Source organism: Columba livia, chromosome 1 (assembly GCF_036013475.1).
Source record: "Columba livia isolate bColLiv1 breed racing homer chromosome 1, bColLiv1.pat.W.v2, whole genome shotgun sequence".
Taxonomy (NCBI): domain Eukaryota; kingdom Metazoa; phylum Chordata; class Aves; order Columbiformes; family Columbidae; genus Columba; species Columba livia.
In genome coordinates this window covers 24,185,342-24,471,952 of record NC_088602.1, presented here as the reverse complement: position 1 = coordinate 24,471,952, position 286,611 = coordinate 24,185,342, and the positions used below count along the sequence as shown (strand labels likewise).

The 286,611-nt window shown below is 45.0% G+C and overlaps 4 protein-coding genes, 5 long non-coding RNA genes and 2 other non-coding genes across 33 annotated transcripts; 5 read left to right on the top strand and 6 right to left on the bottom strand.

Annotated features, from left to right (window-relative positions):
• Positions 1 to 16,560: 16,560 nt before the first annotated feature.
• Positions 16,561 to 26,550, bottom strand: ALOX5AP (arachidonate 5-lipoxygenase activating protein). The gene is made up of 5 exons (XM_005501416.3): positions 26,395 to 26,550; positions 21,843 to 21,942; positions 20,475 to 20,545; positions 19,435 to 19,516; positions 16,561 to 17,428 (listed from the first exon to the last, which is right to left on the bottom strand). The coding sequence occupies exons 1-5, from the start codon at positions 26,462 to 26,464 to the stop codon at positions 17,266 to 17,268; spliced, it is 486 nt and encodes a 161-aa protein (XP_005501473.2). The 5' UTR covers positions 26,465 to 26,550; the 3' UTR covers positions 16,561 to 17,265.
• A 10,126-nt stretch (positions 26,551 to 36,676) lies between these two features.
• TRNAN-GUU (transfer RNA asparagine (anticodon GUU)) lies at positions 36,677 to 36,750 on the top strand. The gene has a single exon. It is a non-coding gene; the product is annotated as a tRNA-Asn (tRNA).
• Positions 36,751 to 36,989: 239 nt separating this feature from the next.
• On the top strand, positions 36,990 to 37,062 carry TRNAV-AAC (transfer RNA valine (anticodon AAC)). Its single transcript has one exon. It is a non-coding gene; the product is annotated as a tRNA-Val (tRNA).
• A 3,039-nt stretch (positions 37,063 to 40,101) lies between these two features.
• On the bottom strand, positions 40,102 to 57,666 carry USPL1 (ubiquitin specific peptidase like 1). 5 transcript variants are annotated; one of them, XM_065051220.1, is made up of 10 exons: positions 57,363 to 57,666; positions 56,177 to 56,239; positions 52,003 to 52,169; positions 51,324 to 51,452; positions 49,553 to 50,201; positions 47,288 to 47,374; positions 46,738 to 46,867; positions 45,384 to 45,509; positions 44,550 to 44,710; positions 40,102 to 43,451 (listed from the first exon to the last, which is right to left on the bottom strand). In XM_065051220.1, the coding sequence occupies exons 3-10, from the start codon at positions 52,099 to 52,101 to the stop codon at positions 41,677 to 41,679; spliced, it is 3,156 nt and encodes a 1,051-aa protein (XP_064907292.1). In that variant the 5' UTR covers positions 52,102 to 52,169; positions 56,177 to 56,239; positions 57,363 to 57,666; the 3' UTR covers positions 40,102 to 41,676. The 5 variants fall into 5 exon arrangements, with proteins under 5 accessions (XP_064907292.1, XP_064907276.1, XP_064907285.1 ...); XM_065051204.1 differs by having other exon boundaries at positions 52,003 to 57,014; XM_065051213.1 differs by lacking the exon at positions 56,177 to 56,239.
• A 28-nt stretch (positions 57,667 to 57,694) lies between these two features.
• On the top strand, positions 57,695 to 115,662 carry HMGB1 (high mobility group box 1). Of its 5 annotated transcripts, XM_065051243.1 has the most exons (8): positions 57,697 to 57,750; positions 70,719 to 70,893; positions 72,826 to 72,913; positions 76,216 to 76,343; positions 110,035 to 110,197; positions 110,488 to 110,633; positions 111,606 to 111,780; positions 113,704 to 115,662. In XM_065051243.1, the coding sequence occupies exons 5-8, from the start codon at positions 110,048 to 110,050 to the stop codon at positions 113,878 to 113,880; spliced, it is 648 nt and encodes a 215-aa protein (XP_064907315.1). In that variant the 5' UTR covers positions 57,697 to 57,750; positions 70,719 to 70,893; positions 72,826 to 72,913; positions 76,216 to 76,343; positions 110,035 to 110,047; the 3' UTR covers positions 113,881 to 115,662. The 5 variants fall into 5 exon arrangements, with proteins under 5 accessions (XP_064907323.1, XP_064907315.1, XP_064907332.1 ...); XM_065051251.1 differs by lacking the exon at positions 72,826 to 72,913 and having other exon boundaries at positions 57,695 to 57,750; positions 76,237 to 76,343; XM_065051260.1 differs by lacking the exon at positions 72,826 to 72,913 and having other exon boundaries at positions 57,702 to 57,750.
• Positions 115,663 to 140,920: 25,258 nt separating this feature from the next.
• On the bottom strand, positions 140,921 to 201,295 carry LOC110358028 (uncharacterized). Of its 7 annotated transcripts, XR_010470035.1 has the most exons (5): positions 201,085 to 201,252; positions 170,679 to 170,746; positions 153,692 to 153,814; positions 151,587 to 151,676; positions 140,921 to 146,463 (listed from the first exon to the last, which is right to left on the bottom strand). It is a non-coding gene; the product is annotated as an uncharacterized LOC110358028 (long non-coding RNA). The 7 variants fall into 7 exon arrangements; XR_010470037.1 differs by lacking the exons at positions 151,587 to 151,676; positions 153,692 to 153,814 and adding an exon at positions 148,138 to 148,305 and having other exon boundaries at positions 201,085 to 201,295; XR_010470038.1 differs by lacking the exon at positions 151,587 to 151,676 and having other exon boundaries at positions 201,085 to 201,281.
• Positions 162,917 to 190,452, top strand: LOC135578444 (uncharacterized). 2 transcript variants are annotated; one of them, XR_010470044.1, is made up of 4 exons: positions 162,917 to 163,223; positions 165,039 to 172,805; positions 183,229 to 183,506; positions 184,470 to 190,452. It is a non-coding gene; the product is annotated as an uncharacterized LOC135578444 (long non-coding RNA). The 2 variants fall into 2 exon arrangements; XR_010470043.1 differs by having other exon boundaries at positions 183,229 to 190,452.
• On the bottom strand, positions 187,692 to 197,305 carry LOC110358029 (uncharacterized). The gene is made up of 2 exons (XR_002412083.2): positions 190,711 to 197,305; positions 187,692 to 189,070 (listed from the first exon to the last, which is right to left on the bottom strand). It is a non-coding gene; the product is annotated as an uncharacterized LOC110358029 (long non-coding RNA).
• KATNAL1 (katanin catalytic subunit A1 like 1) lies at positions 200,951 to 247,300 on the top strand. 6 transcript variants are annotated; one of them, XM_065051117.1, is made up of 13 exons: positions 201,052 to 201,098; positions 208,261 to 208,342; positions 209,863 to 209,923; positions 210,849 to 211,024; positions 219,521 to 219,681; positions 221,387 to 221,555; positions 229,180 to 229,304; positions 229,808 to 229,913; positions 237,382 to 237,540; positions 238,407 to 238,533; positions 239,568 to 239,702; positions 242,024 to 242,150; positions 243,663 to 247,300. In XM_065051117.1, the coding sequence occupies exons 4-13, from the start codon at positions 210,863 to 210,865 to the stop codon at positions 243,859 to 243,861; spliced, it is 1,470 nt and encodes a 489-aa protein (XP_064907189.1). In that variant the 5' UTR covers positions 201,052 to 201,098; positions 208,261 to 208,342; positions 209,863 to 209,923; positions 210,849 to 210,862; the 3' UTR covers positions 243,862 to 247,300. The 6 variants fall into 6 exon arrangements, with proteins under 6 accessions (XP_064907205.1, XP_064907165.1, XP_064907189.1 ...); XM_065051127.1 differs by lacking the exon at positions 201,052 to 201,098 and adding an exon at positions 201,845 to 203,648; XM_065051093.1 differs by lacking the exon at positions 208,261 to 208,342 and having other exon boundaries at positions 200,954 to 201,098.
• An 11,537-nt stretch (positions 247,301 to 258,837) lies between these two features.
• Positions 258,838 to 263,844, bottom strand: LOC110358030 (uncharacterized). Its single transcript, XR_010470048.1, has 2 exons — positions 263,645 to 263,844; positions 258,838 to 259,117 (listed from the first exon to the last, which is right to left on the bottom strand). It is a non-coding gene; the product is annotated as an uncharacterized LOC110358030 (long non-coding RNA).
• A 9,453-nt stretch (positions 263,845 to 273,297) lies between these two features.
• On the bottom strand, positions 273,298 to 286,333 carry LOC135578445 (uncharacterized). 3 transcript variants are annotated; one of them, XR_010470046.1, is made up of 3 exons: positions 284,478 to 286,333; positions 280,894 to 282,389; positions 273,298 to 274,934 (listed from the first exon to the last, which is right to left on the bottom strand). It is a non-coding gene; the product is annotated as an uncharacterized LOC135578445 (long non-coding RNA). The 3 variants fall into 3 exon arrangements; XR_010470047.1 differs by lacking the exon at positions 273,298 to 274,934 and adding an exon at positions 279,296 to 280,424; XR_010470045.1 differs by lacking the exon at positions 273,298 to 274,934 and having other exon boundaries at positions 279,296 to 282,389.
• Between the last annotated feature and the right edge of the window lie 278 nt (positions 286,334 to 286,611).

The window sequence follows — 286,611 nt, the reverse complement described above, 5'->3', positions numbered from 1 at the left end:
TTTTTAAAATCTCCAGGGATGGAGACTCCACAACCTCTCTGAGCAACCTATTTCAGTGTTTGAACACTCACAGAACAAAAAAAAAATGGTTTTTTTATGTTTAAATGGAATTTCCTTTATTTCTGTTCATACCACAGTAGGAAGAGTCTGCCCCTGTCTTCTTTACTCTCTCCCATTATCACATACTTATATAGATTAATAAGGTCACTCCCTGAGCCTTCCCTTCTCTGAGCTGAACAGTCCTAGCTCCCTCAGCCTTTTCTCATATGTCAGGAGTTCCAATCCCTTATGTTCATGGTCCTTTGAGGGACTTACTACAGTATGTTCACGTCTGTCTTGTGCTGGAGAGCCCAGGTCTGGACACAACACACCAGATGTATCTCATCAGTGCCGAGCAGAGCGGAAAGATGACCTCCCTTGACCTGATGGCAACACACCTCCTAATGCAGTCCCGGAGGTGGCTGGCTATCTTTACCACAAGGGTACATTGCTGGCTCATGGTCAGCTTGGTGTCCACCAGGAACCCCGAGTCCTTCTCTCCAAAGCTGCTTTCCAGCTGGCTGGTCCCCAGCATGTACTGGTGCACGGGGTTATTCCTCCCCAGGGTCAAGGCTCAGCACTCCTCTTTGTTGAACTTGGTAAGATCCCTAACATTCCATTTCTCCAGCCTGTTGAGGTCGCCCTGAATGACAGCACAACCAGCTGGTGCATGAAACCCTCCTCCCTGTTCTGTATACTCTGCAAACTTGCCGAGGGTGTGCTCTGTCCCATTGTCAGGTCTATTAATGAAGATGTATCAACTCCACTACTGCCTGGCCTCCAGCTGGACTCTGTACCACTGATAACAATCCTCTGAACTCAGTAGTACAGTCAATTTTCAGTCCATCCTTCCATTCACATATCTAGCCTTGTACTTCATCAGGTTGTCTGTGAAAGGCAGGTGACCATCTTGGTGGCACTAGGAAGAAGGAAGCAAATTCAGCAAGGCAGGTCCAGTCCTGAAGCACCCAACTCCCTCCTGCTCCCCAAATTCACTGGGTCCCTTTTCCAATGTTGTGTGATAGGCCAAGAAAATTTTTAGCAAGCCCCATGTAGCCCTGTGGCTACATGTCACACATCGCAAAATGCGTATGAGATATGTTGGGGGGTGTCTGTTGGATGTTTGCACAAAAACAAATTTTACACTACTCATGCATGTGGCCAACTTATCTGTGCATTTAAAATAAAGAGCGGATGTAAAATACAAGTGTTGGCTGAGGAAGAAAGCTTTTACGTGAGGAGAATGAGTTTCAAGTGGTTTCTCAGAGGAAAAAGCCTGTGGCTGGCTGTGAATGGCCAAACGCCTTTACAGGACAAGTGGCAATGAGCCAGAAGAAGTGAGAAGTGCCTGCAGTGTTGGACCAAAAGGACCACCTTTGTTCCAATGGCTGTTTCACACACTGGGTGGAGGCAACATGTAAATAAATGTTCCATAAAACATGTAGAGTTCATGTATGAAAAGCCAGTGATGCTGAATGACATCTGCCATGCAGCCAGTGGGGCTGCAGTGTTTGCTGTCTCTGGTAGCACTCAAACATGCTTTCTGGGGCTTTTGTGGTCTCATTTAGCCACCCTGTCCCCAAGAACATGATGGAGAGTGTGGCCAGTGGAGATTTTTCAGGTTTCACAGCTGCTTGCTATCATTAAAGGGACATTTTGGGTGCCCTTCTGACCATAGGCTCATCAGTGAGGTCCAAAGCATCCCAGGGAACCCAACAACCCTGTGCCTTGAGAATAAAAATTTTAGCTGTAGTGCCATTAGCAATAGGGCTGCTGCCATCTGTTGGTTGAAATTTCATGGGGAGCTAGAAGAACCCTTGAATGGATTATGCCATTTCAGATGTGGATCTACTGAGAAAGGATATTTCATTTTAATGATAAGTGTGATGTCATCATGTTTTAAAAATCGGAAGGTAAGGACAAAATTGTTTGTCTGCATTATTACATACAGGGTGTTTCGAAAAGATGGACCCAATTTCAAAGCACATCTTTTCAAAACACCCTGTGCTACATATTTGACCCTCTGTGTATCAGTTTAAGTGCTCTGCTGAAGTACTGGCCGAAGTGTTAACTTTTCAAGCTGTGGGTCTACAAACACTTATCTTTGCAGCAGCGCCGGCTTCAGCAGTTTGTGCTGCTAATTGCTCATGGCCATTCTGCAGCTGGACATTTCTTAACGACCATTTCCGGGACCACAGACCAAAGAAGCAACCTGGTGTGGACTAGGAATAACCCTATCTGTGTGTCTTCCCACAAACACAGCAGAGCTGAGAGCGGAGGGCACCCAGAGCAGCTGCTGAAAGCTGTCCTGCTGTTGTGAGTTGTGCCTGCCTGTGTCATCAGGGCTTTCAGAAAGACAGAAACCTGCAGTCACTACCCAAATGTGTAAAAGTCTGGGACCAGCGTATAGAGTGGCTGTTCCATAGGTCTCTTCAAAGGCTGTAACCATCCAGATTTCTACCTCTCTTGTCCCAAGCCCAGAGCAGCTCAGAAGCTCTGCCCTGTGGTCTGGCTGACAGTCATGGCTACAAACTGCTAAAAGTAAATCCTGTAGATTGAGCAGCCCTAAGACACAATAAATGTTCACCTTTCAGCTTTCCCTACAGGTCTGTTAAGGAAATTTATGTGCACCAAACATTCCCAGAGTGAAGTGTTTCCACGTAATCAAAATCAAACCTGCAGTCTCCTGTGTCCCAAATGATCTGGGTATGAGGTGCTAATACTTGAATTAAACATCCCCAGCAGTTCAGCAATACCTTATTGTGTCCACTGGTCTCTCTCCATGGACACCTTTCTTCTCCTGCAGACCTTCCTTCTCCTCTCTGCCCTGTGCCAGGCTCCACTTATGGAGAGCAGCTACATGCATCCTGCCTGGTAGCTCACTCATAACAAAATTTCTCGTAAGGTTCAGAAATAACTAACCAAGCATACTGAAAAGGCATGGCACATACTTTGGGATGTTTCTGGGCCGTTTCATTGGAAATGCACAGAGGCAGAAGCCCCAAAATTTCTAGCTAAAACCCATGTCTGCTGTAGGGTTGCGAAAGCTTGGGTTTGACCTAGAGATTGAGCTGGGCGGGAGGGCGAGTGGCAGTTTCCAGATTTCTTTCCGTGTAGATTGACTGGAAAGTGAAGTCCACAAACCTCTCCTCATACATGATCTGACAGTTACTGCTCCCCACACCACTCCAGTCACGCTGCAGTCAAAGGTCAGGCTTCTTCTGCAGTCCAAGCTTGCTGACGGGTTATTGCACTGGTGTTTCCCATCAGCTTGCAAAGGCTGAAGAACATTCTGAAATTTTGGGAAGTTCATTTCAATTTTTGTGTGATCTTTGCAGAACTAGTGGAAACCGGACGGAGAAGAGCCAGTTTCCCCCAGTAATTTGGAACTCCAGCTGAACTCTTGTTCAAATTGTAGGAAGTACTGCAGAAAGACTCACACACTGGAAGCCTGCCTGTGGCTTCCTTCTGTAGAGACTTAAAGGAGAATTAGCTGGCTAGGTTAAACACCGCCTTACTCATTCTTGTAAATCGCAGGTCTTAATACTTCAGTAAAATATTACTTTTTGTGCAAGAATTACATGCTGAGGATGTGTTCCTGTAATAAGTCAAATAGATGAGTGCCTACAAGGCTTATCTCAAAATTGCCAATGAATATAACCTAGAGATATATACACAATGGTTATGACAACAGTGATAAATAAAAGAGAAGATATTGAACCCTGATCATCCTTGACTTATCCACTGCTCAATTTCTGGCTCATTCCTTCATTCAGTTTTCCATATGGTCCGGCTACCTCTTTCCAAGACGAAGCCCAGGTAGGACTCTGAGAAGGGCTCACTACCCATTAGATAAGGAAGAACTTTCATTTGTCTTAAACTAATCTACTACTAGTTTGATCATTCTCCCCCTAGTTCCAGTGTGTGGGATATAGTGAACAACCCTTCTGCATTCAGCTCATCCTCTGCCTTCACAATTTTGCAAATGTCAATCATACCCCCCAGTCTCCTCCCCTCCAAAACATTTTTAGTCTCTCCTTACAAGTTGTTTCATTACCTTGATGATTTTAGTTGTCCCTCTCTGCCCTTTCCATCACATCCTGGAGAGGACATAGCTTAGCCTCAGTGGGAATGTCTTCTGTGTGAATTATGCAATGCAGTTCCCTAACTCCAGACACAGTAGCTCCATGCAAAGCATGCTCCAGCCTCTCAGTCCCATGGGTCACCTCACCAGGGAAGAGCCTGGGTGTTTTCAGCGCGCTGCCCTGACTACATCTACCTGCACAGGTTTCCATGGGCCAGCATGGACCCTAGACAGAAAGTCATTCTTATTATGTGAAAATTAGTGATGAACATAGCTGAGTTGATCCCTCTCATTCCCTTCTACATACAGAGCGAAATGATGCACAAAGTCAGCTAATGGCATAAAGAATAGATTGACTTTACCATAGTACTACCCTTTTAAGAGGATAGACGAGTGCACGTAGGTGGCTGTGGTGACTGGATGCTCTTCAAGGGAGCTGCCAGGGCAGCTCCATCAAGGGCTGTGCAGCAGCGGAGCAGCCGTGCTACGGCCCCAGGGAAAATAAACCCCAACAGTCCAAGGAAATAAAAAAACCCCACCTCTCCTAGGGTCATGAGAGGACTTGGTGGTTACAGAAGACTTTTCTGGTAAATAGTATAACTGATGTTTTTCCTGAAACTCCTGGTCCGTGTGCAGCAGCCGACCACCTACCATCACCGCTTGACAGCCTTGCTGTGGATGGGGGAGTGGCTGCTTCTCACCATCCCTCAACAAAAGCCAGGGGCAAACGAACCTCCTTCCAGCCAGCAAAACCAAACTGATAAATGAGCATTTTGCAGAATCCTTGGGGCTCCGCTCAGACCAAACCCTACACGGGTGTGAATGAAATGTGCAGGAAGCAGCTGCCCTAGACGCCTGCAAAGGTGCCCGTGCGGGTCCATGCCCAGGAGATGTCCCAAGGCCTGGAGGTAAAGCATGGTGTGTGGTTGGGTGCTGGGAAGGGGGAGGCATGAGGCTGAGCACACTGCACAGCCCCTCCTCTTTGGGTGGAATTCCAGCAGAATCACATCCTGTGGGTTTGTAGGAGTGTTCCTATGGCTCCTGCTGCAAGGCTCGGACCCAACAGGGAAAAGAAAAATGTGGTTATGAGGAAATAGTAATGAGTTCTTACAGATTGTTTTTGTTTGGCTCAATCCATTAGAGTTTGGGTTTTATAATTAGATGATGCAAAATTTGCCTGTCCTTGGAATAAACATAGAAAAACATAGAAAAAGCAATGTTTATCTACCAGCTTTATTATTGGTACTTGCTGGTGTTGTGCCTAAAGTTTTCAGGTGGATAAAAAGCAATTAGTGTCACTAAGAAATATTTATTGCACATAATCTATCACCCTTGCCCAGGGTCAGAGCTGAGGCATGAGATGATGGTCCCAAAGTCAGTATCTTTACTTGCTCTTGTGTGCCAATGAAGCCAAAATATCAAGTGGATTGACACAAAAGTGAGCTTAGTTATCACTGCCAAGGTCAGGTGGACTTCAGGCCCATGTCAGCTATACCAGTCTTTGCAGTGGGATTCAGACATGAGTAGTGGTCACAGGTCTACCCCGTCCCTCTTGCTGCAGCTCTACCAGTTTTATCTCAGCTGGCACAAAATGGGAAGAGAGTTAAGTGCAGAGAAAACACAGGTTTTTGGGTCTTCTGAGTTTACATTTCTGTTTACTTAAGAGTCACTCTGCTCCCAGAAGCTTTTGCCATGCTTGCTCCCCCTCAGCACATCCCCCAAGGAGATGTTAATTCCCGTGGGCTGCAAACTGCATTCTCTAAATTGGAGCTGAGATTTCATCTAACTGGTGAGAAGAGTGAAGACAGGGAGAGCAGACAAAGCTGCATGAGGTACTGGCACTGGGGGAAACTAGAAGGGGACCAGGTATGGCTGCATTAGTGACGAGGGGCAGCAGAGCCCCACCAACATGATGCTCAGCATGTGTCACACTGGGCAGCAGTAATGGGGGGGAGAGCAACAGCCTCCTTAGCCTCCCATAAATCCGCCTCCAGTCAATGTGCTCATCTGTTCTCAGTGCTGAGGGTGCCTGTCCTTTTATGAATCTAACCTGGCATATATTTTCCTGCCCTTGACCTGAAGTAGTTGCGCGACTTTTGGGCACGCCAGTAATGAAATAGCAGCAGTGTACATTTCCAAGAGGCAAATATATTGCTAATTCTGCTCTTTCTGTTTTCTTTAACCCTCACTTTCTTACATGCTTAATAGCTACCTGCTAACAGCAGGTCCTTTGAGAGCTCAGCGCTGCAGTATCTCTCTCTGCCTTCTTAATCTTCCCCTTCCTAGAAGGACTCCTTCGGTGGGGCAACGTGGTCTGCCATAGCTCTGCCATAGCTCTGCTGCATCTCAGCATTCACTCAGGGCAACCAGGTGCAATATAGGATGTTTCCATCTTTTTGTGACGGGTTTCTGCCCTGTGCTGACCCACTTCCCTCTAACAGTTTGTGCATGTGTGTTTGCATATGTGGATCTTCTCAAATGTACCCTTTGGATGGTGATATACACCTATACACATAGATGTATTTCTGATGAAAGATAGGCCTGATAATTGCATAAATAAAAGAGTACAGATAACAGAAATAAAATCAATGTACCCAGGCAGGAAATAAGCAAGTTTCTTATATGAAATGCACATTACACTACAGACAGGTGTTTTAATATAGCTTGTGAATAAGGGATTTATTTATAAGGAAAAAGCTAAGACAAAAACCTCAGAGTCTAATTATTTATTCAGCTATGCAATTATTACTTATAAATCTCTAAAATGGCTGAGAAAGTATTTGGGGAAATGCCAAGTCTGACTCTTTGTGAAATGCTATTGCTAGGAACTGTGTTATTCCTACCGATATTACATAGCCAAAGACACCAGAGAATTTCCGTTTTCTGGGAGCTCTGCCTTTTTGCAACAAGAAATGTGTTTTCTGTGACGGCTTTAATATCATGTTACAGGCTTCGGCCGCACAGGGGAGGAGGAATGGAGGCAGTTGGGCCTTTCTGGATTAAATGTCTATTATATAGTTGCCAGGGACAACAGGGGACTGGGTTTAATGGCCCAGGTGGTCCCTTCATATTCTCTATTCATATCCTCTGCTATTTGAATGGTTCCTTGGGGATCTGCCTGATCAAATATGAACTGCACTAAATCCTGAGACCTGTTGGACGTGCATCAGCCTAAGTGATATAATATGTGCTGGGGCAGAAAAGGAGTGTGTAAGTTAGCCAGTCGCAGTTTATCCTATCCAGACCCAAGGCTGCAGTGTTTGAGACACAGGACGGTGACAGGTCCACAGCTCTGCTGCCCTCCCAGCCACTGAGCAGAAGGGTCCCTTGCCATAATCTGGCACTGGCCCTGTTTCAGTGCTCTCTGCACCTTCCATCCAAGGCACACCCAGTCCTGGAAAGCTCCTGTACCCAAAATCTCCATGTCACTAGACATTTGCCAATGGTAAATTAATAAACTCCATACTGGAATCATTATAGTCTTCTGGCATAAGGAGAAGGATACTAGTGCAAGAAATTTGGACATATGCCATAATTTTAGTTTTAACGACATGGCTGGTGAACATAAACAATGACTTATGTACCCTTGTACAGTTTACACAGGGCTATACCACAACTGTACACTTATTGTAGAGATATCTTAAGCATAATTTCTACAAATTTCTACTGTGATTTATAATAAATGCCCAAGAAACTGGACCAGTAATGAATTTTAAATCCATTGTTAGTGTAAAGCATATTACAACAGTTAAGCACAGGAAAAAGACAATTAGCATTTGCCACCTGGGTTGAAAAATCCCAGTCAGGAATAGTAAAGAACATTACCACGCTGGGAATGAAACCTTTAGAAAACCTTGTCCAACAGAGACTTGCTGAGGGCCATCACAAGCTAGTTTCAACTAAGTTCCTGAAGCTGCCCACACATAGATGCTCCCTGGGATGTGTAGCCTTCCCGCAACACAGGCTGTGCTGAAGAAACAGTTGCTGCATCACCCTCCGTGTTTTCTCAGCCCAGAAGGGAGGGAAGGAAGCATTTATGATCCTGCCAGTGTTGCCCTGAGCCACACTTCAACAGCTGCTGGTGTTGTAGTTGTGCTGGCTATTCTGGAGACACACATCTGATCCGGGCCTGCCCTGAGCCTGCATTCAATGGCATTTTTGCTGAAGGAGGCCAAGCATGCGATGCAGTGGGTGGAGTGGTGCAGGCTTCTGGTGCACTACAGGGTGCATGCACCCTGTCCTTCATGCCTTCTGCATGGTTCCCTCCAGGGCTGCTCCTGTCATATTTGTATGAAAAACCCTGGGTGAAGGCTGCACACCAGTTCCAGGATTGCAATTATTCCATAAATGAGGGTGCCAGCCTGCTGCGCCCATCACCTGCCAAGTATCTTCTGCAAGCTGCAGTTGGTCCCGCAGCACAGGTTTGCCTATGCCATCAATCCTGCAAGTGGCAGTTTAGACATAATTTGACTCCCTGCTCAAGCCAGCTCCCATGTAACATAGCAGACTTCGGCTGCATTGCTAGATTTCTCATGATAACAGAGATTCGGATGGGCAGCACCATTTTTGATGGGGTCTAGGTCCAGGAAAAGGGTGTGAGCACCAACAGTGACATGCAGCAGCAGAGAGGCCTCAGGATGGGGGTGCTGGTGTTTGCCTGTGTGGGATCACCCATCCCACATGGAGGATGGAGTGATGAGCAGACAGTCACTGGGAGATGGCAACCTCTGCCCACAGTCCCCAGGGTGACTCAGGACATGATAATCTGCATCTCAGAGCTTTTGACCCAAGTTACTTCCCAGTGATAGCAATATACATGAGGTCAGCGCGGGTTCTGCTTGTGTGAGCTTCCCCAGGTGGCTTGGGGATGCCAATGGGATACTTGGTGGGGTGCCCACAGCGTCACCATGGGTCCCTGGACCTGTGTCCTCACCCCAGCCATGAGGAGACTGTTCCCACCCGCTCAATGCTGCTACTGCCCTTGGGGCTGTGGCTGTGCAGAGCTTCTGCACAAGGATTGTGCCATGCCCTGCGCCAGCAGAGAGGTCTTGTCTCCTGGGAAATGCTAGGAGGAGGCTACTTCTCCACTGCAAGCCCTGGAGCAGGCTGGTGCCATCCAGGCTTGAGGTTTGCGGGTGACTGATGGTCACACGCTGGTGGAGTGAGAGAACAAGCCCTGACCAGCCACAGTCTTGAGGGTTTGTGGACTAATCTTTCTTTCATTTCCAGTGCTGAAGTTTTCATGCTATACTAATAAAACCCACTTGTACCACCCTGGGGTCATTTGCTGAATCATTTGACAAATGAACAAATCTGGCAGGGTGTCTCTTAATTGATTTGCAGCATGCATCACCACTATGTTCCCCTGGCCTGGGTGGAGAGCCATGGTGTGCTTTGCAAAATTAGCTGGGAGCAGAAATTCATCAAAACATAAGATCAGCAGTACTGAGTCAAACCAGAAAATCCTGGTGGACATGATCCCGCCTCTGATGGTGGCTGAGAGCAGGTCCCCGTGAACTGGTGTAAGCACAGGGCAAGCACAGCAATATTCCCCAAGTGTCCTATGGTTTCTGGCTGCATTTGAAAGCAGCATTTGAATCTGCCCAGGATTACACCACTGATCTCAAGTCCAACACCATAACTATCCAGGCACGATCCAAGTGCAGCCTTGGCTACACCGAGCCGAACACAACTCACAGCCACAGGCAGAGGCTGTACACTTCACTTCCCACCCTGCAATTAATTAATCTTGCATCAGCTCTCAGACTCTTTCTGCAGACCTCTGTAACCCACAGAAATGGGTGGTCTTCTTCGATTTGAGGGGGTGGAGTGGCTCAGGGAAAGATCTGCTGGGTGCTGTAGCTGAAGCAAAGGTGAGGATGAGATGCCAGTACCAGGACTGGGAAAGTGAGGGTTGGAAAAGGGTGTTATGAACCATTGCCTTCCAGTACCTGCAAGCTACCAAATGTGCTCAGTGGTGTGTGAAACTGCAGCCTTGCTGTGTGATGTGCAACCTCACGCCTTGACCTCCACCGCTACTCATTGTTTGTATGGTGGTGGCACGTGGGAGACCAGACCAGATCCCCTCACACCCACTCAGCTGTGCGAATGTTAACCCAGGGCAGCCCTGTGCATCACACAGCTGTCATTGGGTCCAGACTGCCCATGGCCATGTGGACGAGCATCTCTGCATCCTGCAGCAAGCAAACACTCAGCACGTTGCATCCCATGCCTGACAAGTGTCGGGAACGTGGCCCTGGTGGGGTCCCACTGTTTCAAATTGGGATATTGAACACACTGCTGGCCAGCAGCTCCTCAGACCACACAGCTCAAGGGGAAAACAGAACATGTTGCAGGGGATCTGGGAGGCAAAGGGTGACACAGCCCACTGAGCAGCAAGAGGCGATGCAGGACACTCAAAGTGTCGGAGGCCAGGGCAGCCCCCTGAAAACACGATTTACAGCTAAATGCTGCAGCCAGGTACTGCTGAGGTGCAAATGTGGTAAGCCTTGAGCTCTGGTGTTGCAGCATCCGAGAAAGGTCGGGCTCCGGGAGGTGTGTGCTGTCCTGCAGGGAAGTGGTGGCTCCCATGGGATGAGGACTTTGCTGGCACCTCACAGGAGCAAAGAGCCAGTTAGCCCAGTGTGCCCTGCCAGAGACACTGGGCTCTGCAAGGGTGTGGGTGTATCACTGTTTATCTACCTTCTCTCTTTTAATTTCTCCATTTCCTTAAAAGACTGTTTCCAAGGCAGTGTGACTTGTGTGTGAACAGTAAAAGTTCAGCTGAGTTTTGCCAGGGAGCTGGAGCTGATGTTTTAGTAGCAACATCTTTAAATTTGAGCAGAAACTTCACTGCTGCCAGCAAAGCCCTGTCAGAAGGGTTATATTCTCCTACTTCAGTCAAAAAATATTTTTAAATCACAGACTTAAGCCACTGTTTGAGAAATAAAAGTACTTCTCTGAAATACAGCAGTCCAGGAGTCATTAAACCAAAGATGGGTGGTATGAGCAGTGAGTGTCTGGCAGGGTTTTTGGTGCCCATAACATGCCTGGATAGAGTTTCCTGCTGCTCTTTTCCATTTGTGAGCTGTGTGGCTGACAAAGCCATGGGTAGGGACTGTGCTGTCAGAGATCTGCAGCAGAGGTTGCAAGCTTGCCAAAATCCAGGCACAGCGACATTTTCTGTGATGCATGGGATGCTGTGTCAATCCTATGGATGGTGTGAGCTGAGAGAAGGAGGGGCAGAGGTGGCCTCTGAGTGACTCTGTGATAACCTGGTGTGACTTAGGAGAAGGAAACCTCACCCGCATCAGTGTGTCAAGACTAAAACACCAGCACAGCATTTACACTGAATGGAAGGGAAACCCCGTGAGCTCCACAAGTGTTTATTCTGAGGTTCCCACCTGCTGCAAAGGGAATCAGGGAGCTGAGATGGGTTAAAAACAAGCCACTAAAGGGGAAAAAAGTTGTTTTCAGCCAGATCAGTCTCTATACTGGCTCACCAGGCAGCTCAACCAACAGTTATATTGACTAGACAGAAGGATATAGGGGGGACAACAAACAGGGGAAGGGATGGATTAGTGGGGCTGGTACTGAAGGAGATGCTTGGGAAGACTTATTGGATCAGGGAGAGGTGACACATGGGATTTCAGCAATGAGGTTGGATATGGGCAATGAGGTTAGAGTTGGGCCGAGCAGCGGAGTTATGCCACGAAAACTATTATTTTCTGCTCTTCAGCACTGACCCTGCTAAAGGCACATGGAGCGAGATACACTCCAAGAAACCACAGCACTGTTATACATGGCTCAAGACTGAGCTGTAACTTAAACTTTGGTAAACAACTGGCTGCTTGGATTTATGGCTGAAGTTGTTTAGTCTGAGAGAAGGAAGTAAATCTGTCCACCGGCATCTGTCAACCTGTGGTTCCTGTGAAGGTGGGAGAGCACATGGATGCAGCAGCCAGCACGACGGTGGCCCCGCGGCTGCTGGTGGCGATTTGCACCATCCCCTCACATCTGCTGAGGGCAGTGAGAAGGTTGGTGCTGCCTTTTGAAAAGAAATTCCTTTGCTGCAGCACAAATGACTGGAGAAGCACCAAGCAGCTAGCCAGGAGACATCGTGCTGCTTTGCCTAATCCCAAAGCACTGAGGGAGCTCTTGCTGGGTCAGATCATCCCCCTCTGAAGTGGTGTGCCAACAGCACAGAAAACATTGTTTGGGGATGAAGGCGGCGGTGACACTCTCTTGGGAAGCGCAGGAACAATAAATCAGCCATATGCTTGTATGAGTGGTGGCAAATAGCAGCACAGCAGGCAGCAGCCCCTCTCCTGAGCTTCCCAAAGCATCCCCTGGCCCTGTGAGAGGTCACGGTGTGCAAGCAGCCCCTGCCAGCTCCCACGTGGCAGAAATGGCACTGCCATAACCGCGAATTTAACTCCACTGCAACGCCATCATGCCGTTATTTTTTTAAGTGAAAAACACACCATATTCACTCTCCGTGCCTCACATCACAGCTGGCCCTTTGGTGACTGGTCCCCTTCCCTCGGGGATGAGTGGGGAGCGCCCAGCGGATGGCATCCGAGCAGCTCAGTAGGCAGCCAGCACAAAGCCCCGGGAGCTTGTCTGTCTGATGAAATCATCTTGCAGTGTGAAGATCCTCACAGCTGAAATTGAAAAGTTATTTATTTCTCCTCTAAAGGGGAAAAAACAGCTTGCTGTGGAGGCTGTTTGTCCTTTGGGGCAGGAATCTCACTTTTTCCAGCTTTTGTGTTTTCTGTGCACTGGCTGGGAGCAGGGAGATGCTCTGTCAAGGCAGGATGGATGGAGCAGTGTTGATGCCCTCCTGCCCACAGCCTCCCTCCGCTGGGGCAGGTACAACAAGAGGCAGAGGTTGGGCACCAGCACAACCTGTTCCTCTCCATGGGATGCATTTTCTTGGCATTCACAAAATCACTGTTAAAAGCAGCTCTTTCTCCACTATGGCCGTTTAGTGGCGCAGGGACTGCTTCTCTGTCCTAATCCCTTGAGACATCACAGCACCTTGAGAGAAGCCACAGCTGAGGTGTCCTGCACCCTCCCTGACGGCCCTGGGGAAAGCAGTCTTCACTGCCCAAAGGGATTGTGAAGTTTGTACATGTCCCCTGGCTGCTCTGGAGGGATGTCACAGCCTCTAAGGTCTTTCCCCCTACTGGGTGTCAGCATGTCCTCTACAAGTGACATGGCCCTTATTGCAGGGGGATTGGGCCAGATGACTTTTGAAGGTCCTTTCCAACCCAAACTACTCTATGATTCTGTGAAGGGCTCTGGTGGGCTTGAGGGGGTTCTGCAGCTCACTGAGGAGCTTTTCTGTGGCAACTCTCAGCCTGCTGACTCTGGTTGGGACATGAGATCAGTTTAAAATCATTCAGGGAATGGTTTTGCCACTATTCTGTACTGCCATTTCACTTACCGAGGGTGGACTATTTCCAAGCATCCCCTGTATGCCCTGGTCCACAAAAGGCACATCGCTGACTTGCGCCAGTGCTCAGTGCTCTGCAGCATCCTGCCCCAACAGGGCATTGGTTTTCTGTGAATGTTAAACCAGTGCTCTGCTAGAAGAAAGAAATCTCAGTGCAGGTGAGAGCTGAAGAAGCTACCCAGGGCCAGCCTTTGCTCCACACCAGAACTGCTGTCCTGATCCTCATTTACTTGGTGCAGATGTGACTCAGATCAAACTGATACAACACAGGCTGATTTTGCAAGTTCTGAGAATCTGGGAAATACTGCAGGAAACCCTTGTGGGTGGTATGCACAGATTTGTTATCCCATTCAGATGTTACCTGCTTGCCCAGACCCTGTGGTAAGCAGGACTGCACGCTTTGTGATGGGTAGGGCAAGGGTCCCGCTTCAGGACCAGGACTCTCATATGCCAGAATAATAAAAAATAGCATTCAATAGCAACAATGCACCTGTTCAGAAATGTGTATGCTGCTGCATCACCATCAGCCTTCAAACCTCGAAGGAACAGCTCATCCTGTGGCCAGACGCACCAGCATGTCAATAGGGCTGAGTTTCCACTAGAGGGTTGTAGTGCTGTATGGAAGCAGACATGGTTACTGTGGCAGGAATATTGTGTGTACTCCAGGCCTTTGTCAAAAGCATCCTGCAATAGCCCGGCTTGCAGCAGTCTCCGCAGTCTCTGATGTACACAGCTGCAATCTGAGAGAGGGTTGGTGCCGGAGCAACCTGCTTCCCTGCCTTCCCTGAAAAGCCTCTGGCATCCACATGACTCAGCACAGACTAAATATATATGTACAGATATAGTAAGTAAACACACTGTGTCCATGTGCACACACACACAGAAAACATGTTTGTGTGCCTGGGATTTTGATGCAAGAACAGCCATGTGGCGTGGCAGTGGAATGCGGTTGCAAGGAGCCAGGACATCGCTGGTGGAACAGGAGCCATCAGAGGGGGCTGTCACTTCTGCCACCAGTCAAGTCCCCAGGTCTAATGCAGCTCAGTAGGTCCCACTGCATTCATATGTATGTGACCCTGGTGTGCACCCATACATCTTTTACAGTAGTGTATGTGGTTTTGCATGTGGATCTATAAAATCATAGAAGGGTTTAGGTTGGAAGGGACCTTTAAAGGTCGTCTAGTCCACCCCCCTGGAATGAGCGTATGTTTGCAGCTTTCTGAGTAGCTCGTGTGCAAAATGCTGGCAACTGTACCACCCAGAACAGGGCGGTTTTACTGCCAAAACAAAAAACTGGCATTGTCTAACACAGTGGGGAGAGCCCAAATAGCACTGATGTTGCCTTCCTTTCACAGAAAGAGTGGAAAGGCAAATGCAACCACAAGGCTTGCCTGTAACATGCATAACACAGCATGATGTTCACTGAGAATTTACATAGTGACCGATTTATGCACCACCTATTTGTCTGTTACTATCACCATTTCCATTTATGGATAGATGGAAAATAGATTTTGCCTACATTTTCATCTCTTTTGTTATCAAAAAAGCTTTGAGGAAGTAAGTAGGAGATATTCTTACAAAATAAATTATTACAGCAAAAGATGGGCCTTAGTTCCCTTGGAAGATGACCTCTTCTTACCTAAATACAGTGGTGTAGAACCCAACCATCAAGTCAACAGAAAGGCCTGAGAGTGATGTCTAGATTATCCGACACAAAATAGACATTTGAATCCTCTGCCCCGGCTGGCGGAGTGCCTCTTCTCATGTGAGCAGGAGACATCAGAAGGAGGTGAAGTGAGCTGCTTCTTGCTAGACAGGACGAAAGGTACCAGGTGAGACTCATCCAGCTGGGGACACCTGCAATGTGGACACATAGGGTTGGAAGAGCTATCTCCAACAGGTTGTGGTCTCCATAAACAATTCTCAGACCTCAGGGAGCCCAGACTGGCAGGAGAGCAGGAACTGTGGTGCTGATGAAGCATCTCCACCTCTGTACTAACAGCGGTGGCAGCGTGAGCCTTTGGTGATACCAACAATGCAGGAGAGCTCTGTGACTCCAGCACCCAGGCGTTACCTCCCTCCTCCTGCAGTGCTTCCATCCCTTGGTGGGCTGGCCCCGTGGGGCAGAGGGGTGGTGGGTCACCACCAAGGACAGGCAAGTGCCAATGAGCTGTGGAGAGAGAGGGTAGCAGAGAAGCATGGTGTGAAGCAGGGTTTGAAGTGTGTTATGGTGCTTTGAGAAGGAGGGGAAGGAGGGAACGTAAGTGCTGCTCTTGGGAATAAGGTGCCTCAGCAGCTATAGGTTAGGAGGTTAGATTATATTTTTTGAATTACTTATTCTAAACAGTAAGAACATTTATTAGTTAATAATCATGCAGTAAATGTTTATTACTAATCTGTCACATCTAAAATTCCTGTAGAAGATAAGAAAAATAGGGGGGGGGTGTTATTTTGGCAGCGTGAATAGTCAGGTGCAGAGGAGAGCAGCCATGCACAAGCATCTCTGCCCCACTGGGCAGCAACAAAACCCATCAGCCTTGGTGTGGTACAAAGGCAAGCAGCTTTCTGTGCCTGCTTTTGCAAACAGCTCTGCAAACCCTCTTCTCACGTAGCAAGCAGTGTCTGTCCCTCCCAAAGGAGTCATAAAATACAGCTTTATCCATTCTGCATGTGGTAATCAGACAGACTTAAGAGCTTAAGCACTCATAGGGTAGCAATGTTTAAAAAGATTGCACCGGCTTGTTTGCCTACCTTGATCTGCTTCTCTGATCAAACCATTCCTTGGTACAGACTTGTAGGAGCATATTTTCAGTGATGGAGGCAGAAAATTGAACTTGCTAATAGAGAGGGAGCTGTTAAACTCGCACCCTTTTGAGGCGGTGCCCAGGGCGAACAGCAGCTCGCACAAAGAGCCCAGCCAGCTGCCAAGCCACAGGGCATTGGGATCACGCACCAGGCAAAGAAGATGGGAACAAACATATTTCGACCTTTTAGACTGTTTTATTAAACAAAGCCAAGTAACACAAAACCAACCCCACCGTCAATACACCAGCTCCTCATTTACACAAGACCCATTTCCACAGCTCTGGGAGAACAAAAAGGCTGAAGTGTAAATGAGATCAGTGTCGGGAGCATTAAGCACATGAATATTTATCAGGGAAGAACAGACAGGGGCAAATTTGCCACCCTCCTGCAGCAGTGGGAGCTCTGTCATCAACAAGTGGGAGGACAAGGGCAGGTGGAGGGTCCGCCCGTGCCTGTGCGTGGGCAGGGGCGAGCGGGACACAGGTGAAAGGCTGCGCCCCTGCGTGAGGGCAACTGCAGGGACCATCAGTCAGGAACCATGCTGAGAGGCTCCTGGGTTTTTGGACAAAAGCTAAGCACAATGCAGCTGTGAAATGAGTATACAATGTCCCTTCCAGTCATGCAATCAGCTTGCAAGCTGCAGTTTAGGGAAAAAAACTCTAAAGAATTAACTGCAAGTTGTTACCATTCTTTGGCCGTGCTGACTGATAAATCTTTTTCCTAAAGGAAAAAGCAAGGTTAAATCAAACTACAAAGGCCAACCAGCATGAGATTTACAGCAATCTAAAAGGGTTACGGGTTCATTTCTTAAACAGTTGAATTATGGCTGCTTCTGGGTATTGATATACTGAACATGCTGACCCCTCAGTGCTGCAGAGAGCTAGGGGATGAGCAGCAATGGAGAAATCGCACCGGTTATCGTTTTTATGTGCATTTCAAAGTCACTTCCAAAAAAGAAGATGAGATAATAGTTGAGTATTCCAGCCACGGACATGAGGAACAGGAACAAAATTATGCGCTTTCCAAACAAGTGACCAGGAGTGCTGAGGAGAGAAAGCAATTTGTTAATGTACATCATCTCACACAAGAAGTCCTCAGACTTCAGACTGCTGTTGAGACCAGCTGAAAAATGGAGGACTCAGACAGAGGGGGCAAATTTCTGCTCTCTCTTGCATTGCAAGGCAGTATCACGGTATCACAGTATGTTAGGGACTGGAAGGGACCTCAAAAGATCATCTAGTCCAATCCCCCTGCTGGAGCAGAAACGCCTAGGTGAGGTCGCACAGGAACATGTCCAGGCGGGTTTTGAATGTCTCCAGAGAAGGAGACTCCACAACCTCCCTGGGCAGCCTGTTCCAGTGTCTGTCACCCTCACTGAGAAGAAGTTTTTTCTCAAATTTAAGCGGAACCTCTTGTGTTCCAACTTGATCCCATTACCCCTTGTCCTATCATTGTTTGCCACCGAGAAGAGCCTGGCTCCATCCTCATGGCACTCACCCTTTATATATTTATAAACATTAATGAGGTCCCCCCTTAGTCTCCTCTTCTCCAAACTAAAGAGACCCAGCTCCCTCAGCCTTTCTTCATAAGGGAGGTGCTCCACTCCCTTAATCATCTTCGTTGCCCTACACTGGACCCTCTCCAGCAGTTCCCTGTCCTTCTTGAACTGAGGGGCCCAGAACTGGACACAATATTCCAGATGTGGTCTCACCAGGGCGGAGTAGAGGGGAAGGAGGACCTCTCTCGATCTACTAGCCACCCCCCTTTTAGTACACCCCAGGATGCCATTGGCCTTCCTGGCCACAAGGGCACAGTGCTGGCTCATGGTCATCCTGTTGTCCACCAGGACCCCCAGGTCCCTTTCCCCTACACTGCTCTCTAATATGTAATTTCCCAACCTATACTGGAACCTGGGGTTGTTCCTGCCCAGATGCAGGACTCTACACTTTCCCTTGTTAAATTTCATTAGGTTATTAACCGCCCAACTCTCCAACCTGTCCAGGTCCCACTGGATGGCAGCACAGCCTTCTGGTGTGTCAGCCACTCCTCCCAGCTTAGTGTCATCAGCAAACTTGCTGATAGTACACTCTATTCCCTCGTCTAAATCGTTAATGAATATATTGAATAATATTGGCCCCAGTACTGACCCCTGAGGCACTTCACCAGATACTGGCCTCCAACTAGACTCCGCACCATTGACTACCACTCTCTGGCTTCTCTCCTTAAGCCAGTTTGCAACCCACCTCACTAGGCAGCTGCGAGCTCTTAAAGCCTTGTTTTCCTGGAGGGTTATCACTCTCTACAACTACCTGAAAGGAGGTAACAAGTGATAGGATGAGAGGAAATTGCATCAGGGGAGGTTTAGATTGGATATCAAGAAAAATTTATTCACGGAAAGGGTTGACAGACATTGGAACAGGCTGCCCAGAGAAATGGTGGAGTCACCATCCCTGGAGGTGTTTAAAAGACATGTGGGTGAGGTTCTTAGAGACATGATTTAGTGGTGGACATGTCAGTGTCAGGTCAACAGCTGGACTTGATAATCTTAAAGGTCTTTTCCAACCAAAATCATTCTATGATTCTAAATACCATTTTTAGTATTCAGTAGGTCTGGGGTTTGGCCTCCTGTGCTCAGTGTAGGCTGCTGCTTACAAAAGTGGCTATTCAAAGGGACTTGTATGTCTTTTCACCCATCACAGGCTGTGGGACAACCTTTTCCCACATGTGTGTAATGAGCTTTATTATTGTGAAAGGAAGATCTTTTCCAAATAGCATCACAAACACACAAACGTGTGCGTTTGGAGAGATTGTGAGCAGGAGCTGCTGACGCAGCTGCTCTGTTCCTGCAGCCCCCCTGATGCCGCTGCTGCTGCACCTCCCATGTCTCCCACAGCTCCTCCCGTGCACCCAGAAGACGGGGGCTTTCCCGTGCTGCCCCATGCAAGCAGCTGTTTCAGGCAGCACAGGAGCTGTGCCTGTGGAAGTGGCAGCACTTGGCTGCACTGTTGCTGCATCCCAGATTTTGTAAAGAGACTCTGCAAGTCCTTACCTCTGAGTCCTTTCCCCAAGGTAGCCCACAAAGTACTTCTGCCGCACAAACAAATACATCAGGCCGGCAAAGGCAGCAGGAGCTGGGTAAAGGGTAAAACAAGGTGTTAAAACACCATCCTGTTGTACATACTGTCCCCATCTGCTGCCTGGGCTGGACCAGGTGATGGGAACCTGCAGCCTTGGGCTGTGGGATTAGCACTGGAAGCAGCACAGAGACCTCTGCGTGGGAAAAGGGGCACCTGCCTTGCCCTCACACCAGCTTTTCTGAAGGGTTTGTGGGTGTAATCCTGCCCACAGCTGTGCCCGCTGCAGAAACCCAGTGTGGGTTCATGCTGGGCTCAGGAAGGAGGGTGCCCACTCAAGCACTGCTTTCACCAGAAATAAAAGGCAGTCAATAAATGCAGCAGTCTAGGAGCAGGTGAAGGATTATACTGTGGTCCAGTGCTCATTTCTGAGCATCTGAAAAGGGGCTTTACCTCTTTTCTCCCTATTGCTAGCTTTCCCCACACCTGCAGGCAAAAGCCCCTTTTCTGGTTTAGAAGCTCCCCTCTCGCAGAAAGAATTGCCACAGGCCCGAGAAAAGTACTCAACTTTAGGACAACTCAAATTGCATTGAAGGGCATAATATTTAGAAATGCAAGCAAATACTCCTGGGCTGACCTCAGAGCTGGGAAGGGCTGGCAGCTCTGACAATTTATTCAAACGAGCCAATTTCCAGTGCTGAGGGTGTAAAACACAGCATCCAGCATCCCAATGCTAAACCCTCCACCCAGAACAGAGGGATCTCCTCCGTAATACCTTTATGGGAAATGTCCCTGGCCCGGACTGTCCTGAATGGTGCCTGAGAACGTCTGTTAGCATAGACTGTGCCAAGGAGCATGCTGCTAATTAAACAGCACGGGCAGCAGCAGAACAGCTGGGTGAGACTGGTCCCCCTGCTGCAGGAGAGTTTGCTTCCTGGAAGCGTAACCTCCAAAGCTCTCACCATCCCTTGCTGAAAGTGGTGCAAGGTTGGAGGAGGAAAAAAAGGGACGTTACCTTGGCTGCAGAGAAGTCCAGCACACCAAAGCACGGCCAGGAACGTTGGGTACGCGTGTCCGCAGTTCTGGCTAGAAATGAATTTGTTAGAGAGAAATCAGAAAATGGGGAAAACAGAAAAAAAAAAATCAACACATTTCATTAGCAAAGGATAGTGGGGGGTGAATCTGGGCTGCGCTAATGCTGCTGCAGGTGGGCTTTTACCCCAGAACAGTGGGAGGCCCCTGGCCTGCCCGCAGCTGGCTGGGGTGTCCCTGCCCGAACACAATGGCTGCCTGGCCCGCAGGTCGCCTTCCCTGCATCCTCATGGGATAAAGGATGCCTTTGTCCTGCCTGACGAGGAAAACAAACCACTCCATGCACATGCTTGGCACATGTGAAAGCCACCTTCATCCTCTAACCTGTTTGATCATGGCATGTGAATAATAGATGCTGTGTGCTTTTTTTGGATTAGAAAATCCTTATAATTAAGTCATCTTAATCAAGTTATTGCCATTGAAATCTGCATGAAGCCAACAAAAGGAAAATCATACAGCAAATAGAAGTGTCTGACAGAGTTAACGTGTCTCTTTGCAGGGGAACAGGAATGAATCTGAAAGGCAGCACATGGATGTCCCATCCAGCTTCAAGCACATTGTCAATACTTCACGGGTAATAAAAAATAAAATAAATAATACTTTATATTCTGCTCTCTTCTGGCATGGAATTAATTTTCCCCTCTGCTCCCTCGGAAGGCATGTCAAAGATGAGAGGTGTGGATGCAGTGGAGAACTGGAGAGCCATGTGTTGAGGTTGCTGCTTGGGGACTGAGGGGTTTATACAAGCTCTGCCACCCACCCGCTTCTTGGCAACTCTGTGACTCTGTGTTGGCTCTCTCCTTTTGAGCCACAGTGCCCTGGGGACACTGGCTGTGCATGTATCATACTACCAGCATTAGCTACTGTTGGGTTAGTGGGCTCCCAGATGAAGGGACATAATGCACATTAGGGCTGCAAGTCCAACATAAATATAAATACTAAGTCATATACGAATACGAATATGAATATGAATATAAATATAAATATAAATATAAATATAAATATAAATATAAATATAAATATAAATATAAATATAAATATAAATATAAATATAAATATATACAGCAGCAGGTGTCCAGAAAGGAGCTGGTTTCACCAACAAGCATACTGGAGAACTGCAAGTCTAAACATCACAGCAATGAACGCAGCAGTGGGACTGCAGAGCAAAGCCTTTGTCTGAGGGCATTTGGAACCCATCTCTGGACCCCAAGACAGTCTGGATTAAACCCTGGTAAAGAGAGAGATGAACCCTGCTCTGCCCCCATCAGCTCCTTGGGGCTTGCCTACTCACTTGGCAGTGTAGACACGGTCGAAGGCAGAGGATCCTGGCCGTTGGAACCCCTTGCTGTTGCAGTGTTTGCTTTCATGCTCCACTTTGCTAGCAAAAAAAGCTGTTAAAAAAACCACAGAGTATTTGATCTGAGATGTAATTTGGAGATATTGCAGAAGCTGGGCTTTGTGGGCTCACATCTGTTCTCACGAGCACCCAGGTTGGACAGCAGAAGAGGACGCATGTGCATGGATGTGCAGGATGCGGCCAGCGTGCTCGCTTTATCACCATGATGTACCCAAACCCTCTGTGCAAGGGCACAATGTGACATGACCTCAGACATCCCGCTGTGTTCACATGTGACTGGCAGCAGGCTCTCACCTCTGAGCCCTGCTTCATCCCCACACTGCACTTCTGTCTGCTGCAGAACAGCCCAGACTCCGTCCTTTGTGCCCCCTGAGGGGAAAGAGCTTTCTAGACAAAGCTTCCAAACCCAATTCTCACTCTCTGATGGAGCAGGGAGAGAAGAAAGTCTTTCCTCCTTTAGTGATATCCATTTGCCACACCAGGGTCATCCTGCAGGGCTAGTTCACTTTCCAGAAAGGCCCACTGAAAACCTGGTCCTGATGGCTGATCACGTCGTGTCCATATCGTGTGTGTCCTACTTTTAAGCAACGGTGTTGTGTCAGGGTGTTAGCTGCTGTAAAAACGCAGCATCTCAAGATAACGTATCATGTGCTTGACAAACACATTTTATCTGATGACACTAAACCAGAGACCATCAATCATGTGCCTAAATGCACCAGACAGAGTCCTGACAGGCTACAAGCTTTGGGTTGTCATGTTTCCTATCTCAGTGTACCCAAATGACCTGCTGGTTTAGAATATTAGCCAAAGATATATATCTAAAAGATAACCCATCAGGAAAGACATTATTATAACAACAGAAGTGCAACTTGATAAGCTGCAGGATTTCATCCTTGGAATCTGAAGAGCTACCACTTTTTTCCCTTCACTGGTGGTGTAAGCAGGTCTTTAATACTTCCATTGCCTCCACTAAAAGCTACTGAGTTTTTCACCTTCCAATATTGACTGATTCTCTGGTACAGCCACCAAGAGCTCCCAGCATCTCCATCTGCATGTCCATCCTTTGGCATGGGGTTATTAAACTACCTACGTGGTCTAAGAGGACCTAGTTGAAAAGTACTAGGCTGGATGGCAATTTTTTGTACAGTGCAAATCAGCTGTGATGGTAAATCACTTCCTGCAGGTCTGGGACTGCATGGGCTTGCTGGGATACATAGCATACCTCCTCCCTTCCTTTTAGCATGTACATGAAATCACCAGGAGATGCCACAGCTTCAGAGAAAGCCAAGAGTAAGCAATATGTTTCTCCTCCACTGTTGCAGGTGCTGCCACTTCCCAAATGCCAGTGTGCCACTGTAGAGAGTCTCCACGATGCTGAGAGCCATCAGGCTGAACACAGACATGGCTAACAATGATGATGATTGTTGAGGACAAGAACCTGAGGGTGCTGGTGGTGACGCTCCTGGTGCCCAGTCTCTGGGATGATGGCTGAGCAGGCATGGAGGTGCTGGGTCTGCTGAGAAGGGTCTGCCTGTGGAGATCCAGGCATCTGTCCTGGAGGTTCTTGCCATCTCCGATGTGGTGTATGGATCCTTAGCCAATGGACTGGGCATTAGGGCAAAGGTCAGAAGTAGTATTACCATGTACACCCACACCATGGGTGTGGGCAGGCTCTGTTTCATCTCACTTCTGAGACACTGAGAAGTGTTAGGGAAACTAATGTTTTCCTTCTCTAAACAGTGGGTGACAGCAAAACAGAGGAAAAGTACCTCTAAAGGTCAATCCATCCCCCCAGAGAGACACCAACATGAGAGCAGCAACCTCACTGAAGCACTGGCCTTCCTCCATTGACTCGAGACAGAGCTTAGACAACCACTTCACGTGAGATGTCCACCTCTTTGCTAAAGAAAATGCCTGGGCCGATCACCTCCAACCCACTGCAGCGGCTACATTTCCTTGGGACCACGTGGACCTCCTAGGTAAGAGCAGTGAATTGGAAAGGAGCCCAGCATCTCACCGTCATATGGAGAGGTAGAGCTTCCTGCTTCAAGTGAGCTTTTAACCCTGGAAGTGGCTTCCCAGTTCTGTGGCTCCTTAGCCCCCTTGACCTCACATGCCCTACAGGCTCCCAAAGTCTCCCCAGAAGGCAGATGAAGAAGTGGGTCCCAGCTGCCTGAGGCTCAGCTGGGCTGAAGCTCTGCAAGGAAGCAGAGCAGGGCTGACAGATCACATCCAGAGGTGGACTTTACCATGGGTCTTTGCTCACGTTTCAGCAACACTGGGCTCCTGTTAACCTGCCACTGGGGAAATGGGAGACTTCAGCGTAAAGCAGCTTGCAACACCATGGTTATATTTCCTGCTCTTCACTCTGAACCCCAAAGCAAGAGGGTGGTTTCTCAAGCTGGCATGAAATGAGTGAGACATGCAGGGCTGGAGTTGAGGGGTTTAATTCAGCTCAGCTGCACCAGGAGATGATGCCCTGAGGCTCTAGGGCTGCACAGGCTGCCCTGAGCCTGAGCCACTGCAGTCCCACTCTGGTCAAGTTAATGTCCAATGCATCAGTCCAAGCCTCGTTGTTTCACAAGTTCATGCCAACAGAAACTGTGCACTGAAGCTCCAGTCTTGCAATGCTGGCAATCATGCAGGCTGCCTCTTCTTTCCATTGACTTCGTTTTGTTTCCTCCGTCCCAATCTGCTCAGTGGTGACCCCTGATTTGCCCTGAAAGCTGCTAAATTGCAACATCTCTCTGATGCAAAAACAAAACTTAAAGCTATACGTGTGACTCAGCAGCATCCGGCCACACGAGTCGTTCTGTAGGACATGGAGATTCCTGACACGAACAGGGTGAGAGTAAATGGATGTCAGACTGGGGCAGCACCACAGACCACCTCCAGCTTCGGGAACAGCAGCATTCACACAAATTGTTTTCTAATTCTGCACTGAATGCAGAAAAGCCCATAAACCTGAACTGACACGGTACTGGCTTCACGTACTTAAAGACAGTCAAGCAGGTGCCCAAGTGCCTTGCTGAACCAGAGCCATAGCAAGAGTCCAGTACAACTGACATCCCTTGACAAGCATTTCTACTGCCTTAAGTACTGCATTCATCACAGGATTGCATATCAGTAGGGTCTTTCTGGACAGAAAGCTTGGGAGGAGGAAATCAGATGACGTAAGGTCTGAAATCATGGTTTAGGGCTGTGGGCTACTCGTGCTTGGCATGCTAAGTCCTCTGCCAAGCACCACGCCGCCGGTTTGCAGCGGTTGGGTCAATAATCTCAAAGACAGATTTCCATGAGGTGAAAGTGCGTGTCAGGCTGGAAGGCAAATGTCTGAGTTTCAGAGTGAGAGGAAAAAAATGTATATAAAGTCATCTGGTTAAATAGCAAGAAAGGTATATCTGACACATTTTTTAATTGCAATATGTGGTCTGATCTCAACATGTCATATTCTGGTGATGTCACAAACTGTGCATTTACCAGAAAACAGCATTGAGTTAAATGATGTGGCATTTAGCACCTGTGTCAAAATTAGACCAGCCTACATCTCTTTTTTTCTCTCTGGTAGCCAGGCTCATGCTGAGGCTCCCACCACTTCCCCTCTCTGCAGCAGGCCAAGAATAGCCCATTTCCTCGGACTGAACGTGGGGTTCGTGCTCAGTGGGAATCTCCCATTCATACTAAGAAGCCTTCACATAGGATTCCTAACATTTGCATCAGCACCTCGTTCCTCTGCTGACTCTCCCTGAACCTGGGAGATCTCAGTGCAGGTGGGGTGAAGTTCACTTGCTTCTCTGTATTCTGGGCAGAATTTCTGCTAAAATTATTTTAGATGATGATCAAGTTAAAAACAGATTTGACAAGAGAGAAATGTATTGTGTTGTTTTTAAAATCCTGAAGAATAGTAGGGCCTATAGAGGAAACTTCTCTATCGCAGGAAACGCGCAATGTTCTTGGAACCACAGTTAACTGAGATTAGTTGAACTGTAGGACCTGGAGATGCAGGAAAGCAGAAAAGCTGCCTGCCCACAAATAACCCAAACAGACGTCTCCAACAGGTTGGTGCAGTTTTGCCCCTTCCACCCATTGCAGCCCCCCAGGTCCCTGACCCCTACCCACAGCAGCAGGGCTCTGGCTGAAGAACTGCCCACATTAAGGACTTTAGCCAAGGAGGTCTCAGCCATCAAATCTAAATGCATATTGTCACAGGGAACCCCAGCATACTATTCCTTTCATCAACTGACATATGTATGAAAAAATCTCTTTAGATTATCACAAGAGTAGGACCATGCGATTGCCAAGAGACTGCAACAACAGCATGCAAAATAATGTGCTTAGAAGATAATTTCTAAAGCAAAAGTCATGCCTAAGCACACACACACTTAGAACCAGATATTATCTTTCCAAAGACCAGATCAACACGTATCATACTGGATTTTTCTCGCCAGCTTTTTAGCCCTTAAATAAATGCTTATTTTTGTCTTACCGTTCTGGACAACACTTATCAAGGTGACGATGGCAAGCAGGACAATGCTTCCCAAGGTTTCCTGGTCCATTTTGCAAGCAGGCTGTCAGGGTGGACAGTGCAGTCTCAGCAGCGGCTCAGCCCTGCAAGCACAGAAGGAGGAAGTGAACGTCTTTCTAATTTTGAATTGTGAAACGCTTCCTATGGCTTCACAGGAGAGTGGCAGCACCCTGCCCTCAGTGCTCATCAGAGCAACACAGCCGCAGGCTCACGCTCTCACTCATCACACACAGATGAAGCCCAGAGAAACGAGATAATATATCTATGATCTAAGAGGATACATGATGTGGAAAGATATCTGTTGTTTGCAGAGGAGCAAAATTACAACCCTGTTATGAAAAGTCTTTCTGTGCACTTGGCTGTCGGTGTGGAAGAGCGGAAAGACTGCAAGTGACCATCCAAGCTCCATCACATCATTGCCTGCAAGTGCCCGATCACCACACAGAAGCTGGGAGGAGAAATAATGTTGGTGAGTCTCAATAACACAGCTGCTCTCAGACATGTGCCCTCCCTGGTCACAACTCCATCAGCCTCACCTGTGAGGAGATCCAGCAGCTCTAGGTCACAAGGAAAAGCTCCTGATCCATCTGGCATATTTGAACAGGCATCACACAAATGCTGTGAGTATCGCTGGTGAGTAAAAAAATAAGCCTTTCATTACCAGGGATGTATCCTGTATCCATCCCCCCTACAAATAACTCCCTTGAAGACAGTGGCAACTGACAGCATTCAGCATTTCACAGTTGTACCTCAATTTTCAGTAGTCCAAGGCCAATACAGCTGAACATAAATGCTATAGGATGTTCCCATCTCAGTTTCAACCCAATGACAGGGATGTCAGGGAAGCACAGACTGGGGTGTTGGATGGCTGCAGAAATTCCCACGGCTTCTGTCAGATAGCTGCAAATCACAGAATCACAGAATAGTTGGGGTTGGAAGGGACCTCCGGAGATCATCTAGTCCAACCCACCTGCTAAAACAGGTTCACCTAGAGCAGATCACACAGGAATGTGTCCAGCCAGGTTTTGAATGTCTCCAGAGAAGAAGACTCCACAACCCCTCCGGGCAGCCTGTTCCAGGGCTCTGGCACCCTCAAAGCAAAGAAGCTTTTTCTCATATTCAGAGAGAACTTCCTGTGCTTCAGTCTGTGCCCGTTGCCCTCATCCTATTGTTGGGCACCATTGAAAGGAGTCTGGTCCCATCCTCTTGACACCCACCCTTGAGATATTTATAAGAATTGATGAGATCCCCTTTTCTTCTCCAGGCTGAACAGACCCAGCTCTGTCAGTCTCTCTTCATAAGAAAGGTGCTCTAGGCTCCTAATCATCTTTGTAGCCCACCACTGGACTCCCTCCAGTAATTCCTTTTTCTTCTTAAAGTGGGGAACCTCCAGATGTCACCTCACCAGGGCAGAGTAGAAGAGGAGGAGAACCTCCTTTGACCTGCTGGTCACCCTCTTCTTAATGCACCCCAGATACCATTGGCCTTCTTGGCCACAAGGGCACATTGCTGGCTCATGGTCAAACTGTTGTCAACCAGAACTCCCAGATCCCTCTCTGCAATGCTGCTTTTAGCAGGTCCGCCCCTAACCTGCACTGGTACCTGGGGTTATTCCTCCCCAGATGCAGGACTTTGCACTTGCCTTTGTTGAACTTCATCAGGTTCTTCTCTGCCCAGGCCTTCAGCCTGTCCAGGTCTCGCTGAATGGCAGCACAGCCTTCTGGTGTATCAGCCCTTCCTCCCAGCTTGGTATCATCAACAAACTTGCTGAGGGTGCACTCAGTCTCTTCATTCAGGTCATTGATGAACAGGATGGACAGGACTGGACCTAACACTGACATCTGAGGAACCCCACTAACCACAGGCCTCCAACCAGACTCTGCACCGTTGATCACAACCCTCTGAGCTCTGCCATCCAGCCAGTTCACGACCCATTTCACCATGCATTCATCCAGCCCGCACTTCCTTTCATTCTCACCCAAAGTGCACATTGCTCACTGACCCTAACTACTCTGCTCTTTTTTGCACATATTCTGATGGGGAAAAGCCTTATGAAAAATGCTTACCTTTAGTAGCAATTTAACACAAATAAAAGTAATATTTTCACTGGAGTGAGCCCTGGCCAACTTCTGCCCAATCATCTCTCTGTCTGCCTTTACTTCACCATGTGCTACCCAGAAGATGTGAGTGCCACCTCACATCCAAACCATGGCCAGATGACTGGCTGCCTCTCTGTGGGTGGGACATAGTCTGGTAGGAGTTCCCAGCAGGAGCCAAGCTTGTTTGATCGGGACACATTTTCCTACAAGGGAGTTTTTATCCAGCCTCTTTATCATGCAAATTAGTATCATCTGTACTATTAGATATGGAAAACTCTCCTGTACTTTGGGTACAAGCAAATATACAGACACGCTGGCTGAAAGGTAGGTGATTAGCATTGTGAGTTGTGACCTACTGTTAACTTACCAGGAAAAGGTTGTCTTTCTGGGAGTCCTTCCCTATGGTCCATGCAGACACAACTGTGTGAGAAGCAAGGCCATAAACGCTGTCGAGGTTTAGATTTGGCCAGAGATATTTTCTCCAGATTTTTAACTCATGGCAGACTTGTTTTGGAAAAAAAAAAAAAATAATCAAGCACAATAGCACTTTGAGAATGCTTTTATTCAGACTGAAGTTCTCTTTTTCCCCAAAAACACTTGTTTCTTACTTAAGTATCAAAGTTTATGCTTTGTGGTCTACTGAGCACAGGATCATAGCTAATATTTAAGGATGGTAATTAATTCTAAGCTTCTACTAATTTTCTGAGGAGGAAAACTCATCACCTAGAAGCAGTTGCAGAGTTAAGTCAATAAAAAGGACTATTGTCCGAAGGACTATTGTCCAAGCACAGACAATGCTGTGACCCTGAAGAAAGGACCTGTGCATGGACAGGGGCAGGCAGGAGGGCGCTGCTGACCAGCGCAGGTGAAGGACACAGCACAGGTCTTTGGGGCATCTGCAGCAGGACACTCCATGTCGTCTCCCCACACCAGGAACTGATCCTTCTCTTTCCTCTGCCTGTTTCATGCAGCCGTAAACCTACCAGGCAGCTCACAGATTGCTGTTGATTCATATGGGACAGTAAAAGCAGATGAACCTTCTCTGAAATCTGTTCCAACTTGCCACATAAACACACACACACCTCCCTGATTTACAGACTTCCCAAAGGTGCTTCGGTTTGGCAGGAGTGTCATATTAAAGAGGGTGGAATCAGGCTGCTAGCTTTGAACTACCATAATGGAAAATACCCCCCAAACATACTGGGCATTTCTGCCAGCAGTTTTTCAAGCTGGCTGACCCGAGTCCCCAGCCTGCACCCCGTGTGCTGGCCAGGTCATGAGAGCTGGGCTGCCGACGCCTTCTCCCCCTCCTTGTCCTGCTCCTTGTTTTCCACCTCTTTGCTTTCCTGCCACTCAGAGCCTCTCACTGCATCCCCATCCCCGCTTTGCTTTTTCTGCTGTCTTTTCCAATCCCACCTGTCCCCTGGCACCGCTCAGCACCGCAGGACCAGCAAGCACCACCAGCACTTCACTGGACTCACTCCAAAGTCATCCCTCATGTACACATGGAGGAATATAGGTGTTCACCTTTGTCCTCCCCCACCACGCCCCTCCCCCCACCCCCCCCAAAAAAATCAACCAACTCCAGGGCTTGTTAAGCTGATTTCTGGGTGTACAGGGAGGAAAAAAAAACCTCTGCCAGTGAGATTCTATTTGATACAGCTGCCTTGAAAGAAGAAGTGCAGGTTTTCAGAGGGTTTTTTTAAGTGCAACTCTACTCTGAGGGCTCTGCTTAAGGAAAAGCAGAAGAAACCAAGAGGGTATGAGAGACACAGAAGACCTGTCCCTTTACAAAGATAGAGCAACACTGTTGTAAATATGGTCAGACAGAGCAGAAATACCTTGCCAGGCTGGAGATAGTATATTTTTGTATGCTTTGGAGCTGGAATAGCTGCAGGATGGGAGGAGGTTCTGGCAATTTTTTTTGTAATTTGGGGAATGGCCTTGGCAAGGAAGGGCTAAGGTGGAGAAAAAATGACTCCTCAAACAGCTTCTGCTATACCTGCACATTAAATTGTCCCCACTCCCTGAGACCTAAACATCTGGGCATTTCTTACCTGCCCTTTCGTGGGATACACACAGGATCAGTGTCTGGGTCAGGCAAAGTTGTCACCACCTGAAAACCCTGTCCATCTGGGAGAAAGATAGTGCAAAACACCTCCATCATATCCCACTTGGCCATTTGAAATAGGGGATTTTCTCAAGCAGGAAAAAAAGAAAAGTGAGGAGGGATGGCAACCTTGAAGAACAGTGCCTGCATTTGCGGTAGACCCCAGCTGTGGTGGGTGCTCTCAAGGCACAGGTAATTCTGTGCTTCAGCAGCTGCTGTCAGCCCTTCTGCTTGCTGCATTGCTGTTTGACAACGACATCTTCCTGTCTGAGGAAGATAACCTTGACACAGCGAGCCACAAAGCTCAGGAAAATGTGCAAAGCCAGCAAGCTTTTCCAGTTGTGCTGCAAGGCTTCCTGCACATTAATCTCCTCCTCTGGAAATCTTGAACAGCCAGTCAAAATAATCCTTTTGTAGAATTGCTTTCATACTGAAAAGGAAAGGACTGGGAACACAGATCTATAAATATCTTTTGGGATGCTCATCTCTCATCTCATGTACTCTGCTTAGCTACAAGGACTCTAATGAAAGTGTGTGTTCTAGTAAAATAAAAAATGATCCTGTGAATTCCTGTATATGAATGTCAGGTAACACACAGCCATCATATTTTATAAAGGCAAGAGGACACAAGACCCTTGGACCGGTTGGTTATCATTAGCATTGTGCTTTGCAAACTAGCAACATCACAGAAACACCATACTTACAGTGCATATACATACATATATGTGTGTGACTACCCACCATCACATCAGTTTTCTCCAGCATCTCATCCTTTCTGAAGCCTGACAAAACCCCAAAGAACAGCATGAACAGAGATGGAAATGTGAAGTGCAATATGAAGAAAAGGGCAATGCCGCGGTTTTCTAAATGCTGTCTTCAATTTGGATGGCCAAGGGAATGAAACCATGGGAGAAGAGCGCTGCCTTGAAAACCCTTCCTTCTCCACATTTCCAAAACTTTTAGAAGAAGAGGAGAAGAGAAGAGAAGAGAAGAGAAGAGAAGAGAAGAGAAGAGAAGAGAAGAGAAGAGAAGAAGAAGAGAAGAGAAGAGAGAAGAGAAGAGAAGAGAAGAGAAGAGAAGAGAAGAGAAGAGAAGAGAAGAGAAGAGAAGAGAAGAGAAGAGAAGAGAAGAGAAGAGAAGAGAAGAGAAGAGAAGAGAAGAGAAGAGAAGAGAAGAGAAGAGAAGAGAAGAGAAGAGAAGAGAAGAGAAGAGAAGAGAAGAGAAGAGAAGAGAAGAGAAGAGAAGAGAAGAGAAGAGAAGAGAAGAGAAGAGAAGAGAAGAGAAGAGAAGAGAAGAGAAGAGAAGCATTTTTGTTTGAAAAGTCCCTTAAGATCAACAAGTCCAACTGTTAACCTAACACTGACAAGTCCACCACTAAACCATGTGTGGCAGGATGTAAACCCCCCTCTCTCCCCCTCCCTCCTTCATCATGGAAAGAGTAGACACATCTCCTTCTCTGAGACTAACAGCTTCTTTTGTTTGGCTCCAGAGCACCCTGGCCAGGGTTGTTAGGAGAAGGGAGTCCTCAAGCACCAGTGAGCCACTGGGCACCCACAGCCACTGCGGGGGATGTTTGGAGGCCTCAGGGGCACCCCACAGCCAGTGTGGAGGTGCAGAGAAGCTTCTGGAATGCCTACAGTCAGATTCGATCAGCCTATAAAAAACGGGACTCTAGTCAAGACTCCGCCCCTTGTCATGGATCTCTTGGAGCAGGAGCAAGATGTTGCAGCCGAGAGCTCTCCCCGGGATGGAGGCTCCGCTTGCCGTGCCGCCACATGTGTGAGTAACATTTCTCCTCGCAGGATTGCGAGTGTCTTTACTTTCCATGCACATATGCACGTGTACTTTCTGTGCTCAATATGAGCACGTGTAAAATTAATCCTCGCATAATCGCAGGTGTGTTTTCCTCCTGTGCTTCCACGTAAGCATGTGTAACTTTCTGTGCACATTTGCATGCGTACTTTCCGTGCTTAACACAAGCACGTGTAAAATTAACCCTTGCAGAATTGCGAGTGTATTTACTTTCCATGCACATTTGGATGCGTACTTTCTGAGCTCAACACAAGCACGTGTATAAATTAAGCCTCGCAGAATCGTGAGTGTATTTTCCTCCCGTGCTTTCACATAAGCACATGTAACTTTCCGTGCACATTTGTACGTGTATTTCTCCTCACAGGATTGCAAGTGTATTATAAATTTACCCTTGCAGAATCGCGAGTGTACACTTCCCGTACTCAATACAAGTATGTGTATCTCTTTAAAATAATCCCACACCGTGTTCAGGCAAGTGTGTACTCCTCCCGGACTCAGGGCTGGCTCCGGCATTGTTTTGGGTGAAGCCACGTGCATGCACACTGTGGACCTCCTGAATTATTAGTTGCTGCCCCTTAATAATTTTCCTCAACTGATATCCGAATCTGTATTCAAGTCACTTTTGGAGTGCTAAAACCCTGTTTCTCACCAGTTTAATAAAAGTTGTTTTGGACCCTCTTGTCCCTTAAACTAACCTCAGGGTGCCTCTGTGACACCATGTCCCTAAGAACCTTGTCTAAATGCCTTTTAGACACCTGCAGGGATGGTGACTCCACCACTTCCCTGGGCAGCCTGTTCCAGTGCCTGACAACCCTTTCTGTGAAGAAATTTTTTCTAATATCCAATCTAAACCTGCCCGGGCACAACTTGAGGCCATTTCCTCTTGTCCCACCATTTGTTACTTGGGAGAAGAGACCAACACCCTCCATGCTACAACCTCCTTTCAGGTAGTTGCAGACAGCGATAAGGTCTCCCCTCAGCCTCCTTTTCTCCAGGCTGAAAAGCCGCAGTTCCCTCAGCTGCTCCTCACCAGACTTGTGCTCCAGACCCCTCACCAGCTTTGTTGCCCTTCTCTGCACTCTCTCTAGTATTTCAATGTCATTCTTATGATGAGGGGCCAAAAACTGAACACAGGATTCAAGGTGGGGCATCGCCAGTGTCAAGCACAGCAGCACAATCACTTCCCTGGTCCTGCTGGCCACACCATTCCTGATACAAGCCAGGATGCTGTTGGCCTTTTTGGCCACCTGGGCACACTGCTGGCTCATATGCAGCCAGCTGTCAATCAACACCCCCAGATCCCTCTCTGCCAGGCATCTTTCCAGCCACTCTTCCGCGAGCCTGTAGTGCTGCCTGGGGTTGTTGTGACCCAAGTGCAGGACCCGGCTCTTGCCCTCATTGAACCTCATACAATTGGCCTCAGCCCAACAATCCAGCTGGTCCAGATCCCTCTGTATGGCCATCCTATCCTCCAGCAGATCAACACTCCCACTCAGCTTGGTGTCATCTGCAAACTTACTAAGGGTGCACTCAATCCCTTCATCCAGATCATTGTTAAAGAGATTAAACAGAACTGGCCCCAATACTGAGCCTTGGGGAACACCACTTGTGACTGGCCACCAACTGGATTTAACTACATTCACCACAACTCTTTGGACCTGGCCATCCAGCCAGTTTTTTACCCAGCAAAGAACATGTCCATCCAAGCCATGAGGAGTCTGCTGTAGCAAACAGTGCCAAAGGCTTTACTAGAGCCTAGGCAGACAACATCCACAACCCTCTCCCCTTCCAGCAGCCAGCCACCCTGTGACAGGAGGAAATACACAGAATCATGAGGGGTTGAGGTTGGAAGGCAAGTTGGTAGGTCATCTGGTCCAACACTCAAGCAGTGCCACCTACAGCTGGTTGCCCAGGACCAGATTGCTTTTGAACTTTTCCAAGGATGGAGACTACAAAACTTCCTTGGGCAACATATACCAGTGCTTGGTCACCCTCACAGTCAAAAAGTGTTTCTCGATGTTCGGGATTAACCTCCTGTGTCTCAGCTTGTGCCCATTGCCTCTGGTCCTGTCATTGGACCCCAGTGAAGAGAGCCTGAAACCATCCCCATTGCACCCTCCCTCCAGGTATTTATACTAATTGATAGGATCCACCTGAGCCTTCTCTTCTCCAGGCTGAACAGTCCCAGCTCTCTCAGCCTTTTCTCACAGGATAGATGTGTCAGTCTCTTCATCATCTTTGTGGCCCTTCAGTGGACTCTCTCTAGTATGTCCCTGACTTCCTTGTGCTGGGAACCCTGGAACTGGACCAACACTCCAGGTGTGGCCTGACCAGTGCTGAGTAGAAGGGAACCATCACCTCCCTTGACCTGCTGGCAACACTTCTCCCACCGCAGCCAGGATGCCATTTGTCACCCTTGCTGCAAAGACACATTGTTGGCTCATGTTTAACATGGTGTCCATCAGGACCTCCAGGTCCTTTTTGGCCAAGCTGCTTTCCACGTAAGCATCTCCCAGCATACATTGGTACATGCAGCTGTTCCTCTTCAGGGGCAGGACTTAGTACTTTTCCTTGTTGACCTGTCAGACCATTTCTTCAGGCTGTTGAAGCTCCTCTGGATGGCAGCTTGACCATCTGGCATATGAGCTACTCCCCTGAGCTCAGTGTTGTGTGCAAACTTGCTAAGGGTATGCTCTGCCCCATCATCCAGACCTTTAATGAAGATTTTAAACAGGAATTGACCCAATATTGATCCCTGCGATACACCACTAGTTACTGGCCTCAAACCAGACTCCGTGCCACCGATCACCAGCTTCTGCTTCTGGCCATTCAGCCAGCTTTCAATCCACCTGTCTGCTCATCCAACCTGTACATGAACAGCTTCTCTGTGAGGATCTTATGGGAGAAAATGTCAAAAGCCTTACTGAAGTCCAGGTAGACAATATCCTCTGCTCTCTCCTCATCTACCAGGCCTGTCACTTCACCATGGAATTTTATTGAATTGGTCAAGCATGCCTTTCCCTTGGTGAAGCAATGCTGGCTACTCCTGATGATTTGTTTGCCCTTCATGTGCCCGGAGGCTGTTTCCAGGGACTGAGGTGAAGCTGACAGGCCTGTAGTTCCCTAGGTCATCCTTCTTGCCCTTTTTGAAGATTGGGGTGACACGTGCTTTCCTCCAGTCCTTGGGCACTTCTCCTAGTTGCCATGATTGATCAAAGATGATCAAGAGTGGTCTTGCAATGACATCTGCCAGATCCCTCAGCACTTGTGGGTACATGCCATGAGGGATCAAGGACTTATGCATGTCCAGGTTGTTTAACTATTCCCTGACCTGATCATCATCCAAGTCTTCCTTTCCCTAGTCTTTCCCCTTGGTCTTGGGGACCTGGGATTCCTGAAGGCAAATTACACTGCTTGAGCATCATTTGGTTTAAACGACTCATGTTAACTGTTGTTATCACCTTATTACCTTTAATGTGGCTGCAAATTGGCTGTTTAATAATTCATTTTATAGATCTTTTAGAGCTGAAGCGAAGCTGCCTGGGAGCAGTTTCCTTTCTGTTCCCCTTCAAGTAGTTTCTTTTTCCCTGACTCATTTCTGTCAGTATTTCCACTTTCCATTAACCCTTACAAATAATTATCACAGGTCTTTAAGTGGTGTGGGATGAATTTTGTCTTCTGTTCCTCAAGTCTTTGGTCTCTACGAGTCCTTTTAGTACTGAAATTACAAGAAGAAAAGATGTTGGATACTTTGGCTGTGTATGAAGTAATAGGCGGATGTTCTTTCTTGTCTTCCTTGTCCTCAGCACATTCTTGGAGAGCTTTCGCTCGTGGGCTGGCCGGTCTCTGAAAGAAGCTGTCAGCCCCTCACCCCCAGCTGTCCTGTCAACAGACAAAACTTTAAACCCTGTTTTTTTCCTCCTTGTCTACTGTTTGCCTCTTCTTTGCTCCTATGGGAAAGGCCACGAAAACAACAGGGGGGGGAAATAGAAGAAAAGGAATATTCTGTAGATGAAAAAGGTGAAGAGACACCAGGTGTTTGTTATTATAACAAACACCCGACCCACCACCACTAACCCAATGCGCTGCAGTGGAGGCGGCAGGAGCCCAAAGCGCAGCTGTCCCGGGACCGCTCTCCCCGCGAGTGGCACAGACACCCCACTCCCCGTGGGGACGCGCACCCGAGAATCAGCAGCGGCTCGAGAAAAAGTGGCGTCAGCGCGTCTCTGTGGCGCAATCGGTTAGCGCGTTCGGCTGTTAACCGAAAGGTTGGTGGTTCGAGCCCACCCAGGGACGCAGCGCAACCTTTTGTGGAGCTGTGGACTTTTTCCTCGCCCGCGGGAAGGGTTTCACGTTGGTTGTAGCCAGCCTGCGCCACCTTTATGCCGCTGGGAGCGGCCGCAGAGTCTTGTTGTTCGCCCTGAGGAGCCTCAACCAAAGCGAGCTCCAGGAGGGGCGGAACCACACTAATTCGTGCCGCCGTTCTCCACGTGGTCGCTCAAGAGCGGCTGCAGAAGCAAGCTATATAAGGGGCAGTTTCCGTAGTGTAGTGGTTATCACGTTCGCCTAACACGCGAAAGGTCCCCGGTTCGAAACCGGGCGGAAACACCACATTCTTTTCCTTCCCGTGTCACTGCGTAGGCCAGTGTTCCTGGTTCCTTCTTTAAAACCAGCCCGTGCTGGTGAGGCGGGACCAGAGCGCGCTCGGGGGTGGGGGGTGGCGACCTGCCCCTGGGCGTGGGCTGCACTCCGTGGGGGAAGGGCAGGGCTGCGGGTTTTATTTAGGAGATTTGTTTCATTCTCCCGCACAAGCTTCCCCTTTGCTAACACGCTCTTCCCTTATCCACTCGGAAGGACGACGTAACGGAGGAGAAGTGACACTCAGCTGGAATGGTCTGAACAGGAACAAAATCTTCAAAAATAGTTCCGTTGCACAAAGAAGTGACAGTGTTGTCACTGCTTGCTCCTGAACAGCAGTAGTATTCAGTAGTAACAGTAGTAGTTTCTCCAGTAGTTGGAGAAAATGTTTGGCTAGTTCACCCAAGAACTGCTGAAGTTTTGACTGGAGATAATGCCAGGTAATGATAATTAAGGTGCTGTGGCACAAAGCATCTAAAAATCTCATCTTCCCAGACTTGAAGGTGGAGGGAATGAAAAAGACAGAGATGGACACTCACTGAAAGAATTCAAAATGGTATCACAGGAAATGCCAATGCACAAATTATTTCTCACAGCTTTCCCCATTACTTCAATATTTTGCTCTGCTACAACAATAGAAAGAGCAAGCCAGGGAAAATATGGGTACAGAAAATCAGAATGGTAGAGTTACTGTATGGAAGAACTGTAAAACACTGCTTAAAGGCTCAAATATGTATTTCATACATAAAAATTATGGGCCACCCCCTCTCTAAACTGAAGAAGTTGACCACACAATCCACTAACAAGTTGGGGCTCTCCTACTCTTCAGCTCCCCACCTCTGGCATTTGCATTGACAGGTTCTGCAACAGGACCAGTAACCAGGACCAAAGTTCATTTTTCTAAAGATGAAATGGGAGATGTCTCCTTGCCAGGTATAATACTTGTGTGGCAGGCTTCCTGCAGTATTGCCACTGGTTATTTGATTGTGCTGCCTACCCGTCCTGTTTCTAAATAGGAAATTTGGGGGCAGGATCACGACTAGTCCAAATCTGGCCTTGGGCATTACAGAAGCTCCTTTAAATAGTTATTTACCTGAAAGAGTAATAGAGACTCAAGCCTGGAGAGAAACATCTGAGGGTTTCTTCAGCCTGTTTCTAGAAGATGTAAGCTGGAGGCCTCGGCCAGTAGGCCAGGCCTATTTCTTTACACTCCTTTCCCACCATTCGCTGTCCTTTCCATGCCCTGTGGTCCCACCACGCTCTGCTGTGCTGGGCAGCTTCAGCAGCTCCCTTGTGAACAACCACACTGTGTTCTTGCGTGGTGGTGCAAAACTAAGCGTGCTACAAACTTCATCAGCCTTACCATCCTGCCAACCTTATTCTCTCCCTTGTTCTGTCTGCGTGCTGTCTTTGGTCTACGCTTGCTTAGACTGTAAGCTCTTCCACTCGAGACTGAATCCTGGTGGACTTCAAAGCACAGCACACACTTAAAGCTGCACAATCTGCTTGGAAGGTAACGTGCTCTGCTCTGAGCATGAAGGGGCTCATGTGGACAACAGCAGCCATTTAGCTTTGCAAAAGGAACATACACAAGACACAATAACAGTCATCGATACACGGTCAGGAAGGGAATAATTATCTCAAGCAAAAAAACAATGCTGGAAGAAGAATAAATGGCAATAGCCAGCCGTGAAAAACATCAAGGTCAAAATTGGATTTGTAATCAGCACCACAATGGATTTCTAGAGCACAGCTAAAATCCCATCCAGGCAGCTTCTTTGCAGATGGACTGGTTGATTGCAGGCCGAATGAAAGAAGGCAGCCATTTCTTTTTAATAAAAGTCTTTGAATATAACATGAAGTAGTAAGACCCAAATCACAGTGCTGCTTCCACCACAGAGCTGACCCTGAACTCCAAAGCTGTAGATCTGTAAGTGCCACAGTTGTGCCTTTCCCAAGTCAGAAGACACAGACTGATAAGATCATGGTGATGCAAGAGGTGAAGAAACATATGAAATATAATCCCTCCAATGTCCACAAAAGCCATGAGATTTTTTAAAATTCATCCTATAAAATTGATAAACCTCCAAAATACAGTGACTAACTTCTGTTCGCTAATCATATTTGCTATACGCCCACCTGGTGTATTTCTAATTGACAGAAAACTGAAGCTTTGTGTTCTCTTTATGGCAAGTTAAAATCTTATCATCCAGCCTGCATTTTAAAACTAGTGTCAAAACCAAGAGTCCAGTAACCTCCAAATCCCAAATGTTTCTTTAGTCATGGTGTTTTCATTCAATCTCAGCTGAATTCTCACTTGCATAGGATCACAGGCAGTAAAACATTTATAGAAACAGACAAATCTGCACAGCATCATCTTCAGTTAACTATTTCAGAAAAGAGGCAGCAAAGAACTTGCAGCACTAACAGATCCAGTTTCCTACTTACTTTAATCTCAAGTGCTATTTATTTGCTCTCAGAGCTTCTATACTCCTGTGTACCCATACTGTATGTCGTGCAGTCGCAGAGCGAGGACTCCCACCACCAGAGATTTGGGCTTCTCTCCAGGCATACAGGCACAGTAGATGTTCCCCTGCACCCTTCTCTGCTACTAACCTTACCCCAATCCTTACCACCAGGACTTTCTCATCTCCTAGTGGGGTCTGTTCCTCATGTTGCCCTACGCATTCTGCATCACTCCAACCCCCGGCTCGCTGCTTCGCTCACCCCTGGGTCTATGCCACATCCCAAGCCAGCGGTGAAGGAGTTCCCGCTTCACAGCCACTGGCAGCTGTGATCCAGCCGGTCACAGATGCATGGAACCAACACTTACAGGCAGCTCCCCCCAGTCAGGGACACCTCTACACCGAGCAGTCGGGGCAGTGAGCCACACTGCTTCTTCATGGTTTTCATATGTAGAAACCACTGCCTGGAAGACTCCACAGGAAAATCCTGTCATCCCCCTCAAGTCTTGCTGAGGCACTTATTCACTGATAAATCAAACTATAATTTTGGTCAGCATTTTCTTTTTTAATAAAGGAATTCACAAACAGGCAAACATTTCACCAGCAGTACACTGGCACTTTGCATTCAGAATCCATTGATTTTTTTTCTATTGTAACATAACCAATTACAACATTTAAAACAAAGGAGGAGTTCAAGTTCTTTACAAAGACTTATATTTCAAGAATGAAACCATTCATTGTCTGAAGTACCAGTTTGATAAACATGTACGTAATTGCAACAGAAATAGCGTGGCAAGGCAAGTTCAGTGCCACTGACAGTTTTTCAAACACTTTTTGAACCTGGTTCAAGCAATCCAAGACCATTTAAATCTGGAGCCATGCTTTGTAACATCAATTATGTTCAACTCCACCTATTAGAAGAGTAAGACTGAGGACTTGTTTTGAACCTGGGATCTTAAACAATGAAAAAATGAAAAAATGCAGGATACCTCTAAAAGTAGCTGAAAAAATCCATGCTGATAAAATCCTTGTTATTTCTGAGCACAATAAAAATGTACAGCTAATCTAACTTAGCATATCATACTCTCACCTTTGTGTCTATGAACTTAGAATACACTCATCAAGCAGAACAAGAACTCTACAAATCCAGAAGCACCCTCTGCTTGCTTACTGCTGTCTTGCCACCTTTTCCATTACTTTCTTCCTATTTACCTTGCTCTCCATGGCACTCTCACATACGGAGAGGTGTACAGTGCTCCAGCCAGAAAAAAATTCCTAGTGACAACAGAAATGGGTGCTAACTTACAGTTAACTTTTAATTCTTTTATTAGCGAATTTGCAGCTCTAAGTAACTAAAAGTTACATCTGACATTCTTTCTTAATGCTGCAAACTCTGGCCGAAACCTTATTAATTTTACTTAGAAAAAATAACCTGGCTCAGAAGAATATGCTACCAAATGATGTTTTTAGTTACTCAGGATGAAAACTCAGTAGGTGCCATAACTTCAAACAGGAAAATTTCTACCATGTATCCATCCTCCCTTGTATCCAAGGGATGTAGACATCAGGGTGAGATTATTGAACAGTAATTGTGAAAACAGTAGAGTTCCTAACAGAATACCAACCTTGAATTTCATGTTGCACATCATCTTTGTATCAAAGGATGAAAACAACCCTGGTTACAGAAGATACTTTTTTTTTACAGTGTGAGACAAAAATACCTCAGGAGCTGGGTGACCATGTAAAATAAATCACTGCTACCTAAATGATATTTCTTACACCGTTACATCATCAAGGCTACTGAAGTTTTTTATTTGTCAAACTCAGTAGAATATGGATAAATTTTCCATATTAAAAGCAGCAAACATTAAGACTTACAGGAACTTTTATTAAAAAATATCATATCTGGCAGCTAAAATAACTATTTCTCAGAAAAAGGAATTGCATTAAAACCTTATTTGTCTGCTACAGTAAAATTTTAACAAAAAAATACCTCAAATGTAAATTGTTCAAGTACAGCCAGTGTGCAATTAAATTAGTTAAAAAACATAGTTTAATAGTGCTTTGTTTCAAAATATACATAATATTGAAAAATACTTAAAACGAAGAAACCAAATATTTACCAAGTTTCAAACAGAGTTTCATCAAAATGAGGTAAATCTATGTCACCTGCCACTGAGCTTGGTGCTGAAATGGAGAACAGGTCTTCAAGGATATCTTCCCTTGTAGGACTTTCAAAACCAAGTTTCTTTGCACTGGGTTTGCTTTCTTTATGAAGTTCTGGATTACTGTCCTTTACAGGACTATAATAATTATGGTCCTCACTTGTCATTGCTGCCTGTGGCACACTGGTCTTCTCATCAGATGCTGTTGTTGCAACACTGCTATTTACCATTTCCATATACATACATTCATCTTCAGTTTTTGGAGCCTCTAAGGAAGCAACAGTTGAAGTAGGGGACAGTAATTCTGCCAGTATTTCATCATTGTTATGATGGCACCCTGATACAGAGCTTGCATTAAATCTAGATTCATTATCTGCAACATCAATCTGATACTGGAGTTCCCTTAAAAAGCTCTGCAATAATGCACCATCATTGGGAGAGTCAGTCTGTGATGGGGTGCGTACATCTCCACTCACAGGTTCTTCGTGTTTCATCTGTTCCATTGCGAGCCTATCCAGCGAAGCCAACTTCTTCTTTTTAGCATGAAGCTTTTTTAACAATTTTAAGCGAAGTTTTTTTGTTTTCTCACTATCTGACTCCTCTGCCTTCCCAGAGTTACAGCTAAGTGAATGGAACTGAGTCACTTTACCTGGGGCACCCAACACGCTTCCTGACTTATTCCAAGTTGGACCTTCAGTAGTGGTATGATTTGCTCTTGCAAGAGAAGTGCTTTGGGAAAATCCTTTGAAATTTGATAAAGGATGAGTATGATTACTCTGAAGAACCACTGACTTCAGGGTCTCAGTGGTTTTGTTTGTAGCTCTGCTTTGAAATCCACCAAAGTTACTTGCTCCCTTAACTGGCAACTGCACTTCACTTATTTTTTGGCTTGAGGGAGTTTTGCAACTTCTCTCATTCTTGAGAACTGAGGCACTTGAAGGCATAAAAGAAGTATTCTTGCTTAATAGCTTCTTTGCCCAGCTTCCCACAAATCCTCTTTTTTGGTCTTTGCGTGAAGGCTTAAAGGAATTATTGGCAGCAGCAGAATTGGCAACCTGAGAATCAACTACAATTTTGCTTGCATCTTTCAAGTCAGGTGATTTTTGCATAATATTCTCTACTGGTGACACAGGAGTAATATTTGCTGGGTTAAACTCTTCTAGAGGCAGGCAAATGCTGGAATTTCCATATAACGTGCAATTGTTGTTCACAGCTAGACTAGTTCCAGCAAACTCTCCTGTATACGGAGTGTTAGGTGAAAAAGCTGAGTCCCCCTGTTGCGGTGTACCCACGTCAACATGGTTATTTCCCACCATCTGTCCATTCGACAGTGATTTACCTTCTGAGTCAACCTGAACTTCTTGAAGCATTAGTGTTACAAGATCATCATGCGCCAGACCTTCTAAACCATGATGAACACTACTTTCATCCTCAGCTATCTGCTGCTGTTTCTTATCTGGAGTTGTCACAGAATCCTCTTTGTGATGTTCTGCAGGTATTTTGTCTACAGTGTTATCAAAACCACAGTGCAACACTGTGGAATTTGACTGCACATTATAAAGAGGAAAATCTTCAGTACTTTTCCTCTGGAACTCTGAATTCAGTTCTTCTGGCACATGGGATGTTTTCTTTTCCCAGATAACAATATGGATCTCTGAAGGAGGAACTTCAAATCTTGTATGTCTCTTGCAATATGGGCCCTTTAAATCATCGCATTCAAGCCAAGTTCCTGAAAAATAAATAGCAACCAGTGTAGAGACTCAAAGACTTTTAAAACTGAAGTCACTATCTTCAGACACTTGCCAAATATTTTTATTAACTCATTCCCCTGAAAGGCAGAAAATAAAGAGTGTTTTTTCTCCATTCTTTATTACATCTGAGAAAATTGGGAGCTTTTCATTGTAAAAAGATCACACACAAGCAGAATTTGCAGCAATATTATTACAGGTCAGAGTAGGTCAGCCAAAAAGCAAAGCTAAGTTTTTTTCTGTCTGAGCTAATGATGCTGACATCTTGTCTGAAAATACCCACACACATCTGAGGGAAGAACCACCTCTCAAATTGAGTTTCCCTGACTTTTCATTGCCTGGATGGGAAATAGAGGGGTTTAAGAGAAGCTGCTCATTTTAATAATCTGCCTCATTCAGCTGCAAATTGTTCACAGATAATGAGCAAATATTTTACAGATATATATGATGTATAGGATGTGCCTAATTTGGTGATTCCCAGCTGCTTCACCTTCTATTTCTTCTTAAACTCTGGCAGTGTGATTTAGACAACTTTTATGTTGTCAAAACACTTGATAAGACTGCACTCCATTCTCTCTACAGAACCATGAGAATAAAAATACCAACTTTTCACCTTCTCTGATTATGGAGTTCCCACCACTGGTACAACCATCAAAGCAATAGCAATGTTTATAACATGGGTTTGTGCCTTCCACCCCTCAGGTGCAGTACAGTGCAGAAACAAAAAGAAACTTCATTAATGCTGATAGTTCCATATACTCCCTCACTTCCAGCCAAGAATGGATTAATAACTGGCTTCAAAATAAACACTTGAAAGGAAACAACTCTACCCAAATAACTTCTGCCAGTAAGTGTAATGTAGAGCAAATCAGTCACACCAAACTGAAACCTTCACCCTGAATAACAAAGCTCCCTCAATTATGTACAGAATTTTAATATGAAGTTTAGAACACAGACAAAAGAAATCCTTGTTATTATATATATTATTATATATGGCCTGTTGAGACTATTGCAGTAACCCAACTAACAGTATTTGACGTAGACTCATGAAGTATTACAATAGAATTTATGGTTCTTACCATCGGGATTCAAAGACCAGGTTATGAAGTGCTTCTTATTTGTTTGATACTGAACAATAGCTGTTATTTGGTAGGTGTCCTCCTCAAATCGAAATGAATAGTTCTTCAGGTTGTTATGTGGCAAGCCTTCTACGAAATGTAACATTAATATTGAGGGTACTCTAATAAAGAAAAAACAAAGAATCAGTTTATTACAACAAAATAGTGTCAAAGTTTCCTAATGAAAAATCACAAGTAAGGCATCACAAGGAGCATGTAGTCCTGCCCTTACTATTCTACTTCTACACAGGACTCTTCGGATGGCACGGTCGTCAAGGGATAAGAATACCCCAACTGGACATTCCATTTTGTTATAGATAAGGGAAAAAAAGACACCATCACATATGGGATTTGGGGAGTGGGGAAAAGGTGAGAAAAGCAAGAGACAACTGTGCCATAACTACAGTAGGAAAGGACACCATTCCCAAGCCAAACCAGTAAACAGATGATCAGACAACAGGTTTATCCACCAGCGGCAGGGGTTGTGGAAAGGCTGACACTGGATATCAGTTGTCTATATTTACTACTTGGTACTAGGTATTTACAACCTGGCTCAAATATATGGCCTGGTCAGCATGTTAAATACTGCTCTATATTTCACATTTATTAAACACTATGTGCCATTTCGGCATTTATGAATTATCTAAAATCTTTAAAAGTTAGTATTCATCAGAGTTTAAAGTTTAGAATCTCTATAAGCACAAGATAATAGTTGGTTTTGAAAGTGATACGTTCAATAAATGAAGTGTCAGAATTTTATGTATTTTATTTTCAAGTTTATGTATTCAAACTTACTTTTCCAAAATCATCTGTCTTCTTTGAGATCTATCACTACAGTTATTGCACTGTCCAACATGAATAGCATTAAGCGGATGCCAATCAGGGATTACATTGGTGAATGTTGTTAGTGTTTTCCTAAATCTGCGGACACACACAAAAAGAGTAAGTTGAGTTGCTGATCAGAAAACAATAAATATACACACTTTACCAGGAGAAAAAAAGTTACAAAAAGGTTATGACAAAGCTAAATTCCATTCATATTGATGCCATTTGTGTGAATTGCCCTGTGACTGCATTACATCTAAGTCAGCACTGAATTCAGTTCTGCCAAACACTATCAGCCACTATTTGTTCCCAGCAGCTCTGTGGCCTTCTCTTTCACATTATTTGCTCTTCCTCCCTTCACATGTTATCTCTTTCCTTTCCAACATAATGCAGAGCTTGTATCAGGATCTGCATAATTTACTAGCTGATACAGAATCCCAAGAAGAAAAGGAAGAGGTAAAAAGTTACTTCAGAATCCATGTTACACAAGGTGTTGTTTTCAAAACCCGGTACATTCAGAGTTGAGATTACACTGAGGTTATATTGTATGAAAATACAATGTACGGGATATTAAAGTGAAATAACATCGTTTATTCATTCATTGGCCACAGCAAGGACTTCCTTTATATCCAACCTAGCCTAGAGTTTTAAACTTTTTTGTAAAACCACAGCATGTAACAATGGCTCTTGAACACATCCTAAACATTAGCTGACAGTGTAAGATGGCATCACTCTCATCTCACTTGGTGATCTAGAATTTTGTTGTACAAACCTGAGAGTGGAGAGAAACAGCGATTTTTCAAGTAAAATGAGCTGTCTTCTGAAGGTGTCTTTTTTTCTGCTGACTCTAAAAGGAACCTGAATGACTAGCTGATACTTGCAGCTACAGAGAACTAAATCAGTTCTCAAGAAATTACTTCCCTGTAATACTGTTTTAAAATAGATACATTATGTGAGCGAATCGCTGATTCTTTGTAATCCAAATGAAGATTACAAGTATTCTTCAATACCAAAAGTGTACCAGGCATATATTCTTTAGAACCCCAACAATCTGTATACTCTCATCAAAATATGAGTGAGCATGGCCAGGGACTCGCACAGTTACCTATTATTTCTTAATTAAGTGATAACATGTTTTCCCAAGATATTAAACAGCAGTAAACTATTTGCAAATGCTAGCCTGAAAAAGCGGATCACATAAAACCTCAGTAACAAGCTGAAGCTGTACAACCCAGGACATAGGAAGAAAAATCAACTATTATATGCAGATTTAAAAAGGTAACATAGAACAATTACAGAGAAGCTACTTAAATAAAAATCTCACCGATTCTGGTATTTGTAGCCACAACATACACATTCAAACTTCCATGAAAATGAATGCAAGAATAGTTTCTCAGCTTGTTGGTCCTGTTTTAAGAGTAGAGGGAGTGCAAACACTGGACTTTCCTCCTTACCTTCAAAGATGGGGCAGAAAAAAAAAAGAGTCACTGAATATTTGAAATCAGCTTTCAGTACTTCAAAAAGGAAGAAGACAGGCTTACTGCTATGATTTTAATTCCAGTTATCCCTTCAAGGCTGTATTTCTAATCTCCACAGCAAAGGGATTGATCCACATTATTAGGTTGTTATCAATGACCATTTAATGACCACAGCACAGTTATGAAGACAAGAATATGCTCTCTAAAGCTTCAAAATCAGTCAACAGACAAAACAGCTGTCCACACTGTAAAGTATGTATATGTTTCCAGTAAAAACCAATGCATTTGCTAGCTGTTTTGTGGGCAAAAGTACATATATATTTTTATGTACTGACATACAAGGCTCTACATGTAGAGTTTCCTGAAAGTAAATACTGAGATGGCTGCCCTACTTACCCAATTCACATTTAAGCTGAGGCTGAAGCTGTGTAAACACTCTGTTTCTGATTTCATTGAGATGAGATTCTGCTTTTGGAAGAACATCTAAAGAAAAAAATACATATACCCTTCATGTATTTGTGTAACACCGTCACTCTTTCATACACGTATGTACCCTTAACATGCACTCATACTCTGCAAACTAACACCTTTTGTGTTGACCTATACTCACCTAAAACCATCGGTAAAATAGGCAATGCTTGATATTACTTGATTTGAAAATTAGAGAAGAATTTACAGAAGTTTACATTTTTACTGCTGTCTGCTAACCAGAAATGACTGGACCTCACTTAAATTATGGCTAAGGGCATGTACGAAGAGCTAGATAGTCACAACGTTTAAGGATAATGTAACCAGATATTACAAACCCTGGTGATTCAGAGATTAACAGTAGATTTTAAAACCTAAACACTAAGATCAAAAGCACAAAAATTTGCTTACATGCTTTCTAATATGTTATACATTTAATAATAACACATTTAAATGTGTTGTTCCAGATTAAATACTAATTCCCTAAGTCACCCTTTAAAATAGTAAAAATAATTTCTTAAAATATTTTACTTTACAAATCTTAGTATGTATTTTAAATTTGCAAGTTACATTGTTTATTCACAAACATTCTTTAAGCACAAGCAAGAACTAACTTCTATTATACAATCATGATTGTCACCTGCACAAATTAAATGAAGGATTTAGAACAGATGTTGAAACTATTTTTTACTTACACAATTATGCATTTAAAACTGTAAAAAGAAGTTTCTTGCAGCTCTATTGCTTTTGGTTTTAAAAATAAACATACATAATAGCTGCTGAAAAACTACACAGAAGGGCAGAATAAATACTACACCGTTTCTTCACAACAATACTTTTCATCCACCTCCCTCCCCACTGCTGCCCAAATAAACTAATTTGTTTTGCAGCAGTTCCTCGATATTAAAAGGTTTAACTTATACGACACTATAGTCCAACACCTAACATCCCCATTTAAGGGCTCTTGCACACCAGAGTTCTTCTGCAAACACAGCACAACAGAGGGAAAAGAAACACATCTCAGACAGGTTCTGTGATGGTAGAGGGCTTCCAGGTGATAGCTGAAAACCTAAAATCAAGCAGCCTGTCTGGCAAGCAGAGAATTATGAACTAATTCAGAATATTTTTGAATTTTTCCCCCTCTGTAAAATACTGTGTCTTCCCTGTCACAAGGTGGATTAAACCATTCTTGACATATTTATTATTTTTCTCAAGAAAGACACAATATTCTTCAAGTCATCTAATGCTGTTCTGGGACTACAGTCTATATATTCAAACACACACTTTTTCTGGAATGTCTACTGAAAAAAAGTTCATGAAAGGTATTGCCTAACCAGAGATCTCATAGAAGTTCAGAATTATGACACCAGTGGGTCAGTTTGAGGAGACTAAGAAAAACAGATCTTAGTTTAAGGGTCTTAAACTGAAACCACTGCACAGAAAATAATCAAAGGCTGCTCTAGGAGATGACAGCGATGCATCCTCCCTGGACTCCAGCTGTGCTGCCTGGAAGGCAGCCCCCAGCTTCCCATCACTGCCTCTGTGCTTGGAGGTCACAGTCATCGAACCTCTTAAACTGCAGGTGGGAGTACCCACTGAACCTTTCCAGGTAACATGAACCAGGTTAATGTTTGACTAATTTTGACTGAAAGGGGTTAGGAAGCACCATCATCCACAGCACAGCCTGCAGACATCAGGGGAAACATTCCTTCCATGAGCGCAGCAGAGCCAGAAGAGAACATGTGTCCCAGCTTTACTGTTTTTGGTGTGACAAAACAAATGCCCATTTATACAAGGATATAAACCACAACAGAAATTATTTTGAAGATTAAGATTAGAACAGCATCCAAATACATTACCAAACAGAGGGGAAGGAAAACAAAGTAAAGCTCAATTACACAATCAATTCACAAATTCTCTATGTAGGATATAACAAAAAAATTCAAGAGATGCTTAGTGTTTGATGCTTTCAAAGGTGTACGTTTACCCCAAGAAAAACAATTTCAGAGGTTACACAGATTCTGCTAGATAAAGCACACTATTCTGCAAATTCATGGTAATTAATCTTAACTCATTCTTTTGTGATCTCGAAATAGAAGAGAGGCATATTTAAGTGCACTGTACTAAATTCCACATAGTTGTAGCAGATCAGATCAGTCTGAATATGAAGAAACAGCAGTTAAATTTACTCACCTTTTACTTTACTCCTTTTACAGGTATTCAGAAGCACAGTTGCTTGATTATATTTTGTTAAGAGTTTCTGGAGTAAACATTTTCCACCATTATGCTCTTCTGCTAGAGCAAATTTTAATGTTTCTAAGTGCACCAGTACTGACAAAACACAATCTAACCAACAAAGATTATGCACATTTCTCCACTGAAGCCATAAATCCGTGCTATCAGTGGAAGCTTTATCAGCTTTGAGCAAAATTTCAGACGTTGTTGAGCAAAGTTCAGAATTTGGCAAGAGTTGTGTTCTTGGTCTAGAAGTCTTAGGACTTCCTTCATAGTTGTTGTTGGTTGTTTCAAAATCCGCCTTCTGGATGCAGGACTCCACCTTGTTAATAGTCTTTTTCTGGTCATTTTGTAACACATCTTGTAGGCTTGATTTAGGAATACATAAGCTATTCTGATAGCATTTGACAAGAGGGTCTGTATTAATAGCGTGCTCAGTATTTACTACATTACTAGTTCTTGCTTTTTTCGGATATGATTCAGCAGGAGTAAAGTCAGTGATATCACACAATTTCCTTTTCTTATGAGTAGATGGAACTTGATGATTTTCTGGATCCGCAGAAGTAATTATGCTGCTTAATGGTTTATAACCAAGTGGGTAGATACACTGAAGGAAAGAAAGTTACAGTGAAATCTACAAAGCAATTTCATTCAAGTGAACAAGAGCTAAGGAAAGTACAAACTATATTCTTAAAAGGGAATGTATTACTTCTGTAAAGTGATATTTTAATGAAATCAATCCAAAAATTCAATATGATAGGAAGGGTGTTTTATTCAACCACTGTCTTATAAGCAATTGTGAAGTAAATACATCAGTAGCGATAACACTAATTTTCCAGTAAATGCTTCCAACCCCTGAAAACAATCTGATTTTGCTACAGAGAGCCCTCTTCTCTTATTCTGATAAAGCTATTCCTTCAGGATACAGATTTGGTGTTATCATCTCATGCCTGAGAGATTCCTGATGCCAAAATTGGCAGAGTACCTTTCAGGCCAGCCTGAGGCATTAGACCAAGTGTTGGTAGGGTCTTACTGTTTTGCAACCAGAGTAGAGTCAAATCTGCTATTACCAATCTCCAGAATGATACTATGATTATTTAGAAGTGGGCAGGGACGGGAAAAGCAACTCAGAGACCCATTATCTAGTATAGTCTCTCGCTACTAATTTAAGGTCAGCAATCCATATGGGATTGCTATACCCTCCCTGCATACATTGAGCAGTGGGAGAGGCAACAAAATCATGACTCAAATATTAACCAGCAGAGAAATTCAGAGAAGGTTAAGCTTAAAAGCAAAAAAACAAACAAACAAACTGTAATACAATTACAAACCTATTTGCACTACCCAGGCTTAAAGAACAGAAAATGGGAGACTCTCACCTGCAAGAGTTGTGTATTAGTTACAAGGATCATCAAATTTTCACCTTGTATTCTGATTGTACAAAGATTTATTTAGTACTGCTTGTGTTCCCTTGTTACATAAGCGAAACTCATTTATTAATTTTAATCGACTCTTTTTATTCTATAGGGTAACTAGCTATGCCTAAACACTGCTTGTCTACAGGTTACTTATGGGTTTTTTTACATATAGGCACACATCAACCAGCATCTGGACTCAAAGGGACCCTACTTCAACAGTCTGCTTACTACCAACAAAATCTTAAAGAGGTGTAATCGCTGAAGGTAAAGGCCTCTGCACAACCAAATAAACCTGGTAATTAGTGTAATACCTGAGGATTTCCACAAAGAAAAATGGACTCCTGAAAATTAATGCGGTAAGTTCGTAAAACTTGAATCTCGCCCTTCTTTTTGCAGACCGGACAATACTCAGGTGCAGTTGTTTCCACGGGATTACAGTTCTTAAAAGACAAAAAAGAAAGAAAAAGCAGTATAAACTTATGTATTTCATATATTATCCGAAGGTAAGACATTCATACATACCAAGACAGAAAACCAATGTGCAACTCCTAAATATATCTAACACAATATAAAAAAGTAAAATAGATTTTTAAAAAAATTTATAAAATATATATTTGTATGGTAAAGTGTTCTAAATAAATTTATTTTTTAATTTAAATATTCAAATATTTAATAAGCTATATTTAACAACACAATTACGCAACATTTAATTCTACTTGAACTAAATCACAGGGCACTTATTGCCAGGGAACACAAGCTCAGATCTTTGAAAGACAAATCAACTTTCATAGGAATGTAAAGAGTTGTAAAAATAGTGCCAGTAAAAAAAAAAACATAGGCACAGATTTACTCAGAATAATCTTTCGCCATTGTTATAGATTTCCGTGGAAAATAATTTTGAGGGTTTTTTTTAATTAAGACCAATCAAAAATCTCTCAAAGCAGAGAAAAATATGAACTTTGCACACATGTAAAACAAGTTTCAACTGACTTTTCCCAAATACCCCACCATGTGGAGTGTCGATTTCCCTATACCAGTCCCTTCTCCAATCACTTGCAAACCATTTGTAGTCTTCTGGGTATCCATCATTCTGAGCCACTGGCTAATTTATGTCACTTGTAACACTGTCATGACCACTAAGGATTTTTCAAAGACTCCTGAAAAATAAGAAGTGAATAAAACAATTAAAGAAAAATTAGAGAAATTTGGGGAAAAAATATACCAACAATAATGCAGCCTGTATTTTCTGCGAGAATGAATTCAGAAGAGTATTTTCTTAACTGAAAATACTTATTTTCTAGTGCATTTTATGAACTCAAAACTTTAAGTTAATAGATTTAACAGCTTTAGGCCCTGAATTTGCAAGCTTATTTATTCTTTACACTGTGCAAGGTCTCACCTATTTTCCAAGTGCACTATACTTTACAGAAATGTAGATGTCTTTCCCAGGCATCTCAGCTTACTGCATCTAACCCTCAGAAAGAACAAACTTCTTTAAAAATGCCTGCAATAAGATCTCATACAGTTATAGATGGCTATGGAGGAACATTAAAGAAACAACCAACCAAGAAAATCCCATTGTTGCATCATTCAAAATTATGAATTTAGTGCACAATAGACTATTAAAAATTTATCCTGCAAATGTAACAATTTTTAACTACAGAAGGGCATCCTGCTGTTACTACCACTTTTTGGAAGCTTCTGTTATAGACTTCTTAGCAAACTAAAGCTCTTCCACAGTATCACTGCTATGTAACTCTATTGCATATTTTACAATTGACATTGAGTACTCTTATTTCAAATGATTTCTCAAATTCAGGACCAAGTTTTGCCTTTCTCATATATACACAGACACATTTGTGGAGGCCAGCTTCAGTGTGAACCATATCAAAAGGCAGCTCCTTAAGTTCATTCCTTCCCTGGCTCTGAGGCTAACTACACCTTGAATCAGCCAGAAAAACACAGAGGTTTAGAACTACAGGGACCCAATTCTGCTCCTGCTGACTTGAAATGGAACTAACTGGAACACATACATCTCTTTAAGATGCAGGAGGAAATTAAGTTGAATTGCAAAGTTATCAATGTATTATAGTATCTTTCCTTCAGCCACAACTGTTCCCTTTTCATTACTTCCACTGACTAACATCCCCTCCCACACCATGACGTCCCTTCACCTCTTCCTTACATTACAACACTAACTCAGACTGAAGTTCCTTTCAAAAAAAAAAAAAAAAAAGACATTTCCCAAGGTATTCTTGGAGATCTGTGTAAATACCAGTTCAATCCAAAACCATTTATAATACTGGGCAAGGGCAGATCCTTCTGTAGCACGGGATAGAATGCTAAAAACCAACTGAGCATGAATAAAAAAAGCTCAGTAGGAAAATATAACAAATAATTTCAAATTAGTCCCCAATGGCAATTTAAGAGAGGGACAAAATGAGATGATGGTGTGTCCTATTGATATTTTCTATGTGTTCTGCAGCACTTTTCAGAATTACTGAGCATGTATAGACAGCATACCCTGACTTACAAAGCTAAAGGTTGCAATGGAAGGTAAAAATATCAACCACATGCTTTAGAGCACAGGTTTAGTTTCCACAGTAGAGTTGGAAGGTGTACAAGAAACTGCATGGTCCTGGGCTCACTCAAGGTAAAACTTAATTAATTAGCTCAAAGTATACAAGCTTGTTGGACTATAAAGAAAAGGCAAGATCTCCAATTTTTCACAGTGGTGACAGCACTGTCGCACTGTGTCTCAACCCTATTATCACATATTTAGTCTAGCCAGGAACTTGATTTTTTTATGCAAGTTGTGCAGATATCAACCACTCTAAAACACATTACTTTACTCTCTGTGCTACAGCTAGTAGGAAAATGTCTCTAACTGACTTTTAGTCAATTCCTTGGCCTGAAGGAGTTTCAGCTCTCCAGAGTAAATAAAATACAATGATAACATGGCTGGAACTCTAGGCAATTTCTCACCACATAAATACAACACACACTCAAAAGGGTTAGTAACACTAACAGCCTACAGGTTATTCTTTTTTGAGCATGCCTTGGTTCTGTAAAACATGTATTTCTTCGCAAGTCCCTGTTCTTGCTGTCATCCCTCCCCAAAAGCAAGCAAGTATTTTTCTCAGTTATGTTCTCTGTTACTTCTGCTCTTCTTTGTAAATCTTAAATACTATTCTGAGATATACAATACCTCCTCAACCATAAGCTAGCAATAGTACTGTAGTACTGGAGTAAAATTTTTTTTGCACTTATGAATATAATAAACATTAAAAAAATACATTAATTGTCGTTTTATTTCAAATACACCAATACAACACGTCTGCCAGTACTAGACAGACAGTGTGGTACCTAGCAGTCTGCCTGTACATTTCAGTATTTGTAAGATTACGTCTTTGCACAATGTACAAAAATTGGGCATCAAATCAACAGTTGCCAAGAAATCAGCCCATTAAAAGACTGCTGTACTGTGTACTGAAATAACATGTAATATCTGCACTACAGATGGGAAAGGACACAGGGATGGGTTTTCAAGCTTACTGGGTCATGTTTTAAACCATTTATGCTACTTCTCTTATTTTATCCTGGATACTAAAAAAATCTAATGCAAAATGTGCTATGGAGCTGGTGTAAATTATTAAGGCTATGGTTATGCTTCCTTGAATAATGAGTTGATCTAATGGCTTGCTGCTGCAGAATAAGGAGGTCTCTCTTTTCTTTCTCTCCCCACATCTTCCCTGACAGCTCACATCCTCATCAAACTTTCCACAAGCTAATTAAACCCTCAAAACGGCAGAAAACTCAGCAAAGCACAAGTTTTTCTGCTATTCTAGTGAATTTAATTTGCCTATGAAAAGGTCACACAAACTACAGAGCTGACAGGGCAGAAGAGAGAAAACAAGGAAGAGGTGAAGGATTGGAGAGATATGAGTGTGATGGATGGACTGTTAGATAGCCAAGGAATTGGCTGGATGGCTGCATCCAAAGAGTTGCAGTTAACTGCTCAATGTCCCAAGTAGAGAACAGTAATGAGTGGTGTCCCTCAGTGGTCTGTACCGGGATCAGTACTGTTTAATTAGTGGCATAGGTAGTGGGATTGAGTGCACCCTCAGCAGGTTTGCAGATGGCACCAAGACAAGTGGTGCAGTTGACATGCTGGAGGGACGGGATGCCATCCAGAGGGACCCTGACAGGCTGGAAGAGTGGGCCCATGAGAACCTCATGAAATTCAACAAGGCCAAGTGCAAGGTCCTGCACATGGGTTGGAGCAATCCCTGGTATCAATACAGGGTGGGGGATTAAAGGGTTGAGAGCGGCACTGCAGAGAAGGATGAAAACTGGACATAAGCTGACAACATGTGCTTGCAGCCCAGAAGGCAAATCACATCTAGGGCCACATCAAAAGAAATGTGGCCAGCAGGTCAAGGGAGGTGATTCTTCTCCTCTGCTCTGTGAGATCCCACCAGGAGTACTGCACCCAGCTCTGGAGCCCTCAGCACAGGAAAGACATGGACCTGTTGGAGAGGGTCCAGAGGACAGACACAACAATTATCAGAGAGCTAGAACACCTCTCTTATGAAGAAAGGCTGAGAGAGTTTGGGTTGTTCAGACTGGAGAAGACAAGGCTCTGGAACGACTTTATAGCATCCTTTCAATACTTAAAGGAGGCTTACAAGAAAGATGGAGAGACTTTTTATCAGAGTGTGTAATGACATGAAAAGGGGCAATGGTTCTAAATGTAAAGAGGACAGGTTTACATGGAATGTAAGGAAGAAATGATTTACAATAATGGTGGTGAGGCACTCGAAAAGGCTGTGGATGCCTTGTCTCTGGAAGCATTCAAGGCCAGATTGGACGGAGCTTTGAGCAACCTGGTCTAGTGGAAGGTGTCCCTGCCCATGGCAGGGGGGTTGGAACTAGATTATCTTTAAAGGTCCTTCCAACCCAAACCATTGCATGATTTTATGGTAAAAGGGACCTGGACCTTTTGATAATAGGGAGCTGTACCTTGTGAAACAGTACCTTATGAACAAAAATTAGTTAAAAACTGCAGTAAGAAGGTAACAGAACACTGATTACATTACAGTGAACATCTCTTCTTTGTTTAAAGGCTAAAGGGACACTTAAAAACAACCTTCTTGTAAATCACCTTACAAGTCTTCTTTCCTTCATCAAGGGGATATTGAAAAGATGAAAGCAAACAAACAAATGTCTGAGAAAAAAAAAGTGAGAAAAATGTTCATTGTATTATTTGTTACCTAGCCATTCTTTATACAAGAGTATTCAATTTTTCTTTATCTGAGGTCATAACTACAAATATTCAAACCACAGTGCCCCTGCCCCACAAATTACAATTTTGCTGACAAAATGTGTTCCTCTAAGTGAAACAGTACCCAGACACAGCCTTTAAGTGCTGGGCAGAACTGCACATCTCCCTTATGTGAAACCAAACCCAAATTTCTTTCCTGCAAGAAGTCCAACACAGACTAAGACAAACAAAAATAAAACTGATTTAGTTAGAAAATAAACCAGCGTGCAATGTTATTGCTCTGCTGTTTGAAAAGTTTCTTCTACAGTCAAACTTCTCTTAAACCTCCTCATATTAAATGCTTTTATGTGTGTATGACAAGGGATGAGGACTACATGTTTTGTTGACGAATCATTCAGTCCTTCTAAAACAACTGCCATTTAGTGTGGTAAGAATATAGCCTAAACTCGTGCGGTTTATTATAGCATCAGCTAAGAGATGCAGGATTTGAGGAAGGGACCCAGCGTAGGCAGAGCCTCAGTCTGACCCAAGGCAGAGGAGATGAAGGGCCCAGGCATGGGACGCCAGCTCACCCGCTGCCAGGGCTGTGCTGGCCAAGAGGGCTGGCTGCTGACCTTCTTTCAACAACTAAAGGTGCTCAACTGTTCAGATAAACCTATGGCTAAATGGCCTCCTGTGTTTTCATCCACATCCAGCGCGCTTCATGTGCTATGTAAGACTGTGGAAGAAAAAAAGCATTTATGGAGTTGTCAGAACGTAAGAAAACTGTGTAAGGGGAATACATATACATACACACATGCACTGCTACCTTACCATCTTTTATTAAATGGTGCTTAGAGGCGGCGCTACCCGCGCAGAGGGAACCCACACCTTAACCCTACCGCTACTGACATGAAATACTCAGTCGGCATTTAGAAGCCCGTAAGGCAACGGCTCCTCACAGCCCAGGGCACAGGCACGCCCGTCCCAGGGCCGCATACGCCGGGACCGCCCCTCCCGGCGATAACCGCCCGGCCCGCCGGGCCCCGAGCGGCGACACGCGGCGCATCCCGAACCCCGCTCTCACCTGCCGGCTGCCGCCGTGCCTCGGATCCCTCAGCGCCGCGCTCCCCGGCGCCCTGCGAAGCACACGCAGCCCCAGCCCAGCGGCCGCCTCCCCTCAGCGGCCGCCTCCCCTCAGCGGCCTTCCCGCGCCGCCCGCCCCACGTGCGCTTGGCGGGCACAGGCGCGGGCTCTCGCCGCGCGGCCGCCGGCCGTTACTCGCCGGCCGTTACTGGCCGACCGCCGCCTCGAGGCCGCCGGTGGTGTCAGGCGCGGCCGACGCTGTTGCCCGCCCGGCTGCTGCGCAGTTTCCGGCGCGTCCCCGCCGCCATGCCAGCCCGCCCCGCTCCCTGCAGGCAGTGGGGGCGGAGCCGCCGCCGGGCGGGAGCGGAGCGGTGCTGGCTGCGCCTGAGGTATTTCCCCCTCCCCCCTGCCCTTCCTTCTCGCTCCCTCACGCGGAGCGGTGGGATGGGACGATCCGGGCCGCGATCCGCCCGCCTCCGTGGGGGCCGGCCCTGCGAGGAGCGAGCGGCGCGGCAGTTGCTTCCGCTGCCTCCTCGAGGACGGCCGGGGCCCGCAGCGGCTCCCCCTGCCCACTGGAAGGGCGAAGCGCGGCTGTCGGGCCCGCCGCAGCGTGCTGACGGAAAGCGGCAGCCCTGCCTACTGTGGGCCGGCGAACCCCGTGCCTCGCGGTGCCCGCCCCGGTGACGGGAAGACCGCGCTGCCGCCTCACAGCGGCGTCGCTCCTGGCGCCTTGCTTGGGGCAAGGGCTTGAGGAGTAATCTGGAGTTCATTGAACATCTGCTTAAAATCACGCCCAGAGTGTGGTTTAACGTTGTCCGTGGTTCGGTACCTCGGGTGAGGTGTTGCCTTTCTCTCCTAGCACCGAGACGGTGGCTTTGCCTCTGCCGAAGTGCTGCGCTGACGTCCAGGATCCCTTTTGGGAAAAACAAAACAAAACAAAAAAACATACCTCTTAAACAGCCTAAAATTTGCCTTGCAGTCGTTTTGGGGAGTTTCAGTCTCAAGAGGCTGAGCTGATGTGCTCTTGGGCTCAAGGAGCGTTTGTGCACTGGCAGCCTTAGGCTGAAACAGCGCGGGTATTCGGTACCAGCTTTTCAATCTACGGTGGCCCCTCTTCCTCGAGCGTGAGCTGCAAGGGGCTCACAAGCAACGGCATTTGGGTTAATGCTCTGCTGCAGTTACGTTAAGAAGGCTGTCAGTGTCGACCAAGCCAGCGTGGTCCCTGGGTCTGGAGGAAATTGTTCTAGCGATAGCACAAAAAATGTCTTCTCTCTGGTTGTCTGTCTCTGCTTTGCTGACACCTTACTCTTGTTTGCATTTTTAAAAACTATATAGGATTGCATGCTTTACATCATGAAATAATCTGTTAGTGTGATGACTCTGTTGTAACATCCATAATCTAGGGGGTTTTGCTGTGTTCCGTTAATTTGTACAGCAAGTTTGAATTAAGGTTTGAGAGTATTTTGCTCTAACTGGAGAAAGACTGTAGTGAAACTTGGTGATAATTTTGTGAGGAGCACTTTTTTAGAGTGATCTTTGGTTTTGATTCATTAGTGCTTTCATTTGTGGAGGAGTATTTTTCTCTGTGTGCTTTCATCAGGAGTGTAAAGCGCTTTTGGTATGGTGAGACTGGTGTTTCTACATGCACATCAAATGCCATATCTGTATTTCATCTCTTTTTCAGTTGCTCTGTTTGACTTAAAACTGGTCAAATGATTCAGTCCACTGAATAATGTTATTAAGTAGTTTCATTAGGTAGTTTTATGTATGCAATGATTTTTCTCATTGCATTTTAGTACTCTTGAGTATTGTGGGTTTAGCCCTAGTAATACTTACCTTGTTAAATTAGAGTCTGCAGATGTATGAAAATTATTATATGCTCTATTTATTAATTTCAATAATATTTTTTAGCTTGTTTTCATTGTAGTTTAAATTTTTACTTTTCCCGTGGGCAACTAGGGTTCGTTGTTTTATTTTGGGCTTGTACCGAGCATAACCTTTTGGTTCAAATGTATTCTGCTTAACAGATGATGTGGTAAAAGGTGGTTGCTTGTGTATTTGTCCTTTGGAATGACTAAGTAGATGTTCTTCCTGCTTGTTAGCATGGACTGACTTTCAAAAAGCTCCAGTGTAGAGTCCAGTTCTTGAATCAGTTAGAATTCATTACTTGATGCTGCTAAGGTTTTTAAAGCTACCTAATGCCTCAATTTTCTGTTTTGTCTCCCCCTCTCCCAGATTTTTTTCTAAGTTACCTTTTATTTGGGAACAGACTTTTTAATAGGGACTGTTGTGATAGGACAAGAGGTAATGGTTTTAAACTAAAAGAAAGGAGATTCAGACTGGATGTAAGGAGGAAATTTTTTACAATGAGGGTAGTGAAACACTGGACCGTTGCCCAGAGAGGTGGTAGGTGTCCCATCGCTGGAGACATTCAAGGCCAGGCTGGACAGGGCTCTGATCAACCTGATCTAGTTGCAGATGTCCCTGCTCAAAGGACTAGATGACCTTTTAAGGTCACTTCCAACCAAAATCATTCTATGATTTCAGGTATTTCTATATACTGTTAAGTACCACAGTCAAGTTTACTTGTGTCCCACCTTGTTTTTCTCCCTGAGATTGACGTTGAATAAAGGAAAGCTTGGGCCAAAGAAAGAATCCAGACCTGAGTTTTTCCACGTGCTTGAGGAAGAGAGTTTGTGTGTTGGCAAAGAAAAGAAACTTATTTTTTTAATCCCACAATACAATAGAACTTCATTTGGCCTGAACAAAACCATCCTAAAGTAATAATTACTGCATGATGCAAACTCCAGAGTCACCAGGAATTGGTTTGTGTGTTCCAGATGTGGACTGGTAATGACTTTGGGATCTAGTTATACTGCTATTTGCTGTCTCTGGTGTGTTGTGTCAGTTTGACTAGATTTGGTTTAGATTTACCTAACAATGTATGAGCATGTGGTTTATTTCTGGTTTTATTAACTTCGGTCTTTCTAAAACTGTGTTTTTCTTAGCATAGGAAGAGTAGAAGGGTTTTCTGATGCAATCTTTGAAGCTGCTTTGATTCATTCAAGGGAACAAACATATCTGTTTTAACTTTCTGAATCAGGGTATCCTTGTTGGACTCTGTTTTCAAGCATAATTTGCCCACTTTGTGATCACATTGGTAGTAAAGACTTTAAATCAGTTTAATTTATTATATTTCTAAGAGGCTTATCTGGAATGGGCACTTTCCATGAGTGAAACCTCTTGGCATGTACATTGAGGATGTAGTTAATCAGGAAAAAGCCCTCTTTTCTTTTTCTCTTAGTGTGTTCTGATAGGGAGGAAGAAAATCAATCATACAGAGGCTTCCCCCAGCCTCCAAGGTGAGCTCTAAAATGAATGTTGTTTAAGGCTTTACATATATGTTGTTTTCAAAGAGTAGCATATACCAGAAATCATTATCTGGAAAATAGCTATGAATGTTGGGGAAATAATATTCAGGACATATATTTAGAAGATTGTACTCAGTCTGAGAACATATACTACTCATGTGTGTCTTCTAAAAATATTTTCACATGCAAATTACACACCCGTTGGTTGGTTACTTCTAACCAGATTGTTACTGTATTATGGTCCCTGAGAAACTGAATGGGGAGTGGGAGGTACCAACTGAAAACTTCTGTTCTGATGGTTTTGTTTCTCAGGTTTTATGTTTGCTTGGCTTTCCTTCTTTTATTTCCAAAAACTAACAAAACAACATTAAAATTTAAATTGGCGAAGTGCCATTTTGGAAATGTAAGAAGCAGCACTATGTGTTTAATGCTTAAATACATTATTAATTAGCTTTCTGTTGTTAAACATACCACAAGAAAGCATAATCACAACAATTTCAACTTTGATAATTTTTGTGTATATAAAGTTAAGCTTACTGTGATTGTAAAATTCCTTGCATTTCATAACTATTTTGAAGTCCACTAACTACTAACATTACTGATTTTAATGTGTACATGTAGTGTCATTTGGCTATTGCATTGTAGTATTTAAACAAAAGAGATATTTTTTGAGACACAGGTCATAAAATCATTAGCTAAAACATGAGGCCAGGTTCTTTTTTGTCAACTGCTACCTGTTTAAAGCCCCTTTTTCTGGAGTAAAAACCTCTAATGAGACATTTTTATTAATTTTTCGCCTATACTTTAAAAATAAATGCTACATTGTTTCCCTACTGCGGTGCCTATACCTTTGCCAGAGCAGGAGAAATCTGTCCAGTGCTCTGAGTTAAAGGTAGACTTTTTTTTCCTTGCTCTTAAGAGTGTTTTTTATTTTGTCATCCTTAACGGGAGCATGTTCTTTGCTTTGTAGCAAAGAGAGAAACTGAATACTTAAGGCCTAATGCGGTGTTCCCAGAAATCTCTGCAAAGATTTCCATTTGGGCGTTGCAGCTGGCCTTCAAAATACTTTTTTGTAATTTTCATTCTAATATTTCAGTTATTTTACCTCCCTTTCCTACAGCTTGTAGCCTTCTGACTCCATTTCAGTAGGGAACAATAGCCAAAACTTAGTAGCTTTTGTGTTTTCAGAAATGAATTATTTTCAGGGATATTTGTAGTTGGAAAGTATCAATGATGAAATGTTGCTTTAGAAATCTGTGTAATGATGGGTGGTGTTTGGTATGGTCATGGTTGCTGTGTTGTGTGCTTGTCTCTTTAGGATTCTTCCAATAGTTCCATTATGTTCCTGGGGCATTGTGCTGTTGCATTGCTACTCTTACGCAAGTCAGTGCAAATAGAAAATACAGTTTAATGTTGATGGAAGAAACTGAATGGGACCCAGCATGAGGTAATAACAGTCAAACAAAATCAATGTCTCTGTAAGGGCAAAGATTGTGGCTAGCTTGATTATGATGGTAAGGACTTTAGAAACAGATGTGAAAGTTTGGAGATGTATTGGATAAGAGGTATGCAAAATAAAAAGGATTTGAGCAAGTATTTTGAAATTAAGGGAACAAATCATAAGTAGTATTTGATGCACAAATATGATATGTTGATTTTGTACTCATACCTTTTTCATCTCATTTTTTCATTCATCTCATACTTTTTTTTTTTTCTTTAATTGGTGTTGCTCTTTAAAGGCAGATAAGATTTTACTCTCCTTTTTGTTTGTCCTTTATACTGACTACCTGTTCTTGTGCATGCAAGTCTGAGATTTCTAAGGTGTGGTTGTGGCTTTTTGTTGTTGTTTTGTTTGGTTTGGCTTTGGTTTTTTAGTTGTAATTATAGATTTCAGTGTTTGACTTATGGCAGAATTCAAAGACATCATATCAGTAAGGTGATTAATTAATTTTGAGAATGGTGATTTTCAGCAATAGCAGCTGAAAGCAGTGATTTACAAGACTTACGAAAACTAGGATGATGTAAAATGTGCTGTTTCTCTATTTTATGTATTTATAAAAGGGAAATGAACTTCAAGTTATTTCTATGCAAGTATACAATACAAACATTGTATACTTTTAACACATGACCCTTTAAAATAGATCTAACTGTTTCATTCTGGTTTTGAAGGCTGGCTGTTTTGTTTTCCTGAAAATAAGTGGTAATCAAACACATTAATTAAATTTGAACCCATGTGGCTCTTGGAAAAAGTTTCTAAATGCCTTGCCTGCAGAACTTAGTTCAGATGTTAGCAGATGGAAGAATATTAAGTAATACACTTGCTGCCCAAGAAAGTAACCAGTTCTTGTAACACTCTGTAACATGCCTCAACACATTTTTCATGTGTTCCAGTTTTCCTACTTTTGAAAAGGAAGGAGTCTCTTCAAGTAAACTGGTTCTGTGTTGGTAAAATGGCAATTCCTACTGAGAAAGAAGAAGGAGCAATGATATATTTCGTGAAAAGTTTACCAGTGACAGCTTATCCATTCTTGCTTACCTAGTTAAATTTATACTGACCTATTGTTACCTATCCAATGGAGACTTTTCCCTTCAGTTCTTATAGACACTTAAGCTAAATATTATCACCATTATTTTGTGGTCCTTTTCTTAATTTAGTCTTGGATTTTGTTGCTTTCTACAATTCCCTTCAGGAGAACATCCTGTGTAAGGATGCTAGTACTGTAATGGCCATGGACACTATGCATGAGCAGAGGCTGTGGTTGCTGGCATCTCTTTCTGTGTGAACTCTGTAAAATCTTTCCTGTTTTTTAATTAACCTTTGGTGTTTGTTTGTTTGTTTGTTTTTTAATGTCAGAAAATGTAGTATCAAGCTTGGTGCTAATGTGTATTTGTGAAACAGCTAGTAAATCTGATCGTATTAATTCATTCCTTAGGTAGGGTTAATCAAATAAAATAATATGTTTTTATGAAGTGTAGGACATAGATATTTCTATATGTCAGTTTTTATTTTGTGGTGATGCTGAAAGGCCATATCATGATTGAGTTTTGTTCTCCTGATTGCTGGAAGAATACATGTGGTTCTTCACTGTCAAAAAGCAAACATATTGGGCCTGGAGACTCTTATCCTCTGCTAATAAATGTGGGGTTTTAATCCCCAAACTGTCTGTAGAGCATTTTTCTATAATTCTTAGGTCCCGTGTTGGCGGGGGATGTGGAGAGTGGACGGGGCGGGGAATGAGTGGTGGTGACAAAAAAAACTATTACTTTTTTTTTTTCCCCCCCTGGTGCCTAAAATATCAATAGTTCAACTTCCAGCTGAAAGCAAATATTACTACCTTAGTGTTTGCTGGTGTAAATTTATCACTCTTCTCATTCTCATGTTTTGCAACCTATTGACCTGTTGAATTAGCATCTAATTGTACATCCTCTTCCCTGTCAATCTCTCAACCTTTCTTTATGCTTTAAAACTAGAGATACTATGTCCCAAAGCTATGATAATGTTCAGTAACTGTTTTACATAAAGCATAATTTCTACCTTTGCCTTTGGAACAGAAGGGAATGGCTATAATTATCGTTTTCAGTCTGATAGTTGTTTTTCCGTGTATCAGGGATGTTATTGACTAGCCATACTGGCAATTTTCATATAAGCTGTGCTGTGTTCATGCAGAAATTTTTTAGGTGTGCTGATGTCATATCATCTGTATGCTGATGTTGTTCTCTGTATACAAGACAGTATAATGGACACTCGCAACCCTGTTGTTGTTGTTTGTCTGTTTGTTTTCTAGTCAAGGTTGTCAGGAAGGTAGTTTTGCACCTTGGCCAAAACTCAAACCCAAACATCTGCTTTCTATATGGCAGAGCACCTAGCAAGGTTTGGGTGTATCTGTCTTTGTAAGGTACCATGAGAGCATCTCCTTGCAATTTGTTCACTCTTCCCTCAGATAAGGTGCCAGGACAGTGACTTGGTGGTCAGGTATTGAGCTTCCTGTCTCAACTAGAATGCCAAATACTAGACAAGGTTCCACAAAAATGGAAATGCCGTTAGTTTTGTTGCAAACAAGTATTCTCTAGTAAAATTTTACTTTCTCAAACACAAAAGTAATATAATTTAGTATTCAAAGGGAAATTAAATAGTTAATAATATCAATTATTCAGCTTTATTAATCAGAAAAATATTAAATGTTTCTCGAAATATATGTAAGGTGGAAATTCTGCTAGTGAAGATATTCTGTCAGTTTGGGGATCTGTCTGTCTCTCATTTTTTGCTTTAGAATTGCTTCCTTGATTCCTGTCTCTTGCTGTTCTCTACCTGCATCTTTCAGCAGTGTCCGTTTCATGATTGTGTGGTTGATGCATGTGCATCATTATGTCACTTAACTTCTGCCACTGAGATACTGGCAGGTAAGGTTCTTGAGTTGTCTAAATTTAACTCCTTTGGGGGATAATTAAGAGTAAAATTCTTGGAATACCCTGTATTTTAATATATCAGGTCAAATAGGGACAGGCCCTCTATGCAGCCAAGCAAATGCCAGTGGCTGCTAATCAGTGCTTGGGGAAGGCATGTAAATACTGTCTTGAACTGTAAAATTTAAAAGGTTTTCATTGTATTTTTTAAAATACTGTTGTTCAAATATGACTTTCAGATTGGCCTAGGAGCAAGGTTACGAAAGCCGCTGAAGTAAATTTCTTTTTTTCTATATATCCTGTTGCTCTTTATTTCTTGTTGCTGTTGCTGCCACTTAAAGAGCATTTTTATGGTTTACAGTAAACAAATATGACCATGAAATCTTAATAAATAGAAAAAGCAAATTAAAGTAGTATGTTCTCTTTTAGTTGTATTAAACCTTATTTAATTAAGTAGTTTTAATATATGAAGTTATTTACAATATCAGGTAATAAATGTTTAAATAAAATAATTATTTGGAAGATGAATTTTAGTGTGGCAGAGTTCATGTATCACCACACAGCACAGATAAACTGCTACTGTATTTCATGCTTCAGATCAGAGGGACATTACTGAACTAATATAAGGCACATTTCTTTTGTAATTCAGTTTGTGTTGTTGGTTAATCATGGTTTTATGAAACATTTCAACTTTTTATGTTGGGATTGTTTCAGTTATTTTTTTAAATTACTATTAGTAATGTTGTACCATATTAAATCACTTCTTCATGCCTGAAAGAAAGGTATAAGCTTGAATATAAATCCAAAATGGAGATCCTTATGAGTGCAAAATTAGAGGAAAAATACAGATGTAGTACTAAAGCAAAGGTTCCCAAACTTACTGAAGTTCAGTCACTGGCATTGATAATTAAAGGATTATTGTTACCAATGGTGTTAATTTCTCTGGTTTTATAGGTGTATCTCAGAGCAGGACCTCTGTCCTGTGTTCATCAACCTGTGAAACACACCTGAAACCAGGACCCAACTCTGTGCTTCATTGCTTGCTGGTTTTTTACCTTCCACTTCACTCCATCCTATCATATACCAACTCATATATTCATGTACAGCAGGCTCACTTCCAAAATTGCTCTCAAAACAGTACCTGCTTAAAAAATGTTTAAAATTAAATAGAAGTGTGATACTGGTTGCAGGTGTAGCTGGGAAGTACTATAATGTGCCATTCTTAGGAGTAATGTATGGCAAGTAACTGGTCGACAAACCCTTCTGCCGATAAGTAATCCTATCAAAGGCAGTTGAGAGTATTTGATTAAGGATTACATGCGATTAGTGGTCTGCAAGGGTAAGAGTGTGATCTGTATCATTAATGAGTAGTCATATATTAATGTCGCTTTGAGCAAGAGGTTGAACTAGATGACCTCTGAGGTCTGTTCCAACTAGAATGATTTTGTGATTATTGCACTTGTATTATATTATGCAAATAGATATTTCATTTGTTAGGAAAAAAAAGGCACCACAAAAAACCACTGTGACCAAAACCCACAATTGAATAAGCTAAGCCCTAGCAAATTGTTGCAATTATTTTACCTATTGCATCATGTTGTAGCATGGATTTACAAATTTGACTCAAGTTTAAGATTTAAAACAGTAAGAGAAATATACCCATGACTTTTTGACTGTTGCATTTAATTCCTTGTCTACAGTTTTAGATCAGATTGAATTCCTTGTATAGGAATTCCTTCCTAGCACACAGTTGACTTCATTCCAGTTCTGGAACTAGTCCAGAGTAGAATGCCTGAATATTCGATGCTTTATGTGCAGTTTTGTTGTGTGAAAGGACTTAAGCTTACTCTGCCTATTTCACATACTGCTACTGCTGAGATTATTGTAACAAAGCCAGCAGTGCAGGTTAGCAGTCTAACAAAGACTCAAGGCCCTAAAAACTTTCCAAAGCAAGGATTCAGAATGTGTAAGGGCATTCTTATGTTAAAACCAGAACAAACAAACAAAAAATCTAAACAAAATTAAAACAAACACAAACAAACCAAAAAAAGGTGGTGTCACGGAGACACTCCGAAGTCAGTTTTAGGCGGACAACAAGTTCCAAAACAGACTTTATTCTAGCCGGAAAAGTGCAGCCAATCAACTGACCAGAAACAGGGTTTATACAATTAGTTAGCACTCCGACAACATAAAATACAGGTTTGGATATCAGTTGAGGAGATTATTGGGGTACAGCAAAATAAGAACAATGAGGATTCACAGTGTGCATGCATACACTCACAAGAAAGAAAACCAGAGCCCTCTGACTCCAGAGTACCCACAAGAAATAATCACTCACCTGGGTTAGGCAAGGACTCACACTTGCCTGGTTATGCAAGGACTCATTCCAGGATATATCCAGTAAATAACCACTCACCCAAATGAGGAGGTGAGGCTTTCTCAATCCCGGGAAGTCTCCTTAGACAGTGTTCCAGTCTAGGTGTGTATGTGGGGACATGCACAGTGGGGCACAAAAAGTGCTTAAAGAGCTATCAACTGCCCCATTGAAGGCTCCAGATCTCAGGGGCATGTGCAACTGCCACAGGTGTAGATTCTGAATATATGTCAATGTTGAGACACAACTGTTTGAGTTTAATAAACAATACATATTAAATTAATATAAATATGAACAGTCTAACATTCAAGATGCTGTATTTTGATCAACAGTAGTATGATCCTTCTCCTTAAGATGTATAAGAAATTAATATGGATTTCCTTCCTATGTTTGAAGAAAACTTGTACTTATTGATACCTCCTTAATGTTCTTATTTAGTGTTGTTAATTACCTACTTCTTTGTTAATTACTTCTAGTAAAGGAATTGGTGATAAAGGAAGAAATTTCAAAATTATTGGCTGTAAAAGGCCAATCTCTTTCACAGCCATGTGACCAGAAATGTTCTTATGTAACATTTTACCTCTTCCAAATGTGTGAATTAATGACAGTAATAATATAGTTGTTTTCATGTCTTATCAATAACAGCATATTTCAGGGAAATACTTGGTTATTTGTATGCTTTTATTTAAAAAGAAAGTGAGGATGGTAACATAGAAAGTAATGTATTATGGACTTGACAGGTCTCCTGGACTTTTAGGAAGTATAGAAAGCAATTAAAAGGAATAAAAGGTGCTAGGAAGGAGCAGAGTGATTTCTTTATACTACTCTTCACCACTAAGGATATTGTGGACATTTTATTATTTTCAAATAATGTTGATGGGACATTATCTGATTATTGGATTGAAGAATCAAAAGATTGAATGCTAGAATAAAGTGCTAAAGATCCCTAAGTTATGAGGTCTCAATGCAATTCATTCATTCAGTGATTCTAACGGATGAAGTGGCTGATCTCCTAAGAAGAATGCATCTTGTTAGGATGAGATGCTATGCTGGAAGACCATAAGGTATTGAGTGTTGTACATATCGCACTTTTAAACTGAACACAAGGAGCAGATCTGGAATTTTAATGCCAAGTAGATTTGAGTACTAAATGGACAGTTGTCATGGTTTAACTGCAGCCAGCAACTAAGTCCTGCTCAGCGACTTGCTCCTTCCCCCCCCGTGGGATGGAGGAGAGAATCAGAAAAGTAAAAGGCAGAAAACTCCTGGGTTGAGGTAAAGACAGTTTAACAGGTAAAGCAAAATCCACGCACACAAGCAAAGCAAAACAAGGAACTCATTCACTTGTTCCCATGGGCAGGCAGGTATTCAGCCATCTCCAGCACAGCCAGGCTCCATCACACATAATGGTTACTTGGGAAGACAAATGCCATAACTGCGAATGTCCCCCCTTCCTCCTCCTTCCTAATTTTATTGCTGAGCATGACATCATATGGTGTGGAATATCCCTTTGACCACTTGAGGTCAGCTGTCCCAGCTGTGTCCCCTCACACCTTTGTGGGTGGGGTGAGAAGCATTGTTTCCATCATGAATCCAAAACAGAGCCCAGCAGGAGGTACTATGAAGAAAACTAACTCTACTGCAGCCAAAACCAGCACAATAGTCAAGTAGTTCTGTGAGCACAAGATCTAACAGTACCTGGTTTCCTATGTAGTTGTATCTTACAGTTAGTTAAAAGTATCAGGTGCAGTTGGGTGTTTATGAGGTGTGTCTCTTATGCATGTGTTGTTCTCTAACAGTATGGGCATATGCTGCAACCTGTCCTTCCATCTGGGTAGTCTGTGGTTTGGTCTTTTCTGTCCATCTTCCCAGAGCTTGGAATTCTGAAATCTCTTGAGTTCTAATTAAACTATAAATGACTCTTGAATCTTCCTCCTTGACAGAACTGTTTGAAATCAGGTAGTAGATTCAAAAGTTAGAAAGGGTCAGGCATAACCTAGCAATCATTTCTGTCTTCAGTTCTCTAAACAATGGTCTAAGTTGCTTCTGTTGTTAGTGGAAAAGAGAGAGAAGCAACCACAGATATATTAATATACTCACATGCCATGTGTAGTTCATCCCACCTTCTTAAATTTACTACATATGGCCCCTGCCAGAAAACTCTCTCTGTAACCCAAGCAATTTTGGTTTGGCTGTACAAGCACTGAATTTTGGTGCAATTGTGGGGATGGTGAACCATGATGCAGAGATGGCAATGAAAGTTAAAGCAGTGCAAGAACACCCTATATTGCTTTCAGTGGCAAAGCTGTGATCTAACTTGTAACTTACGCTTTGGAGACAACAGTAGATTCTGAAGTGCTGACATTTGTAGCTGCAATTAAGTTATGTGCTTGTTTCCTCATTTTCTCTTCTGTTGTACTAGCATAGTCATTGGTGTCATTGTGCGATGACTTGGATCAGAAAATTGATCCCAACTTCAAGAGAAGTCTATGACAAGCAGCAATTTTTAGCCCAAGCTAGTTCCTCCGTGTGGTACAGTGAGTGGCTCCCCAGCAGATACATCTGCACAAGTGAGGTTGTGGCACAAAGATGAGACCAAGCAGCAGGAGGGCACTTTTACCAAAATACATGTTCATCAAATTATGCCTCCAGAATCTGTCTTACAAGTGGTTAATCTCGTCTTCAAATAAGCATCTGAAGTAAAATACTATATACATTCTGTAAAACCAGAGGAAGTTGTGAGGGACTTGAGGGCAATCTTCTAAGACTGGATATATTAGCGTAATAATGGTAGATATCATTCATTTTTTGCAGTTACGAAGCAATTCAGAGTCAAAGCAATATCTTGAACTACTTGAAGATAATTCTAAATTACAAGTAAATGTTTTGAAAAAATACATGTATCATTATAGATGGCCTGATGAAATGTTCTTTGCAGTGTGCCCACTGTAAAAGAAACAGCCCTAAAATTGATTGAAATGTTGCTCCACAGTAGCATTAAATGGAAGTTCTCTATCTGAACATTTCTGCTCAAATGAACTGCATCTAGTTTAATTGCAAAAGTCATTTATATTTACTTTATTAATCAGTGCCTATACATATGGTCCATGCATTTTTAAATGTTCTTGATAAATAACTTCTTGAAAACTAAATAAAATATTTTCAGTAAGTTTACACAAAATAAAGCTGCTGTATTTCTTGCTTTCAGTCCATTTCCTTCAGATTATCTGTAAATTTTCAATAATGGCAATACATTCATTCTGCCATTTGGAGGAGCCTGTGCCACAGAATAATGATCTGAAGAAAGCTCACTTATTTGCAAGGAAGAGTCTTCATTTGGGAAATAGTACTGGTGCAGCTAAGATGTGCTTTGTCAGGTTCAGGTAAGTACTTTTTCATTGTTATTTTTTTTAATTATATTTACTTGGGTTTTGGTAGCCTGGCATTTTGTTTAAATGAGCATACATACAGTGTCATGTCAGAGCCTGTCAGCCTTTGTGTTGGCCATTTGACACGGAAAGTATCTTGAAATGAAAAGGCACATGCAGTAGCACACATACTTATGCGATGTGTGGAGGGAAATTGTTGTCTGGAAAATTATTTTAGCATAATTTGTTATCTCTGGAGTAGCTGTTGAGGATAGAGATTATGATGATCATAGTGACATACTTCCCTTTTGCTGCAAGTTCAGAATCTTCTTATGTGTGTGTTTATTTTTTGAATTCAGTATTTTGCTAAGTCAGAACTGTTGGTTTGTATGTGTTAATAATTAAGTCTCAAATCATTCAGGGGAAACAAAAAGGTAGTCATGCTCACGTTTTCACAACTTGGAATATCTTCAAATTTTCTATTTAAAAAAATCAGCTTTTGAATTTTCTGTCAGTCAGAATTTTTTTCTAAAATGGATCCTTAAATCTTGGCATGGTAGCACAGGATCAGGATTTAATTTTAGACAGATGGTTACTGTACATTGTGTTTATTTTTTTCTAGATATCAAATCATTTTTATAACGTAATGACTTCACAGCAGAAGTTGGTTTATAGTTGTATTCTGCATGAGAACTGTATGCAATGTACATACAATACAAAGTGTTAGCAGTAGAATAATAAAATAATTATAAATATTTTAACAGGTACTTGAATTGTTTCCTGTGTTCGCATTGCAAACTGCAGGGAATCTCTCTCTGGGTTTGGTGTTCCAACCAGCAGTCAAACAACTAATAATTTGGGGGGGTGAGGGATGGAAAAAACAGACACCACAACAACACCTCCCCCCCCCAAAAAAAATCCAAACAAACAAACAAAAAACACCAACAAACCCAAACATCACTAAAATGCTTCTTATCAGAAATGCAGAGCACAGTTTGTCAGACTTTTCAGTGGTACACACAAATCTAGAACCTTTTTATGATACTTGTTGTCTGTTGTACTGCTAAATTACTGAATCACTTGCATCTATAAAAATATAACTTTATAGATGCATATATGATCTGAGAAGCCTTAACAATACTCTCTGTCTTGCTGAAAATCCTATAGAATGAAAAATATGAGATTTTTCCAGTTCAGTACTATAGTATCTTTTGGGTCCAGAAACAGGCTCTCATTCTACATGTTTTTGCACACATGCTTATTTTTTTATCAGTGTCATCCTGGAACAGTACTCATGCCTAAGATCTTCTGTGACATAGAAAAAACAGTACCTTTTTCATGCAAGCCTTTACTTTAGTCCCCTTGTTCTTAGAGAAAACATGAAGATATTGTTTTAAATAAATCCTTTATAAATGTAATGGATAATTAAAAATCAGAAACTAGTTAAGAAAAGCTTTTGAACTGCTAGTAAGGTACTCCAAACAGGGACAGCACCAGTGCAAATGAGGCTGTTGCTTCAGTGAAGTTCTAAAAGTTGAAATGCATTTCAATGAAATTATCACAAAAGTGAATTAATTTTGGAGACACTTAAATTTTCTGGTTTTATTTGCAGTATGAATGCTATGAATAGTGTCCACCAGATATCAATTTTAAAATTTTTTTTATAAATGCTACGGAATTATAAAAACTGAGGGCTTTGATGCATCTGACTTAAGATTATTGTTCTTTAAATATATTAAAAATAAAGCTTATTAGGTTTTCCTGTTGGTGAGAATGGATTCTGGTTGTACATTAAGTCAAACTTTTGTTGAACATACTTTCATAGAAGCCAAAGTGGGATGAGAGTAAAACATAAAACAAGTTCTGTATTAGTTAATAATAGTTCTTGGACACTTATAATACAGATATTGAGAACAGTGAGTGTATTTTTCCATCTGAATCTTTCAGCAGAACTGCTGTTGTTCCTAGTACAACCTCCTATATGTAGACAAAACTGCATTTTCCTCAAATAGTCCGGTATCTGAAGAGTAAGAAGGTAAGGTATTTGAGATTACCTTATTTCAGGAAGCAGTTAAAAGTAATTTCAGTGACTTGTAACACACACAAATGTACAAAAAAATACTTGATTAGTCCTGCATCAAGAAGTCTCAAATGGTTTATATCTGTTTCTGTTTGTTGTTTTTCCTTTTTATCTCATGGGTGGAATGTATGAAAGTATTCAGCCATGTTTTCTAAATGTGTTTTCCCCAAAATCAATGAGCTGACCTGAGTGGGAATAAAGGTTGGTTTATCTTTAGTGAGACAAAGTTAAGTCATCACTAAGTGATTTTGAAATCTCATCTCTGAAATACTAGGTCTTTGACATTCAGTGGGATGAGAATCTCAGAACAGACTGACTATTGGGGACTCCCAAGCTATAGTTCAGGTAAATACCTTCTTTGGAGGAGGAACTTAAAGGTTTCTTCTTTTTTTAATTATGATAATTAAGTAGTAAGGGGTACAACTCAAACTATAAATATTTTCCACTTAACATTTACATTTAAAATAGATATGGCTATATTTGTGAGATGATTTGTTTGTTACAGTTTGAACATTATATAGTTATCTAACATTTCAGCAGTACTGCTTCTGAAGAGGATGTCTATACCGGCACAGAACAGGAGTGTCTAGTTCTATTCCCAGTCATATTTTCATCTTGTTTTCCAACATGTAGCTATGAGTGTGTAGCTAGTTCAGCTACTGCAATTTCCATTTTGCAAAGACAGAGATGTCTTTTGGTAATACATGCATAATTTAGAAGTAACAGCTTCTACACTGGAGAAAGTGTTAGGGGCTCTGTTCAGATCATGGGCTTAACTTGGTTTATTTCCTGCTCCAGCTGGTCCTTTCTCCAGGGAAAGGGTAGCTCAGTTGTTTGTGCTGCAACAGCCCATTGCAGTTTGTAACCAAGAGCCTTGAAGTCACCAAAAGCTGGTGCTGCTTTACTTTTATTTCTGCTCTTGGAAAGCGACGTGGTGCGGCAGGTACTGCTGCCTCAGTAGTGGAGGCAGGAAACTTGAAGAGGAACCGAGTGTGCAATGGGAACAGGAACTGTTCTGGCCATCTCCAGTAACCTGGCCTAGTTGATCACCCAGTGTCCTCTTTCACACTCTGTTTTTTTTGGGTCGTTGGGGGGAAGGTGGAAAATAGTCCTGTTATTGGTAGAAAAAGAGCAAGAAATTCTCCTATTTGACAAGCAAGACATTCTTCTTGATAGTGTTTCAAAGGGAAAACATTAAAGCTTTGAGGATATTTTAAGACCCAATTTCAGTTATAGACTGATGTCCTTGCCTTCTTCAAAAACAGAAAGACGCTGTAAAAGATCAGTATTTTGAGATCAAGAATAAGAATGAAGAGTATTTTAAGAAAAACAAGATTACAACAAATCAAAGATATACATGTATTACTTCTAAAAAATATTCAGTAAACCATTAACATCAATGAGATATTTAGAGTTTTCTATGTTCAGTTCTGCAGGTTATATAGATTGAGAGAAATAGGTGCATCTGAAGTAGATCATCTGGTTTAAGAAAGCAAGCAACTATTCCTGCTAAGTACTAAAACTATTAAAATACAAATTGAAGATATCCCTGCTCCTTGCACGGGGGTTGGACTAGATGACCTTTAAAGGTCCCTTCCAACCCAAACTATTCTATGATTCTAAGTGTTTTCACAGTAGTTCCTTAATTAATTTAAATAAGTGGAAGAAATATCACATGCTTGTGTTAAGTTGCTTGTTTCTTTAGCAGTGATGAAAAATACAGGTTTTTTTTTTTCCCCTAGAATCTTCAGTAATCCCTGTAATTTCTGTCACAGGTATCCTAAACAATTGGGGGCAAATTTCTGCACCTCTTGAATGTATAAAGTTATCTAAAATCTGAGCAACAGTTATCAAGTGTTCTTGATAATTAAAAAAAAAAAAAATATCACGCAACAGATATCACATTCAATCTGAGAGAAATTACGTATTTCCTTTAAAGAATCCATATCACTGTAGATGTGTATGTGCCATTAGCACTGTAATATAGAAGCTTGGTATCTGAGCAGTATGTAAGTTGTGCAGATACCTGGTTTTGTGCCTAACACATTGATGTATTAGTATTATGGAAGATCTTTGTTCCATTTCTCTTTGGAACACAATTAGCTTCCTCTCCCCTGTCTGAGAGACATAGTTCACCTTGTTCTTGGGGCTTGTGATCCAAGAATGTCTGAGAGGGCTCATTGTTTGTGAGAGCTGATGTTAAGCCTTAAGGTAAGCTATACAGTGATAGCAGGACTGGATACCACCTAACAAACTATGCTGGTTTTGGTTTCCAGTGTCATGATATTCTTCTGAGAGCAGGCCCAGAAACTTCTTGTCATCCAGCTTATATACCCTTCTTTTGGATCCCACCATTTTAATGTTGTCATATTGAACTGGATGGTTTTATCGTTGGACTTGATGATCTTAACAGTCTCCCAACCAAAATGATTCTATGATTTTATAATTCTGTTTTTGAAGGAGACTCCTCCACCTTATCTGCAATTTGGCCATGGGAATTTCAGAGTGTTCCAAGAAATTATATTGCATTCCTGATGTGCTCCCTGAAAAGAGGGGATGAAGTCTGTGTAGCACATCGAAGATTAACTGTGTTATCCTACTGTATGTGTATGTCAGGTAGTACATCTTCCTGGTTGCTTGGTTTGACAATACGCAAGGGCCAGAACAGTCTGAAGTAGCATATCTCTTCCACAGACAGCAGAGTCTGCAACACAGCAGAAAGAAAGAACTACAGAGTATTCTCTGGGTTAGGAAAATCATAGTTTTTCTGGGGTTACAGTCCAAGTTATGGAATACCACCTAATACTATAATGGGTATCAAATGAGGCCTCCAGTCAGCACATCAAAGAGGAATGGATAGTCAATGACTTGAATTTCATTTTATGCAGCACTGTGAATACAGAAATTACTTAAGAGACTTGGCTTTGGAACTCCAGATTCTTCAAAAGGACAAGTGTTGCAGTTGAAGACACTCTTAAATTCAGGGGCAAAGTATTTCAGTTTGTAGATAGATGAAGGGCCCTCTGCTTTCATTTAGTTAAAGACTGTGGTTGGAGATGCATCTTTTTTGCTAAGTTCTATCAGTTGTTTTCATGCCTGTGTCTGGAATTGATTTACACTCTATCTCATTGATGAAAATGATCATGATTATTCAAGCAGTGTCTGTCTTGGCACAGCCTTCTGCTTCTGAACACCAAGTGAAGGTGTTTAGGGTACGACCTGTTTGTACTGCTGCTTTTTCTTTCCTCCATTTTTAGGGATGGTGTCTTTCATTGCAGCTTGCAGTGGACTAACTTCCTACTGGACCATTGAGTCTGGAGACATCAGTTGTATATGTTCCCACCTTCCAGCCTTGCTTATCTGACTGCCCTTCACACAACAAAGGGTAAGGAACAGAATCTTATACTTCTAGGGGAGTGAATTTCCTAGCCATGTTTTATTTAGCAGAATATATATATCCAAAATAAATCTTAGCTTAGCAACAAAGAAAGGAGGACCTCTGAGGATTGGAAAGAGAATCTTGACTGAGAGATTTGGGGAAAAAAGCTTTGGAATCTCCAGGAAAAATAACATTTTCCTCAATTTTCGTTCTGAGTCTATTAGAAAAATTAGCCCATTGTTAAAAATTTCTGCATGTGTCAAAATGAGCAGTGAAGTTGATTTGAAAGTAATAACTTAGAGTATTGCATCCTGGAAGATGCTTTCTGTAAGTAAAAAATATTTTAGATTAAGTTACTTTGTTACAGAATTTCATAGCACTGAGAAATTACAATTCCTATATACTGTAGACTACATTTACTAGCAGGTCCTTTAAGTGTTCTCTTAACTGTTTGTAGTAAGATAGTCTTTCTACAGAGAGGCATCATGTTTGTTTAGCAAGATTTTCTGAATAAGTATGCCCTTCCCTTTTATTTTTGACAGGATGCTACTATTACAGGGCTTGTATTGGTGGCTTTTATTTCCAGGGGGTTTTTTTTGTTTGTTCTTACTGAGGCTAACCAACTAGCAAACAAAAAAAACCCAATTTCTGCGTACATCAGTTTGCAACACGGATCCACCCCTAAGATTAGAAAAAGTTTAAATTATTAAAGATAAATATTTCACTTTTTTTAAAATACAATTGATATACCTTTTGGTACTTTCTATGTGCTAGCTAGGTTTTGGTCAATACAGTTCTTACGGAAGCACATACAGTTCATTTTTGATAAGCAAGATATTGTAGATATTTCACTTTATCCAAAGATTTCTGGGAGTATGGGACTTATTTTGGGGGCAGTGGGAGATAGGGATAAAAAGGCACGCCTTCATGCTTCATAGAGTTTTCCTAGTTTACAGAAACATAATTGGTACATATTCTAGACTTGGACATTGTAAATTAAACTTAAATGAATCACTGAGTTTCTGTCCCACATATGTGCATTTATCTTGAGTCTGTTTTGGAAGCTATTTTTAAAAAGAGTCATAAGTAAGGAGGAAAATGCATTCTTCTTTTATCAGGTGATACTGATGTCCCGACTCACTTGTCTGGGAAGGCACCATTCATAGTGTCCTAAGGGACCATACTAGCTAAAACCTTTTTTTTTTTTAGCTCTCTTCTCCTGGAATACTTGGGGAAGTAGCTGAAGTTTGTTCATTCAGAAGGAGAAAGGTTGGGTTTTTTAACCGTGCAGCCTGAATTTGCAGATGCTGTTTCAAACAACCAAATAAAGTACAGATAGTAGTGGAAGTACTATTGTGCAGCTGAACTAAAGGGATTTTGCTGGATAACTACTTGCCTCTTATTGGCAAGTCAGAGATAACTTCCAAAGCTGTAGTCTGGCTGAGGAGGAGTAATTGCTTTTATATGTATTTTTCGAGCCAAAACACACACTTTGTTTTTAACAGGATTCAAAATTATCCCAACATTGTTGCTGAAAAAAGTTATTCATAAAATAAAAAGTATTATGAAAAGAATAGTGACACCTGAGTGTCACGTAGAAAACTTTTGTCAGCTGAACTCCTGGCAGAATCTGGCAGAAATTCAAAGTCTGGTTTGTCTCCAGTAATTTCATTAACATTTCAAAGCCTTATGATGTTCTAGGTATTACACAGGAGGAATTATTTTTTTCAGTTAAGAATTAGTACTCTAAAGACTTGCTTGTGCTAGGAATATTGCAGCTATCTTGCAATAGGTAAATGGACTATATATGAGACACTAAGTTCATTTTGCTACTTTGTCTGTACTGGCATAATTAAAGTAGCAGCTGTCTTTCCTCATAGTGTGAATAGGGCTGTATCAGTATAAAACTATATATATTTGTAGCTTATTTCTGCATAGAAGGAAACAACCTACGAAGGCTGGCCCAGTTCCAGAAATTGTTTTTCATTATATTGCAGTAGTTATGCCCGTATAAACTATTTGTATTGGAGCCCTTATACCAGAAGAAAGTGACTTCATTCTAGTTTATTTCCCCTTTCCCATGGAGCCCCATAGAAGTTACACCACTTCAGTTTCATAGGTTCAATTTGCCTTTGTGGGCAAACCTGCCCTTTGCACGGACTTATCACCATCTATGCTAGAGGATATAAACAATGAGTGTTTTGACAATCAAAATGCATCTTCCTTTCTGATATAAGCCTAATCTATTCAGTTAATACTAGAACAAGTGCAGTTTACTTTGAATGGTTAGAATATTTCCATCTGGGTGCATGCACCAGAGCCTATAAAGCAGCTGTTCCCCCGTGAATCCTAGCTTAACTCTCTGTTGTTCAGTATGAAACACAATGTTTTACCTACTCTGACCAAACTTTCAATTGCTGTTTTATAGATCAGCATCTCACCTTGCTTTTCTGCTGCATAAATTAATTGTGTCCAGTATGTGTTACCTAAGAAATAATTAAATTTGAAGTGAGAATATCAGAACTTGAATCGTTCGCAAATAAGTAGGATCTGCATGTGCTCATTCTATAATGTTGAGCAGGTTCAGATGATTCCTGTTTTAAAGCTACAGGTGAGGGAGAGATCTTGATTCCATATTAAAAGGGGGTTGTGATGGGGAAAAGACTGAAAATCAGTATAACCCTTCTGCTCTAAGACTGGGAGCAGTAAAGAAAGGACCTAGCGAGAGAGTAACTAGCAGGAACAGAAAGAGCCAAAAGCCCAGGGACCTTTGACCATGCAGAGAACATTCACTAGCTTTAATTAGCTGTTCTCTGTCCTGTGCTCACTGACTGTTTCTTCCTCTTTCCTTCTATTCTGCTGCTTTACTTCTGTTTCAGTCCTGCTTACTTCATATGCTTTTTTTCCCTCCAATCTGCCCTCCTTACACTGTATCTCCTTCCATATTCTTTGCAAGCAAAAGACACCACCAAAATAGAACTCCTGTTAAATTTACTACAATCATGCTGTTGTGAACTTTTCCCCCATGGTGTCTTATCTGTTTAGTCTGTTGTTTTTTGTATAATCGAGGACCTTTACTGTTCTGTGTTGATGCGCTGTCCAGCATAACACAACTTCAATTTTCTTTAGTCCTTAGAAGACCTTAAATATGTTTAAGAAAAATATTCCTTTATCCTGTTTTTTTAATAACAAATCACTTCTAGGCAAATTACTACCCTTAATGACATGAGGCATATGGGATTTAACAGGATAAGAGGAACTTTTCTCTTGCAGTTTTTCTGTAGATGATTTAAAAGTATAATGTTGTAACTGTGGTTATACTACAGTCCAGCATAATATGAGGAACATTTCAGAATGAATTTTATATTGACTATGTTTGCATTGCACTTGCAGTGGTTTGCAAATGATTGGTTTGGTTTCCATGTTTTACAGCTTTTAAATTTGCTTTCTAGAAACCATTTTGGTAGGTGCAGGTTGCTTGTCAGAAATCTGTTCCGAAGCTTGAGTGCAAAGCTAGCAGAGTATTAAGGATGGATATGAATGGATATCTTAAGGGTAACAATGCCATTGCTTCAAAAGCAATGGAATTCTGGTAAGAATTTGAATGTAATTTATTAAACAGTATGTGATAGTTCTCAGTAAAATGTGTTTGTGTATCTCTCTGAAGATTTATCTGATTGTTTAATGAAAATTTATTCTAAAAAGTGAAAAGGAGGAGGATTGCTCTATATTGTGCAGTATTTAAATTCTGAAACTGTACAACAACTTTAGTTTACTTAGCAGTCACTCCTTGCATATAAAAACAGTTAAAGTATCTTTTTAGGAAAGTTATTTTAGATAAGTAGTTAGTGTCCATTTATGGCTCACTGTTTGTGAGCCTGTTTCTATGAATATTTAGAACTGAATATTTTTGACCTGTCACTTAAAAAAACAGCCTTTTTTTTTTTTTACCCAGTGTATACTTAGAGTCTGTTATAACTAACCTCTGGTGGCATATTTCACCACTATACATGCAACTGTTCTAGCAGGTATTGCATACAGTTTTGCAGCAGTCATGAAACACATAATTATTGACAAATTAATCATAGCTGGAAACTTCTAATCCTTGTATAGGTTTAAAAAAAAGTATAACAGCAGCATGCTAAGTTACTGTATTGGTACAACTTTGTTGTAAGTTTCACACGATTTAAATAACGTACACTATTAGAAAATGCAAGTAGAAAACACCAGTGGAAGTTTTACTGTAACTACAGAACAGCAGAAGTGGTTCCTTTTACTTTAATCTCTGAAATAGCTTAGGCCAACAATTCCTTAATCAAAAATTCTTGTTTTCACCAAAACCTATTATGTTCTTACCCATTTATCCACTGACTTCTTGAAATTCACAAAGAATTTCTGTCTGTTTTTCTTCAAACCATTGGTGGTTGGTATTGCAGTGGCACTGTTCTGGTAACAGCTGACACTTCTTAAATCTCCTTCTTAAGGGTATTTTGTGGTCCTAGGTATGTATGCACTGTGTAGTAAACAGCAGTACAGAGCTGAGTATTCTTCTGATAAACTAGTTTCATAGCTGAGGTAGTTATTCCAGCAGTGTGCTACTTCCAGGGAAATCAGGGTTTTGGCAGACCTCAAGAACTCTTAATTTTCTTATGTCATGCTGAAAGCTATGGTGGCTCAGGACCTGATTCACAAGTAGATTACACATTAATCGGATGGACAATGCTGGTCAGAAGGGTGGTGGTTAATGCCTGAAAGTAGTAATAGTGTTCAGTCTGTTGTGTGCTTGTCAGAGGCCTTAGCCCCATTGAGAGGCAAGGATAAGGAGCTCAAACGTGTCATTTTGCTAATATTGATACCTCCAATGGGCACCTAATGAGAGCAGCAAAACTGTAGCGTATCCTGGTAGAGAGCAGTACCAGCCTGGCTGACAGAATCCAGTTCCACAGCATAGGCATGTGCTATAACCTAACAGGTATCAAAGGCAGCATTAATTAAGACCAAGTATCCTCCCTAAGGTATTGGGAGAGGAAGTATGGGGAATGACTGGTAGATGAACTCCTGAGAGGTCTGTGGCCACACTCCAAAGGCCTGATATAAGTGCACAAGTTAGACCTGAAAAGATTGATGTAAGCAGTCTCCTCATTTGAAATTAGATTGGTATGGAAGTGACTAATAGTGTCTTCTATCTAATAGCCCTTTCTGCAACACTCAGCTTTTCATTTTTGCTTTCTAGGTGGGTGGGAGATAAAATCTGGCCCTCAAAGTACTATGTACTCATTCCAGTGCCAAAATGCAAATCAGCAACTGTAATGTAAGGGCATACTAGGATCCTCTAGCTGCACTGGACAAGTACGTGTGCTATCATCGTAGATATAGGTAGTATTTTAAAATGCTGTGATTCTGTAGGCTATCATAGTAACTTGGGACGAGTAAATTAGGCTGCTCACAACTTTTTTTTGCTGCATTGTCTTTTTCTATTGATCTTTTCTAAGGTGACTGAACTGACTTGTATTGTTTTAAATAAAAACAGTTAAAACAAGTGATTGACTTGTAAAAGAATTTATTGTCATTTAGCATTTAATTCCTCCTTTAATAAAACATTTTTGTGATATTAATTTTATTTGTGACACTTAGTGGGTGAAGGCCTGAGGGGAAAAATGTTATAGTTCTTTCACAATTCATTAATTTGTGGATGTTTCTGTTATGTTGTTTCCACACTGAATGACTCACATGTCAAATGAACATGCCAGCCTAAAGGCATGTCCTCAATATTGCAGCCCACAGTGAAACTTGATGCCATTACATATAAAAATGTGGAAGATGCTATACCCATTTGAATCCTTGAGAAGTTTTGTATACATTGGACATGTGTGCTATCAATTACTTAATCAATGCACTTTCTTTAAAAACGCTGCATTTTATCATGTCTGATTGCTCTTTTTCACACTGTTGATTTGCTGAGTTTGTAAGCTACATCTGTCTTGTGAGTGTAAATTGGAACTAAGAGATTTTTTATATATATAAAGTGGTACACTTTCAGTATATTTATTTCTAGACTATTTGATGAGAGACTATAGAAGTATCTACTTTGCCACCTATGTATTTTTGTGATAATTTAGACAGATTCAGAAATGCTTTTATTTGAGAAGTTGATAGCACAGACCTCATGCTCTCCATATTGTGAAAACACTCATTAGAGTGAACCAGTTTGCCTCTGGTTATCTTAGCTCTTCTTGAATTTTGACTCTTTTACCAATTTATTTTTTCCATGTTTAATAAAAATGCCAAAACCAAAACAAATTTTAGCTATTGACAACATGTCACACAAATTATCACTTATGTTACAGAAGGTTCATACTGGAACACTGCAAGAAGCAGGTGTAAAACAGGCCTGGAGTTCCAGTCCTACATTTATTTAGTATCTGTAATATGGAGACAGATATCCACTCACAGCAGCAAGATGAGAGAAAGGGTTTTGAAAAGTAAGTGAAGTAAAATTTTTACGATACTGTTTTAAATCTTTGGGATTTTTTTTTCCCCATGTGCTACATAATAGTATTTACTGTAAGCCTCCATTGATCTGTATATTGAAAATATGTGCATAGCTCCGGATTTTTTTTTCTCTAGATGACAGACCTGTGGTTTTGATAGGAGTAAGACAGATTGCTGTGACAGAACAGATACAATGTTGTGAGTCAGGTACTTTGGCTTTTAAATAACAGTGTTGCTCTGCCATGCATAATGTGTAGTAGAGGATTTTATGCCAAAGTTAATAGATACATTCATATTCGAGGGGTCTTCCCATGAATTTTTCACTTTATACTTCTCATGGCTGTACAGTGGGTATGAGTCCTTCTGTCTACATCCCTTTTCCTTTTCAGGAGGGGGTTGTTGATGCTCACCTAGCTCTGCTTCCACTGATGTGGAGCCGGTCTATCTATCCTTTTTCTGGTTTAGGCTGGAAGACTATAGACACATTAATGAAAATTACGTGTATCTACTAAGAAAATTGATTACAGTTTTCATGGGCAACACTGGATGGCAATAAAAGTAGCAATTTCAATCCCGTTTCTTATTCTAGCACCCCATATCAAGTCATCTCAGGTCACTAAAGGATGTGTCAGTAAAAGAGTAATAAAGGTATAAAACCGTAACAAAATATTATATTAGTTTCATCTTCAAGTGGTGTTGAAGTATAGGCAAGGAGAGGAAGGAGGTAGCAAAGTAAAAGTACACCAAAAATTGCCACTCCGGCTAGACTGATGTGTTTGAGAGGATGGGGTGTTGACACAGAGGGAGGTATCTCTGCCTTCCTGTAAAGCTGCGTTTGTGTGTAATACACCTAAGTAGCAACAGCAAGCCAGAAACTGGGCATGCCGGTATATTCCACACCTACAGGTGTAAAAGCTGGTTCGCCCAAGCTGCTCTTCCCGCAGTTCTCTGCTTCTGAGCCTTTGGCTTGTCAAGGTCCTTCCTTCGTTTGCCAGGAGAGATTCTGGAATCTTACTATTAATAATATAGACTGCAGCATGTACAGTTCTAATCCCACACTTGCTTTCCCACCTCTTTCAGAGTGTTTTTTCCTTTGTTATGTGATGAAGATGCACAGCTCTAAGGTTAAATTTAGGGGCTGAGTTTTGAGGATGTAAGCAGGGTTTCTTTTAAGCCTAGACAGGTTTGATGTCAGGTGCTGAAGTTACTGACGTTTTCCTGATGAATCCTTTAGTCTTTTTCTCCCGGGGTGGTGGTTTCACCCGTGGCTGTGCACAGCTCTGCCCGTCACCCAGCACACGGGGTGTACCACAGGAGCATGTTCAAGTGGCCTTAGGTGGTCGTCCTTGAGAGCAATACTCGAATCACATGTTGCCTTGGGCCAGCTGGCAGTGCGGTCGGAAAGCTGTCTCGGTTCGGATGGTCAGGGCATCGCCTGGTGACTCCCGCCAGCGGAGGCAGCTGCAGCAGCGCTGGCCGGGGCCGCCGCACGGCGGGGCAGGAGGTGAGCGGCGCCCGGCCGGCCTCGGCCGCTCGGCGGCATTAGGACCCGGAGGACTCCTTGTCGCCAGGAGCCAGCAGCCAGCGGCGGCGCGCCGACCTTCGCTCGCTGCCCGGCTGCTGCCTGCGGGGCGGGCGGCGCGCCCGCTCCCCATTGGCTGCCCGCCGCGCAGGGCCGCGCCCTGCCCGCGCCGCGGGCCCGCTCATGGCCGCGTGGTGACGCTCCCGCCGCCCCCCGCCCGGTTCCTCGCCAGCGCCGCGCTTGCGTTCCCGCGTTGCCTCCGGTGTCCCTCGGCTCCGCGCAGGCGGCGGGCTCGGGGTGCTGCTGCGGCGTCCCGCGCTCCCGGGGCTGGGTTAGCCTCGATCCGTAGTGCGGTCTGATTTGGCTGTAAGCTTTTTAAACCTAGAGCTGTCTTTCACAGTGTACTTGAACTGTGCTTTCCATAGGTAGGCTGGTGCTTGGCATGCCCTCGTATAACTGTAATATTTCTGCTAATACCGTAGGTAAGTGGCGTATTTTTCTAGCGCAGATGAGAGGGCACTGTGAGTTGTTTGGTGCTGGGAACGTGCCTTCATATGTCATTCTGTGCCATGTATTAGCATGGGAGACATGGTTCTGCCTAGAGCTTCTGTGTACTTTGGAAAAAGATGGATAAATACTTATAGATGAAAGTATTTAAAACAGCAAGAAATATTTTGTTCATTTCAGGAAAATAATTTCCACAATAACTAGACCAAATGATCGGTACAACATGAAAGTTTGCCATGTGAGTTGAATTAATTTCATTGCTTTGTTAAGGTCAGTTTTCTGTTGTGCATACATAGCATAAACTTAGATCTGCCTCTAATGGATACACAGTGGATTTTGGCAAATGTTCATGTTCAAAAATATTCTTTGGCTAATATTAAAATATCTTCTGCCTAATGCCTACATGATATTCACGCTACAAGACAGGTGTTGTACTCTTAGAGTAGCTGCTGTGTATCCTGGTGAATTCTTTGAAGTTTAATATTTAAAACAAGATGTTAAGAATAAAAGAGTTCTGATCATTAAAGTAGAATTAAAGTGGGGTAGAAGCTGATGTATTATCTAACACTTGGCTTCTATAGTGCCTGCCATAAAGTAATGGCTCTCTTAAGCTGTACATTTATCATCAACAAGAAGTTCAACAATGTCTGTTTCAGTCCAAAACCTGCTATTACCAAATAAATAGCTTTGATAGTATAGGAACAAGCAAAGGAATGACTTTAACAAGAAATTCCTTCACAGCTAAATGAAGTTACTTTATGCCTTCTTCCCTGTGAGTTTAGGTTGTTGCAGTTGTCCACCCTCAACTGAAAAGGAAAAAAGTGCAGGGGGGCAACTTTGCAGGTAAACGTACAGTGAAGTTTATTTCAAGTTATGTATATTGAGCACATAACTTCAAGTATAGAATAAAGTGGCTTTAGAAAAGCAAATTATTCCTTTTATTTTAGAAAGTGGTCAATATTTGTCAATAGGTTATACAACTGAGAGGTAAATCTGGCAAGCAACAATTCTTTTACTCACAAGTTCACAGCCTGTGTCATCTGTCAAACAGAGTAAGTTAAACAAAGAGAATAAATTTTATGTTCTGATTTCCTGGTGGTGAATGGTCTGCTACTTTTGGAACACAGATAAGAGGTATGTTGCCTTTTGGATTCAGAAACTGTGTATTGCCTTTCTGCAACCTGTTTTCTTGCTTTTATTCCAGACCACTTTTCTGTCACTGTAAACAGTAAGGTCTTCTCAGACCCACAGCTCTACATCAACTGAAATTTTCTTCTCTAAGAGAACCAGTACCCTTGCCTATTTTCAAGTGTCACTGCACAAGGTTTATGTAGCTATTTAAATGTCTCAGTTTCTCTCATCTTGATACCAGCTCCATTCTCTCTCTCTGAGGAGGAGTTCCTAGGCAATCTTTCTGGTTCTATGTGATGTCTCTATTATTGACTTTTTAAGTCTTCATTTGAACCCTCTATTGTACTCTGCGTAGCTTCAGCCACTGATTTCTGCCCTGTTTACCTGACCCAGCCACTGACTAAACCATGAAGTCCCATCCTTGCGTTGGCTGTGCTGGCAGCCTCCTGTTTCCCCTCTATTCCCCACCCTTGGACTTTATTATGTTCTTTTTACCTTCCCAGATGCAGTGGAAAAAACTCAAACAAAATATACGAAGCCCCATCCTTGTGCTCTTTAATTTTTTTTTCTTTGCCTGTCTTAATAAAATTAAGACTCTTTGCTCTTTGAAAAAGATTTATAATTTTCTGTATGTCTTTGTAATGACTAATACAAGGGGGTAATGCATTTTCTAGTATATGCTGTGACAATATGCATTTCATACTAAACCAGGATGACCTAATGAAGATAACCAAGCAGTATAGTGGTGACATACTAAGGAATTAGTAGTACTCAGGCTACTTCTGATCACCCACAAACAAGGGAGCTAGTCAGTAGTCACTTTTTGGGTGCTTTTTAGCAAGTTCTATTATGAGAATGTGTGTTAAAACAATCCTTAACAAAAAAGAAAAAGTGTTAAGAGGGAAAAACTTTCAATTTTGGGTCTTTGAAAAATAAACTTCTAAGAAACTAGATGTGATTGGAAATGAAAAAAAATACATTTTCGGTAGAACTTGCAGGGATGGAAAAGATGAGTTTATAACCACGCTGATTTTATTTTTCACGTATTTGTCTTTATTATTTTGTAAGAGCTTAAAGTGTCCAAACTTTAGCTGTTTCAAAATCTTCTATCACTGTGCTATTGTTAATGAGCTATTAATAGCAGTTAATGCAAGCTGTAGGAAAAATTAGTGTGAGGTTGTAAATGAAAGCTCAGTAGTGAAATCAAGTTACTATATTTTTTTTATTATTTATATTTTTACACAGGAGTTATCATATTGGCTTAGATCATAATAGTTTCCTTTTTCACCAGTAAATACATCCTGATGCTTCAGTTGATATTAACTCCAAATAAGTTTCTTCCTGATTTCTTTATGTAGTAACTGGTTTGATTTATACCAGTGTTGGTAGGGACATTTTATTTACATTATTAACTGAATTTCTCTAATAATCAGTATTAGTAAATTACATATGCCATGAAAAACATTTCCTCTGATCAGTTTTGAATTTTTCACACTTTGGATGTTTCTCAGTATTTTTTTCTTGCGTTATAAGACAGCAAGCATAGGAATGTTTGATCTGGAGCATTTATTTTTTCTTATGTCCACTCATAATATTCTTGATTTTAAACTTGCCAGTTTCGCTTCATGTGATATTTTTAATGCTTATCATTGTTCACATTTGAACTCTTTCCAATTCTTTAGTGTCTATTTGGAGAAGAGGTGACCTGTACCTCATATAGTTTTTTTCTGGTAAGGTCACAGCATTGATTTTTATAATCCTATTACACTGGCTTTCTTCTAATTCTCTTCCATTATATTTAAGCAGCCTCTTTTTTATTTTGAGTGTAGTGGCATATTGAACCAATGCTGAAGTGGTGCCCTGGTTCCTTCCTGAGGCCAAGGCACCTGTTGCTCTTTCCCATTACAACATAACCAAGCTAGTGAATGACTTCATGAACCAGATGCAGTCCTGCCACCTCCCTTGCACCTGATGCTGGTATTCATCTGCCCGGGTGTTCCAGTGCATGGAACTACATTGTTGAAAAAAGCAGCTCTGGTCTTACCCATAAAGGATCGATCTTTTTTCTCTAGGCTTGCTCCCTGAACAGGCTTACCAGTGATGGCTGCTGCTGTTGTTGCAAGGAAAATAGGGGAGCACACGGTAAAGGAAGGACGAGGTAGAAGTATGGAATATATCCTTTCCACATTGATCTGCATCAGCAGCTTAACTAGCATAAGACTAGGCAGAGATTTGTAACGGAACTGGTAAGATTGTTATAAGTGCAGGATGGATGGAAATATGTAAGTATGTGTAAGCATAAGGTGAAAGAGCAAAACAAAGGGTTAAAGAAATGTCCTGTACTGATAAAGAAGGCCACTCTTTCCAGGACATGTTCCCAGCAGTATCCCATGGCTTGGACAAGTGTACTCTACGCTGGGTTAAGAACTGGCTGGAGGGCCGGGCCCAGAGAGTGCTGGTGAATGGGGCTGCATCCAGCTGGCGGCCAGTCACTAGTGGTGTTCCCCAGGGGTCAGTGTTGGGTCCAGTCCTGTTTAACATCTTTATTGACGATTTAGAGGGAGTGTCGACCTGCTGGAAGGCAGGAGGGCTCTGCAGAGGGATCTGGATAGACTGGAAAAATGGGCTGATTCCAATGGGATGAAGTTCAATAAGGCCAAGTGCCGGGTGCTGCACTTTGGTCACAACAAGCCCCTGCAGCGCTACAGGCTGGGCGCAGAGTGGCTGGAGAGCAGTCAGACAGAAAGGGACCTGGGGGTACTAATTGACAGGAAGCTCAACATGAGCCAACAGTGTGCCCAGGTGGCCAAGAAGGCCAATGGTATCCTGTCCTGTATCAAAAACAGCGTGGTCAGCAGGACAAGGGAAGTGATCCTTCCCCTGTACTCTGCATTGGTGAGGCCACACCTGGAGTATTGTGTTCAGTTCTGGGCCCCTCAGTTCAGGAAAGACATTGAAGTGCTGGAGCGGGTCCAGAGAAGAGCAACATGACTGGTGAAGGGACTTGAACATAAGACCTATGAGGAGAGGCTGAGGGAGCTGGGGTTGTTTAGTCTAGAGAAGAGGAGGCTTAGAGGTGACCTCATCACTCTCTAGAACTACCTGAAGGGAAGTTCTAGCCAGGTGGGGATTGGTCTCTTCTCCCAGGCAGTTAGCAATAGGACAAGGGGGCATGGGCTTAAACTCTGCCAGGGGAAATTTAGGCTGGATATTAGAAAGAAATTCTTTACAGAGAGGCAGGTGGTCAGGCATTGGAATGGCCTGCCCAGGCAGGTGGTGGACTCGCCGTCCCTGGGGGTTTTTAAATTGAGATTGGACATGGCACTTAGTGCCATGATCTAGTAAACGGACTAGACTTGGACCAAGGGTTGGACTCGATGATCTCTGAGGTCTTTTCCAACCCAGTCGATTCTGTGATCTGTGTGCTACAGCACAGGTGACTTGCCAGCTGAAGACCTTGCATCCTAACAGCAGGAAGAAGGCAACAAGGCTGTACTATATCACATACACATTCTTTTTCCCTGGTAGGCAAACGGGAGAAGAGACTACTGCAGGCACACATGTGAGACCTATATTCCAAACAAAGTAAAACAGACAGTGGGCAGCAACATGGCCTAAGATTTCTGAAAGGCGAAGTGAACAAGATCCTGTCACAGCTGATGATTCCTGAAGGATATCCTAAAGGATCTGCTCAAAAAACCTCTATTTTTGTATTGCTGTTCATGAGCAACTCCTGAAATGGAGTGAGGACTTGATAGGTGATGGCCCTTGTTGCCTGTTTTGCACATAAATTATCCTGGCCAGAGCATTTGGACGGATAAGTCTTGGTGCTTATAAGCGAGCATGAGAGTGTGAGTGAATTCAGTCTATGAGAGAACAAGTGTCAGCGGGTAACATCAACTTACCTGGAGATTTTGTAGGTAGCTGTTACCTTGACCTTGCCTAACATACTGAGTTTTATTACACTAAGTTCCCTACAGTTGTGCCTTTTATTTGAAACCTGATAAAACACAGATTGTTTTCTCTTGGTTTTATTTTAGTATGTGTTTGTTATCTGTCATCATTTAAACTTGATTTTGCATTTTTGGGCCCCACTTACTCATTTTGGTTAGATTAACAGTTGTCCGTGATTCTGAGTAGCCTAAATAACTGTATTTTATGCTATGGTACTCATGCACCCCATTTTCTGGAGGAGTAATAACTATATCATAGCATAGGACCAAATCCTTTCTTTCGAGACATTTTGCAGTTAACTCTTTGCCAATTTATTATATTGAAATTGGTCGTTTAATCCAATATTTTGCCGTATTTGTACTCATCAGGTTTTGATCTATGACTGTCTATGTCTTGGGTTTTTTTTGTTTGTTAGCTTCAGGAGGAATTCTTCTCTTATTTCAGACTTCGAAAGAACTTCCGTTATCTGAATGAATAGATCCAGAGTCAGAACTAGATTATCAGATGTAGTAGTTTTTCTGTTCTGTTATTCTTTTGCACATGATGCCTGGTATGATTTTTGCTTATTGTTTTTACTAGGATTAGATTTACAAATTTGCGTGAGACTCCTGTTTGATTCAAATAACTTCTTGAAGCTCGTTGTTCCTTCATAACGTTTTGTTATCTTTTTTCCTGGCAATAAACATGTTTTTGGAGACTCAGATATTTTCTGAGCATGTAGGATGTATCTAGGGCTTTTGTTACCGTATTTTGTGCTTTAGGGGCCTTCTTCATGTTACTGAAATCTCCTTATCAATAGGGTATATTTGAATCTCAATAAGTATAACAGGGAGAAGCATGTGTTGTGGGCATGAACTCTGCATATATGAAGTTGCTCCTTATATTTCTGACTTCTGCCTTACGTCCTACATTTTACCATTTTCTCATTGATTGTTTCAGAAAATAGCTTATGACACTTTGTCACACATATGACAAGGGTTTCCATGGTTTGTGTCCTCCATCCTGCTTCATCTGCCAAAAATTCTATGTGCATTCTGGATCCACATATATCTTCCCATCACTCTTATTCTCCCTTCTTTTTCACTGTGTTGAATTGTCTTGAGGATTTGCCTGTCATTCAGACTGGAGAGAATTCAACTGGCACCAGCCATGAAATATACTCCAGTGCTTTGTTATAAGCATTAAGAAATTTAGAAAATAACAAAGGTGATGCATAACTGTGCATTTTCTCATGGCATGTGTGCATAATTCTAGAATAATTACATGGTTAGATACTGTTTAATAAAATACTTGATAGCATTGTAAGACTGTTTTTGCATTGTTGTAAAATAGTTTTATTTGGGCATTGAGGTGTGTATGTACTTTCTTATTACGTATTTTGTTCACAGGGACTGTAGGGGCTTCTTAGCAAACTGAATTTCAGAGAAGGCTTTGAAGAAGTGCAGTGAAGTATATTTTCAAATATTTAAGGGATTTTCTGTAAAGTGTAAGATGTAAAACAGGAAAAGGTGTAAGAGGTTTGAAAATATAATGTGGGTGAGAGAGGAGCTGGAAGCTGAACTCCTGCCACTGAATGACAGGTGGGAGATAGGAGGCGAAGAGATAGAAGAATCATCTCCAAATTTATTTTTCAGTAAGAAGTGGGGATTTTTGAAAGTGTTCTAGCCCAACACAATAAATCAGACAGTACGATCTAACGGCCTTTTCAGCTTTGTTTCATGAAAATTTGTCTTGCTTCAAATGCGAGCAAACCACAGCTGGCTTCCTGACGGTGCCTAAGGAACAATAGGTGCAGTGGTGATAAGCGAGGAAAGGTCTTGAAAGTCAAGATGAGTAACAGATACTAGAGGAGAAGTCAGGGAGAGCTGTGGGAGACAGTGGTGCGTTCTCCAAGTAATTGACCAGGAAAAGGGTCTTTGCAGCAGTTTTCTGAATCAAGATCAGGCTCAAAAGCAGAGAGAAAAATGTTGCTGAATCAAATTGCAATGATGATGATAACCTGACTGAATGCTTCAGTTTGTTGGAAGAATTAAGAAAAATACTATCTTGGGAATGTTGCACTGAAAATATCTGCAAATTATTAATATGAATCTGAGGATTTGTAGTAAATTTGAGATCTAAGGTGATGCTAGAGGTATGTGTTAGAGCAATAGAGAGGACGACGGTGTAGCTGTGCAGCTCTGTATGTATCACCATCAGTTAAGTCATTAATATGAAAACTTTAAATATCTGTCCTCAAAAGTAATTGTGAGTCCTTTACTCTTACAATTTCTTCCCAAGTTTAGAATGTTTCCCCATCTGCCACCAAGGACTGGACTTCAGTTGTCCAGTTTGACTGGTAATGTTGCAGTGGCGTGGCTAGCATGATAAGGTGTGTTTTGCATTTGCTGGGAAGGCACTGATCTTTTTATTTGGCTTAGAGTAATAATGAACACTTGGTACAGTAATTTCTTTATAATTAAATTATTAAGTCAAGTCTTCTAATAACTATACTCCATCGTACTTCAGTAAAATAATTAGTTGATTCAGTTCCTAATTCTGGTCCTGGCTGATGGTGTAAGAATTCTCCCCAGCGGGAGGAAGCTTTCAGTTTGCTTGAGGCTTTTGTAGCCAGGTCTTGTACCAGCTGCAGTCGTCCTTTCTTTCCCGCTTCACCATGTCCCAGAACTTGCAGGTTGAGAAGCGGGGACCAGAGAAATGACAGAGGAAATAACATCTGTTCTTGGCTGATTTTCAACTGGTGTATAGTCGTATGGGCATGCTAGCAAATACATGTGAATTAGGATTGTCTCTAGGCTTTTCGCATTTAAGCCGGAGGTGGGGCAACAGTAGTATCAAGGAGGCATAACCCAAAGGAAAAAAAAAAAAAAGCTTTTTATTTTCTTTCTTGTTATTTTTGTGATACCTACATTTCCACCAGATGTGGAAATATGAACTGTTATTGCATTTTTGCAAGACGAGGAAGAAAGATTGTCTTGGGTGTCCAGTAGTTAAGTGTCCAGATTAAAATATTAAAGTATGTAGTATGCTTGGGGAAGAGAAATTTTAAAATTGCCTTTACTCAGAAATGTAACTCTTTGGAAAGGAATTTGATGTGAATAGCCCTTCAGTAGTGTCAGGTTATTCAGAGAAAAAGAGCAGTGCTGGCCAGGTAAGGCAGTAAATGACTTTTTGCTTGCTAAAAATGTTGAATTCATAAATTTGTGAGCAAATGCACTCCTGGCATGCCAGACATCTGCAGACAAAACTCTCAGTACGTCTGCAAGATCCCAATGCTGGATGGCCACAGCCGGTGGGGAGAGCTGAGGCGGGAGGTCTGGTGTCCCATGGGTCGCCAGGCTGGGACCTTGCCAGCACACAGCGAGGCAGAGCTCTGCTGGGGGGCACTTTGTGCCTGCCCTGGGGGCTTCCTGAGAGGCTGCCCAGTTTTAGTCTGTAGCTCTCTTGACATAACCAAAATATGATGCTATATTCCAAGTATGGTGTTACAGGTTCTTTATTGTACTGGTTTCTGACACACATGTGGCATACAAGTGGGAATTCAACTTTAAATGGAAATAAATATTTTGATAGCTATCCTGAGCTAACACCAGCACTAAGACAACAAAACTGTTGCCTTCTCCCCCACATTTTGGAAATCACGTCTGCCTTGCATATCTTAATATAAAAGTACTCTAAATAAAGTCAGTTTCTCATCTCAGCAAACAGGGCATCTTCATGTCCATAGTGAATAGAAAACCAACACGATACTCAACGATGAAGTCTGTGGCTCTGTGTGCTTGTTCCATCATAAACCTGGTATTCCTTAGAGTCTTCACTGCTGCTGTCACACATTCCTGTTGTCTTAAAGCCTCTGTCTCAGTGGGCAAGCCTCCTTATAAAATAGACATTATTTTGAGATAGTGTATTTGCTCATTGGCAATTGTAGATGATACCAGGTAGGTGCTACTGTGAGCTTTTATTAGTATGTTAGGGAGAAACATCAGCATAAAAAGTGACTTCATGTAACACAATGCCAAGCCAGAACTTCTCACAACCTTTAGATTGGCATAGCGGTAAATGTTTTTGTAGTGATGATATTACTTTGTCAGTTTGACAGTGTTTTAAAATATAGTAAGATTATCTCATTTTTTATATTCATGTTACTGAGAGGCTAAAAATCTATGTCTAGAAATAAAGAGATGATGAATATAAAAATATCACCTTTATTGATTTTAGGCCACTCTCTTTAAAATAATAAAACAAATTATATATAAATATGAAAAAGCAGCAGCACACAAATGCGCTGAAGGCACTCGTGTTTTCCTGAAGGGGAATATGCTGTGATCAGTTAATGCTGTACAAAGCTCTCGATGTACGATATCACTGTGGCCTTTCCTGTAGCTGCAGCATTTTGTGGTAAAAATGGTGCAGACACGCAGATTATTTTTCTGTGATTAGTTTGGTGCCTCTTTAATTAGAGCTGCTCACTGTTTTACATGTTTCATCCTTTTTCCGTTTACATATTTAGGCCCTAATTCTGCCACTGAATTTGTTCAAATGGACCTCGATAGCCACGGGGCCCAACTGGGTTGATGGGACTCTGGATGACTGCAAGTTCCTACTCTGAAGATCTGATTGTAGGTCTGAACCTAAATTTCTCTTTTATTCCCTGTTGATTTGCTTCTAATTCACAAAAATTATCCTACAAAATGGTATTGTCTTTGAGTCTGATGCACATCTACATTAGTAGCATTCAGGCACTGTGTGCTTGGGATATTGTCAGACATCATTGAAATATTTCAGTTGTGCCCTGTGCTAGAAACTCATGATTGCCATGGTTATTGTGTTGTATCTTCACATTCAAGAGCTTCGTACCTAAAATGGATATCATCACCTATGTTTTCAGACATTGTGGTATTTCTCTTAACTCACATTTTGAAGTCAGAGTAACTGTTGGCACTTTATTCAGATCATTTTTAAGGGTGTTGGTATAATATATTTGTTTTTTGTTTGTTGGGCACAAAGTACATCTATTTTATCTTATTTTGCAATGTGCTATTTTCTTAGTAGCCTGCTATTACTGAAAGTTTTCAATATGATGATACTCTGTCATGTAAACCAATAAAATAAGTAGGAAAAGGCTCTTTTACTAGCTCTCCTGTTGCTTTTTCTGTTTCTGTGGCTGTGGTTACATGACGGCTGAGAGTGAGGATATTTTTATTTTTGGGAACCAGAGAGTGTCTTTAGTTTACACTGAGTGATGTTCCCGGTCCTATTCCATATGACTATGTTGTAGTTTTACTGAGTACTAAAGTTAAATAGCCCTGATAGAGGCTGGAATGGACTTTGTGAAATCACATTAAAAATAGAGCTTGAGGGGAAAATGGATATCCTCCATCTCTGTGCATGTTAGTATTTATATTGTATGGACTTTTAAAAACAAGTATATAGCAATACAGCATAATTAACAGATTAAAAGATCCAAAACTTTCTCTGTATACAGAGATTGATAAATACCTTCATTTTTTTCCTTTGTAGGCTTATTACAATGATAGCTTCACACTACTTGATGAATTATTTGCATATTCCTAGAACAACAGAAAAGCACTGTTGTCCTGTTTGACCAAGGAGAAAACTGAGCCGCTCGTTAGGTCGGTAGTGAAGTTGATGATATTAATTGGGTTCTCCTGTTGTGCCTCCAGCTCCATTTCTCCCTCAAAAGCCAAAGCTTCCAGTATGATCAGCTGCTTTGCATTTCTGTGTGAAAGGCCTGAAGTGTTTCTGTTTGGATTCCCAGAAAATGAGGAAGACAAGGTTGGTGGCCACCTGCCAAGGTGCGTGGTCTGACTCGCTCCTCATTCACAGAAGCCGATGGCAAAGGCAGAACCGAGTGTTCCTGTGCGGCGTTCAACTGCCTTAACCACATGCCCATTGCTCCCTTCCTGTAGTTGTCTGTCTTGTTCTCTGCACAACTTCTGGAGCAAACACATATATCAGCCTATAAATAATCTAATTCGATACACAACCCTGATTCATTTCCTGAACAGTGTGAGTCCTGGACACAGAAGGTGGCCGCGGTCCTGTGGAAAAGTTTAGCAGAGTGGATGAAGTCAAATATTGTTATTAAGTATTTAAACTTTGCAATGAAATAGCATTCTTTTAATGTAGCTTATTATAGCTAGAGCTTGAAATATTTTTAACAAGGAACAAGAAGAAATGAATGCTTTTATATCTGGTTGTAACTGTGTCCCTGTCTAGCACGTGAACATAAACATTCAGCTCAGCGGAATATGGAACATCAGCTGGTAGAAGGAGGGTGGTCACCTCGATGGAGGAAGGGAGGGAAGAAAGGTGAGTAGTAAACGCCCGGGGTATACCCAGTTTACTTTCGAGTCTCAGGGACTACGAGGGGAGAGTTTACCCTAGCTTTTGTTTTGTTTTCAGCATTCCCAGCACAAGAAAGGAGCTCCTCCAGAGTTTCTCAGTGCAATAGATGTTGGGGATGTGCAGCCTGTTCCTATAGTCTGCTAACAGTGTAAATAAAGACATGGAAATCAACAGTGGGGTTTTCTCCCATCTGTGTTATTTTTGTCAGAAAATAAGAGGAGGCACTCCTCAAGTCCCCCCGTTTTCTACCAGATGAATTTCAGGGCTGGTCCATATGATCCTAGATCTCAAAAATAGGTAGCAAAAACTTTTATAATAGAAAATAATGCTCTCAGCTTGCCCCTTTAATCTTCCCTGTCAGCCTCTAGTGGCCTGTGATGTTCGTAAGCCACTAAGGATGGTGTGTAGACTCCAATGCCAGAGCAGTCGTGATGGGAATCACAAGCTCATCTGTTTATCTTTTATGTTAGACTTGATTAGGATGACAGTTGTTGTTTGTTTGTTTTTTTTCAGATAAATCTTGCCAGACTATGGGCTAGGTTGCAGTTTTTTTCATGTTCTACCTTATCCATGGAGGATGCTTGAGATTGGGTGACTGGGCTAGTGACTTGCTATGTGGAAAACAAAGCAACCTCACACCTTGGTTTTGTGTATTTTTCTCTGGGTTATGTAGTCTTTTCCCACAAGTAATGCAGTGAATTCAAATGTCCTGTAAAGATTGCCGGAGGTGATACTGGGACATACAAGCAGTTAGGAAAGCTTTGGTCAAGCCATTCACAGAAATTAATAAAAACAAAAAAGCTTGCAAAAGTACATCAGTTCCACTGGCATTTTGTTGTAAAGAAAAAAATCAAAACCCTGGGTTTAACACTCTTTTTTTCTAATAAGGTTCAGTTTTCAAAGTTTCACGGCTGTCAAGAAATTGTGGGAGCAGGAAGAATCAGTCTTGATAGGGCAGAATCACTTTAAGCCAGTATCTCAACACTCTGTATTGTGAAACCATGGCCTCAAACTTCTGCCTGTCATATCAGATAATATTATCATTGATTTATTATGTTATTTCATGTTATCCATTGTTTGTAACATTTTGGCAGGGATTGTTTTTATTTTCTAGTTGTTTCTTGTTTGGTTGGTTTGGGGTTTTTTTGTTGTTTTTTTTTAAACCAACACCTAGTGTGAGGGAGCCCTGATCCATGACTTGCCTTTCAGGTAGTAGGATAATACAAGTAGTAATCATGCCTGCTGCTAAAAATTTTCTACCTTATTTCCATTTGCATTTGTTTGCCTTCAGCTTCCAGTCATTGATTCTTGTTATGCCTTTCTCTGATGGATTAAAGAGCTCTTTAGTACTCACTATTTTCTCCCCAGGAAGGTGCTTTTACCCTGTAATCAAGTTACTGCTCAGTCTTTTTTTTTTTTTAAAGGGGGAAAAAAAAAAAAAACACTAAATAGCTTGAGCGTTTTATGGTTCTCATTATTTTTTTCACATTCTCAGATTATTTTTGTGGCTCTTTTCTATCCTTTCTCTAATTTTTCTATTAAAAAGGAGACATAAACTGTATTTTACTAGTTACATACACAGAAGTAAAATCACTTCACTAGTTCCTTCTGTGTTAGCATAGTCAGAAATTGATGTTTTTGCAAGGTCAGATAAAATTAAAAAATATTACTTCATCACATCTGAGTATGTAATTATTAGAGGACAGAAAAGGATGGATCATTTTAAAAACATTTAAAAGCTTCAGGAACTTCAAAAGAGCTATCAAATCAGCAAGACAGGGTGTGCAGGAGGGGTTGCAAAAGTTTTTGTGTTGAGGTTTTTAAGGAAATAGGAGTTAGAAATAACAATCTTAACTGTAAAGCAACAATAAATCAAAACCTTAAGTGCTATGGATAACATGGTAATACATACTTGCCAAAATTGTGTAGGATTGAATGCAAAACCTTTGTTAGTAGCAGACCATGTAGGCTGAACAGACGTGGATATATACATCCCTCATATCTGCTTAAGCCCACAAGTAGCCACTTGCTTATATTTGGAAACCCTGGAACAGTTATGTGATCTGTTATGCTGTAATAAAAGAAATAACATAGTATCAAGAATTTGCTTTGTTATAAAAGCTGTCACCTTTAAGTCAGATAAGAGTTCAAACAATCAAAATCTACAGCTTCAAAGAGGCTCTTGAGAGTTTTACTGCTTCTGTATTTCTTATCACAGGAGTGGCTATTAATTTTTATTTTTATCCATACTTTAGGACAAGATTGAGTTAAATTTACCCTAAAGAGACTGACCAGATGCCTGCCTGGTCAAAGCATCTTGGCCTACCCAATGACTTTTATGCATATCACGCATATCAACATCCGAATTGAATCCTCATTCCCAGATCCACACTTATCCCTCATGGAAACCATCAGCTTTTCATTAAATTGAACTGCAGACTGTTTAAACTCTCAGTGCTCCAGATCAATTTAATGCAAGTTTGTCTAATGTTGTGTCTTACACAGCTTTGGGGTCACCATGTTGACTTTCTGTCTGAACTGTCTTGCTGTTTGATTCGAAAAGAGTACGCATTTCCTTTGTGGCAAAATCACCTCAGTGAAACTCGGGGCGTATTCATTAAGGGACTTAATTTGTTTCAGCAAAAATAAAGTGCATGGAAACATGGTAAATGAGGGGGGAAAAAAAGGAGAATTAAAATAATGTAAAAGACTTAAAATCCTCTAAAACCCCTGTGTAACCTCATCTTGGTGTTCCTGCTCCAGCAGGGGGATTGGATTAGATGATCTTTCAAGGTCCCTTCCAATCCCTAACATTCTGTGATTCTGTAAAAGCAAATAAGGACAGAAAAGAAAGCCAAGTGGCCTCTAGTTAAGACAGTACTAATCTAAATAGATTTAAAGTACAAGTTTGTGTTAATGAAAAAGTTAATACTAAACTTTTGGTAGTGTGGGGTGACTTGGGGTAGAAGTTGTTCCCCTGAGATGATATGCTCACAGAGCCCTTTTCAAAATAACTCTCTGTTGTTGGAAAGACATGAGAGAAGTGGTCATTCCCTTAAATGCCTTTTGGTCTCACGGGCTTAGTCAATATAAAGTATGTCCTTTCTTATATCCTAGGTCGCCTCAGTTTCTTCTCCTCAGTCTCCCAAGTCCTGAAATAGAACCCTTAAATAGAGGTGATGGCTCTGGGAACGAAGATGGTAGAAGCAATAGGATGATTTTGATAGGAGCTGGAGACAGACTCTGTAAGAATACTGCATGACTTCACTTCTTTGAATGACCATTTATGAGGTGACCCTCTTTCCTGAGCCAGTGATAAACAGGGACAGCTGCATATGATGGTAGGTGTTTGACCAATACAGCACCCACTTGCAGTATAATATATACTGGATAACCGTTCTGGGGGCGGAGGGAGAGAGATGGTGGCTAGAATATTACTTTCCCATTAAATAATGCTAGTATGCTAGTATACACTGCTTGTATGCAGTGTAGGCATCATAGTAGATCCCGTGTGGTTACCAGATAGAGTGAAGTGTGCTGCATCCTCTGTTTTTTCAGATATCAGTATCCAATAAATTTACATTATTTTCCTGTCTTGTGTAGATAATAGTGTGCTAGGATTTCTAATATCAGGGACTGTGTTGGTGTTAAGGTATCTTCTACATATTCAGAAGCAGATGGTTTAGCCTGTGTTGCAGATATGGATAAGAGTCCTGTATAAAGGATCAGAGTACAGGTCAGAGTGATGTTTGTGTATTGTGTATTTTCAGAAAACAGAGACATAAGGGAAAAGTAGCTCTGTCCCAGCACTATAGGTGGCTCGAGGAATCTTTCCAATTTAACTTGTGGCATTGAGGGCTATCTAAATGAGTCCCATGTGTGAGGGAGCATACTTTGTTGAATCTTCTGGGCTGGACAGAACAGGAAGGAAGGGAAACTCGGGTGTTCTTCATCCCCTTAGGCTTGGTTGGATTCTGCCTGGTCAGGTGTAGAAATCTAATAGTGGTGTGAGCATCAAAAGCTTACCTGCCGCTAGACTGGAGCGAGGGAGGCTGAGTACTAACACCTCTAGACAAGAGTATTTGTGAAGGAAGGTGGAGAGCAGCCTTTGAGTGTATTGGAAGCAGCTGATAACTCTTTGTGGTGGACTTGAGTGTACAGTCACATAAATGGTCTGGAGATTTTGGAGAGAAATTGAATATTTGATGCAATGTTGCCAGAAAGTTGAAGAGATAAGTGGATGTTGCACTGCATGTTGTGCTCTCAGCAAAGCAAACATCTCAACAAGTCAGTTTTTTCAGAAATTGTGCAGTCCTGGAGGAACATTTCTTGAATTTATTTTTGATGTTGAAGCTGAACACAGTTCCCGTCTGTCTAAAACTCTGTATTGAGAGCTTCAAAGAAGGACTTAAGGAAGTTATGTACTTATACATAAGGAATAAGATGGTAAAGGAATCACATGTCATAATACTAAACAATTTCCATTATCGTTACCATGAAATGATTACTTTGTATACACATTTTCACTGTGGAAAAAATGTTCATGGCATACTGACCGTTAGAAGAAAAGTCCATACTGATGCATCTATATTAGTTTTGCCCACTTAATGAGCTGAACAGTGTGGATATACACTTTTGCTATGAAAATATGTTTTCTTGAATAGTTTACTGTATATCTGTTAATTCCTCAAAAAGTGTGCAAATTTTAATGTTATCTATTCTATGGATGAAAGCACTGTGTTAATACTGACCCTGATTTAAGAACATACCAGCTCTAGAAATGATGGAATTGTCTGCAGGGCTCAGATGTCAACAAAAATCAGCAGTTTCGCTCTTGAAGGCTGGTGAGGAAATTCCTGCAGAGGCACCAGTGCCATCCCTGCTCCCTGCCTGCCTCTCCCAGACCATATCCTTCAGTCAGCCGAGGTTACCTTGTCTGGCTGCAACTCCTCAGTTACCACTTATTCGCATTTCTAGACTAGCCAGCCATTCATCCATGCTGACAGGACAAATCATAGAGTCATAGAATACCAGGCTGAAAAGGGACCACAGGGATCATCTGGTCCAGCCTTCCTTGGCAAAAGCACAGTCTAGACAAGATGACCCAGCACCCTGTCCAGCTGAATCTTAAAAGTGTCCGATGCTGGGGAATCCACCACTTCCCTGGGGAAGTTAATCCAAAGGCTGATTGTTCTCATCCTGAAAAGTTTCCCTCTTGTGTCCAATAGGAGTCTCTCCAGGAGTAACTTGTACCCATCACTCCTCATCTTTTCCATGTGACTCCTTGTAAAAAGAGAGTCTTCATCTTCTCTCCTCTTCTTTGTATCCAGCCTTTAAATACTGGAATGGCGATGAGGTCTCCCCTAAACCTTCTTTTCTCAAGGCCTTCTGAAACCCTGTTCCCTAGATAGTGCTCACTAATAACAGCCAGCGACATACGCAAATTATTTCTATCAATCTGAGCAAATCCATCTGGAAAGGTAAAGCAAAGCACATTCCATGCATTGTTACTATTTCCAGCCATGCTAAGTCTCATTGATTTGAATTGAGCCTTTATCTTCTAGAAATTATTTTAAGGAAGTATTTGAAGTATCTCCTGAAAATTTTGAATAAGGCACCAGGAGAAAAAAAATTGTTTTAAGTTTGCATGTAATAAGCAATTGAGAATTGTGTTCATCTGGGCTGCATACAGGCTGGTACCGCAGCCTGAAGAAAAGGGCAAATACAGCCAGTGCTTTTTCCAGGTGCAGTGTGAACAACCTACTTGCTGTACGGCTGGAATTGTTTGAAAGCAACATTGACAATCTAAATCACCAGCAGCTCCATCGTAAGTACCTGTGCCATGTGCCCAGGTGCCCTCTCTCTGTAGATGTTTTGCTCTTGTTTTGAGCTGAAAATGTAACATTTTTGTTGAGAAAAGCTTTCAGGTCTGGTTAAAAGTAGCCTAATTGTAGCTTTGGATTTGACTGACAAGCTGTTTTTTCTTGTGCCATTTTCACTGTAATATTCTCTTAATTTTGACCTGAAGAAACAGTTATCCCATTCCTTGGAAGGGAGAACAGAGTGAAAAAATCTAGAGGTCCAGTGATGACACCGAACCTCTTTCTTGTCAAAGCAAGCTATGAAATCACCTGCTTTCCAGCCAAAACCACTGGGGAGTAAGCAGTGTCCTTCACAGAATGCAAAATTTGCAAGAGAAGGTGTTGGCATGGAACAACCACCTTCTTTCCCCAGGGGAGATGTGCTGCCCTGCATCCAGTCTCTCCTACATCTCCTGTATTTGATGCAAGTGCCTTTTCTCATCTCTGTCAGCAACCACAGCACTCAAGACTGAGACTTTCTAAGGTCTGGCTCTTTATATGCTGCAGCTTCCTCGAAAATTCTGCTGGAGGGGTCTCACCAAGGTTTTTCACGAAGCTATTTTGGGGGCTGGGGAGAATGAGATCCCCACTCTGCATCTCCCTCTTGATCAGGTTTCACTGCCAACCAAGTGGTCTGTACTTCTTGGGATTCTCCCTCCTTGTTTGTCTTTGATAGAAGTCTTCAGCTGTAAGCTACATGGGGGATGATTTGAAGTGAGAGCAAAATTTTAAATAAATAAAATAAAACTCTGTTTTCATCATTCAGTTCAAACTTTTTCTGTTCCTACTGAGCAATACATCATTTAGAAGACCAGTTCTGTCTTTGGAGAGGTCTCTCTCTGTTATCTCTAAAGAAAATGGAAAACAAAAGGATGCTTTTAAAAAAGGCTGAAAATATATAGCTGATGTTTCCGTCCAAGTTCAGCTTCCCTTCCATGGAAAAGCTGTTGAACCAAAAGGCTCATTACAAATATTTCTGCTAGTTTTAAAGTAAGTAGCTACAAGGCATATTGTAAAAATTGAGGTATTTGAAAACATGTGTCTAATAGAAATCATAGCCTTACTCTTGCTTTGCAATATGACATCCGATCCGTGTGACTTTTTCCAAAGTATACTCTAGTTTGCAAAACACCAAAATTACCAAATAGGGGTTTTGAAACTTCCTGTGCAGCTACATACTTTTTTTTTTCTTTCTTTTTTTTTTTTTCCAGAGCAGTCATATTGGGCTGTTATGACCCAAACAGTCTACGGGCAAAGCCTCTGTGCATGAAGTCAAAGGTGGCTTGTGTTATCCAAGTTATCTCAGTGACTGCACCTGTCATGTGGAGTGTAATTTAAAACAGATTTGGACTTCAATAAGGTTTGCAGAAGAAGGCATGTTTGTAAAGTATCAGAAGGGATGTGGCACAGCATGAACAAGAGAAGAAACATATACTGCTTCTGTAAAAAATGCTACTGTCTGCAACTGATGAGTAAATTCTTTTTAATTCTGTCATCAAAGGCTGCAGAAGAAACACACTGGAATGTGGAAACTTGTACAGGCCTTAGCACAGAACTAGCAGAGATGAAGGAAAACCTTTACAGGAATATGTCATGTAATCACAATCTCCTCATCACTTGCCTTTTACTAAATTGTTTGCTCTAACAACAGCTGGGAATAAATAACTTCCTTTTCCTTCTTTTCAGGTCTGGTTTTCAAGGAAGAAACTTTAAAAATTTCAGCACGTGCAAAGCTATCAGCTCCTGCACACTAGGCCACATAAATGCTCATGCTTTTTACAGTTTTCCTCTGCTCCATATTCTGTGTAAAGATTTAAACTTTAAGACACAAACCAGCCAAACAAAGACTTTCCTCGAGAAAGAAACATCGGTCTTCCTTACTGTTAATGTATTTTCACATGATTTCAGGTAGCAGAACCACTGTCTTCATGTGTCCATCAGCACTTCTTCACAAATGAGGCAGTTTCAGAATTAGGATCATTACTTAGAAGGATCTTTGACTTTCATAAAGAGCCCTGCCTTGCCAAAAAATTGATGATTGTGAAGAAGGTTTGGAATTTGTTTGCCTTCTCATTGGCAATATCTTCAAAGAAGCAACAGCTCAAGGAGGGGAAATGTTAGAAGGCAACAGTGGTAATGAAGCAGCAGCCACTGGTTTGGGCATTGGATCCAGAATAGAAATTACCGGACTCTGGATTAACTGAGAGGATCAGATGAATACTAATACAAATATTCTGTCAGCAAAAATCTGTGTATGATTTGTGGGGCCTGTTCCTCAGCCATCAGGGGCCCAGTTAACTCAGGAAGACTTTGAGGAGAGATTGGTGTTTTCTTGGATGGGAGAACCGCCAGTGGACAAGGGTAGAAAGTGTGAACAGCACTCGGAAGCAGCCCTGATAAAAACTTATTGAATTATAAAGTTGCCCTGCTGTGTATTCAGATGCTTACTGGGAGGTGGTTTACATCTTGTGAGGCTGAACAACTCTCAGCTCAATGTATCTTAACATGTGCTGCCACCTTCCTAAACAGGAACATTTTATGTCCTTTATAGAACCTATATATTACTTCCATGGGACTTACTGGTACTGTACGCAAAAGCGTATTGAAAGAGGTAAGCCAGTGAGGGGAAAAAAATGCGATTTTTTCTTCACATCGTCCAAATGTCAATGTGAGACTGAGACGAGTCATTGATGGGTAGCACTCCGCAGTGAGGCTTAGTGTAAAGAGTGTCACTGCACTCCCTCCACTACGCTAACTCCTTCTAGCAGATCACCACCCATGGCCTCTGCTAGGGGATCTGCTCATTTCAGACTTACTTAGGTGGCAACGTTGTCTTATAAAGATTTTAGAAATACCACCCCGCTTACAGAAGGAAGAACGAGCACAAAGGTTTCTCCAAGGATCATCGAACAGTAAGTCTTCGGCAAAGCCAAGTTCTTGCAACCTCTTTTGTGGCTTAATTCCCAGAGACAAACCACACAAAGTGACCACTTGGGTGCATCTTCACAGGGTTTTACCACAGCTCTTCTACTGACACAATTAAAATGATTCAATCCACCTCACATGGAGGCAAGCAAGTAGAGAATTGAGCCATCCCAGCATAAAAGTGTCCGCGGTGAGTTAGTACTAGTATAATTATGTAGGTTTCTTTTTGATCACATTTGTATCTAAAGAAAGAGGAAGCTAGTTTATTGAACTTAGGCCTGGCTGCAGTGGAAACTGGTACAATTATGACTTTAAGATGTGGGTTTGGGGCTTTTTTAAAATTCTCGGTATACATACAGCTTTCCATTTGCATGGGCCTAAAGTTAATAGGCGGTTATTCTCTAAGTTTCTCTCTTAGTAAGATCTAAGCAAGCAGTGTTGGGCTAAATGGAAAGGTACATGGTGTTATTATTCTTGGATTTAGAGGTTGGTTTTGCTTGGGACCTTAAGCACAACTTCCTAGGAGTCACTTTTCACTGTAGTTAATTCCTGCTACTAAATGCTGTTAGCCATGGTCCCACCAAAGAAAACATAGAGACTTTATCAGTTATTTTATCTTGTCAGATGATAATACTTTTAATTTTATTGTTAGTCACAAATTTTCATGTGCAAATAGTTGATTTTGACAATCTACTTGATCATCATGCCCTCTTAAAATCTTCTGCTATCCATGAAGTTTCAGAAGGGTTTGTGCTTTCGCACATAAGGATTTGTCCTATTTTCACATTTAGGCAGCCTACAAAACACTAAGGATCATACAGACCATGTCTTAATGTTACCTGCTACTCACTTTGGTAACAACAGTTATAAGGTCAGAACAGTTTCTAATACGTACACCTGTATATAGGTCCCCTCATTCAAGGTTCTGTAACCTCAGTAAGCGCACTGGTAACGCCTTGCAGGGGAGGTCAGCAATCTTGGATTTGTCACAACAGCACTACTCCCAGGGTTGTTTGCACCAGTAAAGTAGGTGTAAACAGCAAAGCAGGTGTAAAGGGGTATTCCTTCTATTCGGTAGTCCTCTATGGATGATTCATACAGTGCACCTGACTATAAAAAAAGCAGAGAGAGAAGTAACGAAGGGCAGGTGAGATGTGGCCCAGATTCCCAACTTTGCCCCTGCACAGGGATGCCCAAGCTGGCACATGGGGCATCATTTCAGAAGCGCTGAGAACTGAGAGGCTGCCCTGCCATCCCAGCCTGCTCCTTCCCACCCAGGAGATTATGAAGAGAGCCAAGACCTTCTGATTCTCGTTCTTACAAATAATTTACCCATTTCTACAAAAAGAACATCGCAAGCTGCCACATAACGCAGTGCGCGCAGGCAGAACCCCGCACGCCGCCGCAGCAGCATAAGGCAGCGCCTGTATGCCATACAGCGCCGTGCGAGGGCTGAAGCCGGGCAAGAGGAGCCGGGAAAAGCGGGCTCGCCCCTCCGAGCCCCGTTCCGACCCGAGCCCTCGCCTCGGTTTCCGCATCTGTGAAATGGGGCGGTGCGGCCCAGCAGGGAGGGGCCGCACGGGGTTGGGGGGCAGCAGCGCTGCCGGGGCATCACGGGAGCGCCCGCGGCGCCGGCGACCTCGCGGTGCTCCCCCTTCGGTGGCGGAAGCCGGGCGGGGGGCGGCCCTGGGGGCGGCGGAGGCCGTCGCAGCGACGGGCTGAGCGGTGGTGGCCCGCGCTGCTGGCAGGCGGCGGCGCGGCGCCGAGCCGCCGCCTCGGAACTCCACATCCCGCCGCCGCCCGGCTCCCTCCACTCACTTTTATATTTGCGCGCCCTTTCAATCCTCAGTGACGTGTCCCGCGCCGCGCCCAATCGGCTGAGCTCTCTGGTCAGGACAATGGAAGGGCCTCGGCCAATCGACGCGGCGGCTGGCTTGGCGGCAGCCAATGGGGACGGGGCTGTGTTGAGAGTAATGTTACCAGCGCTGAGAGTGTGAGGAGGCTGCGTATCGATCCCGCTCTCACAGCCATTGCGGTGCAGCGGGCTACACAGGGACTCAGGCAGCGCTGGGGCCGGGCGGGCGGCCGGGGTAGCGTCTCTGGGGCTCCGTCTCTGGGGCTCGGGGCCGAGTGAGGGCTGTGTGCTGGTTCTGACACGGGTGAGTATGCACCGGGAGCCGCTGGGCCGGCCGGGCGCGCTCGCCCGCTCGCTCGCTCGCAGCCGGGCAGCGAGCCGGCGCTGCCCGCCGTGCCGTCGCTGCTGCCTGGCCGCGGAGCGCGGGGCACTGCCGGCTCGGGCGCCGGCACACAAAGGGGAGCAGGGCTGCGCCTGGGAGACCCTTCCCGGTCGGCGAGCCCCCCGGCCGGGGTGGGGCGGGGGCGTCGGGGGCGCGGGCGCCGGGCGACTTCAGGAGCGGGGTGGCGGGAGGGAGAGAGGCGAGCGAAGGAGCCCGCCTGGGCGAGGGGCGAGCGGCCGGGGGTCGCCCGCGGCGGGAGGCGCGGGCCGCGCCGTGCCCCGCTGTAAGCCGCTTACGGTGCCTCGCCGTAGCCATCCCTGCGGCGGCGGGGCAGCCGGCGGGCACAGGCGTGGTGAGGCGGAGGGGTCTCCGGGCGGCCCGCGCCGTGCTGCTGGCTGCCGCCGGGGTCGCGGGGAGCGCGGGGGCAGCGGGGCGCGGGCCGAGGAGCTGCTGGCCCCGCGGCCGCCCGGCTGTAACATGGCTGACGGGAGCCGCGAGCGAGAAAACAAGGCGAGCGGCGGCGGAGCAGAGAGGCGCTCGGGCGGGCGGGGGCGCAGTTCGGGGGAACTTTTTTTTTCCAACCACCGCCGCTCGTCCGGGCGCGGGGCCCGCGGCCGACGGGCCGTGTTAGTCGGCCGGGCACGGGAGCGAGCAGGGGTCCCCGCCGGGGCTCTGCCCGTTCTGCCGGGGCTCGGGCGGGCGCTGGAAGCGCGCCGGTCCCCCCCACCCCCCCGCACCCACCCACCTCCCCCCGTCTCCCGCCCGCCCTCCCCCGGCTGCAATGGCTGAGCGTGTGCGCCAGGGTAGCGGGCGCGCTCACACAAAGGGAAGGGAAGGGAGGAAGGAGCCATGTTCTGTGCGCGGCGGCGGGCGCGGGCGACGCCAGCAGCGGCCATTCCGCGCCTCCCCGCCGCTGCCGCCGCCGCGCCCCCGTGGGCCGGGGGTGGCCGCCTGGCCCCGCCGCGGCCCCTCGGCGGGGGTCCCGGGGCCTGGGCTCGCCGCCCCGCCCGCCGGGCTGCGGGGGTGTGGTGGCGGGGGGTGGGGGGTGCGGCTCGCTCTCCTCAGCGCACAAAATGGAAGGAGCCTCAGTGGCGGGTGACCTCCTCCGCCAGGAGCCTGCGCCATGGCGGCCGCTCCCGCCGACACCGCCGCTGCGGCGGCGCACACCGCGCGAGCGGGCAGGCCGCGCCGGCCAGGCCTCATGGCGGCGAGGAGCGGGGCAGGCCGGGGGTCGGCGCGCCCCGCCGCGGGGGGACGGCGCTTTGTCCCCGGGCTGCGAGCGGTGGCCGGAACCGGGGGTCGCGGCCTGGGCAGGCCGCAGCCGCGTTGCTCGGCTCCTGGGCATGTGCTTGCTGCCCGCTGGCTGCGAGCCTTCACGTGTGTACAAAATAAAACTTAGACAGCTTTGCTCTCGCAACGGGACTTCTTTTTCCCCCCATCCTCCCACCGTCACCCCCTCGGTCTCGCAGCTCTGGTGGGCGATTTGTGAAGTTATACTTTCCCCCGCCTCACAGGGGAAAGGTCCAAAATGGTGGGAAGGAGGTTTTTAAACGCCAGCTCGTAGTCACCCCCGCCTCTGGAGCACCCTGCCCGGCGTGGCCTCGCCGCCGTCCCCTGGCTGGGCGAGCCGCGGGTGCCGGCCGGCGCTGGGAGCGTCTCCATGGCAGGGCGGGCAGGAGCGGCTCCTGCTGCTGCAGCGCTCTTGTTTACTCGATAGAAACTTCAAACCGGACGTGTTTAGTCACAGAGCAGAAATCTGTTTCTGTCTATCCGCCAAACCGATAGGAAATGCTGCTTCTGTGGCCATACGGGCAGGCAGTGCGTGCGCTCTCTTCATTTTTTTACTTTTTTTTTCCTCTTTTTAATTCTTGCTGAAGAGCGGAGTTTGTCAGGGTGCAAGTGGCTTTTTCCAGGGAGCTATGAAGAAATACTCTGAATGTCTGACTTGGGTGTGAAAGTTCCAGGAAGGTAGTTTTCATTCCTTCTCAGTCCCTGAAAGACTGAGATAGTCCTCGCTCTGAGCACAGCTCTGCTAGTCATATGTAAATGTCATACTTTTAGCGTCCCTGGCTTGGTTATAACATGTTTGAGTGAGCGTGGTGTTTCATTCCTGTATTTCTAGGTATACATGCAAAGAGAGAGTAGGTTTTTGCAGTACGCTTAAAGGACAGTGATAATACATGGTGTGCAAAAATAATTAATGCATCTTTTGTGAGTATCCAAGGCCTACAGGTGAGGAATATAAAAATATGAACTTTAGGAAGAAAAAAATTACTAACCTATAAAGCCAGAGGAGGCAGGATACTCATGTACTTTTTCCCTTTTCTTTCGATATAATTTATCTCTTCCAAGCATGGGATTGGTAACACTAGCAGTAATCAAAGAGTGCAGTCTTGACTGCATTGAGGCACTTGTACTTGCTTTCAGGTTGCTTGGAAGGGGCATTTTTGTTTGCAGCAGACCAGAACTGCACATTTTAAAGGCCTTTTAGATTTCAGGTTGTTTGTGTCCAAATTACCTCAAACAGTGATGGCAGAAATCTTCAGTAAATTTTCCAGAAGAGAAACTTATTTCCGTTGTATGATTTTGGATAGCGCTCCGATGGGTCTTGTTTGGCATGGTCCTTGTCATCACTTACTTCCCATGCTGGCTTGTAAAAAGTAAAAGCTTTAAAGGTGTCTTTTTTCGCTTTGTTACAGAAAATCATCAAAAATGGGCAAAGGAGATCCCAAGAAGCCGAGAGGTAAAATGTCTTCATACGCCTTCTTTGTGCAAACCTGCCGGGAGGAGCACAAGAAGAAACATCCAGATGCTTCAGTGAACTTTTCAGAGTTCTCAAAAAAATGCTCAGAACGGTGGAAGGTAGGACTAACCACTAAAAAAAAACCACCACAAAACCTTAAATGATTGCTTTGTGTGAAGTACTGTTTGAAACTGTAAATTACTTAATTGAAAGTTCAGGTTTTAGTTAAACAGGGAGTGCAGTTGTAACATTAGTGGTGATTACCCGTTGTTCTTACCTTTACCTTCCCTAAGTGAAACTTTGGAATGGACTTGGATATGCTTTTGAATCTTAAAATACTGTTTTGATCCTTATGAGTCTCTTCCAGCTTGAGATGTTCTATGATTTTATGAGTCTAATTACCTTCCAGACTATGTCTTCTAAGGAGAAGGGAAAGTTTGAAGATATGGCAAAGGCTGACAAGCTTCGTTATGAAAAAGAAATGAAAAACTATGTACCACCTAAGGGGGAAACAAAAAAGAAGTTCAAGGATCCAAATGCACCTAAGAGGCCTCCGTAAGTAAATTTGTAGTTAGCATATGTTGTTTGGGACCATCACACTGGAGTGTATCTATGAAAATGATCATTTTATCCAGGTTTAGGAGCTTCAGAAGTAAAAGACTACGTGATTTTTCTGATGAGTGGCGTAAATATAGGTTGAAATTCTAGTTACGAATTACAGGTTTGTGGTTTCAGGCTGACCCTCTTTATCTAAGTTGAAATAACGTCAGCCTTTGGAAGTGGATGCAAAAACCTGCAACATGCAGTCGCGACTGATTCACCCCCCCAGTTTCCGTTAAGAGGGTAATTCTAGTGTAAAACGGCTATAAAATATTTCAGGCCCTGCTTTCCCCACCTGTTGGATTGAGCAGAATTTTTGATTGGCAGTTCATTTAAAATTAAGAGGCTTTTGCGCTGAACAGGTTAGAGGGATATCTCGCACAAAAAACCAGCTTGGAGAATTAAAACTTAAGCCACTTTGTAAAGACTGCTGATTTCAGGTTCATCTGGTACTAGACACGGGTACTTTGTAGTAATAGGCTGTGTGTTTTAAATGGAGCTAATGCTGAAGGGAATGGGGTAGTTCCTGTGCAAGTGAATGTTCATATTTAGGCTGAAAATCCTAATTTTCATAACAAATATCACATCTTTTCTACCTTTAACAGGTCTGACATAACATTAGCTCCCCTGGTATCATTCACTCAGTCTCTTGTTAAGATTTTCTCTGCATATGGTAGATAAAATTTGCCCTTCTGGGGGTCCCACCAAAACTGGGACAAGATGCGCGGCATTACTTAAGAGACATGGATGTGTTAAGTTTTCAAACTCATTTATTCAGTTCTAATATTTTTTGATTGTAATTAATGTTTTCTCACTTTTAGGTGCTTTTCCAAAATGCTCTTAAGAAACAGTAACAAAGGTCACAGAACTTTTCTTTTATACTTAGGCCTAAAATTGAAATAACCTTATCTTCTTTTCCTTCTGTAGTTCGGCTTTTTTCTTGTTTTGCTCTGAGTTTCGTCCAAAAATCAAAGGAGAACATCCTGGTCTTTCCATCGGCGATGTCGCAAAGAAACTGGGAGAGATGTGGAACAACACGGCTGCAGATGATAAACAGCCTTATGAAAAGAAGGCTGCCAAGCTGAAGGAGAAGTATGAAAAGGTAACATTGACATTTATAGAAATTATTTGGGGATGTCAAGCCTTAATATAGATGTTTTTTCTCTTCTCATGTACTCTGATACCTGACGTTGCAAATTACAGTAAGATAATGACAAATCTTATGTTTGTTGGAAGTTATGACATAAGGGGGTATATGGTTTATTACTGTAATGCGAAATTGGAGTCTTTTGTTTTGAACTACTTGTGTTCATCTGTAATTCAGGACCATCGATGATGGTTTGGTAGCTACCATGGTGTCCATATTGCTATTAAAACAATAGGTCGCAGCAGCATCTGAGTTAAGTTGGTAGTATTAAGTAACGCCAGTAAAGAATAAATTGTTTCTCCCTGGTTTTGGAGGGGTGTCTGAGCATCCCTGAACATTAGGATAACTGATACACATAGGTGCTTTTAAAAGTTTATTATTAGGGTAATGTCGTACAGTTTCTTGAATTATTAAAGCTAAATCCCACCATCACGACCAGAGCTGTAGAACTGTGTTGTGCACACAAAGTAGCCTTGCACGCGTTTTTATTTCCAGAGGCAGGTTCCCATCCCAGTCCAAGGAAAGAGAGGAGGCGATGCATGTTGGCCTCACCTGGTGGCGCTTGACAGTGTGTCAGCCACCACCTGTGGCTGACATATACCACCTATTTCCATTCGTGTGCCATGACTTTCCTTTGGGTATTTCTACTGCAGGCAAACGAAACCACTACAAAATTGTAGCATCGTAGTGAGCAACGTGGCCCCTTCGAGTTTAATTGTGTGCTGGAGGGGAACCACAGGTCTAGAAACTGTCCCATATTCTCCTTTGTGTGCAGCTTCAACTCTTCAGCATGGTAATTGTTTGTACGTGCAGACAAGGCAACTCATCAGAGACTTTTTAATGGTAGAATTATTAATCTTTAGTTTCACGTATTTTAATCTTCATTAGTATTGTCTTTATTTCTTAAGCTTACAAATGGGCTTTAGGGTGCAGTAATCTCAATATATACTTTCCCTGAGGCTGGCCTTAGACTCAGTGGATATTGAATCTTCTAAAAACCTCGTGCTAATCTTTATGGGAGTCTCAGGGCACTGTGAGATGAGTGGTGTAATGTTTACTGGGTGGGGAAGATTTGAAGATTTGGGCTATCTGTGTAAAGGTGTTGGTGTTTTCTCTAGAGTTGGGATATTCAGTCTTGTAGATCAATTCTGTGATGTAATTGTTTTTACAATTTTGGCACAAAGTCAGAAAGTCTAACCTTTTTTTGGCTTGGTCTTCCAGGTAGAGTTTTGACTTCCCTATAATAGGAATTGAATTTTGTACATTATAAACCACTAGAATAAATTTATTGCATGCAGAAGGTGGCACTGTCTACCCTTTAATCAAGTTCTTATACCTTTTATTTTGTAAACTTCAGTTAGGTAGAATTCTGTATAGTTGCTCTTTGCTGAGCCATAACATTGCAAATATTAGACCACGTCATTCTAATGTGTTTCGGATAGTTAATTACAGTTTTGTGCCTCAAAGAGGGATTTTCCTGTTCGTTTCTTGAGGCATTGTAGAAGGTAGGACTAGAACAGGACCTTAAGAGGTCTCCCTACTTCCTTCCCGTGTGGGATAGTGGGCTCAGCTGTGCCTTTGCCATCCCAGGCAGCAGCTTTTCCAGCCTGTTCCCAAAAGCATAACAGTGGGGATTCCTCAACGGCTGTAAGGCGCGTGTTCCAGCGCACCGGTATCGTTTCTGTGTCGGAGGGTTCCCCTTCCTTTGGCCTCAGTTAACCTCGTGACTGAAGCAGCGGCTCCCGGTCCTGCCCCGGTGGGTGTGGAGAAAGGGCAGACACCTGGGTGGCTCTGGTTTCCCAAGTCCTGTTTGGCAGCTGCTCGGAGCTCTTGGCTGGTTAAATCTTTGAGAGATTCTTCCTGCTTTTCTCCTCCAAGGATATTGCTGCATACCGGGCCAAAGGGAAGGTTGATGCAGGCAAAAAAGTAGTTGCCAAGGCTGAGAAGAGCAAGAAGAAGAAGGAGGAGGAGGAAGATGAGGACGAAGATGAAGAGGAGGAAGATGATGAAGAAGAGGAAGAGGAGGAGGATGAAGATGATGATGATGATGAATAAGTCTCTTTTAGAGCAACTTCTTTCTTGTCTATAAAGCATTTAACCCCCCTGTACACAACTCACTCCTTTTAAAGAAAACAAAATTGAAATGTAAGGCTGTGTAAGATTTGTTTTTAAACTGTACAGTGTCTCTTTTTTTGTATAGTTAACACACTACCGAATGTGTCTTTAGATAGCCCTGTCCTTAGTGGTATCGCAACGGCCACTAACCTTGCCTGGTACAGTGTGGGGGTTGTAAATTGGCATGGGAGTTTTAAAGCAGGTTCTTGTTGGTGCACAGCACAAATTAGTTACATACGGGGATGTAGTTTCGTTTTCATCTTCAGTTGTCTCCGATGCATCATAAAAATAATTGTTGTTCTGTTAACTGAATACCACTCTGTAATTGCAAAAAGGAAAAAAAAAGTTGCAGCTGTTTTGTTGACATTCTGAATGCTTCTAAGTAAATACAATTTTTTTATTAGTATTGTTGTCCTTTTAATAGGTGCCCTTGAAAAATCATACTTTTTCTTTTCTCTTGTTTTTTTTTTTTGAGGGGAACTCATCTTTTGCTTTATTGAATGCCCGTTGGGGATCACGGGAATATTACAGTTTTCATCTTTCATATAACCAGCTGATAAACAAAGCTTTGATCTGCATACCCTGCATAATCATGATAGGGTAAGAAAAGAAATACATAGGCATATGGTGAAAGAATATTCTTCCGTAACTGGAAACAAAACAAAAAAATTCAATCTCAGCAAACTGATATTTGTTCAGAATCTTGTGAAATGTAATATTCTATTGAGTTGCATGAGTTTACCAGTCTTGGAGAGTTGAGAAGTATAGAGTTCAGTTTTACAGAAATGAAATAACTTCGGGGGGGCGGGGAGGGAGGGAACGTTAAATTTTGTCCTAGAAGGACCCATAGGAAGAGCGTATGTCCATCCGGTGTAGAGAAATTTACAGGTGTGACTCCGTTACTGTGTAATGGACGTTGTATTTGTAAGTCTCTGAACACTTGCAAGCGATGAGCGTACCTAAAATGTGTAAAGTTAAAAAGCATGAAATTACCATACTATTTTTTGGTGACGGGTCTGGTGATGGCCACGGGCTTTATACCATGAAACTCTCCTGGTAGCAAATGGCCCATGAGAAATGATTTTTCTTTCTAAGATTTCTATAAATGGTACCATTATTATTTGTTAAATCTATGTAAATTCATATTTGTATTCTTGAAATTCTAGTTTTAGCCCTTTAAACAAAGTTGTATATTGTCTCAAATTGAAAATGAGATAAGATGTATTTTTCCTGTTAGGTTTTATACCGCACTCTCGATGTTTGCCCATTTTTAAGTTAAATATAGCTGTATGGAAAAGTACATTTTATTAAATTTTACATTAAAAAGCGAAATGTTTATGGTATACCAACAATGTCTAATTTGGTCAAATATAGTTCTCTTCCAAAACCAAAGCTAAGGGGTTTTTTGCATATTCAGTAAAACTTCAAGTGCTGGCAACTGTTAACAATTTTCACATATACCTGCTTACCAGTTTGGGGGACAATTTGGCAATTTTGTGGTTACAAAATTATGGTTCTCTTAAGTGCCAGTGTCTAAGAAAAAAGAAAAAAAAAAAGCATTCTTGTAATTTTACACGCTTTTGTGATGGAGTATTGTTTTGTTATACAATTTTGACTTTCAGATTCTTATTTCAATTTGCATTTATGTATAACTTCAGGAGAAATATTGAACATCTGAATCCTGGATGATACTAATAAACTAATAATTGCAGAGGTTTTAAATACTTAGTTAAATGGCTCACTTAATATCCTAAGGGTTTTTTTTGTGTGTGTGTGTATTGGTGTTTCAGATCTGTGCATTCCTGCTTTGTTTCAAACAGAAGAACGATGCTGTCCACCAGGTCTCCATAGAGGAAGCTTAGGAGAGATTAAACTGGGTATTACCTGTTTGGATGCTCATAATTGATTACAAATAAATTTTCTGTGCTGAAGGGCTTTTTTGTTTTCCCAGCTCATCAGGAAAGTAGGCGCATTTCTTGTTCTTGGAACGAATGTACTTGCTGAGATCCCTGTAATCTCGTGCCTTTGTTCTCAGTGCCTGATGCTGACAGCGGTAACCGAGAAGATTCCGCTGATGGTAAAAGAGGAGTAGCGAGCGTGTACCCAGCAGCCGGGCACGGCGTTTGCTTTCGCTTTGGGGTTAGCGCATTGGTAACAAACGGAGTGTGCTCAAGGCTGAAGATCCTGCTTTCTGAGCAGAAGAGCCCACGCTGCCCCTCTGCAGGGGCTGGTGGTGGCCAGGAGTTGCACTGAAGCCTCCAGAGCGCTCCAGGGCAGCCACCGCTTTCTCATCAGCAGCCGAGCTTGCACACCTGTTGGATGGAAATTTTCACTTGTGTCTTCTAGAAAACTTTTGAAACAAAACCACTATTTCTGGGGGATAATACCATAGGTAGATTATTCTCCTTATTAACCTGCTGGGAGTTGTTGCTCTTCCTTGGCTGTGGTCCCCTGTGAGCTCCTGCAGTTAAATAACCCTCTTGGTTGTGTCTGCACCTAGTTCTCAGCACTGGTAGGTCAGACTTGACGACTACAAGATTACTTAAGCTGGAGTCGGTTATTGCTGATACTTTTGCTTGAATTAGTGAAATTGCAGCTGTTGAGGCAGCAGTTCCTGACAAGGGAACTGGACAGCGCTGCTGTTGCTGTCAAAATGAAAAGCAATTCCTGGGGCTTTGACCTGCACATAAGTGCTTGATGTAAGGAGAAAGAAAAGGCTTTTCATGTTCTAAACAAAACAGATTGGTTTGGAGAGAACTTGAATGATAATAAGTGGTAGTTCTGATATCTTGAATGCCAAATGAAGCTGTACTGATTCTATGGTTGTTTACCTCAAGTTGGTCCTGAAGGGAGCTGCACTTGCAGCCACCTGCTTTCTAGGTTCACTCTGTAATGTTAAACTGGTTTGACTAAACGTACAGATGGTGCTCATCCCTTCTGCCATGCTCTAGCAAAAAGTTGAGGTGCTTTAACAAAATGTTTCTGTCCAGGCAGACGGGCACATGGAAGCCTGAAGTAATGGGTATCAAGCGGCTGAAATGATTTCTGCAGCGTAATTTGGGTGATGACCCTGAGCACCTTTGCAGCTCCTTTTATTGGTGTAACCAGCCTGTGGTGCAGGAGAAGAGGCCGAGGAAGAGCTGGGTTCAGGCTCGGCCGGAAAGTGGGAGGTCGATTTGAACAACTCCACCAGAAGATGAGCCGGGTGGACGGCAGCAGCAGTCTTAGGTTCTCTAGATGGGTGACAAGAAAAAAACTTCCCTAATTCTTGCTAGTTTAAGGGTTAAACCTGCTAGTTAGCATAAACATTCCTGTTCTGCCGTCCCAGCTATGCCTGACAGAAGATTAAAAGAATAAAGTTGATGTTCTGTGTTGGGTTGTAGTATGTTATTCAATACCGAGCCTGTAACAGAGACATGGCAAAATACAAGGATAGTGTTTAATACAGGTGATTAATTTTCACCATTTCCAGGCTCTGCCAGTAGTAGCTGACCAGCTGCATGCTTTTAGGACACAAATGTACCTTTTGTTTTGTTAATAATAGTAAAATACCAGCTATTTTCAAACAACGTTCCCTTGTTATATTCTTCAGCTTGCCATCATGCTGTACTTGACTACAGACTCCAGATCACATTGGTTTTGGGGCTGCTTTCGGAGAAAATAGTGGTGTGACATTTTCCTTTGGCAGGCTGCAATAGGCCTTATTTTAGCCCCTGAAGTACATTAAGGGATGTTTTACAAATGAGCTTGTCCTATACAGTGCCTAAATGTGGGTGTTTATCAATAAACCTTTCCCTAGACTTTGCTATGGGATTGCACCCTACATCTGAAAACCACTTTGAGGTGGTATTAACTTAGTCTAGAATAGGTTGACTTAACACCATCCTTTATTCCAAAATAATGTACTTGTAGACAAGCTTGTGGATTTTCTTCTAATGTTTGAGAAAAAAAAAATAGGACAAGTAAATCTCTCAGAGTTTTGTATCATTTTGCAGAAGTTGTCTCATGTTTTTATTTTGTATATGTTGTGCTCCAGCTTTTCTTTTGACAGTGCTTCAAGCAGAAAAATAGAGATGGAGTTTTTTTCCCCCAGTGAATTTATTATTAAGAATGAAGGTCACATTGTTCTTACGGCTGCTTTGTGCTGTTGAAAAATACAGCGTGGCTTCTGCTTTGAAAGCACCTAATTTTGAAATCCATCTTGCTGAAGCGATTGCTATTAGAGGTGACCCACAGGAGGGACAGCCCTTCCCTTTTGCTACTTCATGATGGAATAAAAGACTTAAGGTATACATTAGCTCACTCTACCTGTTTGCTCCATGAGCAGCTCAAGCCTTCCCTGCAGCAGGAGTGCTCGAGATCAAGCTGAGCAGCAAGAGCAGCGAGGAACGAGCAAGATGGGCAAGCGTGGGGGTTTTTAGCTACACCTTGAAAGATCTTGCTTATATTGTTAAAATGTGCTCGACTTAAATGACCAACACTTGGCACAAAGGAAGTTCATCGTAATGCTTCCTTTCATCTATTAAGGCGGCAAATGCTCACATCACACTTTTCTGACCTCCCAAAAGTTCTTCGATAAACACGGGAAAGACCAAACGCTGCAGCCTGAACGCCTGGAAAGGGCCCAGCTCCCCGTACACCCCACGGCAGCAAGAGTTCACCGTTTAAATGCTCTCTGTGAGAAGCTGTTCAAAAAATTGGGCTTATCGAGGGAAACCGAGGACACGTGCTGCGATGTTTGGCGAGCGCATTTGTTATCAAACACTAAAACCAACATTTTTCGAAGAAATGTCTGGGAAGAAATTCCAGCCGAGGTGTGACATCCCTGGCACCAGCTGCCCATCCCAAACCAAACCCCCAGGAAACAACACGAATAATGCGCTTCTGGGAATAAAGTCTCCCCCACTGAAGTGCTGGGGTTGACTACGCTCTTCCTCAGCCTGCCCACGGGGGAAATGCCCATCCCCTAAACTCACGGGTGCTACGAGTGACGCCGGCTTGCAGCAGTGCGGGGGGACCGATGGCATCGGGGGGCCCCGGCAGCCCCCTCCTTGCTGCCATCTCGCTCCTGGTGCCAGGGAGACGCTGGGCATGAAAACTGCGGGAGGAAGGGCGGCATTGGAAGGTGGGTCACTGCGGGGCTCAGGGCTTGTGCCCGCCTTTGGAATGGGGATGCAAAGGGTGGCGGGCTGCAGGGGGGCCCATGGGCACCAGCCCCGTGAGACTCCGCTACGCAGTAAACGGCAAAATCACGGTGCTCTTTTTATAAAAATACCCTTTCAGATTTGTGTGGTGATGATTCCTAGAAGAGATAACTTTCTTGCAAAACGTGTTAGTAAATGATTGAATAACAGTGACTCATGTTTTATTATCAGACGCAACTGTAGCGGTGCTTACACTCGGTTCAGTTGTGTTGACACATGTTTCTAGCGACACCTGCCAATAAGGAAGGTGCCCTGAACAGACATTGTATTTGTATTTGTAAAACCAATACTGGAAAATGCAGGTGAGGATTGATCACAGCTTGAGCTCCCTGGGACGGGAGCAGCTTTAACAGCAGGTTTTGGGGACAGGAGGGTTTGGTTTTGCTACACCAGGCACCAATGGCAAAGTGCTGGTGGTCTCTTATTGCGGGGGGCTGGCAGGTGCAGCACCCACCCGGGTGTTTGGATGTTTCGCAAGACTGACCCCTCGGGTTGCGCCTGGGACTGACGGTTTGTCTGAGAGTTGCACTCTGGGCCATGTAACCAGCTCCCAACAGGTGCTGCCAGGGAACCCACCTGCCACAGGGACCCTCCTTGTGCTGTCCCGGCCCCCCTGTGACTGAGCCTCCTTCCAACGCTGTTTCCTTTGAGGTGGAAGAAGGAAATGATCTGGTTTTGGGGAGCATTTGTACCAGTTGTTCAGCGACATTGATGCCATTTCAGGCACTGCACGCTCAGCCTCTACGCAGGGATGTGTGGGCACGGGCCGGGGGTCACCCAGCGGTGTCCTCACCCCTTCCTCCTGCCTTGCCTGGCATCCCCCGCTGCCAGCTCCCCTTGGCGGGTAGGAGTAGGAGTGAATCTGCCTCCCCCCGGCTGCTGGGGGTGGGATCCATGCTCCCCCGGTTGGACAGGAGGGTTGTCCCGCTGCCCCACCGCCCCAGGATATGGGTGTCATTCTGGCAGAATCAGGGAGGCTGAGGGCAGCAGGGTGCTCAGGGACACCCACCAAAGCACCCCCAACACCAGGAGCAGCTCTTGCCCTCTACAGACCCACAAAACGGGGTTAAAAACCCCGACGCCAGTGCTGCCATGGGACACAGCATCCCTGGGACATGCTCCCACCCGGGATCCGTGTCCCTGGTCCATGGCCTCGATGCTCCACTGTGAGTCCCCTGTTGCTGCTGACGTGGGTTTTTCTTTCCCTCTGAATCATTTAATATGACTTGGGAGCACAATGGAGCTGTGATTTTTTTTTCGAAGCCGCCAGCCTGCAGGAAACAGAAGGTCTCTGAATAAAAGGGAGGCTCTTGTTACAACTTCCCTCTTATTTACTGTTCCCAGTAGCAGAGAAGTGAAAAGACAATGAATGAAATGGAGGATTAATCACGCGTAGCGCTGAAATATAAACACGGAGACTACAAGTCCCAGAGCACCACTCCAAGCGACGGCTCGTACCCGCAGTACAGAACCTCACAGCTCTGAGACGTCTTGGGTTTCATGGGAACAGGCGAAAGGCAGAGGAAAATCGATGGGCAGTTTTTAAAAGGCAAATATGCCAAATGTGAATTTTACATGGATGTTTTTCTGTGTTCAGCACTCTCGAAACTTTTGTTCAAGTTGATCTCTGCAGTGCTTAATCATTGGCCCATGACCTTTGCAGAGGAAACTTCCTTTATTCCCATTTTTCTGCAATAATTTGAAAACAATAAAAGTTCAGGACAATTCCACTGGCCCACACAGACATTTCAAATGCTTCAGAGAGAAACTAGCGTGCTGCTCAGTGTGTAGCTTTGCTCCTAAAAGGGGTTGTGTGCATTTGTGCATTAGCCTTTTTCCTTTTTTCTCTTGCTTTTGGCTTTGGAATCTAAGCACTGACAGATTAGTGATCATGTTCCTTTTTTTTTAATTAGGTATTTATCCGTATTTCACTTTGAGCTGCAGATTCGGGGTATTGACACCAGCCTTTGCAAAGGTGTTGAGCACTTCAAGTTAATTGGTGATAAATTAACCCTGGGAGAAGCTGCAGCAGAACCACGGCTTCAAGTGGGCTGTTGATGTGAGACGGATCATGCACGTACAGCTTTGTGAAGGTCTTTAGTGAAGCAAAACAAAGGAAAGAAATGTTAGAACAGAACACAATCCACATTGCCTGAAATGTCTTTAATAAAAAGTTGGTTTGTGTATCTGAGTACCTGCGTCTGCCACGTAAGTATGAATGATGTTTTTCTGGTCCTTGGATGCTGCACTGAATGCGAGGATTGAGGTGAGATGGGGAACATCACTGTAAAACGATTCTTATTCAAAAACTCAAACTAAACTCTAAACTGTTCCTTTAGAAAACATACATGAAAAAGTTAATGAAAATTTATTTGGGACACCTGCAATAATCAAACTGAAGTGACCTAAGTCTGAAAATACCATGATACGCCTGTAAGTGAATATAAAAAGCAGGAGCATGTGATATAATTAAGGTAAAAACCAAACTGATCTGTGTTAATACAAGACTTGGAGGATTACATGAATAAAAGTCTAGATGGCCAAAGCTGTGGTGCCGCTTCACTGATCCCCGCTATAACCCCGTTACTGAGCCCTTGCCAAGCCGGACCCGGTGCAGGCAGCTGCCTGCTGAAGGGCTCCCAGCCCTGCCTGCCCCTGCCCATTCCCTGCCTGCCCCCTGCCTGCCCCTGCCCATTCCCTGCCTGCCCCCTGCCTGCCCCCTGCCCGTTCCCTGCCTGCCTCTGCCCATTCCCTGCCTGCCCCCTGCCCGCCCCCTGCCCATTCCCTGCCTGCCCCCTGCCTGCCCCTGCCCATTCCCCGCCTGCCCCCCTGCCTGCCCCCTGCGCGTTCCCTGCCTGCCCCCTGCCTGTTCCCTGCCCATTCTCTGCCTGCCCCTGCCCATTCCCTGCCTGCCCCCTGCCCGTTCCCTGCCTGCCTCTGCCCATTCCCTGCCCGCCCCCTGCCCATTCCCTGCCCGCCCCCTGCCTGTTCCCTGCCTGCCCCTGCCCATTCCCTCCCTGCTCCCTGCCCGCCCGGGCTTCACAGCTTGCTCGACTGCCCTCGTTTTGCTTTCTCTTTCTGCTGTGTGGGACGGTGCTGGATGGATTGCAGCAACCTCCATCTATTATTTACACTGTTTCCACAGAAATAATAAAATATAATACATCCTTTTCAATATTAGTATATTTTTTTAATACTAGTTCTAAAGCCATGCTGATGCTACATTAAGTTAGTTGGTGATATCTTTTTAAATGCCCTTTCTAAATACTTTTTAAGAGGGAAACAGGCACATTGCATTAAGCTCCCAGCTACAGCTCCGATGTTTAAACATGGTGAAGGTGGCACCAGCCCATGCCATCTGGGTGTCCCTGGCCAGGAGGGGAAGGGTGACCCCGTGGGCACCACCACCCCAGACCCCGACACTCGCAGCCTCCAGGTGACTCATCTCCAGAACCTCGATGTGCCGGTGATTCTGATGATTCCCTGGTGAGGAAGAAGAGGCGGGAAGAGGTGCTGGGGTCTGCGGTCACAGTACGAGTGCTTCCCAGATGGGTCCTTTATTGCTTGCCTTTGATTTTACTTACTCTGACCTAGAGGCGGCTGAAGAGTTGGCAAAGTGCATCTGTAGGGCTGGGGACATGCTTTGAGCTGCCTACAGTCAGCAGGGCTCAGGATGTCACTGGTGAAAACTTTGAACTGACAGGTGGCTGCTAACGAGGATGTGACAGGTCCTGCATATCACCAGCTTCCAGGGACACGGGGTGCTCCTGTTGCCCTTTCCCCACATGTACAGCTCCTGCACCTTCCTCTGGTCTCCTCTCCACAGCCCTCTATTTTCTAATCAGAGTAACTGGTAACGGAGAACTTCTTAGCAACCCAAAGTCAGACAGGTTTTGGAGAACCAGATAACACAACTGAGGAAGACTCTGTTTTTTCTCCTTCCACCCACTACAGCAGATGTTGGAGGATCTCAAATTGGGGTGGGGGCTGCCACAGTGCCCTACCCCGGTCCTCTCTCCAGCCACGCTGCTGTGTCAGCTCCTGATGCAGGGGTCAGTCCCATCCCAGCGTTATCACGCGAGGATGCTCAAGCCGATGGCCTCGGGAGGTGACAGGAGCTGTGTGGCACTGATGGACCGTCTGAGCCTCCCGCTGCCCACGTGGTGGCTGCTAAGATGATGTTTTTCCTGAAAGCCCCATTTCTTTGAGGTGGTGAAATACTTAGGTTCACTGAATAGTACATCCCTATAAAAATCAAACACCTCCGCTCCATTAAGTCTTACATCCTACAAAAATTAGTTTCATCATGTGTCACTGAATTGCTGTGTAGGGGAGGAGCCGCGATTGCTACACAGCCAACTGGAAGTGGGTGCTCTGGGATCAAGAGCTGCAAAATGTTACCCAAACCAGCGACCCCATCTCTGTGGGGGTCAGAGTGGAGCACAAATAAGACTTCATGGAGTTTTTGCACTGAAAGTGTGATGAAAGTCTCTCCACTTCATATTTTGTTGCTGTAACTGAGCCACCAAATTTAACATATTCCTTCTGCAGGGATTGGTAGAACCTGCAGGGATGTTCACGGTGCTGGATACCGAGAGAATTGCAAAGAGATGACTGGGCAAGACAATCTGGTGAGGCCTTGACCCGCCACATCCCTGCTGTCCCCATGGCCCTACCCATTGTCCCCATGGGTGGCGGGTGGGGATGGGGGCTCTTGGCATCCACAGGGCTCCTTTTAGAAACTCGGGATACATCACCTGCCCACTTGCTGCCCATCCTGGCGTTACAATGTCATGTCAGACTTGACACGTCCCACCGCTGGGAATAGTGCCGGGTCCCACCATTCTGGAGCTCACAGACAGACACCCCAGGGCTCTGACACAGGCATTTCCATTGGGGTCACTTAAATCCATGAGAATCAAGAGATGATGAATGACCACTGAATATGAAATGAAATACTTCTGTAAAATGGTAATAACAAAGGCATGATGGAATTTTTTGGGGCCTTTTTTTTCCCGCTTGAATTTTCTACTTTCGGAACATTTTTAGCAGAAAACTGAGGAATCTTCATGATCATTCCCAAAGTCTGTAGGGTTTTGCTTGCTTTGGAATAGGTCATAACTTCTCCAGCAAGTCACACAGAAGGTTGTGTATTTGCCATAATATCATAGATTTAAAAAAATATATCTTGTTATAAAGTCTGAGGGTCTGTCCCTGCTGGGGCTTTAGTCTCTTTGCCAAGGCTGCTGGCGCATGGAACCCCCAGTCAGGAGCCTTAAACCTCACCCCTCAAAATGAAGATGAGGAATTGCTAACAGGGCAGGTCTGTGCCCATCACCTCACCCAACCAGGCCAAGGAGGAGTGCGGGGACTGGGGTGCAGGTTGCTGCTCCCCGTCCCACCACCCAGCACCCCACTTCGCTCTGCTCCTGCTGCAAGTAAAACGAGCTGCGCGAGCGGCGGTGATGACTCCTCGGCATTCTGGGTGTTTGATCCGAGGAAATCACCAGTGAGCCAGGAAATGTCAAGATTACATCACAGGCAGAATTCTTTTAAAGCCCCGAAAAAGAGCTTGTTAAAGCCCGTTCCTCTGCAGCGTGATCCCAGCTGCTTTCGTTTTTGCTTTGCATTTCAACTTTATGGGAACAGGCGGGCAAATCCTCCCCCAGAATATCGCTCCATTTTTTCTCTCCCTTTGATTTACGGCGCTTTTGCTCGCCATGCATGGCCTTGGCACTCGCTGGGCTGCAGGAGCGAGTCCCTGTGTTGCTGGGGGTGTGCGGGATGCCAATGAGGCGCGTCCTGCGGCTGGTGCATCCCGGCACCCCGGCCATGGGGACACTGCCGGGAGCCCGGCTGTTCTCACACAGGGAAGGACGGGGGGGATGCGGGAGCGGAGATGCCGGCCCCTTCCCCGTGTGTTTGCTCGTGTTCTGGGTGGGCGCCCCGGGCAGCTGCAAGGAGGTACCAAAACTTCACAGCAAAACTGCACCTCGTTATTCCACTCATTTTGCAGGACTGTTAAGGAGCATCCAGCGGAGTATGTGACCCACACGTTTGATTTCTTTTACAGTCTCTGTTTTGATATATGCTGGATGTGTTTTTATAAAATGAAGATTTATTGGAACCTGGAATTTTATGGCTTTAGGTTCAATTGAGTCCAGATTGCGAGTTTCTCCTTTTGGAAGAAAAGGAGAAGGTTTAAAAGAGCCCAAAGAAGCGTGTTCAGCCTGTGGCACTTGTGAAACTCTAGGCCAAGGCTGACACCTTTTTGTTTAGCTTCTACTATAATGTCAAAGCAAAAATTTACCATCAAATATTATGTCTTCCATATGTGATGCCCTTTGCAGATATAGATCACAGTAATTGTGTTGGGCTTCTTTCAAGTTATTATCTGTGCCATAAGAAAGGCAAGACTCAGTGCAGGATCCAAGGAGAAATGGCAAGTCAGCACAAACTCAAACCATGTATAATTAATAATAATGTGTGTTCACTTACAAATGTGTGCTTGTGCTCTCGATTTTTCTTGTAAAAGCACAGTGATGCCTTTGCTGCCTGCAATGCTCAAGAAAGCAGCCTATTTTTTAAAGCGTACTTAGAGCTGTGGGAGTAGCTATTAAACACATTCTATGTATTTATATAACATTAAGCATAAACCAAAGTATTTTCTTGGATGCTAAACATAGCTCAGTAAAGAATAACAACTGTTCAGAAGAAAACTCAGCTCCTGTTCTGTACCAAAGCAAACCCAAAGTTTGCTCTGGGGAATCTGCCCAGAGAGGTGGTAGATGCCCCATCCCTGGAGACATTCAAGGCCAGGCTGGACGGGGCTCTGAGCAACCTGATCTAGTTGAAGATGTCCCTGATCATTGCAGGGTGGTTGGACTAGATGAGTTTCGATAGTTCATTCCAACCCAAACTATTCCATGGTTGCATGAAGTGACTCCGTCGCCTCCTGCAAAGTTATCTTGTCTTTGCACCAGGCCAGGGGTGACCAGGGCTGGGGCTCCTTGTGCTGTGGGGTTTGAGTAAGAGAAGGTCTTGTGGGTGCCTGCTCAGTGTCCTGCAGAAGCCGAAGCGTTCATCAGCCACCAGCAACACGGCAAGAAAATAATGAAATGCTGTTTTTCTGTGCCAGTTGGCCCCGAGTGGTCTGGTAGGAAACGACCAGTATCCGAGGAAGCGCAGCCTGAGTCCAGCTCTCTGGTTACCATGACATAAGTAAACAAATAAGTTTATCACGAGCGATGAGGGCATTGTGCCAGTTTCAGTTAAAATGATAAAATAATAATTAAAAAAAACCACAACAAAACCCAAACCAAAACAACACCAAACCAATGAATTATTGCAGTACAAGGAAAGTCCTGAATGAAAATGATTGTTCATGAGAACACCAGAAATATATCTTGTCACAAACTGAGGCCTCCACATCTGCTTCACCACCAGAGGATCCTTTATAAACAGCCGCTTTAATTTTATCTAACAGCCTGTTTGCAGACATGCAGTCCAAAAATACATCTCCTTTTCCTCCTCGCACTATCCTGAGCTTGGCAGGGCACCAAACATGAGGTTCAGCTCCTAGTTCAAAAAAGCCCTTCTTCAAGCGTTGACTGTGAGCTTGATTTAATAAAAACTCCGTCCGGCTTCCTCTGGGGAGCCCTAATGGGATGCAGAGCCCTGCACCTCTCAGGGCTGCTCCAGACCTGCTCCATGTCGGGCAGAAAGACAGTTTTACGGTGAAGTGAAATTACTCTCTGATGGAGTTGGGGAACAGACCGGTGTTCTCCACAGTGTCTTCTTCAAGGGCTACAGAGCTTTGCTTTCAGCCGTGCCATCCTCCACAAATGGGAATGAGCGGGCAGCACAGGAAAAGCAGAGCAGAATCCACAGTGAGGGATGTGCTGGTGCCACCAGTATCCCAGGGGATGCGTTGGTGCCACTGGTACCCAGATCTCCCTCCCACAGACTCTGCCTTCCTGAGGGGAGTGGGAAGAAAAGCCTTAAAGCCCCTAAAATGGCTTCCAACCCCCAAATGCACGGGGGGGCAGATGCATCCATCAGGTTCCCAGTGTGGCACCGCACTGCTGAGCGCTTGCAGGTGCTCCTGAAGGAAAGACCAGTCATTCACCAAAATAGAGGGGCTGTTACATCAGGGCTTGCTCTCAAAGGGTCCCTCCGACACCAGTGTCAGGACAACCACCTTCACGCTTCCTAACACTGGTGTTCCCAAGCACGACAGTGATTTTCTGGCTGCTGATCGCCTGGGAAAGCTGGGAGTGGTATTGACTGCTTTATAAAACCTGGTCAAAAATGGCTGATGTCACCCTGGAAGATGAAATACCCCCCTGCTCTGAGGGCTGCACCACTTTATGGGCCCAAACTTCCAAAGAAATTACTGCAAGAAACATCGCGTAATGTAGCATTTATTGCAATGCAGGATTCAGCGCTAATTAGCTGGGTAATTGAAAACGTTTGAGAATTATCCCATTTGACAAACTGAGGAGCAAATTTCAAGCCTCAAACCTTGTGGTGATGAAGAAATATTAATGGTGTGGCATCTTGATGTCCAGTGGAAGAAGATGTTTAAGCCTTTCTCTTTATGGTTCAGTTGTTTATTTAAATTACTTGCAGGAAAAACCAGCAGCAAATATAACCCATACTGTTGCGGAGGGTTAATAATAAGCAGATTTTATTTAGCATTGCAGCAAAGGAGTAAAATAAATGAGGAGGGTTTTCCTGAGTGTTCAGTGAGGCAGATCCCATTGCCAAGAGGTGGAGGAGAATCAGCAGAGACCTCCCAGAGCCCGTCCAGTCACTGCATCGTGCTAATGGAGGCAAATTAGCAGCACAGGTGGGAACAAAAGGGAACCGCTGCTTTTGACAAAGGATGCTGCAGGTCTGCAGCGATGGAGGGACCCTCCTGGCTGGAGCGGAGGATGCTGGTGGCACCCTGGGGTTTGCCATCACCTCTCAGGAGGGATTTTCCAACTGGTCCTTGCAGTCGTGCCAGGGTGGTTCAAGAGCCTCGTACTGCTCCATCCCCAATGGTACTTGTCCCCTGCAACAGTGAGAGATATGGGGTTTTCTGGAGGGGACCCCTGCCACCTTGTGCTGTGGCAGCCCCTGGGCATCGCCCCTGCAGTCAGGTACCCAATTTCACTTTACAAGAAGCACCAGCGTCCATCTGATGACACCTTACTGGTCTGAACTTGGCTGGTGCCTTTCAGCTGAATTTCACCAGAATATTTATAAGAAACAAATTGAAGACAGTTAATTGAAAGGGAGAAGCAGGTTTAGCTGAATGCTGCCCAGCTGTGAGCTTCAGTACACTGATCCTTCCTTTAATGTACTACAACAGGAATGTAACTCAGTTGTAAATTAGATCGTGTATATTAGAAATCTTACCGTTTATAAACCACATTTCAGAAGTTGTGTTTTTTTTTTTTTTTATATGAGCATCCATTCATTAGCTGTATAAAAATGCTAATAGTACCTGTGCATGCTGTGCAGGAGTTCCTGACATAATGAAATTTCATATCTCTCTAGCATGATTTTGGATAGCTCCAACCAGGGCGTATACCTGGATCTTCCTGGCACCTCTTTTTTTGGCCAGTCCCATAGCCCGTGGGGCCAAATGGAAAAGCCACTTTGGAGTGACGAGGCCCAGAGGGATGTGGTGGGCAGGGCAGCGGGTGCAGGCGAGCACAAGCATCGCTGCCTGGGCAGGTGGTGGATCCGCTGCCTTTGGAGAGTTCACAAACTTGCCTGGATGAGGCTCTGGAAAACCCTGTCCTTCTCCAAAGCCCTTTTAGGTTCAGTTACTCCACCTGGAGCTCGCAGGCAGGGACAATCCGGCTCCGAGCATCCCGGATCTCACTGTATGGGATGCTCCTCGAAACGCCCTCAGGCAGAGATGCTAAAAGCTCCTCTGGGCCACTTGCGCTGGCTGTGGTAGGAAGAGGTTAGGAAGGCAATTTGAAAAGGTCACGGCGAGGCTGCCATTTCCAAATCAAGGTGAAGGAACTAGATGCCTTAATGCCCTCCAGCTTAAACACTTGGTCTTGGCTGTTGATGGAGTGTGTTGTAAATTTAGCAATTCCTTCACCTATTAAAGGAGAATTAGAGGGAGGAACCTGTTAATACCTGAGGAAAAAACTTTATGTCTGTGGTGGCCATTCTTCCCTGTGGGTTGATGGTGGAAAATAGCAGCTTGTGGGCAACCTAAGGAAATGTGGCCATAACAGCAGCAAAAGCCGAGGAAGAGAGACACGGCCTCAGATGAAGCTGAGACAATAAACAGAGAAATAACAGTTCTGAGATGTCCATAAGTTTCCTGAATTCATTTCCCTCCTTTCCCAGCGTTTTGCTGAGCGCTACGGGATTCAAGCCATTATTATTTTAAGAAGTTTTTTGGCTTTTCTACCTGCAAAAATAGCCATCACTTGTGAACTGAAGGCATCACTGTCTTAACTGGTCTGCAGCCAGCAGGGCTGGAAGCAATAGAAGTGGTGTGAACTTTCTCCTTCATCTCAGAGAACATTAACTTCAAAGCCCTGTTGTAAACTTTCAGATGTAATGACTATTTGTCCAAAGGAGAAACACATCAGCTTGATCAATGACTGAAAGGTATAGAACACAGAGGTTACATTTGCTAAACACTTGTGAAAAATACATGGTTATAGTTGGGTCCATGGGGGGATCATAGAATCAGAGAATAGTTTGGGTGGGAAGGGACCTGCAATGAGCAGGGACATCTTCAACTAGATCAGGTTGCTCAGAACCCCGTCCAGCCCGGTCTTGAATGTCTCCAGGGATGGGGCATTTACCACCTCTCTGGGAAACCTGTACCAGTGTTTCACCACCCGCATTGTAAAAAAATGTCTTTCTCATGTCTAGCCTGAATCTCCCCTCTTTTAGCTTAAAACCATTACCCTTTGTCTTATTGCAACAGTGATACATGATCACTGAATTATTTGGGCAGGTAGGCCGTAGGGGGAGATCAAGGTTGTAGTGGGTTGTTGCAGGTCCAGCATCAAGTGATTTGCATCTCTGACAAGGCCGGGCTGCCATGTCAGGGTGTGTCCTAACATGCCTTCAGGTGCAAACCTTTGTCACCAAGTGTGGACCTTGTGGATGTGTTGGCAGCCATGCTGCTCCAGTGCTTTTCCCCATAAACTGTGGGAGAAAACACCTCTCCTTTCAGGTACTCAGACAAAGCCTTTACAGCCATCAACACTTTCTGTTGTGTCCTTGCTTGAGCTGTGTGAGCACTGGCTGGAGGAAAAGCCCTGTTGGATGCAGCTGCCTCAGCCCCAGAGCATCGCTGAGCTCACTGAGCTCCAGGGTGCGGGGTCCCAGCCCAGCACTGCTAACACAGCCTGGCAGGCATGCTCGGAGATTTCTGACAACCTTGGTAAGATTCCTCACATCCTTCCTTTATTTATTTTTTTACATGCTTTCCATTTTTCTCTCAAATTTCCTTGGAAAAAAAGAGAGTAAGGATGTCTTTTTGTTTCTGTGACTTGCACATGAGGATTCTGGAGAGAAGTAAATTTATATTACACAACTTTTTCCCCAGGGTAACTGTTGCACGTGCCCTGAGAGCATCCCTTCTCCCCTCAGCCATTAGGGCTCGTGTGAGCAGCCCAGACCCCCTGCTCTTCCTGGGTGGTTGGGTGCACAGTCTTTGTGCACAGCATGCAGAGCTTGGGGAGAGCATTTGTAGGATCAATCAACTGTTTGGTGGAAGTGTCTTTAAAAGAAGTAATTGGGAGGACCTGCTGCTTGGCACCAGCTCCGGCTTGCTGGGGCTCTGGGGTGGGACGTGCTGTCCAGACCTGTGTGACTCCTGCCCGAGGATGGAGAGAAGGAAGTGCCAGAGTATGAAGAGGGATTCTGAAAGCTCCGTAACATCTGCTGCCAACATCTTTTTTGAATCAGCCCTGCGTGGAGCCTGGGAGAGCCCTGTCGTCCTTGTGGGAGAGCTGGGCTGGCTGTGGGGCGGCTCTGTGTGGGATCGCGGATGGAGCTGCTGCTGGTGCCAAAGGAGCGAGATGTAGGTGGTGGGGCTGCTGGCTGCTCCATGTCTTTGCCAGCACATTGCTTTCCTGCTTTCCTTCTGTCCTATGCTGGCCTGTCCCCTCATCCCTCTGTGAGGCGTCAAAATACCTCTATAGGGAACCAAGGAGCAAAACTGAGCCCTCGCTCACCTTACATGCTTAGGTTCCCAAATCCCTAACCCCAAAGAAAGCCTTGGATGAAAAGGCAAGGAGCAAAGGCAGAAATTCCTTTCCTACACCCATAATTCAGCATGATAGGCAGCCTGCTGGCAGCAGGACCTCGAGCCAGCGGGGCAGCAGGAGGGACTGGCAGGGGAGACAGTGCTGCCCCACCACGTGCCCTAAAGTGTGATGGCAGTGACATGCCTCAGGGTGTAGGCAGAAAGCAAAGGAAACCGTTAATCATATGGAAAAATTCGCCAATTTAACATGCCTTTCTTCTCAGTATCACAGTACCACAGTATGTTTGGGATTGGAAGGGACCTCAAAAGATCATCTAGTCCAGTCCCCCTGCTGGAGCAGGAACGCCTAGGTGAGGTTACACAGGAACATGTCCAGGCGGGTTTTGAATGTCTCCAGAGAAGGAGACTCCACAACCTCCCTGGGCAGCCTGTTCCAGTGTCTGTCACCCTCACTGAGAAGAAATTTTTTTCTCAAATTTAAGCGGAACCTCTTGTGTTCCAGCTTGATCCCATTACCCCTTGTCCTATCATTGTTTGCCACCGAGAAGAGCCTGGCTCCATCCTCATGGCACTCAACCTTTATATATTTATAAACATTAATAAGGTCACCCCTCAGTCTCCTCTTCTCCAAACTAAAGAGACCCAGCTCGCTCAGCCTTTCTGCGTAAGGGAGGTGCTCCACTCCCTTAATCATCTTCGTTGCCCTACGCTGGACCCTCTCCAGCAGTTCCCTGTCCTTCTTGAACTGAGGGGCCCAGAACTGGACACAATATTCCAGTCTTTTCTTCTCAGTCTTTGGTACACCCTCTTTGCTCCATTCAGTGTCACGGCCATGAGTGTCCTCTGCAGGGGGCATGTTTGGAGTGGATGGAGATGGTGGGGTGCACCCGGGTTCCTTGGCACACAGGTGGTGTTGGGAGAAGATGGAGGCTCAGCTGGAGGAGATACCGGCCCTGGATGTGCTCTGACCTCCAGAAGGTGAATTACCAAGTGGCCTTCTCCAAGCCATGCCCTGCTCTCCCTTTGGTGACTCAAACTGAGCTCCTGCCAGCACTCTGTGGAGCAAGCTCCAAGGATGGCCAGGAAGGGCTGGAGCTGGGGATGGCAGTGTGGGTTGAGATGGCATCCCAGACACGTAAAGTACAGCCACATGCTGAATCTATCTGGTCACCCTGCTTCTCATGGCCTATCACCTCCTGTTCCCTACCCCTCTGTTCCCAGTGGAGATCCCAGGGATGAGAGCAGCTAATGGGACAAGGACAGGTAATGTGGGGAAGTGGTGGGGCAAGAGCAACAAGGGAGCAGATAAGTAATTTCTTTTAAGGGGTGGCTGGCTCTACACAGGTAAAACCAGTGCAGTGCTGGCAGGTCTGACATTCAGATGGTCCCTCAGGGCATTGCTGGAGCACGTTTCTCAGCTCCCCGTTACACTGCTGTTCTGGGGGAACAGCCGGCCGCTTGGCTCCTTTCCCCACTTTTATAGTGGGAACCCGTACCTGTGCTTTGTAGGTGTGTTGTGTATTTAGGTTGGTCTTTACAAAGGGATCCACTATAGCAATCCCCTTCCCATGCCTGGAGTTCGATTCTCTACCTGCACTAGATGAGGTCCTGGGCTTCAAAGCCCACGAGGAGCAGTGACCTGGTTTATTACACAGTCATAAAGCAATGCCCCTTCTCTGTTTCTGTATGAATAATAAATAGTAGTTATATTTGTAAATGGAGGCCTGCCAGAGACTTTGAGTGTGGGATCTGAGATCTACTCTGGAAAAGAAGGAAAAAAAGAGTCCTGGTAGCTTTCTACCTGGCTGTGCAGCTGTGCTGAAACAGACGCCCTGCGGGTCAAAGGGAACCTGCTCCTGTTCTCCCCTGGTGCCACAACACTTTGCCTCTTAGCCCAGATATTAGTTATCAGGCAGCAAGGCTGTGAACAGCACAAATGTGCACTTTGCTCTCCAGATGCTATGAAAGGCAGAAGGATGCCAGATTAGATTTAGGAAAGCACAGATGGATGCATTGTCTTCTCAGGCCTTGCACTGTTCCTTAAAATCCTGTTGCTCTGGATGAAGACAGAAAGCACAGCTGTGGACAATCACAGCTGCAGAAGCATAATTGCAATTGCTGTCTGATAATTCTTGAGACCTGCAGCAAGTGACTACGCTACAAACAGAGAGAATTTTGGGGCAGGGATACAGCGTATAAACAACCCTGCAGACAGACTGAAAAAGAAATACCTCTAACCTTTCAGGGTTTACAGTTCACTGAAGGAAAAGATGCTCTGAGGCACCAGCACGAGCTCAGCCGGAAGCCCAAATTTCCCTACTCTGGGATTTCAGGCACTTGGAAAGCATCTCTGAGGCAAAGTCCTCTACCATGGCTTACCCTAAAGGCTGAGATGCCACCAAAGCTCAGCTCTTGACCTCCTCACTGGCCAGAATTACAGCACCAGTCCACTGCAGAAAATCCCACCAGTTCACGTTGTATGTTCAAAGGGATGCTCAGCTTCTGGGGAGGTAACAGGAAGGTGACAGCAGTGAAGTCTCATGTCAGTGTTGGGAACAACTGTGTTTCAGCAATACCTCCCTCTAAACCCCATACACTGAGTAACAGATGGTACATCTGTTTCTATTTCCAGCATGATCTCACTAATTACTTTTAAAGAATCTAGCATTCAGGGTTAATCAACATGAGCTGAATTACAGTAAAGGTTCCTACAGCAATGGAAAAATTCCATGCAACTCCCTTTCCCCAAGTTATCCTCTTGGATAGCAGGGTTTATCTTCTGCCTAAATTCTGCCCAAAGCCCCATGATCCCTGCAAAGCCAGGGCCTCTCTCCAAAGAGCTTCTGCCTCTTCTGGGTCTTCATCTATTCGACAAGGCAGATCTGCCAATAGTTGATTTTTCTGTTTGGTGGTCAGACTAAAAGCTCAACAAACATGATACAGGTCAAGCCCAAAACCCTCACAGGAAAGGAAGGATGGATCCCCAAGCAGACCTTCTCTTCAGCCACAAGGTTTATGAAGAAAAGCTATCACCCACTATACTCCACTGCCTATGACACAGGCTCAAAGCACACAACACACAAGTTCAAAACCCTTCTGTTTCTCATACAGTGAAAGATTTTAAAAAAGGTTTCATGGAAGCGGTATCACACCCCGTGTGCGAAGCAGTGCCAGAGGCACGTTGGGTAGACTGGTGTAGCCTGGCCATGCCTACACTGCTCAACAGAAGCAGGCCAGGGCAGAGTGGTCCTGCTGGGCTTGGAGGCACCACTCCTGGAACTTGCTCCCTCATGAGAAGATTTGTGTTAGAAACAGCTACTTTGAGTGAACCAAACCTGAGCCTCATACTTAGCAGAGTCTAGCAGAGAATGAACAGAAGTCCAGGGCTGGAGCCCATCCCCTCTTCACTGGCGATGCAGACATGCCTGTCAGATGTGCTTACACAGTCAGAAACAACTCCTCAGCTGACCTGTAGGTCCTCATCCTTGACTGTCCCCATTGTCTCATAGAACCATAAAATAGTTTGGGTTGGAAGGGACCTTCAAAGGTCATCTAGTCCAAACCCTCTGCAATGAGCAGGGACATCTTCAACTAGATCAGGTTGCTCAGAGCCTTGTTCTTTCTTAGGTCCATGTCCACAACACACAGGGCTAAGCTGAGCTGGGATCAAGTGCCATGTCATGCAGACAAGGCCAGCCTACCTCGTGTGAGCTGACCCTGAGCAGTGTGGACAAAACCGCTCTCAACCATTACCTTCTGGCTCCCAGGCCAGCTCTCTGGGGCAGGCAATTCACCCACATAGATATTCCTACTCTATCTGGTCTAATAAACAGTGTAAATAGTTTACACAGCATTATAACTCGAGCAGGAGGATTAGGAGACCCCTGTTGCAGGCTCTCCCACAGCCTGTGGTCTGGCCACAGCCTGAAGATGCAGCACATGCCAGTTAAATCCTCACTCTGGCTGAGGCAGAGAGGGCCTCCAACGTCTCCTGCCAGTGCAAATTGTCTTGACCTTCTTGTGAGATCAGCTTCAAAAAAAAGTCAAAACGCTTCTCTTCAGAAATATCAAAGCAAGCCATTTTGATGTTTCTAATTTTAATAGTTGAGTCTGATTAATGGATTGTGTACCAATTGGCAGATAGTTTTTGATCAAACAGAAATTGTGCTTTTCAGTGAATAAACTGTTTTTCAGAAATCATTGGCTCTGTTTGGACTCTCCTTCCCACTGCCACAGGAGAGGGCAGGGATGTTGTAGGTCATGCTCAGTGTTCAGATCAGTTCTGCTCTGGCCTTAATGGAACCACCAGCTGGTCTCACCCTCTGCCAGCTCTTCTGCTTGGAGACACTGAGGATCTCCAGTAGTCTTCATCGCTTGCTGTGGGCAGCTTCTCCCTCAGCCACTCCTCTCCTGCTGCTGTCAGAACAGCCATGTAAAGATTTGTTTACCAAACTTAATTTTCATATTGAGAATTTTTAGCTACTGTCATTGGCGTTTCTATGTCCTCGCTTTCAGGACATGAATCTTTATGATCTCATCAGGTTACTCCATCTATGGTCTGTTGTATTTTAAATGCCTACTTAGGGACAAGTACAAACACAGCAATGATATTTTTTGTTATCAGGACATGGCAATGGGTCTCCATGGGTGGCTTAATTGAGAACAGCCACACATCCTCTGAGGACACACTACTTGGCCCTGATTTTTTGCTGCCTCTGTCACCATATGCACCAGCATCGGTCAGCAAGGTCACACAAAGCCCACTGGAGCCCCGAGAGGCCGTTAAAATGGCAGCCTGGCACTCGTAGGGCAAGCACTGCCTGTGGGGGGTGAAAGCCGCATGTTCACAGTTGTGGTCCTTTTAAAGTAGCTTTATTTTAACAGGAATTTCACAGTGCACAACTTGCAGCAGTAGCCAACAGGCATGGCAGTGTCCAGGCTCCACCTTGAGATCTTCAAGAAGCCTCTGGGAGTGGTGGAGGACCCCTGGAGCTCTTTGGGGACTAGCCGGGTGCTGCTGTGGTTGGAGATGCTGCAGCCTCCAATGGGGCCTGGCAAGCTCCTGTGGTGCCAGTGGCCTCTGTCCAGGTTGAGCTCCCAAGGTACGGTGCAGGTTCACAAGGTTGGAGCTGAGGGACACTGGGGAACCTCTCACCAGGGTCAGGGAGATGCTCGGCTGCCCTCAGCAGCACTGGAGGAGGTGGTGAGTGGCAGCAGCGGGAGACTCACTGCTGTGGGGGACAGAGACCCCCATCTGCTGACCCAGCCTGGCATCTAAGGAGGTTTGCTGCTTGCTGGGGTTCTGGTTCTGCTTTTCCATGGGGCCACCAATGAGGCAGCCAGGAGAGACTTGGAGTGCATCAAGCATGGCTACTTGTCTCTGGGGGTGAGGGCCCAGGATCCTAGTATTTTTCTCCTTGATCCTGCTGTTGATGGGGAAGGGCTTCAGGAGTGGATGGATTTTGTGGTGCAAGTACTGTTTGTACAGTTGTTGTTGACAACAAGGACTTGGTATTTATGACTGTGGGACCTTCTTGGAAGATTGACGACTGCTGGAAATGGATAGGATCCACTTCACCAAATGGGACAAAAGTGGGCCGGCCAGCTGGGGAATAACTTCATCATAGGAACAATGGGGGAAGGAGCTGGTGATCCATCACCAGGCGAGGAAGTTCTGGACCAGGTTGGCAAGGAAAGGGTTCAGTGTGATGTGGACAAGAAAGACATAATTAACAAAATAGAGCTGAAAGGGGTGAACATCAAGACTATGCACATAATTGAGGAAGTGCGTATGGGAGAGAACTTTACGGTGGAAGCTCTCATACCTCTTCTGGGAAATCAGTATGACTCTCTGAAGTGCCTGTACACTAATGCACATGGCATGGGGAACCAACAGAACAAATTAGAGGTCTGTGTGCCATTGTAGGGCTACAATCTCATTTGGATCGTGAGTCATGGTGGAATAGCTCACCGCTCTAGATGCTGCCAAAGATGGACACAGGCTCTACAGGAAGGATAGGCTGGGAAGGCAAATGGGGAAAATTCCCTTGATTTGAAGGAACAATGGGAATGCACGGAGCTCTTGGATGGATGAGAAGCCAGCTGAGACCTTATGGTTCAGGATAAGTGGGCAGACAGCCACGAGTGACATTGTTGTGGATGTCTGCTGTAGACCACTTGATCAGAAAGAAGAAGTAGTCGAGCCTTCTTGAGGCAGCTGAAGGAAGCCCCATGTTTGCAGGCTGATGAGGACATGTGAGGCTTCAACTGCCTCAATACCTGCTGTAAGGGCAACACACAAAGGCACAAGCAACCCAGGAGGTATCTGGAGTACAGCAATAACTTTCCGACACAGGTGACTGAAGAGACAAGGGAAAATGATGTGCTGGACCTCAGAATCACAAACAAGGAAGAAACGGTCAGGAATGTGAAGGCTGTGGTGGCCTTGGCTGCAGTGACCATGAGATTAAGGAATTCAGGACCCCGAGAGGAGGGTGCATGACAAAGAGCAGGGCTACAACCCTGGGTTTCACGAGAGCACACTTTACTCTCTTCTGATTCTATGATTCTGTGGATACAGCCCTGGAGATAAGAAAGGTCCAGGGTAGCTCGTTGTTTTTCAGAGATCACCTTCTGTAAGTTCAGCAATGGTCTATGCTCAGATGCAGGACATCAAACAAAGGCAGCAGGAGGCCTGCGTGGATGAACAAGGAGGTTCTGAAACAATTCAAAAAAGCATACAAGGATGCAAACGGGGTCAAGTAACCTTAGGGATAATATAACACTCTTGGAGTGTGCAGGGATGGGGTTAGGAAAACCAAAGCCCACCTGGTGAGGGATATGAAGAGCTTCTATGACTAGAAAATGTGGGCCTGCTGCTGCATGGGGAAGAGGGGACCTGATCATACAGAACACAGAGAAGGGGTAGGTAGTGAGGACAAGAAGCTGATTGAACAAAGTCATTATATTTTTATGAAGGGGAATCCATGTTTAACCAACTCAATAGCCTTCTATGATGAGATGACTGTCTTGGTGGATGACGGAATAGAAGTGGATGTTGTTTATCTCAGCTTTAGCAAGGCTTTTGACACTATCTCCCATGACATCTGCATAAGCAAACTGATGAAGTATGGACTAGATGTGTGGACAGTGAGGTGCATGGAAAACTGCCTGAACTATCAGGCACTAGTAGAGTACACCGGGGTCAATAATGGGCCCAATACTATTTAACGTCTTCATTAGTGGCCCACATGATGGGACAGAATGCACCCTCAGCAAGTTTGCAGAGGAGGAGTTAAGGAGAGATTGATGTACCAGTTGCCTGTGGTGCCATTCATGGCAACCTCAACTAGCTAGAGAAATAGGATGACAGCAATCTCATTAAGCTTAACACGGGGAAAAGTCCTGCTCCTTGGAAGGAGTAACCCCATACACCAGTACACTCTGGGAGCTGACTGGGCTGACAAGCAGCTTTGCAGAGAGGACCTGACCCTCCTGGTGACAAGCTGATCGTAAACAGCAATATGTCCTTGTGGTAAAGCAGGAGAGCAACCTCCTGGGCTGCATTAGGAAGAGTGTCACCAGCAGGAAGGTGATCCTTCCCCTCTACTCAGCACTGGTGAGATGTATTTACGGTGCTGTGTCCAGTTCTGGGTTCCCCCGTAGAAGAGACATGGACGTACTGGAGTGACTCCCTTGAAGACAATTAAGTGATTGTGGCAACTGACATATGAGGAAAGGCTCAGAGAGCTGGGGTTGTTGACCCTTGAGAAAAGAAGGCTCAGGGAAGATCTTACCAGTGTGTTTAAATTAGGAAACATTTATTCATGGAAAGGGTTGTCAGGCATTGGAACAGGCTGCCCATGGAAGTGGTGTAGTCACCATCCCTGGAGGTGTTTAAAAGACACATAGATGAGGCTCTTGAGGACATGGTTTAGTGCCAGAGTTAGGTTATGGTTGGACTCAATGATCTTAAGGGTCTCTTCCAACCAAAATGATTCTATGATTCTAAAATACCTGATGTTGGGAGAGAGTAAAGAAGATGGAGCCAGGGTCTTCTCTGTGGTGCTCAGTGACACGACAAGAAGCAATGAGCACAAATTGAATTACTTTTTTACCGTGAGGGTGGCTGAACAACAGAAGAGGTTGTCCAAAGAAGTTTTGAAGTCTCTGTCCTTGGAGATACTTAAAACCCTACTAGACATGGTCCTGGCCAACCAGCTTTGGTTGACCCTGCTTGAGCAGGGAGCTTGGCCTAGGCAATCTCCAGAGGTTCCTTCCAACATCAACCATTCAGTGATTCTGCGAAGTTTGTTTAAATCTCCAGCATAAAGCACAGTTATTTTCAACTATTCCATCAATTCTCATCTCAATACAGGAAATTTGGCTTTCGAGCTCAACAGCACATTGAGCATTTACCAAACCAGTGAGGCCAGAGTTCCAGGAGAGCTTTGACAACCTAGCAAACCAAAGAAGTACAAAATGTGCCATGCAAGTCAGATGTTTCTACTGCAACAACCATATGATCAGAAGTTTCTCAAACAAAACCATTTGCTGTCAGGACAGTGTGGAGACAAGTCAGTGTGATTCTAGTGTTTAAGAGTTAATTTTGCAAAATGCCAGGAGTTACTTAGTGCCACCCAGTGTTGGCAGCTAGAAAAAAAAGAAGGTTAAGTATGGCTACAACTGGGTGTAGCCTAGTGAAACAGGAAAAAAAATCCCTGCTCTTTCTTTCTGTATCAGGGGAGAGGCCCAAGAGACACGTGTCCTGCAGCCAAAATTGGGCTTAGCTGTCTTGTTAAAAAAACTTCCACCCTTTATAAACACTTTTCAAAGCAGGTGATCAGTTTGAGATGTAGATGGCCTCTTCTGTCACAAGACACTCCACTAGTCTGACATCAGTCTAGAGAGAAAGTTGTGCTGACTTTTCTGGTTAGATGTTCAGGAATTTAGATGAGATTCAGATTTAGATGTAAGAGGTGTCTCTTTCGTAGGATAAGCAGAGTACAGTTAAAACATTACGCTTTTTCTCCCTTTACCTCAGATATTGCATATGAGCTGCCTTGGCCTTGAAGCTTTTTAAATTATACAGAATCTCACATATATCAGACACGGAAATAAATACTCTTCCTGTTACAATCTTCGGATGACTGAATAATTGCACTTACATGCTTGTCCTTCAAAGAACTATATAAAGCCAGTTAAAGTGCCATGGTCCCATTTAACAGACATGGAAAGTGAGGTGCAGAGCAGGCACTGTCCTCCCCATTGCAGCAGAGAGCTGGGCCCTGGCCAGGAGGGGATGGAGGGGACACAGAACCCAGAACCCGAATGAGAAAGAGGGGAAAGGGAAAGCAAGGCACTGAGATGCCTCAAACCCACCAGACATTGAGGGGGTGAGGGGATCCCAGGGCTGTGGTTTCACCTGTAGTGGCAATGCAGATAAATCCTTCTAGCATTTTGGGCTCCTTTACTCTGCCCTGAAGTGGTCTCGCTGCCCAGAGGAAAAACAAACAAACAAAAAAGACAACAGCGGTTTGAACAGTTCTCTGCTGGTTCTTTATTTCAGCCCCTAGAAGACAGAGGGCCAAGGAGAGACCGACACAGGAGTTTATCTCAGATTGATACAACAAAAAACCAATAGCAAAGTGAAGGGTGATTGCCCTCTGAAGCAACCTCACCTTTCTGGGTGGGAGGGGTCCCTACTGGCATTTTAGCCATCTCCCAGTCACACAGCTGATGCCTTGGATTTGTGCCTGCTGACAACACGCTCCCTTTCTCACTTACCTTTCACTGAGGGCTGGGAAACAGGCCAGGCGGCGCAGACACAGCTCATGTGCTGAAAACTCCTGTTCTGAGGCCAACGCTCAGGGTGTTTTTTTCTTTTCTTGCCAGTCCCATGAGGACCTGGGAACTGGGCTGGCTCTGTTGGCTCCCACAGGAAGATCTCCATGGTCATTAATTACATCTGCACATCTCACCAGGGCCCCACATGTCCTAGGTGCTCTCCACAGCTAAGAGATTCCCAGTTCCCCTCCCACAGAGCTCACAGTTAAAAATCCAAGGTGGAAATTTACTAATTCCTGTGATGACTGCTCAGCCCAAGTCTCAGGAATTTGTCAAAAAGTGCATTTTCCCAAAGCAGGGCCACAGGACACAATAAGCACAGAAATATTTGGGTGGAAGAAGGAGACCAGGCAAATACAGCATTGATGGAAAAAAAATAACCATGTGTATCCCCCTAGTTAGGAAGGTTTACAAAATAGTTTTGAAATGAGAGACAGTCCCTGCTTTAGAGGTTTTATAGTTCCAGTGACCAGGATGAAATAGCAGGAAGGGGAAAGGCAGAACCTGGAGACCTGGGAGCCCCTGTGTTACACAGAGGAACTCTGCTTGGTTTGCATGTCCGAGGCATTTTTAAACCTATAAATACACTGGGGATGTTAATGATGCCATTAATCTCCGTTGGCTGCCGTCCCAGCTATTTTCAGTGGCGAGGTTATCTTGCCTCTCCTGGAAAAAGTAGGTCTTGAGGGGAGGGCTGGGCAAGCGGTGAGGATGGATCCTGTGCTGTCCTCCTGGGCAGGAGGACACTGCCACAGTCCCTGGCAGTGCACCAGGAGATGTCACAAGCATCAGCCCTCCTGGCTTCTGGCCGGGGGGGGAACACAACACATGAAAACCACCGTCGGCTAATAAATGACAGTGAAAAGCAGAGTGCTGCTGGCTGCAGAGGGAAGAACGTGACTGCTCCTGCTTGCGTCCCCTGAGGATGAGAAACCTTCTTCATCTCGTGCAGAGACACCCCTGATGGAGACCCTCTGCTCCTCTGGAGCCCCTGGGAGCCTGCTCCCCACCGCTGCCTTTCCAAGGACAGAAAGTGGCAGGGCTCTGAGCTACAGAAGAGTGGGGAGCCCAGGAGGGGACAGGGTAGGGCATCCCAGCAGACTAACCCAGGGTACTGGGCAGCTAGGGTGCAGATCCTTCGAGAGAACAAGGTTGGCCCTGATGGAGCTTCTTGCCCATCACTCACACCAACAGTCAGCACTTCCCTCACAGGCAGAGAGAGAAGAGGTTCCTTTCTACCCAGAGTGAGCAGGAATGTCATAAACTCAGATAGCATTAGGTGCTTTTCCTCCTTCCCACAAACACCAGGGAAAAAAACCAGGAGGTGGATGCATGTTGCTCTTCTTCCGTTCCTGCATGAAGCTGATCTGAGGTAGGTTGATATATAGGTGCCCCAACACATCCTTGTCTTGTCATGTACGGTATGACACAAGAAAAGCTCTGTTTCTGCTCTTCACTAAGGTCTCACTATGGGATCCTGTGACGAGAGCAACCCCAGGACCACATCTGCCAGGGAGAAGAGCAGCCCAACATCTGCCCTTAGTGTTCACATCTCACCCAGAACTGGTGTGGCTGTAGATGGATGTAGATGTAGATGTCCTGATGTTCATCTTACAGGTGTACCACACTTTTGTTCATTTTATTATTTCTGTCACAATATACAAGGAAAAACGAACTCCTAAAAGAAAATGAGGTTAACACTTAATGGAAATAGGTGCCTTTGAAAAACAAGTCTACACACTGCTCTCCTTTGACCCGCCTGCTCAGATATTCAAGGCATTCAGATACCACCACATGTGGTTAGAGAAATTAATAATGATAAATGAATAATAATGAGTAAATGAATAATGATAAAAATGCTGGCCAACCTTTTATTTTATCTTCTGCAATGGGCTCAAGAAGTTGAGACATTTGCTAAGTAATATTACAAAAGAGTTGTTCACACTCTGGTCCCAGGTGACATTTGGATACTGTACCTATTAGGACTCATTCTCCTGAAGCATTCCATGGCATAGGGACTCAGTTTTCCTGTCTTCTCAGAAAGCACTCACTGGTTTATGTTCTTTGTGTTGCTTAGTGTATTTTTCCAAATTCTTAATACCTATAGCGGTCTAGATGCCACGTCCTGATAGCATATCAGCTACGAAAAATTAAGATAAATTTGTATGTTTTTCCTATCTTAATGATGACATTTTGGAGGCAATGTCAGCAATTTCTCTGTGGAAGATTCATCCCTCTTTACCTGGTTTGAAGCTCACAAACAATGTGACCTGTTGTCCATCCAGAACTCCTACGAAGTGCATTTGATTTAGTTGGGTTTTGCTGTTTTGCCTCAATTATATCCACCAGACAATCTGAACACACTGTTAATGCTACAGCTTCTATGCTGCAACTGCTGCCTCCCCTCTTTTAGGGGTCATGCAGAATACAGACATTTTTAGGTCTCTGAAGGCCTGGGTGGTGTGTGCATGGCATTGGGATGCAAGGTTTGGTGCTGTGTGTGGTCATGGTGGCAAGCAGAGACCTCACTGGATCCCACACCGGGTCTGTGAAGGGAGCTGCGGACTCAGGTGTTGATGACAAGACCTGAGAGGGAGTTTCTTCCCCACCTTAATGTCAAGCCATTTTTGCAATGCTTTTTAAAAGGTCCCTTTCTGGTCCTTACTGCCCATAACCAGCCCTTTGGGGTGCCGGGCAGCCCCACCGCTCACCCAGGACGCTGCCCTTTTGGACGTGGTGATGCCATGCAGCAAGGAGCAGGCACTGCAACAGCCCTTTGGCTCCACAAAGATGTCTGTCAGTGACACCTCCAGCAGCTTTGGCAGACTCAGTGCAGTTATTATCGACTCCTAATACCTGCTTGCAGACTTTGCTGGGTAGTTGCCAGGATGGAAATTTTCTTTGTCAATTGAATTTCATCAGTTGAGTTTGCTTGCCACACATTAGTTTGTCACATTTAGAGATATAGCCATCTAAATCCTATTTGTATAAACCAAAGCAATATCAATCTCAGTAGAGAAGTGGGGAATAAAGCTCCTCAAAATCCCAGTTTCACTCCTGGTATTTTGTGTCTGGAGAAACAGCATATCTGATAAGAAACCAGCTTGCAATTGCAATCTGGCACAAGACACACAGAAATACTCCAGAGAGACTTAACATTCACCTTGACAGAGTAATCAGCTTGTCAAGCAAAGGAAGTCATTGCAGCCAGAGTGGTCATGGAAAGTAACTAATACTCTCCATCTGCAGCATCAGACCATTAAGGCTTTAAAATATTATAAGAGAAGAGAACTGAAATATTGAAGAAGAAAACACATATACACAAGTGGAGACATTATCAACATATAAGGGCCAGAGAAATGGAAAAGAAATGCCAGAAATGTTGCATGTTGGCCCCAAATGAATAACAGCCTCAAACTAAGTGGTTAAGGCTTGTTGCATATGGTAAAAATACAGGCTAAGCCAAGCAAACCGTCTCAGGCTAGTAGCACAGAAGAAATTACTTCCCTAGAGCAAAAAAGGCATCTGTTTGTTTATTTCAGTTATGAAAATGTCCTTGTCAGATGTCATCAGCACTGAGCTCTCTCTAGGCAGGTCACTTACCTTCTCTCCACTTCAGAGACCTGTAAACCGCTGCACCCCAATCTACAATGCACCTACTCATCCAGAGCAGCCATCTTCACTCTTCCCAGGAGTGCTGAGCTCCCTGAGAGGGGTCAGTAGGTACAGCCCTCCCTACACCTGGAAAATCCTGCCACAGAAAAGCATGGCTGCTAGCAGTAACACTGAAAGAGATCTCTGCGCTCCCCTGAAATCCCATCTGCACAGAATCACTCTGCAGGATTACATTAAAAGTGCCTTTAATGGCAATACCAGCTAAAATAATTCCTTCCTGCTGACCCCAATGCTCGCTCACCCCAGAGCCCAGAACCGACCAGTCTTAAATAAAATCCAGCAAAAACTTGTTGCTGCTTAGAAAAAAACACCAAACAAATAAAAGACTCTAACTCGGGGAATCTCCTGCTTGGAGCACTGATGACAAGGTGATGATGCACTGCAGTTCGGAGGTAGGAGCAGCTAGAGCAGGGATGGGCATTGAGGTTTGCCTCAAGCTACGGTCAGTGTTTCCACATTTCCAAAAGGAGGCAGAGCAGGGTGACAGTGTCTCAGATGGGCAATAGCTGGAGCAGGGTGGGAGAGCTGAACCCTGCACCTAGGCTTAACACACCAATGCCCACATCCACTGCCTGGCAGCACTGGCGTCTCCAGGAAGGATCCACACCTGATCTGCACAAGACATTTCAGAGACCAGCTGAAAGCGCTTATTTAGCCCATGAGTCACAGGAATGTGAAATTCTCTCTTGTTAATGTTGACAATTAACTTTTATGTTTACCTGGGAAAATGGGTGCCGGTGTCATTCCTCCAGGAGTCTTGGGCACACCGCAGTGGGAGCCTGTTGCTGCCTTCTGTAAGACCGGGATGATGCTGTACTGCCTGGGCAAGAAAATGAAGTTGCTCCCCTGGTCCTAAGTGAGCACTGAACAGACTACAGGATTCAAGAACACCACAGCTATATAAACCTGGCATTTCAGCGTGCCCCTGAAGCAGCAGAGCCTCCTAATGCTGCCCGTATGAAGGGGCTACTTTAGCTAGTTTGGGTTTCTGAGTGTCCTGGAGGAGACATTAGACAGTTGTGAGATTCAGTCTCTAATTAGGTCCCTGTAGTGATAAGACTGCTTCCTTTATAATCACTCAGTGGGAACTGGTACGTTATCCTCTGTACTCAAATTTTTGTTTCTTTTACCCTTGTTTTCTCCCCAAAGCCCAGAGTCTCCCAGTCTACTGGACAACAGCTGCAAAGGCCTTTGACATTCACTTTAAGGATGCCTCTTTTCAGCTGCTTCACATTTCCTTTTGACAAACTCTTCTAGAGATATTGACTTCAACTGATGAATTACCTTGTGGCTGTACCACTTGCTTAGTCTTTTTAGTCCAGCACTGTTTTGAATCTTGATTAGCTGGTTTGATTTTTAAATCTCATAGAACCTCTAAGTCCCAGGTGTCCTGTCACACACCGTGACCGAGAGATGGTTCTTGGTTATGCAGAGCAGCAGCCATGGGCAGTACACAGGCATCAGGCATTCGGGGGGACTCCACCGCTCCAGTAGGCAGCAAACCAGCAAATTATCCAGAGGCAATAGTTCAGTTCACCGGGAAAATTATTTGGATAGCTGGAAAAGAAAGAGTCTTACTAATTTAAGTGTATGTGAAAAATGATGCAATGCAACATGTACCACATTTCACAAGCATCTTGCACAAGTGACATTACACAAACGCACCTTTCTCCACATTTTTCCAGATCCTCTTTTCTGTTTCTAGTTACTGAGCTTATCCTTAGCAACGAACAGAAGCCCAGAATTTCAGATTAGGATCCTTATCTAAGTTCCTACAGAAGATTAGTCTGATTTGTGTAGATTCTGCCCTCTCAAGTCCCATGACACTTACAGGGTCTGCAGGTGTTCAACTGTTGTGATGCTCAGGTCATTTCTATTTTGGCAGCTAACTGTGGTTTTAGGTACCTGACTGTTAGCGATTTGACTTCTGATTCTAAAATTTTGGCCTGAAGGTAAGCAGCAAACTGGAATTTGGAGCCCAGAGCCCAAGAACACACTAGTCATGTAGTTGCCTGAGTTCAGGCTCAAATGCCAATGCACATGGAGGTTCTTCACTTGTCAGAAGATTTAAAACAAAACAGGAAGTTATTAATATCAGAGCCTGAACTGACTTGAGAGTCAAACAATATCAAACAGAAGGTGTCTCCTCTTTTTCCTGTTTACCTCTTACTATTTTAGTAGCCAGGGGAGATGAAGAGTCAAAGAGTTTCTCAACTTAGTGCTACAAGGCAGGGAAATAGAACCAGCAGATTGTACAACATCACAGTAAAGATAAAGCATCTCTCTCCTCAAGACGTTAAAGTTTTTGCTGTACTTTTAAACAAATAGGCAACCTGCTTTGAAATGATGGGGTGGAAGATGAAAAAATAATGCAGTGCAACAGCATGCAGGAGTTTAGGCATAGTGAAAAATGAAACTACAGGGGAGGGTAATAAGCTGGCTTGGTACAATTATCTTAGGAAAACACTGGAACTAAAGAACTTTCTAAGGAGAAAGTGTCATTTGATTTTTAATTAACAGAGGTCATTAGGACTACAGTTCCATATTGTGTCTGCATGATGGTTTATCAAAGCAGGACCAAATTACTGGCAGGGTTCTGGGCGGAAGTTCTAAGGTAAAGGAAAAATATGGTACATGCCAGCATACCACTACAGCCTATAGAAATCAGCAAAAATCGCTGGAGTCCTGGACCAGCCTCATCACATCAGTGCAGCACACGCCAGATAGTGCTTAGCCCTCTGTTTTCACTGCTGCCAAGCACAGTATTTTCTTTCCAACAAAGACAATTTGAAAAACTACCTTTTCTAAAAGGGAACTGGACACAGTCTCTCCTTGAAAGGCAAGACTAACCCTGTGCTGAGATCAGCCAGCAAGGGCAAAAAAGGACAGCCGACCTGTTGGGATGCGGGCTCGGCAGCTGCTGGACCTCTCCTGTGTTCCATCAGCTGCCATGGAGGCAATGGGACCAGGGAGCTGAGTCCACAGCCCCGAAATTCTCAGAGCAAAAGACTCGTGGTGGGCCCAGGAAAACTGGCACCAAACAAGAAATTAGAGGCAAAACCCAAGACTATTTATTTGTTTGGGCTTAAAACTGGGCAGGTGATACTTCCGAGTGTAACTTGGCATTTCTTTAAAAAACACAAAACACTTAATGCTGGCAGCAGATGTATCAGCTCCCTTGGAAAGGTTTCCATTTCCTTGGGGAAGCAGAAGATATGAGGACTCATTTACCGGGCTCTTTCAGTCTTTCAGATTTATTCAAAGATTTGGGCCTGCTTCTTTTTTTCCCATCCTATTTTGCTGAGGCACTCACAACCATGTGAAATAAATTCCTAGGAGTGGATCACTCCCACAGTAGCCTCTGCCTCTTGATTTACAACAGAAAAACACTGTTTGTACCTGCAGAAGACAAAAAAAAAAATATAGGTGCATCTTTTTTCTGTCCTTGATAAGGCTTCAGCTGCAAATGCAAGCCAAGAGTCACACCATTTTCTTTACACTAGGGTTGCAGATGTTGGACAAAAACATCACAGATTTCATTGCTACCTCAAGGAAATCTGCTGCAAATGGCTTGCAGGGTCACAGAATCACAGAATGTTAGGGAATGTTAGGGAATGTTAGGGAATGTTGGAAGGGACCTTGAAAGATCATCTAGTCCAATCCCCCTGCCGGAGCAGAAACACCCAGATGAGGTTACGCAGGAATGTGTCCAGGTGGATTTTGAATGTCTCCACAGTAGGAGACTCCACAACCCCCCTGGGCAGCCTGTTCCAGTGCTCTGTCACCCTCACTGAGAAGAAGTTTCTTCTCATATTTAAGTGGAACCTCCTGTGTTCCAGTTTGTACCCATTACCCCTTGTCCTATCATTGGTTGTAACCGAGAAGAGCCTGGCTCCATCCTTGTGATACTCACTCTTTACATATTTATAAACATTAATAAGGTCACCCCTCAGTCTCCCCTTCTCCAAGCTAAAGAGCCCCAGCTCCCTCAGCCTTTCCTCATAAGGGAGATGCTCCACTCCCTTAATCATCTTTGTTGCCCTGCACTGGACCCTCTCCAGCAGTTCCCTGTCCTTCTGGAACCGAGAGGCCCAGAACTGGACACAATATTCCAGGTGTGGTCTCACCAGGGCAGAGTAGAGGGGCAGGAGAACCTCTCTTGACCTACTAACCACCCCCCTTCTAATACACCCCAGGATGCCATTGGCCTTTCTGGCCACACAGGCACAGTGCTGGTTCATGGTCATCCTGTTGTCCACCAGGACCCCCAGGTCCCTTTCCCCTACACTGTTCTCCAACAGGTTGTTCCCCAACTTATACTGGAACCTGGGGCTGTTCCTGCCCAGATGCAAGACTCTACACTTACCCTTGTTATATTTCACTAAATTTTGCCCTGCCCAACTCTCCAGCCTGTCCAGGTCTCACTGGATGGCAGCACAGCCTTCTGGCGTGTCAGCCACTCCTCCCAGCTTGGTGTCATCAGCAAACTTGCTGACAGTGCACTCTATTCCCTCATCCAAGTCATTGATTAATATATTGAATAGTACTGGTCCCAGTACTGACCCTTAAGGGACTCCACTAGACACAGGCCTCCAACTAGACTCTGCCCCATTGACCACGACTCTCTGGCTTCTTTCCCTCATCCAGTTCCCAGTCCACCTCACTACCTGATCATCCAGACCGCACTCTCTCAGTTTAGCTATAAGGATGCTGTGGGAGACTGTGTCAAATGCTTACTGAAGTCAAGGTAGACCACATCTACCGCCCTGCCATCATCTACCCACCCCGTTATGTCCTCATAAAAGGTGATGAGGTTGGTCAAGCACGACTTCCCCTTGGTGAAGCCATGTTGACTGCCCCTAATAACCCTCTTATCCTCAATATGCCTTGAGATGGCACCAAGGATAAGTCGTTCCATCACTTTCCCAGGGACAGAGGTGAGGCTGACCGGTCTATAATTACCCGGGTCCTCCTTCTTGCCCTTTTTGAAGACTGGAGTGACATTTGCTTTCCTCCAGACCTCAGACACCTCTCCTGTTTCCCAAGACTTAGCAAAGATGATGAAGAGTGGTCCAGCAATGACCTCAGCCAGCTCCCTCAGCACCCGTGGGTGCATCCCATCCGGACCCATGGATTTATGGATGTCCAGATTGCTTAATTGCTTCCTAACCCAATCCTCATCAACCAAGGCAGACTCCTCCATTGTCCTGACTTCCTCTGGGGCCTCAGCGGTACGGGGCTCCTCAGGATAGCCTCCAGTAGTATAGACAGAGACAAAGAAGGCATTCAGTAACTCTGACTTCTCTGTATCTTCTGTCACCAGGGCACCCACCTCGTTCATCTGTGGGCCTACATTGCCTCTGGTATTAGTTTTATCTGCCATGTATTTGAAGAAGCTCTTTCTGTTGTCCTTGACCCCTCTTGCCAGCTGTAATTCTAAGGAGGCCTTAGCTTTCCTCATTGCCTCCCTACAGTCTCTGACAACAGCCTTATATTCTTCCCAAGTGGCCAGCCCCTCCTTCCATGATCTGTAAACTCTCTCCTGGTAAGATTCATTACCTACAGCACCAATGCAAGTGGCATATTCCTCACAGGAAGGCTCAGCAGTCAGCTGTCCCCCCCAAAAAGGTATCTTTTCTCCTATTCAGGCTACTTTGGGGGATGCTGAGTAAAGAGGGGTACAGCAAGCAGCTGCCAGGCTCCTAGTCAGACACTTTTGTGATCATTGCTACAGTCCTTACTAGATTCTTTTATCATCCCAACCTTCATCCCTACAAGGGGAAAAAACCCATGTTCTCTCTTGAGAAGAGGGGACAGGAGCACAGGACAACACAACTGGCCCCACTGCTGGCAGATGCAGTTTCATGTTACAGCTGGGTCAGTCTAACAGCTTCGTGTCTCAGACATGGATGGGCTGCTCTTCGGCTCCTGCCTGTGCTGACTCCGTCCCTGAGGACACTGGTTCAGGGATCTAAACCAAAGAAACCAAACTAAACCAAGTAAGTCTCTTGAGTCCCATGCAGATGGAAGGAATAACCACCCAGCTCAGCCTCACCGGGCACCCAGAAAGATGCAGGAGCCAGGAAGCAATCACTGCTCTTGCAATACACCCTATGATCAGCTGCTCCTCATGGCAAAGGGTCTGTAAATCCTGGGAGTTACTTGCCTGTACTGTCCTAGCAGATGACCCAGCGATGGGTGGCTCCTGCTGGAGCTCACGGATGAGGAGGAGGAAGGGAGGAAGAACAGTTTGAGACGTGGAATTAAAAAAGACTAAAGAGTAATTACCAAGAAAAGAAAATGAATTATATAGAATAGATATTAATAGTTTTCCTGTTTTAAGCAAGAAATGCGAGAGATGGGTGAAACGAGGCAGAGTGGAGGGAAAGTGTTCTACAGAGTGAATTAGAGAGATTTACAGCAGAATATCAGTTCCTTGTTTAGCTCAGGTCAAACATTACTTTGCATTTGAAAGTCAGCTCCACTGAGTGCTCTGAAGGATTCTCTTTGCTTTCCAAGGCATACAGTCAAAAGGCAATGCAGAGTGAATCTCTTTCTCATACCATACCTGAATGCCTCACAGGCTTTGAAGTGCTAATCTCATATGCCTCAGGGTATGGAAGTGCTGTGCTTCCATGGAGAATGAGAGGCAAAAGGCAGAGGCAATGAGAGCAGCTTACCCCAGGGAGTCTCTGGCAAGCCAGAAACCTGGACGCAGATCATCCAAGTCCCAAGCAGGCACCTGAACTTCCAGACACACCCTCTTCTCCCTCAAAACGTGAGAAAAGAAGAAACAAAACCAGAGCCATACCACAGTGGTTTAAGTCGTTTGAGAGTCCTTGCTGCAACCTCCCACACAGCAATCACCGCACAATCCTGGCTGGTTTCACCAGCACCATCTTACCTTTCCTCCTGCAGGTTCGTTGTTGCATCTTCACATCAACTGGGAGCAGCCCCAGGCAGAGGCTGTTTAACCTTCCCCATTACTTTGCATGTGGCATGCAGTATCATGGGGCATCTTGCAGTTTTTGACTCTGAATTGAGTTTTTCACTCCGAGAGTCAAACTATTTAATGCCACTTGTGTCTGCCTTGTGAATCCTTTTCATCCCTGTGAGGAGCTGATGGAAGCACTATGTGTGAGCAAGAGCCATCTGTGCACACCACTCAGGTTTTACCACCACTGCTCACTCTGAAATTTTTGATACTAGGGAGATTATTTAGGTTGTGGGTGATAGCTCTTGAGGGTGACAAGAATCTGGCTAGTGAGTCCATCCTTAAGCTACTGAGCCTAAAAGACCTGCATGCAGAAGATTGTTTTAAAGAAATGTGGCCCCACAAATGAATTGTTTATGAACACTCCAATGTCCACAGCGCTGTTGTGAAGGATTTATGCAATAGGGATGTTGGTATGTGTTCCTGCTGCACTACTGGCTATTCCTACCTATCTCCTCTCTCCCTGCCCTTCAAGGCTTTGCTCTGAATATAGTGATGTATACTATTCTCAAAGAGTCTTGGGAGAGAATCTAGAGGGTAAAGATTTGCTTCAAAGCAGATCTTCAAACATCTGTTTGTACTTGTGGCACAAATATTTAGCACACTACAGCACAGAGCTGCATGTAGCTTCAAGGCAAATGCAAATGCTAAGAAGTATTAAAAACTCATAAACATAAACAAGATAGCCTGGAGCAGCTTATCGGTTAGGTGGTAATGGGTGGGGAAAGGCTCGTTGTGTATTTAAGGCCCAGCCTTTTTCCCACTGATTTCTTCTGTGTCAGTGATGGGCCAGGGGGAGAAAAGTTCTCGTGCATTTTATCCTGGCAATATTGCTCAGGTCAGAGTCAGTCCTGACTTGCTCCTACAGTGGCTCCTGCCTGCTTGTCTCTGGCCTGGAGAGGAAGGAGACAGCTGCTAATGGCAGCTCCATCTCTGACAGCAGTGCCACCTATGACAGCCGTCACTCCTACAGCAGGACAGGGATTGCAAATGAAGTGTAAGGGACAACTTCCCTGGCAGCAGAAGCCTTGCTAGGTGCCCCTACCGGAGCATTAGGGGAGTCTCTGGCCGCAGATTGCCATTTGGTTGGAAAACAGATAAGCAGATGAAGACCTGGTGTTGAGTGCTGTCACTCTACCACCTAAGGCTGGAGTGGAGCTGACACACTAGAAGTACATTTGTACCATTGCTATCATGATTAAGCTGTTAGAAGTTGGTGTTGGTTTAGGTCAGACAACGACCAGTTCTGCTGCAAAGAGGGGACAGAAACATGTGGCAGAAACTGTGAGGACCTGAGGCATGGCAGCAGTGCCAGTCTTGATGGGCATAAAGCATGACAGACAACATCTCTGTATCTCCAGTTCACAGTCTTCTGTCTAGTCTAATCCCACCTCCTTGGAGATTTCAACCCAAATGCCATTTGCAGCAGCTCCGCCCTGGACACATACTGTCTTCTGCTAAGTCTGCTGCAGGGACAGGAATCTTTGCCAGCAGAGCAGCAATAAACAGCTGGGTGAGTCACGTCCTTAGTCACCTCACCATGGTTTGCTACAGCTCATCTGTCAGAGCCCTAAATCACAACACAAACACTAAAAATCAACCTGAAATGGATATGCCTAGATCACAAAACCTGCAAATGCTCTGAAAACGTGCAGTCTAATGCAATAAATAGTGCCTTCCCAGGAGAGCTCATTTTGGTTCTCTGAGCAAAACATTGTCAACAAGAAAAGCACTTTTACACTGATATTTCTAGAAGTATGGAAACATCCCTGTATATTACAAGGTACTTACAGGCATAAGTTTCTAATGCAGATCTACATTCAGTTCTGTGTTTCTGGAGGTGAAGAGGGCTTTTCAGTCATGTTGAGTTAATGTGACTGAGCCAACAGGAATTAAAGCTATGCCTTCTTCTGCCTGTTGAGACATGGTGGAAGAAAGCAGCCACCTTAAATCAAAGGGTCCAGATTCAGGGAGGTGCTCCAGTTAGAAATCAGAAGGCAGTTTACAGATACTTTGATAACCTGAGCTTTTATCATTCCACAGGCCCCCAAGATCAGTTGGTGAGGGCTGAGTTTCCTCATATGGTATTTGAAGGCAAAATCAATCTGCATTTGCTTCCCAATAGGCAAGCCCAGGCAGCTACAGCGTGTTATAAAAAGAGGAGATTAAACGTGAGTTTTGCAGTGCTACTGTCTAAAAAGATACAATCGGTTCTATCGTTAGGAGCTTAGAAGTTAGGATTTAAAATCTGATGTAGGCAGCTTTGAAGCACTAGTTTTGTCAAGAATATCCCATGCTTTGTCCTATCTTGAAAACAGAATTGTTCAGCTATTAAAAGAGATAAATGTAATCTCTGTGTCTATGAAATTGGATTTTGAAACTGCTTTCTCACTGTACTATCTCCAGTGCAGTGAATGAAACCTCTGCTCCTGTTCACATTGGTACAAATTATGGGTCGCACCTTGTTTGAACCCAGAGTGTGCTGGCACCACCAACGGGATGAAGTGCCTGGTGGGCCACAGAAGGCATGTAGCTGGCAGGACAAGAGAAGGTGGTGGTCCCCAGAGGCCACTGGTGACACAGCGTGTTTCTTTGGACCCCTTGGTGTGAGTAGACGCAGTCAGAGTGGTACCGAGGTAGCTGGGGCAAAGCGCCCGAGTTTGAAGTGGAGGGTGAGGGAGCTGGGTGAGTTTAGTCCAGAGGTGAGGAGGCACGGGGTGAGCCAACAAGAGCCTATTGCAAATCATGCCTCCCCCGATGGGAGTTACACGACTGCCAGAGCCCAATGCCTCCTGCAAGTGGCAGATGGGAAAATGAGGGACACGTAGCCCAGGCTGGAGCTTGGGAGAATGGACATTAGGAAAAACAACTCCCAGAGATAGGGACTCTCCACCCTTGGAGGCTTTCAAGACTTGGCTAGACAATGCCAAGGCTCGCCTGACCTAGTCAGATAGTCCTGTGTTAAGTGGGAGCCTGGATGAGCTTGGGTCTTCAGAGGACACTTCCAACATTTCCATGGTTCCACGCTTTTTCTAGTGAAGGAGATGAATGCTGTTCAGCTCTGTGGATCTGTGTTCTTCTATGCTAGCTAAGGATCTGTTCCTTCAGTCTAAAAATCCTGAAACAGTGTTTAGAAAACATTTCAGCAAATTGGTTTGGAAACCTCCTTTCTTCTGCTCACACATTCAGTCAAGGTCTGCTACAGAAAGCTCTGAAAACAAATCGTCTCAAACACATGGCTTCCCAAAAAATGAAAAGCAGGCGCAGGATTTTTCTCAGCTGTGAACCACCATCTCCTTGGAAGATGCAAGCTCTCAGGCACCCACGGTCAGAAAGCAAGACTGGCCAGTCCTTCACATCTGGGGCAGTACCAGTTCTCAGGGCAATCCCACATCTTGCCTGGGGTCGGGGTGGCCACAATTTTTTACTCTACCAGGTTAGTTTGAGCTCCAGGAAGATATAATTGCACAGGAGATGTACACATGCACAGGCAGTCCTGTGCTTCTACCTAGAGCAACAGGATCTCTCAGCCTCATGGGGTGAACTGACTGTGAGGATCAGATTGTAACAAAAGCTAAAGTGGATGAGCTGGGCAAAAAACAGCTCAGATTCAAGAAAAGGAACGTTGACACTTGTATCACTACACTTGTCCTGTGGCACAAATATTCTCCAGCATCTTTTGTTCCTCCTGTGGGATGGAATGTGCTATGAGAGGTGGGGACAACCATCCACCTCATCCTAATTATGGACTCCTTGCAAGGTATGTCATGGCATCCCCAAAACAGTGTCTCTAAGCTCCATACTCAGGAGGATGCTGCAACACAAGTGAGAAGTGTGAAGACGACTCCGCTGGCCCTACACCTGCCTTAGAAAACCAGGGAGCTCAAAAAAAGCTGCCTTTGACACCTGGAAAACGAAAGCTGAAGCTTGTTCTAGTGAATCTGGGACAGCAAGGGAAAGCAAAATAGCTCTGCTGCGTGCTGCGTGCTGCGTGCTTCACCTCCAGCTCTTCCACCAAGTTTGTCTTTTCTTGACATATTTTCCTGCCTTTCTAAGGAGGGTAATTTAAAATGAGTGTTGTTATCAACAACTGCATGCCCCACACGTTGCAATGTTTGCTGGTCCCTTGCATCCTTTGCATGCTCCCTGCCAAATTCCCCTCTCTTGGGAAATGGGGACCTATTTGCAGAGTAAACTCATCATGGCAGCACTGCCTAGAGCTCCTGACAAGCCATCCCTCCGCAGTGCTGCAGCCCTGCAGTGCTGCCTTGGCTGGGTAGTGGGTAAAAATAACAACAAAGGGGTTTAAAATGCAGCAGCTGAAAAACAGATTTGTTTTCTGTCTTTCCCAGAAGTATCCTTGACTGCAGTGGCTTGAGAAGCACCCCAGCAGCAGCAAGGTGGTTGTTAATGACTGACTGCTCCAGGACAGTGGAGGATTTGATGCTCTTGATACGAGGAAAAGAGCGGAAGAAAAATAAGTCAAATGTGGGGGTGCCTGTATTTGGTTATATTTCTGCATCTGGCAGAGACTGCAGAAATGGTGAGATGAATGAAAGTCATAATATCGGGAGCCTCACACCCCAAAGCACCACAGGCACAGACCATGTCACCACTAGCAGTAAACTGCCCAGCACTGGTGGGAAGGACAAAGAACAAGTGTCTGTTCACTGCTTTCAGGCAGAAAAAAAAATCTTTTGTATTTTCTCTTTCTTTTGGACTTTGTAAACAGTTTTAGAGACTGTTTATACACGACTTGTTTTGTCTGGTTAGATGCATCTGGGTTACTTGTTCTGTCAGTCTGTTCTCTCCAGTTATAAGCACTTCCTCACTAATTGCTGTTTCCTTGACCAAAAGCTTTACTTTTCTCTTTCTGAATTCCATATTGAACAGATAGCACACACGTACACAGACTCAATACTGCCCTCAGTGCCTCCCGGGGCTCTGAGATGCCCCCAAGGCAAAATCCACACCTCAAAGTGAAGGCACAAAAGTGCTGCCTCAGGGCTGCTCTCCACCCAAGAGTGCATTGGCAGCCCAGGTTCCTGTGCTCCTGTGCTCGCTTGCTCACCCCAAGCTGCATGCAGTGCCCAATGACTTGCTCCTGGCAGCTGCATTTGCTCTCCTCACCTGGCAGACGGCAGCCCCATGACCTCTGCTCCCTGTCCCAGGTACACTGACAGGGCCAGTTTTTCTGGGGAGCTCTTTGCAACAGTGGTATTGTGGTAGCTGTGATGGTCCTAATTAAAACAGACTGATTGGACACAAAAAGGACGGCAAAGATGGCATCAACAGAAAGATGACATGGAGCAGCTACAGTTCTGTCAGGGCTGCACTAGCACTAAATACTGCACCTTGATGGAATGTGCTACAGTTAGAAAGCCCACCTGCATGCACCACAGAGATGGGGACAGACTTTTTAGCAGGGCCTGTTATGATAGGACAAGTGGTAATGGTTTTAAACTAAAAGAGGGGAGATTCAGGCTAGACATGAGGAAGAATTTTTTTACAATGAGGGTGGTGGAACAGTGTCCCAGGTTGCCCAGAGAGGTGGTAGGTGCCCCATCCCTGGAGACATTCAAGGCCAGGCTGGACAGGGCTCTGAGCAACCTGATCTAGTTGAAAATGTCCCTGCTCACTGCAGGGGGCTGGACTAAATGAGCTTTAAAGGTCCCTTCCAACCCAAAATATTCTATTCAATGATTCTGTTTTCAGCTGTCAGGGAGACTGGCACAAGGGTTGTGGGGAGCTGCTACACGTACTGGGTTGTACACGTTTTGGAGCAGGAGGAGTACCCAGTCAGTGCTGGGAACTGACAACATCTTACTGGTAGGTGAACATCTGCTACTGCTCAAAAGACAACTCGGTCCTGACCTACCTATGGAAGAGATCTTGGGTATTGTTTTTTAAAGCAGTGGACATGTTAGAATGCAAAGCTACTAGGTAAAAGCCCAAGCCAGCACTATATGTTATATTGGGCTCTACCTGCTCCTGTTGCCCACATCCATCCGTTATTTCTTACAGTCAACTTCTTTAGAGCATGTCTGGTTTGTTCCTTGTTCAGAGTCCAATGCTGCATGATCTTAGTTATGAGTATTGGTTCCTGGGGACCATAGCAGTGACATTAGCAAAATTAGTAGCACCCCTACGAGAAAATACCTTGTTATATTATTAACAAAAGCCATCCACATATCTATAGAATTATTAGTTAATGCTGCTTTCTTTTTTGTTAGTGTAGCATAACTAGGACATAACAATAGATTTGTATTGATAAGGCTTCTAGAGTGAAAAGTGAAATTATATTTGCCATCAGCAATATCATGTTAAATATATGAACTGAAAACTCACTAGCCATCAACCAACAACATTGTCTAAGCACCAGAAAACATGGAAAAATTCTTGATTCTGACCCAGTAGGACTGCCACTTAGATATTTCTGATATTTAATTAAGCAAATGCCATTGTTCCTAACACAAACCATCTTGCGGTGATCATGCTTTTGAATGCTGAGAGCAAAGCAGAAAGGAGCACTGGCACCCTGAGGAGTTAGGAATTATTCCCATATTAGGTACTATTTGCACAATGAGCTGCGTTCCCAGTTTATCCATTTTCATTATGCCAATTTATTACATATTATGGGCAAGGACTGTGTGTATAGATCAAAACCTCATTTTTGTAGGTGCTACATGAACAAATCATGAGACAGTCCCTGCTCCTGCAGACTCCAGTGTAGTGTCACAGTGACCTGGAAGCAGAGGATAAAGGGTATGTACAATGAGAAGAAGGTGCAAATTGATGTGTCCAGCAAAAAAGCATATTCTTCACAGTGGGGAAAATCTTGCTTTTCAGCAGAAAAACTGTATGGCATGAAAGTGCACATGGGCTATGCAGACATCCCATTTATATTTAAGGGTGGATGTAGTGCTTATGAAACGAGACAGATAAATAGCCTAAGACATTTCAGTCCTCTCCATCTAGAAAACAAGTGTATCTGGTGACCATGTTCCTCCACAGTGACCTGCCAAGCTTAAATTTAAAAGGATCTGGGAAGGAGAGGACAGTTCAGCCTCTGCACCCATTGCAGCTTGAGTCCTCTATTCCTGCTGCCATCATCAACAGACTCTTCACCACTATCTCCCCATCCTCTGAAAAAGGGGCTACAAGAACTAACATTTGCAGACCTTAGATGTGACAATAAACCCCGCCCCACACCCAGCTGCCTCTGGTGATTTGCATTTTCCAAAGCGATTTAGGCATGAAGGAGCCTGAATGTCACTGTAAGTGTGCAGAAATCTCAAGCAAACAAGTTTGTTTTGAAAACAGGGCCCAACCACGGAGCTAGAAAGCCATGAAGGACTTCAGGACGCACCTACACTGCACCAACTGATGGAGACCTGCAGAGCCCGAGCTGCCCCCCAGGCTAGGACCAGTGCAGCCAGGTCAATCAAAGCCTGGCTGAACACGCTTTGCTCTTTTGGTGCCATGTAACCCCACATTAATGCAAACACACTCCTCTTCCTACCATCATCAGCACCTCTACATGGCACCACACAGCAGCACAGGGAGATACCTGCTGGAAACAGCTGCTGCGGGGTGCAGCGGGGACACATCTGCAAGCGTTTACACCACCCCATCTCTGCTGGGACCTCGGTCACTCCTTACTTCACAGAAATGGCCTGAGGATCCATTTTAAAGGAGCAGATGGGGCCCAAGGGGCAGGTGGCACAACTAAAATAGCTTTAAGTGAAGGGGGAGAGGCAGCTGAGACAGTAAGCAGAGGTGAGACCAGACACTGGAATCTGAAGGTATAAGGCGACAGATTAATAATGAAGGGACTTGTTTAAGTGTCTTGGTAATGTGGCAACGAGAAACCTTGTATTACCACTTCAGCAAACAGTGCATATATAACATGTCATTGTGAAATCTTGACATCTTTGTGTGCAAATACAGCTAGGAGAAGGAAAAAGGAAAACTTGGCGATATTTCTGACTATACTCTCTTCTTCAGTAAAATAATGTTGACACAGCCAGAACAGGCCTGCTATACTCAACTCTCATGCACGTCCTCATTCCTATGGCTTAGTAATCATAACGAACTATGAGGGGAAGGTAAATAGTCTTCATTCCACATCTCTGAGGATAATAAGAAGGAAGAGATTTCAAACATTGGTAATGACTTGTAGAGCTGCACGTTGCTTAAAACATCGACCATTAGCCAAGAAATACACCTCAAGGCTGCAATCAAAAGCTGGTTTTGGCTCTGTGCTGTGAACAGAGATGTTATTTGATCAACAGAATTACTGCAACAGACTTAGTTTATAATCTGGAAGTTTGTGTCTGAAGCAGCACCCCTCACTGCAGCTACAGGCTCCTGCACAGCAAACATCTGGGTTCATGAAATGCATCCCTGGCCAACAGCTGCAGGACAATTGTGATGACGACTGAGAAGCATCTTCCATGCTCCACCCCTCGCTAGCTAAAATATCTGTGCAATCCCTGGCCCATATGCCTTGCAGGCTAAAAAGAAAATGGTTGTCTTTCTGTCCACCTACCAGAAAAAAATCCCAACCACCTGCCAGAGAATACTGGCAAGGAGAAAAGGGAGGAAGTGAAAATTATTTTTTAACAGAGTTTCTAAGAAACAGACAGACCTTCTCACAATATTTTAGGTATTTTTCGTTGAAAAATAAAAAGTAGACAACATTTAAGCTGAAATTTGGAAAACTGAAGACTACTATTTGTATTGATGTCTCCCATCATAAATGCGTTTCCTGCTGGTAAGGAAACTATGGAAGAAGAACAGTTTTGACAAGAAAGATGGTTGTTAAGAACAGAAAATAATTTTCAACAAGCAACAACAAGCTACACTGATCCAATAAAACCAAGGAATTATACTGAATAATACCACACACTGAACCCTATCCAGCTAATTATGTAGGGACATATAGATAATTGGCATCTCCATGCTGATGATTTTGTGATCTGGCAAAACAGAACCTTCTCCAAACATGAGATAAAGATTTAAAAAAAATCACAGGCTCCTGCTCACCAAAAATAATCCAAAGACGCATATAGTACCTTACCTGTGTCAGAGACACAAGAGCTCAGACACAAACCAGACATGAGCTGCCTGAGATCCTCAGGAGAGAAGAAGGAATTTCAGACAAACGTGCCTTAGGAGAGAGCTCTGGAGTCCAGAGAAACAGCTGGGTCCTCACACAGACCATGAGCAAAAGGGCCAGAATACAGCAAAAATAAACAAGCTAGAAATAGCCATCTTTTGGCTGTGTGATGTAAGCTGACTGGCACCCCAACACTGGAACAGGTTGCCTGAAGAAGTTGTGGATGCCTCATCATTGGAAATGTTCAAAGTCAGGTTGGATGATCCAGTGGAAGGCGTCCCTGCCCACAGCAGGGGGGGTGGACTAGACGATCTTTGAAGGGTTTTTCTAACCCAAACAATTCCGTGATTCTCTGATTTTCTACTTTAGCACTGAAATAAGAGGTAGGAAATTTGCTGGTTCTGACAGTTTGAACTACCATTAAAAGCAATGCGTTTTTTCCAAATATAAATCTGATTTTTTTTTTTTTAATTATAATTTCTTAAACAGAAAAGCACTAACACCATGGGGTTTTTTGTTTTGTGTTTTTGTTGTTTTGTTTTTGTTTGTTCGTTTTTACAAACAATGGGGCAACTCAAGGAGTTTCCCATCAGTTTTTGAGTCTGTGACTTTCTTATTCAAAAGTAGGCAGTATGAAAAGGTGACAATAAATTGCTGTGATCAAATATGTACATTTCTAAGAAGATAGAAGATCCAGTGGCAAAGTACGGAAGAGGGGAAATACAGGGGAAGAAGAAAAACAAGCACTTTGCCCACTGTTGCCTCCAGGCTTTATGTCTGACAGAAACAAAACAAACTACCTTTAGTAAAACAGTGTGTTTATTGCCAGTGAGAAATACACAGTGTAACATCCTATATAACACCACAGGGCCCTGGGAGAATGTAGCAACAGTTTGTACCCTTGTCATATGGCCCAGGTGAGTACTTGTTTTCTGCAGAGTGGCCTTGGATGGGCAGAGATACTTTTTCTGTGCAGGGGAGACACAGATCACAACAGTTGTATGACTGTTACACTCAATCCCTACTTCAAAACCCACGTGTTGTCTCCAAGGTGTGGTGGTGTCTGCAGGTACAATCACCAAGAGCAAACTGAGAGCAGTGAGCACTAGAGAAAGAGCCGAGGGGCCACCCCAGCCTGGCAGGAACAACTGCATGAGCAGTTAAAGCCTGTCAGAAAGGTTGGCACCTACTACTGGGAACAAAAGTTTGTTTGTAATTAAAGTCAAATCCCAGGAAGGGTGTGTGTTGCATCACTTGGAATCACATGTAGATTTGGGGCAAACTAGGGTGATAAGTAATGTTGACAATAAACACGGGCACTTCACACCTCCTGTGCTTTCTGCCTGGCGTGCTGAGGACCAAGAGTGCAGCACTGGTTCCCATTCATGCCTCTGTGTAACCATGGGCCTGTGGCTGGGCTCCAGCACAATAAATACTTCATCTGAGATCAGGTGCTGGCCTGGTCCCAGGACAACTCTATCGGCAGAGAATCAGGAAGTTATCCCTTCTCTTGTAGCAAAGGCGGTCACTGAACAGGGGCTCCCCATTATTCTCAGGAACTGCTGAGGCCTGAGGAGCAGACAGGGACTTGGCCCACTGCAGTGCTCGCTGGCCACACAAAGCCACCCCAGGTAAGGCCATGATTATTTCTGCTCCTTCAGTAAAAGTGTATCCTCTTGCTAAGACCTGCTTTCCTACAAAGGCTCTGCATGTCGCCCTTCATCCTCTGGAGCTCCTGCCTGACAAGGAGGGGCAGAACCCGAATACAAAACGCTGCCTCCTCAGCACGGGTAACATCTGATCATTCAGGAGAGCTGGGAACAAACACCAGCCCTGAAGCAAACAGCCTCATCCAGTCCAGCCCTGCAACATGACTAAACAGATCTGCACAGGCAGAGCCGTGCAGACTGCGAGCAGGAATCAAACACAGCACGCTGCAGCTTGGCAAGCCCTGCGCTTCTTTTTTTTTTTTCCTTTTTTTTTTTTCTCTTGTGGAGGCTCATCCTTCCCTTTTGTTTAAGCAACACTTCCAATGGGAAGAAAGGCTGGAAGAAAGTACTGGTTTATCCTGAGGCCCTCTCACCAAGCTCCACAGTGCAGCTAAGAGGAATTCTGCCTGTTTTCCTAAAAACAAGTACAGCCTGCGCCTTTGCAAAAGGACAGAGAAGAGGAGCAACGCGTGAAGGGAGAAGGCAGAGATAGGTAGGATACCCTGGGGCAGGGAGAAGCTCCCCAGCTTGTGTAACTTGCCAGAGTAGAGAATTGCTCTGACAAGTTACACGGGCTTCTACAGCAGCTATGAATTTGATCCTATAAAAAAACAAGTATCAACAACTTAATCCCATGCCTGGGTCACACAGAAGCAAGGGCAACACAGGGTAGCAAATGTTGATTTTTGTTTTGTTTTGGTTTTTTTTTAATATAAAATAGGAGTGAGGAGTGAAACTTGGGTGGGGCTTTCTGCTACTCACTGGGAAGAAAAATAAGGTCTTTGCAAAAGCTCCTGCCTTGTTTTTGCTCTCCCTCAAGAGCACAGGGCAACCCGGGATCTGCCAGGGCTGGTAATGCCGCAGGTTTTCCAGGACTGACAGACCCCAGGTCGTTCCACAGCCCAGACTTGGTTTGATACTGTCCCGCTGGGTCTTACAGCCTGAGCTGGGCTGGATTGTGCTGGGGGCAGGAGCATTGGCCCAGCGCCTGGCACAGCCGAGAGTGGCAGGACGTGGCACCTGGCAGGGTTGTCTTCAGGGAAAAGATGAAGGTGTCAGCAGTGGGAGGTGTGAAGATCATGGCCCAGGGAGGGACACTGGGAGGAGGTCTGTACAGGGTGCTGCATGACTGGGAACGTGAGTCGTGCCCATTCACCATGCCTGGGCAGCAGTGCGGCCCTCGCGGCAGCCTGGAGCACGGCTTGCTGAGGGGACACGCAGCTGACAGGGCCCCATCAACACCTGTCTCTTCCCAGCGGTGGTGGGACAGAAACCCTGGCTGGTGTGTGTCCTGCAGCCAGCGGTGAGGGAAGCCTCCTGGAGAGGGAGGTCTCGCTGACAGGTCTGTGTCAAAACCACATCACTCACCGCCTGGCCAGATTTTACTGGTCTCAGTTGGCTGTTCTTACCCAAAAACACATGTCAAAATCATCTTGTCTGAAAGTGTCTCAAAGTGAAACAGTTTGTTTTAACTCATAGAAACCTCTGGGTTTTGTACTGTTCTGTCTCCACCTCCCTTCATTTTCTGTGGCGGCAGAGACCCCAAAAGCTCAAATCAACAAACCAACCACTTTGTTGTTTTGATGATTTTCAAATGGAAACCCTATCTTTTTCTTTACCCACCTCTCGCATGCAATATCTAATTATAGATCGGCAGATCTTACACTTGGGGTCCATTTTCAGTAATTATCACATTGGGCAAAAATAACAGTAGGTCAGGGAACAGTCTGCCTGCCTCTTCCAACACATGGAAACCAGCCTTCCTGGGCACAAAGCAACCAAAGCTTTGCTGTCTGACACCATGAGGCCCTCATGGAGACGCAGCTTTTCCTGGCAAAGCCAAGCTTTACTGATGAATCTTGTGTGCACACACGTCAAACAGCAGAAACATGCGCACCCGAGCCTGGAATAGCTGCACGGGGTCGGACTCAGGCTCCTCACACCCCGACCCAGGTGGCTCAGCCAGGAGCCAGACACGCTTGGCTTGACTGTCTCCTTTTAACTCCTCTGGTACAATTAAAGCAGCACAGACTCAAATGTGGCTAAAGTGATGCTGCTATAAAAATAGAAGAAGGGAAAATAGTTTTCAAAGAGTATGGCACCTGTGTGATAACATAACTATTCACACTGGTAGTTCTACCAGCATCAATCTCATTATGAAAATATTATATAAATTATCTCCCTACCTGTGGGGAAGATAAGACCCCTGCGCTACTCGGCAGGAAGAGTTTGTGTCTTGCGAAGTATCCTTTTGGTTTAGAGGGACCAGAAATCTAAAGGAGAATATTTGTTTTCCTTTTAAAAACAGCTTGTTCTAAGGAATGCCTTTTTCAGCTACAAGAGGATACAAGATGGAAGGGATACAGAACCTAATAACCCACCTGGAAATACTTCATATGGAAAAGCAGTTCAGCGAGTTTGGGGATTGTGCCAAAGAATTATCAGACAGGCCTTGCTTGATATGATTTGGGTTTGTGGGCAGCTTTTACAGCCCAGCAGGATTTCCCAAAGCTGAGGTGCTTTTAAGCTGCCCATGTATGTGCCTGGCCCTTATTGCAGTCCTGGCTGTTGGCCAAAGTGATTCTGTCTGTCAGAGAGTGAACAAGTGATGATCATTATGACTTGGAAGAAGCTCAGTTCTTGCTCACTGAGGACTCTGGAGACACAGAATGGGACAAAAAGAAGTACAGAAATCAATCATAATGCGGGAGTCAGTAAGGAGATGGAATGCTCCTGCAAATTTCAGCTATTTAGGACATGTTCTGCAGGCCGTGCAACAATTCGTATGCAGAAGTAGGTAAATCTGGAAGTGGGAGAATAAGTGGCATCCTACAAGATCTGTATGCAGCTCCTGCTCTGAGGCGATCGCACATCAGCTTGTCTTTATTCTGAGCACAGAGTGGTGGATTCCAGTGGCTTCTCTACAGCTGTGATTCTGCTCCTCATCCTTCATGGTTACAAGTGACCAAAGGGCTTCAGGAGCAGCCGCTGCACTGTCTTCAAGAAGAGGGAGAACAGTTCAATGAAAAGGTGAAGATGGGGAACCCCCCGCCCTGGATTTTTTCAAGATAAAAAGGGACTACTAAAGAAACCATCCAACCTCCTGCAAAACAGGACAACTGAACTCTGACATCCATGGGGCTCCCAGGTAGCATTTTCAAATGAAAATTTACATTTTTTTGAGCAAATGTATTTTGGAGAGCGAAAAAAAGAAAGGAGAAGAGAAGGAAAGAAAAGTGAGTTCCATGGAAAGCTGCCATTCTTCATTGAATCAAAAACAGAACTTCTTGGAAGTTTACCAACTAGGCATTTTTGTGTGGAAAACACTAACTCTGCAGATTGGGCACCGTCCAAGGAAAAATACACACCAGTTTTGGACAGGAATAGAGTTGGGGATCTAGATGTGTTCACTCTAAAATACCTGCCAAACAGTCCCTGCTATGGCAGGATGTGAGACACCCGCAATGCCTGTTATTTTTCTGTGGCATGCTATGCATCTGGCTTTTGGTCTCTATGCATCCACGGTGTTTTGGGAGGTGTCCATCAGTCCTGGAGTGTTGCTTGCCCTTTACAGTCAGTGGAGATCCAGTCAGTACAGTTACTGGAGTCCTGGGAGCTGTTTATCTGCCTTTGGCACCTGCACTTGGACAAATGACTTTGCCCCACACCACACTGAGGGGACTGAAAGGATGTTGGAGTGTGATTTTTCAGGGCTGGTAACAAGACTGTTCTGTTGAGTCCAAGTGTCTTTTTCTGAAGTTTAAATCCATGTTTAGTATTAGGCAGGGCACAAAAGGAGCAGAAAACAAGCTGGGAAACCGGCCATCCCCTGGGCTGTGATGAGATTTGGCGTTTGCTTCAATTTGGGGATGCCAAACTGATATCCACAAAGGCTGATGTTTCACACTTGATATTGCTGCTTGCCACGAGTCTTTGGGCAGTGGATGAGGATGGGAAACAGGAGCACAGTTTTTAGCTTGAGCGGCTTCCTCCTCCCACTGAACAGTCCCAGACCTACCCTTGCTCTGTATTTGATCTCATGCATGGTAAGGAGAATTTCTGAGGTTTTTTTTCTAGCCCTCTTCAAACTCTCCCTCTTTCTTCAGTGCTTGCCATAACTGTATTGGAACACCCACCTTTTCCATGTGCTTGTCCGTGTACACCTGCCCATGCAGTTCCTCTTCCCTGTGTTTCACCTCGTGCTGAATGTGACCCTGTTCTCAGTGAGTCAAATCCAATGAGGCATCGAGACAACCTAACTTTCACCCAGGGAAGGCACGGTGCTGTAACTCCTCTTTGGTTCTGCACCATGAGCGAACCCTTTAACCCAGATGGGCTTATGTTCCCTTGGTCCACCCGTCCCCAAGTCTCACACCCTTGGAGCCACACACTGGATGTACCTGCAGCAAGCAGGGCTTTCCACCTGGGGCTGCACTGAGAATACCTGATTGGTTCACCTTTATTTGGAGAGAGAAGCCTCTGTTCATATTCTTGCCTGGGGCGCAGCACAGCTCTTAAGCAGGACTAGTATTTCTGGTTTCTTCACAATACCAACTTTATCAGCCAGAAGAAAGCTGAACTCTTGAGTTTTTCCAAAGAGGGTCACAACAAGCTTGGCTAGAGCCTTGCAGCAGTTGGCTATGTCCTCTTGAGTCCCCAGGGCTGGGACAGCACTGAACAACACGGCCACTGGTGCAAGAAGTCTGTCTCACTTGTAAACACATAGAGCAGCTCAATATGCTCTTCCTTCTGTACTTTCATGCTCCAGTTGCTCAGAAGGATGCCAGAAATTGGACAGAATTCAGTAGAGCAAATATATATATGTCTGCATATGTACATACGTAGGTATGCATCTGTGTGTGAAAGGTGGGCTAAACACAGTTCTTGCTTTTGGATAGCATAAAGCCAGCATTTTTGTTGGTGGTATCTTCCACAGGGTAAAGAGAAGGCTCAGTAGAGCTGACTCTACATGGTGTCATCACTGATGGGGCAGGAGAATTGGCCTCAGTCATACCCGTATCAGCTCAAAGCTGCATTCCCTGGAGGAAGTAAATGGAAAAGTTGTGTACCTGTTCAGCAGCCTGTAGCTTAGACAGGGACAAGCTCAAGGAGGACTAACCCAGAAACTAATGAGAAGACTGGGACTGTACTGAAAAACGCCATGAGTAGGGAGGAAGAGGACATGGAGGACCCAAGCCTGTCCCTCTGTCCAAGTGTGGAAGTATTTGGCCTTGCAGGGACAGGGAGTCAAGTGATCTGTGCAGGAGCACGGGCACCTCTCCTGCAGAGCAGGCAGATGCTGCACCAGGCTGGGACGTTGCACAGTGAGAGGCTGAGTGCAGAGAGAAGGGTGGGAGGTTTCCCAGGAGCAGTGCAACTCGTAGCTCTGAGAGGCTGGGTCTGGCGTGAAGGTGTGAGCAGACTGGGTTTTAGACGCTCTAGAAGAAGCAGAACAAAATGACTGAGCAGAAAAGTTAAATTGTTTTTTTTGTCAACTGAGAAAGCACTGGAAGGTGGTGGCTGACCCTTAGGAAAAGGGTGAGACAGGAAGCAGCTGTGATAAAGAGGGTAGAGATGCTAATCATGTGTTCTGTCAAGGGCTGGCATGTGCTCCTTTGTGTCTGGTTGTCTAAAGCTTAGGGAGCTGATCGTCTCTTCTTTTTTTTAGGCTGGCAACTTATGCTGGTGTAGGCAAATCTGTCTCAGTGTTATCGTAATGGCAGAGCAGCTTTGGGAGAAATTATGGGTAGGAAGAAGGTTTGTGAAGTGGTCCATAAATTTCTGAGGTATGAAGATAAGCGGGAGTCAGCTGGGACTAGGTGATATGGTTTTGGGGACTCTGAGTGGGTAAAGGGTCTGGAGGGCATCAGTAGGGCTTTGAAGGAGTCTAGGCAGGTAAAGACATACCCAGGTGTACCAGGACTTTGACAGCCTTGGCATTTGGCTGGAAAGAGGGGTTCTCTGTCTCTCTCCTTCTCTTCTGCTTCTCCCAAATCTCACTTGATGCCAAACCCCTTAACATAAAGTTCCCGTTCCAACCTACACATTCCTCCCATCCCTCTTCCCCAGCAAGATCACTCCTTTTCCCTTTCCTCCTCCCCATGCAGAGGCTCTTTCTGCCCTCTGTGGGAATAGGCAAGGAGCCAGATATCTTCCCTTCAGCTGAGGGCAGTAGGCACAGACAAGCTGTTTACTTCAGAAACATCTGGTTTTGTCTCCAGGTATAAGCAAAATAGGAAGTCTGCCATCTCAGGAGGTGACTGCATCTATGCCCTGAGTCATCTCTGGGTGAGGGAAAAGGAGACCTGCTTTGGGGAGTTCCTGCTGGGGCTCCTCCTGGGGCCACAAAAGTGCCCTTACGGAAGCCACTGTAGCTATTGAATGCTCATGACAGCCATATGCAGAGGACCCTAAGGGTCAGGAGGCCGTGACAGGAGCTGTACAAAAGCTCTGGATAAAACCAGCTTTCCTCCAAAATGCCTGACATCCAGGGACACAGTAACCAAGAGCTTGTCTGTGTGAAGTGCAACAGTATGGGATCGTTAGGGGACTGCTCCAAAGAGAGCAGTGGCGTCTGGGACCTCGGCTGTGATCCACCAGGCACAAGGGGGACATGCCTGCAGCAGGGCTAATAGTGCCTGTGCTGTTATCTGCGGGTGGAAAGGGATGTTCTGCTTGCCCGTCAGCCTCACCTGTGTGGGGATGTCTATGCAAGGTGATCCTGCATCACTGTGGGGGCAGAGATGACCAAGCAACCTGAGTCAGGTGTGAAGTAAGGTGTCACAGGATAGTGGTGAGATGGTCTGGCACATGCCTACACAATCCCCAAAGCCAGCAAACTCTATACCAAATGGATTTCCTGTAGCTTAAAGGAGGATTATTTACTAAGACCGCTTTTTTTTTTTATTTTTTATAAGGAAAAAGTGGTTCATCATCAAAAGGTAGTGTAAGGCAAACAAATCAAATATGGTAAAGCCCCTGTGTCAGGAAGTACAGAGCAAACCCACATCCCATCAGAACTAACCCGCTTTTAGCTTTGCATCCAAAAATTAGTCCATTTATTGCCCATTAAAAATTTCCTTTGTCTCTTCTCAGTTGTGGTGCATGCTTGAGATGTTAAAGCTGGCATTGTCCGTCTTTAAAGTAATGTTTGAGATCTATTTACTCATTAACTTTCAAATGCAGGACACTTTCAAAACCTTTTCCTAAGGGCATCACTGTGTTCTGTTGGAGTTACTGTTGTTTTCCCACCTACCCTGAAGGGCTGTTTATGATACCATCTCTCCCTTTTAATCCTCTTCTCCTTTCATGTCTAACAACAGTGTTAAACAGAACACAGGGGGAAAAGGCAGATCTCACACATTATAACCATCTGTAGTTAACTGAAGAAATGCTCCACAGTTAGAGGTCTGATTTTGTAAAATAATGCTCAAGAAGCTTTTTTTTATCTGTATTTTCCAGATAAAACCTCTGTCCTTCCAAGCCCCAGGTTTGTATGGATAGCAACTCAGATAAAGGGTTTCTAGAATTGATGGTGTGGGTCAATGTGCACTCTGTACAGTGACTGGGCTGCCACAAAAAGGATATTTCTTAGGAAACCCTAAACAGATGGATGTCTTGAGGTATACACACAGGAATGTGGGGAGTACCGAGATGCTGAACAATGACAGAAAACGTTATGTTTCAAAAATGGCCATTTTTTTTTCTTTTTTTTTCCACAGTATGCCTTGATTTCTCTAGCTCTGTTTTTTGCCCTGTATCTGAGCACTTTAAGACTGTGAATGTATTTATCCTCACAAGTTTTCCATGCGGTGGTATGGGACTTCACATTACCCAGATCTCCGAGGCAGAGACTGAGGCTATCGTATATGATGAACACTTATTTTAGCAGCAAAGCCAACATAAGCATCTCCTTGTTTCCCCTTCCCCTCTCCCACCACTCACTCACCCCTCAGCTGTGCCAGTTTCAATGTTGTGTGGGAAACAAATCGCAGAACACATCCAGGTTAAAAATAGCTGAAAAAGAGAGAGAGAGAGAAATGAATTCCAGAACTCGGACTGACATCCTACATGTACATCCAAAGCCAACACAACAGAACTTTTTTAGCTCAGATTCAATCTGTCTGGCTGGCTCCATCAATAATTTTTACCTGATTTCACATAGGACAGAAAGGTAGCAGTTTCAAAACCTATCAATTTCCTTTCTAAATTTTGTGCAGATTGATGGCTGTGTGAAGGATAGAGACCTTAATTAGAGAAACGCAGCCAGCAGCCAACCGGCTAGTGAGTGTGTGCATGCTGGCTGACCACGTATGCATTAGCAGGTCAGTCAATATATACGTACCTGACTGCTGCCCAATGAGGAGTCTTAGAGCATATAGGGAGAGGAGAGTTGGGCTTGTTGCAGCTTTTTTATTTTAGGAGGAGGAGGGAGGAGAGAGACAACTATGAAGCAAGGTTCACAGACCCACAGGAAGCCAGGAGCCATTAGTTCCACTGCTCACAAAGCAGTTTGTTTAAAAAAACCCCTGAAATTCTATAAAATAAGACCTCTTCTGCCAGTGAGCCTGTAAATCAAGTGGATAGTTTCTCATCCAATTTGGGGGGAAGCTGAGAGCTCGGCCTCAGATTCCGGTTCAGACTCCAGCAACCACTTCTGCTTTTAGCACTCTGAACACCAATGGAAACCACGGATAGTGATTTCTTTCCCAAACTCAAATGTCACTTAAAGCCCTTGTTTTTCCTGAATAACTCTTTAAAGCACTTGCTTCATCTTTGTTCCTACCTACCTCCTTTCTAATCTACAACAGTTTGCCAAGAGCTCTGTTCCATTCTCTTCTTTTGTATCCTTCGTGCCTCCCCTCTGGCCCATGAATGGCCCCAAACTTGGGTACAAAGAGGTACACAAAATATTCAGCATATTGTATCTGAAAATGATGAGTATTTTGGTGCAAACAAAAGCTGGCTCTTCCTGCCCACCTCTTCTCAGCAGAAAGAGACCCTGGGTCTCCTTGGCGCTTTTGCTGACCCGAAGAGGGGACTGTGTGGGATGAGAGCCACAGGGTGGAACAGGAGCCACCAGACACCCTGTGAGCCATGTCTATGGTCCAGGGACTGAAGTGGAAGGGTCTTTATGTTTCTGTGCTCATGTCTTCTTTTTGGCAGCCCTCCCAAATGAGGCTCTTGCCATCAGCTCTGCAGCACTTTGGGGTGTGCCCAGGAGACTGTGCCCAGCCAGCAGCGGCTGGTGGCACATGAGGGTGCAGGGGGAGCGCTGTGCCTGCTTGCTTCTCTGCTGGGGAAGGGGGCAGAGGGCTGTCCCTGTGTCAGACACCGTTTTTGGTAGGGAAAGCTTTAATCATAATGAGCCTCTGATAGCAACTGGGTCTGTTCCTACCACATGTGGGTTTCTGTAGCCTTTGCTTTCACCAGTAGCAGAAATTATCAGCACCACAGGCAGGTCTCAGGCTTCTCCAGGTGGGAAACAGAGGTTTTGGGCAGCTGGGGTTTTTCCTGGTGTGGGAAATCCCCAGGCAGCAATAATCCAGTGTAACGGGCTCTATGCCATCCCTGCTGCAGACACCCAGGAACATTCCTGGGAGCTGCACCCAGCGTGATCTGTTTGCAGATACTCCGGTCTCACCTCAGGTATGGAGCAAGGTGTGACGGGAAGGACCCGAGAGGGCTCCCAAGGAATCCGCCTGCGTTAACTCCCTTGTCATTGCCCACCGCCGGGCTGCTCCAGTCCACGCACCGCGGTAGCTGCTGGAGGTCAGCTACTCAGCTCCTGCCAGAGAAGCATCTTCATAGACCTTCCTAGCACCAGTTTCACTTCCAGAACTAGCTCTGTCACAAATTTTCTTTTTCCCAAATGGAAGAATATAGCCATTATGCAGAAGTGCCACTGGGGACCTGTAAAGTGGATCTAAAGCAGAAGCTAGGGCTACCTTTCTGGAAAGGAGTGCTGGAAGGTCCTATCCTCTCTCCTCACCAGACATGGGAGCGTAGGAGGTGCTGGTGAATCCTTCCCAACATGGAGCAGCCTCATGCAGAGCGGAGCAGCCCTTACATTGCTGTAAGTGATGTTAGGATCTGGCTTTATCCTCGGGCAATTGCAGAATTTGGGGAAGTGGTGGCAGGGGGGAGTGATCAGAAAGCTGGCAGAAATTGTGCAATTGGTGTATCAAAGGCCCTTCTTCTCTCCTCCAGTCACAGTCTAACAGTACCCTGTTTTATTCTACGTGTCAGTAAACAACAAAGTCATTACTGATAAAACTTGCCTTAAGCAACAAGACACATGTGAACAATAAAGCACTGAGAGCCACATTTTCAAAAGTGTGTGTGCAGAAATGTCTATTGTACAATGTATAAGCAGCATGTGGTCTGGATGTGGCGAGCAGCAACGGGAGAGGAAAAGGGGAACAGATGGGACCTGTACATGAGTGACAAGAGCGGACGTAGACTCAGATCGAGTTCTGTAGTATGTAGAGGCTGAGCTTTTGAAAAGCCTTAAATAATAACCATGTTTTAAGGAGGACTGCACCAATGGGGCATGCAGATAAGTGCACCAAATGGTGAAATTGCAGAGGACATAGCAGTGGAGACAGTGATATATACAGAGCATATGAAAAGTTCGGTCTGACATGCCAGCCATGTGTACAATCAAAGGTGTGCACATTTTAGAAACATCAGCCTCCCTGAAACCTCAATGACTTAGCAATAAAGCATCAGGAAACGATAACTTGGGGTCAGAAAGGTCTGAGAATTCCACACAGCTGAAATAAAGATTGAGCAAGAGGAATTAGCATCAAGAAATGAGATTCAGATGTTTAAAGCCGATTGTCTGAACTAAGTTAATATAATGCACCATGTTTCACTTCAAAACGTTTGGATCGTGCAGCTGGGAAGCCCTTCCCATGATTGTGAAATGCAGCAGCTTGCTGTATCTCAGAAGTCTGGGATAGATGTGTCTGCCTGGATGCAAGCAGGCTATAAATGATGAATTGGGATTACAGCCTTTACTGTCCCAGTACAGTTTTACCAGTTCCCCGGGCCACTAGAATAGAAAACAAGCCCTGCAGCAAGGTTGTATGAAGCTCCTACCTTCATATATTCTGGAGTTGCCCTCTCCATCTCCCTATGGACTGCAAATGCTCACTCCCTTCTTTCCAACTGCAAAGTGCTCTGACAATCAGCATCCCTTGTCCTCTGACTTTCAGCGTATTCAAGAGAACACCTATTCAGCTGTCCAGCCTTTCCAAGGGATATTATCCTCTCTCCATCCCTTCCACCAAGCCTAGTGTTGGAGTTCACAGCTTTAGAAAATTTTATTTACAAACCTGCAAGCATGTGAGGTAATAACATTTTCATTCTTCTTCACAGACACACAGAAGGAGGCCTTTACTTGTATTCATGCAGTCCAGCACCATGATCTCCTGTGTGGCATGCTGCAAGTCCATAAAACTTGCACACTTTCAGTGCTAAAGTTTTTATTGAGGCAAATCTCAGATGGGTTTATATCAACTTACAGATACACACATATTGCATAAGCTTCTTCAGCCTAGAAAAGTAATCCCAGAGCCTGAAAGTGCCCACCTGAAAACCACACCTCACGGCAAACGAGCATCCCATTGGTATGAGGGCTTTTCAGTTGGGCAATTCATTTGGTTCCTAACTTTGTTAAATTATATTGCTGGTGGGAGTGGCTCCTTCCTGGGACAAGATAACACACTCAGCAGTCCTGGTTGAGAAACTGATTAAGTGGAAACGAGCCTAGATTCTGTAACAATACTCCTCCATGCACTCTCTGCTCATGGTGACCATTTCTCGATTGGGGTGATGGTGTACAGAAAAATTAGACAATACACGTATTATGCTCTCATATTGTAGATCTTTTTCCCTGCTCTGTTCACACATGCTTTCATGGCAGCCGGACATGAGTAATGCTGTTACGGGCCAAAAGTCTCTGGTACATCTCTAGTGAAGCTAAAGACAAATTTGACACTGTGATTTATGTTGTGAACAAAACAGACCAGGGTGTGTTCTCTCGCTCATCGGCAAGTGGCACAGCAGAGCTCTTATATCTGGCAAGCTCCCCTCCCACAGCCACCCCCCAAACAAAAAGCGTGGCCAGCCCTGAGGAACAGCATCTCAGGGAGGGCTCAGAGGCAGAGGGCAGAGCCGTGCCAGAGGATGCTCAAACCCAGGCCTGTCCCCTCTCCTGGGGTGGACACAGCCAGAACAACGTCACTTCTTTCACAGTTTCTCCAGCACTTGCTGATTTCAGAAGACTCCGTTCAGCATCTTGTACCACTTGAAGCTGAAGTGCAGAGCCTGGGTTTTCTGCTCGTGCTATGGGAAGTTGGTTGGGGTTTGCTCTGTTGCTGATGGCTTGAAATTTCCATTGGCAGCTCCCTCCCGTTTCCTTTTCAGACATGCATCATACAGACCCTGAGAGGCTGCACAGGTTTATCAAAATGGTGAGAAGAGAGGACATTCCTTACCACAATAAAGGTTTTAATGTGCCTAGTCAACACTGAAGCAGTAGAGGTAGACCCTGATGTCCTGTCAGGCGCCTGTACCTGCATCCTGCAGATATGAACCTTAGTGCCAATAGTTACCTGAAGTCTTTGTCCACAGCTCCTGTCCTTCCTGGGGGGCCACCCGGCACACTCAGACATCAGCACTTAGGAACTGGGAAGCATGCTGGGGTGTTTTTTGATAAAAAATTCGCAGCACCGCTGCTGCCTTGTAGAGGGTTGGGTCATTTGCTGCTAATAGTGAAAGGGACTGTGTGCATGCTGTGGGTGGCATATGTCCCCTTGTGTCCCCAGCACAGGATGAGACCCCTCAGAGAGGTCATGTGGTTATATACCAAACACATCGCTGATATAAACAGGCCTACTCCCACTTCACATGTGGGCCCTGTGGGAAGGCAGGACTTGCTGCCTGGAGCCCATACCTGCCTACAAACCTTACAGTCCTGAGACCTCCTGGCCATATGGCACCAAACTGTGTCTGCGGACCTCCTGTTCACACAGCACTGAACCATACCTGGCAGAGAGCTGGTGGAGCCCGTGGCACTGTCCCACCTTGCTGCAGCTGTGCGCAGGAGCTTCAGTTGTCTCCACTAGCTCCTCTCACCCCACCCCATCAGCACAGAGACTGAGTAGTGCCAGGCATATCACAGAGGTACAGATGTGGAACTTTACCCCCCTCTGCTTTCTCTTTGTCCCTCCTATTGTGCCTGCCTTTAGAATCACCAAAATTATCCAGTAATGTCACTTAGCAGCCATAGAAAAGCTAAAACCAGACAAGTTCCCTGTGGAAATCACCTGAGGGAACAGGCTTGTCTCGACACTTAGAAGAACATCCCTGACCGGTTACTGCTCTCCCTGGCCTGTGATTCACTCCCCACTCAGCACTGCCTGATCGCATTTCGGGTGCCTTGGGATAAGAATCATGTTATTCTTTGCTCGGGTCCAGGAAGGCTCTGGTATGTGTTGGAATGTCTAAGGCTTGTCACAATTAAAATTATTGCTAATTGCATAGGGGAGGCATTTTCATGCATTGCCTTTTTATAGAGGGCTTTTATGGGGTCCACCCAAACCACCAGAGTCGCAACACAAAGAAATCAATAAACACCTTGGCATGGTGCTTTCCTTCCCTAAATTTGCATCAGGCTTGTTTACAGACAGCAAGCCAGGAGAAAAGGGTCATTTATAACATGTGCTGTGGCATTGCTCGCCTGAATTTTAGGAGTCAGCAACTTTGATAAATTCTTGACGCAGCTTGCAGACACAGTTAAGAATGTCTCTTCCGCCTACTGCAGGAAGCTGGTCACTGTATCAAAGATCAAAGTTGCTCACACCAACGCAGGAAGGTTACATGCAAGCAGAAAGGAACGATTAAAGCTTGTATTTGGACACAGGGTTTTGCCACTGTGCACATACTGGTCTCTAAATCTGACCATAAAGTGCTTGAATCAATTTGCAAAAAAAACCCACTTGCTGCAGCACCACCCATATTACTCACAGGCTAATCCTCCCGTTGCAGAGACAAGATACTCTGTTATCAAGCTGTTTGATACGACTTTGAAAAGATGAGTTTATCAAAAATCATATTAGAGACTTATTTACAGAGTGTAATGGCCTTAAGTGGTTGTGCTTTAAAAAGAGTATGTAATCTGAAATGGGCATATATCGCAGGGAAGTAATTTCCCTCTGTTATACATACAGCATCTGCAGAAAAGGCAAATGTTTATCAGGAACTGAAGCTCATTGAATCAGTCAATTATTTCAGGGAATTAAGCTAAGAGAAGGCTTTTTATACACCTCCAAAAATCACAAAGGTAGATGGGGCCTTTTCCAGAAGTTGTCCCTGAACCCAAGTATCCCTGGGATAAAGCATAGCTAGGAATTAGTGTTAAGAAACTTTTGGCCGGCTCTGGCAGCTTTGATGCAAACTTCACTGCTGCCGGAGTCACATTCCTGACAGCTGCAGGACTGCCACGGGAGGAAAGAACGCAACCAAGTGTGTCTTCTCTCTCTTCTCCTCTCTCCTCCCCTCTGCTACAGGATAGGAAATATGAGAAAAGACAAATAAACCAGATTTTTAAATAGTTTCAGCAGCTCTAGTGGGCTTTTGCACACAAACAGGATTCAAGAGCCTTTTGGGTTGATTTCCTTTCATTTCTGGTCTTTCTGCATCCCTGCTCTGTTCTGGTTTACTATTCTCCAGCTCCCTGTACAAACAGGATCTTTCCTCAACAATGTTCTGCCACATCATCTTCCTTCCTTTGTATACAGGCTGATACTGCGTGTTACACACCACGCGGCTTCCTAAGGCACCTCGTTTCTCAATGCTAGCAAAAACAGGAACCAAAAGCAAAGCAGCAATAAAACACTAAATTCTTGCTGTAGTTTCAAACTGAACCCTTGAGAGTTTCCGATTCAAGATGACTTTTCGGTTAACGGATTTTTTCTAGTTTAGTGCTTCGGGGGCCGTGCTGCAGAATACGTGCAAATGCGGCACTCGAGCTTTTTATCAGATTCAAATGCCTCTCCAGCGAGGTCTGCAACACTGACCCATGCTTTTCCTCCTTTTTTTTTTTTGGTGTTGAAAAGTGAAGCCAGCTGAGCAAAGTACACATTGCTTCACTGTTCACCTCTTTTCTCCCATCTTGTAAGGCTTGCTGTCTGATTTTTCGCTCCGGGGAGATTAGATAGCACGTCTTTAGGGAGAAGAGAAAACCACAGGATGCACTGCACATTGCACAAATGCTCTTGTTATTCTGGGGCCTGAAGAAACAAGGAAGGAAGCTTGAGGGTGGTGGTTTGGCAGGTGTGGGGCCTTTTTTACACAGACTTATATTTTAAGTGGTAGCTCTGGGCTCGGGGATGAGCAGGGAATGCCTGTTTCCCCCACCCCTTCTCTGTGTCACGACACAAGATGTTTTGGCCTCCCGAAGAAGCAATGTCACCCGCTTGCTCAAGCTGTGCTTTGGGACTCTGCTGCCTCGTGTTTGTGGGTCAGGGCTGCAAAGTGAGACGATTCCTCCCTGCAAACCAGCAACGGGGCAACGCGGCTGCTCCTCTGCTGCCTGTGACGGGGGTGCTGCTGCTGCCGCCCCGCGCACACAAAATGGATGGGGTTAGAATACAAAATGGGTGAACGACAACACGGATGCCAAGCTTGATGCAAAGGTCCAATGAAAACGGTTTGCATGCTACCAGATACAACACATCAAAACGACCTTTTCTAATCCCACTAGATTATTTCTGGTGGTTTAGGTAACACTACTAGTGATCCCATAACAGTTTTGAATGAACTGCATCCTTTGGCAGGATGCTACAGCCTGCTTTCTGCTAAACCTTGCACCACGTTTGAAGGAATTCATTAGTTCTTGGTGGTTAATTATCTATGGAATAACATATCTGGGATCCCTACCTTAGAAACAATCTAGAAAGAAACTGCAGTTTTTAGGGCTGCATCCTGCTCTGCTAAAACATATATATCAGGGGGAAAACGGGTTTGCCTGATATCCTCCACCATGAGGATCCTCTGGGGCAAGTAGGTGTTGAGCCACATTGTTATTTTAAATGACAGAAAGTTCTGTCTCCAGTAGTTCACTGCTGACTTTAATGAACATTTAGCAACTTAATTATCTTTAAGAGTGCTACTTCTGCTGCAGATGGCTGAAATTGGTCAGCAAATTCAGAAGTTCCTGGGGGAAGGGCAGATATGCAGAAAAGCACAGACTGAGGCATGTATACAGCTGCTCATGCGATCACAGACCCTCATTTCCGTAAGAAATCAAGCTGAAACCATTTCAGGGTGAGGGACTGTGGTTAATCCCTCCCAACACACTCATTAATACATCTGAAACGTGTCTCCTTGTCCACCGACAAGGAGAGTCAGTCAAGTACAGCCTTAGCCTGGGGAAGAGATGTGCTTAACTGAGATGGGTTTCACGGGAACTGCTGGGCATCACGGCTTCTTCGGACGTTTTATACTGCTGACGTGCCTTTGTACAGAGCTGAGCGAGGTGGGCGACACAGTGGGAGATCTCAGCTCCTGTCTTTGCTTTCTTTTGCAAAGGACAGAATAAAATCTGCATCTACACCAGAATGGGCAAAATCCTGGCAAAATGAAGCGCTAGGCAGCATTTTGCTGCTATCAGAAGGGAAGATAGAATTTCTGACACAAAGCATCCTGCTGCCGAGCTTTACGTGGTCTCCAGGGCCACCACACCATTTGTGTCAGTCACCTGTGAGGAGCATCCTTGCAGCGCTCACAGAAATCTAATAAACTTTGGAGCTAGACTCTGAAATAAAATGGTTTTGTTCTGAGGATTAAAAGACAAACTAGGAAAAGAAAGCCACACAAGGAAGCCTGATATTCCAGCTTTGGTATCTTTTTTTCTCTTCTTTTTTTTCTTTCCTATCTGACTAGTATGACAGCAAACAGAACGTTCCCAGTTCACGTGGCAGCACAGCTTAACTGTGCTGGTAAGTTCTGAATAGATGCTTCGCTCTAGCGTGGCCCTAAATTGTAGCATTAACATGTGGTTATAGTCAGAGAACACATTCTGTAGGAAATGGCACCTTGTTACTTCCCAGATTATCTGCTCCCTATGGGGTAAATATTCGACACATCACGCAGGGCTTTAGCAGCAACATTCCTATTAAAGTAAGTGGGACTTGAGCGAGGGTAAATCCAAGTGCGCAGTGCCGGAACGTTATACCTATAAATCTTCAGTGTCTTACACTCTCTGCTTTATTCGCTGACAAAAGACAAGTGTTTGCTGCCTTTGTAAGGTTCGTAAAGCACAAAGGGAGGGTGTGTGCTCAGCATCGCTTCCTGCAGCACTGCCGGCAGCTCCAGCCCCAAGCGGGCAGGACTTGGGGAGGTTCCTTGGCCAAGGGGCGCCGGCTGCAGCCTGACCCACGGGAAGGATCCGCCTTTCGGAGCAAGCAGTCCAGTGCAGTTCTGTTCTGCAGTTACATAGCGATAAAGTTACATCTAAAACAGCAGCTGCCTTCACCAATAATATACTTTAGGCAACAGCTACCTTGCAGGCCCTTTCAAGGTTACTGAGCATGTATTAAGAAATTTTTCTATAAATCTTGTCTTCAGTTGTATCTGTTCCAACACGGTTGACAGGCACCTCAGTTCATGTAACAGCAAAGGCTGGGACAGGCCCTTCACTTAGGATAGCTGCCTTAAAACAAATAACTTGTATGAGTTTGGAACAAATACCCTGCTCTCCAGTAGGCATCGTTTCATGGCTTAATACAATAAATGGAACCTACATGTGCATGCTATGTCAGGCAGCGTGGTTACTTCACCAGATGGCGTGTGGCCATGCCTTGTAGGGGGGGAGAGAAAGGAGAAGAATTAATTCAGTGTGCAACTGGCTGTGCTGCACTCCTGCCTCTGCTGTGCCTTTAACGACGTGGATCTACGAGTTAGCATGGCAAGGGTGAAAACTGAATTTCCAGGCCCAGGGCAGGGTGTCCAGCTGGAAACAGTTTCATTTTCAAAAAGCTGAAACTTTTGCCTGAAGAGTAACTCTTAAGTCAGCAGTGGAGCAAGACTGGTAGAAACAGGGTTTACTAGACCAACATATCTCTTAAGCAGAACATGTTTTCAGAGACACAGGTTCTTCAAATCTGAAACAGGCCAGAAGAAGGGCTTGTGTGTCTGCACGGGTGGCTGCTTTCTACAGCATGGTCAGCTGGGCTACTGAAAGATCTTAGGTCTTCCTTATGTCAAGTTCTGCCTTGCTTATCACCTGACACCATCACTGCTGCAATACTGCTAAAAAACGTGCAAAAGTTTGTATTGTTCTTCAAAAGGCAAGCCATAAGGTTAATTAATGGGTGTTCCCATTTACCCTGGTGTAAACTGCAGTGTAGATGTCCTCTTTTGTTCTTTTATTAACTATTTATGCCACCCACTTTCAAGGAGAACAAGACTCAGCTCTGCCCCGAGGCACTTACTCTCCTGGGATAACATTAAATCACCTTTGCAGGGCAGTTGCAGTGCACGTGCAGTAAGAATCTGCTCCTTTCTTGCTTGGGAAAATGGGCATTAACTCTTCAAGGTCTCAGACATGACTTGCAGAAGCGCTGGGACCCACTAAAGATGTTACTGGCTCCCCAGCATGCACCCCAGCAGCATAGCTTGCCAAGGCGAGGTTTGGAGGGACGAGCACCATGGCTCCGCCACAGCTGGGGGCTGAGCCAAAGTGCAGTTTCACAACTGGCCTAAGCTGATCTTACAGCCGAGCTCCTGCCAAAAGGCAGCTCCCCCCTGCTGCTGACACTTGTGCTCCTTTGGCTGGAGGGTCAGTGGCACTGGGGGCTGATTGGTCTTGGTACAATCCTCCCCTCCTCTTTTTCTATTTTTTTCCTTTTGGTTAATTTTCAGTCTGCTCGGTTGCTGAACTGTCTGGCCGGGTGGCTGGGTGGACGCTGGGGCTGGCACAAGGAGATGGTTGGGAGTGCTGAGATGGAAAGTGCAATACGGGTCTTTCCAGCCGCAGTGTGCAGTGGGCTGGCAGAAGCCAGGGAGGGCTGTGGACCCACAGTGGGCTTCATGCCCTGCAGTCCTCCCCAGATGCTGTGGGAAGGTCAGGGCAGGCAGCTGCCTTGGGATGGGGTACGAACATTCCTCTGCTCCTTTGAACGTAAAGAAAAGGGGTTTAACTACCATCTGTTAAAGAATGGTGCCATGAGGAAAACACATCTGATATACATGCAAGTGAGGGGTTTTCCTGTGGTATTTAGGCCTAAGGTGTTTATGTTTTACCATCCAGCTATGCACCCAACCTTCAACTGTGTTCAGTGCAACACATGCACTACATTTAACACCTGCCACACCACGGTTATAGCTACAACAGCACCTTACACCCTGGCTGTATCAGCTAGTGGTGCCAAAATATGGGCAACATTCTCTCCAAGAACAAAATGATGCCCAAAATCAAGTGGCTGAGTAGTTTAGGGCTGATGGCTGTTCCTTATGGGGGAGTATTTGCTGTAGGTGCCTAACCTGGGTGAGGGCGCCTGGAGAAATAGCCAGTGCTGCAGCTGCATGGGGAGCTGTGGAGAAGAGGACCTAGTGCTCACACTGATAAGGAAAAACAGAGACAAACACAGGCAACCAGCTGTACAAGAGGTTCCCTGGCATCCCCTGAAGGGAGAGTTTGTTCCTCCCTTGTGTGTCAGGTTTGAGCAGCCACTGTAAAATGAAGCTAACAGTAAGACAAGTTCTGCAAGGGTTAACCCACAGCACCCTCTCCACTCGCCTTCCCCTGAAGCAAAGAGGGATTAGAGACAAGATGTTAATAGGAGAGGAAAATCATGGTCATAGGATGACTTATCATCAATTCTGTAGGAGAGGCAGGTCGCTACCTAACTTTCTTATTATGTATTTCTACGAAATGCACCTCCACATCTTTGATCAGCTCACTCAGCTACCTTGGCCTCCAGGTGCAGTTGCCTCAGCTAACTCATTTGGTTCCCATTTTCCCATGCCGTCACTCAAATTTAGTAAGTTGAAACATCTGGATGAAGCCAGAAAAAGGTGCAAGTTATGTCTTTACTGTATCTACTCCAAATAGCCTATGCTTGAAGATCAACATACAACACTTCCCTGCACTTATTTATCTATATCCCCTCAGCTCAGGCTCCTGTTTCTGGCTTCCACTCTGCTGTTCTTTTGCTCAGTCACTCCTGGGCTCCCAGGGTTTAAATCTATCTTACTCTCAGTATAGTTTGTTTCAATTCCTAAATTGTTCTAATACTTCTCTCCCTCTAGTAAACTTACAACCCAGTAAGAAAGAGCTGTTTGGGCTATAGAGAAATGCTGCCAACTACTGAAACAGGAAAACATTACAGCTCCCTTTTGCCCCAAAATAACATTTTCTTGTTGTGGGTAAATAGCTATTCCAGTTCTTCCAGGAGCAATAACCACAGGCCTCTCTTTCTCCAAAGGCAGCGTGATGTCCTCCCTCCCAAAGAGAAGCTCATTGCCACAGGGCTCTGCCCAGCAGCTGGGGGAGCAGAGGATAAGGAGACCAGCAGAGAGGAAGCCAAGAGAGACGCTTCAAGAAGTCACTCCTGGAACAGGATCACATGACAGAAACTAAAAAAGCTGTTCCCCACCAGAATGGCACTCAAAGGACCTTCATCTGGCTCTCCTCTGCCCAGGAAGGGATCTTATTTGGTTCCTTCTCCCTCTGCTCTGTGCCCTGGAGCCTGTTCTTCTCAAAGTGAGTCTGTCCATGTAGATGTCTGCAGAGAGGCAGATGGTGTTGGGGGATCCGGAGGCCTGGGATGTGTTTCATGTGGTGCCATCTCATTTCTGCATCTTGAAGCAAGCCCCCTTGCCCACCTCCTTGCCTAGGTTTATAGCATCTGCTGCTCAGGAATGTCACGGGGCCCTGGGACATTCACTGCATTTTCAGAGCAGCTAGCAGACAACAGGTTCATTTTAGCTGGGCTTTCCAGGTACAAAATAATATAAATGTGAAACAAGGAAAGTAACACCATTTATCAAACTCCATTATAGCATGAAGAGCAGATAAATAGATCCCATAATCAGAAGTTAGTCCTCCAGTTACAGTCTGGTTTTATTTGGTGTGAGTTTTGCCCATAGCACCTCTTTCTTCGCCAAAATACACAGGTCTTGATTTTTCTGACTTTACTGAGGTGTGAACCTGTAGTAATTTCAAAGCAGCTACTCAAGTTCCATTAGTATTGATCTACTTTAAGATGAACAGTAGCCTCATTAGGCTTTACTTGGCTTCCTGCCCCGCTGCTCGTCGGCTAAGGGTGGGCTGTGATAACACCTAGGAAACAATGCAGGTGCTTAGAGCAAAAAATCAGGACGAGTGAATCCAGTTCCAGCTCTGCCACTGACAAGAGATGAATCCATGCCCGTTTTATTTTTAATTTTCCTTTCTGTAATGAGAGTAATACTGATACCTCTTATAGCAGAGGCACAACTGCTACTTTGGTTTGTAGAACACGTTGCAATGGTCAAAGCACACCTCAGTGAAAATACAAAGCGCTACTACTGTTTGTAAAGTATGTGATGCTTGTCCTAAACTTACCCTTTCTGAGCTGACACTTGGCATGTCTGGTTTCCTATTACATCTCTACTGTAAAATAAGCTGAGTTTTGGGTGAACTATTTATTAAATATGTAACTTTAATTTTTTTTTTTTCCTATAGGTATACATCATGTTTAGTGCATATAACCCAGATCCTTAGTGCTTCTGAATAGCAGAGAAGCTGTGTAAAAGGTCTGTTGTCAGACAAACTACTTATAGATCATGACAACAGCATGAACGAGTGGGTTACATAACTGACGAGCTAATCACATCTTGGTAGGCAGAAAAACATTTATTTTCTTGTCACCTAGCAATATGATAATGGATTATACCTGCTTCTTTCAAGTCTTGCTGCAAAATGTGCTTTGTCTGTGGATGCCCTTCCAGCAACAAAGTGTGTAGTGTAGTAGAGTGCATGGCTCTGGATTCCTACCGTGAGGCCCTGACTCTGAGGCTGCAGGTCGCTGCTGTCAGCAACACAACTCGTTTAAGGTGCATCCACCTCCCTTCTCAGCCCATGCTGTGCATCCCCACGTACCACTGAACCCGGCCTCCACCGTGCTTCCACATCGGTGTAGCAAAGCAACAGCACAAAGCAGGTTAACTGGTTGAGTCTGAGATGGGTGTATGTGAGCAGGTCCTCAACACTGTCCCCTCTTCAGCACCACGGGGTGCCATGCAGTGCTTCTCATCACGGACATGGCAGTGGCTGGGGAGCGTTCCCAAGCCGGTCCTGGGCATAGGATCTGATTCCCCCTCTCCCACAGATATGCCTGCGTTTACACTAGGTCTTTTGGATGTATAGAAAATGTGTATCATATTCCTAGCAGACACTGCTGAAGCAGGAAATGCCTTAAATATATATCTGGCGTTGTACCATGCATTACCAGAGCCATGGTTGTCTGCAGCACACAGAGATACGCATGTCCTCTGCTCATCAAGAACTGCTCCACATTGTCTGCGCACATTGCAGCTCAGCCTCTCCGGGGAATGCTGTGTTTGCTGGTAAATTTGCACACCAGCCAGCGCTTTGCTTTCTGGTCTATGAATGGTGTAGCCAGAAACAGGCTGCTGTGCTGGTATGCTCCAGAGAGGATAATACCATCCTTTTCCAGACTGTTTATTGTTTACCAGAGGTGCCTAATTTCTGACAAACAAAAGAGATGGATTCTGGGCAATTTAGCAATAATCAAGAGCAGGGTGAGCAGGATGGCTTTATAATATGTACAGCACTGTGTGCAAGGCTCAACAAAAGCCTGCAGTAACAGCAGCTTGCAGACACTGGGCCCTTACACTGCCACATTAAAGATAACGGCAACAAACTTTGCCTGCCCTGCAAATTGCAGTCAGCATAGAAACCTCCAAACTAGCAACAGAACAACTGTATGGGAAGCCCATGACATTAAATACATGAAAGGGAAGCCTTGGGACTATAAGAAGGAATTGAGTATGTTCAGCACAGAATGGGTACTCCTCAAGGGACTATTTAAACATCATTTACTAGTTTCGCCTGCTAGCATAGCTCTGTCAAAGTCAACAGACATCAAAAGTTTGCGCAGATGAAGTTTACTCAGGAACAGAAGAGCAGAGCAAGACCTTCCACTTTGATCAGTTGTCTTGGCTTTGCCCCTTCGCACAGAAGCCCTTCAGAGATCTTTTGGGGTTTCTTTTGTCATTTGATGAGCTTGCCTCTGACATATGAAACCACGTGAGCAGAGCCGTATGACTGAGGCAGGGAGGTAATTCCAGGAGCAGTTAGGGTGTGTGTGGCAGGGTTCATCTCATGCCAGTGCCATAACAAGCAGTGTGCTCCCTACCTGCAGTGCAGCCCCAGGTGCTCTGGGACCCAGGTGGAGAACCCGGGTGACCTGTCCCTCAGCTGCGTTACACACGCAGAGCTCAGGACTATGAGCTGCACTGCCCTGCGGATGATGGACATACAGACTGGGCTGCTATGACTTACCACAGCACATAAGCATCCTGGCCCTCCCTTCCTTCACCTATCTCCTCTGCTCCTGTTTTGTGGTGTCCCCTCACCCCTTCCTCTCCTCCTAGGGGAGACAGTCCCCCCTAGTTGGGTTAGGTTGGGTAGAGCAGTGACATGGACAGGGCAGTCAGGGTAATGCAGAGGAAATGGTGCCAAGAAAGGGAAGATGCTACAATAAGGTAAATACTCTGCGCCCACTAGCACTCTTGTTACTGTTTGGCCATAAGCTAAACTCTTTCAGCTTATTTGTCTTAGTCCTAGATACAGGGTGCATGAAGGGATTGCCCAAACACAGCAGAGAAACCTCTAATCTATAGTCTCCACTGCAGTAATGTTAGCGGTGTGGGTAGAGTTCATGAAGCAGATGTAGATGTTTAAACTGTAGGTGTCCATTTGTGAGTTAGTCACCTTAGGACACGGTTTTAAGTCAGAGAGAAATAAGCACTTTTGGCATAAGATAGAAATTTACACTCAGTGGAGCTAAATTGTGCCTTGTAAGCTCCTGCTGCTCCACGCTGACAACACAGGGAGCTGGGCACAACCAGCTCACAGGTAAACGTCTGTGCGACACATGTCAAATGATGGGCAAGATAAATCACATTTTGTACAGCTTTGTTTTGACATCAGGGTGCTACATGCTGTGGGGGTGCTGGGAGCAGGGCTTCGGGGGTGCCTGGTGGGACACGCTTCGGCACGGAACCGCAGGGGCCGGGGGGACAGATTCAGAGGAACACAGACACGCAGTGACAGACGCAGCAAAAGCCTTTGGGAATGTGGCCACTGAAGCAACCGTGACTTCATTAGACTTGTTCAAAATGCCCTCTAGCCTAAACCTTTCACCTCATTTAATGGTTTCTTGGCCTCTACCCCTTATAATTCTGAAATGAAAAAAAAAATCTCTTTTGACTCCTGTTTTCAAGCCAGAGCTGTTTGATTTGGAACGCTGCATTGAAGCCTGTGCTACTGATTGATTTCAGGTTTATTATATTTTCCCCTTTGAAACATGCTACAGTAAAAAAAAAAAATCTGCACACTTTGTCGTTTTTCATGTAGCCCCCTCCCTCCCCTTTTTTTTTTTTCAATCTTAGCAAATGCTCAGTCTTTTCCACTTCAATAGCCTGAAATTCTCCCCTGGGAGCCCTAAGCTCTTTAAATATTTTTAGGTTGCCAGATTTCTTATGTTCTCTCTCCAGGAAGCCAATTTCGTTTCTAAGCTCTTGAGAGTAGTCCAGCTTCATCTTTTGCGCACTCACTGCATCACAATAAAATGCTGCCTAATTGCTGCCTCAGCTGAGTCCCAAAGGTGCTGGAGTTTGTCTCTAGGCTACAGTTGTGGACAATAAACCCTTCTCAGACTGGAGTTAAGCCTTTTTATTATTTAAATCTGAGTCATGTAAAATTAGTTTACTAGCAAGTAACCCACAAAGATCTAGTATGGAAAGAAACTCCCACTTATTGTTTTCCAACATGATGAGAGAATGATCAGATATAAAGATTTGCAAGCAGCTCACAATAGAAGATGTAATAGAAAGACCAATATCTAATTCAGCCAAAAAGACATGAGAATGTTTCTGTGAGCCTAGGAGTTACTCTCAGACCTTGGCTCTTTGGTGTTCTTTAGCTTCAAATTGAAACTGGTGGCATGAAAAACTCTCTTCTTTCCTCTAGCTTATCCATAACCTGAAATACCTATGGAAGAGGAAAGTCTGCAGATAAATGCCAGATGAGCAAGAGCCTTTTGTTCTCAGTCTAGCATAATAGCCAGAGGATTCAGGGAGCATTTTGCTAGAAAAACATCAAGAACATACTAAGACCAGCTGGCCGCACCTCCCTCAAGCTTGAGAAGACCCTGCCAGCAAGGGACAAATAGACAATGCAGGGAGTGAGAATGAACAAATCCTTTTCCTCACCAGGACCATGTTCAGACATCATCAATAGCAGAAGAAGACATTTGTACCTCATACACAGGCATTTTCTCCCTTCATGTTCCTTGTTTTAATCTGTATTTCAAAGCGCTTGTATTTCTGTTGTATGGCTTCTGATGATAGCACACACTCCACAGACATTATATTAGAAAGACTTATCAATCGTTTTTTGAGACTCTAATTCCTTAAGACAACGCTTGCTTTGGATGCATTTGGTGCTGCGTGCCCAAATCCACAGTCTCAATGAGGCAAAAAGTGAAGCTGGAAGAGAACTCCAGATTTTCTCAGTTAGACTGTACTTCAATTGGAAAAGGCCAGACGTGACAGCAGAGACCTGACCCAGCCTTTGCGGTGGTGCTGGCAGCACACCTGCCGCCCGGGACGCTGGTGAGCGAGGATGGGACACGTCCACGTCACGACGAGCCGATTCAAAGAGCTCTTCATACGGCTGCTTCCGTCAGCAGCGTGCGTGCACAACAGGCAGAGGGATCTGTCTGCAGCAACTGTGCGGGGACTGTTAACCACACACCGTGCGCTCCCTGCGCAGAGACCCCTCCTGTTGCCGGGGTCTCTCATTCCTCATTTACATTTGTCTTGATCGCTTCTCGAGAACGTCATGGCAGACACGGCGTGGACCGCAGAACCTCTGTTACTAATGGTGACGCACAAGAGAGGAAGGATGCGCAGGTCTGAAGTCGATTTTGGCAGGCAGCAGCTAGAAAAGCTAGGACGCAATTTCAGCCTTATTCAGATCAATGGGAATTTTGCCACTGATGTCAGTGGGATGAAGACTTCGCGCCACATGTCTGCCTGTAATCGGAGAAGATGTATTCCGTGAGTCCTGGAGACTCAGTGAAAACAGGACCCCACAGGGTTCATCTTAGATTCATCATCTGAAATAAAACTATGTGGATTCTTTGTGCCCTTTCTCTAGTTATCTGTAAAACAAGTATGATAATGCTTTGAGTGCTAAACAATACAAGGTGTGTAGGAAGACATAATATCTTTTATTAGGCCAACTGATATAGTTGGGGAAAAACTGACAAGCTTTCAGGCTTGCCTGAAATGCTTTGAGATGCTCTGATGAAAGGTGTTTGAGCTGTGCAAGGGATCATTAAATTACATTCTTCCTCTCTCTGGAAATCATTTACTGATGTTTCAAAGGAAAGATGCTGTACAGAAATAACTGATTTCTATTGCAAGTGCTGTCTGGAGCTAAATATCTTCCTTCCTCTCTCTTTATGAACCAATCTAAAGAAAAATATGTTTTAAATTAACATGTTAGGAATTATTTTGTGGCATAATGTAAAGTCTTGTGAAATGTTCTGTGTTAAGGATAATTCACAAGATCCTTAGGCATATACATAGAAACAAAATGGCTGGATTTCTGTTTAAAGCTTTGTGGAAATTATGAATGTATCCCTGTAAATAAATTAGGAAGTGTGGAAGCTCTGTAAAAACAGTTAGTAGGAAAAAAAAAAAAAGGCAGATATGGGTCAAAAACTACATTACGCTTGTAAACGCTGCTTAACAAACCCCCAGATTTTCACTACTGAGTGTGGGCATCATGCCTTGGAAAGCTGTGGACTAGTCAGCGTCCACAAAAGAGTAACAGGACTAACCAAACACTTAACCCCCTCCTCTGCCTGACTTGATCAAGGAGGAGAGAACGAACTGGGAGTGCTCATTCAAAGTTAGCCGGGAGTGACAGACCAACAACACGATGCTACTGCAGCTGGGAGTGCAGGAAGAAATATCCCTGCCACCAGTGGACCACCGAGCTTACTGTGGGCCATCAATGGGTATGTGAGGGAAGGTGTTGGTCTCATCTGCCTTCTCAAAGCAAGCAATGATGAAGGAAGGCCCATGGCCCCAGGGTCACCTTGTCTTACAGCCTCCACTGCAGTGTGATGGACATGCTGTCCAGGAACAGCTCCAGTTAGCTGCAGGGCAGGGGCCGGAGGGACCAAGACCTTCCTCTTCCAGTCTCAAGTTCTTTACTCCACTTACGCTTTGTCCAAAAGGTTTAACTGTACATAAATCCTACTAGTGTCACTTTAGTAGTACTTTAGTTCAGTGTCAAAATACAAATTATGTCAAGAACAGAGAAAACTGCGGGGGGCAAATCTTTAAATATGTAAAAAGCAAAAAAAGGATTAGATAAACTTTTGTTTGTGTCTGTTAAACAACAAGCATTGGGGATAAATCGCAGCAAAGGAGAGTTACATTAAACCACTAGGCAACTGTGCAGGATTAAGGAAAATTAAGCATTGGTATAGACTGCCTGGAGAAATGGTGAAACTTTCATCACTGGAATGTGTCAAAAAAGGCTTAAATATACATAATCAAAAGTTTCACTACCGATGCTTGTCCACTGAGGCGGAGAATAGACTTGGAGATTAGTCTGAGAAAGGTTACTATGTGTGACCAGGTTTTCCCAGATGTATTACCTTTTTTGGTCCCCCTGGAAGATGCTGTTGAAGACTTGCTGTTTGTTTGAGCTTCTGAGATGCATTCCTCTGAAAATATTTGTCTAAGACCAGAGCGGCCATTTATCTTCTGAAGTGCCTGTTCCTCTCCACTGATCACAGATACAGTCACAGATGACTGGTTTGGTTTGGACACCCCCTTATTGAATCCGTAAAGTCAGATGAGACAATTCCCATCCTTGGTGACAAATTGTGTCCTTTCTAATACATTCCTAGATATAACACTCAAATCTCCATTATTCATTTGAACTATAATTATTTGTGCACGTATGAGGTGGCACCCATAACACATAATCATAATGTTATTTATTGTCCTGTATTAGTAATTTTATCACATTATACTTTGATTCCATATGGTGCAATGAAGCTTTCCTATGCAAGGGGTGGAAAGCTTCTACACAACAATTAATATAATCTATTCTACTTTTGCATGCCATTCCCACTGAGAATATCATCGAAATGTATGGTATCTCAGGAAGGAGAATTTTATTTTTAGATCTAAGAGCCAGCCAAAGCTCTTCTGAGTCACAGGTAGAGCTACTAACTAGGAATGTAAGCGGCTTTATTATAGGAGTTTGTATGAAATGCTGAGGTGCTTCTGATACGTGGTAACAATCACTTGCGTTTTCAAAGTCTGCCTATGATTAATATAAGTACTCAAATCATCTGTATGATTATGTGCTTACATTGTGTCCATCCCACCACAGGACTAAAACTGGGAACTTAAGTCGTGTCTACACTATGTCCTACACTGAGGTCAAGGGAACAAGCCTGAGCACCCAGTCGTCACCGCTGCTTCATTGTTAGCTCTCTCCATGGGGGCCTGTTTAGGTACAAATCACGCATTCAAGATAAGGCACAGATCTTGACTAGCTCACTCTTGAGATTCCCCCCAAATGGCAGTAAAGCCACAAACATTGTATTTGTCTCCCTCAGACCCATGTTAGTCTTTCAACACTATTCCTAACAGGCTCAGCACTCTTGGAAGTGCAGAGGGGGGACACCACAAGATGCACTTATGAGATGCAGGGTACAGGGCTACATGGCGAGGGCAGAGCAGTCTGTAAGGGCCCTGAGCAGCTGGGGCTGAGCCAGCACCCACCACTGAGCCTGGGGATGGGACATTGCTCCCTCTTTTGTGTGGACACACGCTTTGGAGCCACTTGCACATCATGGCAAAGGGAGTGCGCCCACATCAGCCAGCACTGCACAGAACAGTGGTGCTGGAGGCTGCTTGCAGGATGCAGAAAGGTCCCAAGGACTGTCTCAGTAGGAGGAGGACTTTTTTGGTACCTCATCAAAACAGAAACCCAGAATACAAACGACAAAGGTGAACAGGAGAAACAGCACAGGATCACCTTCCCCATCTTTAGAAAACTGTAGAATATTATTCTACTGTGCTTTTGCAACCATTTTTTAAAACAAACTTTGTTCTTATTTTGTAACCTGTAGTTATGGAAACCCCAATCTTACATCTGCTTATGCACAAGTACCTAATCATACATGCATTTCTCCACTGTGAAAGGATGTGAAGTGTTAAGGCTCTATACTGGTTTTGGCTGGGATAGAGTTAAATTTCTTCATAGGAGCTTGTACAGGGCTACGTTTTGGATTTGTGATTAAAATGGTTGATAACACAGGGATGTTTCAGTTACTGCTGAGCAGCCTTACACAGAGTCAAGGCCTCTTCTGCTTCTCACACCAACCCATCAGCGAGTGGGCTGGGGTGCACAAGAAGTTGGGAGAGGACACAGCAGGGACAGCTGACCCCAACTAACCAAAGGGATATTCGATACCATACGATGTCATACTCAGCATATAAAGCTGAGGGAAGAAGGAGGAAGGGGAGGATGTTCTGTGAGATGGTGTCTGTCTTCCCAAGTAACCATTAGACACAATGGAGCCCGGCTGTCCTGGAGATGGCTGAACACCTGCCTGCCCATGGGAAGGAGTGAATTAATCCCTTGTTTTGCTTTGCTTGTGAGGGTGGCTTTTGCTTTACTTGTTAAATTATCGTTATCTCAAACCAGAAGTTTTCTCCCTTTCACCCTTCTCATTCTCCCCCCATCCCACTGGGTAGGGGGTGAGCAGCTGTGTGATGCTTAGTTGCTCGCTGGGGTTAAATCACAACGGGCTCATTTTGTAACTTCATTACATTTAAAAATGTATCAAGCACGAAAATTAAACAGAACACTTCCCCTCTCTCCCCCTTTTTTTAAGGTGATATGAAAAACTATTTGAATGAGGAAACGCATACAATATAAGAAGACAACAGCATATATAGGTTTAGCTCCACCTTAGCATATAGAAGTTTAGCTCCAGCTATGCTTCCTTGTGGATTTTAGCTTCATCCTTACTCGATTCTTTAGTAATGTTTTAATTCTTACTTTCATGAAGAAGAACCAGAAAGAAGTGCGTACTTCAGCTAAAAGAAGCAATTAGCCAGGTCGAACTATGGAAGGTCACAAATAAATATAATTACACAATCTCTTTACAGGTTATTGAGAAGGCTACTTGATGACTACTGAACTTTAAAATGCAGCACAAGATGCTGTGTAAAAATTAGTAACTATAAAAAATTATTAACTGATTTCTCACCTCATTGGGTTTCTGGCCAGCATTCCTAATACACGCTTGTCTTAAAAGAATACTGTTTTAAAACAGGGTAATTAATTCTGTAACAACATAAACTATCTTAACTGCCAGAGGCTGGAAAAGTGTCCCAGTGTCAGTCACTAGTGGCACCAAATCACTCTAAACTGGAATGACTTTTAATAATCAGGAAATGAAGTTTTAGTCCATAATAGGTTTGCAGTTGAGCCCATGTGGTTTTAGAGGTTCACACACAAGGCAACTAAACGTAGCTTGTTGTAGCCTGCATTTATCTATGTACAAGGAGCAGCCGTGCAGCCTGTGGGTGGGATTCAGCTGGCCAAATGCAGATATTTCATATCTAATATGAATATCTCACACAGTTCATACGAAGCACCATCTAAAATGCCAGTTTTTCCATTGATTTTGAAAAGAATCTAAGGCAACTAGCTCACGTGCAGATGTCCACACTGTCGACCATTCACATTGGGTAAATTGCATCCAGTGTATCTGCCAAAACATAAGCAGCTCTTGATGGGGAACTTCTTAAGCTACTCAACCATTATTGCATTTGCTCTAAGTTAGTGGCAACGCCATGCTTTTAGGAGTATTTATAAAATCTAGAATACCTTTTCATGGTACATTTGTAAATCCTATAAGATATTTTGTGTAAATTTTAACAGTTTTTACATGGATAACAGAAATATAAAGCTAGATATCTCCTACTCTGGTGACATTCAAAACCCGCCTGGACGCCTTTCTGTGTAACCTCATCTGGGTGTTCCTGCTCCAGCAGGGGGATTGGATTAGATGATCTTTCAAGGTCCCTTCCAATCCCTGACATTCTGTGATTCTGTGAGATTCTCTCTTTCTTGCAGTGACACAAACCATAATAAACCTCCATGATATTTGTGTAACTGTAATTGTATGAATGAATGCAATGGTAACGGTAGGAATATAATGTACTTGAACAGAACAATGCTTAGATATAAGACTCAATCTTCTGAGCTTACATCCAGAAGCTCGATATAATTTTTTCTTGGTGGTATACTTGGCAAACAGGCCCCCAAGTTTAACAACTCATTTCTGTCTCTTGCTAAAGCTCATCACTTCCTCGGGTGTGCAGGTTTAGCTGTTTACAAGGTCACGCGATAAACCGAATCAGAGACATGATCTAGGTTAAAACACCTTCTTTCCCAGGAATCCTTTTAACCCTGATGATTTCACCAACCAGGTTGACAGTGCCACCACATCAACAGCTGTACTAGCCCAAGTGACAGAGGGATATACAAGAACAAGTGTTGAGGGGTGGAGATCAGCGAAGGCAGTTCTGTTGGCAAGGAAAAGATGCAAAGAATAGCACAGAACAGCATTCAGAGTCGAAGAGGCTCCTCCAGATGATAATTCAGAGCAGAGGCCTAACTAACGTAGTCTGAATTGCTCTCTGGAGGAGCCTCTCTCACTCCTTCAACTATGCAAGGCATCTAGGGAGACAAGCCTCCTAATTTAGGCATCTAAGTTAGATGTTTAAACGTAGGCAGTGAATATTCCTCTCGAGAATGTTAATGGCATATTATAATAACTTAAAATATGCTTAAAATATGTTTAATCAAAGTTGTGATACCAATACAAAATCATGTTTCTCATTTATTAGATAAATGAACAACATTAACAAAATGCACATTATCCAAATACAGCCCAAATTCTGAAGTTAAAAAAAGATTACTAATTTTACTCTCATAATATGAACCAGATTAAGTTGTTCACATGGAAACCACTGCATGTTCCCTATAGTAATAGCATTAGGGGACCAGAAAGGGAAAAGCGATTCTTCACAATGATCACCAGCATATCTTATTTGACTTTCTTCATCTCCTTAGACATTTCTTTAAAGTTTTCAATTAGGAACTTCAGCTAAACTTTTTCCATCTGTCATTACTTCTTGCCATTTACTACATTGCTCCTACCTACTCAGTACTTTTTACACATTCAGTGATGGGTGTTTAAGAAGTTATCAATAAATGACAAAAGTTGTTCTTCCAATACAGATGCATGGCCTCTGGTGGGCTGACTCCTGCCCTGCAGAATCTTGTTACTTAGGTGCACACCAGAACACCAGTTTCAGTGCATCTTTCTCCAGCATAATCACCTTCATTGCCACTGATCTCAGCACTATTCAAAGGACTATCTGAGACAGTCCTGGAAAGGATTACCTTAAAGAATGCTCTTTAAATGTAGTTATCTTCTGTTCTGGATGAATGTGTTTACAGGAGCAGATTGTTAAAGCCAATTCATCTTCTAATATCTCACACTGCAGAACTGGAACTAACAAGCCTAAGAAATCAAAAATGCTGGGCAAGCCATTAATATGTATTAGACTGTGCTTTGTTTATTCTAGTGGTTTGGGCATCTACAGAGTGTGTGCAAAAAGGTGCCCAACAGCTCTCCTATTTGAAACTGTCGCTGTTAAGTCAGAAAAATATCTACAGGGGAAGGAGAATAATATCTACCAGCATGACTTAAAATTAATGGCTGTGCCTGAGTTAACAGGCTGAACTGATGCAACTGTTTGGTTTAAACTATCAAAGCCTAGTATCCTATGGTTTGGTATCCACTTCCACTTGGCCCTCATCACCTCCATAAAACAGCTGCCCAGGGGTCAGACATGGCTCTGCAACTGTGCACAGAACTCAGTGCTGCAAGTAGCACTTAAGCCTGAAGCTGTAGGTCATTTTATGCATGCAGACTGGGCAGCTTTTTGCAGGAAAAGTCTTTAACAGCTAAGTTCTGCCTGCCTTGGTCACAGCAGGGGCACCAACTGAACCCATGTATTCTACCATGCTACTTACTACAAAACTAAAAGGAACTCAGATAACATTAAGACCTCCACTTTTTTGTAAATGTAATTGAAATTGGCCCATGAGGTTCAAAATTACTGCAGTGGGACAGACTGTGTGCAATTCCAGAAGTATCATATATTTAGCAAACCAGCCTAAAATTCACACCCTACAATGAACGAGTTAGACTACCAAATGTTTTTTGCTTAATTGTGCATCACAGGAGATTTGTTGTTAGTTGTCAACCCCAGCACACAGACTAAGGGAACTCTGCCACTTGATACTGCCTGGTGGTCTGCCACAGGACTGAGATTATGTGAATAAACTTTTCTTTCCCTGTCCTGGTTTTCACTTAACAGTTGTTGACACACAGCTCTGTGGGCCTGACTCTATTTTCTCTGAGGCTTCTCTCCAAGTCTTCCTCTCTCTTTGACTAACGTAAGCTACTTCCTTATTCTTTCTCCAAAGAGTAACACTCCAACACATGCAAAAAGCTTCTCCATGTTAAGTATACACACAAAAGAAATGCAATATCCTAGTTCCTGTTAATTACTATGATTTCCATCCACAGACTCAAAGCAGAACTGTGTTTTTCAATCTACTGTGAGCTTGCTTCAACCCATCTCAAAGACCTGTCTTGTTTCCTATCTATGTTTTTCATTAATTTTGGCATTGGCTTGTTCTTTATCATTTTAACTAACCTAGTTGTAACTGCCATGACAACCTTCTCTCTCTATGGCTCCAATGATGCAACAAATACTTCCGGTGGGAATCCTCTTACCTGTCTTTAGGCATCTACAGTGCAAACACTTAAATTTATGCTGATCAGCTAAGTCTTCTGTAAGCACTGGAAAAAGATTAAACACATTCAGGGCACAGTCCACCTTAGTCGAAGTGGGAACTGTTTCCCTGGGGTACCTATCTCTCTCTCTCTACCATGCGAAAAAACTTAGAGGAAAGCTAACTCTGAGGCAAAGGTCTACAAGAGAGATGTCTACATTTGACCAGATAAATACAAATATCCGTGTCCATTCCTACTCTTACTTTCTGACTTAACGGAAATATCATTTGAAAATCAACTGCTTTCCCTTGAACTGTTCTCTGTTAAAAATTCATAGCATTTTGAGAGGTACCTTGTGTGAAAGATGTTGACTAAATCCTTCTGTGTTGCCACTCTCACAATTTCTCAAGGTCCAGACTCTGAGGCTCTTTCCTAGGAGGGAAACTGGTGGATGTGTCATACTGACAAATACCATATCATAAAAATAACTAAGCAGAAGAACAATTACTGTGTGTGTATGAAAATTAACAGTGTGTGTCTATTGATGCCTTTACTGAGTTGTGCGTAACTTCATTTGAAAGGTTAATGCCCATGAATATGTAACATGCACCTTCTTTTCCCCATTGATTCCCTATTGTTTTTCACCTTCCATTATTACAGCATTTCTGAACGTAGCCTGTAAGACCTTTGGTAAAGAGTTATGTTTGCATGTGAGCCTTAAAGAGTATTATGAAGACACAATAATTCCTGTAGTCTAATTAACTATAAGTGCAAGGGGGATGGAAGACAAAAGCAAAGGGCAGTTCATAATTCATAGACATTTCATATGTTTTCAGTTTTCCCCTGCAGAACTTTGTGTGTGGGAGGAGGTTACAAATGAAGCTACTACTTTGTGCTAAAAGCCTGTGCCAGCCATTTCAGTTAGACACAAGCTATGGAATTTATGCAATGATAACCAAATCAATTCAGAAATCGGTTTTGTTAATCTGCCACGGACTCTAAGAGTCGATAGCTTTAAACTTTTCTGACAGTGTCTGCAATTACTCTAGCTGAAGAGACGCTTTTGGACCAAATCAAATGTTCACGGCAAAAGAGTTACATTAATTTATATCAGCTTCTGATTGAACTGACTAGAATAAATCAGCGAGAGAGGGCACACAATCAGCTCTGCTGGCAGATTTGCACATCGGTGGAAAGGGGCACGATTAGTCTCTGGCGTTTGGCTGTGAGTAATGCTCTCCTCCACCAACACGGCTGGAGCCCGCTGACCACAGCCGCCAACACCCACCAGCATCACGTCTCATCCTGAACTGCTGGGCTTATAGCCTCTATCAAAAAGTAACAAGATGTAAGCTGTGAGAACATACTCAGAGTAGAGTAAATTTCAGTGGCTTAAAGTGTCACACACATCCCCCCCCCTCAGCAACTTCTTACCTTCTCTTTGCCTGAGATTACTGCCTCACAGCAGACTCGATGGAATGAAACACATGCACTGGTCCCAGCTGCTTCAATAAAGGGTTTAAAAAATTAGCTTAAACTGCTGATAAAGATTACTTTAATGTCATATTTTGTATTAAAATGGATTAGAAACATTAGTGTTTCCAATTCAGAGACTGTTGTGGAGGCAGGAACCTTCAGTAAGGAGGCAGAATAGATGGTCAGGGAAGCAGTGTTTTACACATCACTCCAGACAGATTTGCTGGAGTTTTCCTGGCTGTGGCAATAGGAAAGGCTATGAAATTTCACACTCATGGCTACCATTCTTTTGCTTTATTAACACTTTATTAACACTTATGAACTTCTGATTTTCTGTCTGGACCAGATGACCTCCTGAGGTCCCCTCCAACCTGAATTATCCTGTGATCCTTACATACACCTGGCATGCATGGCTGGGAACTTGGAGATATGGTTCTCTTCCTGCTGATCCAGTCACTTAGCAGAACTTGGCAAACTGCTAGACCAATGTTTACAAACTTTCCCTCTGAGGGGTCCATCCACGCTGACACTGGTTTTGCTCTGGTGTTGAGCAACTGCTTTTCAAAGGGAGGTCAGCAGTCGTATGGGTTCCCTCTGCCACTAGAAAGCAGCCCCACTCAACTCAAGCATTACTGAAAAAAGCGATGAGGAAAAAAAAATCCCCCCAAAATGGCAATTATGACTAAATAACCAACCTCTTCTGTGTCATGATTTCCCAGGTGGGGAATGTGATCCTTAGACAAAGCAGTTAATGTGTTGCCTAATGTGATAAGAGGCATATAGTCTCGTGGGAATGGATATTATGGCAGTCCTGGGAGCAGGCTGCTTATGATCTGCTCTCCCCAAGAAGCACCGAGCTCTCTAAGGTCTGCACAGCATCTATGTTTTTGGGTATGTGAAAAACCAGCAGGAATTGATGTCACGGGCAGGCAAGTTTGAAGAAATCTGGAAAAGGGCAAAACCAGGGTTGCAGCTGTTATGAATTCATCACGATTTTGGCCCCAGTTCTAAAATACTCACAAAGGCATAAGAATCTCCACATGATTTTGAGGGAAGCAAGATCTATAGATATATGAGTGACACATTCACACATGCTGTATTGTTTAAGAGGCATACTGAGCTTTGAGTTTCAATCCCTGCTCTTTCACTTGTGTCAGTTACCATTTCTGAGAACCTTATTGTGAGATACAACCTCACGCTGCTGCCTCACAGTAACTACAACTGACATTTTCTGGAGAAATCACGTGTCGTTAACGGGAGCAATCACAAGATGATCATCAGTGGGACAGTCTCAGAGCTGTCACAAGGCAGTGCCTGCAGTAAGGAGTCACTGCAGTGGTGCAGCCGCACACAAAAACGCGGCTCGGATCCACAGGGATGTCTGCGGGCTGCTCCTGCCTCTGCGGCTCCTCTGCCTTCCTTGCGCCTACGGCAGCTTTGCAGGGTCAGCTATTGCAGGAACTTGATCCAGCCGAGCTCTAGTAATTTTTTGGAGGGGCATAACTGGTTTTCCACCAGATCAGAGCCCAGGCTTGCCTTGCCAGATGGTAACATAAGAGTTGTTACCATGTAAATAACAAACAGGAAAGCACAGCCATGATCACAGAGGAAGGTGGGACTGCCCCTTTTGGTAGCAATACAGCCATAAACTGGCTTGCATTAACTGTGAAATGACATCCTTAAAAGAGGTTTATAACCACACTGCTCCTCTCACAGGGACCATACTGTTCATGTGAATCGAGAGATGCGTGCTTCAGCAATGCTAGGTAACATTCACCCGCAGCAGATGATGCAAACTGGGTGGTGCCAACCTGTGAGGCTGCCTCTGATCAGCAAGTACCACTTTGGTTCCAAGGAACAGGCAAGCCCCCAGATCCGTTCCTTTTCTGTTAAAGCAATGAAACCCGCTAGCAAAGACAGCGTCGAGTCCCCTTCTGCGCGCCCATACGGGACAACTGCACATTTTCCCCTTCCTAGCCACACACTTGAGCTGAAGTGGGAACAGATGAGGTTTGTGTTCTCAGCGTGTTCATCCACTCAGCTCTCAGAGATGAGACCAGCACCCAGAGGACCAGCGGACGCCGCACAGCCGCACCCAGCCCGCCCGGGCGCCGCGGCGTTCGGCTCCTGCCCTCGCACCGTCCTCCCTCGCCAGGGACTGCAACGCCTCAGCCCGCGCTGAAGCCCCCTGCCCGCGGGCAGCCGGCACGGCCGGCACCGAGCTCTTCCACAGACCGCAGGCTGGGAGGCCGTGGCGGGGGCGGGCAGCACCCGCAGCCATCCCCGGCGATGCAGCGCGATTTGCCTCCGTGTAAAGTCGCCGGGAAAACCCCACCCTTTTACCCCGCCAGGGCAAGGCCGAGGACGCTCCTGAGAAGCGGCAGCCTGACGGCCCACCAGCTGGTTCCGGAGCGGGCCCGGCACCGCCCGTGTCCCGGAGGCCGCCCGGCGGGGGCGGGGTAGCGGGATGCGGCGCCGTCCCCTCCCCGCGCCCCGCGCCGCCATGGCAACCGCCCGTCGCCGCCGCGCGCGCGCACCCCCTCCCCCGCCCGCTCCCCCCCCTCCCCCCGTGCCTTCCCCCCTCCCCGGTCTGACGGAGCAGAAGGGCTGCGCCCCCTCCCCGCGCCGCTCCCGTCCGCGGACACGCACCCCGGCTCTCCCAGGTAACGGCAGGGCCCGGCTACACGGCGGCCCTTCACGGCGTTGCCCGGGGCGGGCGGCGGCTCAGACCGCGGCCCAACGGGCGCCCTCCCGCCGCGGCGCCGCTGCCCGTCCCGTAAGCGGCGGCGGAGGTGGGGGTAGCGGCGGGGGAGGCTGGCGGAGGGCAGAGCCCCCTCCCCGCGGAGCATGCTGGGAAGTGTAGTCCCGCGCCCCCCGCCGGGCGCTGGGCGCTGAGGGGACGGGCGGCGGGTGGGAACTACAAACCCCAGCGCGCTCGGCTCGGGGGGAGATGGATCGTGCCGCTTTGCCCCGGCACGGGAGACCGTTGTGAGGAGCGGGGAAGGGGTTGCTCTGAATGAAGGCGTTGGGGCCACTTGTCTCTGCGGAGCCTCTGCTGAGGGGATGATGGAGCCGGAGCGCTGTGGACAGGGGCCAAGGGTGCGGGTTTACCGCGGGAGGAGGGCGGAGGGAGGGGCGGTGTGGAAGGGAAGCGCCGTGTCTGCGGCAGGGGGTGGGAGTGCGCCGAGGAGGGGCGGGATGCGAGGGGAGGGCTGTGGCGTCCAGGGAGGGGTGAGCGGCAGGCTGGGTTCGGGGCCGGGGCGGGGGTGTGCGGTGAGGAGATAGATGGCTGCAGAAGCGGGGGCGGGATGACTGAATGCAGGGGTGGGTGCTGTGGGGGAAACCCAGGTGGGTGGGTGCGGTGGGGAGGATGTGTTGGGTGGCAAGTGGAGGACTCTGCTGGAGGCTGGGTAAAGAGTGAATGCGAGCGAAGGGCACATGGGAACACAGGTAGATGGATGACACGGAGCGATCTGGAGGAGGAGTGGCCGAGCAGATGCAAGGGGAGGGATGTGCAGAAGGCAGAGTAGGTTGGAGGCCGGGTAGAGATGCAGGGGAGGCAGCGGTCAAAGAGAGCCGGGGCTACCGGCCCTGCAAAGGTTCCTCAACCAGTTTTACTTTATAGTTTGCGGTTTCATGTGTCCTTACCACACTTAGACTCTGTTCAGCTTGTTGCACTCGTTGATCTTTACATAAACAGACACACTGTTACTTTTTGAAATAATTTGCTTCGTTTCTATTGTGCCCACGTATCTGTCATGATGTCAGTATTGGCATTTGTCTCTCTTCCCTCTCCATTTCCTCTTGATGCCAGTTCCAGTGTTACCTGTTATCTTGTATTCTGCAATAAGCATAGGGGATGGATAAAATTGCAGTTCCTGTTCCATATCATATTTACGGTTGGTATATTAGAAGGAGTTATATTTTCTTCCTGAAAATCTGTCTCTTGCTACAATCAGTGTGGTAGTATTCCTTGCATATGAATATCAAATATTCCTAACACAGTTTCAAGTGCTACAGAGATGTGTTTCTTTCCAATGGTTTCATTTTTATTGCAGTTGAAGGTTGAGTTTTGTTTGTTTGTTTGTTTTCTTTCTTTCACCCCTCCACATCCGACACATCCTAGGCAGGGTTAGGCTTCTTGCAGCTCCTGGTACTTACCAGACTGCAGAAGTGAACATCACTGCTGCAGCATGTTTGCAGGGTGCTTTGCTCTCAGACTTGGGCTTTTGAGCAGGTAATGGAGAGGAATGGATCCTGCCCTGAGCTAATCACAATCTCAGCATAGTTAGAAAAGTAAATGGAAGACAGGGAAACAACAATAGGCCTTATCTGGTTTGCTGTTTAAATAACTGAAAAAAAAAACAAACCAACCTGATTCTTCTGGGGTCCACCTGAGAAATCTGAAGACTTGATGTTTGCAGTACTAGCAGCACTACTCATATAAATGTATATTTTAATGAATATATACTATTCTTTAGAACAATAAAAAAATACACATTCATAGTCCTAAAGAGCCAATTTTTTGAAATTCAGAGGGGAATTCAAAAGGTGGAAAAGTATCCAGGCCTAAACCCTGACCTTATGAGTCAGGGTTATAAGCACATGTGACCCCATTAAACCTGCAATTACTCATGGAAGGTTTATCTGGGTTGCAGATTGTCTGCACCAGGAATGTGGCAGCACCAGAACAGAATGTGTGGAGCTGAGTTGGGTCTGGCAGAGCTGGCAAGCTGCAGTGCTGTGGGAACGTGGACAGGCTGGATCCAGGACCAGGTGCAGAAGTGGTTTAACTGCCTTCCTGGCACAGAGCCTGACCTAATAAACACTTTGAACCCAAGCTGACTCTGCAGAGACCTATCTCGGGAGTCTTTGGTAGCACGTTTGCTCCACCAGAAGGGCTTTATACCTGTGATGTGCAGAGAAGCAAGTGGCTCCACAGAGAGCCAGACGAATTGTTGATTTGGGCCGAGTTCCACTTGGTTGAGCTCCAGACAGGCCCTGCAGATACCTTCAGGTATCTGAGCCCTTCATCCTGCCAGAGGAGGGATAGGTCACCTCCAGGCTGGTGCCATGTGAGCACTGGATTGCGTTTGGTGTGGTACTAATGCCAGAAGCCCAGGAGACGGTGCTGGAGAAGTGTGGAGCCAGCCCGAGTCCAGCAGGACTGGGATGGAGAAGCCTCTCCCTGCCAAAACTGCATGTGTATGGAGGTATGCTCCCTAGAGTGACCTACAGTGTCTGTGTTAGCTGTTTGCATTTGTTATCCAGCCTGGCTGATGATCACCCTAAATAACAGACGTGATTGTATGAACATGCTTGAAGCTGGTACTTGAGGTGCTCTGGAGAAGAACACGTTTTGTAGTCAGTCTTAGGAATAGCACAGCCATCTCTGATTCTCCTCTTTCTAGTTCTTCAGAAAACTGTAGTTCAAAGGCTTTGCAAATGGTCATTTCATTCTCCAGGGTCCTACTGTCTGTGCAATAGTGTGTTATCTCTAATTAAAATACTGGTCGTGGTTTCTTCTGTATTTGTGTTTATTGTTCATTTGTGATGAATGTCTTCATTTGAAGTAAACATTTAAAGTAGCATTCAGTCCTCTGCTTCAAGTTAGCTCTCAAAAGATTCTGCACAAAAATAGTTCGAGGCCTGTGTGCATGCTTCTTCTCCTTCCCACTTCCATATCCATTTCCCCATTAACTCCATGTCTGCTATTTCAAAACAGAGTTTCAGTGCGAAGAAGCCAAAAGCCAGTTAACAGAAAGCAGTTAACTGAATTGAAGGATCCCTCGGTGCTGGGTTTCCTGGACCACGGAGGGTGTGTGTGTTTTATCTAGTGTGTGTGCTGCTTTGAAGTGACATGTTGAACGGGGAGTGAACACTGATGACATTCATTACCTGCTGCAACCCCCGCTGCTGCTGCCGCCGTGATGGGAGCAGTTCTTGTCACTGCTGATGAATGCAGCAAACGGGAAAAGGAATAAAGCACTGGCACAGTACGCTTCTCATCTTTGATTCAAGAAGCCATTTAAATATAGTTTAAATCCAGATCTGCTGGAACTGAGCCACAGCCTTATTTATCTCTCTATATATTTTTAACAGGAGTTGTGATTCTGTGACGTAATGATCGTTTGCTTCCACACCAGTCTAGGGGATCACAGCTGCACGTTTAAACAAAGCTAAATTAATAGGGAAAGATAGATTTGGCTGTGGAACTTGGCAAGCCTTTTGTTTGTTTGTATTTTATCTGACAATGATCAGTTAAAATGTTGTGTTTGTCATGCAAATGTAATGCCTGATAATTCTCTTCAGCCTTGGTGATTGCTTCTTAACAGGGACAGTTAATTATAAGAAATGAAGGCCACTTGTCCTGCACCCAAGTCAAAAATGAGAGAATCTTTCTAATAAAGCAGGCAAGGCTTTTTTTTTTTTTTTTTTTTTTTTTTAAATAATTGCATCTTGGAATCACAAATTCTTAAAAATCAAATAAAATATATCAAGCACATGAAGAAGTACAGTCTGACTGTATTTCACTGTGGTGGGTTGACCCTGGCTGGACACGGGGCGCCCACCAAAGCTGCTCTGTCACTCCCTCCTCAGCTGGGCAGAGGAGAGAAAATAGAGTGAAAGGCTTTTGGGTCAAGATAAGGACAAGGAGATCACTCAGCAATTACCATCACGGGCAAAACACACTTGACTTGTGGAAAATGAATTTAATTTATTGCTAATCAAATCAGAGTAGCGTAATGAGAAAATAAAAAGCAAATTTTGAAACACCCTCCGCCTACCCCTCCCTTCATCTGGGCTCATCTTCTCTCCTGAATACCTCTTTCCTGCCAGCAGTGCAGGGGCACGGAGTGGGGGCTGTGGTCAATTCATCACACATTTTCTCTGCTGCTCTTTCTTCCTCACACTCTTCCCCTGCTCCAGCGTGGGGTCCCTCCCCCAGGAGACAGTCCTCCATGAACTTCTCTAATGTGAGTCCTTCCCACGGGCTGGAGTTCTTCACAGACTGCTCCAGCATGGGTCCCTTCCACGGTGTGCAGTCCTTCAGGAGCAGGCTGCTCCAGTGTGGGTCTCCCATAGGGTCACAAGTCCTGCCAGCGAACCTGCTCCAGCCTGGGCTCCTCTCTTCCACGAGGCCACAGGTCCTGCCAGGGCCTTGTTCCAGAGTGAGCTTCCCACAGGGTCACAGCCTCCTTTGGGCATCCACCTGCTCTGTTGTGGGGTCCTCCATGGGCTGCAGGTGGATCTCTGCTCCACCGTGGACCTCGGAGGAACAGCCAGGCTTACCATGGTCTGCACCACAGGTTGCAGGGGAATCTCTGCTCCAGTGCCTGAAGCACCTCCTGCCCCTCTTCTTCACCAACCTGGATGTCTGCAGGGCTGTTTCTCTCATATTCTCATTCCTCTCCTCCAGCTGCTGTTGCACAGCAGTTTTTTCCCCCTTGGCCTTGGCCAGTGGCAGATCCATCTTGGGGCCACTGGCGTTGGCTCTATCAGACATGGGGGAGCTTCTAGCACCTTCTCACAGAAGCTGCCCCTGTAGCTCTCCTACTACCAAAATCTTGCCAAGCAAACCCAATACATTCAGTCAGAAATACACTTCTGTAGGCTTCTAGTAGGAACTGCATGTCATGCACGGAAAAGTTGGGTTTTTTCTTCCTCTGATAATGCTCCAGTTAGTGTTGCAGTTTGTGCTTATCCAGGTAAGGTACTGTTATATGCCTCTGTTTTAACAAGTTTTAAATTTCAAGGGGAAAATGGAAAATAGAATTGTTGTACTGTACTAAGTGATAACGTAATTGTGGGAGAGGAAGATGTTCAAAACTGGTCAAAGCTGACTCACAAAAACAACATAGCCTTAAACTAAGAAGGGCAGGTTTACCTCAATTGTAAGGAGAAGCTTCCAAGCAGTATGAAGAATTTGAGAAAGGAACAACTACAGTTTATCGCTTAGGCTCTGGTAATAGAAATAGGTGCACAGGAAAAATGGATAAATCTAAAAATCAAAAACTCCTGACACTGGAATTCTCTTCTTTGCTTTGCTCTGTGTGGCAATGGACCTGTTGTGGGGTTGTGCAGTGGCAGAGGGCCATCCTGGCTCACTTTTGTGGAAGCGGAAAGTGCATAATTGTACCTCTGCTCTGGATTTCAGAAGATGGTGCCTAACAGTGTGGCTCTCTGTCTTGTGATGTTAGTCAGGTCACTTACATTGCATTTCGGGATGCCTGACGTGCTGCATGGCTGATTTGTGGAAAATGAGAAACAGATACAGTACCCGGTCTTCATCAGCGTATGTCCAGGCCTTTCCAGATGTTCAGCTGTCCAGTCAGCAAGACTGCACAGCTGCTATGACATTAGACCATATGTCTAGCAACCTCAGGGAGCTGTGGAAGATTTTTTTGTCTGGATGGTTAAAATTATGGTCAGAGAAAGACACATAGCCAGAAAAAAACCCAGGTATATTATAGCCCCATCAGTGAGGAATTAACAACTGATTTGGAGAACAGTCAGTAGGCAGTAAATAAGGCTTGATGTGACTATTGAGACAATGAGAGTAAAGCAAAAATGAACAACTGCTCATTTAATGAGTGTCGTCCATCCTGTGCAAGAGTTAAGTGCCCATGGGGAAAATGGGACACTGTTGTGTAACCGATTGTGTCACACACAGGCGAAAAGAGACATGTAAGGATAGCAGAGATGCCTTGTTTTGGCATTTGCAAAGCTGAATGTTCAGTAGGAAGCAATAGGAAAATCCCTGCTGCAGACCCCACATTTATTGCCTCTGGTAGCACTGGGGTGAGATTAAGTGGGAGACAGGCTGGGGTGAAGGGGGGCAGTTGTCCTGCATTTCCACCGATGTTGCACCGAAGTTTGGAATAGTTTGCTAAACAAGCTGTCCCCCTTTGCCCACAGTCACACAGTCACTGTATCTGCCTGTGGATACGTTTGTATGTGTATAATGTTTTAATGTTAAAACAGACTGTCTTTTGGATCTTGCTCAATTGTGCATTGCTTGAGTTCTGGGAGAAAAATTCTTTTCTGACCCCAGATAGGGATCAGCTCAGTTTATGCTCCAAAGAATAGAGATTAATATCCCCTGTGACCTTTTAGCCTAGCTGCTGCAAGGTTTTTAACAAGTGGGCTTGAGACCCCATGTGTGGCAGCTATGCCAGCATGAATGTCTGTAATGCCTCTTCTTGTCAATGATCCGTGAACTAAGGAATCTCCAAGGATATCTTGACGTACCGTGGAGCTGTTACGGTCTAGTGCAGGATAGAACCATGCAATGATAGAATGAAAAGCTGGTGTCAGAAGCAATGTGTAAGTTGTTCTAAATGTACCTGACAACAGTTGTCCCTGGATCTGTATATACTTAAAAATGCAGCCGTGATATGGTAGGAAAAACAAATATTTAAACAAAACCCCAAACAACAGAAAACAACAAAAGCACTATTTATGACTTCTGTATTTCTGGTTTCTTGGATGTTTATATTGTTGTATGAACTTCATGACATAATGTAGAGCAGGTAATAAAAAATAAACATATAATATGAAAAAGCCCCCACCTAGTTCCAGCTACCTCTTTCTCCCCACCCTGGTGGTGAAGAGAGGAGTTGTCTAGAAAACAATCTAGGAATTAATTCCTTCCTAAAAATAATTTTTCCTTCATTTTGGACATATTCATTTTGACTTACTTTGGCTATTCTGAACTAATGTTACCGTTGCTGATATGTGGAAAACATTCATAGTTTGTTTAAACCATTTTTAACCATTAGTTTAAAATAGCCAGTCTTTTTTTTTTTTTTTTTTTTGCAATAGGACTTAAAAGAACTGTCTGGGGTTCAGGAGGAGCGCTGATTCAGGACTGAGGTCTACAGGTGCTGTTTCAAACATGTCTCTGGTAAATGAGTGATGTTATATTCACCTTCCCAAGCTATATTATCTGCTTTGGTGTCTAGGGTAGGCGATAAGTAAAAACTGAAGTGCCTGAATCCAAGAGAAAGATCATGGGTCTTTTGTCAGCTTAGCTCTGGTGGCATCAACAGCTCAGTCGGTATATACATCCACACCCACCACCTTCCCTGTGTGCTTCAGGCTTCAGTGCCTGTTGGTGTTTAGAAGCATGATGTACCGGGCATCAAGCTCCTGCTTAAGCTTCAGTGTCAGCAGCACAATGCCAGAAGCCCCCAAGCTCTTGGAGGAAATGGGCATCTCTCGTTTGGTTTCCCTCTGCAGTTTTCAGACCATGTAGATTTGTCTGTCTCTCGCTTCCCAGCTCCCTGCACTAACCGCTCTGGGGAAGTGGGCGTGTGTTTGCGTGGCTGCCGTGTCTTGCCTCCTGCCCTGGGCTGGCCCAGCTGCCGCCCCAGCGGAGCAGGTTGACTCCTCTGGTGAGTGGGCCACTCTTCTGGGCCTCACGGGAGCTGGATGTGAGTGTCAGCCCTCATAAGGTAAAAGACAGCTAAACACATGCCTGTAGGGTGAGAACTGTCTGTAATAAACAGATACAAGAGATTGCTAAAGTCAGTGCATGTTCTGTTTAATAATATAGATTTCTAGGAATTGAATGCAGCAATTCCTTGGAAATGTTTTATTTATGGTCTCTTTTTTTGCTACATGCAGAGAAATCTTCCAGAGATTTGTAGACTGTTTTTCTTACGAGGACAAGCTGGTTGTGTAGCAGATCCTAACCTGGATGTGTTTGAAGACAGGGCAACAGATTCTGCCCCAATGCCTCTTGCTGCACTCAGTGGAGGGCCAGCAAGCATGTTCTTGCCATCAAAGCCTTCAGCCACGTAGAAGCTGAGTGACTTGTGGGCACGAGGTTCGCAGGTTTCCAGGTTTGGCTTGGCTGTGGGGAGCAGGAGCGAAGCTATGGTGGAGCAGGCCTGGTGTGCAGCTGCAGACAGCGGTGAGGACCATCAGTTTGGCACCACCGAGAGGCAAAGTGTTTGCCATAGGCAGCATTCAGGCAGGGCAGTATGATGGTCATATGGATATATGTTTAGCTTCTTGTTGTCAGAGGTTTGAATTTTGCTAAGCACAAGGGATACATCCTCCTTAATGCCATCTTGCTCTTGTCTTGCCTGCTCTGTAAAACTACTAACGTTTTTGTAACCCGTTAGGATGTAAAAGGTTGTTTCTCCCTGTTCTGGCTTCCCTCTGCTACCACCTGCTCCCCTGTGCGCACCCTTGTGTCGGGGCTGTCTGCAGCTGTGCAGCCCCAACCCTGCGCTGTGCCCTGACCCTTGCTGGCCATCTGGATCCCTCCTTCCCTGTTTCTTGTCCACCACCTTGTTCTTGCCAAAGCCTCGATGCAGCTGGAGGTCAACCCTCCTGAGCTGGCCTCCTCCCCCTCGGTCAATGCAACTCTCTGCATTGCGTAGCTATGAATCGTAATTTTTTATTTTTGATTTCCAGAGGGACCATCCCATCCTGAGTCAGAGGACAAACGAAAGGAACTGATGCTCTTTTTTTTGTGGTAAGGACCTAGGCTTTGGGTCATGTGGGATGCAGATAAAGGGGCCGGCACTGCTTCAGTCTTGAACCTTAAATACAAACCTAACTGTACAACATAGCTTACTTTTGAATGTGTGGTTTAATATTGCTTTCTTGAATGGTTACTGGGAAAAGGTGGACTGTGAGTTTACCTTGAAGTCATGCTGCAATTTACTACTTGTATAAAAAAGTTAGTAAAATCTGTAAATCTTAAATTGTTTTGAGGACTGGGGGAAGGTTGTACTTTGGGAATCACTGTTTTAAGAGATCTTAAATTTCAGTTGCTAACTCTGACATAAATCCCAAAGTGACATGTTAAATTTGATGAAAAATCCAAGTCAGCATGTGGATGTTGGAATACTGTGAAAGAATATTTAAACAGAATGAGGCTCTCAACTTTGTCTATAGTAAAGCTGTCATTCAACCGTATCATAATCTCATTAGGGTGAGGGCTCTTGAAAGTGCTAAGTGCAGACTTCCCTGATGTTGGTTGGCACATTTAGGCACGTATGTAATGCAACAGCATAAAAAGCAATTTAATGCCTCATGTGATTTGTGATTCACGGGTTGATGGCTGCTAATATATTGTGGTGATCTACAAATTAAAGATTGGCTTGTTAGGTTCAGTGTGGGCAGGGCATTTAATTTTCTTGCACTAATTTAACAGGATTGGGGCCAAAGGCAGCAAAGAAGTGTTTTTTATCACTATAAAAGATTTATGATTCATGATATCAAACCTTAGGCTAGTAAACAGATACTCCAGAGCTAAATGCTTGAAAAAGAGGGGGAGATGGGAGGTGGAAAGACACAATTCAACTATGAGAGAAAAAACAAAACTGGAGTGTCGCAGTCTGCATTATTCTACAGTATGTAAAATTCATTTTTGTGATGATTATGTTCTCTTTTAGATTTCTGAGTGAAGATGAATTTAGCAGAGATTTGTGATAATGCCAAAAAAGGAAGAGAATATGCACTCCTTGGGAATTATGACTCTTCTATGGTATATTACCAGGGTGTCATCCAACAAATCCAGAGACATTGCCAGTCGATCAGAGATCCAGCAATTAAGGGCAAATGGCAACAGGTAGGGTGAAATAAGGTTGCATTTATTCTGTTACTTGATTTTTGAAAAGCAGACTATACTTCCCAAACCTTTTAAGATGTAGAGGATGTATATTGCAGCTAAATTCACAACATTTCTTTCACAATATTTTGTTGATGTTTATGGGGAAATAGTTTTAGTGACATATTTAAAAGGAATTATTTTCTTCTAATTGAATATTTTTTTTTGATGTTTTTACTTAGGATCTTTGGTTGATCACAGGTCTGCTTGTGTGTGATTGCATACCTTGGAAAAACTAGTTTGCTGAGTACTTCCTTTTGCTGTTTTATCTTCTGGCTATCTAATTTCCTGTAAACTAAGATGTGAGTGGATGAGTTAGAATCACTACAACAGTTGTCTGAGCAGCAGTTAATTATAATGCTACAGTGTGCGAATTTGGATCAGGTTTCTAAAACTCTAAGTAATACTCTTAGCCTGGTTTTTGCACACATGCATTACCTTGCTAAGCAGAGAACTTCTGAAGCCAAGGAAGTAATGTAAGAACTCTCTTTAGCAAGTTCAGTATTTAAGTCTTCCTTACATTTTGTGGTTCCATTTTTTGTTGTACAAAATGTGTTCCATTAAAAAAAAATGGATGATAAACATATGAAGGTGTGTTCCAGAATAAAGAATTTATGTTGCATAAATATTACTTTTTGAAAGAAGAACGTAGGTCCTATAAAAGATACAGTATTGCAGTAAGTGGTTGAAGAGATGATTTCAAGAAGAGTTTTTCTAAATGTTTTGTGTTTAAATGATGTTACTTAACTACAGAAACAAATTTTTCCTTTTTATTGCAGCAGGTGCTTTGGTTATGGTTTTGTGCTTGAATCATCTGACATTAACAGAGTATTTTATGTACTGATAGCTACAACCCCGTTAGCAATCATTTTGTAATGACAGTACTATTTATAGGCATTTATCACAGAATTGTAAAGGTCTGTCTGCTTATTAAGAGCTTGTCTGCAAAGCTTGTGTGTGCACAAGCAGGAGCAGTAGTGCCTTGCTTTGTGGTGCTGTAGTAAGCTTAATGTTGTACAGGAGACAGTCACATCCAAGTGTTTGCATTCAAGTGCTTCCCCACACCGGGGCATGCAGATACGAGCTGTCCATGCCCACGCATGTCCTTAGTTCCTGCCGAATGTGTAGCTGACATGATGGTAGAGTATGAGTCTCTCCTTGTTGTCCAGTTGCATCACTGCACTCTACTTCTAGTGCTTAGTGTTTCCTCCGATGATACTGATTCTTCAATTAAACTTTTTAACAGCTCTTATTTTGTGAAGGTTACTTCAAGTCTGGTGGTGTTGTGTGGTGGTTGAACTGCTTCAGAGAAGCCTGTGCACTGTGGAATGTGTTCTGTACAAGTAAAAAAGGACCATTGATACAGTTTCAAGGATTATTCTCTGGGGAAGGCAGCTGGCTCCTTAGCAGAGGATCCGAAGTTGGCACCTTCTCAGAAATTATCCCTTCTAGGTAAAAACAGAATGGCCCTTGACAGTGTCGCATAAATGCTTTAGAGAACTGTCCCCAGAAAGATCAGCAGCAGGTGGGGTAGTGTCTGTCATGCTGCGTGCTCATGTTAATTCTGAAACTTCCCAACACAGCGGTGGCAGATGAGCTTTGTCAGAATATTGCTTTGCCATTACTGGTGCCAGTCTCAGCTCAGGGGCAAACACCAAAACATAATAAGCATGGTTAAAAAAAAATACATGCTTCATCCCCAGGCTGTTTGCCTTCTCATTAATTTATGGGACTACCCATAGCACTGGGAACAAAATGGTACTGCCCTGAGAGCAAATGATGCAGCCCTGGAACCACTAGCTTTTCCATACCTGCACCTAAATGGTTTGGTGAGATGCATAGAGGTAGACCTGCTTTCTTACCCACTCTTGTGCCTTCTCACTCCTTGAGATAGACTAAGAGGGAGTGTGATGATCTGGATGTTGGCACTGCTTTCCAGCTCCAACAGCGCCTACGTATAAACTGTCAGTCACATTCAGTAGCTGTCTGCACTCATGTGCGGAAGCAAGAGGTTCCCATACCCGTATGCTTCTTGCAAGTGGCACCAGAAGCAAAGCAACCCTTAGGTCATGGTAAAGTGAATGAATGCAATTGATTTTTACCTGAAACTGTTTCCTCTGGAGTATGGAACTAGCCTGTTCTTTAGGTTCTTTGGTTTCTCCATCCTCTGAGGAATCTGAGGAGGATAAAACCACTGGTACCTTTTGGAGGTGGACTTCCGCAATCTCTAGCAGACACTGGGTACATAGAGCTTTTACTGTTGGGAGCAGTCCACAGTGTGAATGTCCATGTAGATAAGTACTCAAAGGAGAACACTGATACTTAAACCAGTTCTTCTCTGAGATGTACTGTCTGCATGCACATTTCATAATCTGGAACCTCCTGGAGGATTCCTGGGACACCGATGTTGAGGGGATCTGGCTGTATGAAATGTGCCCTTCCTTTCTGTAGGTTTGTGCACAGCACACAGAGGGTGTTTGTCCTATTGGGACTTTGAGGCAGTCAACTCAGTTTCAGGTGTTTGCGTACATGTTCCCTCATAAAATCAGGATGTTCAAATGGGTAACATCTCAAATAGTTACAGCCATGGCTCAGCAGTTGACCAACTCACACTTGTTACATGAACCTTTGTTCTCTCTATGTGGTCACTTCTCTAGGGTGGGTACTCCATCCTGAATAGATACCTTATTCTAGGTGGATCTGTTTTGTTGCCTCTCCTACTACATGGGATTTTTCCAGCAGCTCGTTGAGTGATGTAGAGCAGAGGTGAACCAGAAATAGTTCAGATTTTGGGTCAGACTCCCAAACACTCTTGATCTACCTCTCTTTGCTTAGGTGTCGTTGTTTACAAATTTTTGCAGGTTGGTCTGGACACCATGATATTCTGTGCAAGTATCTGGTGGCTTGTATTTCATGTGGCACAGTCAGGCAGCTTCAGCTTTGCAACTGGGCACCCTGATTTCAAGGGTTCCTTGTGCTTGGTGCTGAGAGGACAGTTAGAAGGAGGAGGAAAGGGAACATGTATCATCTGCTCCCCTGGAACAACTGACTGGCTCGCTTCCACTTGACGCAATACTGCTTCTGGGACTTCAAAATCAGCACTGGCTGGGGGACAGGGATTGTGTTATTAACCTGGGACAACCTGCAGAACTTTGAAAGGGCAAAAGATGCCTCTTGGAGGGCCCACCAAAGCAGTGCTGTGATAACATACAAATTCCTGTGACCCTTTGGAAAAGTCATTGTCATTGATTGTCTGGTAATTAGCTTGGCTTAGGGATATCAAGTGGTGACCTGCTGTTGAGACCCTTATTTGTTTTGCTTCCAAGGAGTTCGCAGCTTTCTCTTGGGTGGCTGAGTGTAGCTCCCTTCTTCTCCTCACTCCTAGGCCCCTAAGCTTATTGGACAAATAAGAAGTTACTTCTCTTTTGTGCTTTGAGGTTTGGCTGACTTGTAGCCATATTCATCCATGTAAATACAGGCTGGGACTGGAAAGATTCAAAATCAGAAGCAACTAATCTTTTTTTCTACTGAACAACAATAAAAGGTACATTTACTCTCTTGACTGCCACTGTGAACGTCACTTGTGTTGACATTCCCCCTGTTTATTCTGAGATAGTTTCTTGGCTGCTGCAGTCTTTTTACTAGACAGCTGGCTTGTAGGAAAGAGCTGCTTCAGTGACAGTTCAGCAGCTGCAGAATGACAGCAGAGCGTGCCCCCAGGAGATTGTACTGGCTTACGACACGGCCAGCGGCTGTCGAGCAAAACCTGCTGCATGTTACAACCGTGTGCTCTGCATTGCGCAGTATCGGAGAGCACAGGAGCCTCAGCAGGGGCTGGGGCAGGAGTTCAACAATTCTCAGAGCATTTGGAGCAGCCTGCAAGGCATCCTTACCAGCCACAGCCACAGGAGCAGGTGATTAGTTGCACTGTGTTTGTGCTTAAAGAATAAAGGATGATTTAAAAAACAATTAAACACAACTTAGTCGATCTGTGCTTATGTTGGTTTTGCTTCATACCTGCTTTATTAGCACTTTGTAGGTTACTTCATGCATATTCTGCAGGTAACTAATGAAGAACTGTGGTTACAGGAACTATACTTTGACTGCATGGGATCAGACTTGGTTATAGGAAATCTATTTGGGTTATGGTTTAGGGAATCATTATTTTCACTTTTTTAAAAATGGTGCTTGTTGAATAACTAACGCTAATTGCAGGCAGTAATTCCAGGTTTGGAAAACGCTTTTATAGAAATGTCACTATTTTTATTCCTGCAAGACATAATTAAAAAAACTCCACACTTTATTTGTATTTACCAAGGTACTAATACCCATACTTATTGTTCTGGGAAGTGATGTAGAAGTACAAGCTCTAGCATAGCACAGAAGAGCTGGTGATGCCAAAGGTACAACAGCTGCCAGATTGTGAAATTCAGAGAAAGTCCCTGAGATGTTTTTTGGAAATACTGCTAAGAAGGAGTGAACTCAACTCTTGGTCACTGTGTTTTATACCCATATGTTAGGATGTGTTTTCTGCATGGTTACTGTAAATCCTTAGGGCTGAAATGTCCAAACAAAGCCATGGGGCCACGTCCTGGGCTGAAAGGCTACTTATTGGGCTTTCCGACTTCACCCAATGCCCACAATGCTGCTTCTGTGGACAAGGTGACATGGCTCGTGTACCAGAGCGTGTCTCTGGGGAGCAGGCACTTTCACACAGTAGCTGAACCCAGTTCACATCCCGCCGTGCCCAGAGGGGCCGAGCTCTTCCCCACCTGGTGTTCACTCCAGCTGTACCAGCTTCTCTCCCTCCTCTGCCCTTTGCATTCTTTGTTCTGGGGTTCACCTTATCACAGGGGAGCGAGCCAGTGCAGCTGGCTAACCCAGCAAAAGTGTCCTTTATTTTCTTATTGCCCTCCTAGACTAGTTTTCTGCCATTTCACCAAGCTGGGTTACTGTATTGAAATGCCAGAACTGAATTCAGAAGAGCAGTGGCAAAGTGTGGTTGGGGAGAAAAAGTGACAAGTGACATCTTCCTATTCGGCAGTGATGAGCAGCTAACTTGGCCCGTGCTATTTCCTGAAACTGCTTAAGCATGAATAACCTAAAATCTTTTCTCAGGTTCTCTACATGCAGAGCTGGAGCCCCCTGAAGGCTCTGGCACCCAGGGAAGGGTGTGACAGGGGGCTGAGAGACTGGGTGAGTCCAGATCAGGGATTTTCCTGTTTGCAGCTTTCCAAGGTGGCTTCAGAGTAGTGCTGATCACTCAGAGGCAGTGCTCAGTCACCTCTGTAATTACGGCACAACCCTTCTTGGCTCGCATCTGGGTTGTTTGTCAGCTGCAATAAACTCTTTCTGTACCTTTTTAATCCGACTTACTTTCTTTAAGGCCTCTAGGAATTTCGCAGCTGGTTTTCCTTTGTAGTCCTGTTGTTTGAGTACATTGGGTGTTTTTTTTTTTGGTTGGTTTCCCAGGTGCTGACTAAGCAGTAAGGGTGTGTATTTCAGAGTTTTGTTTGCTCAGGTCTGCATAAGACACAGACAGAAGTTGTTTGTTTTCAGGTTCCAAGGCATCAAAGGCTCACTTTCTCTAAGTTTTCAGATACCATCCTCTTTGCTTGTCCACAAAGCTGAGTGACAGCACTCCAGCCCTCAGCACTAGCAAGTTGTTTTCCACCAACTTTTCCGCATGTGTTGGAAGGCTGATAGGAGGAATCCTGTCTGTATTCCTGGAGCAGTGGAGTAGGAAGCGGCTGCCTCTGGTGGAGCGGTGCCCTGAAGGATTTATGCTCCATCATTCCTTTGTACCTCACAGCAGCTGTTTGGCTGGATTTACTTTTGGACAGGAGGGATGTGTGTTAGACAGTTTGAAGGAACCAAGTTAGTGATCAATCACATTTGTAACTCAGCTGGAAGTTCTTGCACTGGGGGATGTGTCTGCTGATGGTGTGATGAAAAAGCAAAGAGAGCAAAGCAGGGCAGGAGCAATCCTGCCTGAGCTGGAAGTCCTGTGTCTTCAGAAGAACAGAGCTACCCCATCTGGAATAAGCAAGAAGTGTCTTGTGAAATGATGAAGTTCTTCCCATCCCTAATCCTCCTTTTGTACAGATGCACGTAGAACTTCTGGTGAAGTAAATGCAGTGTTGCAAGAACTGTGTAGGGACTTGGGGATTTACCCTTCACTTTGCCTCTGTCCTTGCTGGTATCTTGCTGAGGGCAGTCACATATATTCTTCTTAAACAGGGTATTAAACCAGAGAATAATTTATTTGTGCTGCTGAAATATCCTAATTTGACCTTGTAGTGGGAAAATTCCTGGAAAATATTACAGAGCAGAACGATACATTGCTGTGGGGTGTACCTGGTAGTATTTTAGGAGAACTGTAGCTTCCAGAAGGAGGTGATGTGTGTTTGTTACTGAGAGCTGTCAATTTAATGATTCATTCTTCTATACACCATACCTACCAAACAGTTATGTCAGGTAGTGCTTTCTGTCTTGAAGCTGCCCCACCAGAAGTGGGGGGCTGCTGCTGCTGAGTGGGGCACGTGAGGAAAGATGCCATTCTGAGAGGGGAAATGAGAGTCTGAGAGAGAAATGGGATGAGCAGGTGAAAATCAGGCTGGAAGAGGCATACTGCTAAAAATGTCCTGACAAGATGCGTCACACCTGCCCACCGTGGTGCCTTTCCAAGCACACAGGGAGATGGGGTCTCAGGCTCATGGTCACATTTTTTCACCAGTAGGAAGAACAGTCACAAGGTGTGATGCTGTTTAGTACAGGTTGCCTGATTTGCTGCTGTTATAACCTCGGCAGACAGGCTGGATTTGCAGACCTCCATTCTCCTGATGTCTCCATTACTCAGAATCTGCACAGCAAAGAGAGTCTGGATTGCAGGCAACATCATTGACATCTGCTGATACTGTCCTCGGTTGTCTTCCTCTGTTTGCTACAAAGTGAAGCCTGGTTGCAGCTTTCCCAGGCAACGTTTTTCCCAGCATTTTTTCACATGGACGTATGACAGGAACACAGCTGGGTGCCTGGTGTCTCTCCTTGGCTTTCTTGTAAGCTGGCTTCAGATCCTGGCTTTTGATTCAGCCTTGCAGTGTCGGCTAGATGTAGCCTCACTCAGTAGCGTTCCTGGTGGCAGCCTGCAAATACCCTCACTGTAGTGTTACTTCATGAGAGCTTTTAGAGCCTAGGAGCTTTTCCAGTGGATGGAAAAGTTCAGGATGTCTGCGTAGCTCCAGCTGTGAGCCTGTGAGAAGCAAGATTCATGTTGGCCTAAGGTCATCCTAGCTACAAGATGCCAATACTGATTTCTAGGTATGCAAAGCAATCTGTGAATTAGTTTTAGCTGTGTACCAACACTTCAGTGAAGAGGTGACATCTGGGTGTTATGACCTTTGAGCAGGTAAAAACCAAACTTAGCATGGAAGTTGATCCCACAGGATGGAAAGCATCGTTGAGTGATAGGTGAAAGACTGGTAAGATGCAGTACAAGTGCGGTCAGGTGAATCCTGGTGCATCTTACACTAGTGCACTGAAAGTGTGTGCTTCTGAGCAAGAATGTACAGCGCAGTTTTTGGCTAGTGGTATGCAGTAAGAAGTGGTGACCTTAGCATACACAACTTGAGCTTATAACAAGCCATATCACTTAAAACTTATTAAATTTCTACACAGATCTTATTTTTCTTAGGCTTCATGGTAGAAAATTGAATGAATACTGAGTAAATAATCTTGAAATTATTGCAGTAGTTCTAATTCCCTGACTAGTGGCAATAGAAACTTTAGGTATAAAATTCAGTTGCATAATTCTGCAACCTGATTTCTTCCTGAGATATAACTTCTTCTCATTTTCATTTCACTTACTTTACTCATCATTTGAACTTCTGCTAGAGGGTGTTAAAGTTCCCGTTTTCTGTTCTAATCTTTCTAATCCACAAAACAATTGGCTTGTGCTTTGACTGTATGGTGACGTTGTGCCCCTCACAAAGTTAATTTTGTGATATTATATTTTAATGATTTAGCCAGTTGTATAACTAGGACCTTGGAGAGTGTAAACAGATGAGTTCTTTTATGCCAGAATAGTAGCAAATATGTTAAAGATCTGCCAAGATCACCCTTACTACTATAAAAGTTTGTGTCTATGTGTGCATACATGTCAACACACACACATCAATTTAAGCATCAGCACGTATTATGGAAGAGCGATCCCTCTGTTCACAATCATGTCTGGTCACAACATTGATAAGCAGGAAGACAAACTCAACAGAGATTCACTTGTTTATGCTGTTGTCAAAGATCTGTCGTCACCCTGATAGGTCTGAGGTTTGTGAATGTAAAGGCTTGGGAGTCGTCCCTGCTTTTGAGTGTAGTATATGTTTTGAGGTACTTTTAATGGTTTAAAAAAAAAAAGTTAGACTTGTTACAATTTAAAAAAAAATCTATGTATTTCTCAAGGTCCGGCAAGAATTAGTTGAAGAATATGAACAAGTTAAGAGCATTGTCAACACTTTAGAGAGTTTTAAAATGGACAGACCTGCAGATATCCCTGTATCCTGTCAAGATGAGCCTTTTAGAGATCCCGCTGTTTGGCCCCCTCCTGTTCCAGCTGAACACAGGTAATGAGAGGCTCAAGCAGGGTGGGTGGAATAAAGTTGGGTTGCCATAATTTTATGTTGGTTTTTGAATGCACTTGTAACGTGAAAATCACATTTCATTTAGCCCTTAGTCATTGGTAATAAAGCAGAAATACAATTCATTGGGAAAAAAAAAAAAAAGGTAGTTAAACTAGAGTCGGATTTATTGCTGAAGTTCTAAAGAAAGTCACTCCTTTATTCTGGTAGGAGTGACTAGCTAAGTGCCTGGAACTAGAGTCTGCTGGAGAGGTAAGTGGGTTTTTGGTGACAGTTTCCTTTCTCATGTGCAGGGAGAAAAGTTTTCCATTTCAGTTGCAGCAGTTGAATTCATTGATGGCTGAGGAGTCAGGGAAGAGCTGGAACTGAAGGATCTTGAAAGTCATGGTTGTTAGAAATTGCTCCCTAGCTGTGGATAACATGACCTGTGTTTAATCCATTGGTTAGTTCTATTGCTAAACATGTTCTGTTATACATGGTGTTTCTCTTTGGTAATCACCTTTAAGGTAACTTCAGTTAGCTAATAGTTTTCTCAGATGCTTGTGCATTTTCTGAAATCCTCATTTTCACCCTAATAGAGCTTGACACAGGTTGTTGGAAACAACAAATCCAACTTAAAAACAGGAATAACATTTATCATGCCAACAATTTTCTATTATAACATTACAACAGTAAAGAATTTTAATATGTGATACTCGTGTAAGCAAATGAAAATAAAATGAGAGATCTTGGTTAACAGAAAGAAATGCCAAGTTTATTTGTAAAATAATGTGCTTTATGATTATCACACAAATGTATCTTCAGTTCTCAAAAAACCCTAAGAATGTAAGTGTAAAATAATGTTAATGCTGATTACTTTTGTGAGTGGTAGAAATGATAATAAGAATTTATGGTACTGCTATGTGAAGTACAAGATGTACTTATTCTTGTATCTTTCTTAGAGGTAAAGGCCAAATAGTTCATCCACATTTTAAAGCTGGAATTTGAATCTTGTGCAAATAAGTAAGGAAGATTAGCCACTCTTCTATGCTGTTAAGTCTGATGAAAGTGTATACCAAGCAAAATGTAGCAGTTGTATCCAGCAGTGTGTATAAGTAGGTATTCTTTTTAAGTCATATTCCAGGAAGCTGTTTTTGAAGTTAGCAAATTTTGAGTTACTTAAAACAAGAATCAGTAGAAGATTTAATAGGGGACACTAATTAAAGTTGGGTGATGTTCCTGGCCATGTATTTTAGTTCCGTATTTCAAGTCCGATCCCTAAAGCAAAATGATTGTGACGCCTCATCTTAAAAACAAATTCTGCATTGTGCCACTTCTGAGTTCTCTTTGACATTGTAGGCGATGCACACAAGTATAGGTGGTTGCAGTTCGGCTCTGTTTGCATTTGCTTACATTTTGACATTTTCACACAGGGGAATGAAGTCAGAGGTAGGAGGACTGTTTTAAAATTCTCTCTCCCCCCTTTGTTTGGTTTTTTATATATATATATATATTTTCTTTACTGTGAGTGTCAGACAGAACCAGAAATACGTTGCTGGATGTACAGATATAGGGAGATAAGATTTAGGGGCTTGTCAGCTCTAGTAATAATGCACTAAGGTAATGAATGAAATATTAGAATCCTTCTTTCTCAATGTTGCCCTTTTTTCACCGTTTTTAGCATGTTTCTGTTGTGGTTGCTTGTTGTTAGGGCTCCACCTCAGATAAAACGTCCCAGCCGAGAAGTGAAACCTTTGAGGAAAGAATCCCCAGGCCTGCAGCCCCGCGGGCCGGCGGGCAGAGCACACGCAGTGTCCAAGGGCGAGAAGTCTGCGGGCAGCCGCGAAAGGGAATCTCGAGCTAGAGGAAGAGATGACAAGGTAAAGAGTGGTGAAGAACGTGGGGGGAAAAAAATATGATGCAGCGGGTGGCAACAGGAAGCATTCTTAGTTTTGGTTATTTAATACAGATAATTATAAGAAACCACAATAATCTGGTGCAAGAAAAGTCGGTGCTTTCGTCTTGCCTCATGGACAAAGCGTGTATCATGGGGATATTTAGTAATTAAGGAAACTAAGGAAACCTCTGTAATGTTTGCTCTGTCTTCAGAAGACTCTTTTTTTGCAAAGGAAGCATGGTGGCCTGTTCCTGGGGTGTTTCTAATTGTCTCGGTTAGACCACGGGCTGGACTCTAAGCTGTTAGTGTAAATCACACACAAAGTCCATTTTCCTTCTCTCCCACCCTTTTCTTTTAATAAAAGGATCCAGTTCAGGTCTTTTTTACAGATTTCCATGAAAAAAGTACAAAAGTGAGACCAGTGCCCTTATCTAGACTTCAGTCATTATGAACGGAGTTCCACAGTACCATTGTGTCTGCCATACTATTGTAAAATTTAGGTGTGCCTCAAAATCTAGAACAGTGCTGTAAATGCTCTGATTCTAGCTAAATCTGTGCCAGGTTATCTGAAGTGATATATTTGAAAATGATGTGAGACTTAGCAAAAGCAAACTCTTAGCAACTTCTTTTTGTTTGTTTGTTTATTAAAAGCCTTTTGTATTTATTATAGTGTTTAGGCAGATGCTTCTTGGAAAGGCTTTGTTTTAAAAACAAAAACAATGAAATAAATTAGAATAAGTTGGAAATTCTTTCCTCTGAAGACCCATGAAAAAGAAGAGGCGTTGAAGGGAAACAAAAAGAGAAACAGTGATTCCCTATCAAGTAGTGATGTCAAAGACAGGACTGCTTTCTGGCTGAAAAAAATGTCTGTGTGTGCAAATTGCTGTTTCTGAGACACTAATTTATAAATTTAAATGTGGAATCAGTGCCAGGACTCCGAGGAACCTGTGGGATAGGTGATACCAATCATGAGTGTACTGAGGCAGCTTTACTTTCCTGGCAGGCAGAGATATGAGAAGCCTGTTTCTATGGTGGCACGCACTATTGTACAGATCTTGATAGATAAGAAAATATTTAAGCTAGTTTTCTTCCAAATGAATTTGTTTAGTTCCTTCATGGCCTTTTTATTACAGGTTACCTCTTCACAGTGCAGAAAGAACTCAAAGATGTGCTTTTTCAATCATAAATTGCTTTTCTGGTACAAAGAAAAAGCATTAAGTAATCCCAGCCTTTGTTGCCATCAGTAGGTAGGGCCAGGCACATTTTCAGCCCTGCCACTGAGTGACTGCAGAGATCAAGTTTAATCATTTTAGAAATCTCTCTACTCTGGATCAGTAAGATTTAAAATAACAAGTATGCATCCTGCAAGCTATACAAAGCTTGTTAAGATCTGTGAAATTATTTACAGCTCTGCCAGCTATACAGGGAATTGGAGTCGTGGTGTGTGACACGTTCACCACATGTGCTGGTGTGAGGCAGCTTTCAAAGTCTGAGCTCTAATGAGGGTGAACTCTGCTCTCGAAGCTTTCAGGGGATGAGCATTATAGAGCTTTACTATGAGGAGCCCACAATGACATGACTTGTACAATACTAGTCTCTGGGAATAATGTGATTAGCAACACTACCGCTGTCAGATGGAGGAAGAGCCATGAAGGTGTTCCACTTAATATTGTATATTTTAAATGCCACTCTTATCCGAATAACTCGGTCACTAGGTGGCAGAAGGAAGATACGTCTGCTCTTCAAAAAATACCGACACGTGCTCTTATTTTTGCCTTTGTCTAGGTACCTGGTGATTGTTTTACTTTCTTTGTCTGGGGTATATATGCAACAATCACACCAGGTTACAAATTCTCATGATTTTTGTATGGCATCCATTATTTTCTTTTGGAGAAAATTTTGAATGAAAGAGGAAGGAGCCAGGTGTGGGAAGTGAGAATAGTTAACGCAACTTTCCATACTTTACACACAGGCGTGAAAATAGGTTTTAACTTCCCTTTCAGTTTTACCCTTTCTGAGTTTGCAAGTGTTTATGTTCTACAGTTTCTGAACTAAAGCTAGAAGGAACTTACCTTTGTAGCCTAGTATGTTGAATCAAACAGGTTCGGTAACTCCCATTCAGTTAAAAATAACAGGGCAAAACTGAAGCTTCAAATGAGGTAACCAGATACCTCTTATCTCATAATAAATGTTTCAGCTCTGTATTTCTTGGGTTTGGGTGACTGGCTAGGATGGATGCCATATCCATTTCTGAAGACGTTGGTTGCAGTGTACTAGGTTCTACATTGTCCTGGCTATGACACCACAATACAATATGCCTATTTTGATATATTTCAAGATAAATATACCTATAGCACCTATGTTTTAGAAATGTTTGTCTCACTTTCCACATGGTGCCTTTCACTGTTTCTCCTCCCCAGACCATATCATCTTTTATTTCTGACTGTAACCATCTTGGGATAAGGAGTTGTAACCTGACTATGCCTGTAAAATGCCTTTTTGTAGTGCTATATAAAATAATTTTGAACTGCAACCCAGCGGATGGTGTTTATCCTCCAAGCCCTTATATTTATGTGTTCCTTTCTCTAAAATACTGCTTTCAAGTGCTTCTTCCCTCTTAGTTCCACTGGAAATTATTAGGCTTGTTCTCAAGGTATTATACCTTCTACTGGATCACTGCCAAGAATTTAAGCTTCTGTTTAGTCGTTCATCTTGAAGAGGCAGCATGAATGCTACCTGTATGTCATCTAGAGACTGCATAATACCATATCTAAGCACTAGAACACTTTTTAGAAGTGCTTTTCAGATTATTTTAGGTTGTCAGTGCATGAGGATGGTAGATATTGTGAAGGATATGAAATAGCCAAGGGCTGTGCTGCCATATCAGTGACGTGAATATTAAAATTGATATGGCTTAAAAAATTTAATTTTTTTTACTTGATTATTCTGATGTGCGTCATCAGAAGCAAAAGCAAGGTAGATTACAGGAATATGGATGGGAGATGAGGTAGTTGTATTTAGGTGGAGGCACAGACATCCATGCATTGGGACTGGAAGGCTGTGCAATCTCCATCCAAGAATGCTGAAATAACTGATAGGTGAAACTGCAGGGTTGGGAGCACAGATTTCCAGTAAAATTCATCATGTCTGCTGTTGTCTCATGTGAATGCTGAGTTGTGTTGACGTGCCTGTGTCTAGAAAGGGAAAGGAAAAGTGATCCAGGCAATTGGAGTTGTTAATTTTACCCCAACAGTGTGTGCAAAGTTTTGCAACAAATTCAGAATGGATACAAAGTGAAAGACTTGGAACTCACTGGAAAATGAAATAAAGCGATATCTGTTTTCTTAAGCAAAGGTGGTGTCGTTGCTAGCAGTTTCTTTAGAGTTCTAGTTAAACTCTTAGAGGTAGAAATTCATCTACCTCGATGCCACATGGGAAGCAATTAGTTAATCTAGCAAGTGCATTGTGTAGAATGTTAAGGTGAGGAGGAATTAGGCAGCAAGGGGAATGTAAACAAGTGGTACTGAGAAAGTATCAGTCAACAGGCAAATAATTTACGGATTTCCTCAAGAGCAGAGACTGATTTTTGTTTTATATTTAAATTGACAACCCTGGCACAAAAAAAGAGGCATTTGCTAGTTAAATTTGCTGATGACACTGAGTTGGGAAGCACCACTACCAGCAGAGGTGAATGAGGCTGCTGTGCAGGAGGAGTGGGACGGCTGTGCTGGAGCCATGGAAATGGGATAACATTCGGCGGTGCAGAGCAGCAGGCTGTGTGCTTGGAGACTGCGAGAAGAATTTCTGCTGGAAGCTGGGACGTCAGCGGTGGAGAAGAAGAAAGATTTGGGCGTATCAGCAGAAATCAGATCAGGCTGAACTTTCTCTGGGCATATCACCTCTTCCTGGTGGTGAGGGGAAGTGGTGGCTGCTGGAGTGAGGCACAGCCAGGTGCCACCTTGGGCTTTGGCAGCAAGGGGTGGACAGGGTATCTGGCAGGTGTCCTTTGGTGTTTTAGTGTGTGGGAAGAGCCTGCAGGAGAGCAAGTTGTCTTCAGGACCCAGCACTGGTCATTGCAGCCACCGGGTTTATCCTACATGATTGATCTGTTTGAGGTTGAGTGTAAAGTCACAGTCTGATACAGCCATGGAAGTGGATGTAAATGAAGTCTCAGGCCTAGTTTGTTGAGGTGTTACCAGCAGAGAGATACCCATGCCATTGAAGGAGGCCCTGGTGAGACAGCAGCTGGAGTATTTTGCGTGCTTTTCTACAACAGTGCTCAAGAAGGATGTGTTAATATTTGAATATTCTAGATAAATTATAGATGTGTTAATATTAGAAGGGAGGAGGAAAAAAAGGGTTGCCAAAGTGAATAGGTAATTGTATTCAGCTTGTGTTCCAAGAGCAGGCTTTGTTTGGTAAATGAAGGCAGAGTACACCCATGTTGCAAGTACATCAGCGTGGTGGACAGATTGAGAACGGCTGAAACTAATGCACAAACTCAGTAAGAGTAGAAAAATATTCATTTTGGAAAGGTTTTTGTTCTAGTGGCTCAGTGCAGGTCTGACAGCTCTTCATGATGGAAAGCCCAGAAAAGTTTGAAATTTAATTTTTAAGTCAGAACTTGGTTATCTGAGGAGGAGGTTATGTGACAGGATTGCCAAGGGGACTTGGTGGGAGCAGTCTCTTTCAGTCCTATGTACCTCTGCCTGTTGGCATACGTTCTTAGAGAGAAGCCGTTGCGGCAGCTTTATTTAAAGTTGTTTTGGGAAAGTAGTACCACAAGAAGAAATGAGGATACAACTGGAAAAATTACACTTATTTCTGCTGCTTGGCTTCAGGTGACAATTCTTTTTTTTTTTTTTTTTTCTAGTGTCCACTCACCTGCTGACTAAGGACTGCACATTGGGCCAATTTGGGACCAACATTAATAATCTTATTACATGTGAAAACTGTAAATACTTTAAACACTGGTTTAATTCCAGAATCACAGAATGTTAGGGAATGGAAGGGACCTCAAAAGATAATCTAGTCCGATCCCCCTGCTGGAGCAGGAACACCCAGATGAGGTTACACAGGAATGTGTCCAGGTGGGTTTTGAATGTCTCCAGAGAAGGAGACTCCACAACCCCCCTGGGCACCCTGTTCCAGTGTCTGTCACCCTCACTGAGAAGAAGTTTCTTCTCAGATTTAAGTGGAACCTCCTGTGTTCCAGTTTATACTCACTGCCTCTTGTCCTATTGTTGATTGTCACCGAGAAGAGCCTGGCTCCATCCTTGTGACACTCAACCTCTATATATTTATAAACATTAATGAGGTCCCCCCTCAGACTCCTCTGAACTAAAGAGACCCAGCTCCCTCAGCCTTTCCTCATAAGGGAGATGCTCCACTCCCTTAATCATCTTGGTTGCCCTATGCTGGACCCTCTGCAGCAGTTCCCTGTCCGTCTTGAACTGAGGGGCCCAGAACTGAACACAATATTCCAGATGCGGTCTCAAAAAAAAAAAAGTATCTAAACTTTGTCACTAAAATGAGAGCCAAGGTCATGCCTAAAGTACGTCTCCCAGTTGGCCGCCCTTCTCCCTCTGTTGGCGAGCAGGAAAATCAGCTCTCCCGGGCAATGTCAGCCCCCCAGCAGCGGGGAGCCGCGGTTTTGGTGCCCGGGGCCTCGCCTGCAGCCGGCCCGGAAGGCGGCCTGGCGGGCACGCTTCGCCACCCGGTGGCGGAGGAGCCGAGGCCGGGCGTTCCGCGGCTGCGCCGGTGCTGCCGGCGCCCTCCTGACCGCCGGCCCTTTCTTTATCCTTTTTTATTTTTTTTCTCTTTTTCCGCTCCTTCGCGCCGCGTCACAGCCCGGCCGGTGCCGCCTGCCGTGCGTGCTGCGTGTTCCGCCGGCACGGCGAGCGGCGCGCAGAGCGGGCTCGGAGCGGGCTGCAGCTGCCGCTCCTGCCTCCTCCGCAGCGCCCTGCAGCGCCCGCCCCGCCTCCTCTGGTTTTTAAACCCGCCTTGACTCTGTTTCACCCCCCAAAAAACAGAACAACCCATTTGTTTAGAGATGTGCAGAAAAAGTTTTCCACCAGGAGAAACAGTCTGTTGCAGAGGGGTAGAAGCGTGTAACAAAGACAGATAGAAAGTACCTTTAATTTAATTGTCTTTTTTTTTTTTTTTTCATGGTTACACATGGATTCCATTTTCTGTCTCCTGAAATCTTCCAAACTCTACAAGGCTTTCCTCTCAGTTTCCTTTTTACGCCAGACCATTACATTTTTGACACCAGCCTTTTGTCTAAACACAACTTTCTGCTTCATTTCCATTGCAAAAAAACACCCTGATCTGGGAGTACTAAACAGCACACTTGGAAGGAAGAAATAAAAATAGCAGGAAGATAAACTGTTCCCTCACAGGTCTCGTGGGCAAACGGCAACTGGGAGGGGTGTAATTGCTACCTTTTTCTTTTTCCACTGTGAGGCTATTTGTGTCTCCAGCTGCCCCTCAGCCCGCCTTTGCCTTGGCTGCTTTTGTCTGTCCAGCTGGGATTCTTTAACTTGCTGCTGATAGTGTTTAGAAGCTGAGTTAAGGGTCCCAAAGTAGCTCCCTGCTCAGCCTCCTTGTTTAAAACAGAACAGCTGCTTCTTGGGCCGTGGAGCTCGGAGGGGAAGCGCTTTCCTTCGGAAGCAGGAGGAGAGGAGCGGGAGCCCTGATGCTTCAAAAGGAAAATGCTACTTCACCCCCAAAAGCTTAACAGCATTGTGAAAGTATTAACCAGAGACTTTGGGCCGTTTGAGGCAGAGGCAGCGTGTGGCTGGGTCTCTGAATAAGCATTGACATGGTGCAGAAATAATTGTAGTTCAAAGAAGCCTGGGTGACTTGGGAGCTTCTTTAGGGCTTTCAGTGCAACCCTTAAATAAATATGACCTTTAAAAAGCATTTTAACTGTTTATGGAGCTGGCCTGTGAATGAGAATGGGGAAGCAGATAGTTTGCAGTTGAGGAAGATTTTAATTAAACAAGGGAAGAGAATCTTGGCTTTCCTTCATCAACGTCAAGGGGTGTAACAGCTTTTCTGTTCATTTTCAGTGATGATGGGGTGCCAGTCTAGCTCTGGCAGGCAGTGTGGCAGGTGTAGCATCTTCAAAATATGCTTTAGATGCTCTGGTCTTCAGCCAGGAGTAAATGTAGCATTAAGTTGTGGCACAGCCTACTTTGTGAGGCTGTTTCTGCATTCATGCCTTTGGCTGGGCGTGAAGTGTGTAGGTTGTCCAAAGAGTGGTTAAGTGGTTTAAGAAAGTCCAGTTTGGTGCTTTAATACCAACCAACCAATCCACCCACCGTGCTGTGTAATGAACTCTGATGGGGTTTTATCACCGTGAGGTGCATCTATGAAGGAAGCATAGTACTATTGTGGTGGAAGCAACCACAGATGTTTGGGGACTCTGTGGAGTGTAGGGTGTGAACACATTGGTTTTGCTGGCCATCATGGTGCTGTGTTACAGCTTGATACCCTCCTGTGGCTTTTACAGAGCTGAACCAGACAATATTGCTATATGTCACTCGTAAAGGATATATTGAAAGAATGATGTCCTTATAAGCCTGTATGACTTTCACTTCTAGGGAAAGAAAATACCCCAGGAAGTTGGTGATGGGGAAATTCCAAAATTTGATGGAGCAGGTTACGACAAAGACTTGGTTGAAGCTCTTGAAAGGGACATTGTATCAAGGAATCCAAGCATTCATTGGTATGAGGATTTTCTCAATTCAAGTGTTTTTGCTAGGGTGGAGTAGGAGAGAAATTATCCTCCTTCTAACTCTTAAAAGAAGGAGCCATCCTGATCTTCTACAGATAAGCAAAACAAGGTCTTTTGGTTTTAACAGTTTATTAATTTGATTACAATTAGGCATTTATTGCTAACTGATAGTATGTGCAGTACATCCATTACAGGTATTGCTGAAATGGAAGTACACTCCAGAGAACTCTAAAGATACCTCTTTGGTGTTTATGTTGTCCAAAACAATTTTTAATTAAGCAGCTCCGGGTAACTTGAGTTGAAAATAATTTTTTCCCTACCTTTCAAAAGTGGATTCAGTTTTAGGTCATGGGACTATAAGAGTGCTCTCATGAGGCATATGTCAGCATGCTAAAAGAGATGGTACAAAGTGAAAAGCTTTTCTGTTTTTCTGTATGAAAATAGAATAATATTGTTATATGAGAATCTTATACAAGTTTCTTCACCTTTCACAGGGATGACATAGCAGATTTGGAAGAAGCCAAGAAATTACTAAGAGAAGCTGTTGTTCTTCCAATGTGGATGCCTGATTTTTTCAAAGGGATCAGAAGACCTTGGAAGGTGGGAATTTATTAGGTGTTTTAGTAAATGGCAAGCTGTAGTTACATATGTCTGCTGCTGTAATGGGTGTGGGTGCCTGCAGCAGAAGGCTAAAAAGGCAAATGGGAATTTGTTCATGAAATCCTCTCGTAATGATACATTTTAAATGCCCTGAAAGAAACAGCTGGAAGTGTATGTGAGCTTTACAGTAAATAATAATTGTTGTATTTACTCAGTCATATCTTGTTGATGTTGTACTAATTTCTGTATGTCAGCCCGTACATGTGAGCGAGCATATAGGGTATATTGACAGAAGCAGAAATCACAGAATCACAGAATGTTAGGGATTGGAAGGGACCTCAAAAGATCATCTAGTCCAATCCCCCTGCCAGAGCAGGAACACCCAGATGAGGTTACACAGGAATGTGTCCAGGCGGATTTTGAAGTGTTCTGTCACCCTCACTGAGAAGAAGTTTCTTCTCATATTTAAGTGGAACCTCCTGTTTTCCAGTTTGAACCCATCACCCCTTGTCCTACCATTGGTTGTCACCGAGAAGAGCCTGGCTCCATCCTCGTGACACTCGCCCTTTATATATTTGTAAGCATTAATAAGGTCACCCCTCAGTCTCCTCCAAACTAAAGAGCCCCAGCTCCCTCAGCCTTTCCTCATAAGGGAGATGCTCCACTCCCTTAATCATCTTTGTTGCCCTGCACTGGACTCTCTCCAGCAGTTCCCTGTCCTTCTGGAACTGAGGGGCCCAGAACTGGACACAATATTACAGGTGTGGTCTCACCAGGGCAGAGTAGAGGGGAAGGAGAACCTCTCTCGACCTACTAACCACCCCCTTTCTAATACACCCCAGGATGCCGTTGGCCTTCCTGGCCACAAGGGCACAGTGCTGGCTCATGGTCATCCTACATCCTCCCTAACCCAGTTCTCATCAACCAAGGCAGACTCCTCCATTGTCCTGACTTCCTCTGGGGCCTCAGGGGTACGGGGCTCCTCAGGACAGCTTCCAGCAGAGTAGACGAAGAAGCCATTCAGTAACTCTGACTTCTCTGTATCTTCTGTCACCAGGGCACCCACCTTGTTAATCTGTGGGCCTACATTGCCTCTAGTGTTAGTTTTATCTGCCATGTATTTGAAAAAGCTCTTTCTGTTGTCCTTGACCCCCCTCGCCAGGTTTAATTCTGAGGAGGCCTTAGCTTTCCTAATTGCCTCCTTACATCCTCTCACAACAGCCTTATATTCTTCCCAAGTGGCCAGCCTCTCCTTCCATGATCTGTAAACTCTCCTCTTCCACTTGAGCTTACCCAGCAGTTCCCTGTTTAACCACGCAGGTCTCCTGGCTCCCTTCCTTGACTTCCTACGTGTCGGGATGCTCTGATCTTGTGCCTGGTAGAAGCAGTCCCTGAATGCTAACCAACTATCTTGGGCCCCTTTACCTTCGAGCAGCCTTGCCCATGGTATTTCCCCTAACAATTGTTTGAAAAGGCCAAAGTTGGCCCTGCTGAAGTCCAGGGTTGCAATTCTGCTTGATATTCTGTTCCTGCCACACAAAATCCTGAACTCCACCATCTCATGGTCGCTGCAACCAAGGCAGCCCTCAACCTTTACCGCTTCAACCAGACCCTCCTTGTTAGTGAGGATGAGATCCAGCAGTGATCCTCTCCCAGTTGGGTCCTCCACCATTTGCATCAGAAAGTTATCATCAATGCACTGGAGGAACCTCCTGGACTGTGGCTGGCTGTCTGAATGGTCCTTCCAGCAAACATCAGGAAAGTTAAAATCCCCCACAACAACCAGGGCCTGTGACTGTGAGGCTGCTCTCAGCTGCCTGTAGAAGACCTCATCAACTTCCTCACCCTGATCTAGTGGCCTGTCATAGACACCCACAACAGTGTCACCCCTGCCAGCCTGCCCCTTAATTCTCACCCACAGACTCTCAACTCGCTCCTCATCCATGGCTGGACAGTACTCAATACATTGTAGTTGCTCTCTGACGTAAAGAGCGACTCCACCACCACGCCTGGCTGGCCTGTCTTTCCTGAAAAGGATGTAGCCATCCATGACCACATTCCAGTCCTGTGAGCTGTCCCACCATGTCTCTGTAATTGCCACCGGTCATAATCTCCTGCCTGAACACAGGTTCCTAGCTCCTTCTGCTTTCTCCCCATGCTGCATGCGTTGGTGTACAGTTATTTCAGGGAGTGAGTTGAGCACACCGATTTCACCCTAGGGGTATGGGAGGCCTCCCAGCCCTCATCAATTCTAGAGGTCTGCCCCACTGATGCAAGCCCAGGTACAACCCCATCCCCCTTCAAGTCTAGTTTAAAGCTCTCCAAATGAGCCCTGCTAATTCCCGTTCCAGCATCCTTTTGCCCCTGCGAGATTCCCACATATCCCTGTCTGGACTGGTGCCTTGTAAAACCAGCCGTTATCAAAGAATCCAAAGCCCTGCCTGTAGCACCAGTCTTGTAGCCAATTGTTTAGGGACTGAATTTTTCTATTCCATCCCACATCATCACCCGAAACTGGAAGGAGGGAAGAGAAAATCGCTTGAGCCCCAGACTCTTTACCCTCCGTCCCAAGGCCTTGAAATCTGCATTCCTGTCAGACTGCGGGATGCAGCTTCCTCCCCATCTGTCTGGAAGATCAGCAGTGGGTAGTAGTCTGTTGGGTGCACCAGGCTGGGGAGAGCCCTGGTGATGTCCCTGATCTGGACTCCAGGTAGACTACAAACTTCCCTGCAATGACAGTCAACTCTGCATATTGGGCCCGCTGTCCCTCTCAGAAGGGAATTCCTTACTAGAATTACCCCTCTTTCTTTCTTATCTTGAGAGTGTGGTGTCAACTGCCTCTTTCTATGTGATCTTGTAGGCAGGCCTTGCACCACATCATCGCCTACTTCTTCTTCAAGATCCAGGGCCTCAAACTTATTACGGAGGGGCACCTGGGGAAGCAAAGCAGGTAGGGTGGGGGCTTGCCCGTGGCAATATACAGCTCTGCTTAGGATTGTGGTGGTCCCTCCTCAACTCTTCACCCAGGAAAGCAGTCCTTGGTTGGTTTTATTCTGCATGTGCCAACTCTCTCTCACTCAGGCTTCAATCTGCAGGCTGGATGGGGCAAGGAAACAAGGAGAGAGGGGTCTAATCTGAGGGATGATTTAGCTTTGTGATTACACTCGCAGCTGGACAGAGTCCCTGCTGGAGTGTGAGAACTTCAAAGTGGGAGAAAGAGCTGCAAGGGGGGCAGCAGGAGGGATGTAGGACTGAGCTGGCCCGTCTGATGGACCAGAGATGAGCCCAAGCTGGGCCTTGCTCAGGGCTAAAAAGGAAGAGGAGGGAGGAAGTTGCCGAGCATTTCTGTAAACAGAAAACAAAATGGTCTTGCCTTTGTTGTGGGATGGATTGACACTTGTTTTGGGAATAACTAGTCACAACACAAGGGCTTTCTGGTTACTGAGAATGATTACTGGGGAAAAGAGACTGTTGCAAATTGTCTGTTACTGTGAGTCTGCAAGGCAATGGCAGGTGTGGGAAATGCTGTGTACAGGAGTAGCTTCTGTGGGTTAGTACACTGGTTAAGCAGCATTTGTCAGATCTTGTGTTACTAACACTTGCCCTGTCTTTTTCTGCTTGGTCCTTGTACTTCTCTGGCTTATACCATCAAAGCTGTCCTCCTTCAGCCTGAGCCAGTCCTAGATCCCCATTATTCTGCTTACCTACAAAACAAAGCCCGGTGGGAACTGATGAGTGGAAGACTTGTCATTCTTGGGGCTTGTACTTTACTAAACAGTAAAGAGGGAAAGTTGGAAAGAGCAGGAGCTGATGGTGGGAGCTGGGAGATGGCTGCTTGAAGGCTGTTCATGGAGATTGTAGTGAGTTGCCAAGGGGCAACCTAGGCCTAGACTGAGACCAAACCTAGCCCCAGGCTATCTGGCTGTTGGTATTTAGAGTGCTTGCGATCAGTACCAGTAGTCTCGAGGTTAACCGTAAGGTTAACTGAGATACCAGCTTGGACAGAGTTTAGATATCATGGGTTACAAGTGTAAGCTGGGATTTTAGAGTCTTTTGAACAGCTGAATCTCTTTCTTTTCCTCTTGGCACAGAGGAAGTTTATCCACACCCTTATACTGATATAGACTATGGGGGCCCTGTGTGTTCAGTCTGAAAAACTTTTAAGGATATGAAGAGTTGCTCTGCTTTTTGTCACCTGTTACCATGCCTACAGAATGTCGTGGCCACTTGTCTTTAAGGCAGGTATCTCAGCAGACTGCAGGGAACGTGAAGAATACCACGGGCTCTGCCTCCAAGTGTTGTGGCAGTGGATAAAGAAACAACACCCTGGTAATTTAAAGAGTTATAGTCTCCATCTCTCTGCATGACATTACATTTTCCTACTGAGCGGTGTCGCCTCTGAAAACTAGGTGGTTGCAGACATGGAAAAAAATTCTAAGATTATTTCCTCCCTTCAGTCTGAAATGCAAATTGATTTCTGACGAGTCCATGAAGAGTCTTCATTGTTAGCCTTTTCCCTGGTGGCTTGTGAAGCCGTAACTCTCCTGAATTTATTTTTCACACAGAGCAGCATGTATTTTCCCTACTGTTGACCTCTGACTGTGCTACAAGGATGAGAAGTTTTGAAGGGAAGACTGTTTCTTGCAGTAATCAGCATAGCAGCAGGCATTTGTTGAGCCTAGGCATTCAGGACAATAATTCAGAGGAAAGGCAGCCAAATCTGGTTTTGGATGTTCAGACTCTCCTGAGAACAATTCCCAAGACAGCCCTCACAGTTTGCGCCTGCATTCAGAGGACGGTGCCTTGTATGAAGGAGCCAGCTGTCTTCCCTGATTCAACACAGGTGCTGTGTAGTTGCAGCCACGGGTTTCTGTGTCCACAGGCTTGCTGTTTCTTTTTCTCTGAGCTGTTTTGTGCCAAGAAGGCCCAGTTGCTCGCTGTGCTTCCCACTGCTCTGCTAGTGATTGTTACAAAAACAAGAAGTAACCCCACAGTGATTTCATCAAAACACTTACTCCCTGCTGTGCATTTCAGCTTCTTATTGGAATACTTTGGATTAACAGAGCCTTAGAGGAAGAATAAAGAAGTCTTTGTGTTAGTCAAGGATTTTAACTAGTGAGTAAGTGGCAGCCTCATAGTTTGCCGAAAGAGCAACTTGATCCTATGTGTTTCTGTTTGCAACTGTGCACATCTTATTTTGCTGAGAACTCGTTCTTTTTTTTTTTTCAGTTGATTTTTTCTATACTTTTTGTCCCCAGAGAGCTTGTTTTTTCTCAGGCTTTACACCTGGTGTGGCTGCTTTGCACCTGTGTGATGCACATGTATAATGCCACGTGCATCATGTGCAAGGTAACACTCACTGTAATAGTTACCCAGGAGGTGCGAATTAATGGGCTTTGATTTCAGCAATGAGCAGCGTGTGTAACTGAAGCCAGAATTTCACCTTCCATAATGATGAAGGACCAAAGCAGTATGCAAACAATTACATTAGTCCCTTGTATCACCAGATCCTGCAGTAAACACAGTTTGTCAAATGCAGGGGTCAAGAGTGATTTGAATGGAGATGCAGCTTTTTAAAAAATATTAAATAAACACATTTCAAACTCAGAGCAGTAAGTCATCTCTGACCGGCATATGACAGGCTGAGTAATTTTCACCCAGCTGTTCCAGGGTTGTATTTACAAAATTATTACAGTATCAGTATGACTATGCAGCCACTTGAATCACAGTATATGTCTGAATGTTCATGGGGAGAAAAAGCATCCATTTACTTTTTATGCTTGCTGCTCTGGAGCTGAGGAAACCTTGGGCAGCCTGAGGAGTGACATTGGACTGTTAGCTGTATGGATGGCATGTGAACGTTTCTAACTTAATTTACCGATGAATGTATATTGAGCTTGCATTAGCTAAGTGTTAGATGGCAATAAAGGTATTAAGAGTTAATGGAAAATGGAGTACAGGGAGGCTATTGCTTTTGAGTAGAACATTTTTGAATAATTGCGTTCCCGGTTGATTTGTTTTTATAGATCTCTTCCATGTCATTCTTTGTGCTTTTTGAAGTAAATTTTTGTGAGGAACAGATGAAATCTAATTTGCTATGTGGCTTGCATTTAACAGATATTTTATTGCTGTGGCATTTTATATAAGTTATTAATTGCAAAGCACATTCAATAAACTAAGGCAGTCTATTCCCTAACAATGTGCTATTCTAATTCTAGCTAATTTGATTGCCCTTGCAACACAGTACAACTTTACTTGAGGAAACTTGTTAGCATGTAATAAGATTGTGTAGTTGGAAGGGGGAAAAAACCAAACACGCTGCATGAGCACTGCATTTTCACAGTGCCATGCTGAAAATCGCAGTGCCCTATCCTAGTGTTCTGCAGCCAGGGAGCAACATGATGTCTCTCTCCAGCACTGCTGCTGAAAGTGTTGGAAAGACTATCCATAAAGATAACTGCATTTAGAAATGCTATAAAGAGGGATTAACCAGTCTCCGTGCTACAATCTTAATGTGGGTCCTGAGAGCACTGTCTGTCTCGCTAAAAACCTGCTTGTGTGATGATGGGTAAATGTGCCGAGCTGCAGAGATATGTGTGCTCCTTTCTCTTTTAGTTAGACCACAGATGGAAAGGCAATCTGGTGATGTAGATGGCAGCCTGGGACCTAACAATTGTAGTTCAGTTTTCTAGTTTAAAGCTTTGTGAATAATCACTGAGGTTCAGACTAGGCTTTTGTGGGACTGAGCAGTACTCCACATGATCCACAGTTGCTTATCTGTAAAATAGAAATAGCAGTGCTCTTCTGCCATCCAACAGCGTGGTGAGGATGGTGTTCCATACAGGGATTGCTAAAATGCAGTAGTGTGGCCATATAAGTAGTGAGATGGAGAGATTAAATAGCATGACAAACTGTTGGATTCAGTGAATGCTCTTATGTGTACTTCAATCTGAAAATCAACCAGATTCATGCGTACACATCGTAAGGATTTTTTGGCAAAATGTTTTTCTACAGAAAAAATGCTCTAGTGAGGGAACACAACTTTCTGCAACAGCATTCTGATTTCTGTGAAGCTTTCTTTTGTGAGGGGGCCTTTGTTCCAAAAAGAAGAATTCACTATCTTCATCTGCCTGTGCAGCCCCTCATGAGCTGGGAAAGACCTGAGTTCAAGTCCAGGCCCTGTCTGGTTCAGAGCAAGTCTGTAAATCTGTTGTCCCCTTCCCAGGTGATAAGTGCGGCAACAGTTACTGCCTTTGTGATTCATTCTGCAGTGGAGTGGCCAGAAGAAATCACAGAACACTTCCACATGGTTCTCAAAAGCAGGATTCTTGTATTTTGTTTTCCTCTGATGATGATTATGCTATTAAACAATTCAAATACAGATCTTGGATCATATTGAGAGCTAGTGTGGAGTATCAATAGCAAAGTTTCTTTATTTGTTGTTCATTACCTTTATTTTCACCTTCAGGGCGTGCTGATGGTTGGTCCTCCCGGCACTGGCAAAACAATGCTAGCGAAAGCTGTTGCTACAGAATGTGGAACAACATTCTTCAATGTCTCTTCCTCTACCCTGACATCTAAATACAGGGGCGAGTCTGAGAAGCTGGTCCGCCTCTTATTTGAAATGGTATGTCCTCCATGATGTGATCTGGGGATTACTAAGATGAGAAAGGACATCTCTCTTGGTTTCCTGCCCCTCAAGTAGCAGGTTGGAAGCATGGAGTTCATTGAACTGACACCCTCTCAACCAGTTAGAAAACCACAGTCTCTGTGATTTCATCCTTCTCTGATATGTTGTTGAGGATTAAGAAGGAAATGGTTCATCACCCATATTTGGGACAGCATTTTCTGTGGAGTTGCAGCCTTGACAGAAATTCAGTTCTTATTTGTTAACGGGATAACAAGCCCATAGGAAGTAGATTTGAAATTGGAGGGGATTTGGAACTGTTATTCTAGAAGCAATACATGGTTTGGTTTTGTTTCTGTTCTGAATGATGGACACAAGTCTCTCAGTGAAGCTGTGGGTGCAGTCTGTCGTGTGGGGTATGTGAAGGACCTTCCCATGTGGACCTATATTGAAGAGTCATTCACCTCTTAGGGATCCTCATTGCACTCCTACAATACACTCAGTTAAAACCTTTCTCTGTTGAGATAGGCTGAGCTCCCTTCTGTCCCCTATGCTGACCCCTCACCAGCACAAAAACCTGGACATGAAAACTGCCTGTGTTTGATTTTGTTCCTTTTCCTCTTTGCAAGACCGATTGCTGAGGAAAACCAACCAACACTGAAAGACCCTTGGCTCAAGGAATATAATTTAAAGTGTATAAACTTGAGCTTGTGCCAGGCAGTTTGTAAATCAAGATCTCAAGTTATTTTCTTGTGATGGGCAGGGAAGATATGTATGTAGTATGTCTAGTGGGACTGGGTTGTGGTCTGGTGAGGGCCTGTGCTTGCTGCTGTGGACTTAATAGTGATGTTTTCATTTGAATAAAGGCGAGGTTTTATGCTCCAACAACCATCTTCATTGATGAGATAGATTCCATCTGCAGCCGCAGAGGCACATCTGATGAACACGAGGCGAGTCGCAGAGTCAAGTCAGAGCTGCTTGTGCAAATGGACGGTAACAAGTGTTTAGATTAGAGTTTGGGGCTGGGGTGCTGTTTCTTTACAGGTGGGAATGTAAGAACCTGAGCAATCTGGAAAAGCTGGTTTTATGGATAGGGGAAAAATAAGGCAGAAGTTGCAAGTAGTGTTTGAATGCAGATAACAGAAAAGGGTGTTCTGCTTTTTTTTTTTTCCCTAAAATGGCCATTTTGGTGGTAAGTTGAAAGCTCATATTGAAGAGACAGACTCTAGGAGAAACAGATAAGGGAGATTTGTGCAGTTTAATACTTGAATATGAACAATTTACTACATTAATATATAATATATTACTATTACATATGTATAATTTAATATATTAATAATAATTTAATACATCAATATTAATTTTTGTGCCATTTAAACAAATTTCTCCCCTTTGCTACAGTGTCCAGCTTGGGACCCCCATTGTGAAATCTGATTTTGCTGTATTATGCAGTGACAGCTAATATTACCCTTCTAGTCAGTCTTGATACCTGTTCTGTGCAGGTGCACATAACGAGGATGACCATCCAAGGAATATTGTATGGAGAAGGGGTTTGATAACCACCCCTGTATTGCAGCTATTGTTTAACTACTATTTATAATGTCCTCAAATGTGCAGGTTCATTGTGGTGAACTCAATGTAGATAACTTTTTGCTCCAAAGTGATAATTTCTTTGCAGTCCTCATTTGGGAGTCCAAGGAGTGATTCCTATTTCTTCTGTGGCCAGACTTGACAGAGATAGCACTTTTGGTGGGACTAGCAGGGCAATGCTCACGTGTGATGGTGTTGTTAGCACTGTCAAAGAAAGCGCTCCACCGACTCGGCAGTAGAATGAACTGTCCCTCTCTCTGTGACAATGATGGGCTTGTCACACCTAATCTATGGGAGGTTTGGGAAGGGGCATTAGGACTATATAGAGCTGTTGCTTAGCTTTGTCCAGGCTTCGTTGTTTGTGCAGTGTTTCTTAGCAAGCACCTTAATCAATAGGAGGTATGGAGTGAAATGGCTCTGAACTGTTGTGCTTGCAGGGGTAGGTGGTGCTCTGGAAAATGATGACCCTTCCAAGATGGTTATGGTATTAGCAGCTACAAATTTTCCCTGGGATATCGATGAAGCTCTTAGACGGAGACTGGAGAAGAGGATTTATATACCTTTGCCCACAGGTATGTTTGCTACGAGTATTTTCCTCTAAAACGACCTTTGCAAGATGAGTTTAGGATTACTGCAGGACTGTTGGGTTTGGGAGGAATCTTGATGGTTTTGGGTTGAACAGTGGAAGTCAGGGGTTAATAATTTGTCTGGGCCACTTTATTTCTGAAGAGAGTGAGAGAAAGAAAAAAAATACTACTTGCTTGGAGGCATAAAAACAAAGAACTGTGATATTTCATTGCAAGCCCATTGATGGGTTCTTACATTTTGAAAGAGAGTTAGTTTTAATGAGCCTGGAATTATTTTAAATGTTTAACAGTCAGTCCGTGAGTGATCATCAAAGGCAGCCTTTGGACATATTCAGAAATAACTGCAAATGCACTCCATGCCCTTGCAGACAAATGCAAAGAAGTGGATCCATGAATTTTCACTTATAGGCTTATTTCCTTGTAAATCACTGCTTGCGCGCCTTTACAACTGCGCTTCGAGTCACTCAGAATGCAGCAGGCTGATTGCTTTCCTGCCCTAGGATGTCTCGGCTTGTGTTGTCTTTCCTAGCTGTCATTCACCTGTCCTATTAATTTTGAGATTCCTATCACTTGAAGTTTGCATAGCTTCGTTTATTCCTGGTACAGTGAATGCCTCATCTCCCTGCATGAGCACTCAAGATAACAAAATGTGTGTTCATGGTGACAGCAGTTGTGATTGAGTTTAGCAGGTATAAGGACACTTAATAGTTCTACAGCTTGTCTTTGTGCCTTACAGGCAGTAACAGCTCCTAACAGGATGCCTGTCTTTATGACCAATTAGTTTAAAATCCTACCAGCGCTTGCTCTTGTTTCTAATTAAAGCAGATTGCTTTTTGACACAGTGTATTACACTCAGGACAACATACGAGATGTGCTCCAGTTTTATTTTCAGTCTTATGTTCTGTTGCATCTATTCTGTAAATAAGAATGTTGAGCTGTTCTGGGGAAGTCTGAATGTTGCATTTATAACTGCTGTGTGATTTGATGTGGTCAGGCATTTTAATTGAAAAAGGGATACGATATGTCATATGGATACTTGTACGTTGTGGAATTTGGTGCAAGTATATATTCTACCATGTTTTATTTTCAAAATACTGCAAGGACTTTTCAGCCCCATAGCAAAGATTAGAAGAATATTCTGTGTTGCAGAACATTCTTTGCAGGTATGCTGTATGAACGTTGTGCTCTGTAAATAATAAATCCTCACTTTATAGCTAGTGCCAGGTGTGTGATTGATAACTCTGTATTCTTGACAGTTCTGAAAAGCACACCAAGCAGCTTTAAACAAGCCTTCTAATTTCTTTTATATTTCCCCTCCACCCCCTTTTTTAATTAGGGACATCAATAAATAAAACATAAATGTCGATATTTCCTTAAGACTTTCAGCCTTTCCTACTGCTATTTCTTCTGTTACAGTTGTCGTCTTTTCTAGGCCATAAAAATTGGTCACTGTGGAAATAAAGATGCTGAGCTGGTATATTTTTCTGTAGAGTGAAAGCCAGGAAAGCATTCATCCTCTCTTTACCACCCTTGTGCAGAGTAACACTGAGGCTTAAGCTCTCAAATGTGAATTCCCTGTTATAAGCCTAGGCTGCTTAACATACGTACCCAAATGCACATACGCACATGCCATCTACAAGAAAAAATGGTTAACTGGCTTCATAAGTGCTCATTTACATAGCTGGTTATCACTGTGTGCACACTGCGTCTAGGTCTGGAAGTGAGATACCAGGACATTTGTATTGTAAATATAGTAATATATTTACTGTATTAATGTATCTGTTTTCTGTCAGACTTCAGCAGTTTTCTTGGGTCCCAACTAAGTACAGTGCTTAAATATATGCTTAAAGTTCAGCCTGTTGTTAAGGGGTTTGTGCTCTCTGAAGCTCTGTTAATAGAATCCTCATTGTAGTTCTAATGAAACTGTGTCAATAGTATGCAATCAAACACTTAAACACAAGTGAATCCAAAGGGATGTAAGAAGCAGCAGGCATTTGTAGGATTGCGCTTTTGTGCCTTTGGGTAGTGTGCAACCAAACGCTTTGTCACCTGAGACATAACAGACGTTTTTAATGACGTATGACTTTGGAAAATGTCTCTAGAGCATGCTATTTTAATATACTGCTTTTAACCATATGTTTTACTGTATTTGATTGCACACGTTACTGTGGTTTGTTCCATCTCTTTCCTTTTCTTACATCAAACACTTTTGTTTGAACTTTTCATGAAAAAAATCTAAGTTGTGTTTATATCTTTTTTTTTATTTTAATCTTACAAATCTTAAAATAAGTATTTTTATGTTGTAGCAAAAGGCAGAGCAGAACTACTTAAGATTAATCTTCGGGAAGTAGAACTGGATCCTGATATTAGCCTTGAAGAAATTGCTGAGAAGATTGAAGGCTATTCTGGTGCTGACATCACTAATGTTTGCAGGTATGTCATTCCCTTTAATTTGCAAATAAAACTGCATGGAAAGTCATTGTTTGCATTACATACAAAAAGGCAACACCCAGCACAGCTGAAGCCATGCGAACAGTGATGGTGTTTGAAGCCCAGATCTGTTTACTGGAACCATGTGGTGCTGTCGTGTGAAGCAGTCTCAAGACCAGGGAGTCTTTCTGTGAGATGTGGTTAAGTTTTCTTGGATCTGAAGAGAAAAAATTTATCTGAGCAAATCTCATGTTACAGTTGGCTGCATTTACTGCATTTGTCTGCATTTGTTAATGCAGTGCAAAACGGGATTGGATTCTTCTTTTTTTTAAATCCCATGAGTTTAAGAGCTAGAATCTTCTGATGTGGAGGAATCTTTCACAGAATGTTTCTTTGGGGCTTCTACATGCCCTACGTTTGAACAGCCCCCAGTGCAGCATGGTCTTCGTTTCTGCCTGAATTTTCTGTGTGCAAGGATGATACAGATAGTTTGTAGCATTAGTATTGAATTTATTTCCATCCTGTTCCCACAGTTCGTTTCATTTTTTGAGAAATGAGTCTTTTCTGGTGGAGTACAGGTATCTGAAAAAACTTACTAGAAGGAAGTCTGTGTCCCTTGTAATGTTAGGATCCCTGCCAAGAGAAATGGATCCTTTAAGAACATGGCTTGGGATTTTTTTTAGTTCCCCTGCTGCTTTGCTGAAATTGTGAAGTGACTTCATGGTTTTGAAAACTTGGTGTGTGTCACACAGTGCAATAGTTAAATTACTGTTCTCCCTGAGGCCTCTGTTATCCCTTGCTGGGAAAAACCTGGGGAAGGAGAAAATGTAATTTCAGACTGCATGTGGGTCACAGTGTGAGAAATGAGCAGTGATCTCTGTGCTGGCGGCCACGCTGGCGGCACCCGAGCTGGAGGGCCGGCGCGGAGCAGGTAGAGCGTGAGGAGCCACGGGCACCAGTGGCCTCAGCCCCACGGGGCTCATGTCACTGGTGTCTGGTGCCTCCTGCTCTGCCCGTCACAGGTTCAGGTGCTGTGTGCGAGCAGGCGCCAGAGCTGGGCTGCGCTCTCAACACTTGCTGACTGGCCTTTTGGGCTGCACGGTGGGGAGCAGATTGAAATCTAAGGGGATGGGGCTGCAAAACCAGACTCCTCTAAAAAAAAAAAAAAAAGTTTTTGAGTGCAGTTCCTCTCCCACCCTGCCCTTTCCTGCACTGTAAAACTTCATCTCCATGAATCATTGTAAAAGGTTTTCAGTTTTATAGTTTTAATTATCTCTGCACATTTACCATATGCTTAAATGGATTTTGGTACCAGTGCATTCTTTATGTTGAATTAATGTAGTGATCTGGGAACATGGAAGCTAGGAAAGATGTGAACGGCATCTTCTATGGTAAATAAGTGGTCTCTTAAGCGTCCCTGGCAGTGGTTTCTAGCAAGAGAATACAATCAAAATTCATAGGCTTACAACACATGCTGCTGGCAATTAGCTCCCATACATTGTCCTGTATTTCCAGGGATGCCTCTTTAATGGCAATGAGACGGCGTATTAACGGCTTAACTCCAGAAGAGATTCGTGCACTTTCTAAGGAGGAGCTTCAGATGCCGGTTACCAGGGGGGACTTTGAGCTGGCTCTGAAGAAAATCTCCAAATCTGTTTCTGCTGCAGACCTGGAGAAGTATGAAAAATGGATGGCGGAGTTTGGATCTGCTTAATCTCAGTGACAGCTCTCCTTTGGTACAGTTTAATGGCTTTTGTTGTTTTCACTTGCAGAATGAGTTAGGAACCCTTTTGAAGGTTTAATAAAAGGTCTGCCTCTGCCCGCATCCCACCCCCTTCTGGTGACAAGATCTTTAAAACTCCATTTGCCTTTAACAGGAATGAACACAATAATAAGTTGATATTGTAAAAGATATATTATCTCTGAATAGTAAAATAAGACTAACAGGTACTGAAAAAATATACTTGTGAGGCTAATATTTTTATTTTTCCAAAGAAGAGCAGTGTTACTTAACCTCCTCATAGTCATCTTTAATGGCTGGAATCAGTAAATCAGCTGGGGATGTGACTCCAGAGATGCTGACGAGGGCTTGCTGTACCCCCTGCTCTTCAGTGCCACATTTCTGTTGAGCTGCTGACTCTGCTTCCCTTGAATGTGGCACCGAAGTAACTGTGCTCTCTGCTTGGATACTCAGAGCAAAGCCTGTGGATTAATTGGGATTCCACTGAGGAAATGAGGATCACTTTTCCATCAAGATAGGAGCTCAGCTCTCCTCCCATGTGCTCCCATTTGGAATCGCTGTGATGTTACCTGTGACGACTTCTGATGGAAATCAGAGGAAAAGGGCCTTGAATGCTCTCAGTCTGGTTTGTGCTTGATCTCTGAACATAGTTTGTACCAGTTTGACCAGTAAATACTTTGAAGTTCGACCGGTAGGCACTTTTTTACATCTTGCACTTTTGTGCTTATGTATAACCTTATACTTTGTCTGTGTTGTCTAGATATTATTATTTAAGTACCAAGAGTTTATTACAATAAAGACACTAATATCAGGGCCGTCTTTAAAACACGTGGCTGTGGACTTCCACTTCTGTTTAGACATGAACTCTTTCCTAGCTTTACTAGGCAATGGAATTTGCTCCTATTTATGTTGCAGAACTGTTAATGCTTAATTTTTTAAATGAAGATTTCTTAAAAATTTATAAATGTTATTGATTTAGGGAAAAATAATCTGTACGATCTTATTTATGTTGTTATCTGTTTCTTCCCACATACAAGTGTGGGGCTGAGAAGGGCTGGGATATAAACTCCAGCATGAGAAATTCTCTCTCTGCAGTATAACTCTTATGCTGACTATGTGAAATTTGCACAGACTCGGGCTGTGAGTCTGACATACAAAGGTTTCCCATGGTAGGAATGAGAAGAAGTCTAATTTACAGAGGAATGCGCAATGTCACAAGTTTTTGGTTATTTTGTGATCTGGGCCCAAAGTACCTTGGCGGATGCGAGTTGCTGTGCAGTTCGGTATCTATTCTACCCTCCAGCTCTCTGCTGAGACTCCTAATGGCATAGCCAGGTGTGGTGAACTGGGGTAAGAAACAGATAACACCGCCTCTTGAACAGGAGTATATCTTTATTTGCTCCTTTTTGCTGGTTCTTGGAAGTTCCCAGTAGTATCAGTAATTCAGCACATTGGTCTCTTGGGCCATGACATATGAACCACGGCGGCAAATACTGCTCAGGTGTGTTTACTGCTCAATACAGCAAGGTCTGTCAGGATATGTGCCTGACAGCTCTGCAACATCTGTCTGATACATGAGTGACTTTTGAAGCTGTTTTACCATTGTGGCTTTGTCTGTCAGTATTCCTTTTTCTTTCTTTGTATGTCAGGACATACAAAGGATTGATCCTGTCATTTTAGAGGGCCGCCCCAAATTGCATGGAGAAACACCATGGAGGTTCTGTCAGTCTTACATTTGATGTGAACCTCAAATGGGGGCTTTAGAAGCATGTTTCCATGTGGTACTCCAGAAAAAAATACCTTCTGGGGCCCCCAGACTGGTTGAGACACAACTGCTGTTCATCTCTTTTCAAGAACAGAGCATCTCCCCTGACTAGGCCCTGTTATGCTCCTGACAGGGAGGTTACTGCAGCAGGAATGTCAGCTTCTACCCTCTTCACCTCCAGGAAGAAAGAAGAGGTCCAGTCGCTTCTTTCCTGACTAGTTTGCATTAACTGCACAGTAGAGCCCTTGGGATAGATTCACCATACATGTGACTGTCAGACTAAAAGGAACAGCTCTCTCTGCACTGGAAGATGAGCAAGCAGAAGCCATGTTGACTCTTTATAATTTTTGGATAAATTCCAACCAGGGCTAGTCTGTTCCTCCCAGGGAATAACAGGACCTTTATAGAGAGACAGCTTTGAAAACATTGCTACAGTCTGTCATTTCCTTATGAGAGCTGTAGGCTGTAGCCATTACTCTTTGTTTGTTTTACTGCATTAGAAATTAATAAAGCTACATGAATCTTTTGTGGCCAGTGCCAGACTAGCACTTCAGGGTCTCTCACTAGAGAGGCCATTGCTGCCCAAGGAGCTTAGTCCACACAAGCAGGATCTAGAAGGGAATAGACATGAATCCAAATGACTTGCCCTGTTCAGAGTAGTGCTGGGATTCAGCTGCTGCTGCTGCTTAGGGAGGTCTAAGTACCAGTTTTCTCAGTTCCATGTTGCAAGCAGCAGTACCCTTCCTGCTGATGAAAGCACAGTGTTTAGCAAAAATGTCATTCCTTAGCTCTTTGATGCATCTTCTAATTTAAGGCATTAAACTTCCCTTTTGGCTGTTAAGCAAAATTCACTGTACTGGGTATTCCCTCTAGTAGGATTTATTCAGGTGCTGCAGCCTTTTTCTCTAAAGGTCATGATTTCTACCCCGAATACATTTTTTCTTGTACTGGTCCTTTCCTGCTGCAGAACAGAAAAGTGAAACTTTCCAAGCCGTAGATGTTTACCTGTACAATGGTTGTGCCCAAGCGTTACACACTGACTTGGGCCCTGCTGGATCAGGCACCCTGCAAGACAGAGACCATCCCTTTGCTGCTGAGACTTCTCAGGACAGGGCTCTGACCCCGTGTGCTGACCCTTACATCTTTCCCGAGTCACACTGGTGTGCTCGCCTGGGTGGGCTTGGGAACGGGTTATTAACTCAAGAGGGGAACCAGCAGCGAGGTGCGGCAGGGAGCAACCAGGGAAGGAAGGTCAGGCCAACAGTGGCAGCAACTAAAGGCCCTAAGGATGAGCTTACGGCTCAGCCTAAGTCTGGTTCGTGTCCCACTGGTGGAAACCCTTGTGTAGGGATGTTGGATTCTTCGTAGAGCAATGCACAAGCATATCACAGCTTGCTGCGACAACTTGTTCAGCCTGTGGCTCTGTGTGTGTGGAGATACACGTGCACACGTGTGTATATGTATATATGCACACACAATGTGTGGTGCTTCAGTAGGTTGTACCTAAATTACATTTTAAAATAAGTTTTAAAGCTGTGTTTACATGTCTCTTTCCAAACATCTGTGAAGTCTCTCTTGGGTGGCACTGTTAATTTTTGTACAATAAGCAATCTGGTTTTATGAAGTAATAAACGTGCATGTAGAGTCTGTTCGTGTGGGCTGGGCTGTGAATGCTTTGCTGGCAACTGTTTCCAAAGGCTGCCACACCATGCAGATCTTTTCAGTGTGTCACGGTGGTGCTGGACTCACCAAAGTCCCGGATGGAGAGCAGTTAAAGCAAAGTCTGGTTTTCTTGGATAACGCTGTCAGCAATGCTTTCCCTCTTAAATTGGCCTTTTGTTGCCACAAGCTATAAAATGGGGAACGCTTCAATGCCCAATGAGTGGAAGGAGAGTTGGGGAGAGGAGAGCAGAGGCCCCAGCAGATGTTCAGTGTTAGCACCTGATTCAGACCTCACAGAGCCAGGCAGACTTTATTACTTGCCCCTGGGCTGGAAGTGTAATCAGGCTCCAGAGAAGCTATATCATCAGCTGCCTGCTAACCAGGAGATTTTCAAGAGCAAAACTTCTGTTAGGAAAGAATTTTCAAACTTGGAAGGAGACCCCAAGTCTCTTGGGACTGAGTTGATTATTTGAATTTTCTCACTAACTTCCTTATGAAGGTAAGTGTAGTTTCCAGTGTTTCATAACGCCTTGAGCATGAAAGGGCGAGCAAGGGAAATTGCTGATCAAGGGATTTCAGGAGAGGTCGAATCTTTGCATAGGAAGTTCAGCTCACCTCAGTTTAAAGAAGACTGTGAAATAGCAAAGATGCACTGATGTGTTCTGACCATTATGAAGATGAAAGAGGTGGTGTGCTCTAAAGAAGTCCTGTATCAAGCGAGCAAAGACCTGGCTGTGCGGTCCAGGCACAAGGAGGTGGAAGCAGCAGAGGAAATAGTGAGAATTTGTCTGTTTTTGAAATAAACCATCCTGAATCCATTAATGGACTGACGATTCATTCTGACCTGTAGTGAGAGATAAGAACGTGATGAACTTGGAGGTGAAAGTGCTGCCAGGGATCCAAGTAGGGAGCCTGGAAGTGTGAGGTGGGTGTCAGCACCGTGGTGGCAGCTGGGACCCACTCAGTATGAACTACCCACCAAACCACACCGCCGGCACAGGCTCAGCCAAGCTGGGCAGGAGTAGTCTCAGCAGCCTTCTGGTGGAACAAAGCAGCCTGTATGAAGCCACCCATGTTGGTGGTGGCAAAGGTAGAGAGATGTTGCAGTTTAGAGAATGTGGCACACAGTCTTGTTTCCTGCTCCATGGGAGCGCTGTGCAACAGCTTGGCTGTGGCTGTAGATGCCCCAGTCACCCACATTCCAGAGCCAACTTCCACACCAACCTTAGTTAACAGAGCTGCAGCAACAAGTGGTGTTCCCACCTCCCTCAGCATAGAGACATTTGACCCGCTCTGCTTGCTGAGCCAGCCTGTCTTTGTGTGCTGGTTGTGACCTGTTCTTCTGATCCACTTACTGCATGTGCAGTTGTTTGGTACCTCTAACAGAGGAGCTCCCTTGGTGCAATACAGAGCTGTCTTTTGATCAGCTAAAGCACCATGCTCCTACACATCTCTGCACCTAGGTGTCTTGGAAAGATCCAGGCACTTTTCCTCTTCTTTAGAAAACCCTAACTAGCATTAAAAGTGTATGGGATGAGATATCTTGGCTAGCCTGGTTGCCCAGCACATGAACACAGACCTCAACAGCCAAGGAAGTGCCACGAGGAAAGTTCTGGTTTTATTATGAGGAGACAAAGTGTGGGGATGTTCCCACTCCTACTGCAGGAGTAGAGTTAGGGTCATGTTGTGTCCAAGCTCCATTTTCTGGGTTTTGTGTATTTGTGACTTCTTTGTTGTAGTAAGAACATTTTTCTCAAGAGTTAGTGGGAAGACATGGATTTTCTGTTCAGTGTCTGGGTTAGGGTTTTGGAAATCCCATGAGCTGGTTGGTACATGGAGCTGCTGAGCCCATTAATTAAACTGAAAGAGTGTAGATTTAGGTCAGATATAAGGAAGAAATTCTTCCCCATGAGGGTGGTGAGGCGCTGGAACAGGCTGCCCAGAGAAGCTGTGGATGCCCCATCCCTGGAAGAGTTCAAGGCCAGGTTGGACGGGGCTTTGAGCAACCTGGGTGGAACTAGATAATCTTTAAGGTCCCTTCCAACCCAAACCATTCTATGATCCTATGATTCTCAGCATGCTTACTTTTGGAGAAAAGCATCATGTACCCCAGTCTGGCTGTACAGTAAGCAGTGTAGCTTTGTGCAAAGCTGCTTAAATATTGTATTTAAAATATTAGTTTGGCAAAGAGAGAAGTTTTTCCTGCCAGTTTACAACTGTGTTTCTCCCATTCATGAGCAGCCCCTTGCATAAGTTGTCCAACTGATGTAAAATAAACTGTCTTGGAAGTAAGAGTTTTTTACACTTGACTTTGAAGAGCAAGAAAGGTAGAAAAATATTTGCCTGGGGAAGATACCGGAGTACTCAGGATGTTGAAAGCTGAAATTTCTTCCTTTTGTGGCTTTCCTTTTTGTCTAACAGTTACACTGCTGGGTTGCGCTTTCTGTTTCCAATTTGTTTTGAAATAATTACCATTGTTTATCCATCTCTCAGCCTTTGCAGATGAACTGGTTGCACAGAGCCCGCTTTTGCTTAGCGGTTGGTGTTCTTGCACAGTGTGTTGTGTGACATCTAATTGAACGGGCTGATGGCATGAGATCTTCCTTGTGAAGTAGAGGTCACCTGAACGGTGAAGGTGAGAGGAACGGCACTGAATGCCAATTGGACTGGCAGCAACAGGAACCATAGCAACTCAGCACAGGGTTTATAAATATAACTGAGAGGAAAAAGGGAATAACCTTAAGGAGTGGCTGACAACACTGCAATATGCATGTTGATAAAAACAGTGGTCTTTGCGTCTTTGCGAGTGAGAGGAACGTACATAACAGGTTGGAAGTGGCTTGGTGACCAAAGGTAGCCAACTGCAGGCACTGCTGACAGGTTTCGTCGCCCAGCCTTGCTGCTTCAAAACTTGCCAGTCTCCAGGTCACGTTTGTTACAGCCACTACAAAAACTGAATTTGACCTCCTAATAGCTTGTTTCTCATCTTGAAATATGTTCATACTTTGCATATGCTTTTTAGAGGGCTAGAAGAACAAGGGGATGTTAATATTGATGTTTTTCTGTAGGACCCTGGGGCACTGTTGCGCTGGATACCATTCGGGTGCACAAGAGATTCTGCAAGTGCTTACGGGGAGTTGGGGTGGTAGAAGGCTGAGGAGACTCAACTTGCCCAAGGTGCTGGGATGAATGGAAGAGACAAAACTGTGTGTCTGACTCCCAGTTCCTGATCCAAGAGCATACAGTAGTGTTCTTCAGTTGATTTTGATTTGCAGCCCCCTAGCATTTTTTCTACTGAGGCTGAACATCTTTGTATTGTGAATTAAACACAGCAAGATTTTTTTTTCTTAGATACCTTCTGCAAGCCCTTAACAACTAGCCTGTGGTGCTCCCGGGGGCTGCAGATAGTTTGCAAAGCACTGGCCCATGTCATCCTAAGTTTGCCTGACTTTCTTATGGAAGGGAGTCTATAATGGATGCTGTTGATTTAATTTTCTTCTTTTTAATCTTTTTAGTTTGCTCAGCAAGATGAAGCTCAGTGAACGTCAGGTGCTTCTGGGGAGTTTATTTACAATGTGTTTTCTTTCGTGCAAATTAGCGTTCCATCAGCATATGGCACAGCCATCTAAAATAAATATTTGGCTTTCCTTAATTTATACTTGTGTAGAAAGGTCCCTGAGTGTGCATATCTATCCCTCTATTGTATCTAATTAGACATTTCTACCACAGTGCTGGGTCACCAGGCTCCTTCCCCCGTGCCGAGGAGCTGAGAGCTGTGATTGACGCACTGCTTCCCTGCGTGATGGACCCGAGTGCCTCAGCTCTGCTTCCCTGTGTGGTGGACCCGAGTGCCTTAGCTCGGAGGGAGTGGGGCAGGCAGCTGGCCCCTCCACCACCAAGGCTGCCGGCAGCTCACTGGTGGCACTGCCAGGTCAGCCTCCCTCTTTAGATGATGGGAATTCTGATTTATTTAAGCTGGGAACCTGCCCAGCCTAAGCAAAGGCTTGGCTCCCCGTCCGTGGTCACCTCCTTCACCCGCCGAGGCAGCTGCGCTTTTGTGAGACACGAGCCCAAGCGAAGCGTGTGAGAGCAAACAAACAGCTCTGGCTGCAAGATGCTGGAGGAGGAGGCTGGGCAGCGGTGGGGTGGGATGGCACGTTGGGCTGCGTCCCTCTGTGCCCAGGGGCTAGGGAAATAAGTGTTGGGGAGAGGGAAAACGTTCCCCCGGCGTTCAATACGGACATGCATGGGAGAAGAGCAGGAAACTTATTTTAAAACAAAGGAACAAATAGAAAATTAATCAGTTTTAAGATGGAGTGGAGCCCCACAGCCAGTGACCCAGGAGGTCTTTTCCAACTCTTTGGCAGATCCAGATGTTTTGTGTTCTCACAAATTATTTGCAAAATTTCTACTAGTTTCCAATCTAAGTAAGTTCACACTTGATTTGTATCCATCTGATTTTGTGCTAATGTCATCTTCTATAATAGCAAATAGTTCTTAGTCCCTGCCACATCCCTGAATGTATTTATAGAGTCATCATATAAAGCAACACCTTGTGCTTTGTTAGACTGTATAAGCTCTTTCAGCCTCTTTTATAAGACAGATCCTCTTCATTAACCCTTTTTTCCACCTTAGCCCATTTTTTTTTTTTAACACAGACCACCAGAAGTGTACACCATGCGTCCATAAGCTGCACACAGCAAGTTACCCAAAAAGGCAAGGAAAAATTTGCCATCATGGTACATATTGCTGTAATCAAGCAAATAAACCAAGTAGTTGGTTGTATAACCTATGAGAGGTCAGAAGCTTTAGGAATATTGTTGAACAGCAACTAGGACTCATCGTTCCTGCACCAGCAGGGGGATTGGACTAGATGATCTATTGAGGTCCCTTCCAATCCCAAACACACTGTGATACTGTGATACTGTGATTAGATAACTGAGATGATGGTAGGCACTGGAATGCACAGGGAATGGGAGGAAGATGCAGGAGCTCGCCAGGGGATGGCAAGAAAAAATACTTGGGTATTCTCTTTGCAGACAATGCACACTTGCTTTGAGTCTACAGCATTTCTGGGGACGCTTGCATGCTGCCCAGACACAGAGGAAGAAGAGATTTGAGCCCATCTAATAAGTTCCAAGGACAGCACAGCCACCAGTAACTGTGGATGAGTGTGGAGTGATGGGTTGGATCACATCTACCTTCTGCCAGTGTCCCTGTCTCTGCCTTTCTCCTGTGTGTGCACAGAGCCCAGCCAGACATGGGTTGTCCTGGCACTCACACTTGGGTCCCCATGTGTGCCCCCTTGCTCTGTGCAGGACCCCGCTGGTACATGGTTCTCCAGGGCATGCTCCTTCCCTTTAAGCTGTCCAGAAACAACCAGCCTGGTGGTTACCTACCAGCAGGTGTCCTGTGGTCCCTCAGTGTCTTGGGTGCAGACACAGAACACACGCAACCTCAAACACACTGGTGTCTAAGTTGATCCCAAGCTCTGTCTCGGTGCAGTCCTCTCTCCCTGCAAGGCTCCTGGCTTTAGTTTTTCCCAAACCGAAGTTAGCCCAGCCTGGCCAAGCAGGACCAGCACACTCAAAGCAGTGAGACTGAGTGGGTAGCATGGAAATGCCGAGGCTGTGCACCTTCCTCCTGGCCCCTCCTGGCAAACACTGTGAGCTGGGGCAGATGGGACAGCATGGAGATGTTTTCCCAGGGGAACTGTAGGTCCTGGTACTAATTAGGCAGGAGCTGCTGGGAGACGGCAGAGGGAATTCTTCCTTTAGCAAGAGAGAGGAAGGCATGGAAAATTTGGGTGTTACCAAGAGCCCAAGGAAAGCTGAACATCCAGATCTTGGACTGTTGTACAGATGCTTCTCATGGCATCTTTCCCTTGCAGCACTGCACCCCTCAGATGCCGAGACACAGTCATCTTTCCCTCGGAGCACTCCTGCCCAACAGCTGCCCGTGGACCTGCTGTGCAGATGTGCTGGGCAGCAGGAAGGGTGGGGACAGCTCGGCTCTCACACATAGTGTGGTCCAGCAGGGCCAGCAAGTGGCTTTCTGACAACACCCTGCAGTGCAACAGCCAGGTTAGGAGAGATGCTAAGAGACAGACACTGCCCATGTCTGGTCCTTCCTTAACGAAACTTATTAACAAATCTGAGCCTCGGGAAAGGAGGACAAAAGAGAAGGGGGTGTTGGAAAGAGGTGTTTCTTTGCACCATGTTCTATTTTACATATCTGTCCTACATGGCTTCTTCTGGTTGTCTGTGGGGCCGGGAAGCCTTTTTTCCATCTTTGACTTATAGCTTTTGGCTCCTTTGTCTCAAGCTGTGGAGTTTTGGCACGATATAGGTAGACTGCACTTGTGATCAAACCAGCATAAAAATTTGGATTCATGTCTTCTCATTCACCCTGGCAAAGGGGATGAAGATTCAGGAGAGGAGGTGCTGAGTGGTGCACTTGAGGAGATGCATGAAAACAGCCAGGTCTTCTCATCTTCTAGGGTGAGGTCAAGCTCATTTCCAGCTAGATCTACCCTGCAGAGGGCTGAGGGTGCGCCTGGAGGAGGTGGCTGGAAATACCATTACTTACACCAAAAGCACTGAAAAGGAGATGATGAGTGTTCTCTGACTGTGGTCTATGGTCTGAGATAACATTTGATATGGCTTTGGTGGTTAAATCGTGGTTTCTCATAGCTGGTGAGTTTTGCTAACACGTGGTAAAACCAGTCCCTAGATCTGGGTTGCAGAAGGATTCAGATCCCCATATCTTCTCCTGCTCGGATAGATGGTTGTGTTCTGCAGCTGAGGCGAGGTAATTCCCCCCAAGAATCCCCCTGCTACTGCCGAGAATTAGTTGTCCCTTCTCTCTCCTTGCAGCACACTAGATTTTGATCTCTTACAAGAGATTTCAGGCTGATTCAGAAGAGTGCTGGAAACATTTTGTGGCCAGCAATGGTCTGTTCTCCTGACCTAAATAGTTATGGCCAGGCTGCCCATTCCCACCTGTCTTCTCCTGGCAATGCAAACCCATTTCTGAAGGAGATGTGGCATCTTCCCTTCCTTCTGTATGCTGGTGATCCTCTGTCCTGCCCAGTGAATACCCGTTAAGCATGTATGAAAACTTTCAGCCTTTTGGCTCTGTTCAGCGAGTCCAAGATGGAAATTAAAGCTGGCCACCAGCAGAGACATCACATCAGAGCTGCTGAGTGAGCTGCTGGGAATGAAATAGTGCCACATGTTCTGTGGACTGATTCTTTTCTTAAGGTTCATTATTTGTATTTTCCCAGCCCTCTCTTCTAGATCACCATGAAACCTCAAACACCAGGGCTGTCGCCCACAAGATCAATCCCCACGCCAAACACACAGGATACAGGAGAAGGCTGAAGCCAAGGGAGGAATCAGCTGCACATGGTAGAGGGTTGCAGCAGGAGCTCCAGTTGAGGAATGCATTTGCCATGTTGCTCAGTCCCCTGCCATGGATGAGGAGGCCAAGGGTCCATCAGCTCCTGTGTGTCACTGGGGCTTTGCCTGCTCCTTGCAGGGTGAAAGTGGAACACAAAGGCAATGCTGCTGCTGCCAGGCATGAGGCAGATGAAAATATGTCACTTTCTGGGGATCAAAAGTCAATCAGACTCTCCTCCTGGGCTACACGCTCCTTTACCAGGCTGCCTGCTCCCACCCGTCTGCCCTGCGGTGGGAGAATAAACAAACCCACCAACCTCTCTCTCCTCATGGGGAGAGAACAGAGGGTCCCATTACAGGGTTGTGCTGAGAAGATGTATCTTCCTGTGGACACAGCACCTCCTCAGAGACCTGTGGCAGAGGAGTGGACTGGTCGTGCGAGGTGCTGGACAGGCACGCAGGGAATGACCGCCCCATCCTCAATGAGGAACCCGGGGTGCCAGCCAAACAAGCTGAGCTGAGCGAAGGAAGAGGCGAGGGTGGCGGTGGCAGATGTAGCGTGCACGTGGACAGGCTGTGCTGGTGGCTTGTTGCTGTCCCCGATGCTTGTTAGCAGACCTATGGATGGTCTTCTCCAAGAAGCTGAAATCAAGCGTGGCCTTTGCTCGAAGGAAGCTGTCCAGCCTACAGCCATGGGTTGGCTTGTCACACAGCCAAGCATCTCCCAGGGCTGGCTGGGACACCGTGGGGTACGTGCATCTGGGTAGGGCTTTGCCTGCTCTTTGTGAAGACAGGGCTGGCACCTTTTCCATTTGCTGCTGAAGAGAGAGGGCAGTGTATCTCCCGGCTTGGCTTCTTAAAGGATTTCTGCTCCCACCAGGCTTTTTCAGCTGCTGCTATGTGGCACCAAGCTGGATCACTTGTGTCTCTGGGAAGCTCTGCTTTTCATGTTCAGGTTTACCTCGAGACAAATTAATTTTTTTCCTTGAGAATGAGTTTAGCACACTATAAAACAAATGGTTCAATATCTCCTCCAGTCCCTCAGGACTGATTGTGAATTTGCATTTAAGCCTTATTTTCTATTTAAGCCTCTGAGTTTTCTGTGTAATTTTCCTGTACAGAGAGGAATATGCAGCTACTGAGTGTGCAGAACCCACTTGCTCAGCCAGCACAAATCCCTTGAATAGAGTTTTCTACACCGTGTACATGGAGCTTATAAGCCCTTTGATTTAGGGCTCCTCGGGATATTATGCTAGCACCAGATTGGTAAATATTGAGATTTCTTAAGCTGCACAGAGGCTGCAGAGCACAAGAGCTCAGCTGGAAGGGATTCAAAGTCCTGCTGAGATTTGAATTCTTGAAGGCCACTTGACTCCTATAGCCAACAGAAAGCTCCCGAATGTGGCCATCTTCAGAACTATGTCCTTAAGAGAGCAAGAAATCATCAGGGAAAGGAAGGCTTCAAACAGCTTTTGAGATTCATAAGCACTTGAGGAAGATTTAAGAGCTAGAAGTAGCTTAATAGTTGCTTTACATGCCCAGCAGCTTTCAGTTTGTGCGTCCAGCAGCTGTAGCTGGGGGCTTGATGCAGTTTTCGGCCTCAGGGCTGGGTTCAGGGCATGAGGCTCCCGCTCAGAGCAGCTTTAGCTTTAAAGCAACTGCAGGAGTTTGTGTGCAAAGTGCTGACTGCAAATCTCCACCAGGAGAAAAACCGAGAGGAATGCGTACGTGCCAGGCTTGTTTAGAAACCACAGATGATTTACAAAGTGAGCTTAATTGGAATTTTCTCTTTGTGGCTTTCTGATGCGTTATTTTTCTGAGGCAGACGTGTAGGAGCTGTTTGAGAGGTCCATGTTTACTAATGAGGAGTTGCGTAATTTGGGATGTATTTATTAACTGTACATGTGCAGGATGGAGAAGTGACTTGAGCAGCAGCAGTGGTGCAGGAAAGGGTCTGGGTGTCGCAGGGCATCACCAGCTGGTGCCGTTCTCTCCTGGGGGAAGAAAGCACCTCTGGTCCTCATCCCCTGGACATCTGTCTCCAGTCCTGGAACTGTGGTTAAGAGAACAGGGGGGATCTGAGGGCCTCCACAGAAAGGCAGTAAGAAGCAGAAGGGGTGCAGAGAAACATGGCCTGTGAAGGAAAATCCTCAGAATGAGGGTAGCTACATTTTGAACAAGAAAACTTTGAGGTAGTTTAACCTGATAGTTTAAAAAAAAAAAATCTATTTTAAAAAAATATTTAAAAATCTAAAAAGGAAATATGCTAAAAATTTATTAAGAGGGAGAGGCCATACCTTTCTCAGAGTCTGCTGTGGGTGAGGCAGAGGGAAACAGGCTCGAGTTAACATATGGGATATGTGTGTTAAACATCAAGGGAAAGAATACAAATATTTCCCCAAGAAAAACTGGAAGTGTTGTGGAGATCTCATTCCAGGGAGATATGTCTGAACTACAAACTGTCCCACAGGAACAGCCCAGGAGGAGCCATTCTACCTGTGAGCAGGCGAGCAGACTAGGTGATCTTCCAGACCATGTCCTGATGAGTTCTGCTATGACTTGCGCTTTACAACCTTTAACCCCTTCTGCTACCTGCTGAAGACATGGGTTTATGAGCTGCATTATGAAACTACTGCTGGCACAGTGGGAAAAGCTCAGTTTCGGGAGCCTGATGACGTTTTTCTCAGCATCTCTGAGTATGACCACGCCAGCCAGAGCTTTGCTGAGCAGAGGTACTGCATCTGGCTGAGATGGTTGCGATACTGCATCAGCATTCACCTCCTGGCTCCACGGTCCTGGAGGTGTTCACATGGGAGCAGGCTCACAGCATCCATCCTCATACCCCGCTGTGTCTGAGAGCCCCAGTGCTCCCTCCCCAGCCTTAGAAGTGACCACTTTGCTTACTAACAGTTCATTAATTGCATTAGGGGACTGAGTTGCTTCCCCAGTGGTTTTGGCCAAGAGTGTGATGGGCAACCATAAAAAAGAGGCATATGAAATGAAACGTGGAATTTTATTTCTGTGAAACTGGTTTCTGTCACCTCCCAGGTTGTATTCAGGCAAACTCCGCTTGCTTTCCATTGCCCAGGAATCCCTGCCTCTACCCTGACACGCAGTATTAGCACCCAAATGTGTCTCAAACACCTCAGGAAATGCAGTACTCGTTGCTCACTTTGCAATTTTCTTCTGAGGGTTAACATCCTTATGGTTAAAAAGTGAGCCTGATTTCTAATTCAGCTCAGTGTGTTCTCCGGTGCCCATCACTGTCTATCTGTGTGCCTTTCTTGGACTAAATTTTTTGTATTGCCTTAGCATCCCGTATTTTCTCTCCACACATGTACTTATACACATCATCAAATCACTTCTCGGTTTTCCTTCTGACAAGTTACAGAGGCTGACCTCTAGAAGTCTCTCCCTGTAAGTGGTTTTCTTCAGCTCTCAAACCATTTTTTATGGCTCTTTTCTTCATGCACTCCAATTTTTTGATGTCCTCTTTAAAATATGGCACCTCAGCAGGATGCAGTATTCTTGTGTCAATCTGACCAAGGACATTCAGAGAGATAAAATCTCATTCTATTCCACTTTACAGTCCTGTTGCTTATACACAGAAGGACCAAATTAGCTCTTTCTACTACAGCAGACAGAAAAATAGGTCCCACATTTGAGAACCAGAAGGCTAGATAGCAGTATTAAAAAGAGAAAAATGGAGCCAACATGAAAGCAGAATTACAAACTGGGGCAGCATTAATAGCACAGTGTGATACTCGTCTGAACACATTAGTTGAAATAAAATGCTGAGGAAACAGTTTCCTCCCCTTCAGAGCCTGTTGCCAGCCTGCGCTGCTGCGATGCTCCTGGGCGGTGAGCAGGCTGGGCGCCGGGGCCCCCGGAGCGTGGCGGGGACAGTAGTTACTCCTGAGTTACACCTCTGTGCTTGGGAGACCCTTGCTAAATCATGCCAAGGTGTGAGGCAACCTCTGGTCTTCCCTGGGCTCACCCTGCAGCTGGGTGCTGTTAGATCAGCCCTGAAAACCATGTGGGGCCATCAGGGCTCCATGTACGTGAAGGCACCCCCAGCCCTTTATGCTGTCTTCTACATGCAAAGTCTTTCATGGGCAGGAGGGTTTTTCCTAAATTCCCTGATTTAATCACCCATGCCTGGTGACACTTGCTGAACACAGAGTCACTGTGTCATTTGCAGATAGATTTTCAGTACACGTCCTCAGCATAAGCCTCATCTTCCTCTATTAGAGAAAGTGACCTGACTCTGATTGCTCTAAAGTCTCCAAAGGATTCCGCAAGGCAGCTCAAGGGTAGTGTGCCCTGTGTCCAGCAGTTCGGGTCTCCTGGTCTTTGAAGGTGTTCTGTGAGATAGTTCCTTAGTCTCTTCTCATTCCTGTATCTGTAAAACAGGCACAACAGCTTTTAAGGGCTGCTATTAATAAGATGCTCAGATCCCATCCTAAGTTTTCTTCTCTAGGTGGCAGCTTGTGCTGTTGCAAACCCCATTGCACTGCTTCTGCTCTTACAACAAGGGTGACAAGGTGTCTCCTTCCACCTTGCTGACCTGCTGTTACAATGCTGAGTTTTGACTCCTGGTGCATTGGTGCTCCAGGAACCTGGACACATCCTCCCCTACCTCAGGTCAGGGTGACTTCACCCCCACCAGCTGGTGGGGCAGGAGGGGTGGGACCCCCAGTCAGCTGACAGGGTTCTTAACAAAGTGCCCAGAGTACCTGCGAAGCTTCTGAACCATGTTGTAATGCCCACAAGCAGATCTGACCAGGCTATAAAAAGGATGCCCACCAAAGACCCCCTTTGAGTGGTCTTCTCAGAGCAGCGGGTCTGTGAACTGGAGCCTTCCTTCTCCTTAGACTGGGACGACATCTAAGGAGACTTTGTGGGACTGAGAGCGCCTCACCTCTTCTTATGGTGAGTGGTTGTTTACTGGATATATCCCTGAATGAGTCTTTGTCTAACCCAGGCAAGTGTGAGTCCTTACCTGACCCAGGTGAGTGATTATTTCTTCTAGGTATCCTGGAGTGAGAGGCCTCTGGTTTTGTTTCTTGTGAGTGAATGTGTGCGTGTTGCAGATCTTCACTATTCTTATGTTATAGTACCTCAATAATCTCCTCAACTGATATCCAAACCTGCATTTTTTGTTGCTGGAATGCTAAATAATTGTATAAACTCTGTTTTTAGTTGGTTGATTGGCTGCACTTTTCTGGCTAGAATAAAGTCTGTTTTGGAACTTGTTGTCCACCTAAAATTGACAACCATGGTCTCTTGAAATCCAGGCTATGAAGATGGCTTATTGCCATAGGAATTGGATAAACCCCCATTCTCCTGCAGCACCACTTTTATGAAAGCCAGCAGTGTGACCTCAGCCCATCAGGCAGTATTTTACCTTGGACAAGGTCAATGCACAGAGGAGCTGGAGAGGGAGCTGTGTTCATCCAGAGAGGCCCCAGAAGCCCTACAAGCTCTGCTGGGAGCTTTCGTAGAGGTGGCTGGTGCACCAAGGACCTGTAGTCAGACCTGGACACTGACACTCTGCTTTGTGATCCTAATTAATGCTCAGGTCACTGGCAGTGACGAAGACTAATGAGCATCATTAACCAAGATGGGGGTGATGTGAGAGGGTGTGTAAAGTGGGAGAACCTCACCTACCTTCAGCTCTTGGAGGCAGAGCATCCAGCCCAGCTGGCTGACTGTCCTCAGTGGAAAGAGATGTTCTCCCATGGGATGATTCAGCTCATCCTAAGGTGTGTGTCTAAGGTCAGCGAGCTGATAGTGTTGATGATGGTATTTGGAGTTTACTGTCTGTCTTTATTGGCTACAGTGTGAGACTGTCATAAGGAGATCAGCGGGGCAACCAGCTTAGACTTGGCCAGTGGCAACAACCCATTTTGCTGTTTGATTGCAGGTGTATCTTAAGAAGCCACATGGCTCCGCATCACTGGGAAGGGACCAAGTCCCTGTGAATGCCAGGTTCAGCACTGAGCCAATGTCTCACTTTCATGGGATCAGGAATGAGAGTTATAGATGGCTGAAGCTAGGGAGGAAAGTCCCATTCCTCATGTAATGTGCTCCTATCCTGAACTTCTGCTCTTTCAGAATATTTTTTTTTCTGTACTGGGGAGCTGAAGAATTTTGCTGCCTGCTGAAAAAAGTGGTCACCTTTGGTGGAAAAACAACACCTCAGCTTGATTTGCACTGGCCAGGCTTCCTCATTCTCTCCCAATTCCTTCCTCCATTGCCCAGTTCCAGACACCTCCGCAACGCCCTCACATCTCTCCAAAATGGCATTCATTGTTCCATTTGCTGACCCTACCTCCTGTGCCAGCAGAGGCTCCTATCAGTGCAATAAGACTGAGAATAAAACCAATATTGAGGTACATCTAAAAAGGATGTGCTCTGTCAGCACAAACCTGACAGATACATTTTGTATCTGTGGAAATCTCAAAACAATATTTTGGAGGATACCTATAAGTGCATGGGCAAAGCACCATGTAGGAGTAGACTGTTTCCAGGCTCTGTCTCCCTCAGTACTCTTCACAAAGCACCCAACACACTTTAATTTGTTGTAAAATGGCATTGGTGGAAAAGCAGACCTGAGCTTGTCCACGGGGTACATGAAGTGAATTGTTACCTACAGAAATGATTCCACCATCGCAAAGCTCTTCCTGGTTTTTAAATTTGTGATTCTGGACTTTCAGCCCTGCATAATGTCATGAATAATAACAGCATTTCATCTCTTTTTTGCTTTCTTATATCTTTGTAAAAAGACAGTCTTTTGCTTTTATGTCATAGGGATGGAGCCAGTGTCCTCTACCCGTGAGACCGCTTGAAGGAGGACAGATGTTAGCTCATTTAGTGCAGCTACTAGGCTGTCTTCACCAAGATTTCCTATTCCCCCCATGCTCCCCTGGAATTGCTACTCAATAGCAGTTCAGCCTTAGGGCTCCTGCTCCGTACTGATCTCCTAACTGAGATGTAAGACTAGAGAACTGCATATATCATGCTCCAGACAGCAAACTGCCAGCCAGCTCTGTCCGTGGCATGTCTGTGGGTCTGGCAGGTCCTGAAGGCACAGGTCACGTGGGGACTGTTCATTGCCAGAGCCCAGGAACTGCTCTGGAGGTGGTGTCGCAAAAGTGGAGTCTCATTAAAAGCTTCTCATCTTGTTCCCATAGAAACTGAACAGACTTAACAAAAACAACTTGTTACTTTTCTCATCTCCAACAGCTCAGCATCTGAAGTGACTTGACCTATGAAGATATTTGCATTAAGTATCACCCGATAGCTGGTGAAATGGAATTGAAGGGGGGAAAAAAAGGAAGAGAAAACTCCCAAAGCTCTTGTGAAAGCTGCTGGGCAAAGGGGAGGCTGCTGAGAAGTGGAGCCATTTCTCTGGGATGAGAAACAAGGAAACAGAGAGCCCGGGAAGACATTGTTGTCCAAGAGGAATTCACTATGGATATGGAAGAAACCCAGTAAGGAGGCTTTGAGCTTTCCTATGACCCAGCAAGTTGCAGGACCAGCAGAGCTGCAGGCTTCGTGGATATGTTGCTCCTGGACAACTTTTTCCTTCCAGCACTCCATGTCTTTCTCTATCAGAGATAGATAATCACACCAGTGTGCTTCTGAAGTTCCATCTCACAAAGAGCTTGTGGGAACCGAGGGCCCTTGGTGCCCCTCACTCCAGCCAGCCCCAGTGCTCCCAACGAGAAGATCAGGCCAGCCACAGTGAGGGAGGGCTTTGTCGGCAGCTTTGTGAGCTGAAACTTCTCTGTCATTCAGCTCAACCCCCTGCTGTCACGGAGGCACCCCAAAGTCAGTTTTAGGCAGACAACAAGTTCCAAACCAGACTTTATTCTAGCCGGAAAAGCGTAGCAGATAAACCGCCTAGAAACGGGGTTTATACAATTAGTTAGCACTCTGACAACATAAAATACAGGTTTGGATATCAGTTGAGGAGATTTTTGGGGTACAGCAAAATAAGAATAATGAGGATCCACAGCATGCATGCATACACAAGAAACAAAACCAGAGCCCTCTGGCTCCAGAGTACCCACAAGAAATAATCAATTGCCTGGTTATGCAAGGACTCATTCCAGGATATATCCGGTAAATAACCACTCACCCAAACGAGGAGATAACACTTTCTCAATTCCAGGCAGTCTCCTTAGACAGTGTTCCAGTCTAAGGAGAGGACTCCAGTTCACAGACACACTGCTCCAAGAAAACCACTCCAAAGGTGGCCTGTTTTATAATCTGGTCAGATCTGACTGGGGACATTACAACATGGTCCAGAAGCTTTGCAGATACTTTGGGCACCTCCTCTGCTAATGACCCTGTCATAATGGGACTCAAGGTCCCATTAAGGACCCTGTCAATTGACTGAGGGTCCCACCCCTCCTGTCCCACCAGCTGGTGAAGATGAAGTCACCCTGACCGGAGGTAGGGGAGGATGTGACTATCAGCACCTTGGTACCACCCTAGGTGTGTATATGGGGACAGGCACAGTGGGGCACGAAAGGTGCTTAAAGAGCCATCAACTGCCCCATTTTAGGCTCCTGATCTCAGGGGCATGTGCAACTGCCACACAATCCACCCCGTGACCACAGTCATGATCTGACAGGCTACTTTGGAGTTGTTATGCAGTCACCTCTTGCCTCCAAAGTCAAAAGGGGGCACTCTGTTGGTGAGTTTTAATGCCCACTGTGGATCATCATACCTTATGTGTCATTTTCCTGTTATGCGTTATCATTACAAATCAACCTACTAATAAACAATAGAATACTGCAAATTACAACAGTTACAGTTATTATCAAATATTGGAGGAGTCTGGTTAGTCATCCCAATAATGAAAGCAAATGCATTGAAAGTTTTTTCACCAGTTGGTCCCCAGTACAGCAACAATTACCCCTGAGTCCTCTGTTATTTGTCCTCATTGTGGCCACTAGGCACCCAGATGCTCAGGATGTAGACACAGCTTTCTGTATACACCTTTTTCCTTCAATAGTATCAAGTGCAATATGGCCTGGCTTTGGACAGTCCTTCCGTTTTCATGTTGCTGATGATTTATGGAGCCTCTGTGATGTCATGCATAGAGTTCATTAGTGTTTCCAGTTGCAGGCTTGCCTTCTGAATGGCCTGTTGGTATTGCCCTGGTGTCACCCTCATTCCAAAGTGTGACTCTAACCACCACTCAGTCTCAGCTGGAGCTTCTTCCACCCCATCTGTATGTCCCTTGGTAGGAGCGGTCAGGATTGTCCATCTTCCTTTTGTCTTGCAAGAGAACACAAAGATGGGCCTCGGTCCCTTGGGACAGGGCTTTTGGAGCTAGAAGTCCGGGACTGTCCACTGGACACTAATGTGGTTGCACCCTTATAAGTTGCATAGGAGTCAGTGTAAATTGTGGAGGCTTCTCCTTCTGCTGCTAATAAGAGAACATGCAACTCCCCTGCTTGAGCACTACCTCCCCCTCCTCTGTTACTGTTTTTCCGGTGGCAACCTCCAGTGCTGCTGCCTTATACTGTCACTTTGTCCCTACCCGATGGGCTGATGCATCAGTAAATCAGACCCCTGTGTGTCTGAGTCCTGGGTTAACTCGGCTGCTTCTTTAATTGGGGAGGGCTTATAAGGTGGGCTCAGCAGGACTGGATCAGTGTTCGCAGGTTGTTAGAGTTTTGAAATTTTTACAGAACCCTTTTTCAATGGCAACAACTGACTAGCTCCTCCAAGTAGGCATTTACTGTTGCTTTCTGTGCCACCCCCTCGCAGAGCCGGCAGGGTGACCCTTTGAGGATTGAGTTTAGCAGAGGAAAAGGACCTTGCACAATAATGTCCTGTGACATACACAGTCTCTCTACCTCCTTAACTGCTGGGATGAATGAGAGGAGTCCCTTTTCCCACTCTGAATATTGTTGTTCAGTTTCCTTGAATGCAGTGGAAGAAAACAACAAGGGTCTGGCTGGCCCTTTTGGCCCCCTTTGGAATATGCCGCAATAGGAAGCATGTTCTGAAAATCCCCCTTCCACGCTTAGCGGGTCTTGTGGGTGCAGTGTGACCAATTTCTGGTAGGTTTTAAGTTAATTTTTTAGAACATTAAGGGCCTCTGTATGCTGTAAGGTCCAATCCCATCTCCTGTTTTTTTCAGAGTAGGTCATATAGGGGGTGGGCAATCACTGAAAATCCTGGGATATGCTTTCTTCAGTACCCTCATGTGACCAATAGACATTGCAATTCTGCTTTGGTGTTTGGGGTCTGCCCCTTTCCTACAGTAGCTAGGGCTACTATCCATCAAGCCCTCAGGAATTTAACTTCCTGCCCAGGACTGTGGCACTTGGAAGGTGGAATATCCAATCCATTCTGTGTCAATAGGTTCCAGATTGTCTCTGCTACTTGCCCAACCTGTTCCTTATTGTCTCCGCCCACTAAGTTGTCATCTATATATTGATATATGCGAATGCCCAAGGGCACCTTCACAGTGTCAATGAGTACAGCAAGGCCATTGTGGGCAATGGTAGGAGAGTGCTCGTACCCCCGAGAAAGCAGATTTAAGGTATATTGTTTCCCTTCCCAGGTAAAAGCAAATTGTGCTTTGTCTTCCTCCCTTAGGGGAATCATGAAAGACATATCTTTGACATCTGAAGTGCTCATCCATGGATGGGCTGCTGCTTGTATTGCAGTCACCACTGAGGATATTTGGGATGGCAGCTGTTAGGGGTGCACTGTTACTGTTCAGTCTTCGATAATCAATAGTTAAGCGCCACCGCCCGTCAGGCTTGCAAACGGGCCAAACTGGAGAATTACATGGAGAATGGGTGTGGCTGATTATTTGTCTTTTTTCAAGATCATTAATGACCTCTGTAATGCTTTGTTTTGCTGCATTCAGCAGGGGGTATTGTGGAGTGCAGGTTATTTTAGATAGCAGCAAAGCAGGAGCAAGTTGCAAAATCCTATTTTGCAGGTTCCTCGCTCCACAGGCAGGGAGAGCAGCTGCACTGCAATTTTTATTCTTGAGGATACAAACATTGTGTACAATCACCCAATGTGACATAAAGACACAGCCCTATCGATGCCATTCAGGTGCTTTTTACTACTCCTGACTTCCTCTGGGAGCATCTACCACTCTGGGTATCACAGGTAATAGTTTCAGAGAATTTTTGCAATTATGTCCCCCATTTTGCCTAGCTTTGATCAACCTATGTAAAGAGTTAAGACAAGCAGATTGTGAAAAATTAACAGTAGGGAGTAAAAACATCCCTTGAAACCTAGAAAACCATGGCAACGCTGGAGTTTTACCATGCAGCACTAGCTGATTGCAAGCAAGCATCAGATGAGGCTTGTGTCCGAAGCATTTCCTTCTCCCATCAAAATGCTGCACAGGGCACCCCAGCTAATACCCTGGGTGATTGTCATTTAGGGGCTGGTCCCTCGGGTGTTGTTCAATGTGTCCTACAAGTGTGTGGACTTGTGCATCTCCTTTGTGCCTTGCTCTCACGGCAGTGGTGCAAAGCTGCTGTTGTGGTGGTTTCACGACCCAACTGCCTCGTGAAAAGCTGGAAGAGTTGAGGGGTCAGGAAGAAGAGGGGAATTGAAGTCTCCAAGGCGAGAAAGAACACTACCACTGTGATGCTCTTATTGCCAGCCATCCTGACAAATACACTTCCTTCGCTTTAGCGAAACCTGGTGAAATTTCTAGCATTCAAACTTTTCCAGCCAAACTCTGTTGATATTGGCCGTGCTGGCTTCAAGGGCATGGAGCACAACTGAACAGCATCCCTCCTGGATATCGGCACCCTCATATGGCAAGTCACAGGCATTTGGGTTTTGTCAGCAAGGAGATCCTGTCCATGGACACAGAGCCACTGATAACTTCCTGAGCAAGCCTTGCTGGGCATGGTGGTGGCTCCATGCTGTGGTGGTAGTATCTTCAGCTTCCCGGCAGGAGTTCCCACAATCTAGCAGCTTAGGCTGTGGTCGGTGGCTGAAGAGCGGGGAGCAGAGATGCAGGTGTCTGGCAGCGATAGTCACACACCTATGACAGAGGAGGGACCTTGCCTGCAGACCTCATCCCAAGTCTTGCACTTGGTGCTGGCCATGCCAGGCTGTAAGCCTCTCCACATCTGCTTCTTCAACCTAAAACCAGGGCCACACAGAAGAAAGTGGCATCAAACAATAGTGTTTTGTCAGCAGCTGCTCCAGCACAATGTCTTTTCTCTTGTTCTAGTTTGCTCACCTTTTCCTATCTCAGTGCAGCTTCAGGACAAAAAGGGAAGACGTAGCTGTGCCTTTTGCTCTGCAAACAAGAGGTGAGGAGCTCCTGTGGGCAGCACTCAGTTTGCATAGGTGACATCTCCCTCCATGCTGGTGGGTTGGTGGGGAGCACCAAGAAAGGCCAGTTCGCTGCTGGCTGTTGAGCTCAGTGGTGGCACATCCTGGTGACAAGCCACATACCTGCAAGCTGGTACCTGTTTCTGACTATGGGTCCAGTGTGACCTCTAAGTAGTCTGAAAATGCTACTGGCTAACAAAAACAAGAAGAAAAAAAAAAACCACACAAAAAAACCCCAAACAAACAGAAAAAAAGAGGAGTTCATATGCAAACAGTTCAGACCTTCAGACCCAGGAAATCTGTCAACCACAGACTTCCCCAGAAAGTGGTGCCACTGTTCCCTACTATTGAGGTAGGGGTTATCACATCTCCTTCTTCCAGCCTTGAAGATGGATCCTTGAGGAGCAGGGATCAGCAGGTGTGGCTCAGAGTCACAGGGACTCCTGAACCTGGTCTTTGCCCAATTGCCCCTGTGTTATGGGATGTGCAACCTGGTCGCAGTGTCACCACACTGGGAACACCGCAGCAGCACTGATAGGGAGTGATATGCCCCCAGCCTGTGTTCCAGAATGGGAAGGAGTTGGTGCTGGCAGCAGCAGGACAAGATGGAAGAAAGTCTAAAGGCACTTCGGGTCTATGCTTTGCAGCATCAGTGTGCTGCCAGGGGTCCCAGGGCTCAGCAGGGGCTGTGAACCTGAGGGAGGCTGTTTGCCAGCACGGTGTGAGCTGGTCCTTGTCACACTGAGGATGGCTCAGAGAAGGCCAGATATGTGGCTGCTATGGTGCTGGCATGAGCCTGATGTTTGTGGGCTGTATTTTGGCTGGAAGAGCTCTCACAGTGAGATGTCTGGCAGGGCTGGAGGTTACTCCAGCATTCACTGCAGCTCTTGCAGGATGCTGCAACAGCTTAACTTCCCCTGGGAGAGATTATAAAACAATAAGTTGTTGTTTTATATGTTTAATGTCGTAGTAAATTAGATGAGGAGCTCAACATTTAATAGTGAAGCTCAAAAAGCCAGGTATTATCCACAAGCCAATCCATCTTCCCAATTATATTTTGCAGCCCCACAGCCCAGGCTGGTCAGAGTCAATCTCTTTCCTCCCTCTTTCTCATAACTAGGGATGATGCTCCAGTGCCTATGACAAAGCCTCCAGCGATAAACCTTCCCACCGTACCCTGCTGGCACCAGACCCCACTTCCCTCTGGCTCTTCGCATCCCGCTGTGGCTTTTTGCAGCAGGTACTGCCCAGGGCTCAGACACGTGGGACCAGGGGCTGGGATGTGCTGTCCCTTGTTTGGGCAGCATCCCTGAGCCCTGCCGCAGCTCAGCGCACTGATGGCAGCCCACAGAGCAGTCTGGAGGTTGCAGCTGCGCTCAGTACAGGCAGGGCTCGTGGCATCCCCATTTGCTGCTTCTGGTTTTCCTGTTTGCCCCAGCTGGGTTCATCCACCCATGCCCTGAGTGAACCTGGCCAGGTGGGAACAGGCTGGATCCAGAGGCAGTTGCCTGGTGAAGCAACACTATTTGGCTGAAGAAGTTGCCCTGCTTGCTCAGCTGGGTGCCTCCTGCCAACGCTGCGGCATCACCGCATGAGTCCTGTCATTTTGCCAAAGACTGTAAACCAGAGCAGGGCTGTTTTGGGTGGAACAGCCCAGTTAGGTGAGAATTATTCTTACACGCAGGGTGCCTTTGGCAGAGTCACTATTTACTGTGCCTGTCACCTTCCCCCCTCGCAGGTCTCACCCTGCTTCCTTGCAAGCCTGTTGTCAGAAGCAGCAAACCCCATGAGCGCCTCAGCACATAGGCTTCATCCTTGCCCCCTCCCCTCCCTGGGTTGTCACGCCAATTTGGGCACCATCCCTGCTGCAGCAGCTGCTGGGTGGCTCAGCTGTGGCAGCCTGGTTCAGTGTCACAGCTCCTGGACCTGCTCCGGGAGTTTGCAGGTTTGGGTTTTTCATTCATTTATTTATTTATGGTTTTCTTTTTGTTTCATTTTTTTATGTTTCCTCCCCCTCCCCCCACCTCTGCCTTAAAGTGCATTTTAATCTCATGTTGAACTTTTTGGCACCCGTCCACAGAGGGCTGTTCATACCTGTAACAGAACAACCTGCTCCCAAGCAGTTCCCACACAGACTCACTATTCTGAAGTAAAATGATTTAATTCTGAATAAAGAAGTTTTGGATTTAAATAATTTTTTACCTATTCAGCCAGCTGCTCTGTAACAGTTTCTCTGGTGGTGATTATTTTGGTCCGGTTTTCTGTGAAGATACTGGATGCACATGCAGTTTAGTGAATAACGATGCTGGCACCACAAAATAGTGTCCTCTGGAAAATTAATTTCTGCATGACAAGTTGTTCATATACATGGGGTCTTCCAAGACAGTATCTCCCAAGAAGTGTTTCCCAAGACGGTGTCTCCCAAGAGAATGTCTTCCAATCATTAGACACTGTCTTCTGGCTAGACTGGGCTACGACTGTAAGTGGTTTTATTGCTGCTTGGATCAAACATCAGGGGTTTGGGGCATGTTTTTGGCATATCAATAGCACTTCATAAAGAGGAAACAGATGACAGTTCTTTTCCTGTGTTAGCTTTGGCATGGGTTGGTCTTCCTCGCAAAATAACCTCTTAAATTAAGCTAACAAGGTTTCAAACTAGACAAGGCATGGGGCTATCAAGGCATGGGGTAGAGGGGAGGAAGAAGAAGGTGTGACTCATTGGCCATGCTCAGTGGTGAAGAGGAGTACGTACCAAGTAGCTACACAAACACACTACAGTTACAAGCAAAATAAAGTCTGATTTGCCCCTGCCTAGACCCCCTGCCGTGATAGTTGCCCCAAACCTCCTGTGTTGGAATGATCACACGGGAAAGTTTGTGGACACCCTGTTGTCTTGGGTCAGAGACCCTACAAGGACCTGAAAGAAAGTGGGGAACTCCCCAGAAGGGGACAGGAGGTGACCTGTAGGCAAATGCCACCCAAACATGTCTGTGCTTCTCTGGGCAGGGACCTGACATCAACCCACTGAGGGGAAGTGCTGGGGACAGAGCTGAAACCCTCAGCTGGCTGCTCATCAGATGCTCACTGTGCCATGGCTGCTGCCTGAGGAATGGTCCTGACACAAATGAGGCTGCAAGATGATATGCTGGACCTCACACATGATTGATTTGGGAGTCTTCAGGATATAGCACTGGGCGGTTGTGTCTGCACCAGTGACTGGAAGGTGCCCCGAGCTGTTCTCTGGTTCTGTGACAGCTAGATTGGGGTGGCCCACATTATGTCATTGAGCTCTCCATCTCCCAAAACAGAGTGAGTGCACTCAAGGTGCCTACTGGGAAAGGTCCTCGTCCCATGCTAACTCGCAGAGCATCCCCAGGAAAGGCTTGGAAGAATCACAGTCAGTGTGGATGAGCCATGGAGGGCCACTGAGCTCTAGCCCTGCGGAACACTGCCTGTCATGCTCACGATGCTAACAGGGATATAGGTAAGAAATAGCTGACAGGATATTTGAAGGAATATTCCAAATTTCTGTCCAGCGCAGGTGCATTTTTACTTGTTTTTGTGAAAACCATGATGAGTGCTAATGTGAATTTGCAGAAGAGGTGCAGAGGGGAGTGCTGGTTGCTGGATTTACCCTGGGACCACAGATGCTGAGAGGGGCTGCTGGAAAAGAGCAGAGCTCTGATCATATGCTAAATAAGAAGCCCAGCTTTGCCTTAAACTGGTCAGAATCAGACCCCAGCAAACAATCATCATTATGTGACATGAAACTGGCCATCTGAGCAAACCACCCAAACCACCCATCATCCCGTGAAGCACATCATCCTGCCAGTAACTTCAAAGGCAGCCGAGTCAGCCCATGCCATCAAGTGAATGGTGCCTGAACCCAAACACGTTGCACGTACTGGCCTGGGACCTTCATTCCAATGCAACTTTTTTCTTGGGAAGCACCACTGACTGCTGCCTCCCCAGCTGGTTTGGAGGGTGACAGGGGATGGGTCCTGGCAGGGGCTGAGGCTCCAAGTGTATTAATTAATTTGTAGCAAAGTGATTCACAAAAAGAGGCAGACTGCAAGGGGCAAGCGACAATGCCAACGAACTTCAGCCATCTCTCTGCCCTGTCTCCCCGGCAGATCTCCTCTGAGTGCTTGTGAAGGGCTGAGCTTGGGCTGCCCCATTTGAGGTGTTACCCCAGCACTGGCCTGTGCCTTGTGCTTATTTAAGAGCAAACCAGACAGGCAGCAGAAGTGCTCAAGCAAAAACCCGCAGCACGCGTAGCAAAACTCGGGAGCTGCTGTGTTCAACACGCCACCAGTTGCATAGCCAAGAAAATAGCCCCAGGGTGCTGGTGACTCAAATGCTGCTTTTTCGTGGCTGAAAAATTATTCTATTTATTGAACAGTTGTTTTACACTTGAGAGCTAAAAGCTTCCTTTTCCCGCCTTCTGCTGAAGACGCGTGCACCTCTGACATGTAACTGAGAGCAAACTGCTTCTGGGGAGAGGAGCTTAATGACTCATGGAGATTCGCTCTTTGCTCAGCCTGTGGGCTGTGACGGTCATGCAGAAGCAGCTTGGTCCTTGAGGTGTAGAGCCCCTCTAAAACCACAAAGGTCTCTGACTCGGGGCCTTATGGCAATTGCACAAACAGAAAAACTCAAGGATGGTGAAATAAAAATGTGTATCAGATGGCAGCAGCAGGCGGGTACTCGAACAAGGAGGTTGGTGGGTGTACAGTGACCAGGGGACCATCAGCGAGGACTTTGTCTTGGGTTCAAGGATGTGTAGAGAGCCTCTGAGAGGTTCCAGAGATTTGCCAGCCTCAGGGATGGGATTATAATATTTCAGCCAACCTCTACATCCCCCCCGAGGCTTGTTTGGTAAGTGCCTAATGATGATTTTGGGTCCTTCTCCAAAAACACACTGATGTTTGAGATATCTGGTTGCCCCAGCTGCCCCACAGTGGTCACCCCAGTTGTGCAGCGCCTGCCTTGCAGAATCCATGAGCAGATCCTTGGGCTCAGGCACAGCAGCAGGGAGCTGATCTGGCTAGAGCATGAGCCCTTGGGTAAACCTGAGCTGCACAAACCTCTGTTAATGGATTTGGGGCTGTGACTCTGGGAAACAGAGACAGGCACAGCAGCCCTTTAGGGATGGGGCATGTCTTCTCACCAGCCAAGGGGAAAGGGCATCTTCAGTGGGTCCATCTGCCAAAGAGGGCTCCCGCTTTCCTTTCTGTTTTACTTTCTGAGTAACTACAATGTGTGCGATACCACATGAGACATCCTGACAGCACTGCTCAGAAGAAGCCTGCCCATGTTATGGTCCCCAGAGGTCCTTGTCCCGGAATATAAGGTGATGGGCACAAATGGAAACAGGAGGCTCCATCTGAACATCAGGAAACACTTTGGCACAGTGAGGGTGACCAAGTACTGGCATAGATTGCCCTGAGAGGCTGTAGAATTGACGTCCCTGGAGATACTCACAAGCCATCTGGACACGGTCCTGAGAAACAGGCTGTAGGTGGCTCTGCTTGAGAAGGAGGGTTGGACCAGATGGCCTCCAGAGGTCCCTTCCCTCCTCAATCCCTCTGTGACTCTGAGAAATGCTGCCCTGAGTTTACTGAAGACTGGGGTGTCCCAGGGGGACACTGGGCTGGGATTGCTCATCCTCAGCTGCACCATCACTACAGCTGTGCTGCTGCAGCACCCTTGTCCAGCCTCGCTGTGAACTGGCAAGGGTGGGCAGCACCATGCACTGCAGGTCTGCAGAGATATCCTGCAATAGCCAAATGACAGCCCTCGTTTTCAGCATTTCTCAAATATTATGCTGGATGTATGTTCCTGCAGAAATACATGTCCTGGATTTTAAACATCATGCTGCTCTCTGTTAGGAAAAGCCGTGCTCCACCTCCCAAGGTCTTGTGTCACTGCAGGTGACCCAACAGTGTTGCAGCGGAGTGAGCTCCTCATGCTGAGCTGCTCCTGGGCTTACTCGTGGCCACGCTCCTCTGCCAGAGCCTGAGCCAGGAGCATGTGTGTGACCTGCTTCTGGTCCCACTGGTGTGCATAACACCTCTGGGATGAGCAGCATCTCCTTCTCCCATGTTTTCTTATGAACACTGTGGAGAACCAATGGAATGAGATACAAGTGTTTTTCTATCCTGAAGGTGCAAAACAGCAACAGAGGTTGCCAAATTAATTGTAACAGTTAATTATTTTTCAAAGTTTATTCATGCTTCTAGGGACCTCTTCCCTGCTGACTTTTCAGAGTGGAAATGTGAGGTGCCTCTGCCAGCCTTCGCCATCGCTGGGGAAGTCAGATCGGGTGTTGCACATGGAAACATGATGGTTGTGTTTGCTGGTTGCTGCCTGGTTGCTTTGAGAGTCAAACCCTCCCAGGAAGTATCACACATGCAGATAAAGCGTGGTGAAAATCAGGATTTAAATTCTGAAACAGACCTCAGGAAAGAGGAGAAAGAAAACAGCTGTGGCAGAAGACGGACCCCAACAGTATGTGCCCACATTTGCCTTTGTGAAACTGGCAAAATTACTGCTGAAGCCAGCAGGAGCTTCCAGTCTGAGTTTGTTTGCCGCACACGGGTGCTGATCACCTAACAAATTATCTGGGTCCTGGCTATTGGGAAAGAAAGGCTATAAATAATTTCTGGGCTAAAATTTCTGCCAGTGACCCTCTTCACTGATGTTTCTGTTAGAGCCAGGGTTCCTCTGATTTATTTACTGAAGTATGATTTGCAGAAAATACATCTCTAACAAGGTCATGCCCTTCCTTGCGGCTCTGTGATGCACAGGGTGATCCTGCTCCAGCTCGGCACTTCACTCCAACGTGGTGGCGGGTGTTTGGGTGGGGGGCACTGAGAGGGATGGGGCAGCATCCCTTGCTCAGGGGGTTGGACCCACCGCACAAGGGAAGGTGAAAGATGCTCACCCATTTTTTAGCATGGGCTGCATGGACTTTTTCCAAGAAGAGTTCAAACCATCCCCATCAGGGCCATGATGAGGCTGGCATCCCTGCTGCCCTGTCACCCACCCTTGGGTCTGGGACCCCACACAGGCATGGGGGTTGACATCTGCCCACCCCGTCCTTAACTGCAGAAAGGCGAAGCTTCAGCAGGGGCATCCCAAGGGCCAAATCGAGCCCTTGCTGGCAGCTGGACCATGCTGAGTCCCCAGCAGCCCCAGAAGATAGGATGGACGACAGAGTTTTTGTCACTCAGATCACAAGTCACCCTGCAGAGAGGGCTGGTGGGCTCTGCACTGCACAGGGGCACTGAGGGTGGGAAGTGAGGGCAGAATTTGGTGTCTGCCACCATCTTCCCTGTGGTTTACATGATCCCGGTGTGCAACACTCTCTGCCTCATCTCTGCACGCAGCACGTCAACTGCAGCTCCTTGCAAATATGATTTCCTGCGTTAAGCAGGGTGGAGCTGCCCTCTACTGTCTCCCTTCCATACAACTGCCCGCTTGGTTATTTGACAGAAAATAGCGAGCCAGTGTGGACATGCTGCTCTGCAGCGAACGGGGTTCTTTTGGAATGAGCCAGGCTTCCCTGCGATGCCACATCTGCTCCTAGAAGTGTGCAGAAATGGTATTTCTGTGGGCTGGTAACTTCCCCGGGCTCAGTCATCCATTGAAGGCTGAACAAAATTGGAGCCGTAAGCGCTGGGGCACCTGTGCTGCACAGAGAGGGTGGGGGACGAAGGTGCTTGGTGCCGATTCTCAGATGCTTCAGTGTCCCTGGATGCTATTTATGCTTCTGGGCTTTCTGATGTTCCAATGTCATCTGCAGCTGCTTCTGCTCCCAGCAGAGGAGATCTGACCCTGGGCTGGTTTAGCTGGATATAAATCCAGTGTCCCTTGAATAGAAATTAAAAACCACATTTAAATACTATTTCTTAAAGCATATCTCTTTTGTCACAGAGGAGAATTGATAGTGCGATGCTGGTATGTTCAGCAGTCAGTGTTGCGTTGCAGGTGAACACCAGCGAAAGCTGGTACCTTTACACGTACCCTGCATCACCGCAAGCACTTGGGAGCCTGGAGGCTCAGTGCACCAGAACAACATCAGCTACGGGCATGTGGTCAGAGAGCATCCAGCCCAAGCACCACCACACAGATGACAATGCTGTTGATTACTGTGGTCTGCGTTTAAAACAGCTGGCTGAGCTGGCAGAGCTGGTCCTGATAGCTCACACACATTGCTCAGGTGGTGGGGGTGGTGGGTCTCCAGAACCTGAGTTTACTTATTTATTCCATATGACCAAGAAGCAGCAGGACAAAGTCCCCGCTCCATCAGTTTCTTTCTCACTGCCTGAAGACCTCTAGGTCTGATCAAAGGATTTCTCAAAGGTGCTGTGAGAGATGCTCTATCCATCCATGCCAAGGCATGAACACAGATGGGGAACAGAGCAGACAACTGTGACTATAAGCTGAGTTTTGAAGTTGCATCATTATTTAGCATCACCTGGCAAAAGGATGCAGTGTTACCCAACTCTTGTTAATAAAAGTGGATATTTGCAGTCATTTCCCACCAGCCGTCCATAGGGAGGCACCAATACACATTGTGTGAAGTTTTCAACATGTGCCAAATTTCTCACTCAGCCGAGCTCTTGCAAAGCCTTGCTCTTTTGGCTCTTTGCTCATGCTAGCGGCTACATTTAACACTGTGGATCCCACTATGTGCATAATTACCAACATGGATGCCTGTGCCAATGCAGAGAATTACAGGAGAGACAGCACATTCCAGCCTCTAATTGCACCACCAGCCTGAGTGCCAGCACCGAGGGTTTCGGTGCAGGTATCGCTGCCCCAGAGGACAGCAGTGGGGATGGGAAAGTGGAGAAGGCTTTGCTTCCATTAGCAGGGCTGATCCCCAGTGGTTTTTTTATTTTCTAATTTTCTATTTTTGAAGAGGGTCAGAAGAAGAGTTGGGTGAGAGATGATAAACTGCTGGCTGGACAAGCACATGCTTAAGTTTCACCACTACAACACGGCTGCTCCTGCATGGGCCTCAATGCTTTTGAGGGATGTGGGAGCAGCTAAGAGGCTACAGCAGTAAAAAAAAGTGCCCCAGGCTCACCCCTTTGCTCAGGGACTTGCGAGCCATCATGCATCCTCCGCCAGGCAGTGGGATGCAGGGCAGAGAGGTGTTCCCCGCTTCCCAAGGAAACCCTACCCTGAGCCCTGAGACGTGCAGGGTGCTCCCCACCCTTAGCACGGGTGAGTGGCAAGTGGTGAACTGATCCAGCCTGGGGGGTAACTCAGCTGGCAGGAACATCCTTGCCCACAGGGTGCTTTGGGGGGCTCATGCTCTCCCATCCACTGGGGACCAGGAGCCTGGAGGTGCCTGACAGGAGGGAAGCATCCCCAGGCTGTTTTGGCTGGGGCTGGAGGAGTCGCTGCTGCAGGGCGGCAGCTGCTCCTGCTCCATCTCAGCTCATAGTGATGGCAAAGATCTCTGCAGACACACTCTGCTCATCCCACTGCGTCAGGGAGATTTTTAAAGACATTCAGCCTGCATTTCTACTTTCTTGATTTCATTCTTAACGTTCTTTGCTTAAGCCCTCGGGGCAGTAAATAGGAGGCAGGTTAGCAGGAATAGCTAAGTAGCTGTAATGAGATTTCTGCTCAGGACAGTATTGCCTCCCCATTCATTTGCAACGTGCCACTTCTGCCTGAGTCAGCGTCCCCAGGAGATGTGCTGCTCGCTGAGGTCTTCCCCCAGGATTTATTTTTAGTTCTTTCAAATCGGCACCAGTTAGTTCCGTATGCTTCTCCCTCTGTTCCCGTGTTTCACCTGTCACTGACTGATCTTCAGCTCCTAGGAAAAGCTGGAAACTGTAGATCCTTCCCAGCTCAAGTCTGTCTGTCCCTCAGTTACAGCTGTTCCTTGCAGTGAGGTGTTTTTCTACAGTGTTTCTGAGTGCAGGAGTAGGAACAGTGATGCATTTGCTTTGGTATCGACTTCTCACAGACATGCAAAGAGCTTTTGTAGGCCTCAGGCTTCCTTTCTGCCGTAAGACTGACTCTGTCCTCTTTCTTTCCAAGATTTACAAGATTTCTTTCAGACTCCTGTGGTTACTGCTTTCCAGTGATTTTATTTACTTTTCACTTTCATCATGCCTCATTCTTTCTTATTTTGCAAGTAGCTTCTCTGAACTCCTGCCCAGCTTCTCCTCCTCCCCTTTCACACCTCCTTTTTCCTCCCAGGACTGAGACACTCACTGGGATGGGACAGCTGCTGCAAAGGTGCACAGAGACTGGAAGTTGCTCTGAGCCCTAAAATGCATACCAAAATGATGGCTAACATCCCAGTGGCCCCAGTTTCACCCAGCTGATTTATAGGAAATTTGCCTCTGGAGCCTGCTACAAACAGCCCACACTTAGCTGTGCCATCTCGAGCCTGATGGTCCTCTAGTGCTGTTTTCTTGCAGCTCTGTCCTCGGATGCCCCCCCAAAGCTCTTTCAATGCACCTCAAGGCATGGAAAACATACCCTTGGCACCCATTACTGTGAGAAGGCACCACTGGTGGCAGGCTATGGCACAGCCCTCTTATTATTTCAGACCCTCTGAAGTGGAAAACCACAGGAAAACAACAATTACACCTAATGACCCTGGGGACACAGTGTGGGGCCCCAAGCCTGGTCCAGCTCTCAGAGGCCAGGCCACCTCACCATGGCCTGGGCACAAGCCATCCTGTGCCTGCAAGAGTGGGGATGCTCTCCTTGGCACAGGGAGGAGGTTGAAGTGGCTGCCATCAGATGGAGAAGTGCCTGCATGGCACAGCCATGAAAGTTCAGTCCCGCGAAGCAACACCAGCAATATGGGCTTGAGCAACAGGAGCACAAAGTCTCCCGAGACCACGGGTGCTGAGACCTGCTGCTCTAGTTGGCTGAACTCACCTGGACCCTCTTCTCCTGCAGTTTGCAGACCTCCCCACAGAAAGCCACCATTCCTGGGGTGCATGTGAGGGTGCAGAGGTGCTGGTCTGGCAGTGGAGTAGCATAGACATCTGCTCTGTAAGTGGTGATGAATAGTAATGGATGTCGTGTCATCCACTTTTCCTCTGGTAGTGCGTGGCCTCCAGCTGACCTGCTGACTGGAAAGAGCCTGCCTCGCCTGAGCACCCAGCTGGAGAGCAGGATGGGTTTGTTCAAGAAGCCTTTTGAGGAGAGGGGTCCACACAGACTTAAGCATTTTTTATTGAACATGTGCCCCGCTGTTGCAGGAGGTTTTGACACAGCAGTGTGCTTTAGCACAGTGTAGCTTTGAATTTGTTTTTTACTAGAGGTCTGAAGTTTATTATAAAACGCTGGAAGCTCTTTCTGACCTGCGGTGTGCAGGGAGATGTGAACAGGCCAGGCTGGGGACTCTGTTGCCATGAGTGCATGATCTCTGATGGACGTTGTCCCTTAAAGGTCCATGCCTTTGCCAGTGTGTTTTCAGCCTCAGCCCCAGACTCCTCCCATAACGTTTATCACGTTTAAAAACACCCACAGCATTTGAATCAGTCTATTTGGGAGGTAATTGATGTTATCAGATGTGTGTGTCAGATGGAATTTGTCCCTAGAGCAATTAGGTTGGTTACTTGTCTTTCATGGGATCTCTCTTGATTTATATAAATTGCATTAAATATAGGCTTAGCCTCCTGTTAGTCAGGCAGCAACTGGTCTGACCAGGGTGATGAAAAGCTCCTGGGTTTAATGTCTTTGCATATTTTCTTATAGGTGAGTTCATACATTTGCTGCCTGCATGTGTGCACGAATGATCATGAGTGGTCCTCTCCAAGCCCTTCAAGCAGTGACCACACACTGCAACATGGAGTGAAGTGGGTTTCTCTTTGCCCCTGAGCTGTCACACCAGTCCAAAATGGACACATTTGATTAAAATTCCTCCTCGGGGCAGCTGGCATGAGATGTCCCTCTTTGTCTCTTCCTGGTAGGCTACAAATTGATGTTCAACTAATAAGGGGTGCAAAATGATGCCTTTCCTGTGACAGCCACGGAAGAAGGCTGTGCTTGTGTGCAAACAGGCCCTGATCCAGGCACTTCATGGTTTGAGTAAGCCTATTGATGTGCTTCAGATTTAGCATGTGTCCTAAGTGCTTGGCTGGGTCAAACCCCGAGGAAATGCCTGACGATCCTGGAGACAAAACAGCCATGGGATGTAATGGGGCAGCGGCCAGGGAAGAAACGTGTCTCAGAACAAAAGCATAAAAAAAATTAAACAGTGTGGCCATGTTTAATCAACCAAAATAGCTCCTGTGGATCCCAGGTCTGGAGACCCTCCCCTCTGCTCTGGGGGAGCAGGGAAGTCATGTCTCCAGTCACAGAGCAGAACAAGACACATCTCCTCCAGGGAATGCTTCTGTAAGATTTGAAATGGTTCCAAGCCAGAGCTGTCCCCACCTGGCAAAGCCAGTTTGCCCTCATCAGCCAGGCCTCAGAGCCACCCCATCCTCTCACAAGCAGCCAGGTACCCCCAAACGCTCCTTCTCTTGCAATGCCTTCTGATGGTGACAGCCACCACCTGCCCTGGTCTGGGATGCTCCCTGTGGGAGACCCCACTTGCAGGTCCTTAAAGAAGTGAGCTGAGGTCTTCAGGTCCAGTTCTCTCATTCCCAATGGTTTGAAGAAATGTGAACAAATCAAAAAACGAAACAGTGCTAAGGGACCCAGCTGCTTGAGGCTGGGACAGCTGATGGGTGTGTGCCATCTCCCAGAATGATTTCCACCCTGGCAGCAATCATGATGAGGGCCTCCTCCGTCTTTAATTACTTCCTTCTGTCGTGCCGTCCCTTGTTACATCTGCCCTCTTGTTACCCCGGCCCCCCTGGCCCACCTGGCTCAGCTCATGACTCGGGCGCACGACTCCTGACTGCAGGGGTAGGTGGGTGCGCTCCCCAGGACCAGGGCTTTCACATGGAGGGGGCTTTGGCGTTTCCACCCTTGTGCCCTTTCACCTCCTTTCTCTGCTGTTGCTTGATAAGCCAGATGTGGTCACTCATCACCAAAATGTCATCACCACCACCTTAAACCCAGTGGCACTAACCTACACGTGTGCCCTTGGCTTACCTGCTTGCACCAGAAAATATTTCCATTTAAACAGATCTGATGAATGTGATCACAGTGAATTGTTGCAGCACAGCTAACAGATATTAATAACTTCCCAAATTGAGGTGGCACCATCTGAAATGGGCTGGATCTGTTATGCAGGATGAAGAATTCTAACTTACCCCAAAAGACAATTTTTGGCCGTTGTCAAGCGATGCTGCAGGTGCCTTACTGAATATTGCTGGTGGTGGTGCTCATGTATCTTACTGCATCTGAAGACAATTTCAAGCATCCTAAAAGGTTGCATAGATATTCTAGACCATATTCATGTGTCACATGTTTACACAACTGTTAAGCAACAAACAGCAGGTGAGTAAAGAGAGGAAGATGCCTGATTGCCGTAGCGGAGCCAAAGAGCAAACTGTGTTTTCTGGCTTTACCCAAAGGCCTCTGGTTTTCATTTCCAGATTTCATGCATTCCTTTAAGGTGAAGGTTCTGAGTCAAGTGCTGTTTGCTCCAAGGCCAGCTAGACACAGGAGAGCAAACCCCTGGATTTCTTCTTGCTGTGACTACTGCATACGAGTATTTACTGTTTGATGTTTAATCAAACAGAAACATGCACAAATGTAATTATAGTAATAATGATAAAAACCAACCCTAAACGACAGAACACAAGAAGACACCAAATTAGTCTGAAATTAGTCAGACTGTCAAAAATGAGAAAAATGCTAGGTGTCAGTGGAGCCTCAATTCTCACTCACCTCGGGTTGACATGGGTTGACAGTCTGTAATTGACTGTGACACACCAGTTTGTTCGCAGGGCTGGGTGAGGGTTTTCGGGAGGAGGCAGGAGAGGAGAAGCAGGCTTCCCGGTGTGGTGCTGCTGTGCGTGGCTGGTGGTGATGATCAGCCCAGGTCCCAGCTCCAGTCTGGCATCTTCTCCTACACCAGCCGTCACTCTGTCTGGGACCTTCACCTCCTTTGCTTAGCCTCTTTCTTCCTTTACCATCCACCTTGAGTGTGTGGCTTGGTTGTTTGGACCCAGGTGACCCCTGCACAGGCTTTGTAGTGATTAATTTCCTTGCAGGTGCTTCTGCGATGCTGTCGTTGTGGCAGCAACCTGCGGTCACTAACAATGCTGTCCCCTCTGTCCCCTTGCAGGTGTGAGCAAGCCTCCCTTCTCAGTTTTGCAGCGGGGGAGCTGGGGTCAGCCTGCCTGTCTCATCTGGGATGCTCAGGACAGGGTATGCCCAGTGTGCAGAGCATGTTTTGGTGCAGCTGTGTGTGCCCAGTCCTCAAACCCATGCATCTCTCTCGCTGCTCTCTGGGTGTCTGGGAGATGGGGAGGTCAGTTCACCTTTGGGTTGATGGGCTGGTGGCATTACTTAGAAACCTCACAAGTTCAGCAGGGCCAGAGCCCTGTTCTTGGGCAGGGCCATCAGCTCCTGGTCACTTTAGCAAGTCACTGTCCCTCCTCCCCTTTCAGTCCCCTTTTTTCCTTCCCAACTATGTTATGCAGGCAGGGATCCTGCAGGCAGTACCCTTTCCTGTGCACAGCCCCAACATGTTAATGGAGTGTCATCTTTCCTGTCACAGATGGGAGCAAGGGTCCCAGCAGATCTCTAGTATGTGACCATGTAATTAATTTTCCTAATCTACAGGTTAAGTGAAAGCTGCACAGGCAACTTTACTTGGATGCTGCTGAAGTACAGCTAAGCAAGAGCAATAATATATTGTGTTTGTGTACCTTAGACCAGCTATTTGCTATATCATATACCATGCTGGTAGAAACATGTTCTGAAGGATGAAAATAGTGGTTTAAAATGCTGACTTCTCAGTTTTTCTGAGTACTTTGATTACTTTTTATTTTCTGTTTGCACAGCACCATCTAAATCCAGTTTTCCCTCAGATCTTAAACTGCAAAAACTGCAAACAAGTACTCCTTATAGGGACACCTAACCCTTCAAAATGTTCTTCAAAAGTATGGCTGCTATGGGGGAAGGACTGTAAGTGACCCTCACCATCCAAGCAACAACATTGACCTTCATCAGTTCTCCCAAAGCAAGGAGAAACACTGCAGCACTTTCCCCATCTCCAGCTCTGCCACGGTGGTGATTTCATGACACACCTCAGTAAACCATCAATTTAGCAGAAGAATGCTTGTAGTGGACACAGCTCCTCTTCCTCTGTGGTGAGGCATGCCAATGGAAGCCTGCTTCGTCCTGCCAAGGCTTCATTTTGAGGAGGTAGATGCAATCTGTTAAAAAGAGTGTGGCGGTGAGCAACATAGAGCCCCAGCAGCAGAGAGAGCAGCTGTCACTGCCACTGCTTGTTGGACTGCCGCCATCCCACCATGTGAGGTTGGCCAGGACCGGTGTTGGGGCTCAGTTCCAGACACACCTGAGCATCATCTCCCCTGAGCAGCTTTCCTCAGAGCTCTCTGCAGCAGGGAATGCCACTGTGGATGAGCTGAGGCCACCCGTGCAGTGCAGTGACCAGGGCTGGTGGCAGGTTCAGCAGAGCCCTCCTTAGCAGGGAGCTGTAGACAGCTCTGGGCTTGCAGCGAGCGGGAGACCAGAGCCTGGTGCTCCATACAGCATCGGCACAGGTCTCTGATAGCTCTTTTTCTGCTGCCACAGCCATTTAGTCCCTTCCTAAGGGAGCCAGAAAGGCTCTTGCCTGGTGTATTGCACCCTCGCTGGTCTCTGTCTGGCCTGGAAACAGGGGGTGAGCTTAGCCTGTAGCTACGCACGGACCTCACTGGCACAACCAAAGGGTAATGGTAAAACACAGGCAACTACAGGGCCGCCTGGCAGGAAACATCTTGAGGTTGGCTCTGCGGCACAGCAGCGGTCTGTCTGTCTGTCTGTCTGCCCGTGGAGCTGCCTGCAGCCACCTCCAGCATGGGAGGTCTCTGGCAGTACTGCCATGGTGTAGCTGGACTGGCGAGGCTTCAGGACAGCTCTCAGGTAATGAGAAGCAGAGACCCTGCCCAAGCTGGAAGCTCAAAGTGGATGAGGAATCGACCTCCCACCTTGTCTTTTGCGACCTGCACTGCCCGGGCACGTGCTGTATGCCAGGGTGTGCAACCTGGCGCAGGGCTCAGACCCCATCCCTGCACGCTGCCAAGGCAGCTGAGAAAGCACATGCACCACATGCTGTAGTAATCCAGGATGTAATGGCACCTTGGTCAGGGTGGAGGATGGAGATACCTCACCCTGACCACCCCAACACTCTTTAGGGTGTCCCCCACATGTCCTGCCTACCTGCGATAGCAGCTCCAGCCCCAGAGCTTGGGCTGGGGGTGGCTTTTGCTGGCATAGCCTGAGGAGGAGACCCAGGGGCCATGAGCAGCACCCAGAGAGGCACAACCCACACTTATCAGGGTTAGAGACCTTCAGTGCCAGCCAGGCCAGTGGCAGCGTTCAGCCCTGGGATGTAGCAGTGATGCTGGTGCTGGGCCCAGTAAAATGTCCCACCGCTCAGGACCAGGGTATCACCCCAGCACCCACAGAGGTGCATACCCACTGGCACTGTGGCCATGAGCATTTTAAGGAGTGAGAGTCTGGATGCCACCTTTACCCCATCTGCCTTTGCAGCTTCAGGGGTGTGCGTAACAGTCAGCCCTGAAATTTTAGTTTCTGCAGGTACTGAGCCCCACCATCACTTTAGCATAGTCCACAGCTCCGTCACCTGGTGAAATTATGCCACTTCCAATGGGTAATGGTTGTGGCAATGGTGAGGTGTTGTGCCCTGCTTTCCACCTCTCTCCTAGAGGCACTAGTTAAGCCATTTAGTGGGGACGCAGTTTTACTTCAGATCAGACAAGCAGCAAATTTGTCTCCCAGGGAGGGAGCTTTGTGGTGGCAAACACTCATGTCTGACAAGAAAATCTCTCTTTTGACAGCTTTACCTTTTTCAGCAGTAAACCTTCAGCTTTTCCCAAGGGCCTTGGAAAAGCTAATCCTAACATCCCAGGTTTCAGCTACTACCCACCATGCATGGTGGGAACACTGGATAGTTGAAGGTGCCACATAGCTGTGTCCTTCCATCTTTTGTCTGCCAGGAGAAAAACCCAGCCCAGGAAATACCTCTTGCCAGGGAAGGGAACAGTGTTAGATAGATGCTGAGGACTCAGAAATCATCACTTTTCCTCTAAAGGAAGAAGGCTTAAAGCCGTGCTGGGATGAAGCACTGCCCCATGCATCCTGAGAGGGGGACTCAGGAGTGTGGGTCACGTTGTCTAGAGACATCTCACTAGTCCAATGCAAAGGCCAGGCTAATTACTAGTCTGCCACAAAGCCAAGAAACCAAAATATTCACCCTGTTGTCTGTTTTGGCTTACCTCATGCTGCCTTGGAGCATCTGCAACACTTGCATCCTGCAGTGAAATGCTGATTTGTTTCTGTCAGGCACCCGGGGTTGATTCCTTGCTGCCAAGCCAACTCCTAAGTCGTTGTTTAATTTGATGTGGGACACAGTGGAGCAGTGCATGGTAGGACCAGGATGACCCAGCCCTGCTGAGGCTCCATGAATGGGACAGAGCCTGAAGCACCTTCCTCCTGAGAGAGGAGCATGCTGGAAGGGTAAAACACCTGGAAGGGCAAAAAGCACCTGAGGAAGGCAACCTGGGCACTTCCAGTATCTCTACATATGCCACTGACATCACTCTGTTAAGATATATGCTCTATAGCAGGAGCCAAAATCATTCTTAGCAAGCAGAGCAAGCTGATAGAGCTGACAGCAGAGCAAACTGATAGAGCTGACAGCAGAGCTGGAGTTCATATGTGGTTTCCCCTGTCCTGCCTGGCTGATACCTGTCTCCTGGACACCTTATGCCAAAACAAACCCTGCATTAGATGTGTGGTGGGCTCCTGTCTCCACCCAAGATCTTTCTGGAGAGGAGGAATGTGGGGAGTTGTCCCCAAATGTTGTGGTGCAGCTGCTCCCACATTATTCCTCCTCTTTCTCCACCCAGCCTGGAGCCATCACCACCAGTGCTTTCCTGCCTCACCTGCCCAAACCACCCCCTCCTGCCCCATTCCACAGAGCTACAGTGTAAGGATGCACATTTGGCAGAGGTGTGATGCTAATAACGAGGTGTAGGGTAATGTAAACAGGAAATCCTGCCACGAGACACCTCTGGCACTTAATCAGGCTTTCAGAGCCAGCCATCACCCCAATGAGATGGAGCAGCCCTATATCCTCTTGTAATGCTGGGTGGGAACACTGCCATTGGGGTGATGGAGGACCATGCCCAGCCTGGCTGCTCTGCTTTTGGCAGCCATACCCTCCCAAAGGTGAAGGAGTCAGATGCCTGGCAAATCCAAAGGAGAAAGATTGACTTGACAAAACTATTTAGTCTATTCAAGGCAGAGTAATAGATGCTTGTCTGAGTTGTGTCTACTATTAGTGGACCTGTTCCAGAGTGGTAGGAGATGTGATGAAAAAAAAGTGCTTCCATTTTAATAACTAATTAAACAGGCTAACTCAGCCAGGGACCGCTGCCGTGGAACTGAATCCAAAACCTGAAAGAAATAGCGGTAGCTATTGCCTGAAGCCTTAGCAGTGAATGAGCGAAAGAGCAAAAACATCTGTCCCTTGGAAGAAGGTCAGAAAAAGCTGATAGTCCTTTTCCAAAAGGAGAAAAACCTCTTCAGTTCAGGAAATAAAACTGCTCCTGTTGGACCCGTGCCCCTCCAGCCCTCGACAAGCCAGTCAGCAGGGTGGCAGGATGCTCCATCTGCTGCTGCGGCTCAGGCATACAGCTGCATGTGAGCTGGGGTCAGCACGAAGCCAAGGTGACGCCGTGCTGCTGTGAGGGCGGCCGGAGTGCCCAGCCCCGGCCCGGCCCTTCTTGTGGTGTTTGGTTTATTAAATCATTGGCTGGGCTGACAGCTCCCTGGTGTCCCTGTGGCTTTGCCTGCAAAGTTGGCTTAATTCCCGACCTGGAAACAGACTGGGAACATGGCATGCACAGGGATTTCCAGTTCTCAGCAAATTTATCAGGGAAAACCAGGCTTTTTCTATGAATGTTTGAGTCATCACAGTCTCCCCCATGATATTAACCTGCTCACCTGGGTTTCCTGATGTCACACTGACACCAGCTTTTTGTGCAGCTTTCCCCAGTGCAGAAGGCATCCTGCCTTACCTAGGAGCCTTTTTTTACGGAACTTGTATAAACCTGATTACCTGGGTATTCTTTGCCCTGCTGCCACATGTGGCTGAGATTGGTTAGTAAGGTAAGAAATTACTTCAAAGAGAAGCAGAAAGGCAGGAGCGGATGCTCACACATGTGCACACCCACAGGGAAGCAGGCTGGATGTGCAGAATACGATGCCGGGTGCCGTGGGGTGCATCCTCCTGTGCAGGGGGGCACCAGGCCAGAGGTACCAGCAGCAGCGGCCACCAAGGGCATGAGCAGAGCGCTCATCCCACCCAGTTTTGCATCCAGAACTGTGCAGCCAAATCAGGTGGGG

Coding starts and splice junctions, on each gene's coding strand:
- ALOX5AP (XM_005501416.3), bottom strand. CDS start 26,464: ATGGACCAGGAAACCTTGGGAAGCATTGTCCTGCTTGCCATCGTCACC. Junction 21,943..26,394: donor GATAAGTGTTGTCCAGAACG/GTAAGACAAAAA, acceptor TTTTTTTAACAG/CTTTTTTTGCTAGCAAAGTG. Junction 17,429..19,434: donor CTTGGGGAAAGGACTCAGAG/GTAAGGACTTGC, acceptor TTCTCTCCTCAG/CACTCCTGGTCACTTGTTTG.
- USPL1 (XM_065051204.1), bottom strand. CDS start 52,101: ATGATGGATACCCAGAAGACTACAAATGGTTTGCAAGTGATTGGAGAA. Junction 47,375..49,552: donor TAAAAGGAGTAAAGTAAAAG/GTGAGTAAATTT, acceptor TTTTTTCTTTAG/ATGTTCTTCCAAAAGCAGAA. Junction 43,452..44,549: donor CTGGTCTTTGAATCCCGATG/GTAAGAACCATA, acceptor TTTATTTTTCAG/GAACTTGGCTTGAATGCGAT.
- HMGB1 (XM_065051251.1), top strand. CDS start 110,048: ATGGGCAAAGGAGATCCCAAGAAGCCGAGAGGTAAAATGTCTTCATAC. Junction 110,198..110,487: donor AATGCTCAGAACGGTGGAAG/GTAGGACTAACC, acceptor ATTACCTTCCAG/ACTATGTCTTCTAAGGAGAA. Junction 110,634..111,605: donor AATGCACCTAAGAGGCCTCC/GTAAGTAAATTT, acceptor TTCCTTCTGTAG/TTCGGCTTTTTTCTTGTTTT.
- KATNAL1 (XM_065051093.1), top strand. CDS start 210,863: ATGAATTTAGCAGAGATTTGTGATAATGCCAAAAAAGGAAGAGAATAT. Junction 211,025..219,520: donor TTAAGGGCAAATGGCAACAG/GTAGGGTGAAAT, acceptor GTATTTCTCAAG/GTCCGGCAAGAATTAGTTGA. Junction 229,305..229,807: donor AGGAATCCAAGCATTCATTG/GTATGAGGATTT, acceptor CACCTTTCACAG/GGATGACATAGCAGATTTGG.